Here is a 288,358-nt window from a genome sequence, read left to right as displayed (position 1 = left end):
TACTCTTACTGTACCATACACATGATACTTCAGGTCAAGAAGGGGCTGAGAGTATAAGAGAAGAAAGAGAAAACGGCAGATCTTTTGAAGTAGGTCAGACGTTCTTTAAATGATTTTGAACAACTTGTTGGCTGCAAAGGCCCTTCCCGATGTCTTAAGTTGCAGAAAAGTAGCTTTTTACTTTATTTTTTTAAGCAAAAAAAGCCATTTGCCCATCAAAAACTGTGTAATTGGTTTATTTAAATAAGTCATGCGTAAATAATGGATTTAATGAATGCTCCACCAAATTATCCTACCTTTCCCCAACACTGTCATGCAAAATCGACGTCCTCCAGCTCAGTGCCCCGCATACGGAGACAGCTGAAACAGCGTGACAATGTTCATCGCCTCCTTTCTGCTGAAGGGTGGCCACAATAATTGCATTTATTCTTCTGCAGTGACAGTAGCATTTGTCCTTTGTGCCACTCAAAACAGACTCTGATTATATATAAAGGCCCAGTGAGGTAAAGTGGGGATACACTTGATTTTTCTTTTCTTTTTTTCTTGATTTTTCTGGAACATTTCGGTTGAAAACACTCTCTGCTCTAGGTGGAGTTTGGCATATCTTTAGGGTGCGTGCTTGCCTCCGTGCCTTTGGGACTAGAGAAGTCAATGAAGGATGACAGAGACTGAGAGGTTTTGGATCACTGGAGGCTGATTTGAGTCAAGTGATGAAATGATTCTGATTGGTGTGAAGGACACTGCAGTGTGTCTTTAAATAAGTGAATGTGTCAATATGTAAGATGTGCCTGTCTGTCATTTTAGCATCTTAACCACAGTATGCTGATGTAAATATGGGCCAATTATGATTAAATATGCATTATGTTAAATTAAATAATGTATATTTCCTATGTAAATTCACACAGTATTTGACCACATCAACAATTCATTGGCAAGCAAACTTAGCTTCAAAGTATTTCAATACTTGTTTTGATATTGCTATCTTTTGATGTCGTTTTTTTCTGTGTGTGTTTTAAATGTCACATCCATCAGGCTTTAATCACTTGTCTTCCCCACATCTTAGGCTTGTGTATGAAAATGTCACATTCCATGCGATTAGCACTCCTCCTCTGATATTTGAAGGGTTTATTTAGAAGTTTTGCAGTTTGCTTTTTATCAAGTTCGTGTCTGGTAGCAGGGTTTGCACCTTCATGTTTCACATGTTTTTATATGTTACTGATGTACTTTAACCAAGATGTTATCCTTAATTGCTTTTAGGTTTATCTGTGACCATTCTAAAGTGGTTCAGCTGGAGATTGTGACTTGGTGCCAAGATTGTTATGGTTCTGCGAGTGTGTTAATCTGTTGTGTTGGTGTGTTTTTTCTCTCTACAGATTTGGACTGAAGCCACTCTGGATGCCCAGCAGACACAGGCCTGGGATCAGTTCCGCACTATCTACAGAGGACCATCTAGGGTATGACTCACCTCAAACACATCTTTTCTTTCCAGTCTCGCTCTGTATATACAGTCCAAATGTTTACATACCACTTGCTGAATCTGTCTTTTTTAAATTGCATTTTTAGTACTGTCATAAAAATATAATTGTAGTCTTGATTAAGCTATTTGACACGCATGCATTTTTATTTTGGTCTCACATTATATTAGGTGGCCTTAACTACTATGTACTTGCATCAAAAAATAAGTACAACGTACTTATTGTGTTCATATTGTATTCTAAATCACTTTTGCTGATATTGAGGTGGGATACGGGTATTAGGGACAGGTGTGGGGATATGAGTAAGTTTAAGGGTACGGTTAGGTGTAAGGAAAGGCTCAATATTAGATATTTATGAGCTGCAATATACTGATAGCAAATATCCGAGAACGCTCACACTGCTGAGTATGTTCTGTGCGCTTTCCTCAATAACAAAATTTAAACATAAAATGTAGAAAACCGCAAGCATTTTTTTAATAGAGCATAAGAAAAGCATCTGATCATAGCAAAGTGGATATGTTTGCATGAGCTCTGCAATTCGGCTCTCTAAAGTCACGTCATGTTTATTTGCTGTATATAGCACTTTACACAATATATTGTTTAAAAGCAAGCAGCTTTACCGTATTAAACATATTCAAGCATATTAAAAACACCACATAGACATATAAACAACATTTTTTTTTTAAAATGCATGTACTTACTATAGGGTTAGGATTAGGATGTGATTAAGGTTAGTTGCGTCTAATTATGCACAATTTATAGTAATTACTGTAGTAACTACATATAACGTGTAACAAGAACACTGTAAAATAAAGTGTTGCCATCCCTGGTTTGTCCTGAGCATCGAAGTTGCCCGCTGTTCTTGAAAATAAGCCCCCAGGTACTTTAAGCTCTTGTTAAAGCTACTCCTCACAGTGGCTCAATGATGTTGAGATCCAGCTTCAGGACAATTCAAGGACTTATACACTATAAATGCTGCAAGCAGTCATTGATACACAAGGAGGTAGTACATGATACTCGAACCTTTATTTTCAGTATTTTATTTATATTGAATGCATTTGTCTTGTTGAATTAATGCAGTATAAATAAATACATAAAGAATGATCCAGTTTTTGTGATCTTATTTTATATAAAAAAATGCTGAACAGATTCTCTAAGGGATATGTAAACTCTTGGACTGTAGCTATGTTTGCATAGTTTGTGGGATTTTTAGTGTAGTCTTGCTCTTCATTTGAGAATACATGTGTCAGTGTCTTACACGATTATTGCATAACAGCAGAGTGTTGTGCAATACAATGTGTGTATGTGTTGCCTTTGTGATTTTGTGTAGTAGATCATTGAGTCTTACTGTTGATGGGTCAGCACTTATCAGACAAAGAAAATCATAGTGTTATAGTGCAAGTGTTTTACAGACACACTCACACACACACACACACACGATGCTCATCTCTATGTTATCCACATTTGAGCTGCTTAGTTTTAAAGGCATTATGTATGTGTGTGTAAGGGTGGATGAAAGGCCATTCTCCTCCCCCTAAGCTTTGTATTTATATATACTTTTTCCAGATTAGAGAGTTGTAGTATTGGACCATATTCATGCCTTTATTTCCACATACACACAGATGCACTCAAATATACTCTCACCCACATGAATACACCCACATACACTCAACAGAATCAAATAAAGGTTTATGTCAACTAAGTGCTGCTGGCTAAATCTAAGTTGCCTTGGTGTCATAGCATTTTAGTTATATGTGGCCTTGATTAAGACAGGTCACATTGCCCCCATTTACACAGGGAATTAATATTTGTTTACGGTGACCAGATAACACTTGACCACTTTAAAAGCCAAGCATAAATGTACTCAAGACACATTATGATCGGATCGGATCTGATCTGATGACCGAAAACACATTTAGAGGTGGTCTGACAAGGATTTCGACACATTATATAAGTGCATTTTTATTATCTACTTTCAGTTACATCAGTGATATATAATACGGTTACTCTGTAAGGAATTATTTATTTCACTTTTCGTTAAAGTCATTAAAGCACTTTCTTTTCATTGTGCTCAAATGTGCTCAAAGTCATTGCACTTGTGTAATTTGCTCACTGGATTTAATCATTGTATAGTTATTGGTACAGTTACCAAATAATTTTCTGGATTATTATTTATAAAAAAAATTCTTTTTTTTTTTTCTTTTTTTTTTCTGGATTACACTTCTGATTTTCACTTCACCACACTATTTCAAAATGATTAACAATAATTATTATTTCTTTCTTTTAAATGTAACAATGCTATCAGTCAGATTCACCTTTAGTTCACCCAAAAATTTAAATTAGAACATGATTTACTCATCCTCAAGCCATCCTAGATGTATATGACATTCTTCTTTCAGATTAATAAAATCTAGTTATATTAAAAATGTCCTGGCTCTTCCAGGCTTTATAATGGCAGTGACTGTTCAGTAATTTTTGGCTCCGGGGAGTTAATAAAGGCATTCTGAAGCAAAGTGGCACGTTTGTGTAAGAGAAATATTCATATTTAAAACTTTACAGACTAAAATAGCTAGCTTCCAGTCAGCGGTATGCAAGTGAAAGAGTAAAAAGTTACAGTGAAAGAGTACCCCTTAATGCATGGCTTATTGATGAACACAGAAGCGCAGAGGATAGAGCAAAACAAAACACCGGTCATGAATTAGAAGTCTAAAACAATCATTTTTAAAGAGAAATGGCATAGGATTTCCAATATAAGAGAAGAGGGGCTTGAGTTTGTTGCTCAGCCCTATCCACGAAAAGCATCAAATCTTGCGATGCTTCTATACATCACGTCAGGGGTTATTCTTTCACTGTAAAGATGACTTACAAACTGCTGTACACCCTCAGCTAGTTATTTTGTTTCTCAGTTTTAAATATGGATATTTTTCTTAAACAAACGTGCCACTTCAGGCAGTGGCTCAGTGGTTAATGTAGGTTGTCTACAAACCAGAAGGTTGGGGGTTTGATCCCCGGTTCCACCTGACCAAGTGTCGAGGTGTCCATGAGCAAGACACCTAACCCCAGTTGCTCCCGACCAGCTGGATGATGCCTTACATTGCTGACACCGCCGTTGGTGTATGAATGAGTGAATGGGTGAATGTAAGGCAAGATATAAAGCTCTTTGGATGGCCATGGGTCTTTTCAATAAAATTGTATTGTAAGTGCTCTATAAAGTTCAATTATGAAATGAGTTCAATTAAACTATACACAGCTCTATAGAAGACAATAGTGTCATCATTCAAATTGTGTAAGTTTAATGTTAATTTATTCAGTTCAATAACAGATGATGATGCAAAATTCATCAATTATGAAACAAAGACAAATCAGCTAAAGCAGCTCTGCATAAAACAGTGCTTTATTCAACCAGCTCGGCTCAGTTCAGTTCAAGTTTTGTTCTCTTGTGTCAGTGCAGTCAAGACTATAACATTACTGAATATTAATCGAAATAGCTGCACACTGTCTTTGCCTATTATGCTAGTCAACCAGTGTCCAACCAGGACTGCATTATTTATCATAATGTGTAGTACTCCCATAGATACATTTTGTTTTAAACATTAATTGTCAAAACAAATATTGCAACACCCCTACATAAATGTTTTATAAATTCAGTAAATTATGAATATGTTATTTGTAAGTGATAGTTTGCATTTTGCACATGTAAGTGCATTCAGATATTTATCTCTAGCTGTAAAGAGAACCATTGTGGCCTACTGAAGACTTCAGTTGCTGCTGATGCTCTTGTCCCATTGAATTTTATATTACCAATCAGACCCAAATCTTTTTGAGTTTGATCATGTGATGTTGCAGTTGCACTGTGTGGAATCTTTGACCCTAATCCTCTGAAGTCACTGCGGTAATCCAGTATCACCCTATCACACTCTTAATCTTAGCGTCTGTTCTCAGCCTTAAGAGTCGAAGTAGATAGTAGGGCTGTGCAATATATCGAAATATCGCAAATGTACATATCGCAACTACATGCAACATCTGAATGATTTTAATAGGTTACTTCAACATTGTGAAAATTGTACGTTTTAGCTCGACGCATATGGAAAATGTGACTTACTTGATGTTAAAAATAGTTATTAAAACAACTCCTTGCAGTCTTGCGCTGTCTGCTGTCTAAGACACACAGCGAAACGTGCGCTCAAGCGTGTGATCCCTTCAGTTCTGTTTCGTGTCTTGTTACACACTCAAAACTGTCAACACACACAGTTATGTCAAAATGGCTGTCTTGATGAGTATTCATGTAAACCCAGTCGGTTATGAATGATATCAGTCATGGAAAGAAACCAGATGTGTGTCAAATGGGTCCGTGCATTAGGTCTTAAAGTGACAGTCAACCTGCCACTGTCTGTCAAACAACAAAAGAACAATAGAAAATCACTGTGCTCTTGGCTGATTAACCTTTGTAGCTTTATCATGTATCCATGTATATTTAATTCATATGAAGACTACTGTTTTTATTTTGAATAGCAAGGATAAATTAAAATAACAAAAATAATTATCCACCCCTAGTTCAGGAGTCTTTGTTTACCTAAATGTTCTTGATGTTAAGTTTAAATAATATCATTCTCAGTTTTGAAATACTCTTTATAATCTAATTTAAATAGATTTTAAACATTAATAGTAATATCGAATATCATATCGCATATCGCATTTTTTTTTTCAGTATCGCACAGCCCTAGTAGATATACACCCTGAAATAGAGATGGAGAGACACAGAGACTGTTCGTTGTCAGATCCGTCTGTCTATGCCGTTTCTGTGTGTCAGCTCTGTGTGACATTCTGAAGTCTGGTTGTATATATGCTGTTATTCTTTTCCTGTGTCTGTGCTAGACATCACACTCTCGTTAATGAGGATCAAACTCTAGGATTGTTCATGCCAAAGTGAGCTTCAGAGAGATGAACAAATGAACTCATGTGCACACGGAGTATAAGTATGAATACAAACATAATGTTTATGTGTGGATGGTGTGTTTAGTGCAAATTATTCACACCATAAAAACTCCCTCACATCCCTTCATATGGCGACACATCCATGGACATCCAATAGCTATGTTTCCATCCAAAGATGTGAATTTAACTTGCATAAAATTGGAATATTGCATAAAACATTTGCCAATAAAACAGCGTCTCAAGAAATGGTCACTTCCTGATAAACTGGCGCTAAATATCACCAAGAAAAGTTGGAGAAGTATGTAATAATTTTTCATATAATTTTTTCATATATCGCAAAATTAATAAACACAATATCTTGCTTTCGGTGGCAGATTTGGAAATGCAGTCATGTATGCCAGTTCTGGGAGGTAATTATACTGAACCCCTTTGACGATGACAGACTTTGCTCAAGCATTTCAAAACAGCTAAAACCGCATTTCAGATGCTGTGCAAAAATTCCGCTGGTTAATCCAGTTATGTAGACTGGGTAAACCCAACCTGATCTGGCGGCAATTTGATTTCACCGTGTCTCAGTTAACTCAGTCTGGAAACCTGTACATTCATTTCTACTGCTTCTGTTACACATTTGGGGGAACCAATCACAGACTGGCTTATCCACCTGTCATGCTTTTGGTGGGATTATCACGATAATGGATAGAGAAGCGGTGGGTCGTTGCCTGTTGATCACGCCTCTTGTGGTCTGATTGGTTGAAGGACTATCCAGTTGCGTACAGAGTAGGGGTGGCACAGTTCACAAAACCCACAGTTCAGTTCGGATCACGGTTTTAGGGTCACGTTTTTCGGTTCTGAATGGTTCTTGTTGTTTTTTATTTTAATTGTTAGAGGGTTAGTTCACCCAAAAATGAAAATTCTGTCATTAATTACTTAGCCTCATGTCGTTCGAAACCCGTAAGACCTTCGTTCAGCTTCGGAACACAAATTAAGATATTTTTGTTGAAATCCGACGGCTCAGAAAGGCCTTCATTGACACCAATGTCATTTCCTCTCTCAAAACCCATAATAGTCACTATAGACGTTGTTACAAAGTCCATCTCACTACAGTGGTTCTACAATCATTTTATGAAGTGACAAGAATATTATTTTTTTGCGCAAAAATAAATAAATAACGACTTTCCGATTTCATAACAAGGCTTCGAATGGTGTCAAATTGCGTGTCATACCACCAAACTGCTGAAATCATGTGACTTTGGCGATCCGAATCATGAATCGATACACTGAAGTTTGAAGCTTTGTTTTTGAAGTCGTTATTTAGTTTAGTTTTTTTTTTGTGCACAACAACTATTTACTACTTCATAAAATGATTGTAGAATCACTGTAGTGAGATGAGCTTTGTAACGACGTCTTTAGCGCCTTTTATGGGTCTTGAGAGAGGAAATGTCATTGTGGCCAACGGAGGCCTTTCTGAGCCATCGGATTTCAACAAAAAAGTGGTCTTACGGGTGTCGAACAACATTAGGGTAAGTTATTAATGACAGAATTTTCATTTTTGGGTGAACTGACTCTTTAACACTCCAGAAATGTACTTCAGCATATGAGATATTATCCACAATTTAGGATACAGTATTTAAAAAAAGTGATGATATGTAGAAGTTGTTTCCTAACTGGCTGTCTCCTGCTTACACTGTCTAACACATTGACATAACATTTTTCATGTAATCATGTCCATTTTGATCAAAACAATCCACTGTGGCTTTAATTCAGTGTGAGTAGCTTTTTGTCCAAGCTTCAAAGGTCTTAAAAGGTTTAAATTGTTAAAAATAGAAGCTTATCTTAACTTTAATGTTACATTTATCATGTGAACTATACTTATAGTACTTATACATGTGTGTTTGGGACTGAGAGGGGAATACGGTCGCATTTGCAGCAGATATATGCTGCCTATCATAAATCAAAGCACAAGAATGACAGGTGTCAGAGGAGAACATCGGAAAAGGTGACAGAATGGGTGATATTCATCTGTATTTGCAGTAAACAGGCCACGGTTCAGCAGCGCAAGACAAGAGCTGGCAGTGTGGATGCTCTGCCATGACGCTTAATGCTCTGCCATGACGCTTTAAGCTTGACGTCGACTAATTTCTGGCCTATAGAAGGCGCAACAGGATAAACAAGGATTCCTGACACACAGGCTCTGTTTTGAACAGTTAAAAATGACTAATAAATGCATACTCCGAGAGCCCTATACAAGACGTGTTTGATTGATCCATCTGGATGCTCAAAAATCTCCTCTGATCGGGAGAATGCACGCTTATTGTACACGTAAGTTAATCATTGCGCTAAACTAATGCGTGCTGCATTGCAACGCACACACATAGCTGATCGCACATCACGTGGAGATTGCGTGCCTCTCATAAAACCGCAGAAATGTATCAACACTGTTCTGTGATTTATCAATAAAATAGCTTAGAAACTGAAAAGTTCTAGCATATATTTCTTGATAACTAAAACTCACAGCTTCACTATTAGTAGAGAGACACTGGCAGGTAGTGTTAATTCACACGCAATCACTCATTAATGCATTCATATACATGTAATCTTTATTGTGCTACTTGTATCTTATTCAGAATAAGCAGAAATCTGTGAGAAATATAACAACCATAAGACAAAAGAACTGATACAAAAGCTGTCATGTAGGAGCAATAACCTTATGGGCAGCTCTTTGTCATATGCCATAGCTGTCCTGTGCACAAGACAATCCGTGTTCGCGTCTCAGCTCGAGGCTCAGGCTTATTTGTTCATTAATGACGTCATCAGCGACTATCATCAACTCGACTTATTCATCACATAAATGTCGACTTAAAAAAAAAAAAAGGAAGTCGTTCAACCCCTAATACATACACACTTTTGCCCTGCCAAGTCACTGTTATACGACACTGATGCATCCTCCAACTCCGGCCAGCCTTCCTTATTTCTCCCACCTGCATACAGAGTCTTTTGAATTATACTTGCTTATCACGCCTCTTGTACATTATAACAAACGGAGCAGACTCCCCAGACCAATGTTCAATTTTAAATTGAGCATGGTCTGCTGATAGCCAGACAACCATTTATGCTGTCCCTTTGCGGAGTCACAATATATGTTGTTGTTTTTGTTTTATATGGATAGAGGAATTTATTCTTCCATTTTGGTTTATGCACGTTTTCTTATCAAATTAAAAATGCATCCGACCTAAACGAGCACAAAGTTTATGCACATGTGATATGTGATTTCCCAAAATGTGCATAAAAAATAGGTGGATGGAAACATGGCTAATGATAGATCTAGGTTGGACAGAAGGGTGACACAACTTGGCTGTAGTTTTCCCACAGGGATGAGAGACTCAACAATCTAGAAAAAGGTGTGATGAGACCAAAACACTTTAGTCCCCCTTAATGCTCAAGGCAAAATGGGGTTACAAGTTTTTATAGCTCCTACTAGTGTCCCCAAAGCATAGTGCTAAATAAAAGTATTACTCAGTGCTTGAAAGGACTCTGTTAAAGGGGACATTTGTCTTTTGAAGTGCACATAGTCAAGGGGTTTTGTTTTGTTTTTGTTTTTTGTCTTACTTGACAATCGATGAATGTCCCATTTTCAAAGTCCCTTACTTTAATACAATTCCAAAAAAACACACAGTTGTTGTACAGTAAAATAGCTGAAGTTATAACTTTAAAAAATGTAAAAATATATATGGTGTTGGAAAGAACTTAAAAAATCTGTTTGAAAAAATTGAAGAAATTTGTCATCAGATTCTGACTGCAGTGTAAATCTATGGGAAGGCTTTTTTTTTTAGATTTCAAGTCTTTGCATAGTGATAGTGAATATTAGCTTTTGTTAAAATAGCAAGGCTGTAATGTGCCTTATACCATTTAAGGGTGGCCTTGGTTAAAAAAGGCTATTCTAACATTAAACTGGCCCATTGGTGCTTCCACACAGCCAGGAAACACATATTTGATGAATGTCCCACTTTTCTTATTGTTAGTAATATTCCATCTTGAATAGTACATTATATATGCTATTGTCTCTATCCTGCTTCTGCTGTATTACCTTTTATTTTTGTTTAAATACACGTCATAGATTTTTTGTTTACAGTTTTATTGATTCAGTTCATTTCATCAATTATAAAACATACTCGAATCAGCTATAAAGCATCTCTGCAGAAAACAGTTCTGTCATTAACCAGCTCAATTCATTTCAGGTTTTGTTCTCATTTAATAGTGTCAGTGCAGTCAAATAATACATAATAAATAATATTACTGATATCAAGGGTAGTAGCTACACACTGCTTCTGCCTGTTATGTTAGTGTCAACCTTTTTAAATATTATTGTAAGACAAGCAGTTTACAGCTTTGCCAATAAATGAGGAGAGTTATGAAAGTGATATGTATAAATAATCTAAAATGATTCTTCATAGGGTTGAATATGTGTGTTTACCTACTTAACAACAATTCTTCTTTTGGGGTCCTCATTTGAGAAACCATAAATAAATATACTGTATACTGCATATAAACATGCTTTATTTTATTATTATTTAATATTCACTTCCTTCCATTCCAAACAAAGATTGGAATGTCTAAACAAACACCAACCATCCAAGATTCTGAGCTGAATCAAAGCTGGAAGGAAAAGTGAAATAAAGTGAGATAAAAAAAGAGAGGATAAAGAGAAATATATTTAGAATAATGCAAATAACTGACCACTTTAGATCCTTAGGCCTCCCTTCTCAAAGACTGAGGAACATCTTTCATAGCGCAACCCTTTTATCTTTGAGATTAGATGCATTATTTTTCTGTTTGAATGCTTCACGATGTACTGTAGCTTCCACTCCTGAGCTGAAAAATAGAAAGTGCTCTCACGCTCTTTGCCACTCAGTTTTGGTAATTCAAATCCAGACGTTTGCCTTTAAATATGTGACTTTTAGAAGTGTAGTTTGACCTGCTTGACTTTCTCTTCACTGTCCCCGTGTTTAATCACCCTCTGCCCCATCTCACTCCATCCTAAAATATCTGAAAAATAGGCCGTCTTCTCATCCATTTTAGTGTTATTTATTTTTAGTACTTGATTCTAATTGGTAGAATTCGACAATTAGTGGCCGATGTACGTTATCACTTATTAGTACTCTTTCTACAAATAACTTTTTATAAGAGGAACAATATAAATATCTGAAGTATTTTCCAGCAGTCAACTAAATATTTGTTTTTACAGAAAAAAAAACCCTGTATATTCAATATGATTCTAAGGTTGCATTTTATGCTTTTATATGCTAACACAGATAGACCGCACAGAGACTATTATTGTTTCCATTATGTGTTACTGTTTACAAAAGTAAAAGCTGAGGTCCATTTCTAGGAAATCATTTGATTGATAGGATTCATTACATTTCTGTTGTTCAGCAGTTGAAGAAAGACAACACTGCCTTATACACTCTAAACAAAGATGGTTCTAAATAGCAAACTGTTTCATTGGCTTGTAATCATAGGGGAACCACTTTAAGTGCTATCATTAAAGGTGCTATACAGCACCTTTGTCAAATGCTGCTATGTAGACCCATAGAACCAGCCCATTGTACACCCTAAACACACTTTGTACATCTTGAGATTTTAGATTTGTTACTCCACTCTCATGTTTGTTATGAATGATAATTTACCACAATAGCTGTTGTGGTACACAAAGCTGTTTTGAATCACTTTTATGCTTTTATGTCTTGTGAGGGCTCTCGTTTTCTTTTCTTTGACTAACAAGAAAGTTTTCAGCTCTGAAACTTACAGGATATTCTTATGTCCTGATTAACTTTTAGATATTAAAGGCTCAAGGGAAAGTTGATTTCTCAATTCATGACCCCTTTAAGCAGCCCAACTGTTTTCAACATTGATAATAATAATATAAATAATTAATGTCTTGAGCATCACATTTTAAAATACAGTAATTTTACTTAAGTAATTATATATATATATATATATATATATATATATATATATATATATATATATATATATTTCACAATATTAATTTGATATTTCACAATATCAATATTAATTTAACATTTCACAATATTAATTTTTTCTGTGTTTTTTATCATATTAATGCAGTCTTGATGAGCTTAAGAAAGTTTCAAAAACCCAAAAGTACTACCAACCACTTTTGAACGATGCATGTTTTCCCTGCAGAGCTTTAGGGTGGGAATTGACATGGCCATCTCTCATGAGGAAGAGAGTCTGGTAAACACACATCAGTCTTTTGTGCCAATCCCTCGGTTACTAACACAAGTGTCCTCAAGAGTTTTATTAGAACTGTTTGGTCAGCACACACACATACACATTCCCAATAGACTTCCCATAATTAACACAGCAGAACTGCACAGCCCAGTTCTGAGCTCTTTAATTAAACCGTAAATGGTTTCAGAGGATGAGTGGATAGGAAAAAAGACCAGAGCGTCAGACAAGGTGTGTGTTTGTGTTTGTGCATGTGTGGTTGGTGTCTCACCGTTGTTTCTTTGTCTGTGTGGAGATTATGACATTCTGATTTGCGTTAAGAAACGGAGCTGAACAGATTGTGTGTGAGTGAGTGAGATTAATTAAACTGAGAAGTGAAAAACAGATATGTGTTGATGTTTTTAAAGAGCCACTCCCAACACCTGAGAATACCAGCTTGGCAAATGTGTGTGTGTGTGCGCGCGCGTGTGTGTGTGTGTGTGTGTGTGTGTGTGTGTTCCTTTATAGCATTAATGAGGAGGCTGCCAGGCAGGTGCTGGCAATAAGCTCCATTTATGATTATGTCAGCAGTAGCGTATGTGTGGTTTTTGAAGTGCTGTCTGATCGTTTCTGGACTTGCTGATTAAGCTTACTGGAACATTTGATTTTGACCAAGAGTAAATGAAAGATGTGTAATGTTCATGTGTTTGTGTGTGCCTCGTTTAAGAGTCTCTCTGAAGTGTGTGTGTGTGTGTGTGTGTGTGTGTGTGTGTGTGTGTGTGTGTGTGTGTGTGTGTGTGTGTGTGTGTGTGTGTGTGTGTGTGTGTGTGTGTGTGTGTGTGTGTGTGGTTGTCAGGGTTCCTATGATGCTTTGTCAGGGCTGAGCTTTGATTGCTCTCTTTGAGGTCCCAGTCGGTCCATTTCCCTTCGATGCAGCAGTTCCAGGAAAGAAGGCTAGGAAGACAAATGAAGGCTGGAAAAAGAGATGCCTGGAAAGAGATGAGACAAGCGTGAGATAGAGAGAAATACAGCTAAAGGAAAGGGATTGTGTTGAGAGGGAAGGATGCAAGGGTAATAAAATATCAGAAGCAGTGAAATGGTGGAGGGTGTTTGGAGTAAATTAATGAGGAGGATGAGATTGAAGAGAGGTTAAAGGGCGGTTTGAGGATGGAGAAAGAAAGGAATTTAAAAGATGAGTGATTTTAAGGGGCACTTTAGACTACTTAAACATGTTTTAGGATGTTTAATCTGCCTTAATAAGCCTCCAAGTAGATTTCATTTTGTGTTTGAAGCCGAAATTAAATCTGTTCATCATATAAAGAAAATCGTATAGGTAATTTTGACGATGTGTTTAAAAACTTTTTGAAGCTTTTTTTTACAGTTTGGTTGATGCAGTTTTTCAGGTTTCATTAAAAAAAATCTTCATTTGTGTTTGATGTAAGTAATGTCACCAGTTTAAATTTTTCACAAGTTTAAATTATCCGGATTATTCACATTTTTTAATTAAAATTGTATTATGGTTCCCCTAAGCATCACCTATATGCAGTATATCTGTAGAAGTGAGGGCACATTAGGGCACATTCTCTCTCTCTCTCTATCTCTCTCTCTCTCTCTCTCTCTCTCTCTCTCTCTCTCTCTCTCTCTCTCTCTCTCTCTCTCTCTCTCTCTCTCTCTCTCTCTCTCTCTCTCTCTCTCTCTCTCTCTCTCTCTCTCTCTCTCTCTCTCTCCAAATGCAATGGTTTATCAAAGCAGACACTGGAAGAGAGAGAGAGAGAGTCTGTCTACCTGCAGCATAATAACATCTATGAACACACATAGAAACATTCATATACTGTATAGACCTTATTCAGAGCAGCACCAATGACTGTTATGAAATCAAGGCTGACAATCAAGGATAGACTTCTGTGTTTTCAACGGTATCCACTGTAAAAAAATACATATAGTAATATCTATATAATAAAATCTCTTATTTCACTTATATTTTTTGACATCTCATATTGTCTACAGTGTTTTGTCTACTGGAATTTCTTGGAATATATTTTTGTAAATATACAATCCAAAACAAATTAAATAACAGTACGGCTCACTGAAGAGATGTATGTCTATCCATCAGCCTCGCTTTAATTACTGTTAAAGAGGATTAGTTCACCCAAAAATGTACATTCTGTCATCATTTACTCTCCCTCAAGTTGCTCCAAAGCTGTATGAATGTCTTTCTTCTGCTGAACACAAAAGAAGATCTTTTGAAGAATGATTAATCAAACAGTTGATGGACCGATCTCTTTAAAAATCAAATATGGTGCTGCTGTGAATAAGGTCTATTGCAAACGATCGCTCGTACACTAGAATACAAAATTCTAGAATTCTTGATTGGCGTTATTGATTATTATAAATTTGAATGTCTCTCTGTTTAGAAATTGTTGTATAACATAAGTATTTTCAAAGAAATGTGAATTATTTTAGACCCCTAACAAGTTTTTTTATTTATTTCCCTTTTAATCTGACACAAATATCAACAGCTCTATCTGTGTGAAATGGCCGTTCTGGAAAATTGCTTGCTTTGTCACACTTTTCACCCTTATATGGAATTTACACTAGGCACACAAGCAGTGTTTGCCCTTTTTCATATTCAACACTTTGAGAGCTCTCCACCAATGTAATGAAATCATGCGAAGGCAAACTTTCATACAGCGCCTCCATATATGACTCACCCTGAAATTCCATTACAAGCTTATAGTGCGTTCAGAAGTACATCACATGAATAGATGAATATGTTGTAGTTTCTCGTTCTTATAGAAGCAACTAAATCTTCCTTAAACTAGCAGACAAACAAACATGTCTATACGGTTATCCTAAAGCTGCAGTAAAAACTGAAAATGAAACATGTTACCATGGTATCAAATGCTAGGCTCTTCAACAGCAATGTATGAGCCTTTTTTAGTAGTGGAAAATTGCTCATAGTATAATCGAGAGACTGTTACTGGCATTAGATGTGCCCAGACTTCATACACTGTGTTTAGCCTGTTTGCTAACAGTATGGGGGTAATAATAAGCCACTGTGTTGACAGGCGATGATTAGCCACTGACATGCTTTCTGTTTCTGTATTTGCTTTTATCCATGTCACTCTCCACAGCCTTTGCTTAGCAGGTGTCCGGTTTAGATAGGGAAACGAAAGACAAAAAAGAAAAGAGTGAATGTGGAATGGAACTATGGCTTATAAATGGTCTGTTTTGAAGACTGCTAATAAAAAGCATGAAAGAAGACAGAAAAGGGGTGAAATGAAATTAGTTGATGCTGAAAAGCTAGTTTGTCCACAGAAAAATAGGGAATGATTTGAGGGGGAGTGGATGGGAATGAGGAAAGGGAAATATAAGTGAGATCAGAGAGGGAAGGAGATGCTAAAGATGCAAAGGAGGTCTTCAAAGTGAATCTGGAGAGAGAAAGATAGATTATGCCGTTTGATTCATGCTGTTTCGTTAAATGCACATTGATTGCTCCGGCTGTAACAAGGTCCCTGCTGAAAATATACACATTAATGAATGACTCTGGACAGGCCAATACTGCTAATGAGAGGGGGGTTGGGTGGGGAGAGGCTGCGTTTATGGTTTTATTTAAACGCTGCTCTGGATTTCTCAATGTGTGGTGTGTGTGACTCATGTTACGACACAACTTCAACTAATCATGCCACCATCACCAACAGATTGCTTCAGTTGTCAATAAAACGTTAATTAGCATTAAGTGGTGCATGAAATGCATGTTAAAGGGGTACATTTACTCATCCTCATGCGTGTGGATGACTACTGTCTTGCTCAATATTAAGGATTTTTTTTTAATAATTAGTATTATTATTAATATAATATGAATTATATTATATTAATATAATTATTATATTATATACATGATTATATTATATACATTATTATTATTATTAATTATTTTATTAATTATTGCCCTTGCACACTTTTCACTTCAGTTTTCTTTGTTTTTCAGCTTGCCGTTCTGACAGAACTCACCCATTCTCATGGCAATGAGAGGGCCGGACTGTCAAATCCTGCCCCTCCAGGAACAGGAAGTATTTATCACAGCGAGAACTTCCAGTTAAAGCTTTCTCCTCCACCACTAGTAGAGGAGTAGTCGACTCCGCCCACTGTTACAAATCTTAATAAAGCACTACCATGTCTGTACAGAACTTTGGTTTTTGAGATGTTGTGTTTTAATAAACTGACAATGATTTGTTAGTCACCACATTACTCCATCACCATAGTTCCTGCAGTGTCAAATCAGATCATATAAATTAACACATCTCATCTGTAATTACTTAATTAATATATGTTACTTCCACAAGTTTCAGAAATGGGTTACAATTTATTTTAAAGTGTCCTTGTTATAGTGCAGTTAAGTACTGAGTATTAATTAATATTAAATATCATGAAACTTACTATGTAATTGGGGTTAGGTTTAGGGTTTGGTAATTTTGCATTATTTAACTGTTATTACAGGGACGCTGTAAAATACCCAGAAATGTATTAAATTAATGTGTGGCCCGTGCTGACAAAATAAGTTGCAATGAGCAAAGTTGGTTAGTTATTTTCAGTTATTAAAACCCTTTAAAACTATGTATGGTTTGTTTGAATCTGTTAAAAACAATTAATCAATAGAGTCAAAAGTCAATTTTAAGAAAAATCAAGTTAACATTTTCTAAAAGTTACAAACAAAATTCACCTAACCATACCTTAAATCCCGGATAATAGCACACCAAATTTTCCACACACCAAATCAAAAACAAATATCTATAGGAAAAATTAATAATATGAATTAATAAAATAACTTTTTTTCCATGACACCACAATTGTTTGATTAAAATTTATGAAACTACCCCACATCAATGTTATAATGTTACAAATCATATGTTTTTCCACAAAACATTTAACCAAACTTTCATATAGGACATAACAGATAATGTTTGTGTTAGGAGACTGTTTTCATAGAAAAAGGAAAGGTACTCCTCCCAGAAAACGCACCAATAAAGAAACGTTTGGTTGCTATTTGGATCACTAGATGAGGGTTAATTAACTAATTTTTGTGAAAACCTCAAAATCGAGGAACATTTTTCACTTATTTTGTCTGTGTCTTGAAATTATCCCATGCGTATTCCGACTCCTTTTACTAGCACAGGTCATATTTATATTGTTAAACAGATCCAAATGGTCCCTTGGCCCATGGCACTGTAATTAGTAGTTTAATTATCCAAGGCAAATAAAGACAAAGAATGTGCAAAAAGATGAAATGATATCCACTAAGGTGGTGTTAACTGTTAGTGAGAGAGATTCATAGCCTCCATTGGCCTGTGTGAAGAAGTTCCATTGGCCTGCGAGTTGGACTTTTAACCTGAAGGTCGCCGGTTTCGGACTCAGTACCAGCAGGAAATGTAGGTGGTGGGAGTGAATGAACAGTGCTCTGTTCCACTCTCATTACCCACAACTGAGGTGCCCTTGAGCAAGGCACCTTACCCTCAATCGCTCCCCGGCGCCACAGCAAAGAATGGCTGCCCACTGCTCACTGCAGGATGGCGCCTGTAGAACTCAAAGATTGTGGTCTGATTGTGTGTAATTTTGTTTTTCTTTTACCTCTCTTTAGAGTTGTAAAAAAAATGAGCTATGGTTAAGAAGGATCCAACAATCTGCTCAGCAGATTCCGAAGGTCCATTGTGGCCTTTTTTTTTTTTTTTTTTTTTTTTTTTTGTAAAAAATGTAACAAAACCAGATTGCGCATTAAAGCTACACTATGTAACTTTTCCGTCTGCTAGAGGTCACTTATTCAAATGTTCTCTCAATTTAAAAATAGTATATTGTAAGCACTCAACTGAACAGAATATATGGCCTGGTGGTTTTGGGATATTTTACTGCAAAAATACTACATAATGCAGCTTTAAGTCAGCAGGATGAACATTCTCAACTGGCGAAGAAAGTGCATCCACCGCCCATCTACATTAGTATCACTGATCCCAATATACACAGTTACTTAAACAGGAAACAGTTAGATGTGTGTGCTAGAGAGCAGATACACAGTGAGTCCTTTAAGCAATAAAGGGCAGGCGTTGTTCCCGTTCAGCCTCTGAGCAAGGATTGTTCTTTCTTCAAACGCTCATTTCCGTGTCCTAAACAGTGTAAGGCACAGAAATGCACCACAAACACTGCCCTGTTGATGCAGCTGCGAGTGCATTTTGTGTAGATACATAGATAGTGTCTTCCTGTTGGTTCCCATCAATTAGCACAGGTGATATAAACCAACATAGCCACAGCTAGAACGCCTCTTGAAGTAAGATGTCAACACTGCATCACACAAGTTATTTGTCCACCTACACTTCTATACATAGAGCATTAATGTTCCCTAAACTGTTCAGCAGCAGCCTGACTGCTTCCACCTCACATTCCACATTTAATACACACGTACGCACTTGAATACCCTGGATAAAAGGCCATTTCTAAGTGTGCCGGCGAGTGTTTATATGTGTGGGCAGCGGAAAAGAGTGAATCAAAAGGATGAAGTGTTTTTCGACGATGGCTCTAAATCCCTCTGATTGCGCTGAGCCTCGGCCCGTGTCTCTAAAGTGCTGTAGAAACCTGACAAATGGGCATTCGGGGGAAAGAAATTATTACAGGTCATTCGTGAAAAGTTGTCCAAAGTGACCTTTCATACTCTCAGTTGCACGTTATGAGGTTAACCATTTTTAAAGCATTTCCGTGGTGTAATGTGTTGAATTATTTCATTTAAATCCTGATGGATGCTTTGCCTGCCACATTAAGATGTTTGATGCATATAAGGAAGGATAATAGTGTAGTCTCACTGAATGCATAAATATGGAAGGCTTTTAAAAGAGCACAATCCTCATTAGCACTACAAAAAGAAAGCTATGCTGTTTAAAAACTCTGGTTTATTCCAGCTAGACATGTTTAATGAGCCTTTTTCATTCAAATGATCTCCCTCTGTAAAACACAGAGAGAAGAACCATCATCATATTGCACTGTATTGATCTTGTTTCGAGGAGAGTACTTCATACAAATGGCAAAAAAATAAACTGACGGACACGGAATCCAGTGCAGAGAGCTGTGAAGTGCAGTGTTTGTGTTTCTTATTTTAAAAAGCATTAAGCAAACTTCTGCTTCAAGTGCAGCCTTTCAGCAGCATATTCTTTAAAAGCAATTTGCTGACTTTCTATTCCATTTTTTTTTCATATTTTCAGGACGAAAATTATTAGTTTGACAGGAGCTTTGGAATACATCCTTTTCTGTGGATGTTGCCATGGCATGGAATTTGATGTAAAATAAGGGCAATGTGTAATATTAATTTCCCTTTAATTGAGCCCGAATGAGTGCTGAATATTAAAAGCTGTTTAACCCCTCCTAAAATGCAAAGGTTGTTCTCAAGACTCCCAGCTGATCAAGCGACGCCTGAGTGTGGCTGACATCTCCGGAGTGCTTCTGAATGATTATTGCTACACGTGAGACTATACAGTTCATTTGCACAGACTTGGCAATGTTTGATGCCAACAACTCACAAAATATTAGATACTTTTTAATAAATGCCTTAATAGGGCCTATTCTACATGATGTGAACTAGGTTTATTTACATTTATGCATTTGCCAGATGCTTTTATCCAAAGCGACTTACATTGTATTCAAAGTAACATGCACATTTTACATTTTTGTCCGTTCTTGCTTTCCCTGGGAATCAAACCCATGACCTTGGCACACTACTGTTTGAGTTACAGGAAAAGGTTTAATAATTACAAATGTAATTCAAATTATTGTAGCCCAAACGGTGTGGTCCAAAAGGCTTAGACAGCATTAAAACTATATGTTTTGGTTGTGCCTTGTTTTAAGGTGTCCTTGTTGCAGTTTAATAAGCTAATACAATCAAGTATTAACTGAGTAATATTAGGGTGCTTTCACATCTCTAGTTCGGTTAATTAGGTCCGAACCAAGGGCAAACAATAATACATTGTTGCATTTTTCAGCTTTTTTGGTTCCTTTTCACACCACACTGATTGCTTTGGTCCAAACCAGTTGAAACAAACCAAAACGCAGGCAGGTGACAACATACACATCACTCATTGGCCATGGCGTATTTCCTAAACTGCTTTTCGATTGGTCAGAATTTACATGTGGGAAAATTCCAACAGAAGAGGCAAAGCCAGCAAACTATAATAACACTAGTATGGAGAGACGACTGCGGGCTGGTTTTGCCCCTGGCCATAATCTACTAAACTGTGTGTATTTACCACAGGATGCAAACAATACATTTCTATAATGAAGCGCGGATGCGACATGAAAACAACGTTCTAATGCACTGCAAATGGCGAGCGCGCATCGCTCGTCACTTCAAGCGGAGGCGTGCATTAATTATTCTTGACATTTTCAACGATCTGTCAGGTAATAATGTCATGCACACAATGTCAGCGCAGCTAACTACGGCAGCTGGTTTAGTCCAAAAATGATCAGTACTTTTGCAGTTGGTTCTGTTCGAGGTCAGATCATGTTCTCATCACAAAAAACAAAACGTTCCAGAGTTCGATTGAAAGCGTACCGAGACCACCTCTTCAAGGAGCTTTAAGGTCCGCTTTTGGTGCGCACCCCAGTGCGATTGGTACTTTCAGACCTGACCAAACGAACCGCACCAAAGAGGGAAACGAACTCTAGTACGATTCAACTGAACTAAATGAGGCAGGTGTGAAAGCACCCTTAATTAAAGGGTACATAACACACAGTATCTCATGTCAATCTTGAGTACCTATATAGTAGTATTGCATCCTTCATATCTCTGAAGAGTCTAGTTTTATTATATTTATAAAAGAGAGATATGCTGGACTGATTCTTTCCAAAAACAGCTGAGCTTGTGCAGGCGTGCAGTGGGCAGACCTAAAGAGACAAGAGCACGCACACACGCAACACACACACACACAAAATACAACATGGCATTTTCCCTGGATAACTTGATTCACCATTCATGTTTACATTTTATGTACTTATGCACCGATTGCCAACAAAACACAGACATTTGATGCATTTTCATTCACTGTCTGTGGTTTCGACCCGTGACAGGGAACAAACTCCAGAAAAACAAACTGCATCCACTGTTTCCTTAATGCTGGATTATTTGGGAAGCTGAACAAGGTTATCTTTCCCTTGCAACCAAAAACACACATCTTTAGTGACATTGTTGATCTAAACAAAATGGCAGTGCTGCCGACAGCTACCGAAGCTTGATTATGGACGTGCTTTTGCTCTCTGATTGATGTGCGCACATGCTCATCCGGGAAAAGTGCCTGTAAAAGGAATTCCTCCCTCAGATACTGCTCCATAAGGCTGTGATTATGGGGCGTGTTTCAACTGAACCAGGAAAGAAAATACCTCTGCACTTAATTGGATAGACCTACAACCAGTTAGAGCAATAGAATATCTGACGGGTGACGGATAGTTGTCTACAGAACTCAACTGCAAGCACGCTGGATGTAGAATAGTAATGAGGAATGCATATGCGAACAAGCTCTACATTTAGGATTAGAAAGAATTAAACTCAATCACTCGTTGGTAACGTAACATGTATGATTACTTTGCATTATCTGTCCATCATCATATAAAGCCCGCCCTCAAAATTTGATTGGTCCAAACTGCTCTTGTTTAGCATAGTTGCTCCACAACAGATCAAGTCCAGACCGAACTTCCCGACCTCAAATGCTGTGGGCAGGGCTAAGTTTGGCTGACATCCAGGCTAGTCATTTTTAGCATGAGAATCCAACTCTTTGGTGGTGTAAATAAGTCAGAATGCATGAAATAGTAAACTTTAGCTAAAATTAACAAAAAAGTACTTACTATAGTGTTAGTGTTACAAGTGTCGGCTGCAGCAGAGAAGTGGAGATCCAAGACTTCCAAACAAAATGGGCTTTAGTCAAATCAGACTCAGAACAGAACATCAAACACCATAAACTTAACTTCATGAAACTTAACGTAAGACCTGACAAGGAAGGAATGAACATAAGGGAACTAAATACACACACTGAAGACTAGACTAATGAGCAACAGGTAACACAGATGACTATACACAGCTGACACGAACTAAACTCATGACGGTAACCAAGGGAACAGACAAATGGTGGGAAACTGAGAACAAAGGAACATGTGATAACTCAAACTAGGAAATACATGGAAAACATCACAACAAAATCACAGATATGTAACATTACCCAACCCCCTCCCAGAAGGCACGTTCTCGTGCCGTAGAAGTCCAACTGGCGGGTCGGCACTGGGGCCTGAATGACTCGGAGGCCTCCAGGGTGGAGCTGTGGGTGGCCATGGCAGGTCAGGGGCCGTGGGCGGCCATGGCAGGTCAGGAGTCTTTATGGGCGGAGCTGGAGCCCTGAGCGGAGCTGGAGCCCTGGGTGGAGCTTGAGCCCTGGGCAGAGCTGGAGCCCTGAGCGGAGCTGGAGCCTTGGGCAGAACAGGAGCCCTGGGTGGATCTGGAGCCCCGGGCGGAGCTGGAGCCTTGGGCAGAACAGGAGCCCTGGGTGGATCTGGAGCCCCGGGCGGAGCTGGAGCCTTGGGCAGAACAGGAGCCCTGGGTGGATCTGGAGCACTGGGCGGAGCTGGAGCCTTGGGCAGAACAGGAGCCCTGGGTGGATCTGGAGCCCTGGGCGGAGCTGGAGCCTTGGGCAGAACAGGAGCCTTGGGTGGATCACCACCCACATGTTCCCCACACACGGGCGTATGCCCCCCCAACCCCCAACCCCCCAATAAAAAAAAAATTGTTTTGCGGAACTTAAGGGTTGTATGGAGGGCTCGTGGGCGGCTAACTGAAGTAACCCATTTATTAAAGATTACTGCATCAGCAACTAATGAAAATTCTACATGCTTAATAGATTAAGGAATCATTAAATTGTTATTAGCTAAATGTGTCATAATGTATTAATTCCTTAATAACATATTATATTAACTAATAATGTAAATGAATGTGTTAATTACCACAAGGGGTCAAAGCCATGCATTTCAACTTCCAGTTGTCTGCTTTAATTAATCATTAGCTAATGATTTATAAAGGCATCATTATGTTATGACTTTTTGGGGCACATGACTATTAACTAATTCAAAATTAATTCAAAACCCATAACCGCAATTACATATTACTTAATCAATTAGTTAATAGTCCTTTCCCCTAACAAGTAAAGTAATGAAAACAAGTAATGATTACTTAATCTATTAATCATGCATCTTCATTAGTTGTTGATGCAGTAGCCTAATCATTAATAAACGGGTTAGTTCACCATTAGTAATACATTAATTCATGATTATCTGTGCATTAATGAAGCATGAATTAATGCATATTAGTGCACCCGTATTGTAAAGTGTTACCAACATTTTTTTTTTAAATTAAAAATACACATTCTTGTTGTCCATAGTTAATATGATGATTGTCACCTGTGTGAACTTGAGTGAAACTGACTTGATATAAATTCTAAAATCACCTTAACACCAGTTGGATAGTCCCATAATAGTCTTTTTAAAGGAAGGATTGATTGTGACAACATGCCCCACGGAAGGGGGTAAATGTTTAACTGCTTTTTGGTTTTTATTGCTATTCAAGTACTTTATTCTGAACGTAGCCTACCTTATTTTGTCTTGCACCCAAAACAGTCAAGAACGCTCGAGTACAGTATTACTTCTGAATCCTTGTATTTTTACTATATTTGCACACAAGTGTCAGATTTGAATGTGAGACAAATATGAAATTCAGATGTGACAATCTTTGGCATGAGTGGTATAATATTGAACAGTTGCTAGGTTACACTGATGCTAACGAATCAAGATCAAGGCAGGGCAGCTGCTATTGGCCTAAAGGATGAAGGGCTTCAAGCAGAAGATCTCCTCATGCTGGCTATAGTACATCCTCAGAAATCCATCATTCATCACTCCACCGTGAAAAACAAATCAAGTATTTCATGGAACAAATGCACTGCACTCTTCAATACATTGTATTGTGAGTTTTGCTAAACGATACTTTAAGAAGATAGCATGCTATTGTTTCTGTGAGAAGTATATTTTTGTACTTTTATTTGGTTAGCCTAAATGTTCAGTTTTGGTTTTATGGTCTTTTTTTGCAAAGACTTTATAAAACGTGCTGTGTATAAAACTGTGTTTTATACACAGCAAAAAAATAGACTGCATTTGACCAAAATTACAGCATCTGGAGAAATGAATAGCATCGTAAAGGTGTATGGTTGTCAGTTAATGTGACTTTATCAAATAGGCCTAATGTAATATTGGATATTATTGTCTGGGTTATCTGTTGGGAAAAAATGCACATGAACACCTTCTGATGTCATGTTTACCATTGGGAAGTTCAGAAATAATTTTGATACCCAAATTCCTGAGATGTGCATGCCATAAACTTTAAACATAGATCTACTGTTGTATCAGGTGTGATTTATTTGTTTTTGTTTCCATAGTTACTTATTATTTACATGTGTTTAGTGTAGATCCTCTTTATTTCTGCATGCACATGATAACCATAAATAAAGCTCAGGACACTGTAAAATAAAGTGTTACCGGCTTTTTACAGTTCAGAATCATTACAGAAATTACAACATTGCATTAACGCACCATTTATACTGCCCTGAGTTTCTGTTGTCCTATGATCAGTTCTCGTCAATGTATATTGTTTTTGATGGCTTATGTTTCTTAATCGACTGTAGCCTACTCCAGAGACTATTCTTGTGTTTATACTTTAGCATCTTTGGTGGATCTTTGTTTTGTTTATTAAAGATTATTTAAATTATTATCTTTGTCTGTGTGATCTAAAACACACCAGTGGCAAACATTTGTACTATAATATCATTTTATAATATCGGAAATATAAAGACAAAATCCTTGCAGTGGTGCACATTTTTTTACTCAATTTGTTGTCCTAATTAAATAACTGAACATAAAACACTTAAACTGTGAGTCGTACAATGAATATCTGTTTGAACTCTCTTCTGTTTTTAATTTGCTAGAGTAGAAACTAAACTGATATGTGTAATATGTGTGATCATTTAGTTTAACATTATTTGTACAGGCATGTTTCATGAGCAGTTATGTTTAATAGATGTTTATCTCCAAATCGTTAAGTACTACTACTGTATAATATGACAGAGTTCCATATTTTGTCTTACACCCAAAAAAACCTAGAATGTTTCAGAAAGCAAAGTCACCTCTATTTATATACAGCTTTATCCAACATGTTTTTTTTTTTTTTAAAGTAGCTTTACAGTGATAACAAAAATAATATAAAGATACAGAGTTTATTTCGTAAATTTTGTAAATTGGCTCTAAACAAATAGTGTCATTATTCAGCTGAGGTTAGTTCAGTGTTGATTCATATCCATTGTACGCATTGATTATTTAATATGTTTATTTAATCTATAAAGCAGTTCTGCAGAATTTCCTGGCTCAGAAACCCAGCTTAGTCGAGGGGTCAGTTCTCCTCTGGCCAACGAATGAACATGGTGTGATTGTGATTCAGGCTGCATCACAAGTCAGAAATCAGATTTTGAATCATATCATTCAAATTTCATCAGGTTCCTTTTGCTTGAAGATCAGTTTCATCACGCCAGTATGAAGACGAAGCTGTGCAGAAAAGAGACTGCCTCTTAAAGGACAACTCTGTTGAAAAATAAACCTGGGGTAAATAACACATGGTTACAGAGTAGATCGTTCTCTGTGATGCACTTTCATGGAAATCAAATATAAAGAGTTTTATCTCTAAAAACAGATCAGCTTTTAATGCTTGTTAATACCTCTAACAATGCTCAAAATAGCCTCAAACTAACATGGAAGCATAATGAGGGTCCCTACATGCAAACCGAAGCATTGAGAACTTTGTAAGTGGACTCACAGTTGAATAAGAAGATATTTTAAAGACAGTGCATTATGCGTATACGGACAGCAGGCATCTTGGAAAACTGAAGAACTGTGACTTGGAATCTCATATGGTCTGTTGTCTCCAGAAGAAAGCACTGAACGCAGCAGCATAAATAACTAAAAACACAAATATCCATGTAATTAGATTTCACAAAATTAATTCCTATCAACCAGCTCACTTAGCACAGCGTTCGCGGCTCGACTCGCTGAGACTTTTTTCCAAGATGGCTGCTGTTTGTAAACGCATAATGTCTTTATAAAGTATCTTCTTATTAAACTGTTATACACTTACAAATTTCTCAATGCTTTGGTTTGCATATATAGGGACCCTCATTATGCTACCATGTTAATTTGAGGCTATTTTGAGCCTTGTTAGTGCTTGGTATTAACTAGCGATTTAATTTTACTTACTCTGTACCCCTTAGACAAGCGTTAAAATCTAATCTGTTTTTAAAGATAAAACTCTTTACATTCGATTTTCATGAAAACACATCCCACAGAAACGATCTACTCTGTGTGAATTACACCTAGGTTACTTTTTCACCGGAGTTGTCCTTTAAATACATTTAAGCAACTTCTTGAATATGGCTATATCTACAAACATACACTTTTGGCATTTTGGTTTAATTTTAAATGTGGTCAACAGTCAGCCACAAATAGAGGAGACCTGGTATGGTTGTAACACTTTTTTCTTCAGAACCTAAAATCATCTCACAAAGTCTGTGATATAGTTGCACAAATGTTAATTGTTGCCATTTGGAGTTGACAATTGTGGGTACTTTGCCTGAAACTTTCAGCCGTGTAGCTAAAAAAAAAAAAAAAAAAAAAAAAATTAGTTTTAGGTGCTGAAGAAAAGTTTTACAACCATACCCGGTCTCCCCTTTATCACAGACTTTGTGAGATGATGATAAATACAAATAAGTCCTTTTTTACAACCTACCCCACTACTGTTGTTTGTTGTTTTTTTACTTTCTTACCTCAGAATTAGATGTTCTCCTGTAGCTTCAGGAGAGATAGCAACACAGACTGGAAAACCTCCATGTGGGATCGTAAAGGAAGCCAAAGGAAACTATTTAAAACCCAAACTGGATATGTTGTGTACGTGTATAAAAAAGCTAGGGCCCTTTTCTAACATTCTGAGCATATGGTCTGAAGCGCAGGTGCACTTAGGGTGTGGTGTGTCCAAATCCACTTTTGCTAGGTTAACCACAGAAAAAATGTTTGCAACAGCAGGTGCATCATTGAAAAGGGTTGAATGTTAGGGCTGTGCTAGAGCCACTCGGCTGAGGTGCCCCTCTTTCCCCTCGGCCTCCCTTACCCCCAGAGGATTCCCATAAAAGCGCTCTCTTCCACTAAACATCCACTAATTCTGCTAATCCTCTCTGTGGAGATGACATTTCCTGAATGTCGTCCCATTAACAGGTAGATTACAAACTACAATCCAACTACAATATACAGACAGTGGTTGATCCACAGAAAAGTAAATTGTTAGTTTGTTTTTGTATTTTTGTCTGTAATATTTTGCTGCTGGTCTTCTATTAGAGCTAACAATTTGTGCAAAATATTAATATTGTTGGAAGATAATTAACTGGCTAATCAAATTATTGTACCTGATCTGATGTAACATAAATAACAAAAAAATTTCATTGTTGGCACACTTTGTAAACAAAAAACAATGACTCCACAAAAAAGAAGACAGAGTGAGAGAGAGAGCAAAGGGAGGCGAATGTCATTCAACACTGCAAATTTGGATTAAAGCTCTATCATATTAGCAGGTGAATCATCATATAATATTTAGCTGACGGTTTGTCACACTTGTATTCCTGTAAAGTATATTTCCCATTATAAAAAATTGATACTTATTTAAAAAAAAATCTTTAGCAAAGCTTGTATTTTCTGTTTACTTTGATAAATAAAAGAATGTATTATTGTTCAAAACATATATTATGTTAATAAAGATAAATACTATAGACCCTTTTACAGCCCACGTGATCAAAGAGTTGCGCGCGCATTTTGGCAATGGAAGTGGTGTTGTTCCCTAGTGGTTCTAACGTGTGAGCAACTCCGAAAGTTTATCAAAACGGTTTCCCAGCATCAAAATGTCTGGCTGTTGCGTTTTCGGTTGCACTAATCGCCACCAATGGGCTTAAGTTTTATAGGATTCCGACAGGATCACGGCCGTTTCAGAAGAATCGGCGGTACCGGTGGCTGCAGGCGATTAAATGCATTGATTGGAACGAGGACATAAAAATGCTGGCATAAGAAAAAATTCATTTGTAAAACATTTACTGCATTTGAAACTTAATTATTTATAATAATCCTCCCAACATTGGCTGCCACTGGTGTGTATAATGTACCCCCCACCCCCAGATTATCATATCAATAATCACAGTACTTTATCAATTTCATTTGTAATGATTTTATTAATAGTTTAATTGCAAAATAACCATCTGAGAAATGTATGCAAGCAACATAGTTGCTATTAAAGTACTATAGCATTACAAAATTAAACTTTAAACAGAAGTGTGTCGAAACGAATCAATAACAACATAAAATGTAAGGAAAAGGATAAATGTATGTCTGTGTGAAGAATAAGAATAAATGTAGAAAATTGTATTGGACATTTTGTACATTCCCACAGACACGTATTCATAAGCATCCAGTGATTTATATGCTTGTTTCGGGTGTACACGCTCGGTTTCTCAACTAAATACGTATATATCCGACCACTAAGTTATATCTGGCCATCTGCTAACATCTTCTATCCACTCCACTATAGTACGCGGATCTGGTAGCCGAATACCATTTGATAAAGTCAACTTTTTAAAATAACTTTCTCGGTTTGTTGCTTAATCCGCTCACGTAGCTTGACATGCCGCTGATTCTCGCCACAGTTTGTTGCCAAAATGCGCGCGCATACGTTGCTACGTCATCATTGTATACAAACAGTAAAAGGGTCTATTCTTCTCTCTATTCTATTCTTTAACTGAACTGATTTTATGATTTCATCAATGACCAAGTTTAAATACAAAGCTTAATGCTAAATCACTCAAGTAACCCTTTAAGGGAAAATAAGTTGATTTTAAATTTCATGACATCAACACATCTCAAAAAAGTTGGGACTAGGCCATTGTGGCGAGGTGAATGAGCGATAGACATGGGAGGAGCGAGTGAGACGTGATTGCGAAAGAGCGTCACCTGCGAGGCACACCGGTCTCGAGTCCTCTCATGAGGGAGCTCGGAGGCATTTAAGGAGAACGACCCCAGTCAAGGACGAGAGGGGACCAGGCCTGGATTTTATGTTATGTTATGTTTTGTTTACGTTTTGTTGTGTGTAAGCGGGCAGTCGTCCGTGAGGGGCTACCCGCGGTTTACTTTCATTTTGTTTATTTATTTTGAAATTAAAGTTGTTGAATGTTCGCCGGTTCCTGCCTCCTTCCTTCCCATCTACGAACTTTATTACAGCCATGTTTACCCCTGTGTGGCATCCCCTCTTGTTTTTATAACAGTCTGCAATCTGGAGACTGAGGAGACAAGTTACACAAGTTTAAGAATAGGAATGTTCTCACATTCTTGTCTAATACAGCTTCTTGTTGCTCACCTTAGGTCTTCTATGTCACATGTTTCTTTTTATGATGTGCCAAATGTTTTCTATGGGTGAAAAATCTGGACTGCAGGCTGGCCATTTCAGTACCCAGTATCCTTCTTCTAAACAGCCATGATGTTGTAATTGATGCAGTATGGTCATTTTGGAAAATGCAAGGTCTTCCCTGAAAGAGATGACGTCTGGATGGGAGCATATGTTGTTCTAGAACTTGGATATACCTTTCAGCATTGATGGTGCCTTTCCAGATGTGTAAGCTGCCCATGCCACGCACACTCATGCAACCCACACTCATGCAACCCCATACCATCAGAGATGCAGGCTTCTGAACTGAGTGCTGCTAACAAACTTAGGTTGTCCTTGTCCTCTTTAGTCCAGATGACATGGTGTCCCAGTTTTCTAAAAAGAACTTCAAATTTCGATTCGTCTGACCACAGAACAGTTTTCCACTTTGCCACAATCAATTTTAAACAAGTCTTGGCCCAAAGAAAACGCCTGCGCTTCTGGATCATGTTTAAATATGGCTAAATATGGCTTTTGACCTATAGAGTTTTAGCCGGCAACGGCGAATGGCACAGTGGATTGTGTTCGCTGACAATGTTTTCTGGAAGTATTACTGAGCCCATGTTGTGATTTCCATTACAGTATCATTCCTGTATGTGATGCAGTGTCGTCTAAGGGCCTAAAGATCACAGGCATCCAATAAGGTTTTCTGGCCCTGACCCTTACGCATAGATATTGTTACAAGTTATCAGAATCTTTGGATGTGTTATGCACTGTAGAAGATTCTAGCTTCAAACTCCATGCAATTTTTCTCTGAGAAACTCCTTTCTGATATTGTTCCACTATTTTCTGCCGCAGCATTAGGGAATTGGTGATCCTCTGCCCATCTGGACTTCTGAGAGACACTGCCACTCTGAGAGGCTCTTTTTATACCCAATCATGTTGCCAATTGACCTAATAAGTTGCAAACTGGTCCTCTAACTGTTCCTTATATGTACATTTAACTTTTCCGGCCTCTTATTGTTACCTGTCCCAACTTTTTTGGAATGTGTAGCTCTCATGAAATCCAAAATGAGCCAATATTTGGCAAGATATTTCAAAATTCTCACATTCAACATTTGATATGTTATCTATATTCTATTTTGAATAAAATATAAGTTTATGAGATTTGTAAATTGCATTCTTTTTTATTCACAATTTGTACAGTGTCCCAACTTTTTTTGGAATCGTGTTTGTAGTCTTTTAAAGCTACACTGTGATATTTTCCCCCATCTAGCGGTGAAAAGGTATATGACCATCCAGTGAATAATAGTTTCTGTTCCTCTCAATTCTGATTTCGTTTTAACTCCTACGGTGGCCGATTTAGTCCAAGATTAACATGGCAATCCCCCTCTTAACATTCGACACGGTGTCATCGAGTGTTAAAACGCGAAAGGCGAAGCTTGAATTTACGGGTATGTCCCTCTTTGGCTAATGTACTTTCAAGATGGAGGAGCAACATGGCGACCAGCATTCGAACCCATCACCCGTATCTATTTTCAATGGCATATTATAAGCTTACAAGAATACTTTATTACTTGAAAGAAGTAAATATACACTAATGAGCATATATTTTTTTTTTGAAAGTGTTTTTAGCTAAGAATAAACTAAAAAAGTTACACAGTGTAGCTTTAATGAGTTATGGTTTTGTTTTGAGCATAACATGCTACAAACTAATCAGAGTCTCATATTCTATTCCTTTTAAAAGCTAGTTTAAATGCCATGCTTGCACCATGGCAGATTGCTATTTACATGGCTGAATTTGCTAGCGGAAAGACTTAGGCTCTGAGGAATCCTTTCATTTTTAATATTTAAAAATGTTTATGTGCTGCTGCGTGTCCCTGTGTGTGTAATAAGCAGAGTGCACCCGCCTACTGTATAGGCGCATATTACTAACCCAGTCTTTAAATACCAAAAAAATACTTTAGACTAGGCTTTTTTGGTCAATATTCAGATGCCTCAAAATAGCAACACGCCAACAATGCGCCTGAACACAACTCATTTTCAGACAGGTATAAATGTGTTTTACTGAGCTCTTCATATACTGCAGAGCTCAGTAAAATCTAAATCATGGTTGAACAGACGGACACGAGCACGTGACATTGGCGACAGTTAGTAGGCTGATAGGGGAGGGGTCTCTGTCAGGGATTTAAATAATAGAAATGTTGAATACTAAAGGTATCATGTCACCATATTCAAATAAAAGGTTTTAAATGCAGGCCAGTTGTCACTATTAAAACTATTGTATGTTCAGCTAATTGTCAGCTTCTTGCGTGTTTGCATCTCGAGAGATTGCAGAATTAAGCAACATTATCGTTACATTACCTATAGTTACCTCGACAGTCTTCTACATCGCTCCACCACCCCAACTCCTCACTCTCAGCTGGGATACAGGGGAGAACTCTGTGTTTGGGCTAAATTCTGAACTCAGAGCCCTCGATTTCCTTAGGCAGCACACCAAATACACGTAATTGTTTTTTTTTACTATATTCTATCAATTATCAACTGACACAGGTAAACAGATATTATTCATTAATTTTTTTAAAGATTTATTTTTTCCGTTTTATCGTAGATCAAAATCTATAAATCAAAATATGTATTGTATCTATAAAGAAGACTCCATCGATATTTCCTCAATGGTGTACAGTGTTTTTGGGGCGGATTGCGGCAACACCCATTAGCAAGTTGTTTGTGATTTGGTCTTAGTGACTCAGGAGTCTTCTTCACTACTCCTTACTTTTCACAGATTTAGGAGCTAGTTTGAATACTCTTAGAACAAAAATAAAGTCCTTAAATTAGGAAATTATTTTTAAGAGTTTCTCCTAAATCGGTAAGTTCGGAGCTACTTTTAGCCTTAAGATATTTTGTGAATATCTTAAGGCTATTAGTGACACATTCTAAGACAATTCTGGATGTTTCCGCTTAAAATTAAAGAAAAAATCCTAGTAAAGAAAAAAATAATTCAGAAAGCATCTTAACCCTAAAAGAGTTCTTAAGGTCCAAAAGCAACCTGGTCTCACAGATTTCTGTGAAATTAACACGGACCCTTAACTCCAAAAATCTGTGGTAGTTTCAGGGAATTGCCAAAAAAATCTGTGATGGTTTCACGGAAATGATGCCTATGTAAGTCAATGACAGGCAGCATCCATGGTCCACACACGGATTCCCTTTTCCAACACATTATATTCGTCAGTTTGATTCAGTCAGCATAATTTGATTTAATTTAATTTTCTTTTTATTCAGACACGTTTTTTAACACTTAACTCAATCCCTTTCCTAAACCTACCCATTTGAGTATTATAAAAAACAGGATATAACAGGCAGATACACAGATACTAGGCACAATTTAGTCAGAAACTACAAATATTCCAAGAGTTCCGAAGCCAAACGATTGATTTGTGTGAAGAAAATCCCCCAAAGCGATCAGCAACGTCGAGTCCATCCGGTGAATATTAATAATACATTTCAAATATTGCCGTCGGAAGAAACGTCACATCAGCTTTGACAGCATTGGCTGTTGTATGTCACGTGACCAATTGCGTCATTACGTCAGCTTTGATTGTAAAATGCCATTGGCTCTCGTGTGTCTCGTGACCGATCGCGTCATGCTTTGTCATGCGCGTCATGATACAGAGAGTCGTCTGCAGTGTTCCCAACTTAGCAATTTTGTTGCTAGATTTAGCAACTTTTCCGACTACACTAGCAACTTTTTTTTCCAAAACGCACCTAGCAACAAATTTAGCAATTTTTAACATTTATTTGGCAACTTTTGTAAAGTGACTCTAATCAAAACAGCACACGTACAAGCTAGTTAAATAGACTGAGCGGTTGATTCATAATTCCTTAAGATCGCTGTGGAAATAGCTGTAAAAACTGGAAGAGAAAAGACAATGAGTGGGGGCGGGGCTATAAAGGTCTATATAGTTAGGCACTTTCCCTGCACTGCAGGCAGCAGCAGTAGCAAAAATTATTTGTTGAGTGCACCAGCAGTAGCACGCAGAGATTTCACATTTTTAGCAAAATAATTTAAATGCATAAAGTTCAGAGTACAATTGTTTGGTTAGCAAGTCACAATTTTTTTACAAAAAGGGCAAATTTATAATTTTCTGCACAAGTTTTACAAACAAATCTAAATTAGCATTTCAAATAATATCTATGTAGTTTTGCATTGCGATTACGTAATGACGTCATGGCGCAATTACGTCACAATGTCATTTAGCAACTTTTAGCAACAAAACGATCTTCCTTTAGCAACTTCCTCTGAAAATTAGTTGGCAACACTGGTCGTCTGTATCATTTAAATGAGAAATATGAACAAGTGCGTGTGTGGAGCGCGATCTTTATTTCGCGCGATATGATTAAAACATTAAGATCAACTACATGAAGTTATCGTATGACTTCAGAAAACTTGGAATGCAACATGAGTTAATACTTCTATACTGTTTCTGGTCCGTTTTTGCAATAAACAACTGTGACTGTACATTTTTTTGCCTGTTATGTGTTTTCTAATGTTGATAAGTGGGTAGGTTTAGGGTAGGAGTGGAGGTAGTTGCTCCGAAAAATAAAAGTAGCCTATAAATATTCATAAAATCATGTCTACTTTTACAAATGCAAATAATTAAATGTGTGTTGCGAATCCGTGTGTGGACCATGGATGCTGCCTGTCATTGACATACATAGGCATCACTTCCGTGAACCCATCACGGAATTTTCGGCAATTCCGTGAAACTACCACGGATTTTTGAGCTAAGGGTCTGTGTTGATTTCACAGAAATCTGTGAGACCAGATTGTCCAAAAGTGTTAGGAGTATGGACGAGGACTTTTAAGAGGCTTTAAGGTATTTAGATATTTAGAGCTTTAGAGACTTTTAAGTTTCTTTAGCAGTAGAGAAAATGGACAAAACGCGAAGAGGGAGAAGAAATGTGTTGCAACAAATGCATGAGTGAAATAATAAGACACCTCAGATAAGATCAACTATATTACCGATCTGCCCACATTGACACTATATGATAATTAAAATTAGCTGGATAACATCCCCGTTTTCTCCAGAGCGGCTGTACAGCCGAATCAAATTCTGTTGGATTATTTTCCTGTAAACACTGTAAAGCAGCTTTGAAACAATTGGACTTGTAAAAAGCGCTATATAAATAAAGGCGACTTGATTTTACTTTACTTGACGAGTGCATTTGCTACTTAAACAATGTGTAGCTGGATGTAAAAATGATCAAGGCTGAATTAGCAAAAAAACACTCGCATTGTGTCGGTGTAGGGCTCCTAGTGTCCCTTTTCAATGAAACTGAGACTATCACATATTTTTCTATGGTAACCCTAATCACCATATAAATATGCAGAACGGATGAACTTCCTTAATAGTTTGCCCAATTTGCCTGTAAAAACTAAAGTCAAACCTAAAAGAATAATTTTCAAAGGAGGGTAAATAAGACTCATATCATAACTAGTCAAAATATTCAAGGCTTCATATAGTTTATTTTCTATTCTCCTGTGGTTTAATGACTTATGTATGCCTTTCATTGTTGTTTGAAAGGTCATCCACTTTAAAAATGTTTGTTGAAAATGCATTTTCTAATTTCTTCAACAATGACTTTTATCCAACAGCAATTAACATGACCAAAGGGATTATGATTCATCTGTAATAACACTGACAAACTTGAATTGTAAATGAAGTAGCGCTAGAGGTTTTGTTGCCCTATATGATTGGGTTGATTGAGCTTTGTGGAGGAGTGTTTGGTCTCCATTCCCTTTTTTCTTCCTTTTTTAATGATCTGACTCAACCACAGCTGGCCTCTCTTGAGTATTTAAACCCCGCCATGCCTGGCACTGCAGAGCTCTGCTCACACTGTGAATATTCAGTCTATGGAAAGAAAAAGCACTATAGGCTTAACGAGATAGAGAGGGCAATTATAGAGTCTTCACAAGTTGTGAAATTGACTGAATGTGTTGTTAAATAATTGCACTGCCTAGGATGTTATTGGCTTGGCTGCATTTATTAGTGTCATGCTAATTTCAAAGTCAATGTTCTAATCTGGGCTATTTACCTGAAACCATCCATCCTCACAATACCACATTTACAGTATAATGAGATGTCTGAGTCTATCGCTGCTGGACATTAAACGAGAAATGTGAGTTCACTTCTTAACTTGGTGGGCTCTAAATCTAAATCAGCGCATCATGTTTTATGCATTCAGAATGCTATCACACTCTTGAGAGAAACTCCAATATGAGAAACATTGCTCATGACTGATCTTCAAGAACCTTTCCTCTGTATTCACAATAGTAATTCATCATCACCATCATTGACTTATTTGTGTTCAGGGTAAACAAACAACAATATAAAACACTATCTCCCTTCTTCTGTTGAACTCTGGTGATGCTTGACAACTTCCAAACCATATTGTGATCCATAGTCTGTGTTATCTGTCCTATTTTATAGAATAAAGCCCTGTGCTTGGAAATAAGATGATTTACATTTTTTTAGATTACTCTGTGCTCTGTAGCATGTCTTTCATTTTTGTTTGAATAAGATTTAAATGTGATGCATGTAATTTCTTTCACTAAATGGAGAAATTATGGCTTTTTGAACAGGTTTGAAAAGTTGTCTCTGCATATCAGGATTGAATAGGAAGCATTATTTTAACAGAAAATACAAATTGCTTTTAAAGTGACCTGCATGGAATTCAACCTCTAAATAACATGTTTCAGAGGTTTCCCTGTAAAATCAAAAAGATACTTAAGACTTGTATATATTTTTTCATATATGTTAGTTACCAGCAGCCATATCACCCTGTAGCCCAAGACTGGTTTTCCACTGAAGCTAAGCAGGGCCGAGCCTGGTCAGTACCTGGATAGGAGACCAACTGGAAAAACCAGGTAGCTTTTGGTAGAGGTGTTAGTGAGGGCAGCAGGGGGCGCTCACCCTTCGGTCTGTGTGGGTCCTAACACCCCAGTATAGTGATGGGGACAATGTACTGTCAAAGAGCACCGTCTTTCGGATGAGAAGTTAAACTGAGGTCCCGAATTTCTGTGGTCATTAAAAATCCCAGGATGTCCTTCGATAAAGAGTAGGGGTGTAACCCCTGCATCCTGGCCAAATTTGCCCATTGGCCCCTGTCCATCATGGCCCCTAATAATCCCCTTATGATGATTGGCTTAATCACTCTGTCTCCTCTCCACCAATCGGCTGGTGTGTGGTGAGCGTTCTGGCGCAATATGGCTGCCGTTGCATCATCCAAGTGGATGCTGCACATTGGTGGTGGTTGAGGAGATTCCCCCTTCTATGTAAAGTGATTTGAGTGCCTAGAAAAGCGCTATATTATTTTTAACAAATTATAGTTCTCCAAAGAACTTGATGGAAAAATTGAGCCAGTATGTTCTCCAAAGAAAGTTCAAGCATGTCCTATGGGTTCCTACAGTATAGTTAACATGAACTAGCAATGAACTTTTGTCAGGGTTATGCTGTTTTGTTTAGATTCAGTGTTTCGGTTCAGTCCTTCAGTGCTTTGTTCAGTTTCGGTTTGCCCATGTTCTCTGTCATTTGTTCTCTGGTTAGTCTCCTAGGTAGTTAATTAGTTCATCACACCTGTCCTGTGTCTACATCAATTATATCTGCACTTATATAAGCCCTCAGTTCACTCTGTTCTTTGTTCTGCAATGTCTTTTGTTGGTAGTATTTTCTCCTGAGCTTGCATGAGATTATTATATTAAATACTGCTTTCTTCAGAGTAATTCTTTGTTGTGTGATTATTACCACAGCCATGCTGAAACAAATCGCAGAACCGACACAAGAGAAAATGGACTTACCAACAATCCCTCTGTTTTGCCTCGAGCCTCAAGGACCACACTAAAGCCCCTTTCACACTGCATGTCGGACCCGCAATATTCCCGGAACATTGCCGGGTCGCCTTCTGTGTGAAAGCAACCACGTCCCGGGATTGATTACCGAATTCCACCCGGGTCGGGGACCTAGTAATATTGCGGTATTCGACCCGGGACGAGCGCTGTGTGAACAAAAGCCGAAACTAATGCCGCAACGTGTACGTTGTTATCGTGCGACTCCTAGAGCTTGTTTTTTCAGTAATACAACCCTGCAGTGCCAGAAGAGCTAGTCGGTGTTTTAAAAGCAGAGAGCGTTCGTATACAAAAGAAACTAAAATTAAACAAGCAGAAATGTGCGCAAACTGGACACAAGTCGAGACCACGGAGCACCTTAATATCCGCGCTGAAGCTGAGATCGCTCGCCATTATACGTCACATCCGGATGTCACGTGTCAACTCGACCCAGGACCGTTACGGGTTGTGTGTGAAAGCGCACATATTACGGTATTTCGCTGGCAGTGTGAATGGACCAAATCTAGGGTCTAGCTCATTATCTGTGTATTTGCCGGAATCGCAGTGTGAAAGGGGCTTAACAGATTCCTCCGAGAAAGGGGCTTAACGGATCTGGCGAGCCTTACGGACTATCCTGATCACTCACTGTGTGCATTCTACTACATCCAGCCTCAATGAGTGCACAAAAGCTTGCTTGACTGTTTTTAGTCCTCTGAGATCTTTCGCAGAGTAGGAGCACTGGTGTACTACAATTTGCATTTTACCATAGGCCTTGCTGAGGAGGAAGTGACCAGTCCCACTCCTTATCCGGAGAACAGCCAGTCACCACCACGTTGCACAGATACGACGTCAGACCCCACCGTAGACAGAGGAATTAAGCCTGCTGCGATGAATGAGCCGGAGCCTACTGAATTGACTGAGGCAAACATCGCCCCAGAGCCTGAGCCTTGAGGGCTGAACCACTGAGGGTTGTGCTTGTTTGAAGAGGATATTACCCTGTGTCGTTTGTCCCTGCTATTCCCATCCAATTCCAGTTCCCTTTCGGGGAACTCGAGCTGCGTCGAAACGCTGTGAGAACGCCTCTGCGTTAATGCGTCGTGAAGCGCCTGTAGAACCATTCCATCGGAAAAAAGATCGATCGTCGGCGTGATGACGTCATCGACCGGAAGCTATAAAGCGTCCGTGAAACAAACAGGAACTAGCTTCTGAGCCTTCAGCAAGCGATCTGTGTGAACCTGTCTGTCTATTTGGTGTTTTTGTCTGTCTATATCCAGAGATTTTCCACCCTTTTTGTTAAATATCAGTAGTTTAACAAAAATAAAGAGAAAATAAAATAGATAGAGATGGCGAGTGAGAGCTGTAATTTCAGGAAGTGTGTTCCTCCCTGCCCACGCTACATCACGGGCGGGGACACACACCTTCTCTGTGTTGCATGCTTGGGAGCGCAGCATGCCCAGGCAGCCCTCGAGGGGGCTGCTTGCGAGCATTGTGAGCGATTACCACTAAGAACGCTGTGCTCCTGCCGGGCACTCTTCGAGGTGGGTGCCTCGGCTCGTGTTCCCCGCGGCTCTGGTCCCGCTGCCGCCGAGGCGGAGCGAAGGCTGCAGTCGTGGGGATCACAATTGGATGTTGCAGAGGGGTTAGAGACGGGCGCTGCCTTATCTCTGCCCTCACCTGCTCCATCCAGCGGCTCTTCTCGGGGCATGGAAGCACGCATGGCGGTTTCTTCCCCCCCGAGAGAGTCGCCGGTGCTTCATCTGTCCAGCTCTGAGGAGGTGGACGTTGAAAGCATCGAGACTGAAGACTCGCCACTTCAGTCCCCTGCTAGTGAGGAGCTAGTTAAGGTTCTGACGCGAGCAGTGGCCAGATTAAACATCGACTGGCCCACTGAGAGAACTGAGGCAGGAAGAAAGCGTCACAGCAAATTAGACGAACGATTCCTGCCGTCTCGCGCTTCAGAGCCTCAGCGGCGGGGCCTGCCGTTCTTCCATGACTTGCACACCGAGGTGGCAAGATCATGGAGGAGACCGGCATCATATAGAGTGTTCAGCCCGCAGACCTCGGTCTACAGTAACATCGCCGGGCTGAAACAATATGGTTATGGGGCGATGCCAAAGGTTGAAGAGACGCTTGAGAGCCATCTCTCGCCTTCCTCGGCATCGTCCCTTAAGGCCCCGACTTTACCCACCAGACCTCTAAAGACAACGTCGGCGCTGGTGGGTAAAGCGTACTCGGCAGCGGGTCAGGCGGCTGCATGCCTGCACACGATGGCTATCGTGCAGGCATATCAGGCTGACCTGCTGAGGGATCTGGACGGTAGTAAGATCGTCAGCTGATTTAGCTCTCCGGGCCACCAAGGAGACCGCCAGATGTGTTGGCCGCTCCATGGCATCATTGGTGGCCACGGAGAGGCATCTATGGTTGAACCCCACAGACATCAAGGAGAGGGAGAAAGCTTTCCTGCTTGATGCGCCGCTTTCTCCTGGAGGCCTCTTCGGTGACGCAGTCCACACTGTCACCGAGAGGTTCCAGGAGTCGAAAAAGCAAGCTGCAGCGCTCAAGCAGTTCCTCCCTCTCCGGGTCCAGGTCCCTGGGGCTGCTGCTGATACCATCAAGCAGCCCAAACCGAGTACGAGCTCCTCACACAGGGCTCAACAAAAACAGAGCGTCGCTGCCCGAGCTCCCCCTCAGCGCGGGGACGAGGGGCGGCGCTCTCAGACGAGGCCTTCGAGGGGCAGGGCTGATCTGCGGACAGTCCTGATCGCCAAGAAGGCCTCGTCGAAGCGTTCCTGACGCCAGAAGCGTCAGGACGCTGAGGGTGGTTCCCCCCGTAGGGAAACGGTGTTTACCCCTGCCAACGGTACCCGTTTCCCTACGGCACCCTCGGGGGGCCGCGCTGCCAACCCCGCCGCGATGCCGGGGCGCAGTCGGTCTCCGCGGGCCACCCGAGGGTGGTCCGCACCCCCTTCGGGGGGCCCCCGAGCAGTCAAGTCAGTCGTTCCCTGCCGGTCCGCCGCTTCAGGGCACTGTGCTTGTTGCTCAAAATACACCAGAGGCCAGCCTCGAGAGGCTGGTTCCCTTAGTAGATTTTCTAGACGAGTGGAAACGTCTATCAAATATATCTCATTGGGTCCTGCAGATAATAGAAAAGGGGTACGCCATTCAATTCAGAAGTCAGCCACCTCCTTTCAGCGGTCTCCTACCTACAGAGGTGGGCCCGGAGCAGGCTCTGGTAATGGCACAGGAAGTAGAGACACTCCTGCAAAAAGGGGCTATAGAGAGGGTTCCCCCTCCCAGCAGGGAGTCTGGCTTTTACAGCCGTTACTTCATCGTGCCGAAGAAGGATGGGGGCTTACACCTGATATTAGATCTGCGGCTATTGAATCGCTCGGTGGCCAAGCTCAAATTCAAGATGCTTACACTCAGACAGATTGTATCGCAGATCAAGTCGGAGGATTGGTTTGTCACCATAGACCTCAAAGATGCGTATTTTCATGTCTCCATCCTTCCACATCACAGGAAGTTCCTGAGGTTTGCCTTCGGGGAAGAGGCATACCAATATCGAGTACTTCCCTTCGGTCTAGCACTGTCACCCCGCACGTTCACCAAGTGTGTGGATGCAGCTCTGGCGCCGCTGCGTCTGCAGGGCATCCGCATTCTGAACTATATCGACGACTGGCTGATTCCAGCGAATACAGAGCAGATGGCGGTTCAGCATCGAGATGCTGTTCTCACCCATATGTCGAAGCTGGGGTTGAGGCTGAACGCCAAGAAGAGTGTGCTTTCTCCGGCTCAGAGAACCACTTTTCTAGGTGTGAACTGGGATTCGGTAATTATGCGGGCGCAATTATCGCCAACACGCATAGCATCGATCCTGACAGCCGTCAAAGAACAGAAGCTAGGCCGGGCCGTCACTGTGAAACAGTTCCAGAAACTGTTAGGTCTAATGGTAGCAGCGTCCAACGTGATACCTTTTGGCCTACTGTACATGAGGCCACTGCAGTGGTGGCTCAAAACAAAAGGGTTCTCCCCGAGGGGAAATCCGCTCCGCACGATCAAAGTCACGCGGCGATGCCTACGTGCTCTGGTCATGTGGAAAAACCCAGGGTTTTTATCTCAGGGTCCCGTGTTGGGGGCTCATGTTCGTCGCGTAACGCTAACGACAGATGCCTCTCTCACGGGCTGGGGGGCGACCATGAGTGGTCGCTCATCCCAGGGTCTATGGCAGGAACATCAGCGGCACTGGCACATAAATCGGCTAGAGATGCTCGCAGTGTTTCTTGCATTGAAACAGTTCCTGCCCGACCTCAGGGGCCACCACGTGCTAGTCAGGACAGACAACACGTCGGTGGTCGCCTATATAAATCACCAGGGGGGTCTGAGGTCTCGTCCGTTGGACAAATTGGCCCAAGGGAAATTGCTGTCAATCAGGGCAGTATATATCCCGGGGGCCCTGAATCAGGAAGCAGACAGCCTGTCGAGACAGGGGCCGAGGCCCGGGGAATGGAGATTCCTGCACCCACGCCCGGAGATGTGGAAACTGTGGGCCTGGCCTCTGAGGGGGCTAGGCTCATAGAGGAAGGTCTCTCGGCCGAGGTCGTAGAGACCATCCTGCACTCCAGAGCTCCGTCCACAAGGAAGCTGTACGCTTTGAAATGGAGACTTTTCTCAGCATGGTGCAGAGAACGCCAGTGGGACCCAGTTAACTGCCTGGTTGGTACAGTGCTGGAGTTCCTGCAGGCAAGGTTCTCGGCAGGGTTGACCCCCTCCACAATAAAGGTGTACGTGGCGGCCTTGGGTGCCTTCCACGTCCCTTTCGGTGGAGTGTCTTTGGGAAGACACCCTCTAATTACACGCTTCCTCCGTGGCACTTTAAGGTTGAGGCCGGCTATGCACTCGAGGGTCCCAGCATGGGACTTGGCCATTGTTCTGAGGGGCTTGTCCGGACCACCGTTCGAACCTCTGGAGGAGGTTTCGGACAAGTTCCTCACCCTAAAAACCATCTTTCTTTTGGCCATATCGTCTCTCAAAAGAATAGGAGATATCCAGTCCCTGTCGGTAGGGCCCTCATGTTTAGAGTTTGCGCCGGGGATGGTGAAAGCATTTCTGCATCCCAGGCCGGGTTATGTCCCCAAGGTTCCTACAAGCCCACGGGGCCCCATCACTCTCCAAGCCTTCTGTCCTCCTCCATTTAAGACGTCAGACCAGGAAAGGTTAAATCTGCTGTGTCCTGTGAGGGCACTGGATACATACGTCCACAGAGCTGCCCTGTGGAGAAAATCTGACCAATTATTTGTCTGTTTCGGACCCCCTAAGAAGGGGGCTCCAGTATCCAAGCAGAGGATGAGCAAGTGGGTGGTCGAGGCCATCTCACTTGCTTATGAAGCGGCCGGGCAGCCATCTCCACTGGCTGTCCGGGCGCATTCAACCAGGGGTATGGCTGCTTCAAAAGCACTCTTGTCGGGGGCTTCCCTCCACGATATTTGTAACGCGGCCGGATGGTCGTCTCCTTTAACCTTCGTCAGGTTCTATGAACTAGACCTGGCATCTACTGTTGGGGCGCAGGTTCTCTCGTAACCGTGTGCGCTTCGGCTTCACACATACGAGACACTTGGTCCTATGGCGATGTGGGTATAAGCGTTCTCACAGCGTTTCGACGCAGCTCGAGTTCCCCGAAAGGGAACGTCTCAGGTTACGTATGTAACCCTAGTTCCCTGAGGGAACGAGACGCTGCGTCGCTTTGCCATACTCCCGGCGTGTCCGTGATCACTTACTTCAGGCTTTATCAGAAGTTAGTTCCTGTTTGTTTCATGGACGCTTTATAGCTTCCGGTCGATGACGTCATCACGCCAACGATCGATCTTTTTTCAGATGGAATGGTTCTACAGGCGCTTCACGACGCATTAACGCAGAGGCGTTCTCACAGTGTTTCGACGCAGCGTCTCGTTCCCTCAGGGAACTAGGGTTACATACGTAACCTGAGACGTTTTCCAGAAATCTACACTGACCCTGCCCAGATCCAAGTCTCCTGTGCTCTCCTATGATCCCTCACAGTCTCCCTCTCCCACCTCCTTTTCAAACTTCAGCCAGTTCCTCTGCCCAGTCTCCGCTGTCTCCCGTCAGTTCCTCAGGCTTCACCTTCAACCCTTAGATTCACCTCAGGCCTAGCAGCATACAGCTCCTTCTGGAAGAAGGTATGCTCTGGCTCTACCTCCAGGTGCTGATCCCATCACTCCACCTCAGCCCGTCGTCTAGACTCCTGCGTCTTGGTTCTTCCTAGGGGCGGGCGATATCTCGATATTTAAAATATATCGAGATATTTTTTCAACTCGATATGGATTTGGACATATCGTATATATCGATATGTTTATATTTAATTCTGATTCCGCCACTTTGCTTGTTTGTCTTCCCTGTGCTGTGCTCGCTCCCGCTCGTGTGCCTCCCGCCTCTTGCTTTTGTTCCCCCTCCCCTCGCGTGTTGTCTCATTGAACACGCCGGCTTCCGCAACCAGGTGAGGATTAGTTATCATGTTTACAAGCGCGCGCGTTGTTCAGGACTCAGTTTAGAGACCATGTTTTCCTTCTAACACAACTGCTTGCTAAAATTCATAAAGAAATAATGTTCATCATAGTTCAAATCGCAAGTTTCACCCACAGTCAGGTGATTGCAACTACTGGTGCGAGACACGGTCGCAATCATGTCAGTTTATGATTTGTGTCTAACTGATCGCATGGTTTTCGGTTAAAATGTCAAAATGATCGCATATCATTTGAAAACATTTTAAAAGTATTGCAATATCATTACTATTATTATTTTGTCAGCTTTATCACGGGATTATGATGAATAGGTCTATTCATGTTTTAACCAAGAGGGAAAAACGCGACATCCCTTGTGTCCTGAGACACGCGGTGCTCTTCCGTAAGTTGTACTGTATCATATTATCATATAGCCTACCTTCTGACATTCATATTTCGTTCTGTAACTGGAAAAGAAGTGAAGTTCAGCCCATGTGTAGCCTACATGATCCGCATGATGAGTTTGAATTTTGTCAAACTTATGATAAACATCACTGTTTGAATTTTGATACAAATTTAACAGGAAATGGTGTTATGACAAAATCAGTTTATTTATATCTCAGTCATGCCCCCATCTTTCTGCAAAATGCTTACTGTTTACTTTAAGTGTAAAAAAGGGAGTCTTTGATTCATCTTTTGAAAGCATGAAATAAATGAAAAGAAGGCAATATTATTTATTTTCTTTTACAGTTAAATTATTATTATTTATGTAATCAGGGAGTTTTTTTTTAAATGTCGCAAAAGCACATTGTTCCTACATGAACTGACTACCTCTTTGCACATCAATAATTTAAAAAAAAAGAATTTGTGGTATTTAGCATATTTGTTTTTGCTGTAGTTTTTAGGAGGTTATTTTTCCTGTAAAGATATCGAGATATATATCGTATATTGAGATATAGCAAAATATAACGAGATATATTTTTTGCTCCATATCGCCCAGCCCTAGTTCTTCCCTTCCTTGGTTCCACCTAGGAGTCTCCCTTTGATCCTCTGGTTCTCTGTTCATTTGGACATTGCCTTGTACAGACTTTTAATCCATCCACTGCACTCAATCCATCCAATCCATCCCCTATGTCTGCATCTGCCTCTGCCCTCCCTCCAGCGCCACCTTGGCCCTTAGTCCCTCTGGTTTCACTTCAACTCTCCAGTACCCTTGATGCACCTCAGGGGGTCATTGCTATGGTTCTGCAGCGGTCTCCGAAGCCTGAGGTGTCTTTCTGGTCAGTGTTTTGGTCCAGTCCTTTTTCAGTGCTTTGTTTAATTTTGGTTTGCCCATGTTCACTGTCATTTGTTCTCTCAGTCTCTAGGTAGTTAATTAGTTAATCACACCTGTCCTTTTCTACAATTAATTATCTCTGCATGTATTTAAGCCCTCAGTTCATTCTGTTCTTTTTTTCTGCAACGTCGGCAAGTTGGATTATTATATTAAATAATTTCTTACTATCTTATTATATTAAATACTCGTAATTCTTTGTCTTGCACCTATTGCCATAGCCAAGCCGTGATAACAATACTCCTACAGCACTTATTAACCTTCTTGTAAATCTCAATATTTAGTAATATATTTTTATATATCATAAGTTTTGTCTGTTATCATTAGTTAATACACTGTGTACTAAAATGAACAAACAATTAATAATTGTATATTAGCATTAACAGACATTTATATATTCTGTAAAAAAAAAAAAAAAAAAAAAAAAAAAAAAAAAAACATATGGTCATTGTTAATTCATGTTAGTCAACTAATGCTAATGAACAAAACGTTTTTGTAAAGTGTTACCAGAAAGATTATGCTGAACATTTCATTAACATGAATGTTTAATTGGAAGAATATTGTGCATGCACATGGGTGATCACTACAATTAATGTGACCAGTAACAAGAAACATTATTTTTTTTAATTACTGCAATTATTTATGATGAGTCATGTATAATAGACATCCTCTAAGACAACATGTTCAAGAATGTAAAACTTGTATGTAAGTTAAAACTAAGAATGTAAATGTTTGCTTTATGTGTCAGAATGTAGAAGCACATGGAAAAAGTCCCTTACATGTCTTATTGTAGCAAATGCATTATACATTCCTGTGTATCTCATCCGCAGTGACATATAGCACTTTAGGTTTTTATTTTAGTTTCTTTGTCAAGGAAAGATCAAAAATAAAAAAGGGGGATGGCAGGGGTCCATGCAAGTGTTTTGCAATGGAGCCAATGATAGGTATGTCACTGGGTCGCTTCCTCTTTAAAAATTGTAATTTGGATCGAATTGGCCAAATGAATTAAAAGTGCTTCTTTATATTAAAATGTGAATTTATATTCAGGCATTCTCAAAATGTAATTGTGAATGACAAAATATCCTGCCACACACACAGGCTACAGTTCTGCAGAAATTTCATGACGAGTAAGCAACTCACTAAGAAGAGTACTGAGTACAAATGAATATGTCATAGGAGAAATAAATTATGGTAAAGTATATATTTGAATAACACCACGAAGGATACAAATGGCACCTCAGTGTAATATTATTTTAATATGTTAAGTCAATTTCATAAGATGGACCAAACACAATCATGGAGTCACCTTAATTTAGAGGGGTCTCTGTTGATGTAAATGTGTACAGTGGCAGTCCAAATATTTTAATTGAAGAAAAAAAGCACAAGTCTGCTTTTCCCAGTTATGCATTTGTAAGCTAGTTGATGTTTTTGCCTTGGGTTAGCTTGAATTAATTAGCTGGATTCTATGGATGCTTCTCAGTCTAGCTCTCTGCCTGCTGTGCTGCTCTGTTGGTATGAAGTTTAACAACAACAGACACCCTCAAACTGACTGAACCCCACCACCACATTCTGACAATGAAAGCAATGACTGTTTACTTTCTGCAAATGATTCCAGCCCAGGGCTAATGGTTTCAAATAGAGGGCATATCTAATAAACTCTGTGTTATTAGATGGTCTGGTCTGCATTTAAGAACTTAAGGCTGGATGTGCACTTTAGTTTACTATTTTCTAAGTTCAGAGATGAGCTCTCTGAATTTTCACTGTTTAAAAAGCACCCGATCTCTCTCTCTCTCTCTCTCTCTCTCTCTCTCTCTCTCTCTCTCTCTCTCTCTCTCTCTCTCTCTCTCTCTCTCTCTCTCTCTCTCTCTCTCTCTCTCTCTCTCTCTCTCTCTCTCTCTCTCTCTCTCTCTCTCTCTCTCTCTCTCTCTCTCTCTCTCTCTCTCTCTCTCTCTCTCTCTCTCTCTCTCTAGGATACCTTGTAGCACACAGAATTTCTGTTTGCTCATTAGTAGGTTTCCTTTGGCTTTATTATTGAGAGAATTCTTCAGATCTGTCCACAATGACGTGAGCATTACAGTCAATGGGTTCTCCCATCACTTTGAGTGTTGTCATGTTGTGCACTTCTGTAGTCAATCTATTCACTAGACTGGAGCTTGGTACCCCAGCAGTAGTTGAGTGGGATTGACTCCAAGTCTTGATACTCCCTACCATGGCTGCATTGCATCATTCATTTTATAATATGTGAATGCAATGTCTTTGCAGTAGGCAAGTGTGTTAGTTCATGTAGTATTACACTGTCTACAAAAAAAAGAGAGATGTCCTATGACAAAACCATTTGACAAAAATTTAGGTCGGAAATATACATATATTTTAATGAATCAATACTTTACCCTTTATAGGACATCAGTATTTATATGATGCTAAGAAAATTGCATTTATTTTTTTGCTATTGCAAAATAAAAACATAATGTTCAACCAAAAAACAAAACAAACAAACTAAGAAAAAATAGTAATATCATATGATATCATATCCCCTTCAGCTAATAAGATTTAAATCTATTTGCCATGTGCTTGAAATTTTTGGCAACAAGGAAACAAGTGAAGGAGACATTAGTACATGTTAGGTCACATGCTGCCGGCTCAATAGCTTCATTGTAAGTTGATTTTAGACTAGAATAAAAGTATAATTGTACATCCAAATATGCTTTCTAAAGTTTTTGGTCATTTGAGTTCCAAATGAAATATAGTAGATGTTAATAAGCTTTTCAGTAACTTTTCAGATAGTGAAAATGCTCGTAAAGTTTCAGACAGTGTGCCCAAATTAATTTACCCTAAAAATTTAATTATAAATGGCATCCTAAAAAAAGATCAGATGTAGACTAACTGTGGGAAATTATTTTAGATTTAAATATATATTTATATAAAATTATTTTAGATTTAAATATATATATATATATATATATATATATATATATATATATATATATATATATATATATATATATATAAAATAATAGTCTTTTTTTTCTAGCTTTTATTGAATAATTAGTCCCATAGTGGGTTAAATCAGTAACTCAGTAATCAAAAACTAAATGTCAATAAAGGCTTTAAATTGACAAAACATTTTGTTAAAACATTTTAATTAATGCTGTTCTTTTCCTGTTCTCTTACTGTTAATAAATGAATCCTGAACAAACCACTGTTTCCACAAAAAAAGCAGCATTTCAACATTTATAATAAGAAATATAGCCAACTTGAACACTGAATCAAATGACAGATTAGACATCCTTATAATAAGTAAAAAAAAAGTTCGATTTTATTTCCATCATTTACACTTTCAAAATAACAGAAAACAAAAAAATGCTGTCTGCAAAAGTTTGGGCACCCTGCAGAGGTACTTCTTTGCACTTCCCCCATTGGCAAGTATCACAGCTTGTAAACGCTTTTTGTAGCTAGCCAAGAGTCTTTTAATTCTTGTTTGAGGTATCTTTGCCCATTCTTCCTTACAAAAGTCTTCCAGTTCTTTGAGATTTCTGGGCTGTCTGTAACGCACTGCTCTTTTAAGGTCTATGCATAGATTTTCAAACATGTTGAGGTCAGGAGATTGTGAAGGCCATGGCAAAACCTTCAGTTTATGCTCTTGATTTTGAGGTGTGTCTAGGATTATTATCCATTTGTAGAAGCCTTCCTCTCTTTAACTTCAGCTTTTTCACAGATGGCATCAAGTATTTTTTATTTGCTGAAATTTTATTGAATCCATTTTTCCTTCTACTCGTGAAATGTTCCCTGTGCCACTGGCTGCAATACAACCCCAAAGCATGATAGATCCACCCCAATGCTTAACAGTTGTACAGAGGTTCTTTTTATTAAATTCTATGCCCTTTCTTCTCCAAACATAACTTTGCTCATTCCAGCAAAAAGTGTTATTTTAACCTCATCGATCCACAGAAATTGTTTCTAAAATGCATCAGGCTTGTGTATATGTTCATTTGCAAACTTCAAACGCTGATTTTTTTCACAATCCTGCAAGCTGTTCTGTCTGATATTTTTCTTGGTCTTCCAGATTTTAACTTCCACTCTTCCTGATGACTGCCATTACTGGAATTACATTCGGAACAGAGGATATTGGCATCTGAATACGCTTTGCTATCTTTTTATAGCCTTCTTCTGCTTTGTGAGCGTCAACTATTTTCAGTTTTCTAGACAACTGCTTAAAAGAACCCATGGTGCTGATTGTTGGGGAAATAAAATCAAATTTTTTTATATATATATTATAAGAATGTCTAATCTGTCATTTGACGCCTTTGAGATTTTTCCATCTTTTCTTGGCTTCTATATGCACATTAATACAAATTTTTACTTGGGGTGCCCAAACTTTGGATCCCCACTGTATGTATGTATATATATATATATATATATATATATATATATATATATATAATATAGTAAAATAATAAAAAAAGTTATTTTAAATTACAATAATATTTCACAATATTATTGTTACAGTACAGAACTGCGGAGACAAAAGGTGTTATATGAAATGATTTATTGCACAGACCAGTAGAGTGAGAAGAGTGGAGTGCAGTGCAGTGCAGTGCAGTGCAGATTGGGGTCTTGAGATGATGACAGCCAGGTGAGAGGTGCATAGAGACTCAGAATGACGATGGAGACAGACAATGGAATACGAGGAACACTTAGCCACAGGACGCTGGAGATTGAAGGACGAAGTGCTTGTGTTGATGAGGGTGCTGATGAGGTGCAGGTGATCAATACTCAGGAGAGGGTGTGCATTGGGATACCGTGACGTGGGAGCCTGGCATTTCTGTGTCAACCCTGGTTGACAGCCAAACCTTCTGCCCGGGCTGGAAGGAGGGCGTGCGGAGCAACGAAGGTCGGCTGTCAGCTTACGTCTGCACAGGGCTCACTGGAGTTGGTGATGAGCCTCGTCCCAGACCCTCTCACTCTCCCGGAATCAGTATCAGTAGCTGGTACGTCCGAAGGTTCCCCCGACCATGGGAACAGCAGGGGTTGGTAGCCGAATATGCACTGGAAGGGGTTAAACCTGTAGAGGCCTGACGGAGCGAGTTTTGTGCGTACTCGGCCCACCCAAGGAACTGGTTCCAGGAGTTCTGGCGACCGTGACAGAAGGTATGGAGGAACCTGCCGATCTCCTGGATCTTCCTTTTCCATCTGCCCGTTAGTCTGAGGGTGATAGCCGGATGACAGACTCACGGTCACACCTAGGCCTTCCACACTCGGGAGATGAACTGGGGTCCTCGATCTGACATGATATCCTCAGGAATTCCAAATATCTGAAAACGACATTAAACATTATCTCTGCAGTTTGGCCAGTGCCCAACGATGTGTGAGCGGAGTGAACCAAGGTCGTGTGCGGGTGATGTACTGGAGTCCTGGCGGACAACCCGGTGGAGCTGGGGTGGAGGCACTGGCGGGAGGAATCGTTTCCTCAGACCAGGTGATAGGATGGAGAAAGAGCTTCTCGTGCAGGATGTGCTCTGAACTTTCCGGGGCTTCCTCCGGGGCTTCCTCCTCCAAGGCAAGCTTGATGGCTAATAACTCACGGTTGCCGATGTCGTAGTTGACCTCCGCCGGGTTGAACTTCCGGGAGAAGAAGGAGCATGGATGGAGCCGACTTGGTGTCCCCTGCTGTTGTGCGAACACCGCTCCTGCTCTGGTGGTGGAGGCATCAACCTCGACGACAAAGGCCTTAGTCCGATCTGGATGGACTAGGAGGGGAGTGGTGGTGAAGGCGTTCTTGAGCTCGTTGAAGGCCTCCGTGGCCTCAGGGGTCCATGCCAGAGACTTGGGCTTGCATCGCGGTGGGTGAGTGGACTGGAGATGAGACGTAGTTCTTGATGAAACGGCGATAGAAATTGGCAAACCCCAGGAAACTTTTGATCTGTTGGCCTCTACCTTCCTCTCGTCCATCCGGATGCCACTGTGGTCGATGTTATAGCCAAGGAACTGCACTGATGGCTGATGGAAGGAGCATTTTTTTGGCCTTGAGGTAGAGCTGGAAGTCCATCAGGCGTTGCAGGACCTCCGCAACGTGGTGGCAATGTTCGGCCAGGCTCCGGGAGTAGATCAGGATATCATCGATATACACCAAAACTGACTTGTGGAGGAACTCCCGGAGCACCTCATGTATGAAGTCCTGGGCATAGGGCATGACGAGGTACTCGTAGTCTTCGTAGTCTAGGTGGTCTTCCACTCGTCCCCCTCACGTATCCGGATGAGGTTGTAGGTGCTGCGGAGGTCCAACTTGGTGAACACAGTGACACCTCGGAGATGTTCCAGCGCCGCCAGGACGAGAGGAAGTGGATATCGGAACTTCACTGTGATTTTGTTGAGGGCACGATAATCAAGGCAAGGCCGCAAGCCTCCGTCCTTCTTGGCCATGAAGAAAAAACTTGAAGCAGCAGGGGATGTCAAAGGCCTGATGGAGGTCTTCCTGGATGTAGGCCTTCTCCTCCAGCAGGGAGAGGGGGTAGATCTTCCCCCTGGGCACTGGCTCACCCGGAAGCAGATCGATCGCGCAGTCCCATTGCTGATGTGGAGGAAGCTTGGAAGCCCGGTGAGGGCAGAAGACATCACTGAAGGGGGCGTAACAGGAGGGGATATCTACAGAATGTTGTTCGACGGAGCTTTAAATGGAAGTGGCACACACTGGAAGCTTGCTAGAGAGAGGCTTGGACGGAGCTGGCAGATCAGAGAGACAACGATTGTTCATTCCATCCGCTGGTAGCGGCCAAGGTCCGAAACTGTAGAGCATACTCATGAATCGACATGTTATTTTGTTTTAAATGGTACAATCTCTCAACAATTGACGCATCCCAGGCAGGTTTCCCGAACACATCCTTGAAATGGGCCACAAAGCTTGACTTGGACTGCAAAACTGGGTTATTCTGTGCATACAGCGTTTCCGCCCAGCGTAATGCTTTACCATTTAATTGGGATACAATGAACGCTACCTGGGATCGATCGTCAGGATATAACTGCAGTTTCATCTATAGGACCAGTGAGCATCGAAGAAGGAAGCCGTTGCAATCCTCCGCCGAACCAGAGAAGGGCGCTGACTTGGCCATGGGACTGGCGTACGGAGATGCAGAAGAAGAGGTGCTGATGGATGTGGAAGTGCCTGCTAGTGCCGGTGAATCGGTGGTGAGTTCACGGTGCACGTCATCCACCAGTTCTTGGAAAGAATCGGAAGTGCTCATACTGGTGCTCGTGGTTGTGGTCCGGTCTTGTGGTACAGAACTGCGGAGACAAAGGTGTTGGTTTGAGACAAATGGTTTACTGAGCAGACCGGTAGAGTGAGCAGAGTGGAGTACAGTGCAGATTGGGGTTTTAAGATGAGGACAGCCAGGTGAAGGGTAAGTAGAGAATCAGAATGACGATGGAGACGGACAATGGAATACGAGGAACACTACGAGGAGCTGGAGATCGAAGGACGAGGAGACACGATGCTGGAGACGAAGGAGGCACAGGGTAGTCTCTGGAGACTTGGTCAGAGTAGCAAGGTGAGTCCGTTGGTTTGTAGCTTGGTTGAGTACCTTGCATAAATGAGACCAGACAAAGAGTGACTGTTACTGTGGTGCTTAAGTGCTCGTGTTGATGAGGGTGCTGATGAGGTGCAGGTGGAGGTGATCAATACTCAGGAGAGGGTGTGCGTTGGGATACCGTGATGTGGGAGCCTGGCGTTTCTGTGACAATTATTGTTTTGATCAAATGCAGCTTTGACGAGCATAATAAACTTCTTTAAAAAAGATCTTTTTTTTTTTTGATGTACTGGCTCCAAACTTTTGAATAGTAGTGCAAATTTGCAAATGCATTTATGTGTTATAATAGGAGTGATCTAGTTTTTTCTACAGATGGATTGTGTCCAACGATGTCCCAGGGAACCAGATGCTTAGAGACTCCACAATGATGGAAAAATGTTGGAAGGAATGGCCATACAATACAAACGCTTGTTTTAATTGGACATGAAGTATAAGAACATATGGCATAACATAAGCCTGACAGTAGCTTCCCGCCCCAGAAGGCGCATCCTCACACCGTAAAGAGTTCACCTGAAGGAGAGTGGGGGCTCTCGTGGATCTGGAGAGGAAGGTAACCCAGCAGAGAGTTATAAATGTACAAAGCTTGGAATTTCCACTTTATTTATTATAATAATCTCAAAATAAAATCTATAGTGTGATATATTGCCTTTTAAACCACTGTTCACAATAGCAGTGGCAGGCACTCCACTGCTCTAGCTTAAAGAATTGTGGCGGCTCTCTATACTTGAAAAGGAATTGTCCAGGCAGGTAACTTTGTCTGAGCAGCTCTGAGATATCATTCCTCACTGCCCCTTCTGTCCATCACACTTGGTAACGCTTAATATTCAGCAATTTTTTTATTTGACTGTACTGACATTATTTGATGAGAACTGAACTGAGCCTGATAATGACGGAGCTTCTTTTTAGCTAAACTGAACTCAATTCATAACTGATGATCTTTCCAGTTATTACAATGAATGTAATTCCAACTTTTATAAACCATGACTTTTCAAGTTCTAGAAATCACACTTTTAAAATAAATCTACCTCATAGAACACTGGAGCCCAATAAATTTTTTTAGTTGTTTTAGCTAATGTTATTGCTTTTTTGTTATATTACATCAGTTTAAAGGGTATCTAAACCCCTGTTCACGGCCTAACTCCCCTGGCAATATTTGAAGCGGAGACAGAGGGGACGAGACGAGGGCAGGGCTGAGCGGGGTGGGGGGTGGGGGTCGGGGGCGGTGCACCTAAGACCCGAAGTGACAACTTGTTTGACAGCAGTCAGACTCGTAAAGATGGATAGTGACTGGAGTGAGGACAGTAGTTTTGCAACAGAGCGGTCATCTAAAGTAGAGAACTTTTCTTTACCACCTTCACCTGAAGTGGAGGAGGGTGAAATGTCTGTAGACACAGAGCCTTATCAATCGAGCCGCTGGCTCAAACTGCGTTAACTCCCGATGCCGACGATGCTTTCATTCATTCATTCATGCTAGCAAAGCAGTAGCGCAAGAGAGAATGAGGCCACTAACTAATCTATGAACACTGAACTATCCTTATACTGAATACCACTACAAAAGCACAGGGCCAATAAGTTCAAACCTAATAGCCTATTACAACAGATTTTCATAAATAAAAGTTAGACTATAACGTTATACGCCAGCATGTTACGGTGTTGTTGTTCATTACCACGGCAACCATTTGCGTGTCAGGGTTTGTCTGAAAGCCTCTGAAGTATAAAAATGATCTGTAGACATGACGGGAGGCAAAATATCACAAGAAAAGCTTAACATGTACTTACAACTGCATTATTTATCTGTATTTTCTTCATTAGGATGTTGAAAGCAAGTGACGAGAAAGTTTCATTCATAATGTTTCTACTTCATGTAACATGAGCACTCATACTGGACTGAAGCCGTTCTCATCATGTGATCACAGGAAAACATTTCTTAGGGCGTGGTGAGCTCGTGCCAGGGGCGTGGATAGTTGGAAGTACCATCCTACGTCACGAAGCACCACAACGTCCAATAGGAAAATTCGACTGCAGTAGCCACCGTTCAACCTTAAGAGGGCAGCACTAAGACGTTTTTACACCATATATTATAGAGTTAAAACACGTTATACCCAAATGTCAAAACATTTACTCGAATCAATAAACAGCATTAATAAAGCCCCAGCCTTGCAGATCATTAACTAAAAAAAGTTGCTTTAGGGTTTAGTTACCCTTTAAGTCATCTTGGGGCGGCTCTTTGAAAGCTTCCTGAAGCCTCCTTTAGTGGACCTTTATTTTACCACCCCCCAATTATTTAATTGATCAATTGTATTATATTATTACCACTTTTTCAAGAGCTGTCTATTCCATCTATGTATCAGTTTGTATTTGCAGGCACTGTACACTCTGGGCTCTAGGCCCCAGGCATAACCCCTCCTTGGTTTTGTTACATTTGCAGTGTTTTGCATAGCTTGTTGTCACTTATTAGTGGTCACAAAGACCATTTGTGGTTTTGTTCATGATAGTTACGCTACCTATTTCTCCAGATGTTATCTTATAGAGATGAAAGTGTGCACAGCAACAGGGAAAGCTTTGTGGTTTGTTATTTCATTGGTGCAGGATTGTATTCCATGGAGTCGTTTCCTTTTAGTAGGCCCATCTGTTTTCCAAGTAGGCATAAGGTCTTACTGCTTATATGGCTTCAGGCAGATTTCTCAGCTAAGTGTTCCTCTAAGATTCCCACATGTTCCCTTTTTTGATAATGTAGGTGGCAAATTGAAGTGGAAGTTCTCTAGGATTATCCAGGATTAAAAGGCCAATGCAGTTAACCTTTAACAGCTCAAGGATCACATAAAAAAAAAAAAAAATCTGTGAAAATACATTAACACTTATGCTAGAAGTTTGGAAGCATGCATACAGATCTTGTACTTTCTGAGATCCACAAACATCAGCATATTTTCAGAAAGAAAGACAGACACATTTCGTATTTTTCAATATTTCTTTATAAGAAAAATAAGAGGTGAGTAACAATAATTGATATAAGAAAAAAGAGAAAAGGGGTATATTATAATATTTGCTGAACATTTGTGTATCTACAGTATATATTTGTAGCTACGGTATCAGTCCCTGATATGAAATTGCAGAGACAGGGATAGTCATATTCATTCATTCTGTAACAAGGAGAGAATCACACTGAGAATCGTAGTCCTTCAGTGGTGAAGGATATTGGTCCTTCTATGATGATCAGTTTCCATCAGATCTTCAGCATATCTCCAAAAATTGATTATTTTGCTCAGGCAGTGAAGTTACATATGTGCTTATATATTAAATAGGTTCGGCAAACAGTAAGCTAGTGTTATATCTTTGAGCCATAACTTGAAATAAATCAGGTTGGATCATCAAAAAGGTTCAGTTGGTTTTCATCCAGTAAGTACAGCCTTGGCAGTCTCAGCTCGTAGCCCCATAATTAGCCAATACACCGTCATAACATTTTTAGTTAACAAAGTTGTAATCCCTTTAAAAATATGGAGCAAGACACTGATGTGTGAATTCTCTGTGCAGTTTTGATAATTTGTGTAGGACTGTATTCAACCTCAGCAGTGACAGCAGTGGGATCAGACACTTGGGACCGGCAGAACATGTTTTGCTGTTAAAAACATGAAGTCAATGTAATGGAAAAAAGGCGCAAGTTCAAGTGACACGTTTTTTCTGAAGGCCATGTATGCGCAAAGGCGCTGCAAAAGACGCTGGACCTGAGCACAACTGTTAAACACGTCCGTCTAGCACGTGGACGTGTTTACTTTGATTTTTTTGTGGAAAAGTAGAGTAGTGGAATGAAAAAAAAGTGTTCTGTTTGAATGGCTCCTTAGGCTGCATCCAAAATTGCTTGATATATATTATGGGAAAATGCAATCTCAGATGCAGCAACAGGGGTGCCCAATCTTGTTCCTGGAGAACGTTTTCAAATGTTTGCATTTTCAGTCCCCCCAAAACACAGCTGTCATGTAAATGAACGGCTAGAATGCATTTAGTTGAAACCAGTGTTGCGTAACTGGCCCCTTAATCAGGGTTGAGGCTGAACTTTGCATGTACGTACATCTCCATGAAGGGAATGGGTAGCCCTGGTCTACAATATGGCTGACTCCTAACTAAAGTCCTCACAGAAACAAACGCATTAGAATGGTTTTATGTGTTTAATAAACCAGCACTTCTTGACACACAGGTCCTGACATACTTTTTTCTTCATTTTAGGGGCAGTCTATAACTGTGCTTGGGGTTTAGAGGTAACTTATTTGTGGTCTCATTACAAGAAGATTAACGCAAGAATTGCAAGAATTAAATAAGATCTGGAGATGCTATGTCATGTCTGAATGGAGTAAATGTTCTTCAGAAAAACTGAAGGTGTTGCAGCCAATGAGGGTCACAAAGATGTGATTTCAGTGACACTAAGGGGCCCTTTACACAGGGTGTGTTCTTGCAATAAATACAGCTAGACAGGGTCAGAACTGACCTGAAGGCTGGTTCATAGCATTCCTGATCAGGCCTGGCACTAGAAACCCCAAGGCCATGGGTTTTATTTGCTTTGGAATGCACACACTCAAAAAAGTATACCTTGAAAGCAATGCAAGCTTTGGAAACAGTATCTCCAAAATGCATGAATGTAACTGTTACTGGAACATTCATTTCTGTACATTGTTTCTGCACATTTAAAATAGACCAACAATAATAAAATAAAAAAATAATGCAGATGAACGCAAGACCCTGACCCTGTGAACAGTCACAGTCACAGTCACTAAGCAGTCTGTTGGCATTGTCAATGTAAGACCACATATTTCAAAGTGGTACAGGTGCTTGACAAATGGAACAAAGATCACAACTTGGGGGACACAAGACACAATTTTATTCTTTTATCTTTCTCAGTTTTTCTTAAACCTACCTTTTCTATAACTGATTGTCAAAAAGTTGTATTCCACTCCTAAAGAAGCCACCAACCTTGAGGGCTATGAGGATGAGTCCTTCCCACATAGTCTGGTGCCAGACAAGAGACCCTCATGTACCTTTGGCTGAGCCCCTAGGGAATCTCTGTGAGAGAGTTTGAGCGAAAGGACATTCCCTCAAGCATGGAGCTTCAGTCGCCTTTCATCTCAACGTTTCATTACCGTCCTCTGAGCTCATGCATGATTTAGCCACTGCTTTAACTGATCCTGCTAACAGGACATTGAAAGCCTCTCTCTCTGCCTCACTCTTTCTCCTTCTATCTTTGTAGCACTCTCCATCCTCCAAACACACACAGACCACCTCAGTCTAAATCTCTCCATATTGCATCAGCCATCCCCTCCTCCACTTCTATGTATTGGACAGAGTGTGGCTGAGCTCTCTAGAGAGAGACATACCCTTGGTAGCCTCATACTTTTGCGTTTGGCTTGATACATCTGTTCATCCATGAAATATTCTATCATGTATTGAATCCCATTTGGTCATAGTTCTCTCGATATGTGTATGTCAGCGCACTTGCTTGAGTATAACCTACATTAGCCCCTCCATGCATAACAGACTATAGGGAAAATGAGAGTTGTAGTAAGTACAGGAGAGAAGTCTCCCTGACTCATCTCTCGAGGGGTTTTCTGGGACAACCTTGAATGGCATTGCCATAACAGGGAGTGTGTGCTTGCAACGGCTCATTGAACTCATGCACCTGCAGATAGGATAGTGTAGGGAAGTGTTTCCGTGACTAAAGAATTCCAGCTGTGGCATTAACTGACAGGCACGTCAAACGGTAGTCTCAATCTTCTCAATGATCTCGACCATTGATTTGGATGGTGACAGTAAAGTGCACTCATCCTGATCCCAGAGGCTACTGGGACTAGATTCCCCATCGGTACTCAGATCGTCATCCTCTTCTTCCTCCTCATCATCCTCATCATCCATGCAAGAATCCTCATCGCATGATTCCATGTAGTGCAGACCCAATGCATTAATTCCAGAGTCTTCTGAGCTGGAAGGAGAGGAGCAGTGATCCATTTTAGGGCCTGAGATCTTCTCATTTGGTTGGCCGTGTTTAACAGTTGGGCCCACTTGCCTTCTGTGCTTGTTGGTACGTTGAGGTGCAGGTTGAGATACCGGCGTTTGGGGTTGGTGCGTGGGATTTGGTGTAGGTGGAGGCGGCCTTTGCACATAACACATCTTACCATTGATACGTTTGACCATGTAGTCATCCACAAAGAGGTCAGAAATGACACAGAACTTGGGAGACTCTGGGCAGGGTGGAGCCCGGAACTTGGGAGCCGTCCTAAGAAAGCGCTCAGCCAGGGAGATAGACAGGTTCATGGTGTGGGTGTGACCTGAGGAGGCAACTGGAACCGGTGTGCTGGGAAGTTGGCATACACTGGTCATGGGTTGGTAGACGTATTTACCTGCAACGTGAAAAATAAGATATTGAACATTTTGCCTTTCAAAAGCAAAGAATAACATTCATAATGTACATTCATATGTATTGAATACAATAGTTGCCTAAAAACAAAGAATATGTGAGCAGCAGCTGATATCCTCTACTGAATTTGAGAGAACCCACCAGAAAATAGATGACGAAAGGTGGGTTCGAGAAAAGTAAGGTTGCACAAGAATATGATCATGCTGAAAACTTAAATTCAAATCCCATCGGAGAGTTGTTATATTTTTGAGATCACATCGATCTGCCTGCTGTGCTGCTGATAGCTGTGATAGATTGTGTTATAACTTGATAGATACTTGTACTGTACAAAACACTGTACTAATCTGGAAGTGTTAAAAGTCTTTTTTTTTCACAGAGAACATTGATTCTTTCAAAACCAGCACTTTGTTGTGCAGCATTTTTGTGTTTTGTGTGGATCATTCTTAGCTGAATTAATAAATTAATAAAATAACTCAAACTACTTAATAGTATTTTATAGAATTAGTGAGATATTTGTTAAAATCATATTTAAATAATATTATATTAAATAATTCTCATATTTGTTTTACAGAACTTTTTAAAAAGATTAATTAAATTGTAATTAATTTATGATTGGCATGTTTATTTATTTATTTATTTATTTATTTATTTATTTATTTATTTATTTATTTATTTATTTTTATTATTATTATTATTATTATTATTATTATTATTATTATTATTATTTATTTATTTATTTTTTGGGGGGGTCATATAAAATACGTGTTAGGACATTTGTATGTATGTCATTAAAAAAAAGATTAAAAAAAGATTAAAAATATATATTTTAATTTAGAAATAATAAACATGCCAATAAATTAATAAATTACAATTTAATTAATATTTTCCAGAAGTTCTGTAAAACATTTGAGCATTATTTAATTGACCCACAAACCTGAAAAAGGAGCACTAGAGCATTTAATCATGAGTGCCAAGAGCAAGTTTTGGAGAATTTTTGTGCAGTCAGTCTTAACAGTCTCTTTGTAAAATAAAAATAAAAAGGTACACAGGTGTATCTCATCTAAAAGCAATTCCACGGCATTTCCCCCATACAGTGAATGGAATTTGAGTGTGATGGCTTGTATTTCAAAGGCAGTATTCCCTACAGAGATGGAATGGATTCTTCACTCTGGAACATTCTGAGGCCCAGCTGGCTATAAGGCTGGAGTAAGAATCATTTCCATCTAATCCAAATCTCTACTCTTATTTAGAGATGAAACAAAGCTGTGTGGTAGCTCAGATATTGGGTCAGAAAAAGCATTTCTGTGACATAATATGTTTTATCTGCTCTGTCACGAAATTTTTGCACCTATTTGCAATTCATCTCAACCCCTAAAAAAGGGAAAACACCTCAAATTTCCAACAGCACTGACTGACATAGACATATTACAGACGTCACATTATTCTGCTTCACCTAACAAACTACTTTTTGACAAACACATCTCTTTCTGTCTCTCGTTCTTCATAGCCAACTAATTTGATTGGAAGGCAATTTGAATCTGAAAATTAGATAAACCAGATTTTTTTTCATTTTGTTTGTCCTTACTTGCCACTACTTTAAGTCTCTACTTGAAGTGCTGGGTCTGCTTTAGATGAAGTCAGCCTAAGTGCAGGTCTTATTTAGCAAACTACAAGAATAAGGACTGGGGTTGTACTGTAGATAGTATACAATAAGAGCGTGTTGTTGGAGCCAATAGGCTTGTGGGAAGTGTACTGACACATTGGTGTGGTTGTGCTTCGGGTCCTGGCTCAAGGTACTTTCCGTTTCTGCCTCTCTCTCTTTCCCACATTGCTTACTGTCAAGTCTCTACTGTCCTATACGAGTAAGCCAAAAATACCCCAAATATATTGTTTTTAAAAAAGAGTGTCTGAAGTTAAATAGGGCATTCAAATAAAAATGTGATTCTGAATCGAACAGACCACAACATAAATTTCATTCAAAGCAAGTGACGTAGGGGATCCACAGTACAGTATATATGCTCAGATTTGTCATGTTAGCTGTGGTAGGATGAATGCTAATCTGCTTCGGAGGGAAAAAGAAGACAGTAAAAAGAATAAGACAGTAAAACCAGACACCAACCAGTTAACAATAAGAAAGAGCCAATGCCTCTAATCCCACCATTCGGTACAGTCAATGACAATGTTTGTGGCTATAAATCTTTCACCTTTTCAACTGCCAAGCTACAGAATTTGAAAAAAGGATGAATGTACTTAACAATTGCATCCACATCACTATGGATCTGAAATAACAGTGTTTGCAGTCAAGTGTGAAATGTGAAATGATAGATGCCTTAAGGCCTGCACAAAAGCTCTTAGCCATGAAGAAAAAACCTTCCCTCATAATAATCACATCAACATCCTGTTGAGAACAAGTATTCTTCAGCCACTGTAATTGTAACCGTCATGTCTGTCTTTTCAGATTAAGCTTCCAAAAAAAAAGAGACTTTCTTAGGTACAGGGGAGTAAAATATTCCTAACTATCCTTGAAAGGAAATGCCTGCACTGTAAAAAAATATTTAGAAAAAAAGTAACCTGGTTGCCTTCAAATTTTGAGTTCGTTGAAATTACAATTTTGAGTTAATACAATGAACATTTTTTGAGATTCGACAACCTTTATTAAAATATTATTAAAAGATTTTGTAAGCATATTGGGTAATTGTGTGTGTTTTATTTGTGATGACGCAGTGAAACATGCCAAATTGTGCTATTTTCATGATTTATCACATTTTTTATGTGGTTCAGATACAATAATATTTTGAGTTTCTATTTATTGAACAAATTTCCTTCATTGTATCAACTCAAATTTTTAATTTCAATAAACTCTCAATTTTAAGGCAACCAGGTTACTCACTTTTTTAAGTTAAACCAACAAAAATGTTTCACAGTGTGTGTATTATAAAAAGTGTGTGTCTGTCCATCACCATCTCCCAGACAGAGTAAACTGTTGTCTGATCTGTATGTTGAAACTGCATTTTGTCTGATAATTAATTTCCCTGCAGGAAATTATAATGAGATGTCAAATGTAGATCTACATAGGTTGTGTGTAATGCTAATTAACAGAAAAGACTCAAAATAAAAACAATAACACAATTCATGTATTAAGTAACTGGACTTTTCGCAAGTTCGTTATTTCTTATCCATACGCTTGGGTTCTCGTAATTGAGTACTTGCAATTTCATTAAGGAGCAGCTATCTAAAGGTGTCATGAACTGGCTTTTCTACAGGGCGGCAGTGGCTCAGTGGTTCATGTAGGTTGTCTACAAAACCGGAAGGTTGGGGGTTCAATCCCTGGTTCCACTTGACCAAGTGTCTATGTGTTTTCATTGAGCAAGACACCAAACCCCAGCTGTTCCCAAAGAGCTGGATGGTGCCCTACATGGCTGACATCGCCATGGGTGAATGTGAGGCGATATGTAAAGCATTTTGGATGGCCATAGGTCTGTTAAAAGCACTATATAAATGCAGTCCATTTACCTTTTAATTTTTATACTGTTGCCTGAGATCAACTAATGACATTCACTTGGGTTTTACATTCAAAACACCATAATTAATAAGTACTAGGCTATTTTCTACACTGGTTTTAGGGCTCTCTCAATAAACACTCGGCTTTGATGGGCGTGCTGCACTGAAGACTTGGAAGTAAACGGCCATGGCTAGGATTGGATAAGATTTGCATATTTAATGAGCTTCCGCTCCCTCGTCAGTACCGGGTCAGTACAGGGTCAGTACATAAGGGAATTGTTTTGTAAGTGTGTGGGGAAACGGCAACCAAAATGAATTGCCCACAGGGCTCACAAAATGTCTTTAACAAATACAATAATTTATCTCTCATCGACCAGCGATTGATTGGAATGTTATTTTTTATTCTCTCTCTCTCTCTCTCTCTCTCTCTCTCTCTCTCTCTCTCTCTCTCTCTCTCTCTCTCTCTCTCTCTCTCTCTCTCTCTCTCTCTCACACACACACACTCACACACACACATGTTTGTTTTTGTGACATATGGGGACATTACATAGGCGTAATGGTTTTTATACTGTACAAACCGTATTTTCTGTCCCCCTACACTGCCCCTGCCCCTAAACCTATCACATGAATCATTCTGCATTTTTATTTTCTAAAAAAACTCATCCTGTATGATTTATAAGCATGTCCTCATAATTCACCCTCTCCTTGTAATACCTATGTCATACCCATGTCATTATACACATTTGTGTCCTCATATGTCACAAAAACATGCCCACACACACACACACACACACACACACACACGCACACACACACACACACACTCACACACACACACACACACACACACACACACACACACACACACACACACACACACACACACACACACACCAAGTAGCTGCAGATAGCAAGAGCAAAACTTCTGCAACTATATTTTTCCTTCAAATATCAAGTCAAGAGAGTGAACAACGCACATCAGAAATGGAATTTTATTTCACTATTTATTTTGTTTGCCCGTCTGGAAAACACATAGCCCCGGAACGCTGGTCTTTAAAAACCCTGGCCTATGCATGTACGAGTCTGATCCTGAATCGCAATGAACCAACGACACCACAAATAAAGGATTCTTCAGCCTGAGACTGCGTGCTAAGGTATAGAACGTTAGACACATACACATAATCAATATAAATCTCAAACAATCTGTATAAATGTAATACTATCACCTTCAAAAAAACATGATTTATTCACATGAGTTTGTTTCTTAATTCATTCATGTAATCTCATCCTGTCTCCAAATCAGTCTCTTGTGTAGGCCTACAAACTAATCAGTGGTGAAATTAAGGAACAAACGCAAACGTCTTCCTCAGGCGAGCTGGATATTCATTCAAAATAAAGTTCTTCCATGCATTCATAATATAGGAATCCGAATGATGAATGTTAATGCTTAGAGTTACAGCTTAGCTCTATGTAGGCCTATGAAATTTCAGGTGTTTCTAATCTTATGTTGAGGAAGTGTTTCAAGTCCACACAATGACGTCAAGGTGTGGAATTTTCTGAGATCTCTTGTTTACTGGGCCTGACTAACAAGGACGTTTTCAGAAACTTATAGTATATACTTATATTACCATGATGATGGCCTTTTATATATCAAAAGCTCAAGGGAAAGTTGATTTCTCAAAAAAAGGCTCTTTAAAGTTTGCTAATGAATACAGAAATATGTAAACATTTCTTGTGATTTAGTATTTTGAGATTGATTTAGTTTTAAACCATTTTTTTCCTCCATCCAATCTGTTGGTGAATTGTTTTTTTTTAAAGAAATCTATGTATTGTTTGATAAGTGAACCATTTGATGCTACTCATAACTATCCTGCTAAATAAGATCAGAATTTAGGTCATTCTTCAAATGACAGATAATAATATACCACTAAATCATGTTGCTGTCACAGTTGGTGACCCAGGAATAGGCTGAAGACTCAGATGATCACAATAAACTTTAATCTTAACTTCCCAGGAACATGCAGACAGGCAACAGAAGCACACCCTTACATAACAGTGAATACACAAAGACTGAGTGAACAAGAAGAACTTAAATAGCAGACAGAAACAAGATAATTAACTAAACACAGCTGAACAGAACAGAACTAAACTAATGAGGGCAGCCAAGGAAACAGAAAAGTGGCGGGAAACTGAGACAAAGGAACATGTGACAATCAAAACACAACAGGAAGTCCACTATTACAGTATACCATAAGGCCATTACAAATCTTTAAGTCCATAGATGGGTTAACAGTCTGTGCTAAGTGCTAGGAGGGGAGCACTATACCTAATTGAAAATACGTCTGTGCCATTTATACATCTATAGAAAGATTCAGAGCTACTGTTCTAGCCATCCTCATGTTTCATGTACACTTGATGAAATGATGAAATCTAATGAAACTCGATACATCACTTTTGGAGATATTATACTTGGTACGTAATAAGTGGGATTTGATAAGTTTTAATAGGTTGCATTTTATCAGTAAAAAATCACTAAATGTCCTTTCAGAGGGAAACGACTTTAAAAACCCTCAGCTGACTCTTGACAGACAAGAACTAATCCCATGATTGTTGGTCTTATTCTCAGGCTTTGATTTATTGTGTTCATACAAATATTGTGTAAACAAAATGTGCCGATGTGACCAGGACTTTCCATTTCTTATTTAACACACATGCAGTCTGAGCTGTCAGAAATGAAAACTTTAGCCTATAAACTTGTATCCAAATTAGTTGACTTAATCACTGTTACTTTTGTAATAGAATTATATGATAAAATCAGTGACTTCTAAACATTATGTATTAAGAAGTTGAACTAACTCTTAAATGCAAATCAAAGACTAACTCAAAGACAAAGACTTGAGCTTTTTGTCTGTCTACAAAATTTCAATTTTGAGAATGTTTTGATTGTATTCTTATATATGCTTTTGGTGCTGGTCTTTCTAGTTTTGTGTTGATATTGTTGGTTAATCAGCAGATAAATCTAGTTCAACAAGATTTTGATGTTTCAAGCTACAGAACATAGGTTGGTGACCTATGATATGACCTGACCTTCCTATGACCTGGTGATAGTTTTCTTTCGCAACAGTTTACACGGCTTCAGTGTATAGCGCTAAATGATTACTTTTCCCAAAACAATTCACTTTCTGTCCTTATATTCCCCCTCATGTTGTTCCAAACTTTTTTCTTCTCTGGAATAAAAGTACAGGCATTTTTTATACACCAAGGTGAACTCAATGACTCAATTATACGTGATTAACTTAAAGATAAAATCTATATATTTTGAAAAAGGTTTTTTTTTTTCATTATTATTATTATTTTATTTTGCTAAGAAAACTTTAAAGAAAAAATGCATACAGATTTGGAATGAGGGTGAGTAAATTCTCCAGTAAACAAACATAATTCCTACTTATAAAGTAGGAACTTATAAAAAGTTTACTTTTAAATATACTTTATGTAGTAAGTAGGCTATATTAATATCAATGTACTAGTAGCAAACTTAAGTAAACTAAGTGTACTATTTCAGTACCGCTTGGGACTAAATTGGCCCATTTTTAAGTATACGTTTAAGTGTAACAGTAAACTTTAAATGCACAAAGTTCACAACATTTCTCATTTGTACTGCATCTGTACTACAAGTGAACATGTAAGAGGAAATTTACATTTATGCATTTGGCAGACGCTTTTATCCAAAGCGACTTACATTGTATTCAAGGTACACATTTTACATTTTTGTCAAGTCTTGCTTTCCCTGGGAATCTATCCATGACCTTGGCTTTGCTAGCGCCATGCTCTACTCATTGAGCTACAGGAAAGACATAAGGAAATAACATTGCTGCCAGTGGAGGCCTTTCTGAGCCATCGGATTTCAACCAAAGTATCTTAATTTGTGTTCTGAAGATGCAAAAATGTCTCACCGGTGTTGAACAGCATGGGGGTAAGTAATTAATTACAGAATTTTAATTTTTGGGTGAGCTAACCCTTTAAGTGAACTTTTAAGTATATTTATGAAAAGTACATGAGATGTAAACTGAAACTTTTTTTAGTAATCTTATTTTTAGTAATGCTAATAGCACACTTGAATAAACTTCTCTGAAGGGTATGAACTGAGGACATAACGGTGATAAAATAATGTCTGATTTTCATCTTGGACTATAATTTTAGATATTATGTCAGGATATACACATGTAAAACCCTCTTTTCACTGTAATCTCTCTAATTAACAGTGAGTGGCTGCTATTAAAAAAATTGATTTGCCTGACACAACTTGAGATTTGCCTCTGTTTTGTTGCACTCTCATAGACTGTCAAGAACCACCTGGTGAGGGTAACTGCCTTTCAGACTGTGTGAAATACACATTTTGATAAAAGGTTAAGAGAGAACCCCTAATTAGAAAGGTGAAGTCAACAATGAGAGGAGTTGACTCCTATACTCCTACACTATCTCTCTATCCTGGTCGTCTATAATTACACATTGGACTGGTCTCAGAGAAATGCGAAGGTGGGTTTGAATGAAAACTGATGATGAAGTCCTCGAAATCTCTTAGTGTGAATCATTCATCAGGATTAGACTGCCATGGCCATGTTCACGCTTAGGTGTCAACTCCTCTCAGGTAGAACTCTCACTTTCGGTCTGTGTGTGTCTGATAGGTTTACTAGCCAGGCAGGCTCCAAGATCTCACGTTGTGCTTATATGATGCTACACTATCAAAGGCATCGTATTCATTGTTTTGCAGTAATTTGAGGCTTAATCAGATTGAGACTTCTGAATTATTCTTGTTTCTCTAAACAACGTGTTGGACCTATCGAAAAATAATTTAATTTTTTTTTTTTTAAAGGGCCCAATAATGGTTAACTTACAGCTTATAATGCATTTGCTGAGGGGCCTGGGGCTCCATGATCTTACACTATATAGGCAGATGACCCTAGGGACTCAGTAATAACTTTTACTGTAAGTACTGAGGCCCCTGGGGACCTGGTCAGCTTATACATACATGCGCTGAGGGTTTTGGAGCCCCTAGTAATTAGCTAACACTTACTGGTCCTTACTGGTCAAGCTTACACTGTAGGCTGATGGACCTGGGGCCCCTAGTGATCACCTTATGTTGTAAGTACTGAGGGCACTTGAGTTCCAATAGGGATTCATGAGGGCATCAGTGGTGGGGGCAATGCATTACAAGTAAATCAAATTACGTAATCAGATTACTTTTTTCAAGTAACTAGTTAAGTAACGCATTACTTTTAAATTGACAACAGGGTATTTTTACAAAATAGTTACTTTTTTAAATAAGTAACGTACATTACTTTGTTTTTTTCCCATGTACTGACCAACAGCTCTCCTGTCCTCCTGTTAAGAGAAACAAAGGCATTGCGTGCGCTGTGTGTGAACATGATGGTTATTGTAATTCTACACTAAAGGTGAATGTGCATTTTCTTGTTTTACTTGCACAAAAACAGATTCAATATTCCTCAAAATTAATACAAACAGTGAAATGCAAACTCAGAATGCTAACCTGCAATAATGAAATAATCTTAAATAGCACAAATATATTGTATTAAAAATACTTTGTATTTAATCTCACTTTATTAAGTAATGTCTTTGCTGCGGACCTTTGATGATTCTGTTAAGCCATATGCAAAAAATGACCAGTGTTATTTTACTTTCTATTTTAGTTGTATTCATATTTTGAATTAGCTTTCATTTTATATTTTTAGTTTGTCAAATTTTGTTCGTTATGAGCTTTTTTCATTTTAATTGTTTAAAAAAAATCAATGTTATACTTATTTCAGTTTATTGCCAATTACAAATTTGTGAATAAAACAGAAATGTTTTCAATAGCTTTCAGTTTAGTTGATAATAATAATCCTTGCAAACTCTTCTCAGGCCTTTGGAGCTATTTACATGGGACATGACAAAGCAGCCATTGCAAACACATTTGTCCAACTCCTTTCTATGAGAAGTGCTTGGAGTACTTCATAAATACGAGGCATCAGTTTATGCTAGGAGGCATAATGCATTGAGTGCAGACAATGGGTTCTACTGTCTTTTGTCGCATCGTGCCACTCGTGTCCGGTGTAGAAACGGTGTGAGGAGACATATTAATACTGACACTATACATGGCTAACTCATAGTACCAATGTGCTATGGACTGCCCTATGGCCCGCTGGGAGAAACTTAGCACTCTCACTTCGTTTTTCATCAGAGCTTGACAAGTACAGAATAGCATTACTACACCCAGAACACCAACACACTAGGGCCTCTGGACTGAAGCATATCATTATGTTTTTTGCAATTTGGAGGGATGTCATTCATATTAAATGTCAGAGACATCTGGTGGCTGCAAAACAACAATTTTAACAAACAGAAATAAAATTAAATTTTCGAAGTACCTAAAAATCTAACCACAAACAGCAGATTTAGTGAGCTCTTAAAGGCATATCCTATAAGTTTTGAAATCCCCGAACGGCATATATCTTTCTGCTAACCTTTAGAGAGGTAAACAAGAACAACGCCTGTTGTGTTTACATGCACCCAAACAGCAGAGACAAATAAAAGACAGAAAAAGAGGAATCCGAGAGCAGAACACATCTGAATTCACCAGGGAATGCAGAGAACTCCTCACAAACTTAGACTTATCTCAAAGGACAAAGCCAATCTGTATTCAGTTATTCACTCCTGCTAGTGTGTAAAAATACATTCTAACTGCCCCTGGGTTTTATACTGTACAGCAACTTCTTGTCACCATGTGAAACTAACAGGAAATGGTATTGTAGTATTGTATAGTATCTTGGGATCGTTTTTTGCGCAGCTGATGCTTTTTTAAGGTGTCTACAGCATTAAATATGTTTCTCCTGAAATTATTTTTTTGTATAATGAAATGTAAAATATGTTCCTGGTAACCAATATCCTATACTATGGTACTGTTTTTCTTTTTCTTATTTGTGCTTATCACTCCTGATAATATGTGGGCTTTTTCTTCTCTCATAACACAACAATTTAAACTCAAATCAATACGCCATGTTCATGAATTTACTTATTTATTTATTCATTATTCATTTCATAAGTAGCAATGTAATAAGTGGAATAGCCAGCCAGCAATTTTCGCAAAGTACACCCTCTTAAGACCTGATCGCCATTGGGATAATGGCCAGCTGATTGTACAGTATCCCTCATACAGTGCCCAAAACAAGCTGACATCATGCAAAAAAATGTCATATTTAGCAGAAGCAACAATATCTTTCTCCTGGTTTCTTCTAATTATTACTAGTTACTAATTATATCTTCAATAGTGTAATTAGATTACTGTACAAATTCCTCTCTAAAAAAATGTAATACTTATTACTAAATCCTATCAACATCGACTTATTCAAGGATAGACATAAAACGGCTCTGTTAATTCATTCAAATAAATAACATAAAACTACATGAATTATTTTTATTAACTAACCAAAATATTACAAACGGGAAATGTGAGAAGGATACATAAACGCATGCATTTTAAAGTTTAAAGTTTTAAAGTAAATTTTGATGTTAATTCCACTGGCTATATATAATTGTTCTATACACAGTATTTAGTTAAAGTACTTGTGAATTATAACTATAATTAATTTACAGAAGAAATAAGAGTAATCCCTTACTTTATATTTTTCAAGGGAAAGGAAATTCAATTACAGTAACTAATTATTTAGTAACTAGTTACACCCAACATTGTTTGTAACTGAGCATCTGACAGAGTTTCTGTGTAATACTGGTATTAACTGTGCTGGGTCATGAAAGAAGACACAACTCATGCAATTCAGCTCACAAGTAGGGCAAATGTCAGTCAAGCTCCCAGGAGGATCCTTGTCGTTCCATTTCAAACAGCACTGGTTCCGCCCGAGAGCCTGTGCTGCACTGCATGAAGTATCAAATTAATATTTAGCATGTTTACATAAAGCTCATAGTGTTGCAAACATAAACATCCTCCCCCTAACGAGAACAGATAATGGTTTAATTACTGTGACAACTGAACTTTGCAGTTGTGTGGTGTGGGTGTGTCTGGGTAGACACAGCTTTGTCATATTAGCGTACTCCTTTACATTTTTAATCGTTCATAATTCTATTTCCTTACTTTCAAATCGCAGTTCTGCATCCTGTTGGTACATTCAAAATTCAGGAATTGGAATGTAATTGAACTGGCCTTGTTAATATAATTTAGAATGGTGCATGGCTGAGTTTGATGTTTGAGGCTAAAAGCTCAAAGACTTGACCGCTATCATTTTTTTTTTCTAAAAGAGAAGGTTGAACTTTAAAAAAGCAAAGCCAAAGCTGAGACCTTAAAGCTTGGAATGAATTGTGCTGACCTTTTAAAGCTGAGATAAAAAAGCCCAACTTAGCAACAAAGCCAGTCTAGCACTTGACCTCTGACAGAGCTATGTGAACTTCCTGTCATATCCTAATTCATTTCCTTCTCAAAACTTCTGTCAGTCAGAAAAGAAGCAAAACTGTCAGATGTATTCATTTCAGAGCTCTAAGCCACGGATATCCCAAAGGGTTATACGCAGCTAATTGAAAAAACAGGTAACACTTAAGAATACTGTTCCGTCGTTAATGAATAACTACACAAGAACAAATGAGTAATGCATTATTAACATTCTGTTATATACTAACATTATTAATGCATTGCTTCTAAAGGATTTGGTAATACTTGAGTCATTAACAGTGGTTAACTATGACCTTCACTTTAGAATTAATTATACATCATGCATTATTCATGTTAATTATGAATCGGTATATAGAAGTTTTAGTAGTCCTCCGGGAGGTGTGGAAAAATAGTTATAGATTAGCTAATAGTAAACTAACATGTTAAACTGAGTTTACTAATTACTTACTAATTCATTAATCAGAGCGTTAACTCTGCATTACTCATTGGTTCCTGGTTAGTTATTCATTAATGAAAGAACAGTATTCTAAAGTGTTACCAAAAAAACATAATATTTTTGACAGTTCTCCTCCCTCTGTTTTAAAACTAGGACGGAGTTAGTGAAGTCAAAATGTGGGGGTTGACTCAAACACACAGTTTAGCCAAGAATGGTTTTGCTTGATTGTGGATATTGGCTTCTTCACAGAACCTCTCTTTCATAATTTGTGGTGATGCAGCGCCAATCTTAAACAGGAAGTGAGACTTAAGAATCAGACAGTCAGTTAGCAGAAACACTGTCCTGACGCAACTGCATATCAGAACCCACAAAAACTTAGCGACCTCATTTTCCTGTCATTTGCACAGAAAAATACGATAGTGAATAATTTTCACTGTTTAAAAAGCCCCCACTCTCTCTCTCTCTCTCTCTCTCTCTCTCTCTCTCTCTCTCTCTCTCTCTCTCTCTCTCTCTCTCTCTCTCTCTCTCTCTCACACACACACACACACACACACACACACACACACACACACACACACACACACACACACATATGTTGGTCTATGTGGTTTACAGGGACTCTCCATAGGCGTAATGGTTTTTATACCGTACAAACCGTATTTTCTATCCCCTTACACTGCCCCTGCCCCTGCCCCTAAACCTACCCATCACAGGAAACATTCTGCATTTTTACTTTCTCAAAAAAAAAACTCCTTCTGTATGATTTATAAGATGTTTTCCTCATGGGGACCAAAAAATGTCCCACAAGGACAAGGATTTTGGATATTGCCATCTTTGTGGGGATATTTTGTCCCCATAACGTAGGGATTACCAGCCCACACAAACACACACACACACATTTGGAGATAATTATTTCACAGAGGGGTCGAAGGAATCTAAAGAATCTGCACCCTCCTTCACAGTCACATGACATTTGTTAGCCTCACAATGACTGCCATTTTTATCAGACACCACTGACACCAGAAATGGCCTGATCCTATCACTGCCTTTTTGATAGTGCTCAGACTTTCCAGTGCTCAGCTTTATCCCTCTATCGCTTTCCTCTATAATGCACATTCATCATGTTAAAGTACAATCGTAGCAAGTTTCACTTCAGTTGTAAAGTCCCTATTCTATTGAGTATTCTTTTGAGTTAGATAGTGTATGGATCATTCTCAAAAATCTTGACCATCTGACAGGCTTTCTTTATTTTATTTCACAAATTAAGTATGGGTTGCTACTCTATAATTTTTATAATTTTAAGCAATTAAAAAAAATAATTAAAATAAATCTATAAATAATACCATGTTGCATAAAATACACCAAATGTCATACACACAATGTAATTGCCAGACCTTGCACTCCTTGAAAAAAGCGCAATACAAGATTGAAATATTGGTAAATGTCATTGAAATGTTGTTCAATTATTCCACAAAGGGTTTTTCAGGCACCTTGGAAATTATATATATATAACATTATAGTCAAAGCATTGCATATTATTTAGAACAATTTTAGATTACATAATATTAGTTGGGTTATATAATGATATTGATTTCTTTAACTTGAATTATTTTTAATGGCTAAAATCTCAATGGACAGGTTTGTCACCATATTTTGAGAAAGACCCGGATGTGTCGTTCAAATAGCTGTCTATAAGTCAAGTTTCGGAAAATGCACAAAGCACTATTTGTAGTAGGCTACACATTTAGCAGTTTAGAGCTGGCTGGGTAACGGGAAAGTATGTGAGGATACTGTATGTGAAAAAAGAAAAAGAAACAGCTCCCTCCAACGGTGGTATAAGCTGCCTGATCATGGTTTTCTCCAGAAATTGATGTCCAATTGCCCATATAACAATTAATAAAGTTGTCGATTACTAACTTTATTGCAGAACCATATTGCAACTGTATCTTTTAATTGTCGCTCTTCTTTTCTTTTTTTATTCTTTTTTTGCCATGAAAGTCATAAAGACAATGGTATCTTACCTACTATTATCTAAAGGTAAAAGTGATTTAATCGGGTTTTTTTTTAATTATTATTTCTTTGAAGAGCAGTCATATATAGCCTAGCCTAAGCTATGCATGATGCATCATTTAACGACTTGTTTAATATTTCATAAGTGACACAAATGCAAGATTCCCCATCTCTCTGAGAATATGTGACAAGCAGATGCTATTACGGTCTTGACTGAAATGAACAAAATAGGCTACATTAGGCTAGTTATCAGATTAGGAGATTTTTTTTTAACAAATTAACAAAATACATATAGATTTTTTGACAATTGTTGATTATTATGATTATATCATAGCAGGTCTACAGTGAATGTTGTACATTTTAAGATTTTAAAAAGAAATGTTCGTGCCGCAACACTTTTTCTTAATGCGAAACATTTTAATGGGCTATTCTACAGAATTCACCTTTTGTGGGAACGTTCAATGGATGTAGTTCTTCGTGGAATCGATGCCAATAAAGAACCTTTATTTTTAAGAGTGAATAGTTCATATTTAGAACATTTGGCAGTATATTACAACTGGAATTGTTAAAAATAAACTAAAGAAACTCTTATCTGACGTCAGCGTTCGTGAACTCTTAAGGGAAATGGGAACAAAAGAATTTCCCTGAGACTGTGCATGAAATCTTTGTTTTATTGTAACCCAGAGATGCCCCGAACGGTGAAAAAAAATATGTTTCGAAAGCTTGTGATTTGTCATTTAGCCTACACTTCAATTTTTTAGCCTACCAGATTAAACCAGTTAAAGACGCTGACCCAGCGAGATAAACTCATCTTTGTAGGTTTTTTTTTTTTTTTAAGTCTTGAGACATTTCGATCAGATCAGCCAGTGGATAGCCTACTGTTATTCCGTGCAACTGATAGTCCCCTATCAATCCACGTCTCAATGATGCTGGGTCTACTTACAGTGGCACCAGCCCAGATGACAGCACCAGTGCAGCTTGAAACACTTCCCGTGGCTGTGTGTGGCGCAGATGGATAGTCCATCGCAGGGCAGAAAGTCCGGTCGCCCTGCGCAACTCCTCGCTAGAGCCTGAGCTTCATCTAACTTCTCACTCTTCTGTCCGCCCGAAGCGGCCATCGCGCGCGGATCACACCGACAAAGCCCTCATCAGCACCGAGCGCTCGGGGAAGATCAGATGCGCTCAGCGTCGGCTGTTTTGCAATTCGAAAAGAAATGAACAAAAGTGGAGATACGCCCAAGACTTTGGCTAGCCAAGTTCCACTTCTAACCCTTAAACAAAAACATTATCGTTTCCGCTCGATTAGCCTCTAAAATACTGTGGCATGTAAAATCGCCGTGCCGTATGTGTCCGTATTAACAGCAGATCGGCACGGAGACTGATGCTTATTGTCGAAGACAGATTTTCCGTTTCTCTCCAACGCCGAAGATCCCCGCCTCTCTCTCTCTCTCTCTCTCTCTCTCTCTCTCTCTCTCTCTCTCTCTCTGTGCATGTGTGTCTAATCGAATTCATACGCGCATTTTTATGAAAGAAAATAGTCGACTGGCTACCTAAAAGAAAATAGAGCCAGGCATTTAAATGTTGAGTTCTTCAGACCCATAGTTTCCTACAAGAAACAGCCGATAGTTTCTCTACTCAATCAAAAGGAAAATCTTTGAGGCACTTGAAATTGGCTTTTGGTGTGGGTAATAGTAAGTTACCTAAAAAGGGGCCTACGGCTTATAGCCTGCCCTACATCATACGCACTGCTTCATGAATACTGTGCATTCAGGAAACCTGCGGTTTGTATACGACTTTGTCAGATAAATTCATGTTTTGTAGAGGCAGATAGTGAAAGCCTGTTTTCATATAAAAAAAGTTAAGCCCACAATTGTCTTTTCTCGTAAAATCTAGAGAGATTTTAGAGAGATCTAAAATCCCTTTTAGAAGGGTTTGGCTGTGGAGATAAAAATGTTCAGCTTTCAAAGAGAAGAACAGTCATAAAAGGCATCCATCCTCAAAGTGATCAGTTTTCAAAGCTACTCTATCGTCAGCAGTTTTCCGGAGCGACCAACATTTTCCTCCTTCAAAGCCACTGTTGGCAGCACAGTGACTGACTTCACGTTAGACCACCTCAGGAGAAAATGTCTGTCTTTTAAAATCTCTCATTGGTCTAGATTGTGTGTAACAATACGGTCTAGGCTACATTATTGGATTGATGGATCCTGCACTGAAGATGCTTGCATGCGGGCTGAAAGAAGAATTGAGTTTCCTTATGACATGAAAGGTACAAACCATTTAGAATATCATCAGAAGAGCAATTGATTTCACACCCTTTTCTTTTTAAAGCCTGTGACTGGCACAATAGTTCTACTCAGTTTATGATAACTTGATTTATGTGTTCTTTTGTTGTTGTTGTTGTTGTTGTTATTGTTGTTGTTGTTGTTGTTGTTGTTGTTGAATAACTGTCCCCACAAGTAAAACCTAAAATAACCATTGTGGATAAATTGATTAAATTTTACAATCATTTTGGCACTAATATTTTGTAATTTTTCAAAACTCTAGACCCAAAAGACACAACCTCTTTTTTTCAAGTGCTTGTATACAATACACATAAACCTAAGATTATTTGTTCATGCTGAACTTAAATCACCTGTTCAAACTGACACAACTTTACATCAAAGTATTACAATTTCAAAATGGAACTCACACTTTACATCTGGGTTGACTGTCTATTCATTTCATTACAATAACTGCTCAAAACATTTTGGCCTATAGTTTATAGGCCAGTTCAGGCCGAGCCGGGCAGTTCTGGTAACTGCTGAACAATATTTCATGTTTAGATCATGAGATTCTGGATAAAGAGGTCAATTGACACCAATTACCACAGAGCATGACCCAGTTGGACTACATTATGAATGAAATGTTTCATTCTTTATGAGACACAGTTTATGCTCCCATGTAGGCTACCACTTTTACAGACCACTGTGGTGTGGCAAGCAGCGGGGCGAGGGACCGCGAGAGCGGGCCGGTGATTAATGTCAACGAGTGCCAGCTGCGTGGCACACCGGTCTCGTCTCGCGGCCATGTGACGGGAGCATATAAGGAGGAGCAAGAGCTGCGGAAGACGAGAGAGGACCAGGCCTGGAGTTTATGTTTAGTTTTGTTTATGTGTTTGTGGGCAGTCGTCCGTGAGGGGCTGCCCGCGTTTTATTTTGGTGTGTGTTTGCGGGCAGTCGTCCGTGAGGGGCTGTCCGCGGTTTTACTTTCATTTTGTTTATTTATTTTGAATAAATGTGTTTGTAACGTTCGCCGGTTCCCGCCTCCTTCCTTCCCATCTACGAACTGTATTACATTGGTGCCGAAACCCGGGAGTTCGCGGGCTCCGCCCAGGGGGGCGGGGCCGCTGGGGGCGGGTGGCGACAATGGCTCCGGTTTCACACCCTCCCCGCGCTCATTTTCCAACCCACTCCCCGCCGCAGGGGTGGCGGGTAAGCCTGGGCTGGCCTGCTGGCGGTGATCCGGATCATTTTGTGGACCGATGTCCGAGGATGGACATCGGGACAATGATCCGGATCCCGGACGTCCAGCGGACCACCCCCGATCAAGCAGGAGAGTACCAAATTCCTGTAAGTATCAAGGGGGGTACATATCAGGCCTTGGTGGATTCAGGATGTAACCAAACCTCGATCCATCAAAGCCTGATGCAGCCTGGGGCATTGGATACAAGCCGCCTGGTTAAGGTGCGGTGTGTGCACGGGGATGTGGTGGAATATCCGGTTGTCCCAGTCACGATACAGTTTAGGGGGAAAAAGCATAGTGTTGAGGTGGCGGTTAGTCCCCACCTCCGGCATCCGCTAATTCTGGGGACGAATTGGCCCGCCTTTTCGGCATTATTGGGGTCGTTATGCGCGGATGCCGCTTGGGAAAACAAGGCTGAACCACGCCCCCCTTGCCACATACCCCCACCGCCCGACTCAGGCCGGGGAGCCGTCCGGCCTGCAGGCCCCCCCCCCCCCTTTTCTGGAGAGGAAGTCAGCCACAGCCATCTGAGCACCCGGCCTGTGGACCACCTGGAACTTAAAAGGCTGAAGAGCTAGATACCAACGGGTGATCCGCGCGTTGGTATCCTTCATGCGGTGGAGCCATTGGAGAGGAGCGTGGTCCGAACAGAGGGTGAACTCCCGTCCCAGAAGGTAGTAGCGGAGGGTGAGAACGGCCCCGCTGCTTGCCACACCACAACCACGTTTTCAGATTTGATATAAAGATAGCCCTTGTAATTTTTTTTGCTGGTTTTAACAAGTCAATCAATCAACTTTATTTATATAGCGCTTTTACAATGATGATGGTTTCAAAGCAGCTTCAGTGTTAAACAGGACAATATTGCAGCAAAATTTGATTTTGCTGTACAGTCGTTCTGGAGAAAACAGTGATGTTATCAGCTTATTTCAATTTATCATATAGCGACAATGTTAGCAGATCAGTATTTTGTTTTGTTTTCTTCCAGCTGCGCTCATTTTTTCTGGCTGCTGTTTTAAGGTGTATGCTCGTTGTACCACGGCGTTGGATTATTTTCTTTAATCTTCTTAAAGCGCCTGGGACCAACTATGTCTAAATTGCTGGTAAAGAGAGAGTCAATAGTTTCTGTTGCAACATCAAGTTCCTCTAGGCTATCTGTAATACTAAGGAGATGGAACTGATAAGGATAATTATGTGCAAAGTAATCTTTAGTCGCAGCGGTTATAGTCCTGCCATATTTGAAGTGAGGGGATGGCTTTGCAGCCTTAGCTAAATTAAGTATACATGATATTAGGTAATGATCTGAGATGTCATCGCTCTGCTGCAGAATTTCAATGGTATCAACATGTATTCCAAGTGACAGTCTTCTTCTTTCTTCTTTTTCTTTTGGCTGTTCCCTTCAGGGGTCGCTACAGCGAATCATCTGCCTCCATCTAGTCCTATCCTCTGTATCCCCTTCTCTCAGTCTGACTACCTTCATTTCCTCCTTCACTACATCTATAAACCTCCTCTTTGGTCTTCCTCTTGACCTCCTGCCTGGCAGATCTATAACCTCAGCATCCTTTTACCAATATATTCACTCTCCCTCCTCTGAACATGTCCAAACCATCTCAACCTGGCCTCTCTAACTTTGTCTCCAAAACATCTCACATGTGCTGTCCCTCTGATGTACTCATTCCTGATCCTATTCATCCTCGTCACTCCCAAAGAGAAACTACACATCTTCAGCTTTTCTACCTCCGTCTCTTCCTCCTGCCTTTTCCTCAGTGCAACTGTATCCAAACCATACAACATTGCTGGTCTCACTACTGTCCTGTATACCTTTCCTTTCATTCTTGCTGGTACTCTTTTATCACACAACATTCCATGTGACAGTATTAGATCTAAAGTATGATTACGGCGATGAGTGGGTCCTGATACATATTGTCTAACTCTAATAGAGTTTAGAATGTCTCTAAATGCCAATCCCAATGCATCTTTTTCATTGTCCACATGGATATTAAAATCACCAACAATTAGTTCTTTATCTACAGCTAATACTAACTCTGATAGAAAACCAGCAAATTCTCTGATAAAGTCTGTATTGTGCCCTGATGGCCTGTATACAGTAGCCAACACAAATGTAAAAAATGATTTATCATTTACATTACACAACAAAAGCACCAAAACTTCAAAGGAATTATATTTGAAACTAGACTTCTGAGTAATACTGAAGATATTATTATAAATTAAAGCAACACCTCCCCCTTTACCTTTCAGACGTGGCTCATGTTTATAACAATAATCTTGGAGCGTGGGCTTTAAAGAAATGTAGTCATCAGGTTTTAGCCAGGTTTCTGTCAAACAAAGCACATCTAGGTTATGATCTACACTCTAAAAAATGCTGGGTTGTTTTAACCCAATGTTGGGTCAAATATGGACTAACCCAGCAATTGGGTTGTTTTAACCCAGCGGTTGGTTTGTTTTAACCCTGCGGTTGGGTTAAATATTTGCTTAAGACAACCCAATTGCTGGGTTAAAGCAACCCAATTGCTTGGTTAGTCCATATTTGACCCAACATTGGGTTGTTTTTTACCCAGAATTTTTTAGAGTGTATAATAATATCATTAACAATAAGCGCTTTTGGAGAAAGGGATCGAATATTCAGCAACCCGAGCTTTATCATTTTTTCATCTGTAATATATCTGTTGTTTATTTGTAGGACATCAATTACATTTTTACTGTTAAATGGTTTTGATGGGGGGGGGGGGTTTGTATTTACTAATTCGGGGAACAGACACAGTCTCTATGTGATAATATCTAGGTAAAAGAGTCTCTATGTGCTGGGATTTAACTGACTCTAGTGACGTGAGACAGCTAGCAGACGGTTGGTTTAGCCAACTCATTTTTAACTAATTTCAGGTTTAGCCAAGTCACTGCCAACTCTTTACTGGTGATTGATTTCACATTGTGGCATTTATATAGTAAGATGAGTGGCACCCCACTTAACATAGCAATAACATGGAGCCAGCAGTGGGAGGTGGAAGACAAGGAATATGCTGTGGTCAAAGCTGGCCAAGGCAAGGAGGAGAAGCTGGAATTGACCATCCAAATACCTGGACAACGTGGAGCCAATATGTGTGGATATATCGAAGATGGTGTGTGAGGATTCAGACTTCGTATTGGGTCACATAATGCAGCTCTCCTTGTAGCCTTCTTTGCTGAACTAAATCAGGTCTACTGCCCTGCGTCCCAATTCGCATACTATCCATCCTAAATAGTATTCGAAAATAGAATTAGTATGTCCCAAATCGTAGTATGTTGAAAAGAGTATTCCAAAGATTCCCGGATGGTTTACTATTTCCGGTCCGAATTCACAGTATGGATCGATGTGCACTCTAACGGCTGATATTGCCCACAACCCATTGCGAGTTGGCCGAGGATTCGATTAGAACTACAAACGCGGATAAAAAGCGTTAAAAAACTACAAACATGACGGATGTGCGAGTTCGACGGTTAAGTAGAGAAGTTTAGATAAAGGGGTTTGAGTGACCAACTATCAATATTTAACCTGACAAAAATATATTTATTCAGTGTTGTCGCATTATATTTCACCTGCAGCAGCATTGAGAACTTTTGAAATGACACGTTTGGCCATTAACTTTTAAATGCATCATTATATTCAAACTGTCAATACATGAGGAGAGTCTCTGCATTAAAGACCCACAAATGGCAGATCAACGAGCGGCTACATTTCTCTCCGATACGGTAGGAGATTAAACTGAATGTGAAGGATTTGAACTGTGACGAATCTGACGATGATTGACAGGGCAGATAAACGGTGACGGGATGCACGTAACTAAGTGACAGAGTCCGTTAAAGATGGCGAAGTAGTATGTCCCGAAGCTTGCATACTTTTCTGCTACACACTCAAAAGTATATACTTTTTCTTCACAAAAAGAGTACATACTTTTAGGACGTAGTATAAGTAGGCGAATTGGGACGCAGCACTGGTGTGACCAATGTAACAGTCTGAGAAATTAAAATGTAATATATCTGTGACTTATTTCTTAGCTTTCTTAGCTGTACAATGCTGTATACACAGTGATATAGTGTGGTCAACTGTGACTAAACCTTTTTTCTAACGTGCTGTGTACAACAAGCATGCATCTTATTAAAATACAAGGGTAGGATAACATAATGTTTGGTGAAGTACTGCAAGCAAATGGCAGGATGTATGTATCTATCAATCTGGATAACTACTTCACATATGCTTGGCCTTCAGGAGCGGGATAAATGCATAGATTTACGCTTGCTCATATACGTTCTCTTGACCTCTTCTTCCGCTTTAATTACATTTAATTCCATTTCGTCTTCAATTGAAATGTCAATATGCACAGTCTCCAGGGCAACAAGGAAGTTATTCATCATTCAAAGGCTCCATTGGCGTTAACAGTATTTATTTGGTTTTATTGTCAGCAAGCAAAACCTCCACAATGTTTGTTAAGATTGCTAATGTCACACCACTACAACCTAGTTTAAATTTTATTGCCTCCCCAGACCCATATTGCTGTCGCTGACTCTGTATAGTAGAAGATGAAGTGCACAGACACACATACACACACAAGCTACCATTAAATTGCCAACATCCATAACCACTTTGTCAGAGGCTGCAGGCAAGCCGGGCAGAATGGTAGGCTCATAAATGAGCCATGTTTCACTGGAGCGTGGAGTCATGAAGCCAAACGACTGCTGCCAACACATGTGTCACAATAACTATCCAATCAATGAAGCCAGTGTCTGCTGATCCTAGGAAAAGGATTGATTAGACGTTCACGTTCCCCAGAGATGGGGCCTGTCGTTAGTGGTCGAGGTGCAGGTTGTGCATTCCCCCCCCCCCCCCCCCCCCCTCCTGAAGAGTCCTGAGGGGTCTGGCAAGATGGCGATAAATGACAATAACAGTGTTTGTGAAACACTAACAGATATTACAAGAATTGGATTTTTTGGAGACAAAGCTGTAGGCTTCTGTAGACTGTAGGCTGTATTTAACACAAATCTCTAAAGTATGATATAGCTACACCACCACCCATGTGCCCTTGAAGCTGTGACTGTACTTAAAAATTTACATAGAGGGTCTCTCTCTCTCTCTCTCTCTCTCTCTCTCTCTCTCTCTCTCTCTCTCTCTCTCTCTCTCTCTCTCTCTCTCACGCTGCACTGTTATATGAATGATTATGGAAAATACTGATAGCACAATATATCATCCTCATAGATATGGGTTAAGCCAGAAAGTCCCTCAAACATTTGCCCAAAGGACATTCATCTTTTCATCACTCTCTGAAAAAAGTCCTATTGCTTTGGTGCTCATTGTCAAATACATATTCAGCTAGTGGCAGAGAGATAGGATACTTTCCTTAATTCATTTCATTTCCTTACAGACACAGTGCCCCGCGAGACTGCACCGTTTGGAGTTTCCACAGAGTAGGAGTCAAGTGAAGCTGGCCAAGGTCTAATGAACATTTAAATATTTTGGCTTTGCTTAACCCTGGGTTATAATGTTTTAAACACTGCTGTTAACTCCAGGAAAAGCAAACATTCACGAATGTAATTTTACCACAGACCACCTGCATTGTGATGCTAAAGTTGCAGTGTGAAGCAGTTGTTTAGCAACAACCAATCATAAACCGAACAGCTTGTCTAATTAAATATTCATGTACTTATACTTTCACAGTGACTTTCACATGTTGGATTCTGTTTCATCATTAGAGAGAAAAATGTCAAACAAAATGTCAGACAGTTATGGGAAACTTGAAATGGAGAGAACAATAGACGGTGATATACTTACATTCATAGTCCAAAAATTATATTCAGGTTGTTATCTTAAAGGGATAGTTCACCCAAAAATGAAAATTGTATGTTTATCTGCTTACCCCCAGGTCAACCAAGATGTAGGTGTGTTTGTTTCTTCAGTATATATGCGTATATACGTATAATGCGTATAATGTTTTTCTAAGAGAGCCATTTATGTTATTTTTTACCTCATATCAGACGAATCTCATCCAGTATTCCCGACGCCATTACTTCCGCCGGAGAAGGTCAAAAAACCTGTCGCGATCATATATATGTATATATAAAATCATCATTAGTGCCTGCACCAATCGGTCAAATAAAGCATCTTCGCGCCATTGTTTTGACATTCTTAGTTGGAGGTAATGGTGTTGGGAATACTGGATGAGATTCGTCTGATATGAGGTAAAACATAACAAATCTCGTTTCATGTTTTAAGACATGTCACCACGAACCACAGTGTTTATAATGGATTTGTACGTCTATGTGTTTTTTACTCTCATAGTGGCACACATAGAAATACACCTCACTGACATGCATTATACGTGCAGTTAAAAATCTTAATTTGTGTTCTACTGAAGAAACAAACACACCAACATTTTGGATGCCTAGGGGTAAGCAGATAAATATCAAATGTTCATATTTGTCATATATTTCATTTTTTATATATAGGATAAAACGTGGCTAAAGGCTCCACGTGGTAAAAGGCTCCTTTGATTTTTTCCTCTAAACCTAGATGGCACAAAAACTTGCCTCAACACTTTCCTAAACATCTGATTTTTTTAATTTATTTGCTCTATTCTTACATAACGCACAGCGCAGCTTTGCCTAAACATTGTAAAAAGTGTAGCTAATTTCCACCTGATTTAAAAGTTGAAATAAAAATAGATTTTCATGGTATGTATTCATGGTGTGTAATTTTTTTGTGGAGGGTTAACCGGGGTAACAGCTGTATATCTGCTTTTCTATGAGTGCCACCTGTCAGAGATTGAATTCCCATTTTTATTCATCCTTTTTCTTCACACCAATTATATATGAAATACGTGATAATTTATGGCTTTTCATAAAAATGGTTTAAAGGCTAAAAATATCAGATCAAAAGCTGTATTATTTAAACCAAAATATAGTTTAAATCATTGTTTTTAAGGTTATTTTATATACTGGTGTTGTTTCAAAACAACATTGCTACCTAAACTATGGGTGTTTAATATGTTTGTTGTAAACCATGTTTATGATTAATGATTCCATAAATTCTGTTTCTTTGAATTTTCTGTCAGCATTGTAATTTTTCCCCATAATCATCAGCTGCATTTACAGATGTCAGTATGTAATAGAATAAGCATTATATGTGTCACCATTTTGTTGATGGTATTTGAATTAAAGTCAAGGTTTTAATGCGGTTCTCAGCTGAGGAGGACACATCTTGTGAGTGTGGGTGTGTGGCTTCTGTTACAGCTTCGGCTGCTCTTCTGTGTTGAGGTAGTGAGAAGGGCAGCGTGCCATCTCTGCTCAGCGCTGCTGCATATGCTTCTGCCACAGACAATCTGCATGCATACGAAACAAAATAGATCCTGTCACAAACCTCTCCCTCTCTCTCTTTCACTCTATTGCTCTCGCTTACTCAGACAGAAAAGACCTGCTTTTGTGGTGTTGTGGCATTGTGCTGACTTTAGAAAAGTGATACGATCTGACAGACAACAGAGGCATGCATATACACATCAAGTGGCATTCTAGCTTTTGTCTGTAAACACTTTACTTTCTAGTACAGAATTGTAGTCTGTATACTCACCGACTAGATACTCACAACAATTCCAATACAATACAATGATCAAGGGTTGCTATGAATGAACTAAAATCATCATTAAAGATTACTATAATATTCTTAAGCAATAAGACATATCTTTCCCAGAGTATTTTTCTTTTCTTTTTTAGTTTCATTCATGTATTATGGCTTTCATGGTCTGTGCATATATGCATCATTGCTTATTATACTGTTATAATCACTCATGACTGTAGCATATAATGCAATATGTCTTTATAAGTTTATAAGTTTAGCCTTTGATGTACAGTATAATTAGTTTGAACTAATTACTATTAGTAATTATTATAATTAATACATTTAGAAAATATTTATCTTGCTTGAGAATGAACTCTATTGTGTGTGCGTGCGTGTGTGCGTGTGTGTGTGTGCGTGTGTGTGTGTGTGTGTGTGTGTGTGTGTGTGTGTGTGCCCTTGTTTATATTACATTGTGGATAGTAAAACCTGAGATCACCTACATTGTGGGGACCAGCCAGCGGTCCCCACTTTTCACAATGCTTATAAATCATACTTTTCACAAGGCATAAATCATACAGGATGATGTTTTTGAAAATGTAGACATGCAGAATGTTTCCTGTGATGGGTGGGTTACGGGCAGTGTAGGGGGATAGAATGTACAGTTTGTACGGTATAAAAACCAATACGTCTATGGAGAGTCCACACAAAGATAGTGAACCAGACGTGTGTGTGTGTGTGTGTGTGTGTGTGTGTGTGTGTGTGTGTCCGTGTGTCCGTGTGTCCGTGTGTCCGTGTGTCCGTGTGCATGTGTGTATGTTTGTGTACATCCTGACAAGAAAAGCAAAAAAAATCAAATATGAGATCTTTTTAATATTTCTATTGGTTCTATTTTTAAAAAGATAATGTTTTATGTGTTCTGACATCACATGACCAGTTATATCATACAATAATTTCAGCCCTGTCTTAATAAATCAGTCAGTCTTGTAATAACACAAACTATATTGGAAGTAACATGGAAAACATGGAAAAATGTATCATGAATATATGCCAATAGGTGTCAGAAAGTCCAAGGCTCTTCATGAACAAATGAATTCACCTTTATGTCAGCTGTCTCTTTTATGTTTTTATTTCTGTTTTTACATCACCTCATGCAGCTGATGCTTCTGTGTCACAGCAAGGACACCGCTTTAAAAGTTTTTCATTTTATGATGACAACAACAAAGCTTCATCTGTATTTTTACATATCATGTCCTATGATTTCAGGCACCCTGCATGTGAACAATAAAATGTGTCATACAGAGGCCCCCTGGATGTGTGGAGCTCTGCCTCAGGGTTCATGGTGACAATACATCATGAGATAAACTTGCCCTCTGCTGTGTAGAAGATGAAAGCATAGAAACGGAGAGTAAAATTAGATCAGGATTTGTGACGAATATGTTGTTTCTGACTGAACATTCCCTCCTTGGATGCTCTTTGAATCTGGCATGTGAACTAGGGGGAACCTTTTAATATAAACCTAAGCCTGTAGCAATAACTATATCTAGGTTGAAAGCACCCCTCTTCTACACACACACACAAACACACACACACAAACACACACACACACACAAACACACGCACGCACGCACGTGTCGTGTTTCCATGTTTTATGGAGACTTTCCATAGGCGTAATGGATTTCATACTGTACAAACTGTACATCCTACTTTTTTAGGATTGCATTTTTACTTTCTCAAGAAAACTCCTTTCGTGTGATTTATAAGATGTTTTCCTCATGGGGACCTAAAAATGTCCCCACAAGGACAAGGATTTTGGATATTGCCATATTGCCATAACGTAGGGATTATCAGGCTGCACAAACACAAACACACACACACACACACGCACACGCACACGCACGCGCGCGCACGCACACACACACACACACACACACCTTTGTTTTTGTGAAATGTGGGGACATTCCATGGTTTTGATATTGTAAAATATCATTGAGATATTGCGCAATGGTTTTTATACAAACCGTATTTTCTATCCCCCTACACTGCCCCTGCCCCTAAACCTACCCATCACAGGAAACATTCTGCATTTTTACTTTCTCAAAAACAAAAAACAAAAAACTCATCCTGTATGATTTATAAGCATTTTGAAATATGGGGACATGACCCATATTTGTATGTCATACCCATGTCATTATACACATTTGTGTCCTCATATTACACACACACACACACACACACACACACACACACACACACACACACACACACACACACACACACACACACACACACACACACACACACACACACACACACAGCGCTCTATCTTTCTGGGGACTATCCATAGACATAATAGTTTTTATAATGTACCAACCGTATATTCTATCCCCTTACACTAACCTTACCCCTAAACCTGCCCATCACACAAAACTTTATGCAAATGTATATTTTCAAAATAATTCATTCTGAATTATTTATAAACTTTTGTACCCATGAGGACCACAATTTAGGTCCCCACAGTGACACAAGTCCCCATGAGTCAGTGTGCATAAGGTTGCCACCGGGATAGAAAAACATGAACACACACACACACACACACACACACACACACCTAATTCTCACACTCAGACATTGAGATTTATTGAACAACTTAAATATCACATTTGCTATCATCCACCAAACAGACACTGCCTGAGGCATTGAGATTGTTATTGGCAGGATGGTGCATCTCTGCAGTTTTCGTGTGTGTAAGGTTGTCTTGCTTTCTCTGTGTAATGAGATCTGGGCAAGGAATTGGACCCTCAGCTTGATGCACTTGAGTTACATCCATCACCAAAACTGGGTTACACACTTCCATTTCAACAGTGCAGCATCCCAGCTGGGGGAAAACCCCATCCAACATGATCCTGCAAATGATTTTACATGCTTGCAATGCATGGCTGCTCTCTTTCTCTACTGATCCTTTTACCATGAGTACAGCATGTTTTTGATCTTATTTTTTAAACATTAGTTAATATTTTACTCAAATTGATTTATTATTAATAGATTTATATTATACTTTTGGAAGGTCATTTCAGTTTCAGGTTTTTATTTTACAGTCAATAGTAAAGTAGGTAGACCTAGTATATCTCCTGGGTATAGATTTACCATCTCATTTGCTAGGGGATCCAATGCATGATCCAGATGTTGCAGTCACTACAATAAGGAACATAAATCATTCAGACAGCACATGAGTCTGTGTATATTCATGTGTGAACATTCTCGCAGTACTTCTACTTAAAGGGATATTCACCCAAAAATGAACATTTTGTCATCATTACTCTCCCTCAAGTTGAAATGATGAAACCCCCTGTCGCCGATCCTACAACATAGGCAGGCATTATGTATTTTCTAGTGACACAGAACCGTAACGCAGAAGGATTTGAATTACAGACTCTTGTTTAGACAGTTTAGAGTCGATTATTTTGGGAGACAACAACTTTATGGAAATGCACTTTTGACTTTACAAATTTGCAGAACATTTACAATCACAAACAGCTATCACACACTGCATGTAAAGGAATTTTCCAAAAACATTAAAAGGGGCACTATAAATTTGGGTCTGTTGCACACACAAAGTCAAGTCAAGTTATCTTTATTTATATAGCGTTTTTACAAGTCCAATTGTTTCAAAGCAGCTTCAGTGTTAACAGGAAAATAATGCAGCATAATTTGATTCGGCTGTTCAGCCACTCTGGAGAAAACGGTGATGTTATCCAGCCAATTTCAGTTATCATATAGTGTCAATACGGGCAGATCAGTAATATTGTTGAAATTTAGGTGTCCTCAACTGAGCATGCCAAAAGCCAAAGGTGACAGTGCAAGGAACCAAAACTTGTTCAGGGGCAGAATGGAGAAAAAAAGCCTTGGGAGAAACCAGGCTCAGTCGGGGTGCCAGTTCTCCTCTGGCCGACGAACAAACAGTGTATGATTATTATTCTGGCAGCTTTACAGGTCAGATGTCATATTAGATAAATAGATATTCGTAAGATTATTCTAAAGATTGGAGTCGTCCTGCCAGAGACAGGTTTATTGAGGATGTTGTGTTGATGCGGCATTTACAGGGGAGTTTAAAAGTATTACAAAGGTATCACAAAATTGATGCTATTTATCACTAAAAGTGGTTCTTGGCTTGTAATCACATGGGAACCCCTTTTGGTGCCAAATAGCACCATATCTTCAAAGGTGCTCTACAGCAACTCTGTCGAATGGTGCTATGTAGAACCCATAAGAGGTGCCATATTGCATTTTATATCTTCCTCAATAATGGTGCTAAACGGCATTCTTTGGCATTTAAAGAGCCTTTAAAGAGCCTTGAAAGGTTCTTTGTACAGCAGTGGTGCTATATAGCACCTTTACCACCCCAAATAACCACTGAAATACCGCTGAAGAACCATACAGGGGCTTAACAACAACTTAACAACCCGATGGAGTTTTGGTTTCTTGCCACTGTCGCCTTTGGCTTGGCTTGCTCAGTTGGGGACACTAAAAATATGATTAAAGTTATTCAACTTATTATACAAATAAAATGTATGAATTAGGTCTTATTTAATTCTATAAACTATAATACTGATCTGCCAACATTGTCGCTATATGATAAATTAAAATAAGCTGATAACATCACTGTTTTCTCCAGTACGACTGTACAGCCAAATCTAATTTTGTCGCAATATTATCCTGTTTGACACTGTGAAGCTGCTTTGACACAATCGTGATTGTAAAAGCGCTATATAAATAAAGTTGATTGATTGATTGATTGATTAACAGGTTCTGTATATGGTAACGGTGCTATATAGCACCTCAGTCATCCCAAAGAACTGGCGAAGAACCGCTGAAGAACCATACAGGGGCTTAACAGGTTCTGTATATGGTAACGTAATCTCAGTCATCCCAAAATAACTGCTGAAGAACTGCTGAAGAACCACTGAATCACCAAGATGTGGTGCTATAAAGCACTTAAAGTGGTTCCCCTATGATTACAAGCCAAAGAACCACTTTTAGTACTATATAGCACCGTTTTTTTTTTTTTTTAGAGTGTTTCACTTCACAAGACATGAAATATAATGTGAAATGTTCAAAAAAAAATTAGGAAATGTGTGCTTTTGCATCCATTTTTACCTCCCCTTGAAGTTAATTGTGCCCAGTAAAAGGGACAGTTGAAATGAGCTAAGAGTCCAATTACTTCCAAATCCCTTCATCTTCCTCTCTTTTGTGAAAGCACCTACAAATTGCCCCAGGGCCATGCTTTCAGAAACCTTACATCACACTCACTTAACACTGTCACATAACACTGATGATGAACAAGCTATAACTTCATTACTCTTCTGGAAGATTTGTGTTATAATTCCTTCTTATGGGTAAGTATAAAAGTTTGGCTTTTTAATATCAAGCTTGATATTATCAGCTTTTTAATATCAACATGATGTATAGTTGTAAAATCACTGATTAATATCAATGACAAACTTGATAATGACTCCACAAAGAAAAATCTATAGATCCACTGTGCATCCACAGCACAGCCTGCAGTGTGAGTGTGTCCCCCACGTGCCTTCAAACTACCCATCAACTAATGAGTTCAATTGATTAGAGATGTTCCACAGAATACAAATCAGTTGATCCTCGACCAGTTCTGAAAATGTGGAAACAAATGTGCCTGTTATCAATCTATATTTCTCAGTCAGGCATGTAGGGGAATTTACACACAGCAGATTTGTATCAATGAATCGGCCTCTGCAGTGCTGGGATGGCTATTTTAATCTTTGATGATGACACAACTTCCTCAAGGGGAATATTCATGAAAATTGTAGAAGTCTCTCCCTCTCTTTTTCTTTATATCTCTGTGAGGCGAAACAAATGTGCATTGACTTACTGTGAAAGTGATTATGATAAGGACTTGATCTTAAATCAACATAATCCTGTCAAACAAACACATTTCTAACATTTCTTACCCACAAAAGGAAACCTAAACATTGATAAGAGAGAATCAAGAGAATCATTTCTTTATCAGAGCAGTGTTATTCATTCAGCTTATCTAAAAATCTGGCTGACAGGAATATTAGTCCAAAATAATGTTGATGGGTGTTCTACATGATGAAATCACAGCATCATAGTGTAATATAGTTGAAGCTACACTCTTTCATTTACAAATGCCTGCAGAAACAACACTTCATACAACTGATTTCATTTTATTTTAGAACAACCGTTTGAGATTATGATTGTGAAGTCAATTCTGCCATCAAGTGGTAGCAAAATAGAAAAAATAACATTTGTTCAAACTATCCATCTTTTTAGACAAAATAAAGTGATCAATATAGAAAAATTAGTAAACACAACTATGTTTCTTATTTACAGTGTTTATTTGCAGTCTTATACTTGTATTAATAGTCTTCTTTTTAATTGTAAATAATGTGTAATTTTCCCACAAACTTTCTGAAGCTCAGTTGTTCCGCTGTGCTGCTTCAGATCTAGAGTCAGACACACACAAGCGTGTATGCTTCCTTCACATCTCCTTCTTCAACATTTATTGGTCAGATAGACTTCTTTTGTGCATATTGATGTTTTATTGAGCAAATACTTTATTGGATAAAGAAATAAACAGATTATCATAAGGCTTTCAGTTGATAGTAAAATTCCATCAAATTGAATTGAACATGTTTTACATAAGGATTATTCAATTTGATGTAATTTTGCTATTAACTGAAAAGCATAAATCTTGATTATATATATATATATATATATATATATATATATATATATATATATATATATATATATATATATATATATATATATATATATATATATATATATATATATATATATATATTCACTTTCCATGATCAGATTATAGCATTTCACTTGTAACAAGTACCAATGTTGTTTTTTTGTTTTTGTTTTTTATTTGCACATCTGACTTTGATTCATTCTACATCCTTTAGAGCACAAATAAGTGGAGGCTACTTGACTGTGGTATGTAGATGTTGTTATATGTTCTGTAATCTATTGCGATATATTGCAATAATTTAACAATCAGTTTTTCAGCTGCTCGTTTCGTTCAGCCAAGAACTATTGCACATACTCCAGCGAATAGAATACTCACATTCACACATACGTAACATTAGACTTCAAACAAAAAATATATTTAAGAATGTGTACTTAGTCTTTTATGACCTAATGGCATACTCATTCCATGAAGAATTAACTTTTGACAATTATTATTTCACATTTTTGGAGCTAATCATCTGAGCTGTAGCCTATGCCATCTGAAAAATCACTCTGAAACCGCAGGGAAATTATATAGCCTGATATAGCCTCTGATAATAGCCTATTATATTTTGTTACATAATGTAGTGAAAAATGGGTTCTAATCATACGTAGTTCATCTTATTAGGTTATCAATGCTTGTCTTAGACCTTTTCATAATCAAATTACAATATAGTTAAAACTATGTTTTTTTTTAAACGCCTGCAGAAACAACACCTCATACAGTTTATTTCATACCTTTATTTTAGACTGTCAGTTTAGGTAAGTTACAGTACTTGTCTATGAAACAATAATACATAAAAAAGTTAATACTTTCAAATCTATCCAAAACCTTGTGTTGACTGTTTGAGCTTTTGTTTGTCAACTCTACCATCATAAAACAGAAAAAAAAAATCTTTGCAGTCTTATCAATTAAAAAACATGAGGATTTTGACTCATAATAATGTAAAATAAAAATAAAAAAATAAAATAAAAAAGACATACACATAGGCTATTTTTTAAGTCAGTAATGGTCACAGGATCCCTTTTCTCAATTATTATATCTTTCACTTTATTTGAGTAAAACATGTTTTACGCTTGTTCAAACCACTCAAACAACACACTTTGAATATCAGTTCTTTTTTATATTGTCCAACAGTTTTATTGTTAGAAAATATTATTTTTGTTCTAATGCACCTGTCTTATGCACCTAATTATGTTTCCTTTTTACACACAGACTCAGGCCACTTTACCCTTAACCTACTAATGTTCTTTTAAATTGTTAGGCTTTATTTAAGTTATATTTTGCATACACATATATGTAGGCCTATAAATAACAATAAATAATATATTTGTTTTGAAGCAAAAAAAGAAGTCTATGTCATTTGTCATTTATGTCAAGAAGTCTCTGCAACCGCGGGAAAATAAAATGACGCATTGACAGCCTCTAATAATCCTATCATATTTGTTAGTGTAGCCTGATGCAGTTTTTAAAATGGGTTTAATTCACATTTCACATTCGTTTTTCCAAAGTTACGGCTACTGTTCCCAGAGTCCCCACACATGACCCAGGGTTGCCAACTCTCACGCATCTGGCGTGATTCTCACGCTTTAAGGCTCTGTCTCACGCTCTCACTCCGCCCAACTCAATCTCACGCCAAATTGCCAAACCTGCTTTTGATATTAAACAAAGCTATAAGCTTTAATTTTTTTAATGTGTTTTAATGAAATTCAAACAATAAATAGCGTTTTGGCGCTAATGTGGCATAATGTTAAAGCCAGAGGCGTTGCGGAGTTGAATGCTCTCGTCTCCCTGCGGTGCGCGCTGGTCACGTGGCCCATGAGCGCTCAATACTTCTAGCGCCGTGCCAATGAATGTAAATGGCTTAAGCGGATACACAACAGTTTCACCATATAGATGTTTGCTGCAAGTTTTGGTAAACAGTACAGCATAGTGTTAGTCTGTATTGATTATTAAGTCAGCCATATTTACAGGATCGTTTTATTATGGAGAGTGATAGAGATTCAACATTGTTAACATTAATGTTATTCTTGTATTTAGCCCTCAGGTATTCCTTACTAATAGGTCACACTCATACTCATTAAATTATATTTATTGAATATTTTGAGGAGATCTTTTGGTACTAAATACTATTTGTGCAACAATTATTTTCAATAAATGACCACTTAAAATATTTTTCTTCTAATATTTGTATTTCTTCTAAAATTTATATTACAATTAGTGTAGTAATTAATATTAAAATAGAGAATTCCAATTCAAAGAGGCAAATTAGAGTCATTTTGTGGCTAAAAAATATTAATGTTTATTTGTAATGCCATTAGGTGCCTTATGGCTCTTTAATAAATATACATGTATCTAATCTAGTTGCTCAAAAATATATTGCAGTCTTTGCATTCTAATAAATATTTAGATATGATGATCAAACACTAGATTTCTTTAAATGTGAATTTTCAAAACTTAAATAACTTGCATCCTAATCTTTTTAATGAATAATGATACTTATATAAGCACTCACAAGTGAATATTAAGGAATGGCACATATAATTTGACCCAAGAAATCTTTAAACTAGTGCCAAAAAAATCTCACTCCAACCTGAACTTAAAAGTTGGCAACCCTGCATGACCTCGTATTTTTGGGGGTCTCATGTGACAAATAGATCCACCCTCATGAGGGGCTTCACTCACTCACATTGTTGCAATACAGTATGTCCACGTAGCCTTCTTCCATGGGCTGGAGACGTAACATGTATAAACTGCCCACTGACCGGACCTGCTATTTAACAGGTGTAGCAGCAAGTGCAAAGTCGTTTTTAGACAGACTTAGCCCGGGACTATGCGCTCAATATGGGGTTTAATTGCCTTGGTGGCCACTGCAACTTTTTACTTGTATCTGCTGTCTGCGTTCCTGCCGCCGGGTCCTCGTGCCGTCCGCGTTCACGACGACGAACCTGAAAACGATGAGCCGGAGGAGGAAGAACTCAGGTAGACAATCTCACTGCGCCTTATTTCCGTATTTTTTTTTTTTTTTTTTTTGTGTGTGTGTGTGTGTGTGTGTGTGTGTGTGTGTGTGTGTGTGTGTGTGTGTGTGTGTGTGTGTGTGTGTGTGTGTGTGTGTGTGTGTGTGTGTGTGTGTGTGTGTGTGGTCAGTTTCTGTTGTTTGTAGATGAATCAATTATATAAATGTTCTATTAACGGGTAGGCTAGTTGTTGATTTATCTTACATCTGCTGATAATAAAATAGTTAAAGTCTACTAAATAATTTTTGTAGTCTAAAATAACAAGAGTAGAGGCTAGCCTACTTAAAATTTACACCGAAAGGTGGAGATGCTTTCGGCCTAGATGATGAATAGCCAAGCCTACATATTTTTTAGTCGGATTCTTTCGATGAATCGGCTGAACCGGTTCACAAGTCGTGAAATTAACTGTTCATTTATAAATCGTTTGTGAATCACCGGTCTAAACGTCTAAACAATTCTTTCATGAATCGGACTTGATCGCTTACATTTTACGAATTACGACGTTTTTTTTTTTGTTTTTTTTTTGTGGAAAATATTGTTTTTGTTTTGAAGTGAGAAGTAGCCTAACCCCACACATTTGGTAGGCTTCTAAATATAAAACTTAAAATATGTTATTTCTTACTAACATATTGATATTATTATTATAGGCCTAATGATTCATAATATTATTAACATTTCAAAAATCATATTAATCATAGTTTAAATGAGTGAAATCATTCAATCTGACTTGCACATATCCCTTCATTAAAAATGTAGGCCTATAATTTATAGGAATAAGTTAACCTTGCAAAATCATACATTATATGTTACATCAATGACGTTTACATGTATTTTATATATTCTACTAAAAACAAATAAAATCTGCAACAATTTTTTCCTGGGGGGGTCGAGGGGCATTTTACCCCAGTAATGGAGCAATTTAGGCTTGCTCGTGATTTTGTGCTTACTAAATTGTAAAATGTTTCCACTTATTTCCACCAATAATACATTTCCTCTAATAACATACTGGACAATGTGGTGTAATGTAGCAGTATGCTTACACTTCCCTTAAGGGAAGCATCTTCAACATGTCTTTTATATCATTTTTAAAACTTTTATTCATTTCACACACTTCCTTATTTTCCCGCATGTCTGTTTGAATAAGTATTGGTTTATTCATTCTAATATATACCATCATCTCAGTTCACAAAGAGTCTAAAGAAAAGTAAGATATAAAATTAGAGTTAATGAGAGATGAATTTTTACTGTAAAATGAGAAAAGCTTTGGCAGTTATGCTCAGGCACTGGCAAATACTCCAGAACATTTGGTTCTGTTTTGCCCTGTGCTCTCTCTTCATCAGCGTTACTTTATACTGTGTGAGCACCCCTGGCCCAGTGTGGGAGGTTGTGTACTGTACTGTACTTCACATGCAACCCAAAATTCTGTTTCTTCTCTAGATTCTCATCTGGCCTCTCATGTCCCTTAGGCAGTGACCTAAAGATCCTGGTCAATGGTCAGGTCTTATTATGCAAATGATTCATAGATATTGTCTGCTTTGCTTCTATGTGCCATCCAATCCATTGATTGCATTCTGCAATATAAAAATAGCAAAATTGTATTTAATGCAGTACTTATTTGCACGACAAGCTGCAGCTGGACATCTTGGCAGCTCATTAAAGGTGCAATAGGTTAATCTCTACATATTTTTTTGTTGTTATGCTGGTTAAAAGTCTCCTCATACCCTAAGTCAAGTCGGGTCAACTTTATTTATATAGCACTTTTACAATGATAATTGTTAAAAAGCAGCTTCACAGTAAGCAGGACAATATTGCCACAAAATTTGATTCGGCTGTTCAGTCGCTCCGGAGAAAACAGTGATGTTATCAGCTCATTTTAATTGATCATATAGCGACAATGTTGGCAGATCAGTTTATTATAATTATAAGATCAGTCATTGTTATTTGATACTAATTAAGTAATTAATTTTATTTGGATATTTAGTTGAAAACTTAGATCGAAATTTTAGTGTCCCCAACTGAGCAAGCCAAGATGTAAAGTCTTAAAGGGTTACTTCAGCGATTAGCATATGGCTTTGTATCAGTAGAAACCCTGAAGTATATTCAAATGATTGTGCTTCCCCCCTCATATCCCCCTGAGACAAGAGATTTATGCATTTTATTTCTGGAAAAATTCCTCCCGTGACGCAAATTGACGATATTTGCATCATCTTTGGAATGTTTGGCCAAAGGCTAAAGACTACAGCCAGCAGAGGGAGCCATTTCCGCATGTTTTGAACCCGCGCATGGGGGATGGAGATCACACTCACAGCACAGCTGGCAACTTCAGGGATTCATTTAAACGGACCTATGCTGAGAGTAATGTAAGTCTTTTAACTTCTCAAATTAATTTCTATGAAAGTTAAGCTTCCAAAGGCATGAACTGAAAATGCGCCAGACTTAACACGCATTGTGAATGTATGCCGCGGGTTTAGTCGCAATTACCTCAGCTCTCATCACGAGAGCTCATCAGCTTATTTATGACATTAAATGTAATCTGACTCCTGCAGCATTAGTGCTGTGAGACTCACGTGGCGACTCGATCATTATATTGAACAGACGCGTTTAGTTTTTAATTGTAGTGTCTTATCCAACTCAGTCACAGTGATCCAGTAGGTGGCTTTGGGAATGGCCTCACAGGGCAGCGAAGCATTCTGGGAATTGTAGTCTTTCATCCCCATGAGATAAAAATACATTTTCCGTCTTTTCTAAGTCTAGAAGGCACAAAATTCAAAAATAATTTCACATTTCTACTACATTAATGACCCAGTTTAAATACAGATTCATCTTTCTCTCCCTGAAGTACCCCTTTAATTTATTTTTATACCTATCATCTGTGGAAGGTGCAGGACCATAATAACATAATAAACTATGTATTCCCTGTCAGTCAACTGTTTGCATACCACTGCGCAGCCTGTTCACGCAGACATCAACACGTAATGCTGTTCAGAGAGAGTAAATGACAGGCAAACAGTTTAGATTTATTATTGTAGTACTGTTACTCCCTGTACTGTAAAGTTTTCTCACCGGGAAATTACACATTATGTAATCCATTGTCGTTGTCTCTGGTCGTATCGCTTCTGGTCTGTGTGCGTTCATGTGTTTTGGAGGAGGCATGGCTTTGGACGGCAATTTGGAGGGAGACTGGGATTGTATGCTTTCAGTGCTAGCACACACACAGAAACATTCAGGAGCACAGAAATTTCTTGTCAATGCTGCTTGCAACTTTGATTAATAAATGAACTTCACTGCTATTGAATAGCTACATTACAGTACTCAGCAAGGAGGTAAATATTACCTATTATAACATTATAAATGTACATCTGCATTAAATTTGCACCACATCATGCATTAAATTTGTTTATTGCACAGCTAGCTGTGGATTATCCCTTATTTAACATTTTAATGTTAGGTGTGATTAATTGTCTTTCGGATGAGACGTTAAACCGAGGTCCTGGGTCATTAAATATCCCAGGATGTCCTTCGATAAAGAGTAGGGGTGTAACCCCTGCATCCTGGCTAAATTTGCCCATTGGCCCCTGTCCATCATGGCCCCTAATAATCCTCATATGATGATTGGCTTAATCACTCTGTCTCCTCTCCACCAATCGGCTGGTGTGTGGTGAGCGTTCTGGCGCAATATGGCTGCCGTCGCATCATCCAGGTGGATGCTGCACATTGGTGGTGGTTGAGGAGATTCCCCCTTCTATGTAAAAAACACTTTGGGTGCCTAGAAAAGCGCTATATAAATGAAATGAATTATTATTATTATTATTATTATTATTATTATTATTTATATTATTATTATCGTGCTTAATTACAGAAAAATGTCTGATTAATTAATATTTTTTTTAAATGTATTTATTAACAGCACTAATGTGGAGTAAGAATGGGAACAATGTGGATTTACCTTTAAACTGTAACATATTTAGATATAAGTTTAGCATATGTGGGATTATGATGAATCAGCCAATGTGTTTTATTGAAAATAAATAGAAACATTTGCAAATAGTTGTTATAGATATAATCACAAGTTGCTATAAAACATTTCAAATTTTAAAAGAGGGGGTTAGACGGCCCCTACTGGGGTAAATTGGACCCCTACCCCACCCCACAAAAAATAAAATTCTTAATAATATTTATATATAAAGTGTATATAAATTTAAAGTGTCATTAATGTAAAATACTAAATGAAATATTGTATTTAAAATTTTATTTTTTACAATTTAGTTAATGATAATTGAATAACTGATGACAAAAAAAGCAGAATACCAGTAAAGAGATTAATCTGAAAGATTACAAAAATATTCTATATACTGGATTTTTTTTATAAAAGTATGTACAGGAATTTAATTGAAGATATGTCATAATATAAACACTATAATGAAAATGTAATGATTTCATATACTTTTTTTATCATCATATTATTACTGACACCTAATTTATAAACTATATTAGAAATTATCCATCCATCCATTTTCAGGGATGTTAGAAGCCTGTCATATTAGAATTTATTTCAATAATCTATTATTAAATTATATGAATGTATAAACTCTCTGCTTTGAAAGGTACTCAACATTGCAGTCTTTGGGGCCTGGCAGAGGGCATGATGTGACAGTTATAAGATCAGACAACTGCCTTCTGGAGTGTCTTGAAACCCCCTGAATTTGCTGAGATGTGCAATACCGAGGAGGAGGGAAAGAAAGAGATATCTAGAGGGTTCATATGCGACATGTCACATACATGTTTTCCATGGCAGGCTAAAATGAAGTGGGCCCAACTTTATATTAGGTGGCCTTAAGTACTATGTACTTACATCAAAAAATAGGTACAATGTACTTACTGTGTTCAAATTGTATTGCAAAGCACTTTTGCTGATATTGAGGTGGGATACGGGTAGATTTATGGACAGGTGTGGTGATATGGGTACGTTTAAGGGTAGGGTCAGGTGTAAGGGAAGTGCCAACAGTGTAATAACAAATGTAACTACAGAAATTAATTACAGACGTAATTACATGCAGGTATTTTTTATGTAAGTACAACGTAAAAACATGTATGTACACAATAAGTGCATTGTATCAAATGATTAATTACAATGTTAGTACTTAGTAGTTAAGGCCACCTAATATAAAGTGGGTCCATGAAGTGCATTAATAAATAAAAGGAGAAAAGAGAGGTCTCAAAAGTCCCATTCTCTTATGCCATTTTCTGAAGTCATTCAGTTATTTAGTATGACAAAAGCAGTGAAAAGGGCATCGGAGTTTAATATCGAGTAATGGATCTGCTGTATGTCCACCATCATCACATTGCATGCAAAGAGCTGACCTTTTCATAGTGTCTTGTGACCTGCATGTCTTGGTTCATTTCTTGATTAGCTCACTCTTCTGGACCCTGGGAGAATATCTGCTTGATGAAGTTTTTAACATGTTGTTCAGGAGTGATGGCAGAGACAGCTGGACCGTGTGAACTCTCCAGGGGTGTAAATAGCTGTTTGACTCTTTGGGTGGGAATTTCCATGGTTATCAGAGAAGGGAAATTTTGTGCGTCAGTAGAGCAATAAAAATAAGCTTTTAAGACTATTTTAAGATGCTGAACATATCAGGGCTTTTAAAAGTGGAGTTTAAAAAATCGTAGTGTTTTTTTTTTTAGTGATCTTAGTCTTAGTCTTAAAGCTGCTGTCCGTAACTTTTTTTGTGTTCAAGATTTACAAATATCATACAATGACAATGTACAACATGAATCCATTTTCTAAACCATTTTTTTTGTCTTACCCTGAATCCTTATGGTGCACTTCTAATAAGTGTTTATATTGGGACTATTTCTGGCCAGACTGGTGGTAACGCTGCGGAAGAGCACAGTACCTGCGTTACTCGCCATAGACATAAACAGAGAGAAGTAGCTCCGGCTGCAATGTTCTTCACACATGCAGTTCTGTTTATTAACCACTAGAGCGCAAAAAAGTTACGGACTGCAGCTTTAAATCTTAGTGATCCATCCATCCATCCATCCATCCATCCATCCATCCATCCATCCATCCATCCATCCATCCATCCATCCATCCATCTATCTATCTATCTATCTATCTATCTATCTATCTATCTATCTATCTATCTTAAAGTAAATGTATCTTTATTTAAGACTAGATTTGCACTGAAAAACAAGATAAAATGACTAAGAACATTTGTGTTGTGTTATTGAAGTTGTTTTGTTTATCGTCTGGTCTGTCTCCTCCACCGAAGGCTCTCATATTTTTGTTCTGATGAGAACCGCACTGAGTGTACATTTAGCATGGAGCATATCACGTTTATATTTGTCACACTTGGTACGCATGTGAAACTAAAACCTCTGCTTTGGCACATGGGTGGGGAATACTGCCTCATTGCGTGTCCAAATTACCCCCTGGACGGCAGTAAGGAGCTTAGATTACTCACAACTGCACAATATGTGATTCATCCGCTGGTAACAGCCCAGTGACCACCTCACAAGAACTTCAGTCTGTGGGACATCCACATATTTATTGACGATCGTGTTCGATGTGTTTGAAGACTTTTAAAACAAGTTGGTCCTCTAGTACACACACACACACAAGCAATTTCCACAGCTGAGAGGCTATTTCCGTCCAGCTGGTGTATCAGATTTCAGTCTTTCTGTCTAATCTTGCTGACAGGCTAGTGTCTAGATAGGAGTCTTCTACCTTTTTCTGGCCAATAACCCCTTGGTGAATTCAAGCCTGTTGTCTAATTTAATCATTATTTTATGAAACTCCATAATGTATCCAGTACTTCATTATGATGCTTACCAGGTGTTAAAATAATCATTATTGATATAGCCTAATCATATACAGCTCTCAAAACAATTAAGAGAAATCCATGTAAAGTGGTCTCTTAATTTTTTTTTCTAGAGCTGTACTTTAAAGTTTTACATAATAGTTTTCTAAGCTGCAATATGACATTTTTCGCTGCTAGAGGTTGCTTATTCAAAAAACAAAGGCGTAGCTTGATGACGATTTGATTTCACTTATTATTTTTTTGTCACGTTTTTATTATGCCGCTGAAGACCTCTTCCACTCATGCATATGTGGGTTAATCAGCGCTGTTTTATCATATTAAATACATTTTTGAGTGTGTTGAAAGTTATGTTATAATGCTACTCTGATGAGTACTACTCTACTATGATGTCATTGATAAGTGACACATGGGCCATGTCCTCCTTAAAATAGCTTATTTCTCTGGATTTAAAAATTCTTAGAAACATTTGGAATAAAAGTAGGCCTACAAAAAAAAAATATATACATATATTGTTCTAGTGGTTGCTGTATATTCTAATCCAAAAATCTTACATGTTGTGCCTTTAATGCCTGAGCAACTATGAAACATTTAGTTAATCTTTAGCTTCTTAAAATTATAGGAATTGATCATTTATTCATACTCATGTTGTCCCAAGTATGTCTTTCTTGAATGGAAACCTAAAAGAAGACCCACACCAATTATTTTTCCCCAATGTACCCAAATAAAAATTAGACACTTGTAAAAAGGTTTTTTACATCATTATGCTCAGGTATAGACCTTATTCACAGCAGCGCCATCTTTTTAACGTCAGGAATGAAAGGAAGGTTGTGAGGGATAGACATCTTTTCAGTGTGTTGTACTATTATTTCATGAGTTTTTGGATTGGTCTGCTGATGGAACACTGTAAAAATATAATCTATTTTTTTAAGTAGACAAAAAAACATGAACTTTATAGAATTTAAAGGTGCCCAAGAATGAAAAATTACCTTGCCATGGTGAAATAATAAGTGTTCAGTACATCGACATCACATACTGTGAGTCTCAAACATCATTGCCTCCTACTTCTTATAATCTCATGAACCCATAACACAAGGGGAAAAAAGTGCTCCTCAACATAAACCCAACCGTGACGCAAGCGTTGGGGATCATTTATATGCACGCCCCCAACATTTGCATCTGTCCAAACGTGCATTGTCAGGCGGAAATGGGAGCGAATCATCAGAACAAGCTGCTCGCATGGACACACTTCATGTTCCAGGAGACTTTTCTACCCTTCCCACAGATAAAAAATGTCAACAGTCATGGTTGATGTTTATAATCTGATATCACAACAATTTAATTCAAGATTGTTCGTTTGTTCGGCCCATTTCAAGTAAGCTTCGCTCAGCGTCTTAAACTGAAGAAAGTGGCAATTACAACTATATTAATGCAAGCAGTAAGTAGCGATTTATCCACTTATTGACTGTTTAAACAATTTCTGATTAAATTGAAAGTTTCTTAGAGAGACCGCATTGTCTAGATAACGCAAGATGCTAGTACAGTAACAATAGAAAAGACCAAGTACTATACAAAACTAAATAGTGTGACTAAATTTAGCTATGTGGATATCAGAGAACAATTACACATATTGTTTCAAATCATTCTAGGGCACCTTTAAAAATGATACGTGACCTAATATCTTTATACTGATTTTTACAGTGGGTGCCATTAGAACCACGATAACTCTATCCCTCAGTCTTGTTGATGTCTTTCATACCTGACATCTCTTTTTTTTATTGCAATGTCCTTTTAGTTGCTCTGTATTATAACTAAAGCCTACAGTATCACTCCAATCCATTGATTATATTCCTTTTCATCCTACTGTATATACAGTGCCTTGCGAAAGTATTCGCCCCCCTTGAACTTTGCGACCTTTTGCCACATTTAAGGCTTCAAACATAAAGATATAAAACGTCTCAGGTTACGTATGTAACCATGGTTCCCTGAGAGGGAACGAGACGCTGCGTCGAAACGCTAGGGGACGCCTCTGCGTGCCATGTCATGAAGCACTTGTGTAATCAGTCCAATAGCGGGACGATACGTCACGGGCGGGTGACGTCATCGACCAGGAAGCTATAAAGCATGCCCGGACCAAACAGTCACTAGCTTCTGAAAAAGTCGAACAAATCGATCACAGGCATGCCGGGAGTATGGCATCTCGACGCAGCGTCTCGTTCCCTCTCAGGGAACCATGGTTACATACGTAACCTGAGACGTTCCCTATCTCGAGGGAACTTCGAGCTGCGTCGAAACGCTAGGGGACCTCAATACCCACGCCGCCAGAGTCCCAAATGTCTGTTTGTGTGATTTAACCCAGAAACACCCGGGACCCCGGAGTAGAGGCTACGTCCAGATTGTAAAACCTCACAAATGTATGCGGAGAGGACCACCCAGCCGCATCACAAACCTCTGACAGTGAAACTCCCGAAATAAGAGCCATAGAGGCAGCCATACTCCTAGTAGAGTGGGCGCGGACCCTCATAGGTGAAGGATGTCCGACCGACTCATAAGCGAGCGAGATAGCCTCGACTATCCACTTGCTAAGCGTCTGCTTTGAAGCCGATTTTCCCTTACTCGAGGACCCAAAACATACGAACAACTGTTCTGATTTTCGCCACAGGGCAGCTCTGTGGACATATGCATCTAGGGCCCTGACCGGACATAGCAGATTTAGCTTCTCTTGGTCTTGACTAGTGAACGGAGGCGGACAGAAAGCCTGCAGCATTACTGGTCCCGGCACGTTGGTCGGGACTTTAGGAACATATCCTTCCCTCGGGAAGAGAAATGCTTTCACCATTCCTGGTGCAAATTCAAGGCAGGAAGGTGCTACTGATAGAGCCTGTAGGTCTCCTACTCTTTTCAGTGATGAAATCGCTAGGAGAAACACTGTTTTAAGTGTGAGGAACTTTTCTGACACTTCCTCTAACGGCTCGAAGGGAGCCAACATAAGGCCTTCCAGCACTATGGCCAGGTCCCAAGTCGGCACCCTGGAGCGTGCCGCAGGTCTGAGCCTCAAGGTACCACGGAGGAAACGCGTGACCCACGGGTGTCTCCCTAATGATGCGTTATCTAATGGATTATGATATGCAGATATCGCCGACACATACACTTTCAGAGTCGACGGGGATAACCCTGCGGAGAATTTTTCTTGCAAGAACTCGAGAACTGAACCGACCGGGCAGTTAACAGGGTCCAACGTCTGGTGCGTACACCAGGCGACAAAAACTCTCCATTTGAGTGCGTAAAGTCTCCTTGTGGATGGTGCTCTGGAGTGCAACATGGTCTCTATCACCTCAGTCGATAGACCCGTGTTTATGAACTGGGCCCCCTCAGGGGCCAAGCCCACAGTTTCCACAGTTCCGGGCGCGGGTGCAGTACTGACCCCCCGGCCTGTGAAAGAAGATCCCTCCTGACTGGGATTTCCCAGGGAGGACCCTCTAGGAGAGACATGATGTCTGAGAGCCATACTCGGCCCGGCCAGAACGGGGCTACCAATAAGAGCTGAACCCCGTCCCGGCGGACTCTCTCCAGCACTCCTGGGAGCAACGCCAGAGGGGGAAAGGCGTACAGACGCAGCCTCGGCCACGTCTGTACCATTGCGTCCAGCCCCAGTGGGGCTGGATGTGTGAGGGAAAAGAATGCTGGACAGTGTGTCGTCTCTCGAGACGCAAACAGATCCACCTGGGCTCGCCCAAAGCGGATCCACAGCTCCTCCACCACCTCGGGGTGGAGCCTCCATTCCCCCGGCACCACTCCCTGCCTCGACAGGGAGTCTGCCGCTACATTCAGGACCCCCGGGATGTACATCGCCCTTAGCGAGAGCATCTTGCCTTGGGCCCATATTAGAATGTGATGCGTGAGCTTCCACAGCCGACGCGATCTCAATCCCCCCTGGTGATTTATATACGAGACCACCGAAGTGTTGTCTGACCGAACTAACACATGGCGGCCCCGTAGGTCTGGGAGGAAGTGTTTGAGTGCTTGAAACACAGCCATCAGCTCCAGCTGGTTTATGTGCCAGGAGAGCTGATGGCCCCTCCACAGACCTTGGGCCGAGCGGCCACTCATGACCGCTCCCCAGCCAGTTAGGGAGGCATCCGTCGTTAGCATTACGCGACGACAAGGAGCCCCCAGAACTGGACCTTGGGAAAGGAACCAAGGATCTTTCCACTTCACCAAGGCACGTAGGCAGCGCCGCGTGACCTTGATTAGGCGAAAAGGGTTTCCCCTCGGGGAGAACCCCTTGGTCCTGAGCCACCACTGCAAGGGTCTCATGTACAGCAGGCCAAAAGGTATCACGTTGGACGCTGCTGCCATCAAACCCAACACTCTTTGAAAGTGTTTGACAGTGAGTGACTGGCCTAGCTTTATCTGGCTGACGGTATTCAGGATCGTTTTTACCCTGGGCGGAGATAGCCGAGCCGACATCGTTCTCGTGTCCCAAACTACCCCCAGAAAAGTAATGCTCTGCTGTGGCGCCAACATACTTTTCTTTTCGTTCAACCTTAGCCCCAACACCTTCATGTGGGCGAGAACAGCATCTCGATGCTGAACCGCCAGTTGTTTTGACTGTGCTAACACTAGCCAATCGTCGATGTAATTTAGCACGCGGATGCCCTGGAGTCGCAGCGGAGCCAGAGCTGCATCCACGCACTTCGTGAAAGTGCGGGGCGATAAAGCTAGACCGAATGGCAGCACTCGATATTGGTACGCTTTTCCCCCAAAAGCGAACCTGAGGAACTGTCTGTGCTGCGGAAGGATGGAGATGTGGAAGTACGCATCTTTTAAATCTATCGTGACGCACCAGTCCTCGGACCTGATGTGACACACGATCTGTTTTATCGTGAGCATTTTGAATTTTAATCTTTTTACTGCTCTGTTTAGATGACGCAGATCTAAGATAGGCCTTAACCCCCCATCCTTCTTTGGAACTATGAAGTACCGGCTGTAAAACCCCGACTCTCTGCAGTGGGGAGGGACCCGTTCTATAGCCTCTTTTCGCAGAAGAGTCTGTACCTCTTGTTCCATTACCAGAGCCTGCTCGGGGCTTACTACCGTGGTAGTAACCCCGTTGAACACGGGCGGGTGTAACCCGAATTGAATTCTGTACCCTTTTTCTATTGTACGCAGGACCCATTCTGAGACATTCGGCAGAAGTTTCCACGCTGCCAGAAAATCTACTAAGGGAACCAGCCTCTCGAGGCTGGTCTCTGGATTTTCCTGTGTGGTCAGCCCGGTGTCCTGTAACGGATAACCGGCAGGTAGCAACCGAACTGACCGCCCAGGGGCCCTCCCGAGAGGGCGCGAACATCCCCAAGCCGCTACGTTTCCGGGCGGACATGGAGATATGCGTTCGCCGGGGACCGCCGCGCCCTGAAGCACCAATGGTGGCAGGGTTGGCAGACCGGCCCCCCGATGGCACCGGGAAAGAGCGGGCGCCTCGGCGAGCCGCACTTTCCCGGAGGGGACTGCCATCGGAAGCCCTGCGCTCTTGGCGTCAGGACTTCTTAGCCGAGGCCTTCCTAGCGATAAGGACGGTCCTCAGATCCGTCCTACCGCGGGAAGGTCCCGGCTGAGCGCGTCGCCCGGTCCCCCGTTCTCTCTGCGGGGGGGCCCGAGCGGCCACGCTCTGTTTTTGTTGCGCTCGATGCGCTGCGGAGGAGGACGTACTCGGCTGGGGCTGCCCCCGCCCGGCAGCCCCTGGGGGATATGATTTGCGGGGGAGAAATTTTTGAAATGCCGCCGCCTGCTTCCTGGCCTCCTGGTAACGGTCGACGACTGTTGTTACAGCGTCACCAAAGAGGCCAGTAGGCGAGACGGGCGAATCCATAAGGAACTTTTTGTCACGTTCTTTAATATCTGATAAATTTAACCATAAATGTCTCTCCGTGGCCACCAAGGCTGCCATAGAGCGGCCGATGGATCTGGCCGTCTCCCTGGTGGCACGAAGAGACAAATCTGCCGCCCGCCTAATTTCGGCGATCGTTTCTCTCCCCACTTCCTCTGTTTCTTCATTAATATCCCCCAACAGATCAGCTTGATATGCTTGCAGGACGGCCACCGTATGTAAACAGGCGGCCGCCTGCCCTGCTGCCGAGTACGCCCTGCCCACCAGCGCTGATGTTGTTCTCACGGGCTTGGTGGGCAGCTGCGGGGCTTGCAGCGACGATGCCGACTCGGGGGAGAGATAGCTCGCGAGCGTCTCTTCCACCCGCGGCATCGCCGCATAACCATGAGCCTTCAACCCGTTTATATTGGAATATTCAGATGTGGACGGGTTAAAGACTCTGGCTGATGCTGGTCTAGCCCAGGACCTCGACACCTCGGTGTGGAGGTCCGGGAAAAATGGCAAGCCCCGCCTAGGAGGTTGTGTATATGACGGTAAAAATCTCTCGTCTAGCCTGCTTGTATGTTTGTGTGACTCAGAGCGCTCGGCCGGCCAGTCTAAACTTAATCTGGCAACGGCGCGAGTGACAACCTCCATAAGCTCCTCCTGTGCGTGTGTGTGTAATGGTGGAAGTAACTCGTCAGTTTCATTTATGCTTACAACATCCAGTTCCTCGGAACTGGAGTGCTGCAGCTGATCGTGTGCCTCAGCGCGAGCGGAAGAAACCGCAGAGCGTGCTTCCAACTCGCGAGCTGAGGCTTGAGATCCAGCGGGTAAGGGCAGAGATAGGGGATCACCCGTCTCTAACCCCGCCACTAGATCTAACTGCGATCCCCAAGACGCGAGCCTTCGCTGTGCCTCGGCAGCAGCGGGACCCGAGCCCTGAGGACCGCGAGCCAAAGCACTCTCCTCGAAGAGTGCCCGGCGTGATCTTAATGTACGCATTGGGAGACTCTCGCAATGCTCACAGCCAACCCCCTCGAGAGCTGACTGGGCATGCTCGAGCCCCAAACACATTACACACAGGTCGTGTGGATCCCCACCCGTGATGTAACGAGGGCAGGGAGTGACACATCGCCTGAACTGACTCGACATTCTTTTTCGTTTTCTTTGACACACACACAATAAATGGACATACAATATCACACAGAGCGCTTTGTGAAGACACAGAAGCTAGTGACTGTTTGGTCCGGGCATGCTTTATAGCTTCCTGGTCGATGACGTCACCCGCCCGTGACGTATCGTCCCGCTATTGGACTGATTACACAAGTGCTTCATGACATGGCACGCAGAGGCGTCCCCTAGCGTTTCGACGCAGCTCGAAGTTCCCTCGAGATAGGGAACTGTAATTTTTTGCGAAGAATCAACAAGTGGGACACAATCTTGAAGTGGAACGAAATTTATTGGATATTTCAAACTTTTTTTAACAAATCAAAAACTGAAAATTGGGCGTGCAAAATTATTCGGCCCCCTTAAGTTCATACTTTGTAGCGCGCTGCCACCTTTTTCTGCAATTACAGCTGTAAGTCGCTTGGGGTATGTCTCTTTCAGTTTTGCACATCGAGAGACTGAAATCTTTGCCCATTCCTCCTTGCAGAACAGCTCAAACTCAGTGAGGTTGGATGGAGAGCGTTTGTGAAGAGCAGTTTTCAGTTTTTTCCACAGATTCTCAATTGGATTCAGGTCTGGACTTTGACTTGGCCTTTCTAACACCTGGATATGTTTATTTTTGAACCATTCCAATGTAGATTTTGCTTTATGTTTTGGATCATTGTTTTGTTGGAAGACAAATCTCCGTCCCAGTCTCAGGTCTTTTGCAGACTCCATCAGGTTTTCTTCCAGAATGGTCCTGTATTTGGCTCCATCCATCTTCCCATCAATTTTAACCATCTTCCCTGTCCCTGCTGAAGAAAAGCAGGCCCAAACCATGATGGTGCCACCAGCATGTTTGACAGTGGGGATGGTGTGTTCAGGGTGATGAGCTGTGTTACTTTTACACCAAACATAACTTTTTGCATTGTTGCCAAAAAGTTCAATTTTGGTTTCATCTGACCAGAGCACCTTCTTCCACATGTTTGGTGTGTCTCCCAGGTGGCTTGTGGCAAACTTTAAACGACACTTTTTATGGATATCTTTAAGAAATGGCTTTCTTCTTGCCACTCTTCCATAAAGGCCAGATTTGTGCAGTATACGACTGATTGCTGTCCTATGGACAGAGTCTCCCACCTCAGCTGTAGATCTCTGCAGTTCATCCAGAGTGATCATGGGCCCCTTGGCTGCATCTCTGGTCTTCTCTTTGTATGAGCTGAAAGTTTAGAGGGACGGCAAGGTCTTGGTAGATTTGCAGTGGTCTGATACTCCTTCCATTTCAATATTATTGTTTGCACAGTGCTCCTTGGGATGTTTAAAGCTTGGGGGATCTTTTTGTATCCAAATCCAGCTTTAAAATTCTCCACAACAGTATCTCTGACCTGCCTGGTGTGCTCCTTGTTCTTCATGATGCTCTCTGTGCTTTAAACGGACCTCTGAGACTATCACAGTGCAGGTGCATTTATACGGAGACTTGATTATACACAGGTGGATTCTATTTATCATCATTAGTCATTTAGGTCAACATTGGATCATTCAGAGATCCTCACTGAACTTCTGGAGAGAGTTTGCTGCACTGAAAGTAAAGGGGCCGAATAATTTTGCACGCCCAATTTTTCAGTTTTTGATTTGTCAAAAAAGTTTGAAATATCCAATACATTCCATTCCACTTCATGATTGTGTCCCACTTGTAGTTGATTCTTCACAAAAAAATACAGTTTTAAGCCTGAAATGTGGCAAAAGGTTGCAAAGTTTAAGGGGGCCGAATACTTTCACAAGGCACTGTATCAGTCCCCTTAGTGCTGGTTTCTATAAGGGTAAACAATTGGATTAATCGGAAAACAACATCCCCTATCTAATCTGTTAAAAATTATAAGAGAAAAAAGGTGCTTAGTGCTCATTGCCATTGCTTTACTGATGTGTCAGTTTCTTATTTTTCCTCTAGGTTGAAGTTCCCATCTGATCTGGACGAGTTGAGGGAACTAGCCGAGCTTCTGCAGTTCTATAAAACAGAACACACTGGCTATGTGTTCATTCTCTTCTGCAGTGCTTACCTCTACAAGCAGTCCTTTGCCATTCCAGGATCATCCTTTTTGGTTGGTAACAGATCTAGTGACACTATTTAGAACTACTTGAACCACCTCATTTGACTAAACTATAAGATGTATTACCTATTATTTTATCTAAATCATGTGGACATAATGCCATATATGCTAAACAACATAATACAGTTATGCATATAAAGTAGACTTATACTTTAAAGAAACAACGTTTTTACTGTCAGTTTTTCTTGTCATGCCTAGAACATGCTGGCAGGAGCATTGTTCGGGCCATGGCATGGACTCCTCATTGCCTGCACTTTGACTACTGTGGGTTCCACCAACTGCTACCTGCTGTCCCGTACATTTGGCAAACGGCACATCATCAGGATCTTTCCCGAGAAAGTGGCAATGCTGCAGAGAATGGTGAATGAGAATGATCACCTCTGGCTGTTTAGCAAATGACAGAGGGATTTTCCATTAATTAATGTTCTAAACATAGTCAGTGAGTGATTGTGCATTTTGTTTGTCTATGCTTTGCATGTACTATAACTCAAATGGTACAGAAAACAGTGGTAGCCAATAGCAGTGCTAAGGTTATGGGTTTGATTCCCACTTTCTAGGAAATGCATGAACTGAAAAATTGTATTCATTAAAAAAAAAAAAACTCTAAACTAGATATGAGAGGAAGTACTTTTATGTTTTTATCAGATATTATAGGCCTATTTAATATTATAGTAAACTTGGCTTATACAGAAAAGTATATTTGGTTGTAATCTTTTATATAAGGTGTATTAATAAAATAAAATAAATACTATTCTAAATAAACTTGGCATAGTTTACTCTTTTTATAGAGTAGCCTATTCAAAACATTAAATAGAACTGAACCTGATCTGTTTTTGTGCTAATAACCCACAGAAAAAATACTAATTATTATTGATAATTAGTCAAATTTTATTGATGTTATACTGTATTATATGTTAAGTTCACTTGACAAGTATACTTGCCGTTTAAAAACTATTAACCTGATAGTTTATTGAGAGCGCATACTTCAAAGTGCTTAATTAACCTTTTTAAACTACAAAGTGGGCAATAAGTAAGTATATTGTAACACAGTTCATTGTTATGGGAAGAAGGAGTCGGTAACTGGCGAAGATTCAACAAACTTTAATCAAACAAACTGAAAATAAAGGCGGCAGCCCCTCACAGACGACTGTTGCGCACACACCTAATAAAACGTAAACAAAACACAACATAATGTCCAGGCCTGCTCCTCTCTCGTCCTTCACTGGTGTCATTCGTCATTATACGCCTCCGAGCTCCCTCATGAGAGGACCTCGCACGTAACGCTCATCTACAATCACGCACCGGTCTCACTCACTCCTCCCATGTCTTTCGCTTGACTACTTTGCCACACTAGTAAACTAACAGTATCACAGCGTAGCATAGTTCACAGGATAGTTGCAATGCAAAATAAACATTTTGTAAAGTAGAAGTATAGTTCAATTTTACCTATGCTATACTTAAGGTACTCTTGAAGGGATACTCCACCGCTTTTTTATATTAAACTATTTTATTACCTTATCTAAGATGAGTTGATACATACCTCTCTCATCTCAGTGCGTGCACTTAATCGCTCTGACGTGTGGTGACATTCTGATAGCATTTAGCTAAGCCCAGTTCATTCATTATGTACCAAACAGAGATCAAGCTAGAAGCGACCAAACACCGCCGAGTCGAAGTACTCTCAAAAGTGCTATTCCGCCATACATTATAGTTACACTTTTTAACCCGCTTAGAAAAGTGGCACGTTTTATTTTGTGTCACCATACTTGGAGGTCCAACTATTGGTGTAACTGTGTTTAAATAGGGAAACCGTGGAGGTGTTTGGTCGCTTCTAACTTGATCTCTGTTTGGTACCATAGTGAATGAACAGGGCTTAGTGGGCTAAGCTATATCAGAATTTCACCGTGCGTCAGAGCGATTAAGTGAACGAGATTTATGTATCAAATTCTCTTAGTTAAGGGAATAACATAGTTTAATATGAAAAAGCGGTGGAGTATCCCTTTAAACGTATACTTTTATAAATAGAAAATTGGGCCAAATGACTCAAGTATTGAAATAGTACTTGCAAATATAATACTAGTACATTGATTTTAAAATACTCTATACATAGAGCATACTTGGAAATATACCTAAACTTAATCAAGCATTCTGCGTTAGTTCAGGCAGGCCACGTAGTCAAGCTGATTGGGAAATTCCAACCCCGCCTATATCAGCTAATCCGATTCCCATGCACTCAATTGGCAACTCTCTAACAGGGCGTCTTACTTAAGTGTAGCTTTAGATCAGTCTGTTTGCTTCCTTCTTCCACTGCATGCTGCTTTGCAACCTAGCTCCTCCTTAACTGTGTTTTAACTTAATCAATGTCATATGTGTCATTGATGCATGCTGTGTTCTAAATGAGGGATTTACGATGCCCTCAGTTTGAAATTTGGGAGGTTGTCCCCAGAAGCTGCTGTTCTCTGTCTTGGCTTTTCATGGAGCTTATGGAAAGGATGGGGAATTTAGAACAGAGCCATACTGCCAAATGTAAATTTATGCAAAATATGCCAATAAAAAGTTGACTAAGTTTGTCTATGGTGTTTTTTAAAATTAACTGGACCTGTCTGAGGTATGTTTACTCCATAAAATAAATGTAACAGTATATACGTTTTTGGTAAGGGATGCTTTTAGTGCAATGTATGTCACTCTGGATTAAAAAAAAACATGGTTAAATAAAGGTTAACGCTGTTAAATGACTAAACATGGTTATAGTTCTTGTTTAAGAAGTTTTATGCGGATTTTGGATTGGTTGGCAATAAACTGTTGTTGTGTGTGTGTGTGTGTGTGTGTGTGTGTATCTTTTCAGTTGTCTTGAAACTTAACACATGATGAATCTCTAATTCTCTCCATTAGGTAGAAGAGAACAGGAGCAGTTTGTTCTTCTTCTTGCTCTTTCTGCGGTTCTTTCCCATGACACCTAACTGGTTCTTGAACGTCACCTCTCCAATCCTCAATATCCCCATGCCCATATTCTTCTTTTCCATCCTCATTGGTGAGCTTACATTATATGTACAATCACAAATGAATGTATAATTGTTCAGACTCTGATTATGAAGTAAATGTACAGCTTTTGATCTTGAGCTCATCTTTAAATACTTAATTTCTTTTCAGGTCTAATCCCTTATAACTTTATTTGTGTCCGTACGGGAGCCATCTTGTCTGAGATCAACTCTTTGGATGACATCTTTTCGTGGGGCACCTTGCTGCAGCTCCTGCTGATCGCATGTGTGGCTCTATTTCCTGGAGCTCTAATACGCCGCTACAGTCAGGCCCATCTCAAACTTGATGGCCTGGAACCCAACGGACACCAAAAGGTCCTGAATGATCGCAAGACTAGATGACCTAAAGAAAGACAATAGGAGACAAAATTTGGGACTGATGGTTGGTATGGAGTCACAGCTGTAGAGTGGGTTATGAAGGTCCCAATGGAAAGAAGAACCGAAATGGACAGAAATATAAAACATGTGTTATCAGATGTTTGATGAAGCTAAAAGCGCCAAAGAAGAGACTAATAATGTCTTAAAAGAGTACACACTCAGATTGTTACACAAATACCACTGGACATTGCCTCATTTTGTAGGAATTTGAAAGTCTTTTTTATTGTTATTGAAGCAAAAGATTAAGTTATACTGTCAGGTGTTGTTTAGCAACTGTTTGTTGGTGGCTTTATTTATTGCTGGAGTCTAAATACGTCATGTTTTTAAGTATGTTTACATATTCAACAAAATAGAAAGACCCCCCCCCCCCTCCCCATGTATTTATATGTGCATTTAATGCTTAAGAGTTACACACGCACACACACATTTCTTAAGTTTTAAAAGAAATGTTCCAGTTTTGCCAATACTGTATATAACTGGAGTCATTTATAGGCTTTTAAAGCTAAAAGTTGCGTCTTTTAGTGCTTTTAAAAAGCCTGTTTCAGTTTTTATTTGTATTTTTTTTTACAATCTTTACTTTGCATTAACCGTTAGGCATCCTTTAAACAGGTTGTTCTTTTATTTGCAACTTAATGTGTTAAGACTTGTGCACTGAGCATTTACCTGATGTGCTGCATCTTCTGAAGTTGCCCAGTACATTCAGGGATTTTACACACTGCTTACTGTTTTATCTATGCATACATCTCTAACTACAAAAACACACACTGCCAATGGCCTGGTTTGAACATTGGCGGTATTAATGACATGCAATTAAGAGTTTATAGCAGACCATGACAAGAATATATGAATTATCAGCACGTTACATTCAATTATTTCTTCTGTAGAGGATATTATATTATATAATAATTATATAAATGAGGAAAAAAGCATTTCCAGTGCAATATGCAATTTCACAAACTGAATCTAAAATCTGAAATCTCTGCTACTTATTTTATCACTGCCTTTCGCAGTGCTCAGTCATGTTTTGAGTCAACTTCAGCTGGAAAAATAAATAATGTCTTAATGTGTTTTGAAGTTGTGAAGGTTTTGTTTTTATGATAAAAGCTGTTGATAACTTAGAACAGGGGTCGGCAAGTATATTTGGCCACAGCCCCCCCAAAAAAATCACCACTAGATGGCAGGGCAGAATATAGTTAAGGGATAATTTAAAGGTGCCCTAGAATGAAAAATTGTATTAACCTTGCCATGGTGAAATAATAAGAGTTCAGTACATGGACATCATATACTGTGAGTCTCAAACACCATTGCCTCCTCCTTCATATGTAAATCTCATGCATGAAAAACCATGGAAATACAGGCGAATCTCAACATAACCTCAACCGCTGCATCATTTAATATGTACGCCCCCAACATTTGCATATATCAGCACATGTTCAATGTCAGGCGGAACTGCTTTGCCAAATTATCGGTATTTCTGGATAAACAAGCGTCACGCGAGGATAGCGGAAATGGCAGATCATGGTCACAAATGGCATGTTCCAGGCTGTGGAGTAGACGTGAGGACTTTTCATACCCTTCTCACAGATAAAAAATGTCAACAGTCATGGCTGATGTTTATTATAATCAGACACAGCAACAATTTAATAAAATCCAAGATGGCGGCTGTCACAATGATGAGCTGTGAAATGCTGCTGCAGTTTAACATAAAATATCTGGCATTACAGATGTCTGCAGGTCTGTTTTTTACCAGATTTGCTGCAGTTATAATACTATCTGTGTTTCACTTGCTCCAGTACCGTAAAGTGCGGGTAAACCGCTTTGTTTGGACAACTTATAAACGCCAACACGGGCACTTTTTAGCATCGAAGGAGAAACAACCCAAACCCGGCGTGGAGCCTTTATTTCATCAGTTGAACTGGGTCCTTTGCTGCGTCGCTGCTGTGTCGTGCCTGTTTGGCATAACAAACACCTTTAATGCTGTTCAAGTCCCCAGCTATCTTACTCGCCCTGAGAGAATGACTGAGCCTGAGCCTGAGTGGGGATGTCCGGCTTTGAGACGAGGATGCGGCGGAGAGGCGGACGCGACCTTCTCACCCGCCTGGAGAGGCGGGTTGTGGTATGCGCCCAATGTCCAGCATGGAGGAGCCGTATGTGGAGAGCAGGTTTGGTTTCTGTCTGGCCGGCCTCATTTTCCAAGTTTGCATTACTCTACCCTGTATATGCGACCGGAGGATCATACAAGTTGTGCCTCTCATCTTAACATCGTTCCCCAGGTTGAACGGACAATCATTTCGACCCGCGCTATCATCATCGGTGGGTAAATGACTTTAAGTTTAAACCCCTGGGCACGAGAGATGCTACTGTAGATAAGCGCCAAAAGTCCTCATTAAGACTCCTACTCTCTGTTCTTTTATTTATTGGAAATATTGAACTTAACCCAGGTCCGGGCAAAAATGCTTTTATGTTTGCTTTTTTCTATTTTCTGGAATTTTATACTCATGTTTTAAATAACGCTCTGGGCATGGATGGACGTGCAGGTGTCCCTCACATGGATTTATCTCAATCGCTGTGCTTTCAACAACCTGTAGGCACATCGAGTATATCTCAGTTGCCATTAAATTCTCTCCCTGTTACCCCAGGCTTTAATTCTAAACCTGTCAGAGCACAAAAAAGACCATCATGTCTAAAAATAAATCCAGCTACTTTATGCCAACTTGGTAGAATTAGAGGTTTCAAAGTTTGCCATCTAAATATGAGAAGCCTTGTTCCCAAACTGGATGAATTTAAAATCATGCTTACACAAACAAAAGCTCATGTTATGGCAATATCTGAATCATGGCTGACTCCTGTTATATCGGACTCATTTCTTGCGATTGCAAATTATTCATTATATCGCAAAGATAGGGCTGATAGAACCGGTGGTGGTGTTGCTCTTTATGTAAATAAAAAATATGCACATTCTTTAGTAAAATTATCAACAGTGTCAGAGTCACTTCAATTGGTTATTCATTTTACAAATCAATTTTCAGTTACTATTATTGTCACTTACAAGCCTCCAAATGTCAGTCCGACAGCATACTTATCGCAGTTCTCGGACTTAATAAAATCAGTTAAAACTAAAGAGCTTATTATTCTTGGTGACATAAATTTAAATTGGATTGATAATTCTTCTAAACTTTTGAAAACAACTGCCATAAAATATGGCCTGCATCAACTAATTAAAGAACCCACCAGATTTGGTAAAACGCGAAACTCTATTTTGGACCTTATTTTTACTAATCAACCCTCCAAGTATGGCATATCAGGAGTGATAAACACAGCAGTTTCTGATCATTCACTCATTTATGTCATTAGGAAATGTTTTAAACAGCCAAAATGTCACATAAATAATTCTATTAAAAAAGTACCAAATTCAAAATTGACTCTGTTTAACGCTGAATTTGCAGATACTGATTGGAGTAACGAGATGTTTTTGCAAAATCCAGATTGTGTTCTGTCGAATTTCCATAGGAGAGTGGAGACAATACGTCAAAAATACACAACTACATGTAAAATACATATTAGACAAAATACAGTACCTTGGTTGACTCCTGATATTTTACAGCTTCTAAAAAAGAAGGCCTCTTCCTTGAAAGCCTTCAGATTATTAAAAACACCTGAAGCGAAACTTATTTTCACACAGATGAGAAAGAAGTGTAATTTTGAATTACATAAAGTAAAACAGTCTTATTATGAAAATCAAATTAGTCGAACAGTTTCCAACCCAAGAACATTATGGCGCACATTGAAATCTATAACTGGTGAAAATAAAATCAATAATAATAATAGTTTACAAATATCCATAAATGGTACTCTTCTTACTGATCACGATAAAATTGCTAATTCTTTTAATGAGTATTTTATTGCATCTGTACAAGAATTATCTTCTAAATTTACTATTCCTCTGTCTCTCGCATCAGTACCAGCATTATCTCAGCAATTTTCCTTTTCTGAAATTGTACAAAATGATATACCTAATAGGCCTATTTTGTTTTCTCTGAAAGCTTCTCATGCTTGTGATACAAATAATTTAAACATAACATTTCTTAAAACTCATGCCAGTACTCTTATACCACTAATTCATCATTTAGTTAATTTGTGTATTCGACAATCAGTTTTTCCTGCCATGTGGAAAACGGCCCAGATCACCCCGATGTTTAAATCTGATGATCCAACTAATATCTCCAATTATCGTCCTATTGCAATTCTGCCAACCCTTTCCAAGTTGCTTGAAAAAATATTATATAATCAACTAATTAACCACCTTGAAAATAATAACCTGCTCAGTGATTGCCAGCATGGTTTTCGACCCGTGCGCTCAACTATGTCGGCGTTGCTGCTTCTCACTGAGCAAATACGTGCGTCTTTAAACAAGGGGCAGATTACTGGAGTTATATACATAGATTTTCAGAAAGCTTTCGATACAGTCAATCATCAAATTCTGTTAAACAAACTTCATTCTTTTCATTTGTCATCTTCTGTAATAGATATGTTTACGTCATATTTAAGTGATAGATCTCAGACTGTAAAAATCGGCACAGTAACATCACAGCCTCGAGTGTGTTCTATGGGAGTTCCACAGGGCAGTATTTTAGGTCCTTTACTTTTCCTTATGTATATTAATGATCTTCCCTGTGTTTTGAATTTCTCGAGTTCTTTTCTATATGCTGATGACACTGTTATTTTTCTTTCTGGTTCAAATATTGATTCAATCAATTACAAACTTAACACGGATCTGCAGCATTTACAGAACTGGCTGCATGAAAATCATTTAACACTTAATGTCAAGAAAACACAATGCATGTATTTTTATTCATCCAGGAGACAATTATCCATATCCAATCCTATCACTTTTTCTAATCAAACGCTTTTAATTGTATCAGTATATAAGTATTTGGGAGTTTATCTTGACTCTCATCTTACTTATCGAGAACATGTTCAAACCCTAACCAGAAAGTTAAATCAAAAATTATATGTTTATAGCAAAATTAGACCATATTTGTTGCTTTCTGTTTCAAAAACTTATCTTCATGCCATCGTTCTGTCCACTTTGTCGTATTGTTTACCTGTTTGGTCACTAACAACAAATGAGATTATTGAACCAGTAATAAGCCTTTATAATAGAGCTCATAAGATCCATGTCAGGCTACCAGGCTGGACTCACCACTGTACTGCACTATCTTTGTGTAATGCACTGACATTTCAGAATTATAAAATAAGCCACGGGATAAACCTGTTTCATCAAATCACTAATGGACACACTGTAACTGCTTTAACCGAATGGGCTCCGAAACTTAGCTCAAGGTCTGAACGCACTACGAGATCTTTTACAAATGGATTATTGCCTTTACCGGCTTTTAGAAATTGTTATGGGCAGAGATCTTTTTTTCTTGTGCTAACTAAAAACTGGAATGAGATCCCACAGCACATCAGGACTATCACATCAAGAAGACTATTTAAAAAAACATTTGCTCAATATTTAATGGACAGGTATATCTGTGATCATTGAGATGGTTCTATAGCCCCCCTGTCGCCCATATCTTGGTAATGTGTGTCTGTTGTTGTCTTAAGATGTCAAGTGTGTGAGCTTTGTTGTGAATGTGGTTATGTTCTGCAGAGCAGGAACCTGCTGAAAATCAGTTGTATACTGAGCCAGGCCCGATTGTCCTTAATCTTTTCCTGTTTTAAAAATAAAAATAAAATAAAAATAAAATAAATAAAAATCGTTCGTTCGCTCAGCCCATTTCACCGCGGACAGTTTTTCTAACCTGGTGCAAAATCAAGCAAGCTTCACTCAGCGTCTAAAACTGAAGAAAGGGGCAATTCCAAGTATATTCCTGCAAGCAGTAAGTAGCGATTTATCCACTTATTGACTGTTAAAACAATTTCTGATTAAATTGAAAGTTTCTTAGAGAGACAGCATTGTCTAGATAACGCAAGATGCTAGTACAGTAACAATAGGAAACTCCAAGTACCACATAAAACTAAATAGTGTGTCTAATGACAAAGGTTAATATTATTTTGTATTATAAAATACAACTGTAGCGTATGTCATATATGTTATTTTATTTGCTCACTCGGTCCTTCTAGCTAACGTCAACTTTTCCACCATATAAGTTAAAACGATAGTCATTTGACGAGGCTTCTATTCATTTTGTAAAAAATATATTTATATTTTTCAGATCTGAAGTATGTTTTTGCATGCTTGTATTTCAGAGTACATCACATTATATAAACGTGCAATATTGTTGACGAAGAAAGACGTTTAAAAAATAAAAACTTAAAAACAATAAGCACTGGTTTTGGTTTTGTCGGGAAAAAAGAAGAGGGCTCGAGTGTTTGTGCATGCGGTTGCCAGATTTCAGTAATTTAAATCCCCCAATCAGAGCTTTTCTGTGAAAAGAACACATATACGATCCAGTGTTTTACCTAAACATATGCAATCTGGCAACCAAAAGCTCTCTCTCTCTCTCTCTCTCTCTCTTTCTCTCTCTCTCTCTCTCTCTCTCTCGGCGCGTATGGTCGGAAAACAACAATAAACAAGGAAGCAGCATTTTAGCAATCTCCATTTGAGATGTACTGCATAAAGTGTCATTCAGTCGGCCTGTGTTTTGTCAGGAGTTACGAGCCGCTTCGCTGAACAACTGATCTTGTGTAAGATGCTGAAATAAGGCAATATGAGCAGAGCTCGACATTAATATTCATGAATATTCATCCCTTCCAAATAAGGCAATTTATAGGGTTGTAAATGGATCTGTTAAACTGTATCTAGACAATTTTTGCCCTTAAATAAGCCACATACCCTCTATGTAGATATCAGAGAACAATTTAACATATTGTTTCAACTCATTCAAGGGCAACTTTAAGAAAGCATTCAGATCATTGAGCTATTAATGAAACATTCAGATCATTGAGCTATTAATGAAACAAATAATCTTGATGAAGAAAATCATTGTTTTAAAGACGCTTTATTGCTCATATCCATGAGGAGGGTAGTGTGACCCTTCCGGGAAACATAAAAGTGTTTGATGAGTGTTCACTCACATAGTCTTATTGTCCCCAACTCACCCAAGCTTGGTTAGAGCCCAAAGTATACCACTGGAATTTGCCCCCCTTTTCTCAGATCTGAAATTAGCTTTATTATTTACATCTTTTACATTACATGATGTCATTATAAGAGTTGATCTCAGATCAGCATTAAAGGGATAGCATTTTTCACCCCCCAAAAGAATATACGGCAAGTGTTCTATAAAGACATTTTGAACATGAAAAGCAAGACAGCTGCAGAAGTAATACGGCAAAGATTATGTTTCATATAAATGATATGAGAAGAGATGGCCTGGAGACAGCTGGACATCCCTCCAGTTTGACACAGCAAAATTTTACTACAGAAATCTAAATTGAGAGGATCAAACTGAATCGTGTCTAATATTATTACACTAACATTCAGCAGTAAACTGTAGATTATCCCTATACTAAACCTCACACAAATATGGTGTTAGAATAAAATTCAAAACTGACGTGTTAGATAGGACATCGACTGTCCGAAAACACAGACAAAAATTACAGAGCCATTTGTAACAGAGTAACATAAACGTAACGTCTTGCTTCTAAATGTACCTATACAGGTTAAAGAACACTACATAAGGTTGGATTAAGCTGTATTCTTAGACACTATATCTGTCAAGACGATTATTTCAGTACAAACATAAAATGCAAGAAAAAGTACTGTCAACCCAAATGTTCAGTTGCCCAAGAGTTGCATTAACCTCGAGAGTTCATTTGAGACAAACGGTCCATAAAGCAACGATCAGTTTCTGATGCAGGGGTCTGAAACCTCTTTCACAAGAACAAGCAGGTAATGTTGGTGCCTTGCGCTAAATCCTTTTTTTCTCTTCAGGTTCCTTTATTTAGAAAAATAAAAAAATGCTCCAAGTTTCAGAGCTTTATAAGGTATACAAAATATGCAAAAGGAAGAAAAGATCGGACTGAGGTACCCTGTTCTTGAGGTAGTACGTTATATTGTACTGGTTCACACAAAGATGTGTGGACTTTCGATATATCATTTTCATGTCTCAATCATGTTTAATTTCAACGTTACGGTCTATGCTCGTGTTTAGACAGTACAGTACTGAAATGCTGGTTGTTTGCATTTGATCAGTCAAGAAATACTAAAACCAATATTATTGAACAGTTTTTGTGCATGTCACCTATATACATTAATATTCCATTATTCCTTTTCTAAGATGCAACATTAAAAGGCTTGATGTAATTTTTATCCTTCACCAGTCAAATCACCTTTATATAATAACAAACAATGGGGAAATGTCTTTACAAATAATAAAAAACAACAACACATCACTTTTGCCTCGGCTTTGCGCTCATCTTTTGTCAAAAACGCACAAAAAAGACATTTTTGTCTACTCTGTTGTAATGCAAACATGCACTTGCAGTAAATTCTGTGCACTCATCTGAGAACACAAGATCAGAGGGGGAATAGAGAATCATGTTTGCTACACAGAAAGTACATGTTTGCAGAAGGCATTCGCATCATATACATTCACGAGTGTTTGGAAGACCTAAAAGGGCTCCCACGGGCTCCTGTTACAGGACATACAGAAATTCTGCTTGTTAGGGTCAAAGGTTCAGGTTCAGTAAGTTTTTTTTAAAAAAATTTTTGAAAGAAGTTGATTATGCTCACCAAGGCTGCATTTATTTGATCAAAAAGACAGTAATATTATGAAATGTTATATGTTTTCAATTTTTATTTACATTTAAAATCCCATGAGGGAAAAGTCAGAATTTCACATGACCCTTCAGCAATTATGATATGTCAATTAGCTGCTTTAATATTTATTGTTATTATAAATTTGTAAAACAGTTGTGCTGCTTTTTTTTGTTGTTGGTGGAAACCATGATTTTTTTTCTGAGTTTTTGGATGCATAGATAAGTTGATAAGAACATTTATTTAAATTATACATTTCAAATTAACATTATAAATGTATTCACAGTCACTTTTAAAGCATCCTTGCTGAATAACATCATTAATTTCCTTTTAAAAAAAGAAAAGAAAATCTTACAGACCCCAAACTTTTGAACGTTAGTATATGTTAATAGTAAAGGTGTGTGTAATATCTTACGTGGGGAGTACAGGATGTCAACATTAGATACCCAAAGTTAGATCATCTAGGATTGGGAGTATAGTTTTTTAGGTTTTATGCACATACAGCTCTCATTTTGTGTGAGGAATAAGATGGGAACAGGGAAAAAGAAAAAGAAATATAATAAAAAAAGAGAACAGAGAACAGGGTAGCAAGCAGAGGAGAATGCTCAGACTCAGCAGTAGAATAAAGAGGAACTGGAAGTGAAATGCTGGCGCACAGTTAGCTCTCTACTTATCATGTACGTTCCTTTGTAACATCACTTAATACTTTTAGATACCGTGCTGTACAAATTAGTTACTAGAAAAAGTCGACAAACAAATCTGATTACTCACATTAAATAGCCTGAAATTTATTTCCAAAGAAAATTCTGTTGAATAAACCTATAGACTTTTTTGTTTAGATTCTTATTAACATTTAATAAATTAGTAGACCTAATGAACAACTAGATCTGCAAGTCTCTAAAAAATCTAGCTGCTGTGTGCCTTCACCTCATCCAACACTCTCAATCACAGTGCTCAAATCCTCTATATAGTCTCACATCAGCTTAATCAGTAATAAAAAGAGCTCAATGAAATATCAGGTCCATCTCATAATAAGATCTCTCTGACCTGATAACACTCTCGGTCGCCTTTCAGGTTCATTCTTTTCCACACGACTAATTGTTTTTGTGCTTTAAGTTCTTTGGTTGTTTTTTTTACTGCTGGTCCTCTTCTTCAGCTTCTGTTTTCCACTCTGTCTCACTCTCTCTTTAATTGGTTCTTTCTTTTGTTGATTTCGATTTGTCCTCGCATGAGCTACATTCATTAGCTGCTGCTTGCTGGCATCTGCTGATCATTTTGACGGTTGTGAGGATGTTGGCACCATTTGCTGTTGTTTCCGCTCTTGCTGTTTGACCTGTTGTACGATCTCTCTGATCTTGCGCTGGACCGTCTGCAAACAAACACACAAAGAGTGCAAATGCATCATTTACATGAGCTAATATTGTAAGAACCTGAATCAAAAAGTTATGCAAAATATAAATAAAGTAGCACACCTGTCTCCGCCTAACCATCTATAAAATAAATTGTCTAAAAGAGGAAACTCAAAAGTACCAGTACTTCGGTAACAAGTTGATACCAAGATGGGAAAAAAGGTGGCAATGAATTTACGAATCTTACTTGTGACAAAAGCTTATCTCAAGAATAGTAACTATGTCATGTTTATGATGCTTTGTAATTAGGACCAAACAATAATTGTACTAGGATGCTTGATGAAGAACTACAATTAATACTTGTTTTAAGTAAGATAATTTCCACCACACTTTATAGACTTAATTTTACACTGATATCCCGATAGCCTTTGGCTTGTTCAGTCAACTATATTACTGCCCGCATTGACAATATATGATAATTGAACTGAGCTGGATGAAATCACCATTTTCTCCAGAGCAGCTGTATTGCCGATTTAAATTCTGTTGCATTATTCTGTTGCTTTACACTGTGAAGCTGCTTTGAAACAATCGGCATTGTAAAAAGCGCTATATAAATAAAGGTGACTTGACTTGATCACTGACCTTATTAGTTTTTGTGGAAGCTTAAACATGCGTGTGTGACATGCGAGTACAAACCATATTGTTTCTTGTGCATCAAGCAAAAATATTTAAACTGTTTATTATTTGATGAGCTCTATGTATGTGCATTGATCAATGTTTATGTGAATAAAAGGCTTAACTAAATCAACTGTCTCTTTTAGAAGACTTGGAGTAAACTAATTGACTCATATACTGTAGATTACTTGTGATGTCTTTATGAATTTTTGATTCTTAAAATTCCAGGTTGTGTGGACTTTCAATGGATGGACAAAATTATGAGAGAATCTGAAGAATGACAATAAACTTGACTTGGTTTGAAAAATCAAATAAACTGTAACCAGTTTAAGGCCTGTATTAATGCCAAAAATGTACCTGACTGGCTAAGAAATGTCCAATAATCTTAACAAACACTTCATCGTTGTCATCTGGTGTTTGCTCCCGTGGTACAATGACCTCGGCACTGGTGAGATTCTGTAGCTCATTGACCTGTGGGTGGCAAGAGGTCAGAGGTTAGAAACACAGACCCCATTTAGACCTGATATTAACATTGAGATCAAGTAAACAGTGTTTCCTCTGTTTAAACTAAGGAAGGGCAATGATGTTGTCCAACAACCGACTACTGAGGTTGACTAATTACTTAATGAAAGAACCTGACTAAAATGAAAATGAACATATGTGACAATTCATGTTTGTTCCCAGATTAACATTTGGAAATACATTTTAAAAGCAAGATGAGCTGTTTATCTCTACTTTTCAGCATGCAGAAACATATTCAGTGATGCAGTCCTTCAAAATCCGATCACAAGTGAAGACATTCACAAAACATTCTTAAGAATAAAATTATTCTTAACTGCCAATTTCTTCTTATTTTCTAGCTTAAGAAAAAATATAAGATTATTTTGTATTCCCCAAAACTTTTCTTGAAAATGTTCTTATCTTTTTTCTTCAGATTGTTCTTAAGATAACATTTAAGAAGTATTCATATTCCTGAAAAGAATGTTATTAAAAATCATTGTAAATAACTTCTTAAAGTTAGGATAACCTCCAACCTATCTTAGACTCAGATGTAAGAAGTTTAACAAATGTATTATTATTATTGTTTCAAATTTTTGCATTTGCATTATTGCATTACAACATAACAGTAGCTAGCTAAATATAACTAATAGTACCATATGGACGAGTATAAAACGAGCAAGCAGCTCACACCAACCAGCAAGACAATAAGTGGACGAGAAACTCCACGTAATTTAAAAATACTACTAGACTTTTTCAGGCGAGAATGTGCTTTTTTAAAGTCTTTAAATCTGTGGTTTATTTATAAAGAGAGTGCCTATTTGACAATTGTATCTGGCGTTTTCAGAGTTGTGATCAGCGGATGTTCAGCGCTCGTTAACCCACCGAGAGCAGCCTTTTCGGGCAGTTCTTCTGACATCTGCCGTGGGTTTGAATGTCTCTGAGATATGATTCGTCTTGTGTAGATCTAACGGTCAATCTTTGGTACCCAAGCAGCGTTCTTCATAAACGGCTTGACTCATATAAAATACAGATTTTACCGACATGGCAGATTAAAAACACAACATTTAGTGATTTACTCCCGTCAAGCCAGTCACAACAGAAATAGGCTGCACACTTACTGTATCTACCATAATCTGCGGGAAGCGCAAAAAGACGGGCTTGAGGTGTTTTTCATTCAGTGAGTCTTCAGTAATGCATTTCAATAAAATAACACCAAATAACACCATTTATTTTCTTCTTAAGTAAAAAATTAAGATGTTCTTAAGAAAATATTGGAGAACTTCCAATAGAATCGCACTTCAACATTGGAACATTCTTATGAACTTCTTAGAATTTATCTTCTTTCTTAAGAAAATTTTCGTGAATCCGGCCCCTGGTGTAAATAGCAATCTGTCTTCCTTGGCTTGTGATTGGATCACTCGAGACAGATGTCAAAAACGTTTAAAAACCACATACCGTTTTTCCACCCTTCCCGATGACTCGTCCGGCAGCGGATGAAGGTACTTTTATATGTGCCTCCAACTTCACCTCTTCCTTAGATGTGAAAAAATTCTCCTCTTTCAACTTCCCATATATCCTCCCCTGTGCCTACAGCCACATATACACAGATGAGAAAAATGAGAAATAAGGGTTGACTATAGAAATCGGTGTAAGACATCCTTAGAGCTGGGTCCTGCCTGATGGAATCTGTATCCTGAAGAACAGGAGCATAAACGACAGAATTATGGCTTTTACCTTGAACTGAGCCTCTGGTGGTCCAGTGATGATGACCATCCTCTCAGGCTCATCAGGACTGTCTGGTGCAGCAATCTGAAATGACACAAAACAGCACTTTCTTTATACTCAAATACTTAAATCAAGACCCTCGTCATTCCAAACCTGCCAAACCATTCATTCATTTTCGTAACACAAATTATGATATTTTTATTGAAATCAGAAAGCTTTCTGACCCATCCTCCAAGGCCAAGTGGCTCACACCATGCAGCACTTCCGGGATCTATGGCAGAACGCCGGCTCAATATTGGCTGAGCAACACAAGCATGCGTTGTTGTGCTTATGTGTATTGTATAAAAAAGTGACACGAAAGAGAAGAGATTGCTGAATAAAGATGTTATTTTTGAGCACAAATAGTGTTCTCGTCGCTTCATAACCCAAAAATGAAAATTCTGTTATTAATAACTCACCCTCATGCCATTTGGCCAACTGAAATCGGCCATCAGTGTATAAGTCGTTATTTAGTTGTTGTTTTTTTGCGCACAAAAACTATTCTCATCACTTCATAAAATGACTGTAGAGCCACTAGTGAGATGGGCTTTGTAATGACGTCTTTAGTGACTTTTATGGGTTTTGGGAGAAGAAATGTCATTGTTGCCAATGGAGGCCTGTCTGAGCCATCAGATTTCAACAAAAATATCTTCATTTGTGTTCCGAAGATGAACGAAGGTCTTACGGGTGTCAAACGACATGAGGTATTATTATTTATATTAATGATATAATTTTTATTTTTGTGTGAACTGACCCTTTAAGGTTAAACCACTGTAGTCACATGGACTATTAACAATATTTTTACTAACTTTCTGGACCTTGAAATAGTCATTTTGTTGCTGTCTATGTGGGATCAGAAAGCTCTCGGATTTCATCAAAAATATCTTAACTCATGTTCCAAAGATGTAGGTCTTATGGTTTGACCATGAGGGTAAGTAATTAATGGCAAAACTTTCATTTTTGGGTGAACTAACCCTTTAAACCGCTACAAGTGTGTAATACAATAAAAAGAAATTATAGATTACTAGAAGCCCATTAAGAAAACGTATATAGCTAGTTTCTGAAGCAATGCAGAGTCAGCCATAAAGAATGTGTTGTATAATTGCTTTGCGTTCTTGTGTTCAATTGATTATCTGGTGCAAATTTACAGAATGATACAAGTATTGATTATCTTCCTGCCATGTTTCATTATTCTTTTTCTATTCCTATTTGGTTACCTTGCTACAGTAGCTGAAGCGGAACCAAATACTTGAAAAAATATGTTTAACCTTGATTTCAAAACAAAGTTTATGGTCTAAAGCAGAAGTTCTTAAAGTCCTACTTAGTTGCCACTGATATTAAATACATTTTTCTAGCACATTTAGTTTTAATCCAATTTCAAAACACTAACACTTAACATGATTTGGATTTTGGTCCAATTTTGAAGGTTTTCTTAGTCCTGAATAACAAGCCTTAGGACACAATCTGGTCCACTCCAGTCTCTCATTCAAGTCTCATGCAAAACTAGTTAATTTTCGCAATGAGAGAGAATGAACTACAGTTGGACCAGCATGCAATTCAAAGTGTCTCACTTTTATTGAGGCTCCAGCGAAGTGTGCCAGCTCTTTAATGTGCTGTCCTTTCTTCCCAATGAGAGCTCCTACTGCTGGAGTGGGGATGAAAAGATAGACCACTTCCTGTTCAACAGACTGAAACACAGACACACAACAGCCTTTACTTCTAGTAGTCAAGTTTATTTATATAACAACGTTTACAATATAGATTGCTTCAAAGCAGCTTTACAGTATTAAACAGTATTGGTGTCACAAATTTGTTCGAACAGAATGCAATAATTTCAGCTATACAACTTCTATTCGATCTATATAACAGCAGATTTACATAGATAATGTACTAGAAATTGCATTTTTAGAGGTAGCAAAATTCTGTTCAATCCTATACTAGCTAAGATTTATTGACAGTATCACAGCATCTTTGAGCAGAGAAAAAAACAGAGATAACCAGATTACTAAATAGTATAATTATTCAGGTGGATGAATTACAGAACACACACGTCTGTTCTAAGACATTAGATTGCATCTTTTAAAATGCATAGTAATAAATATATAGAATACACATATTTAAAAAAATCTGTGGAAAGTGAAAATTAATCTTTGCATAGTTTTCAGTACATTTTTTTTTGTATTTCAGTAAGGTTGGGTTTAATACCATTTAATATTAACAAGATATGACCTTTAAAGTGTTGGAACGTAAATTGAATAGAGGAATAAGATGAATATCAATTCAAAGAAATTCAACAGCATTTCAATAAATCAGCTCAACAAACAAATAGGCAAGAACAGAGTTTAGTTTACTAAAAAAGTATAGTGGAAAGTAGACAAAAAGCAAAGTGTGTGTGTGGAGGGAGGGAGGGGACTTTTAAAATTATTATTAGAAATTGATATTAACCAAAATTAATACTTGCTGTAAAAGTATTGTCCATTGTTAATTCAAGATACCTAATGCTTTAACTAATCTTAACACATTGAACCTTGTTTTAAAGTGTTACTCGTGAATGTTAATTATAAACATTTTCATTTTTAAGTTACATACTTAAATATAATGAAACATTTTTAATTAATAGAAGGTGTTAAAAATAGTTTTAGCTCAATGTGACAAACTAGTAATCTGGTGATAAATCAATCAATCAATCAATCAATCAACTGTATTTATATAGCGCTTTTACAATGACAATCGTTTCACAGCAGCTTCACAGTGTTAAACAGGACAATATTGCGACATTTTATGCAGCATATATCTAATTGAAAGGCTTCTTATGAGCTTCAGATTGTCACAATATACAGCAGTGTGCAGAGAAATAATAGAAATGAGAGCTCTTTTGAGATACACAAATAATAAACCACTACTCACTTGCTGAAGAGATAATGCTCCAGAGGAGGGAACCCCATACATGCCCCCCATTACTGAAGAGGGTCCCTATAGTGGCAAACATAACCACATAGCATGTGGTGAAATTAATGTAACTCAAAACTACAAAGCAAACTGATGGCTATTAAAGAGAGAATGCACACTAAGATGAAAATACAATTCACTGTCACACACCCTTTACACGTCACATTCTTTTTTAAAGTCACAGTCAGGTGGTATGTAGCACATCCTGATACTCACCAGCAGGGGGCTGTAGTTGGCTGGGGTGGACAGAGATCCACGAAGACCAGAGGCTGGGGGGAGGACAGACAAGCCAGAGGAGAAGATCCCCATCGCACTCAGGTTTAGACCTGGCATCATGTTAGACTGCTGCTCAAACCAATATGTAGAGAGATGGGAATGTGAGCCATACAGTCATGATATTAAGTGAGTGATAACTCAATCTTGCTCATTTTTACAGGTTTATGTGAGGTAACAGTTCAGCAAATTAAAGGAGTTAATGCCTATTTACATTTAAACTCTGCCTGATAATCACTGCCTGTCCAGGCAAAACGAGTTTTGCTTTACTGAGATTAAAGAAAAAGGATTAAAGCCTGACACCGGCACTGTTAAACCCAAACACTGTGTAAGAACAATTAATCAACATGCTTGCCGTTTATCCGTTCGTTTAAATCAAGAAAACATACCTCAGAAAGAAATGAAAACAGAAAAAATGATACATCATACCTAAATATGGTGGCAAACTAGTACATGTAAAATAAGAGATTAAAATTCGTAAAGCAGTATATAAACTAATTATTGTAAACTATAAATCAACTATTTTTGTCTTGTTTACTATTGTATTGGTACCTCTAAGAAAAATCAACTCTACAAAATGCAATAATCAGTCATTCAATAACTTATAGCAATAATAAATAATTAAACTCATATCAATATTTCATGTCCATGAATTAATTTAGTTGGTAAAGTGTTTTCTCCAAAATGATGTCACGTTATATATTTGTGCATGTTGGAAGATCTGTGTCCTTAAAACTGGATCCTGGTTCAGCAATGTTAGTGTATGTTTTTTTATATTTGATGACACACAGAAAAGAAAGGACACTCTTTGGGTAGTTGTTTGACTGCATTCCCAGGACAAGGCTGGTATTTTTCTACAATGTAGTTTTAGAATTACACATTTTTAAATGAAATACAGCTTTACAGTTCAACAACCAACCCAAAGCGACTTAAATATCTCTAAAAACAACTGACAGACATAACCCGAGTTAGCCTCCATCCACCAATAAACTGTGACCTCTAATGATTTACTCACATTAAGCGAAGCTACATCATTCTCATGGGCTTCTGTAAGTTTCTTCATGATCTCCACTTCTGCATTACAGCACTCCTCCACCCCACCTCTCACCGTGATAGTACGTTCCTGGTTATATATTGTCAGGTCTTGTAATCTGCATAAAATGAAGGAAATAAGCACTGTCACTTGAGATGAACATTCAACATGTGGTGTGAATTGGCCTTATAATGAGTCATAGAATCTTTGACTCAAATGATTTGTTCAAACGGCTGATTCATTTAAGAATGAAACACGTGTTGCTGTGAGATGTGCTATGGTTTTGCTGTGATCTTTCTTTGGAAATATTTTTGCTGCTGAAATAGTCAATATTGTGTCTAAAATCTAAGTGACTACTTGTTTATAGAACTGATGCATGAAATACACTAATCAGGCATGACATTATGACCTAATATTGTGTTGGTCCCCCTTTTGTTGCCAAAACAGCCCTGAGCCCTGACCCATATAAGTCCTGTAAGTAAAAAGGTAGGGCCTCCATGGATCGGACTTGTTTGTTCAGCACATCCCACAGATGCTCGATGGGATTGAGATGTGCTCCTCAAACCATTTCTGAACCATTTTTACTTTGTGGCGAGGCGTATTATCCTGCAGAAAAAGGCCACAGCCACCAGGGAATATCATTTCCATGAAAGGGTTTACATGGTCTGCAGCAGTGCTTAAGTAGATGCTGCCCCAGGACCCAAGGTTTCCCAGCAGAACAATGCCCAAAGCGTCACACTGCCTCTGCCGGCTTGCCTTCTTCCCATAGTGCATCCTGGTGCCATGTGTTCCCCAGGTAAGCGACGCACAAGCACCCAGCGATCAACGTGATGTAAAAGAAAATGTGATTCAGACCAGCTCACCTTCTTTCATTGCTCCGTGGTCCAATTCTGATGCTCACATACCCACTGTTGGCGCTTTCGGCGGTGCACGGGGGCCGGAATGGGCACCCTTACTGGTCTGTGGCTATGCAGCCCCATACACAACAAACTGCAATATTTTGTGTATTCTGACACCTTTCTATCAGAACCAGCATTAACTTATTGAGCAACTTGAGCTACAGTAGCTCATCTGTTTGATCGGACCAAACGGGCCAGCCTTCACTCCCCACGTGCATCAATGAGCCTTGGCCGCCCACGACCCTGTCACTGGTTCACCACTGTTCCTTGGACCCTTTTGACAGATACTGATGACTGCAGATCAGGAATACCCCACAAGAGCTGCAGTTTTGGAGATGCTCTGACCGAGTCATCTAGCCATAACAATTTGGCCTTGCTCAACTCTCTCAAATCCTTATGCTTGCTCATTTTTCCTGCTTCTAACACATTCTAACACTTTGAGGACAAAATGTTCACTTGCTACCTAATATATACGACCCACGAACAGGTGCCGTGAAGAAGAGATAATCAGTGTTATTCACTTCACCAGTGGTCATAATGTTCCAAATGTGATTTTGCAATTTATTCAGGAATACAACACTCTTGTTTGTGTGATGTTGCCAACTGTATCATGTTATAAATTTAAAAAATGTCACATTTTGAATTACCATAGTATGCTAATTGAGTTTCTTTGAAAATATTCTTGAAAATAACGCTTTTAAAATTCCCTAATATTTCTAGGTTTTCCATGACAGTTTATTAGTAGGATTAGTTTGTGTCTCTAAGCTAATCTGAAAGGAGTGGATTCTGAAATCCACTGCCACTTATATTTTTCCTAATTTAAATTATAATCAAAGCATTAATCAATAATCATCTTCCTATATTATTATGATTTTTAATTATTCATTCCAGTTATGATATTTAATCAAGATAACCACTGATTGTTTATTGTTTCTTCATATTCTTTAAAGCTTGTATTTGGTCTCTGAGAGTCTAGTCTAGAGATATATGATGTGTCACTAAACTCTACTTGATAGCAGAACATGTAGTTGTGTGTTTGGATTTTGGAGGCATCACACACCCCTAACATGCCAGGAGTGCAGTAACAGTGCTTACTCACATAGCCCACTTCATTTTATATTTTAGTCATTTTATATTATTTACTTTAACTGAAACACTAAAGAATTATTGTGAATACTGTCTGTACCTCTTACTGAGAGAAAGCACATGTTATCAGTATGTTTTGGGAAACTTTCTGGTCAAAACTGAATCTCAATCAACTCCATCCTTGGAGAGACTATGTATCTGTGTATGTGCGCTAGTATTCTGTTACAGATCAGTACAACCAGGTGTACAACAAGCATCCTAGGGAGAGTGACAATATGTTGTTCTGGACAAGCTGGCTCCTGCTGGAAGGTCACTTACTGCCTAATTCCGGGGTGAAAGTGTCAACAAGTGATTTAAGGACACGTGCATCTGATTAACTGACTGTGTGGAAATTTACTATGACTATCTATTTTCTCTTAGCCAATCAGAATCATTCAACTTGCAGTAATGACGTGGCTAGACCTTGAAAAGAGTATAACTGTTGAGAAACTTTTGTATTTACGAAAGGCTGGTAGAGAGGGAGCGCAAACTCCCTTCTTTACAACTCTTCTAGGGTCATAAACTGTTATTACCCTAACAAATCCAAATATTACAATATTATCTGATACATTTAGTTTCCTCAAAGTCTCATGTGCATTTTAAGACCCCTTACATTATATATATATATATATATATAGTCTTGTTCAAAATAATAGCAGTACAATGTGACTAACCAGAATAATCAAGGTTTTTAGTATATTTTTTATTGCTACGTGGCAAACAAGTTACCAGTAGGTTCAGTAGATTCTCAGAAAACAAATGAGACCCAGCATTCATGATATGCACGCTCTTAAGGCAGTGCAATTGGGCAATTAGTTGAATTAGTTGAAAGGGGTGTGTTCAAAAAAATAGCAGTGTGGCATTCAATCACTGAGGTCATCAATTTTGTGAAGAAACAGGTGTGAATCAGGTGGCCCCTATTTAAGGATGAAGCCAACACTTGTTGAACATGCATTTGAAAGCTGAGGAAAATGGGTCGTTCAAGACATTGTTCAGAAGAACAGCGTACTTTGATTAAAAAGTTGATTAGAGAGGGGAAAACCTATAAAGAGGTGCAAAAAATGATAGGCTGTTCAGCTAAAATGATCTCCAATGCCTTAAAATGGAGAGCAAAACCAGAGAGACGTGGAAGAAAACGGAAGACAACCATCAAAATGGATAGAAGAATAACCAGAATGGCAAAGGCTCAGCCAATGATCACCTCCAGGATGATCAAAGACAGTCTGGAGTTACCTGTAAATACTGTGACAGTTAGAAGACGTCTGTGTGAAGCTAATCTATTTTCAAGAATCCCCCGCAAAGTCCCTCTGTTAAAAAAAAGGCATGTGCAAAAGAGGTTACAATTTACCAAAGAACACATCAACTGGCCTAAAGAGAAATGGAGGAACATTTTGTGGACTGATGAGAGTAAAATTGTTCTTTTTGGGTCCAAGGGCCACAGGCAGTTTGTGAGACTACCCCCAAACTCTGAATTCATGCCACAGTACACAGTGAAGACAGTGAAGCATGGAGGTGCAAGCATCATGATATGGGCATGTTTCTCCTATGGTGTTGGGCCTATTTATCGCATACCAGGGATCATGGATCAGTTTGCATATGTTAAAATACTTGAAGAGGTCATGTTGCCCTATGCTGAAGAGGACATGCCCTTGAAACGGTTGTTTCAACAAGACAATGACCCAAAACACACTAGTAAACGGGCAAAGTCTTGGTTCCAAACCAACAAAATTAATGTTATGGAGTGGCCAGCCCAATCTCCAGACCTTAATCAAATTGAGAACTTGTGGGGTGATATCAAAAATGCTGTTTCTGAAGCAAAACCAAGAAATGTGAATGAATTGTGGAATGTTGTTAAAGAATCATGGAGTGGAATAACAGCTGAGAGGTGCCACAAGTTGGTTGACTCCATGCCACACAGATGTCAAGCAGTTTTAAAAAACTGTGGTCATACAACTAAATATTAGTTTAGTGATTCACAGGATTGCTAAATCCCAGAAAAAAAAATGTTTGTACAAAATAGTTTTGAGTTTGTACAGTCAAAGGTAGACACTGCTATTTTTTTGAACACACCCCTTTCAACTAATTGCCCAATTGCACAGCCTTAAGAGCGTGCATATCATGAATGCTGGGTCTTGTTTGTTTTCTGACAATCTACTGAACCTACTGGTAACTTGTTTGCCACGTAGCAATAAAAAATATACTAAAAACCTTGATTATTCTGGTTAGTCACATTGTACTGCTATTATTTTGAACAAGACTGTATATATATATATATATATATATATATATATATATATATATATATATATATATATATATATATATATATATATATATATATGACCCCTTACTGCTTTTCCAAATAAACAATGATAACCAGTAAAATGGCAGTATGTTATCTTTATGAAGTTATTTATCTCAAAGTTTCCACCTATGAGCAGTTTGACTGGAGACTGTAGCTCTATTGTGAGAGTGCTTCAATAAGCTGCACATGTAAAAAATGATATGTTTTTATATTGAATCGCTTTCAAATCGTAGTTCATTCCATTCTTAACATTTTAAATCGATTCCTATATTAATATATTCATGATTCAAAAATCCATGTTTCAAGATCAATGCATATGCTTCGGCAGAATTTGTAATTGATGCATGGAGAAAATGAATGAATCACTACACCCCTAATGAAAAGTCATTGTTAGAAGTTTTAACTGATATAGAGCACACTTACGCAGAGATGGTGATCTTGGTCCCTGTATCTTGCTCTATCTTCTTCAGGTTCCTGCCCTCCTTCCCTATGAGTCTCCCAACAAGGCTATTGTGGGCCAAGATCTTCAGAGGAACCTCCTCAACACTGACACAGAGAGAAAGTACACAACATGGTTTGTTTATTTGTTTATTTATTTTGAACTGGTGCCACATTTGTACTTGAATTAAAAAGTCCATGAGGCGATTTTGCTTATGTACATATAAACATGGTTTTAAATGATTTATCTGAAAAGAAACAATCTTAAAGCGATTGAAGCGTGTAAAACTTAAATATGCCCTACAGTTAGATGAAATACTGACATCTTGGTGTCATTAGCCTCTTTTTCCATGATTTCCAGGATCATCCTGCAGGCTTGTGAACAGCCCTCTTTAGATGAGTGAATAGTGATGGCCTTCTCAGTCGCCCCGGCATTCTCTTTACGATGGATATCTACCCTGAGACAGAGAAAGAAGGATTATAATGGTTTGAGCTAAATAGATACAGAGAACAGTTTATAATCTCAGAAATAAGAATGACTGTGAACTATTCCTGAATAGAGGTGCACAACTTATTGGGTGGCAAATGTATTATTTGCCAATAGAGAAATTAACTTTACTTTATGGGTATATGTAAGAATTGTTCATGTATTAATCACTTTTTTGTTGCCAATGTGTGAACAATGTGTGAACAAAACTTTAACAAAACTTAAAAACCAGGACTTCCAATGAAGTCGATGAAAGGCTGTAGACTGATTTTTTATGTGAAGGACAAGGTCAAATCAAAAGGATGTGATGTTTAGATGAAATCTAGAGAGCCTCTCTTCTCTTCTGTGACAAATAAAACTAAAATTTCAAATGTTCAGGATGTTCGGAATAGTGCCAAAAGAGCAATTTAGCTATTGCCAATGTGTCATGCAAAGAATAGTGGTTTATTCAAACTAAAAGGTTTATTCAAACTAAAAATTACTAAAGTAATTTACTAATATATTATTAAAATCTTGTTAACATTAGTAAATGCACTGGGTACTAACATGAACAAACCATGAATGGAGTTTTGGTTCCTTGCCACTGTCGCCTTTGGCTTGGCTTGCTCAGTTAGGGACACTAAAATTATGATCCAAATGATTCAACTAAATATACAAATAAAATTAATTAATTAGGTCTTATTTAATTCTATAAACTATAATACTGATCTGCATTGTCGCTCTATGATAAATTGAAATAAGCTGATAACATCACTGTTTTCTCCAGAATGACTGTACAGCCAAATCAAATTTTGCTGCAATATTGTCCTGCTTAACACTGTGAAGCTGCTTTGAAACAATCACCATTGTAAAAGCGCTATATAAATAAAGTTGATTGATTGATTGAACAGCTGTATTTTTATTAAATAAATTTAACAAAGATTAACTAATGCTGAACGGAGGTGTTCATGGTTAGTTCATGTTAACTAATGCATTAACTAATGTTAACTAATACAACCTTAATGTAAAGTGTTACCACTTAATCTGTCGAAATGATGCAGGTGAATCAAAGAACGAAAAAATTAACTGTGGGTTGGGGGCATTGCATCAAGTGCAAGCACGAGCAATAAGTTGCTGACTTCAGTTCACTTAACAGCCAAAAGCGATTACAAGGGTTTCTTAATTCTACACGTCAAGTTTAAAGTAGTCAAAAAACAAAACAAAAAAAACCCTCAAGACACCTACAGGTTTATTCCATTCCTTTGTGCTCTGTATAGTTTCCTTTCAACTAACTAAATAGCTCTGAATTTGTGTCAGAGGGTTTTTTCCATACATATATTTGCTGTAGTCTGTGAAACAAATATGCCTACTGTACTAGTTATACGACTTAACTATCCAATCTGTATGGTGCTCTGAGCTGATGTTTAATGCTGTTTTACTATTATGATTGTTATTCCCTTAATGTATTATAAAGTTAGAGCAAAAAACAGGATGACCAATATATATATATATATATATATATATATATACACACACACACACACACACACACACACACACACACACACACACGTATATATATATGACTAATATATATATATATATATATATATGCATGCATGTGTGTGTATATATATACAGGCATATATATAGCTTTATAGGGATGAAACGATTACCGGTTTCAGATAAACCCTGTTAAAATGTACTGATGGTTAGTAATATCGTTTAATTTAATTATCATTAAAACTGTCACTGATTATCACGATTTTGAAAAGGTAAATCCTATCCAGTCTGGTGCAGGTGCGCAGCACGTGACAAAACGCTGTTTTCTGAATGAGAACAAATGACAGAAGGCAGTAACAGCACTGGGAGATTTTCCAGCCTTCTAAAATCTGAGGTGTAGCCATATTTTGGCTTTTACTAAAGTCCTGAGTGAAAATTAATCAAAGATGCTCTGATCACCCTGTCTGCAGCAGAACATGCCAGAAGAAAGTCACTGTAATAGGGGAAACACTTCAAATCTGTGAAGATTTGCGAACGCAAGGCAAGTGGACTTTGACCTCAATTCCCAACCTACGTCTGGGAAATAATAATGTGAAGCTTGAGCCAAAGATGAATGAACACGCTCAGACACGACTAGGGTGACATTTAAGAAATAATAATCAGGACTTGACATTAACACCCGCCGTTTGTTTGGTGTATTTCGGCCGTGGCGTGTTACACAGTCACTCACTTCGCTGTTGCTATAGTCATCGCATTATAACCCATCATCACACGTGTTTCTATTGAGTTTGTGAATGCAATGTCTAATATTCAGATGCGTTCAGATAAACCCGAGTTTTTTTCAGAGTGCACGCTCTCACTCACTGAAATCTACACTCAAAGCAGAGATGAGCGTCAGATGATGTATGCAGGAGATTCATTCAGCATACGGTTGAATATTTTTGTTCTAGCCTATTTCAGCAGCGAAAATAATTTAAAACAAACACTGCAGAACCATACCGCTTTTAGGGACCATCTCTAAATTTACATACAACATTGGTATGCGTAGTTGTAAAACTGACTGTAAAGTGTTCATCTAGTTGTCGGGTATAATGCACACCTTTTGGATTTTTGACAATTTATAAAAAAAACTGTCATATGAAAATTCATATGATTTTCATCATATGAAAAAATGGATATGATTTATTTTACTGGGATACTGTTTAGGCTCATACACAAACTATGCTAGATTTAAATGTGTCAGCTGATATAGGACACTGATGGGAATATTGCTTTAGCATATTTATAAAGATAATATTAGAGATTATATTTACACCAAATTATTATTTATGCATTATGTGGTGCTACGACAGCCAATAAAAGGAAGGAAATCCCACAGAATAGAATCTTGCTTTAAAAAAGGGCATAGAGCTGCTTGATTTATTTGTTGTTTGTTCATTTTCAAATATAAAACGTGTTTAAATGTTTTCAGTGTGTGCATTGGTTCTTTTTGAACACTTTAGCTCATTTGAACAAAACTGTGATAATATTGAACGTGATAATTTGGGTCACTATAACAGTGATGTTAAATTTCCATACCGTTTCATCCCTCACACTATACAAAGATATATATATAACACATGCAAAACAATAATGCAGTTACTGCAATTAAATGCAGAAGGCTTGATGATATTTGATGATATCTAGGCTTTTAAATGTATCACGTAAGTGATTTTTAAATGGATTAAAATGCAAAAACTAAAACCAATTATTGTTTCAGCCATAAGATGTTATCGCCCAGAAATGGCATCAGTGTATATAAACTATAATAGCTATTATATCTTTAAATGATAACATCAAATAAATTTAAGACATTAATAATTAGACAAGTACTGATTGAAAAAGTATCAAGACTTCTTACTTGGACTGTGTCTGCTTTGTGATGTTCTTTATGGTGAGTCCCTCTTTTCCAATGATGGCTCCCACAAACTGAGTGGGTACTAGGATTCTTAGAGGCAGTTCTTGATGACGCTGCCTGTGCCCATGGGGGCCTCCCATGGCCCCTGGCTGACCAAACTCCTGCTCCTGACTTCCTGTGCCCATTTTAGATGCCCCTCGCGGGACCTGGGGTCTTCCACCCCCGTCCCTTCCTGCCTCCTCGTCCAGTATGTACGACACACTGAAGGAGTGATTCTCAAAACTGTGGCCTCTCAACTTCTCAACAGCCCTGGAGATAAATGAGAGAGCAAGAGAGAAAGAAATGGATCAATCAGTAGAACATGACATACATAAAGCACATGGATACACTGGCTAGAGGTATGAGATATCACAATTTTATATTGCGCATGATTAAAATGTCTCCACAATCTGCCTTTGAAGAAAGGTTGTAGTCAGGCTACAGTGCATTTTCTATCAGTTGTGGTTCTGGCACCACCATCTCAACATACTATACAACGCAACATACATTCACATAACGTTTAGCAAAACAGTAGGTGCGTTGACATGGAGCACTGTAATCGGTTTAAAAGTCAAATCCGAATGAAAATGCGCCATATAAACACCTCAATCGGAATAAATCTGCCCAAACTGAATGAAATTGAAATCAGTTTGAGAGGGGTGGGATCAACCTTTTAATGAACCGATCAAACGAAAAATTTCACCATGTAAACAACCTGAATGGATTACTTTTGAGTGTGCGTGACATACAGCACGCGCCTCCACTACTGAAGAGCGCACGCCACGCTCATGCACACCAGCCTATAATGCTGACAAGAGAGGAAAGTTCATTTTTCTGAGGGGTAACGTTAAACTTTTTATTAAGTTATATATAAGTTATGAAGATGCATAATGATACAGACATAGCCTGGCTACACCCTCATCTTGACAACATTTGTCCCAGGCACTTTTTACTTTAAGGCTGCAAAGCCATCCCCTCGCTTCAAATATGGCAGGACGATAACCGCTGCGACTAAAGATTGCTTTGTACATAATCTTCCTCATCAGTTCCATCTCCTCAGCATTACAGATAGCCAAGATGAACTTGATGCTGCAACCGAAACTATTGACTCTCTCCTTACTAGCACTTTAGACATAGTTGCTCCCCGGCGCTTAAAGAAGATTAAAGCAAATAATCCAACGCCGTGGTACAACGAGCACACTCGGGCCCTTAAAACAGCAGCCAGAAAAATGGAGCGCAGCTGGAAGAAAACAAAACTAGAGGTTTTTCGCAATTTGTGGAAAGAGAGCATGATTGCATACAGAAAGGCCATAAAAACTGCTAGATCTGCTTATTTCTCAACTCTTTTAGAAGAAAACAAACACAACCCTAAGTATTTATTCGATACAGTGGCTAAATTATCAAAAAATAAAGCTTCAGCTTCTGATGTTTGTAAACAACACAGCAGTAATGACTTTATGAACTTCTTTACTAGTAAGATTGATAATATTAGGAATAAAATTATAAACATGCAGCCGTCTATTACAGTATCACTTCAGACAGAGCACTGCAGGGTCACTGAGGAAAAATTACACTCATTCACTGCTATAGGAATGAGTGTAGCCTTTGGCTTGGCTTGCTCAGTTGGGGACACTAAAAATATGATTAAAGTTATTTAACTTATTATACAAATAAAATATATGAATTAGGTCTTATTTAATTCTATAAACTATAATACTGATCTGCCAACATTGTCGCTATATGATAAATTAAAATAAGCTGATAACATCACTGTTTTCTCCAGTACGGCTGTACAGCCAAATCTAATTTTGTCGCAATATTACCCTGTTTGACACTGTGAAGCTGCTTTGACACAATCGTGATTGTAAAAGCGCTATATAAATAAAGTTGATTGATTGATTGATACTTCAACTGTGCCTGACAGAAGAATTTATTTTTCTGAGATGATTATTACACTTTACAACAAATAAATAGCTTTTATAAAACAGTATAAGTTCTGGTGGCCATTGAGAGTTGCTATGGCATCCGTGAACACAATCCAGCTGCTGGAGAGGACAGAGTCGACATTTCTGATGGAAGCGGTCGCACACTGGACACAAAGCTCAGCATCGCGTCTCAGGATCTCACGCCGCACGCGCATATTATATAGGCTCAAGCTCAATTTTGAATTACTTCTGACACGAGATCTGCACGGTGGGTGTATCTTGTAGCAAAGGGTCAAATCAGTAATTGGATCAGATTTGATCAGATCAAATCAGTTTCGAGGGAAATATAATATAAATTTAATATAAAATCTTGAAGTGGCGCGGCAGGATTTTGAACAACTTCCTGAGTCACTGCGGACAGGCACCGAATGCTGCTGCCGGCATTACACTCATTGAAAACAATGTGTTTGAATTTTAGAGACATGGAGCGGCGTTGCATGTGCTTCGCGTCCGGTGTACGACCCCCTTGATGCGGCTTGGGGTTAAGCAGATAAACATCAAATTTTCATTTTTTGGTGAACTATCACTTTAAGCGAATGTAAACAGTATGGCTGGTACAACAGTGTCCATTTATTAGATCAGTGCATTCTGTCTTAAAGTGACAGTAGCCTAATAAACCTGCTACTGTCAGTGCAATTAAAGTGCCCCCATTATGTTTTTTGGAATGTTTCCTTGCATGGAGTGTGTTATATAGCTGTTTGTGAATGTAAATGATCTGGAAAGTTGTAAAATCCACAATAAAGTTATTGTCTCCCAAAAGAAAAAGTCAACTCTGAACTGCCTTAGCAAGTCATTTTTGTTTTTTGTTCGAATCTTACGGTGTGACAGTTTTGCATAACGTCTATGTTACGTCTATGTTGTACGTTACCATTTTACTGACGACTGCTGCTCAAATCTTGAAGGTATTTGCAAAATGCTTGAGCTTTAAATATATGGGTCAGTAACAAGTTTATTTGAACAAGCTTGCACCTCATAAAGATAACCTGTAAGTATGAATAATTATTAATCTATATATTTTCTACCAGGTGCTCAAAATATGTAGTTTTGTGTTTTATATTGTGTACATTTCCAGCTAACCGGCTAACTCGCGTTATTATTACTGAAATAAAAACCCGATTTCAAAAAAGTTGGGACACTGCACAAATTGTCAATAAAACAGAATGCAATAATGTGGAAGTTTCAAAATTCAATATTTTATTCAAAATATATCATAGATGACATATCAAATGTTTAAACTGAGAAAATGTATAATTTTAAGGTAAAAAATTATTTTTCATGGCATCAACACATCTCAAAGTTGGGACTAGGCCATGTTTACCACTGTGTGACATCCCCTCTTCTTTTTATAACAGTTTGCAACAGTCTGGGGACTGAGGAGACAAGTTGCTCAAGTTTAGGAATAGGAATGTTGTCCAATTCTTGTCTAACACAGGCTTCTAGTTCCTCAACTGTCTTAGGTCTTATTTGTCGCTTCTTTCTCTTTATGATGTGAAAAATGTTTTCTATTGGTAAAAGATCTGAATTCATGTCGACTCTGTCCTCTCCAGGATCAAAATAAAAATATATTTTTACATTGTCATTCATGTTAGTGCTTGCCTAACATGCACAGTTATTGATACAGTTCATACAGTTCATGCATGTGCACTGCAATAAATAAAAAATATACATATGGGTTTGTTGATGGACATACACTTGTTAATGCTGATGGTGAGGAATTACAGTTGCAACATCTCATAATGTACCTCAAAATGAGTAGTGCATTGCTGAGAAATGTCCTGCTTAAGTTGTCCTTGCCATTGAGGTTCAAGTTGAATAACTAGTTCTTCCAATGTTTCATCATTGGACTCGCGCTCAAATTGATTTGGTAAATTGACGCTATTGTTACTCTGTCTTTACAGTGTGTAAAATTGCTGAGCTTTAGAAAGCCTCCGCACAGAGCTTAAGTTTGTGGTAATGGGTGTTTGTTTCCGAGGCTCGCTGTAAGCAGAAGACCAATAACAACAGACTGGGCCATCTGACCAATCACAGCAGAGTAGAACACGGAAAGGAGGGATTTAGAGAAACTGATTTATTTATTGAGTGAGAATCATTGAGCAATGTGGTTATGTGCAATGTATATTATGAGAAATAAAAAAGCCTTTGATGAAAAATTAACCTTTAATGCACGTAAACCTGTTGAAAAATTAACATTTAATGCACGTAAAACTGTTGTGAGACCTCCGAAACAAAATGAAGAGCCTTTAAAATAGCATAATAATATTGGCACTTTATTTTGAATCAAACAAAATACAAAGAGAAAATCACTCCCTGATCCTGACTGAAAAACTTCAGTAGCTTTAAGAATCAGTGAATATTTAATTCATACAGTGAAGTGTATGTAGTATTTTATTTATTCAATTTCTTACTTGAATGCTACTGCTACATAATAAACACTGTTTATTTTATTTGTATCTGTAAGAAATGTATTTCAATTAATCATAAAATGGCCCTGATATGTCACTAGACATTAAGAAATCATGTTCATTTCAAATAATTATATCACTGACAACAGTAGACTGGCCAGGATATTGTCATCTTAAGTTGTTGTTACAGCCCTCAACTGATGTTGATGTAATCATGTTGTGTTTTGGCCTGAAGCTCCACCCTCTATCTATCTACCAATCACAAAGTCAGTAGTGTTTGACAGCTCGGCTCTAGTTACCACACCTGCAGCTACAAACGTTCCTGCTGGATCCTGCAGCCTATCTGGCAACCGAGTCAGGGGAGAGGGGATACACCGCTCTACAGTCATTTGAAAGTGATTGCAGTACCAGTTTTGGCCACAATCTTACATAAACTTCCTTTAATAACAAAATAAAATAAATAAGATTTTTTCTTAGTTTTTCTTTTGTTATGATACCTTACGTGGCGTGATGACTCCAATCCTTCAAATATTAATATTTTTGTGTAATCGTTGCTTCATCCTCAATAAACCCGCCTCTTGCGTGATTACCAGAAATTTTGAATATTCTGATCTAATATGATTTCTGACCTATAAGGTTGCCAGAATAATAATCAAACACTGTTTGTTAATAGGCCAGAGGAGAACTGGCACCCCGACTGATTGCAGAGCTTTAGAAAGCCTCCGCACAGAGCTTAAGTTTGTGGTAATGGGTGTTTGTTTCCGAGGCTCACTGTAAGCAGAAAACCAATCACAACAGACTGGGCCATCGGACCAATCACAGAAGAGTAGATCACGGAAAGGAGGGATTTAGAGAAACTGATTTATTTATTGAGTGAGAATCATTGAGCAATGTGGTTATGTGCAATGTATATTGTGAGAAAATTAAAGCCTGGTTTCTCCCAAGGTTTATTTTTCTCCATTCTGGCACTGGTGGAGTTTTTTTTTTTTTGACACCAACTCAACTTTCTCAACTTTGGCTTGGCTTGCTCAGTTAGGGACACTAAATGTTTTTTTTTTTTTTAAGTTATTCATCTAAATATCCAAATATAATAAATGTATTAGGTCTTAATGAATTGTATAAACTATAATACTGATCTGCCAACATTGTCGCTATATAATAAATGAATATAAGCTGCCTGATAACATCTCCGTTTTCTCCATGACGACTGTACAGCCAAATCAGATTTTGTTGCAATATTATCCTGTTTAACACTGTGAAGCACGGCTAAATGTTTTAAATAGGGGAATTAGCTTGGCTGTACGGCCCAGTGACTTGCAAAATATACTTAAAAAACCAACATGAATCATTATAAGATCATGCAATGTGATCCTGTCTGAAAAAGATATTGTTATATGATATTTTAGTCATATCAGCCACTCTCTAAAAAAAAAAAAAGTCTCTATGAAGGAATGGATTAAGAAAATTAAAATGTGGCTATAAAAGATGAATTCCAATGTTTACCATCGTTCTTAAAAAAAAGAAAGAAGTAGATTTCTCACATTTTGTATAACCTGTTGCTGTGATAGCAATCTCACTGCTAGGGTTGGGCAGAATCCTGAATTGAAGAACTGACGTTCATTCACAAGGAATTTGAATTGAATTGGCAACACCCTGCAGGCTGCCGTGGAATTTGAACTTAAATGACAGGAAGCGGTATTGCAATTCAAAAGACGTCAATACAGTCACGCAGCAAGAATTTCATTAGTCCATCACAGGTTTTGCAAAATACAGTTATAACAAAATATTTATTCCCTGATATGCAGAATTAATACATTGTTTGATAATGTATTTATATATTAAGTTTAATATTAATGTTTGATAATATACTAATATATTAAGTAAATTAGAACATTCTAAATGTGTCTAAATGTGTTCTTCAATTGTGAGGCATACAATTTATTTTAATTTATGTGATCAATTAAATTAATTGTTGGAATATGAATTAAATTAACTACTGTTCAAAAGTTTAGGGTCAGTACTCAGTAATATTTATGTTTTTTAAATAACTTTTAAATTGTATTTTCTCAAATTCAAGTAGATTACACACACACACACACACACACACACACACACACACACACACACACACCTCCATGAGATGAAAAACTTGTGAAGTGACTCTCTGTGTTCATATCCTCATAAATTGAGACAGCAGATGCTGAAAACACTTTGAGCATCACATGTGTAAAGAGACATGCACTTTTGTATAATGCTGTTGGATTAACCCATATTGAATAAAATGTCCTTATCATCGTTATAAGCGTAAATTTTATTGCAATCTCTCCAAATTACTCCAAAATAAGATCCCTGAAGACTAGAAGTCACCCAAACACATATACTTTTATCAGCTACTACTAGAACACAGTTACTATTGTTTGAGGCCAAGTGTTCAGTCAGACAGATATTTCGGAGCAAACATTCTCAGCATCTCTCAGCTGATGTCCATTAATTCACAATCGTAATGCTACAAATTCAAAATCAGGTATGTGAAGTGTTGTACACAATTCTGGAAGGAGTGTGACTGCTTCTTTATGACTTTAGGACTTTTTTTTATACACATTTTTACATTTTTATACACAAACGGCGACTTCATATACAGTACATGACCAAAACCACTAGCAGCCTAGCACACAACCAACTAAGCACACAGACACACACACAGACAACACACACACACACACACACACACACACACACACACACACACACACACACACACACACACACACACACACACACACACACACACACACACACACACACACACACACACACACACACACACACACACACACACACACTACATCAATTCAATTAGTATTGCACATATTGATTTTAAACTGGGACAGGGTGTGGTCCGGAGGGTACTACCTTAGGGTAACCAAATGTCCTGTTTTCTCAGGACATGTCCTGTTTTCAAGTCCTGTCCTGGCCCTAATATAACAATTTTCTATCCATTCAGATGGGGCATACTTTAAAGGTCCGGCATGACATTTTCATTTTATGAGGTTTTTCAACATTAATATGAGTTCCCCTATCCCCAATATTCACCTGAAAATTTTCCCTAAGTGGCTAGAAATTTTGATCAGTGTAAACTGAGTTCTGGCTGTCTTTCTTTGTCTTTGAGAAAATGAGAGCTCAGACCAAGCGGCAACCATAGACAGTAAAAGAAATGGACAGAGCTATCCCACTGACGTCAACGGCGGAATGTGATGTCAGTAAAGGAGCACTCACTTCCTGATGGCTGAGCGAACTGCGCAGGCTCAGACTGAGCTTGACGACGTAGATGTGACGTGAGCAACCTGTCTGACAGCTGTAGGTCTTCTAGTAGTTGTGGAAAATGAAAGCTGAATCACATTGTTTAAATATTTTCACCCGTTGCTTTTGGCTCACTATAGGCTTCTCCCCAGTCTTCTCCCTTGACTTTGTCAGACTTTATGTCTCCACGTCCCCCCGACTGTCTCATAGACAGTAAAAGATTGCCTGCGAGCGTCTCCTCAGGTCTATACGGTAATTTCTCAACTGTGTGACAGAGTCGCGTTGGTTATTCACTGTCAAAATGACTCAAAAATGAATGGGAGTCAATGGGATGCTAACAGCAGGTGATGGCTTGGTTAGCAATGGCCGCCCCTATGGGTGGAACGCTTTCCGAGTGCTAGATTACAACCTTGGCGGCAACCTCCCACGATCTCTCTTGAAACCAATACAGAAGGAACGTAAACTGTAATTCCTTAACTGGCCACTAGAGGCAGGCTCCAGAAAGGAGCAAAATCTTATTGAGCCCCATGTTAAAATTCTCAACTTTACAGCAGAAAAAAAAAAAACGTTTTCAGCCTGGTACAAATTGTGGTTTTGGCTTATATGCTAAGCCATACACAAAGACTTATATGTAAAGCCATATGCTAATCACTGAAGTAACCCTTTAATGCATCAGTTAAAACGATCAACTTCATGTTGTTTCTGTTAGTAGCATGAAACTAATCTGTTATTTAAATGATTAAACTACAGACAGCAATCAAATAACACTTTTTATAATGTCCAGATCTGTCAACGAGCGCATTTACATGCACACCAGTAAGCATCTAACTCACAAATATCAACATATTGAAATAACCAGTTTTCCCTGTGTACATGCAAAAAGGGTTACCGCGTTTACATGACCATGTTCATTCATTGTCGGCTTATTAGGCAGTAATCAGCTTAAGAACGAGCATGTAAACGCACCCAATCACATGTATATATGCAGTCCACAGGCGCCGATTTACGTTTTCCTCCATGGGTGCTCATGGGCGCATGCGCCTTTTAAAAAAAGACGTAAAAAAGTAGTCAAACATTTTCAGCGGCCAACACGAACACACACACCTATTTAATTGATAATAAATCCGTAAAGTAGCATATCTTTCAAATCAGGACAGCGCCACTTCTCACAAATACAGACAGGTTTGGAGATGAAAAGTTTAACTGATACTTAACCGCGATCAGCGTAGCGGGAAATTAAGAATCAATGCCACACAGTAAAATTGGTGGATAGGATATTGGAGCGACACATAGCACCAACTTCAATGTTTAATTTTAAATTAATGTAGCCTACTGGCAGTCTGGCACACGTGGGTGCTCGGTATTTTCCGTGGGTGCTTGAGCCCCGGAACTTTTACTCGGGACATGCTAGCTGGCAACATAGGATTCCATTCATTATGCTAAGCTAAGCTAGAGGCGACCCTGCCAAACTAAAACAATGCATGCACTGAGACAAAAATGCATTTGCCCACATATCTAAATGTAGGAAAGAAGTTGAATAAGCCCTATTTCTACAAACGGTGGAATGTTCCTTTAAAACAGCCCAGCAATGATAATACATTGTGTGCACAAAAAACTAACAAAAAATAACTTTAGTTTTAAAATTAGTCTCTAATGCTTTTCACATAGTTAACACAGTGCAACACGCCTGGGATGTACGGCAAAACTATGGCTCATTGGCCGACGCTGTTCACGTGAGCACCACGCCACATGCAATGCAGTCACAGGAGCTGGCCAATAATGAGCAGGGCGTTCTGATGTAGAACACAGAAGTACTGTCTTTGTGTAACCAAAAATTATTTGGATATTTTAATACCTTAACCAAGTTTAATGTATTCTACCTAATATACCATACTCTTGTTTTGATTGTTTAATTAAACCTAAATGGTCATTTAAAGCAAATGCTGTGTAAATATCCCCTCCGGACATCACTTTTGGTCACTACTGTATATCGATATTACATTGGCAAACGGCCACCGTTCTCTCTCATATCAGCATCTGCCAAAAAAAAAAAATCAACAATGGAACTGACTCTGTATATTAATCTTCTAGTATTCAAAAGTGAAGCATGCATCTTTTTAACTGTACTTGTGTTCATATATGATGTTTATTGGCTGGTTGCTGCAAACAAACTAGTTAATAGACACTCCCCCCCCCCCCCCCCCCCTCATTCAGATCCCCAATTGAGTTCTCTCACTGCAGTTGACACGCACACTTACAGAAAAGCACAGAATCTTCAATTATAGTTGACACAGGGTGCACGCAACAGGATAGAAAAGATAGCAGGTGTCTCAAGATACGTTTTAAAGCTGGAGTACTTTAAATTTGACAAGCCATCTTAATTCTTCCTACAGATGAACTTAATGCCTACAAGCAATATGTGAGCAGGGGTATTTTATAAAATACAAGCTATAACCAGCTGCATATTTTCTGCAGTCTGAACTACTGCAGCAAGAGCAATAACTGACAGCTATGTTAAAAGCCTGGACATTAAGTGAGATTCACTTTAATCAAGAGGGATGAGTCAAGCCACACATTTACACACACTTGTTCTAGGGGTGTGTGCCAGTTGAAGCAGGGTCACAGGAATAAACAACAAGACTCACTATCAATCACCAGTGACTGCAACAGGGTGACATAACAGCACTTGCAGGCCAAATGACATCAGCTATAAGAAGATCACTAGGGCTACATCACCTCAACTAACAGGGTCAAATGAGTGTCAGTTACTGTTCTGACATCACTTGTTTGGGTCACATCACACATCAAACTGAAAGGGTGGTAATATGTACAGTAGCTTTAAGAACTTTAATAATCTATTTTTTTTCATAATGTTCTTATGAAATGTATATTCATCAAATAACTGGAAAAAAAATGCATTGTGTTCCACTGAAAATATTAAGCTATTTTAAACATTGACAATAAAAATAAGGATTTCTTGCATCAAATCTGCATTTTAGAAAGATTTCTAAAGGATCATATGGCCGAAGACTGGAGTAATGGCTTCTGAGAATAATTCAGCCTTGCATCCCAATAATACATTACATTTTATATTATTTTAAAACAGTTATTTTACATTGTAATAATATTTCACAGTATTGGTTTTTACTATATTTCTGGTTAAACAGATGCAGCTGTGGTGACCTCCTTACGTCATAATTAATTATTTTTCCAAACATACACAATACAAAAATGCATGACTGACACAATCATTCAATTTTGACTGACTACAAATTGTCATGTGAATAAGTGTCAATAACTTAACTGTTTGTTTGTGTCAGAATAAGTTATAGTAGGTCATTTTTTGACATTGACAGTGAATTGTATGATTTCTTTAAGCTTATGTAAAAATTGCACAGGTTTAGAATTGCATTACTAATAATAATATAAAACATTAAGAAATGTTTAAAATCCACTTCCCATTCACAATGTTATTTCAAAATGTTTGCTGTTGTAGTAGTATAATTAATATTTTTTAAATTAGTAATTAATTTCTGTCCAACATTGTTCCCTTCACTGATCACTTAATTGACAAGGTTTACCATTTTAATATTTACTTCTAAACTTTTAATTTTTTTATTTGAGTTTGACTGTCTGAGATATAAAAAGATGAAGTCATTTACCTTACTTTGTTCACACCTTTGCTGAGACGGATACAAACATTACCTGTGCTAACTTTAAGTTAGGCATCTAGTGCTGCCAGAGATTACCTTCACACAAACCCTGCTCTTCCAGTTCTGCAGACATGCTGAGACTCCTGTCAAATTCCCTCATTTTAAATACGCACAAGCGACACACCTATTTACAGATAAAATAATAGGTGCCACACACAGAATGTAACAATGTGACAATCCAAGCACCACCTCTGACAAGAGTCAAGAGACAGCAATGTGGCATGAGTTCTTCCACCAGTCATGTAGTTTTGGTGACACCGATCAACGTTAGTCACACAATGGAGGTTTCAGGACCAGACAGGTGCCAGGACGGCTTTCCACCCATGTGTTTGTGAGAAGCCAGGACAACTTGATCTATTGTATTGAGTCACAGGGTAAGCCTAACCAGTTGTACAAGCATTGTCAAAGTACATCAAGGCCCTGACCAAAGAAAAGGCAAAACCGCAACTGTATTAAAACATTAATGACCCAAACCATCCACGTAGAGTGTTTGGAAGGATGTCCATGACACGTCACTTAAGATGTGAGATTGACGCTATATGATAAATTAAAATAAGCTGATAACATCACTGTTTTCTCCAGAACGACTGTACAGCCAAATCAAATTTTATTGCAATATTGTCCTGCTTAACACTGTGAAGCTGCTTTGAAACAATCGCCATTGTAAAAGCGCTATATAAATAAAGTCGCTTGATTGATTGATTGATTGAGATCTTCAATGCTAATCCAAAGACATCAAGACAAAGGCTACAAAACACAGAGCCGGTATTTGACTGTTATGGCAAATGTTGTCACATGTTAACCGACAGTAAGAATTTTGTCTGATAAATGATTTAAAAAGTAATCTTTCAAGAGTTTTTGAAAACGCTTTGGTGCATGGTGTAATTTTCGGTATGTCTTTCGGTTCAGTTCGGTACACATTTATGAATACAGAGTTGTAGCCCATTAACCACTTTTAACCACCAATATTCTCAATAAGCTCTGTGTGTTGTTACTTTCTATAAGAAACAAAGTCTCATCTATTAACATTTTATCACAAAATTCAAACAATAAATTCTGTTGTTTTGATGCTCTTTGATGTGGCATGACAGATCACTGTATAGACGCTTCAATTCAAGAGGTAGCGCATATCTCTTCCTCTTTAATGCTAGGCACAGAGTAAACTAGAAGTCGACCAATTCATCGGATTTGCAGATTAATCGGCACCAATAGCTGATTGGTGGAACAATTGGTTATCGTCAAAAATCAATAACGTTAGTTTTTACGGTTTGTGTCCATTGCGGGAGCGGCTGAGAAGGGCGCTGTCATTACACAGTAGCCACGAGAGCTCTGAGAAGGGTCTGCTAGCATTATATAGCGCTAGAGCGGCCTCTAGAGGCCAAATAAAAAACTATCACTGTTTACATTAACACGTGAGGACACGTGAGGCGCATCTGACGAGTGTTTAAAACACCGAAAGTGAAACTGTATGAATCCAGAACACTTCAATACATGTTGCTAAATCATTATAAAGTAATTTTTTTGGTGACTAGATGCTTTAGCAGCAAGATGCTCAACTTTTATTACACAGTGTAAAATGTATATTGCATATCATTCATGTAACCCAGCTAACACAAATACGTGGCTGTTACGTAATTGCAACGTAATCTGCTGACTAAACTTTCGTCGTGGTGACGTAACTAGTTACGTTGTGGCAACTGGAAAAGTGAAATTCCCAGATACGTTGTCACAACGTAACATTGTAACGTTGCCAGTTAGTAACTGCAACGTTGTGGCAACGTCATGGATCTATTAGTTGTGTGTTGGTAATCAGTTGGTAATTTTTATAATTATTCATTTTTCAATAGGCGGACATGCTGTAGTTTATGTCCTCATTTGCCCAAACTAATTTAAAGGCTATTTCAATGAATGTGAATGAGGAATGCAGACTCAATATGACTTTAGTTTATTCAGTTCATTTATTTGAAAAACACACAAAAACGAAGAATAAAACACCCAAATTATTTAACAAAAACATTGAGATACAGCAGAACATGAATAAAAGCATTCAAGATGCTCGGCATTATAATGTTAAACATAACATATGCTGTGCTAGCTTAAGTTACCATTTGCTAGTTGACATTTCAAATGATTCAGGAAAAATACCACATAAATATGTAACAATAGGTATAAATATTAACATAAATACTTAAAGTAGACTGTAGGTAATATTACTTAACCAATCTGACACCGTTGTTGAACCTTTTTTTTTAGATAACTGGCGATAAAACGAGAGCGAAATGTCGACGCTGTCCTCTGGTCGCTGTCACTACTCGATCCGTACCGGAAACACGATTTGTTCTGCGCGAAAATGTTTCTACTTCCTGTTTGACATGCAAAGCTATTTACGGCAGTTTTTTGAATTACTACCACTCGATCCGTACCGCGATAGTTTTTTATTTATTGCATAACTATAAATCAATACAAAATAAACAATAAAGAACAATGAATATGTGATTTTTGAAGAGTTGATAATAAATGTTAATTGTTGTGTTTGTGTATTTGTCAGGAGATGGCGCTATAGTTCACATGTTGTTACCTATAAAAAGGTATCGTAAGAATGGAAGAGTTGTTGCACTTGCTGTCAACGTAACCATCCGGCACTGTTGGTTTGTTTGTCCTGCTTGTGGACTGAATAAAACTTTGAGAATTGGGAAATTTCTTGTCCTCATGCTTACCTGGATTTAAACATTAATCATAAGCAAATACTTTGCAGCTAGGTTTTAAATTAAGGTAGGTAGGCCTATCTTGCTTTGTCAATATAATATTTACCCATCATACAAATAAAATGTAAGACATCATCCAGCTCTTTACTTTCCTTAGTGACAGAAATATTACACAGTTGGTGAAATACAAGTGCTAATAATTTCCCATAAACCTTAATTGAATAATCACTAACAGTGATGAAGTTCCTTAAAAACTGATTTGTAGGCTACATTTAACATCTAGGATATCAAACCCTTGTAAAACTAGTAGAGGGATATTCAAATGCAAACTACAATTTGCTTTATAAGATGTAACCAAAAAACAACAAATAAGCAGCAAGTCTGTAAGCTTAAAGTAGTTGTTTTGATGCGTTTATACCATATAGCCTAGTTAAATAAAATCTTTATAAGAATCTAAGTCTCCATATTTACGAGACCTCACCTGGAAAATACAAATGTAGACTATATATTCCAAGTTTATTATTATAACTAATTACACTAATGGCACTAATGGCACTAATTACATTGATTAAGTTTAGACTTGCTTGACCCCATTTGGGAAATTCAGATGTTTTTGTTTGCATTCAATATTTCATTTTTTAAAATGAAAAAGTTAATTTTTTCTACTTCAACATACTTGTCTACAATATAAAGAATACATATGTCTGCATTTAAGAAACACACGGGACAATTTATTTGTATCAAAAAAATGTTCGCTGGGATGGATCCCCTTTGCTCCTTTTGTGGAGTGGAAGATGAGTCTGTCCCTCACCTTTTTGGGATTGTTTTCATGTAGTTACCTTTTTTTTTTTTTTTTGGAAGACATTTAGTTTGTTTGTATGTTTTTCTCTCTTAGACAATTTTTATTTGGAGTTTAAGGATGTCTCATTTGTATGTTTTGTATAACTCTGACAAAAGTCTTAAAGACAAGTTTTTTTTTCTTATAAATCTATTTATTTTTTTTAGCTACGTTTTTTTTATACACAAGTGCATTTTTTTTGTCTGTTAAACCTTTCTTTATTATTTTTTGTAAAGATCTGAAATGTAATTTAGATACTGTCTTTTCTTCCAGCAATGCCAAAGCTTTAAAGTCCTCTATGTGGTGAAAGAAGTATATATACCTTTTTATAATGTAAAAAGGGAAAAAAAGGCATTGGCATATTTTTCACTGTCTCACTCTCTTGAACCTAATTTAGGCTACTATAAATTGCATGTCACCCCTTGCTCAATTTTGTTGTTGTTTTTTTTTTGTGTGCTTTTTTTTTTATAGTTTCCTTTTATATATATATATATATATATATATATATATATATATATATATATATATATATATAGTGTTCTTTTTTATTATTTAATTATGTATTTGTTTGTTTGTTTAATTCATTTTGCTGTCGGTCTTTTGTTTATATTTGTTTTGTTGTTGTTGTTGTTGTTGAATCCTTTTTGAACGGTGGCTGTTTGCTTTTGTATTTGTTCAATAAAAAAATTATAATAATATATATTTTAAAAAAGTGACACCATTGTCGCAAAAAACTTTGGCGATGACAGGAAGTGACGTCAAAAGTACGTTTTCGCGCATGCGCAGAACAAATCGTGTTGCCGGTACGGATCGAGTAGTGACAGCCCTCTCTAGCTGTTTGTGTGTTTACGGTTGCCATGGCAACTCCCAACTGCCACCAGGCGAGCGCGTTCTCGTTCAGTCTCTACTACTGTTAAATTAGATGTAGAGAGGCCATATCTGTCATTATTCCAACGTTTTGTATGAAATATTATGCAATAAAAAGTTTAACACTCCAGAAAAATTAACTGCTGTTGATAATATTGCCTACGGCGCGCACACACTCTTCAGTTGTTGAGGCGCGCGCATCGTGTCACGTGACACGTCACTTTTATATTTTATATATAAAAAGATCTTCCGTGTTCTTAATTGTTTAAAATAAACAATAATCTTAAGGGGAATTTTAATCTTGTCTGACATTTAATTACACATTTTAAATAGCAAATTCTGCCAATCATGACAGAACATATAACCTGCAATGATGGTAATGAAATTACGAGCAGGTGACGTTGCATTCACGTTGCCAGTAAGTCATGGAATTACCAAAATATTACGTGTAGAGTACGTATCTGGAACATTGTTGGTAATATTGTAACGTTCAGAGATCGTACTGACAACGTTGTGAGAAGGTAATTTTATGGTAAGAAAATTACAGGCATGCAACGTTGTAGTTACGTTGTCACTCAGTCATAAAATTACCAAAATATTACGTGTAGAGTACGTATCTGGAACGTTGTTGGTAATATTCTGACGTTCAGAGATCGTACTGACAACGTTGTGAGAAGGTAATTTTATGGTAAGGAAATTACAGGCATGCGACGTTGACACTACGTTGTCAGTTGGTAAGTCATGAAATTACCAAAAAGTACGAATAAATTACGTAACTGTTACGTCGTGTGTTAGCTGGGAAGCTAGTAGCCTGACAAGCCAGACCCACATCAAGATGTTTGGTCTGGAAACTCACCATAGACAGGGCTCAATCCGAGGGGCGGGATTGTCTTTCAAACTCCCTCTGCACGCGATAGGATAGCGCTACACCAACCAGAGCAACGAAGGTGAAGCGGAGCTCGCTGACTGATTATACATTTGCCGTATCCGGTCGGCTAAACTCCGAACACATCTTCCCTTTTTAAGAATGACTTCAGTAACAATTTCTTTGTTCTTTTCTCAGAGAAAAGCTCAACTCCAAGTCTTCCAGAGTCGCGTTCAGAGCTGATTCGAAAGACCGCCACCGTTTGCCAGTTTCTGTGTTTACTAGAAGCACGCAAACGCAACTCGGCCGTCGTCATTATGGCCCCGCCCGCCGACTCTATACACGATGTGATTGGGCCATCCACATTACATGTTTCTAGGTTATAGCTAAAGAAACATTTATTTGTAATATTTTAATGCTTTAGTTATTTCTGCAGATTTTTTTCTGTTACAACTTGTCATTTAAATATATTTAACATTTTCATGATTCAGAACTTTTTTTTTAGATTTCTTGTAATAAAGTTCAGCACTGTTTTGTGTGTTATTTTATTTGTTATTATTATTACTATTATTATTGTTATTTTAATCTAGTATCTTTTTTAAAAACTATATCGGTTGATTAATCGGTTATCGGCAAGCGTGGTCCAACCTATCTATCGGTATTCGTCAAATTCACTATCGGTCGACCTCTAGAGTAAACGTGGATAAACATTTTAAGGTATGATGAAAGATACAGTACTTTGTGTAATTGCTCAATCAGTGTTTCAACCACGGAAATCATAAATTAAACAGCTTGTAAACTGTTATATGTGTGGTGCCTTACCAGGTGAGGGCGCTAATGGTGGAGGATATACCGAGTGAACGGTGACGAATAAAGCAGTTGTTATTGACCTACATAGTGTTCAGTCTAACTTATTACATGGTGTCAGAAGTTGCAAATTCAAGCCCATTATGGAAGGACTAAAGCCACCACAACCCCTGCAGTTTGAAGGCAACACAGCGGAGAACTGGAAAAAATGGAAACTGTAAATTTGAACTGTACATGACTGCATCGGGCATATACAAAAGCTAAGAAAATACAACGCTGCACACTACTGCATGTTATTGGCGATGAAGCCCTGGAAATCTACAACACGTTCCAGTTTGATGAAACTGAAGACAAAAATGACGTTGAAGTCATAATAAAAAAAATTGACGACTTCTTCAAACCCCAAAAGAACGTGACATTTTAGCGGCACATTTTCAATTTGAGAGTCCAAGCACCGGGTAAAAGCAAGCCAAGTCATGTGAGTACGGACAATTATGTGACAGTCTAATAAAGGACAGAATAGTAATAGGTATTCGTGAGGGCCAGGCTGCAGAGAGAAACTGATTTAGACTTGCATAAAGCAATTCAAATGTGCCGCGCTCCCGAGGCGAGCCGCACACAGCTGTCTCAAATTCAAGCTGCATCAGAAGCAGACGTTCACACTGTGAGAAAAAACGCGAACACGACACGAAGCACATGCCAACGATCCAGGCACGCCACGTTACATCATACGGAACTGTAAGTACTGCGGAAAGGATCACAACAAAGGTAAATGTCCCGCATATGGAGAAAGCTGCAAAAGATGCAGAAAAAAATATCACTTTGCAAGTAAATGCATGTCCACCAGACCTCAGAAATATATAAATACTGTGTCTGAAGAGACTGATTCAGAAGATAAATTTTATGTGGACACTGAATGCAAAAAATGGAGAGGATTGGATGGTGACCATCAAACTGAATGGCTATAGAACAAAATTTAAGATTGACACAGGAGCTCAATGCAATATCATTCATTCCAAAAGTCAATACACGCCCAAAGCTGTTCCAAGATGGAGAAATCGAAAGCAAGGCTGGTGACATATGGAGCGCAATGTTTGAAACCCAAAGACAAAAGCTTGTTGTTAGGTGAATACAAAGGCTAATATCATGACATTGAATGCCACATTTTGGAGGATGATGCACAGCCCCTGCTTGGACTAAAAACGTGCATACAGATGGGATTCATTAAACGTGTAGCAGCAGTTACATCACAACACAGCGACATTAAAGGCAGACATGCAAATGTTTTTACAGTTTTCATACTATGCTGTATCGAACGGGAACAACACATCAAACTCAAACCTAATGCTAAGCCTTCCATACATCCACCTAGATGAGTTCCGGTGGCCCTCAGGAACAAAGTTATGGAAGAGTTGGAACGGGTGCAAAAATTGGAAGTCATTGAAAGGGTGGTGGAGCCCAGAGCTTGGGTCAACACTATGGTCACTATATGGAAACCAGAAAAGAAAAAAATTCAGAATATGCATCTACCCAAAGGATTTGAAGGCAGCAATTGAAAGAGAGAATTACCCAATGGCAACAATTGAGGAGGTGGTAACAAGAATGACCGGAGCTAAAGTATTCACCACACGATGCACAGTCTGGCTACTGGCAAATAAAACTGGACAGAGAGTTCCAAATTATACACTTTCAACAGCCCCTTTGGAAGATTTGCCTACAAAAGACTGCCGTTTGGAATCAGCTGTGTTTCAACGAATTATGCCACAAACATTTGAAGACTTGGATAGTGTTGAAGTGACTGTGGATGACATATTGATCTGGGAGGAGAATGAGCAGCAACATGACAAGAGACTGGAAAAAGTCTTGCAGCGCATCAGAGAAAGGAACATTAAACTAAATCCAGAAAAATGTACATTCAAAGCTAAAGAAGTGAGCTACATGGGTCAGAACAGAGCTACAACAGTACCTCGTCACATATTTAGGCAAAATCCTCCCACAACTCTCTGATGTACCGAGTGAACGGTGACGAATAAAGCAGTTGTTATTGACCTACACGTTGTTCAGTCTAACTTATTACATAAACAATAACTTGCATTGTACTTACCTCAGGCAAGTCATTCAGTGTCCACAGCTTGTTACTTCGCTCTTGCGCTAAATATATGCACTATATTATCATATGTAAGTAGTCATTATATTTTACATAACCTGTCTTGATAATTTATGTTTAGTGTATGTTTAAATAAATATGTCACAAAATATATTTGTGAGTGTTGATTATTATATCTAAAAAAACATAGCAACTAAACAAGAATTAAAAAAATAATTAGGTCTCTATATAAACAGCAAGCCAAAACAAATTTAAAATGAAACTGCTGTTGGGCTCATGTAGCCATCCTCACTAAATCGCCATAAATCCAATTGTTTCCATAGTCACAATGGATCTCAATACTAACTATTATTTATTATGTTAAAGACCCGCTGAAGTACCTTGAATCACACCGCATTATTCAATGTATTGACGTGATTTCCCCTGAAAGGGCTCCAGCTGTAAACAGCTCCTCCCCTTTTTTGAAACAGCCAATAGCGTTTTGTTTATGATATCACAGTTTGACTAGAGCCTTTCTGTTTGGTAAAGCCAGTTAGCTCTAAACGTTTATCATCACAATCTCCTCCATATCGCTTTGAAATACAGCATTCTGTGCAAAATTCAAATGGGTCAGATATGTTTGCTGTCTGCGCTGACTCGCGCATATGATCCGCGCTAACCTCCTCGTGTCTCTAATCAACGGTTCTGGTCAAGACTATGTGTGCGCGCTGCTGCGGTGCATTAAACTAACGTGAAACCACACTTTATTTGCCTCAACTGAAAGCATATTTACACTGAATCGTTTCCTATCACATATATAGTGTGCTATTGTGCTGTTCACCATGTAGAAATTAGTAAATGTGTTAAAAACTGACCGATTTCAGCCACAACGTCTTCAGAAGCGTAGGGGGCTCTCTTTAGATTATAGAGAGCAATTGATTGGACAGAAGATTTGACGAGAAGGTGAAGTCTTCGATGATGTCATTAAAAATCTGTAATTTGTTGTAACGGAAGTGAGACTGTACGTTTTGAATGCTTATATCTCATAAATGTGAATTTTGTCATTGTTTTGGAAACACACCAGCTTATCCATAACTTTAAGGCTGACACTGTCATACTAAAAACTAAAAGAATTTCATTTTGATTTCAGTGGGCCTTTAACTAGGCTTTGTACTTTACTCGCGTTCTAATATCCGCATGAAACATCATCCTTTATGTTTAATAATGGGTGCATCCATAAAACATGCACCCATGCAAAAATGTGCTTGGCATAACGGCACAGTTGGGCGGTGCTTGAGACTGTACAGCTGAGACTGTACTACGTACTATTTAAATTGAGCAGAGTAACTTGTTATATATATATTGGTTGACTGTATTTTATTTTATTGTGATAATGAACAGGCTGCAATGTAAGTTAGGAATGCTAAAACTTATGTGTGCGCGTGAGGCAATCTGCGCGATCACTAAGCGAAAACAACTTAAAGCTATACTTTGTAATTTTTTTAGTTTATTCTTAGCTAAAAACACCTAGTTCTTTCAAAAATATATGTGCTCATTAGTGTATATTTTCTTTTTTCAAGTAATAAAGTATTTTCATAAATTTATAATATGCCATTGAAAATACATACGGGTGAGGGTTCGAATGCTGGTCGCCATGTTGCCCCTCCATCTTGAAAGTACATTAGCCAAAGAGGGACATACCCGTAAATTCAAGCTTTGCCTTTCGCGTTGGCAGTCATGAATGAGGTCGAACTGGAAGCCATGTTAATCTTGGACTAAATCGCCAACCGTAGGAGTTCAAACGAAATCGGAATTGAGAGGAACAGAGACTAATATTCACTGGATTGTCTTATACCTTTACAACACTAGATAGAGGAAAATATCACAGTGTAGCTTTAACAACATTTTGGTATTAACAGATTTTGGTATTTTAATGGGTCACAAACACTTATTAATTCCTATTTAATTTAATTCTAGTTTAAAACATTTGTCATTTAGCAGTTATTTATTATTAACAAGCTTCGGGTGTCGGTTAAGGAAAATCCCTAATCAGCAGGCTGATGTTTTAACAGCCTCAAACTTTTGTATCTCAAATAAATCTGGAATAACCATTTCAAAATACACAAAACAATGAGTCTAAAACCTGTTAAACTCCTGCAGGTAGATGTAGGACATGTCTGAGGCCATGGGGACCCTGAAGTGGCAGTGGCTCCCACACGTTTAAAGACACTTCTAAGCTGAATTAACCCGATTTCCCACTTCGTCTCTTAATCACTTAAGCACATAAGTGTCCTGAAAGTGTGCAAAGTATCAGAGCCAAGAAAGAGAACAAGTAGATTTTCCACTGGGACAAAATATATAGCATTATGTGCTTTAGCAAATGAAAATGAGTGAAAGATTTAAGTCTCAATTTTGGTCTACTACTGTATTCCAAGTTAATTAAAGACTCTCTATTGAAAGGTGTCTAGTCAAGCAGTAGGCATAATCTCCTTCAGTGCTTTAGTGCATAGAACAAATATTTTGCCTCCTCAGCAAATAATGCCTCATCTTACTCTATAATATCTATAATATCTAGCCATTGAGACTAGCAGAATCACATCTGAATGTCTCGATCAGGTCACGATTGGCTCTAGCAAATGTGCAACCCCCTGAAGAGGACAGGTTCAATTCTGTCCCACTGCCAATCTCAGTCAGAGCTCCTGCTATTGGGATAAAAGCTAATGATTACTGACCCCTTAATACATTAAGTGATCCATGTGACCCTTCACCTAGACTCATTAGATGGATCTATACTAGTCAAGCCTGAACTTAAATGTCACTTTGAACCAACCACTTTGAAGGTATTGGGAATTTGCTTGAGACAGCAGAAATACTGTGCAACGCCTTCTCATGTAACACGATTAATACTGTACATGTTAGATTATAAAAACCTACTGAGCTGCCCATAGAAAAACATTTTAAATCCAACGTGAAATGAAAAGTAACCCTATTTTCTAAATGCATGTTTTATTTAGGGCTTGGAATGAACAACTGCCAACACTGCAAATGTGGGTGAAATTTTACCAAGGCAGATAATTCATACCCCACTCACTAGCCGAATTAGTGGATTATGACTCATAAACAATATCCTCCTAAAAAAAGGATCCAACATTAGAAAAACAAAGCACACTGGATGAGAAGCATCATCGATACATTATTTTTTAATGTTAGCACACCGGCAGCTTTACTCCTACAACTCCAGAGGCTGTTTAAAATCCTGCCATGCCACTCGCATAGTTGAATTACATTACCAATGGTTTCAAACAAATGTTGAAATGTACTGACTTCACCCAAGGCTATATTGTGCAGGTTGCAGTTTTTTTAGTTATTACATTCACTGTTTTTGACTTCAGCCTTGAAAACACAACTACATCATACAGTGTGCGATACCTGTGAGATGCCAGGCCACTTATTTCAACCATGTTGCTAGGGTTGGCTTTTTTAATTGATGTCAATGAAAGAGAGGCTCTCAGTATGCCGAGTTATAAATAAATAACAATAATAAACAATAAATGCGCTTTCATTAAGAGTTGTCACAAAGAAACTTAGCTTTTATTTTATTATTTTATTTTTATATCCACAATCTTTGACTGTCATAAAATTGAAACCCATTCAATGATTCAAAATCCGATTTAATAATAAAAATAATTTGAAAAATTGCCTGGTGTGTGAAAAAGTACGCTATATTTCAAACCCTGATGTTACTGATCTTATTGTAAATTATCCATTGATGTATGTTTTATTTTATTTTTTTATTTTGAACTCAAAATTGTATAGCATAATACCCAAATCTCAAAAATGCAATCAACAACCAATAGACAGAACCAAGTCCTTACTTTATATTTTCCTTTTTATTAATCCATTGCTTTTTTGTTGTGTGTCACAACACAGAAGAAGGTCTGCCACTGAAAATTATCGGCTGTAAAACGGCGTTTTAATGGATTTTGGTCAATGTTTGGTCAAAAAACAGCCATAAATGTGAGCCAAAACTATAACCCGGAAATATATGGTGCCCCACCTCTCAGTGTTCAGTGCTCAGGTTTCACTCTCGCTCTTGCTGTTATCAATGCACGGTGTGACACTTCACTCAACATTACTCTCTATGCCCGTGCGCATTCTGTCACTCACAGCCCATGCAAATGCGCCAGTCATGTACCGCTCATGCTCAACAGAAAAGCAAAAAAAAGTCTGTTGAAGTAATGTGCCAACAAAAAATGTAGTAGGCTTGCTGCAATAGTATTACCGGTGTTACGTGGTGTTCAGCCACACACAAATTATACATCACTTGCTCAACACGGCACCGCCTGTAACCATTGTTTAGATTTTTTATAGTAATAAAAATAATTTAGTTCAGTTACAGAACAGACACTATAAGCTGAACGCATCTCCTCAATTCAGCATGAGCACCAACTGACTGACTGGCAAGACGATGGCAGAAGACTTGGTTTCAAAGCGATCAAGTCATTGATCTGTTTTTATGTTTTTCATTATGAACAGTGAACCAATCATTCAAGCAATTGCCATTCCTGAATCGCCACTACTTTAAAAACCGAAGGTAAAATACACACATCATTCATAAATGATATAAAAGCGAGGTGGAAAAGAGGGAAGAACTCCAACATGCTCTCATGATAATAACTTTGTAGGACTATACATTATTTGCATATTATTCTAAAACATTAAAATCTGTTAAATCTTATGTTGCATAGAACTGAAAAAAGTACAATTAACTAAATAAATAACATTACAATTTTATTTGTCAAATATTAATTAAAATATTACTTTCAATAAAAGTTTTTTGTATTATTTAAAAATTCAGTATCATTAAAATGATTGAGTCTAATATTATTACAATTATATCATATTTTTATAAGGCATCATTGCATGTATCCTTTGCAGAAAATGTGATCGCAGACTGCACTGCACCGATGTGGGTAAAAAAAAAATCTTCAAAACATTTCTTTATTACATACCCTTAGATTTAATTCCGTACTGAAAAGTATAGTTCACATAGTGTAATTAAAAATAAACCCAATATTTATGTGTTCTGTATTTTTATAATAATTATAGAAAATAGCCCCATTAGTTTAGCAACATGCTAACTTCAAATTAAATTTCAAGTTTCCTGTTTGGAGCTCCTGCTTAAAGAGTTCCAGAAAACTCACTTATGAAGTTCCATGATGGTTAGGACTCTTTCCTAGAAGTCAGTGGGCACATGCTGCTCACTACGTTTTTCTAACAGAGCTACAGTCTTATGACTTAATTATGCAAAAACGCAGCCTGGAATCTGGATCCACTTAAGATTTTACCAGTGTCTGCATGTGTCAAGCAGATTGGTGTGTTGGCATTGTTGCCTTTAAACCATAATTTACTGTCGAGATGGTTTTAATTCTAAATCCCCTGGTGCTGTTTCTTTATTGAATACGAAAGAGCCAGAATTAAAATGACTCTTCCTCTCTTCACATTCCAGGGGTACACCTGGACATCGCTTGCCACATTAACATTCAACATGCACTATTTTAACACAGCAGCATCCCGCTGCCCCTGGTGGCTAATCCATTAGCATTCTGCATAGCTCAGTCAATTATTTATGAGTTGCGCTGTGTGTATTAGCATTCTGATGCCCTCTACAGCAGAAATTAGTGTTTAGGAGTAAACAGCATTAATTAGCATTCTTGACAAAGTGAGTACATGCAATGCATTATCCATTTCTAAAACACAACACAGCAGGATTTTTGGTCAGCTGAGACAGGTGTTACTAATAGCAAATAGCAAATTGCAATTCAGTTCTAGTAGGAAAAAGCCTCTCAAACAGCTCGCAAGTAACCAACTTAGTCATTTTTCCTGGGTTATGGTGCAAAAATGACTCAAATACATACAAAGTTCTGTCAAAATACTGTCTTGGCCAGTGTTCACGTAAACACAGTCAGTTAAATCTAAAGTGAATGTAAACAGTTGGGCAAGAAAACACTAACAGTATATTGGAAAAGCTCTTAAAGTGACACAACCTAATAAACCTGCTACTGTTTGTTTAATTAAAGGGTTAGTTTACCCAAAAATTTGAATTTTGTCATTAATTACTCTCCTTCATGTCGTTCCAAATCCAAAAAAAAAAAGATATTTTTGATGAAATCTGACCCTACATAGACAGCAATTTAATGACCAGTTTCAAGGTCCAGAAAGGTAGTAGAGTAATCGTTAAAAAAGTCCACGTGACTCCAGTGGTTCAACCTTAAAGTTATGAAGCGACGAGAACACTTTTTGTGTGCAAAATACAAACAAAAATAACTTTATTCAACAATTTATTTTTGTCCGTGTCATTCTCCGGCGCAGTTTACGTTGTAAATACAGTGCAGTGCTTCCGAGTTCTAAGTCGGAACAATTATAATCGAACAAACCATTGGCCAATGCTGTTCACGTGAGCACCACGACGCATACGTGTGATGTGACGCAAGAGCTGGTACAAAAAGTATTCTTGTCGCTTCATAAAATTAAGGTTGAACCACTGTAGTCACATGGAATCTTTTAACAATGTATTTACTACCTTTTTGGACCTTACGTGTTCATTAATAGTATATTAAATATAATAAGTATATTAAATATTCACATTTTTGGGTGAATAACCCTTTAGTGTAGATAATAATGCTCTTGACAGAATAACTTTTGTAACTTTCATTTTAAGGTTTATTCTGTATTTAATTTATACAATGAAGACTATCCAGTGTTATTTTACATTTGATTATTGATTACAATTTTTAATTCTTTCTGTACCAGGACGCTAACGTGAAAAATGTTAATTTAAAGCATTGTTTATTTCATTTGTATCTTTATTCTTTTGTATTTATTTGTGCTATTATTTCCAAAGCTTGAAATCAAGCTTAATTGTGCTGTGTGTAAGCTACTGCACAAAATTACCCCATTGTAAAAGCTCAAATACAATAAGTGAGCAAATATCTAGGTGATATAATGGTAATTAATTTTATGTGACTATAAGCCTAAATTAAAATCTGTTCATCATGTCTCTTCAGAAAACTTAAACTATTCGATTCATATGGATTACTGTTACAATGTGTCATTTTTTCCCAGTGGTATCAAAAATGGAATTAAATATCTTTTTCAAGGTATCGTATAGAATATCCAGTTTCGTGTGAACTAGAAAAGATAAAATATAATACTTTGAATGCAAAGTTGCATAAATGCAAATGTTTTCTTGTGAACTAATCTTATGCATTTCTGTGTATATATGGGTAGTGGATATGCTAGTCAGATTCACAGTCTTAACTTGTGCAAACAATGTTAATAATGCATGAAGGGTTCTGTGTAGCATTCTGCAGTTTTTAGGAGAAATTTGACAGCTCAATAAGAGCTGGTAACAGAGAGGAATACTAAAACACCAATGCATCAACAAATTCTGTGAGACTTAGGTACACAGAAAACAACAGTGAGAGAGAGAAGTAATAGCGGAGGCTCTAGTCATTGCCCTCTGCCTACTGCCAGAAAAAAGACATTTAAATCTGAACTCTGCCAATAAAAAGACCCAGACTAATAAAAGTATCATTCTGCAGAAAAATATAATAACAAAATCACAAAGATAATACTTTGCTGCCACACTTTGGGGCACTAGAATTTCAGCTATACCTTTTAATGTCCCTCCTGCTTAGGATGCCATTTCAATTATATCCGGTTTGCAACACATTCAAGATGTATGTGATGCAAACACGTCCATATTTCAACATATGAGAGGCATACTTTCATGCAGAAATATACTCATTATGCCTGATTTGCATATGTATGAGTCTCCCATTCCACATGCTTATTTAAAACAAGACAGTGAAGACAGAATCTCTAAAATACACTCTCAGTGTGAAAAAAGACAACACTTATTGTTACCCTTCTCAACAGGTCAAAAGTTTAGAATAGGCTTTTTTTTGTTGCGTTTTCCAAAGAAGTCTCTTGATCTCTAATAGTGTGGATTTCATTACAATTTAAAAGAACTGTTTTCTATTTTATTACATTTTGGAAAAAAATCTGTATCATTAACATCGTTCAGTGTTACATGAAACATTTCTTATGATCATCAATGTTGAGAACTGCTTAATATTTTGATGAAAAACATGATACATTTGTTTAGGATTGTTTGATGAATAGATAGTATTTATTTGAAATAGATTTCTTAGAACATTATGAATGCCTTTACTGTCACTTTATCAATTTAATTGTTGCTGAACACATTTTAAACCTTACTTACCACACACCTTTGAATACTAGTGTATCAAAAATATTAAGCATAAAATGATTTTTAACATTGATAATAATAAATGTTTCTTGAGCACCAAAACAACATCTGAGATTTCTAAAAGATCATGTGTCACTGAAGACTGTAGCAATTACACTGAAAATACAGCTTTGCCATCACAATAAATAAAACATATTAAAATACAAAGTTAAAATTGTAATAATATTTCACAGTGTTATTCCTGCATTTTTGATCAAGATAACTTCTCTCAAAAGCATAAAAAAACCTTAATGATTCCAAACTGTGACCAGTAGTGTATATAATACCTTTATCCAACTTGGCGCTGATGGTCCAGTGATCATGAAGACTGACAGGATGAAAACATTTAAGAAAATGCCATATGAGAAAAGTGTCTACCCAACAACTCCAGTTATCGTTTCCAAGTCAGTTAGTACTGCCTCTAAACCACAGAAGAGGCGGCTATGATTTCTAGATCTTCATCGCTACATCAATACATCAAGACACCAATATTCCTCCTTAAATCAGAAAAAAGACGGAGTTCCACAATTTGTGAGGTCAGCACTCTTTGTTCCAGGTTCTTGCCTTATCAAACCCAACGTATGCAAGCAATTCATGCAAGGCGGATTCCTTCAGCAGGACACAACGTGGCCAGAGTCTGAGCCATGTAGCGCTCTACCAGACACGTCATCCTTTAATCTGAGGCCACTGGGATTATAAGACACAGACGAGGCCTCTATTAAGTGTGGTTACACCCCCCCAACCCACCCCCATGCCCCCAAACGTATGCACATATACCTCAGCTCACTCCAATCTAGACAATCCAACGCATACACCATTCGGTGACTACAAGTAACCACATTATACTGTACGTGTGTGTGCGTTACTATGCGTTTATGCAGGAAAGAACTGTGATGTCCCTCTTTGTGTGTGAGTATGTGCCGCAATGGATGAGATTAGAGACCAATTAACAATCCACTCATGTGTTTTAATAATATCCGTCTCAGATATAAATCTAACCTGGCCATCAGATCACTGACTATCACGTGATTCACAAGAGGCTGAAGAAGCATTATCTCCATCATAACCTGATCCTCATCCTCTGACCCAGCGTGTGAATGCATATCCTGTAGTTCAGCATCTAAAGAGCTGACCTAGTGTGTGTGTGTAATCATATTATTTTTATAATATATATTTTAATGTTTGGCATTTCTGATTTATTATTTTGTGTTAAGAACATAAACTGTCTTTTGTGGAAATGGAAGTTTCATGAACCTTAAAGAACGCGAAACACAACTTGCCTAAATTTTAAAATCTGAAAGCGGTTCACTGGAAGTCAGATGAGTCAGTGAGTTTGTTTTGTAAAGACTTTAGAACTTTTTAAATGATAACTCTTTGAAAAAAATTGTTCTTTGAACTATTCTTTAAAAGAGTGGATAAACGGTAAGGCCCCATCATTTCAAAAATGCAGAAAATGCTGACTTAATAGTGGAATCGAGTCATAAAAATGGAATTTATTGTATAACATGGAATGTCATGGAATTGAGCAAAATTTGATGAATAAATCAAAAAGACTGCTATTGAAATCTGAAGTCCTATGTTCTGCTTCTCTGCATGAAAGGGTGACACAGTTTTGTCTACTATACACACTCAAACATGCTTGATGCCACTGGTGTTTTTTTGCCATATCATATCATTATAATAACAAAACAAAACAAAAATAGTTGTTTTTAATCCAAATTGGCCCTATTATGGCTTTTGAAATATTCCCTTTCATAATATAGCTGTTTGTGAATGTAATTGTTCTGCCAAGTTGTAAAGTTGAAAGTGCACGTCACAATAAATAAAACCATTGTCTCCCAAAAGAAAGAATCGGCTATGAACCACTTATACAAGTCGTTTGTCATTTGAATCCTACTATGTGACTGTTCTAAGTCACTAGAAAATACATTTGCATAATGCCCACCGATGTTTTACGTCATCCCCCGGTGAAATTGACCAGCCCTCCAACATCAGTACCCAGTTTATTTGGACCAGCTTGCTCCTCAGAATCACATTCTATAAGTATGAATAATCACTGATGTATTTTCTACCGGGTGTTCAAAATACATTGTTTTATTCCTTATACTGTGTAAATTTATTTTAAAAAAGTTTAAGTTAATAACTTGCGTTATTACTGCCTTACTGGAATACTTCTATTACCTTAAACCATGTCTATGAATGCAGATTGTCTGTCGTTCTTACTACTTTGAGCAAAGATAGAGCAAGATTTGTTTTACAAATGTTAATGTTACATCAGTCATTCACATTAGTGCTTGGCTAACATGAACAACTCATGCATGTGCACCGCAATAAAAAAAAATATACATATGGGTTTGTTGATGGACATACACTTGTTAATGCTGATGGTGAGGAATTACAGTTGCAACATCTCATAATGTACCTCAAAATGAGTAGTGCATTGCTGAGAAACGTCCTGCTTAAGTTGTCCTTGCCATTGAGGTTCAAGTTGAATAACTAGTTCTTCCAATGTTTCATCATTGGACTCGCGCTCAAATTGATTTGGTAAATTGACGCTATTGTTACTCTGTCTTTACAGTGTGTAAAATTGCTGAGCTTTAGACAGCCTCCACACAGAGCTTAAGTTTGTGGTAATGGGTGTTTGTTTCCGAGGCTCGCTGTAAGCAGAAGACCAATAACAACAGACTGGGCCATCTGACCAATCACAGCAGAGTAGCTCACGGAAAGGAGGGATTTAGAGAGACTGATTCATTTATCGAGTGAGAATCATTGAGCAATGTGGTTATGTGCAATGTATATTATGAGAAAATGAAAGTATATTTTGACCGTTGATGCATGTAAACCTGTTGTAGGAGACCCCCAACAGTTTTTTTTTTTATTCAATTAATTAGATGCCTTGTTCATTATTAAGATTTAATTCAACAATTTAAACTAAATTTAAACCAGTAAAATAATAACACAGGGTTTTTGTAAAAAACAAACAAACAAACAAACAAACAAAAAATGCAGAATTTGGAACAAATTGTATGGATTTCATAGAGAGACCCCAATAGGAGTCATTTGTTATTCAGACTATCACTCTTTAAAGTCAGATCTGTGAACAATGACTCCTGTAGGACAATCACAGGAATTAAATTTAATGTAATACAGTTATGAAGCTTACACTTTATGCATACAATACGACATTAATGGTAGTAAATGTTAGTGTATATTCCTATTTAAATCCGTAATTAAACTTTTACAAGTTTTTAATAAATGTTTCATGCATGCAGTAGTTTTATTAATTATTTTGTATAAAGCCTATTAAGTCTATGTGTATTAAGTCTTCTATGTGTGCCTTAAACATGCTACCTAACCTGTTGACCAGCCAACACCCATAAGCAAACAGGGAGTGTTCCTCTCTTCACTTTCACAGCACGTCTTTATTTCTGCTTCCCAACCTTTCTCACAGTACTTATAGATCACAATTTTCCCAGTAAATTCCCTCTCCTGTGAGCTGGTCTCAGTGGGCTATTGTGTTGCTTTAGACTCCACTCACACACATCCATAACAAAAGCCCAAACGACCTGCCTATACCTCCACACTCTCCAGCTATGGGGTTACCATAGCAACCTCTGCACCATCCCTAACTCACTCAGCCTAGGTATGGGGCAAAGGCATTGAGCATGATCAAGTCAATGCATGCGTGTGTGTGTGTGTGTGTGTGTGTGTGTGTGTGTGTGTGTGTGTGTGTGTGTGTGTGTGTGTGTGTGTGTGTGTGTGTGTGTGTGTGTGTGTGTGTGTGTGTGTGTGTGTGTGTGTGTGTGTGTGTGTGTGTGTGTGTGTGTGTGTGTGTTTTTAAAGTGAGAGAGACAAGGATACAAAAACAAAGACTATAAACACCTGTTAATGGATGCATGTGAAGGACAGAGACAGTGAAAGGATGAATGGAGATGGGTTATTCATGCAATCTCTGAATCTCTAAATACACCCATACTACCTCTACTGGTGTAACAAAGCTTGGATACTGTCCTCCTAATCCACGCATTTCACAAAGCAAGAACACAACTCAGCTTCAACTGTAATTTAACTTTCATGTTATGACATATTTATTATTAAAACAGGATATTCAACAAGATAAAAAATGTTACACTTTGCCGAAAAACCTGAATTCTGGGATTTGGGGATTTTTTAAAGAGTGTTTTTGGTTACAATTTATGCGTCATTGTTACAGTGTAATTATATATTTAAGTACCGAGTATTAACAATTAATTACATGTACTTTCTATAGGGTTAGGGTTTGGTTTAGTTGCATGTATTTACGCATAATTTACTGTTATTACTACATGTAACAAGAACATTTTTAAAATAATTGTTACCCTGTTTTTGTTTCTCCACTCTTTTGTTTCACTTTATTACATCTATACGTGACACCCTTAAGTTGTGTACACATCTTTTTTTGCTGTGAAATATTTTATAAAGTAAATGTAAGAATACATTTTTATGGTTAGTAATAGGCTTAACTGATTATCTATAATACCATGTTTTAGAAAAACGCACGTTAAAATGTGAATATATAATAAGATATCTCTCAATCATCATTGTATTGCGCTCAGTTATATTTTTTGCCCCCCACAATAAAAACAACAGAGCTTTGATCCTGACACTAAGGATTTAAATATCATCTTCCCAAATATTACTGGGAGATAGCAGATTAACAACTGATATTTATATGCATTTTATGCATGTAGTCTGCTTCACTGTTATAAAGATCTCATTGATATACATTACAAACTAGCAGAATTTCATCTTACTTTTTGGCCATACAAATAATGTCAAAAAATGTTCCCACTCCTCAAGTATAAGCTCAGTATTGTTACATCTTATATGAGCCATAAAACCCTGATGCATCAAATGATACTTTTATAAAACTATTATTTTTTTCTTCTTCTTTTGTTTGAAGGTTCAATAAACCTAAAATAGATTTGTAGGAATGTTATTTAATGCCAGGCTTTACAGGGTTAAGACAGCATCTCTTTAATTGAAAGAATCATGAAAACTGGGCATAACACAGCAGAACGGAGCCAGATTGAACCCTATAAAAAAGTTCTGGGTTGCTTTAACCCAATTGTGGATCAAAATAGGGACAGTCCCAACTGTTGGGTTAAAAATTAAATCAACCCAATGGCTGTGTTTGTCCATATTTGACCCAAACCTGGGTTAAACAATCCAGCATTTTTATATTGAATGCAGCTTTGCTAAAACAGTGCCTAAACTGCTATAAGTTAAAATTATCCATTAGCCCACACAGTCCAACATCAGCAGCAGGGCTGTATATTAATACAGATTTCTAGATTTTATTCATATTTATTTGCTATATTTCAGTTATACTGTCCCTTTTGCCTTTACATATTAAATAAATTCCCTCTCTGCCAAGGCTGTATAGCATTTCACACTGATGTGAAATGGTAAATCATCTCAAGGGTCTTTCATAAGGCTACGGTTGCGCTGTGTCATTCACAAAAAAGAACTGGCTCATATGACAAAATTCTAGTTTTGTCAGAGATTATATCATTATACATGTATTAATGAACATGTTTCACACACAGCCACTCATAGCAGTCAGAGTAAAAGATGGATTTAGGGATTTTAACAATCAATATCTGGAGTGTTGAAATGAATACCACAATTACTCTGAAAATGTAGTTGTTGCATAGGAATAAAATATTAAATGTTGTTAACAAAATTAGCACGAAAAAGATTAGAATTAAATAAAAGATTACACTTTTTAAGTGGCTTTTTTACAGTGTAATACAACATTATGCAATATTAATGGACAAAATGTACTTCCTTTAAGATTAGGTTTTGGTTTAGGATTAGTTGCATGTAAATAATTAAGCATAACTTACTTTTATTACTACAGCTATTACTGTAAAATAATGGGTAACATGTTATATGTATTTAATAACAGAAAATGATGCATAATTACATGCAACTAACCCTAAACCAAACCCTATAGTAAATACATGTATTTAATTTATATTACTCAGCACTTAAATATAATTACACTGTAACACACCTTAATAATGTGTAACCAAATAATGTGTAACCGAAAACATGAATCGGTCACAATAAGACAAGGAACATAGAAAACAGAAAGTGTCCATTTTGATTTCATGTTGATTTAAACCATAATTAAATTCATATATAAAAATGTGTACTTTTAAAAAAAGTATCATCAAATAAACTGTTGCAACTAAAACAATTACTGACCATCCCACATATTTGAATATCATGTTAAAAATATAAAATAACATTTTCTTACTCTGTGCATTTCTTACACACTCATCTGCTGTTCTAATCATGATGCCTACATTCAACATGTGTTCTATGACAGGATTCATGTGCATCAGATGACACAGGGTGACAGAACTGAAGTCCTGTTCACAGTGTGGCATCTGATCTGCTCAGCTCAGGTTACACACACACACACACACACCACGTCGGATGGCTTGGCCCACTTCCACTGACTGTAGTAGCGCTGTCTCCGTACCGTATCTCTCAATGCAGTTTCAATGGAGAAAGGTATTGCCAAAAATGCACTTGAGCAAAAACATGTAATGGAAAACTCCCTTTCTACTCAAAAACACTTCATTTGAAGAGCAAGAGCTTTATTTATGAAAACAATGACAGTATTTTATCTTTTAATTACATGTGTTATGACTAATTCTTCAAAAAGTAAAGAAAAAGTTAGTCAGATTTTTTTTTAAACTTCCAAATACAAACTAAATGTTTCAAAATGTCAAATTAATATTGAAAAATAACAACAAATTGATGCACACATAAACACATCCTTTGAATTAGATCTTTTAAATCTTATTAAAAAAGAAACAGAACATTTTTATTTTCATAAAAAATATTTTCATAATCATTAACTCTTCAAAACACTACAAAGACTACCCACATATTTCTTTGTTAATAACCTTTAATAATCATTGCATTTGTATGTAATTAAATGTATAATTAACAACTTAAACATTTTAACGTTTTGTTCCCTTAAATTTGATGTTATTTATCAGTTAGTTTTATTTATTAAATTAAATTCAACATTGACTGATTCTGTCTAATGTTGCTGACAGTCACTCTTAAAGCTGTTGTTAAAATCATTGGTTTACTATTTCTAAACATGATACAATATATCTCCAAATCAGTCTTGAATCTTTATGAATCTGGTTAAGTTTGTCTTAAGACTCTACAATTAAACACACAAACAGTTTAGTACAGCAAATGTGACTTTTTAAATGTATTTGTGCATTTGAACATAAAGACATAACAATTTGGTAACACTTTACAATAAGGTTTCATTTGGAAACTTTTGTTAACATAAACAATAAACAATACTACATCATTTAACATTAATGCACAATGAACTAACATGAACAACTGTATTTTGATTAATAACTAACATGAACAAAGGTTATTAGATGCTGTAAAAATATACTGCTCAGGGTTAGTTAGTTCATATAAAATATAATGCATTAACTAATGTTAACAAATGATACATTTATTGTAAAGTGTTATCAACAATTTAAACAACAAATATATAACTTATAAATCAACAGATTTTTTTTTTCAATCAGCACTGTTTTTTTGTCAGGTTAATTTATAATCACTAAAAAATGTATAATATATAATTTACTGTGGGAAACCATGATAATAATACTATTGATCACATTTGTTACCAGATACCTGATGCATTTTAAGCACAATAAGAATATTTAAATCAACATTTCAGATCACTTATTTCCTTCATGAACTTACATTGTAAAATAACAGAGAAACCAAAATTGTTTGTAATCAAACAAATTTAAAAAGCAGAATATTGATATAGTTTTTTTATATAGTTTAAAATTGTATGTATGTTTTGTAATAGAAAAAGTATCATAAATTAATACTTATTTCAATATTATCATTTGAGTGGCCCGTCTGCGATTAAATGAATATTGACTAATATTAATGTTTGAGGTTTAATCTAAGCTTGAATATTGGTTTATTTGATGTTTAAAATTGTATTCTCAAAACATTGAGTTACGTACTACAAAAAAAATATATTAAACAAAAAAAATCACAATCCCTTGCCACAAACCACAGTGAAAGATGCCAATAGGTGCCATATATATATATATATATATATATATATATATATATATATATATATATATATATATATATATATATATATATATATATATATATATATATAGAGCGTATTTGCTTAAAAATGAATAGAGGGCCACACCATGTACAATAAAGCAACCTATACAAATTAGTCAACAAGTCCTTTACTACATTACAGTGGACTCTAATTATGTTCTTTACCCCACATCCCACCTCAGAGTGTGGTTTTCTCTCTTTGTGTGAAGACAACAGGGAATCTCTATTAATACAATATAATACTACCATCATGTTGGTCATGGTGGCCCAGCATTAGCACAAAAAAATATATACAAATTCTTATAGTGTCTAATTAAATCTAATAATTCCCCCTCATACTGATGGAATGCTTTAAACTAGGATGAAAACTCACTGTACACATAAGTACTTACAAAAATATTTTGATTAGCCTGTTTATTTGGCCTTCACATCTAAAAACATAAAATAAAAAATAAAGATGAATTTACCTCCAAAAAATTCAGCTGATCATAGTGATTCATTTTTTATGGATTTTGTTTGGCATTTGGTCCCCGCCAATCATGAATATGTAGTTAATATGTTTTTCCATACTTCTTTTTCTTAGAAAAAGCATCAGCAAACATATGCTAAAAACTACTGCAGGGTGGCAGCCTAAGGAGGAATGTAAAGCTGGTCACGTGGTTGTGCTCTTTGTAGCTAAGTGACCTTTGCTATTCAAGCATGTCTGCATGTATTTGAAAAATATATATATTTACATTAACCGTAAACCAAATCTCTTTTACACAACAATTTAAAAATTCACTGTGATAATATTTGTTAAAAGACTGACTATGTAGTGAATGAAGTTAACAAAGCAGGCCTTCACCAAGCAGCTCAAGTCTATTGATTTTTTCCACACCTTTTGAGATAACATCAGTTAAACAAGGCAGTGCCGTTATAAACAAACATAAATAATGCACCCAATACAGATTATATAATATGAATGATTAATAAAACTACCACTAACAGTTACTAACCTTTAAAAACCTATTATTGTTTGTGATGCAACATTTGAAGCCAGCAGACATTCTCCTCTATCTGCTGTGAAGGCTAAGTTACAATAACAAATACGTAAATTTAAACAGAGAAATAGGCAACTAATTATTTGGAGTTCCTATAGCATACGTAATCCACACAACTTCAGGCCTCATTCCCTCAGAGCCAATGGTGTGTGTGTGTGTGTGTGTGTGTGTGTGTGTGTGTGTGTGTGTGTGTGTGTGTGTGTGTGTGTGTGTGTGTGTGTGTGTGTGTGTGTGTGTGTGTGTGTATAGGCCTGTGTGTTTGAGTGCTGACACAATGGACAAAAGCACTCGACCTAAACAGGAAGTTTGACTTTGTGGCATTTTAACAACCTTTGTCAAGCCACGAGTTATTAAACACATAGCTTTTGTCTGAAAATGTCATTTATTTTTAAACTAATTCGTAAATGCTGATATGTATTTTTTTCCAAAATTGAAAAACAAAAACAAAAAAAAACGTGTTTTCACATAGCGGAGAGCAAAGCAGAGACCGAAAACAACATTTCCAGTTACATAATAACAACTTTGGATATAAACAAGTGCGACTAGGCCATAGGACCATTCAAACAACTCTAAAAGCACAGTGGGACAGACAATCAGGCAATTACCCCGTCAAATATGAAAGAAGAAAAATGTACCTTAGGATTTGGGAAATCTTGAACGCTTCCCTGTGCTATTCCCTGTGAAAACATGGGAACAGACAACTTAGCCGTGAAAAGGCATTTCCCAACGTCGAAATGTCAGCGTGGTTTATAATATTCCATACACGTCACACAATAACAAAAATATAAGAACATGTTATGTTCAGCAAATTTTGAAAATAAAGGTTACAAAAATTACCATCCAGCCTACAATAATAGGCTACTCTGTATTATTTTGGGAAACCAGGCGCAAAATAATGGTGCCAACCTAAACAAAAACTGTTCCCTCCCACTTAAAACTAGCTCATCTGGACGTCTTTACATTAACTAGACCTTAAACGTTGGTTATTTAACACTTTAGTGACTAACTATATAGGCAGCCTGTTGATATGCGAAATTAAACAGAATTCTCATAAGCGAGCTTGACTAAAAGGATCCATGCAATCACACACCCCTCACCCTGAACTATATTATCATCTCTTTTCTTCAACCCCATTGACCCTAATCACAATCCACCTCGTAGAAACATACTCGGATGTTGCACCAACTTAGCAAATGCATAAACATACCGTTTCGTCCCGTGAAGTCTTTCAAATAAATTCGCCAAGATATTACAGAAAATTATTTCTGCGGGAAATCCGTGAAATGCACCACCCGGTGGAAATATCAAAATAGCATCATAAAAAAAAAATAAACCCGTTCCGCGTGGATGCGGGTAACTAAGAAGCACGGAAAGAACTTGTTCTCTTAAATATTCACGTGGTTAATAAGATTTTCGCGTCGTTTCGCGGTAGTGAGAGGAGTGGCTGTCTTCCCGATGGTACATGGAATCTGTCCAATCAGAACTATTGTCCTTCTTGATCATGGTTTACTTCATAGCCCCTCCCCTATTTTACTACAGATGAAACTAAAACTCTTAGCTAGTCCAATTAGAATAAACCAGACCTGCCTGCATTGTAAAGAATTGGTCAATATTTAATAGCCTAATCATTTCATAGAAGACTCGGATTTTTATTTGAAATTGATTAGGTCTTTTTTTTCCATTATGCTACTGCAATAATGCAAAAGATTGAATTTATTAATAATATAAACAGGCTATTTGTTTCGTTTTAGTCACTGTGATTTATTTATTCCAGCTGATAATGATTTAAGCTCCTATCTTTTCATTAAACTTCCAGTCTACAGTGTTCAATAGGCTATTGATTACAACAAAACAAAATATACAAATTATGCAGAAAATGGGAGCATTAGCCTAATTAATAATTTACCTGTAAATATAGGTCTACACAATTAATGCATAAATTAACCACTGTAATGAATCACTATAACACAGTTTTTTTTTTTTTTTTTGTAATTTTAGTTAACCACTTGAATATTACAGTCATTTTCTGATCCTGTGTGAACTAAACAGTATACTAATGTAATTGTTATTTTAATAGCTAATTTAAAACTCACTGTAAATGTATAGAAACTAGAAGCCAGTAATACTGCAAAATGCATATTCAATTGTTTCAATGGTTGCTAAACCCCTTTGTGGCCAGGTAAAGGAACAAAGACATAGCCAAACTTCAACACAAGTGACAGTTTTCTCTCACCAACATGCACATCAGGTTTTCCAATATGCCACTGGGACACGTAGGGCCTACATTTTGTTAAGTCTCTGTAACAAAATTTAAGAGAACTATAAAAATAAATAAAGAAAGAAAGAAAGAAAGAAAGAAAGAAAGAAAGAAAGAAAGAAAGAAAGAAAGAAAGAAAGAAAGAAAGAAAGAAAGAAAGAAAGAAAGAATTGTCATGTGATCAACAATGACCTTAATATATACACTATCATTGAAAAGTTTGGAAACACTAAATAAATTAATGCTTCCATTTACCAATGTATAATTTATTCATCCAAAATACAATCAAATAAAGTAACATAGTGAATTATGTATTATTGCACACTATTATGTAATATTTCACGGGTATAAATAAACCCTTGTACAGCAGAGCCCTAATCCTGATATTATAAAATATTGATGTATATTATTAGCCTATTAAAATCTCAGTTTACTTTTCGTACCTGCATTTTTCATCATCATATCTGTAATGCCTGACAAAGTTTTTTGTACTGTTTGTTTAACCACAACGCTGCAGCAGCAAAACGTTTTTAAAATCATCCCAGAAACAAGTTTGAAGTAATATTGCATAAATTGTACCGTCGACACCTATTGCCCCCTGGTGGTGTTTTTTCTTCTTCTCGTATTTAATTTAAAATCAAAACAATAATTACAAAAAAATATCCGTATAACAAGTTGTTATGTAAAAAGTTAAATTAATAAATTAAAATAATAATAATATCTTATTTAGGCCTATATTTCAGAAATACTTATAATATTTCTCGCGTTTGCTTTAATGCCAGAATATTCTCTGATAAGAACTCCTCAATAGGCTAACTCCTCAAGTCTGTGTAGAAATTAAACTAAAAGGAGACAAAAAACAAAAACAAAAAACAAGTAAGAAACCTGCACCTGTACATAGACTCCAGTAGTATCTAGGAGACTTAAGCCTGTTAATAAAATATATAATCATACATACATTATGTCACAGTAGTAAAAAACACACTCCAAAGAGGAATAATCAAAAATTCAAAAAAAAAAAAAAAAGAAAAAAAAAAAGAAAAAAAAAAAGAGATTTGCGTTATCAAACAATATAAACTTTCATTCAGTAATTTTTTTATTGTTTGCAATATTAGCTGTAATAGTAGGGCTTTCAAATAGCTAATCACAATTAATCGCATCCAAAATAAAAGTTTGTGTTTACATAATATATTTGTGTGTACAGTGTATAATTAGTATGTATATTTGAATACACACACATACATGCATATGTATATATTTAAGAAATATCTATGTGCATGTATATAATGTATATATTTATATTCTATATAAATACAAATATTTTATATATAAATATTTTTTTTCTCAAATATATATAAATGCATGTGTGTTTATTCAAATATACATAATAATTATACACAGTAGCCTACACACGCATATGTAAACACAATTTTGGATGCGATTAAATCATTTGACAGCCCTAAAAGCAATCAGCAAGTAGAACAAGGAACTTAAAATACAAATTAATGCTCATTTTCTAACAAATTCATTTTCTATTAAAAAAAAAAAAAAAAACATACATTTTTGATTAAATTAGGATGAGATTATATAAATATGATCTTGAAATTTATATACAAGAGAAACTAAACTCAAGTTCCCCTTTGAGTGGAATTCAATGGTGCATCATGACACTATGGGGATACTTTGTGTGAACCGGTGTCTGGAACACGCGTTTACACACGCCAAACAATGATAAGCAGAGCGTCCTGACGTAGTGATGTAGCTAGCCTGCTAGCCTGGATGCCAGCCGAACTTAGCCCTGCCCACAAATTTTTTAGGTCGGGCAATTCGGTCTGGCCTTGCTCCATAGAGGAGTAATTATCCCAGAACAGAAACTGTTCGGACCAATGAAATCATCAGGGCGGGCTTTAGACGATGACGGACAGATGATCAACAGTAACGTAATCATCCACGTCATCAAAGGGGCTTGGATTATATTTGTTTGAATCCTAAACGGAGAGCTTTTTTGTATATGCATTCACCTTCACAGTTTCTCTCAGAAATGATGATCATGTTGGGTAAGTACTCTGTGTATCATTAAATTATTTTACAACACTGGCAAAGATCGTGTATTCCAGCCTGATTTCAGCGCGCGTGCAGACAGGGTTGCCAAAATTTTATAACAAAACGCGGCAACTACTAGGGGGGTCTCCGGTGAAAAAATGGCGTTTGGGGGGTAAAATGTGTGTTATTTTGGCAAGGTTGCCTGCTAAAATTCGCACTCCAGGGTCTATATATCACATAATAGTCGCTTCAGCCCGCAGACATAGAAAAGAACCCGCGGAAAAAACGCGGACTTGGCATCACAGTGCAGTTGAGCTCTGTTGACATTTGACAAGTAACGTTATGCGTCGCTTTGTTGCTCTTATTGGTTGTAGGTCTGTCCAATTGATGTCTTTCCTTGTTCGGTTGAAACACGCCTCATAATCACAGCCCAATGGAGCAGTTTCAGACTCATATTCTGACTAGAATTGAGTATGACCACGTCAGGCTAGCATAAAGCATCACTAACTAAAAAAACCCACAAAAGCATGTCCCCAGCTTCTTTATATTCAGAAGCTCTGTGCTTGCTGTTCTTGTGTGTGTGTGGGTTGAACAAAGATACAACAGTTAGTAGCTGACATGCTAGGAAAAAAGTTTATCAAATGTGTGAAGCCTTGCCCACAACATATTATGGGTGATGACAATCATGATGTGTGCTATTTGCATGGGTGAGGAGCATGCAAGTATGTTTAAGGAAACTTCTGGTCAGAAATGGATCTCAATCATCTCCAAACTTGGAGAGACTGTGTATCTGTGTGTGCACTAGTATTTTGTGTTACAGATCGGTATTGCAGGTGTACAACGGCCATCCTAGGGAGAGTGACAATATGTTGTTCTGGACAAGCTGGCTCCTGCTCCAGACCTGGAAGGTCACTTACTGCCTAATTTCAGGGTGAAAACGTCAAGAAATGATCTATGGACATTAATCTGATTAACTGACTGTGTGGAAATTTACTATGACTATCTATTTTCTCTTAGCCAATCAGAATCATTCAACTTGCAGTAATGACGTGGCTAGACCTTGAAAAGAGTATAACTGTTGAGAAACTGTATGTACGAAATCTGGTAGAGAGGGAGCGCGGCCTACGAACTCCTTGTGAGACTTGAAGCACGCTTTTGCTGATGAAACTGCAAACTATTCTTCAGTACATTTTTCTTTAAAGGGGGGGTGAAACACTCAGTTTCAGTCAGTGTCATGTCAATCTTGAGTACCTATAGAGTAGCATTGCATCCTGCATATCTCCGAAAAGTCTTTATTTTTTAAATAATTATATAAGAAAGATGCGCTGTTCCGAGTCTTTCCGAAAAAAGCCGAGCGGGTGGGGGCGTGTCGTGTGAGTGGAGCTAAATAATGACGTGTGCAGCAGCGCGCTGCAGTGAGGAAAGTGAGTCGCTCTGTGAGGAAAGTGATTCGCTCTGTGAGGAAAGTGATTCGCTCAGTGAGGAAAGTGATTCGCCCGCCGCGTGAGGAAAGTGATTCGCCCGCCGCGTGAGGAAAGTGATTCGCTCTGTGAGGAAAGGGATTCGCTCTGTGAGGAAAGTGATTCGCTCAGTGAGGAAAGTGATTCGCCCGCCGCGTGAGGAAAGTGAGTCGCTCGGTGAGGAAAGTGATTCGCTCTGTGAGGAAAGGGATTCGCTCAGTGAGGAAAGTGATTCGCCCGCCGCGTGAGGAAAGTGAGTCGCTCTGTGAGGAAAGGGATTCGCTCTGTGAGGAAAGTGATTCGCTCAGTGAGGAAAGTGATTCGCCCGCCGCGTGAGGAAAGTGAGTCGCTCTGTGAGGAAAGTGATTCGCTCTGTGAGGAAAGGGATTCGCTCAGTGAGGAAAGTGATTCGCCCGCCGCGTGAGGAAAGGGAGTCGCTCTGTGAGGAAAGGGATTCGCTCTGTGAGGAAAGTGATTCGCTCAGTGAGGAAAGTGATTCGCCCGCCGCGTGAGGAAAGTGAGTCGCTCGGTGAGGAAAGTGATTCGCTCAGTAAGGAAAGTGATTCACCTGACGCGTGAGGAAAGTGATTCGCCCGTCGCGTGAGGAAAGTGCTAATACAGATCGACCGCCGGCCTATCAGTGGGTAAGTCAGTAGCTACTGGTTATATCACCTGTTTAGCATCCTACAAGCCAGCGCTTTGATGGGCGTAGCCTGTTGCTTTCGCGCTCTCTCTCTCTCTCTCTCTCTCTCTCTCTCTCTCTCTCTCTCTCCCTCGCTCTCTCTCACGCGCTTCCGGTAGAATTGTCCGTAAGGCCCATACAAGGAAATTCCGCCCCCACTAACGTCAATGGGGACGCATGATCTCAAAAAACTTGCCGAAACTTATGACTAACCGGAAGTAGTATTTTTGACAAAGAAATACTCCCATCAAACGTCCACCTTAACTTTTGAAACTTTGTCTATGTTTAGTATGGGATTCCAAGTCTTTAACAGTGTAAAAAGATCAGTATGCATGAAACAGCATTTCACCCCCCCTTTAATAAATTGCACTCCTGACTCTTGGTCTTCACTCTTCAAAACTGCATGGTCTTGCGTCATAAACTGTTATCCCCTAACAGCATGTTTGCTGCAGCTCGAGCGCAATTGTCAGTGCCCTCCCCCCAGCGCTGGTCTGGTATCACACTCAACTTCATTCTATCGAACCCTGGTGCACTTGTGTTCATCTTACGCCATCACAAAGTGCACGCCGTATGATAGAAAACAGAACGCAGTCCGTATATTGTTTTTTATTAATTTGGTGCTATCATGCACAGCAGAGCAAACAACTCTTTTTTGGGTTTACTCTGTGCATTGCAGGAAGGCGGCTTTCTGCTGCTTACAAATGGAATCTTTAGAGGAGACAGAGGATTGCCATTCACTTACCTCTCTGACCCTGACAGCACAGTTACATTTTACCCTCTTATAGGTAAATCATCAACACTATCATCCCTTACATGTGTTTTATTAAACTTAATACATTGTCTTTGCCTAAAACGCATGTGCAGGTTACTTTTCTTCTTAAACAAGTGTGCACCCGAGTCCGTGTCACTTTCACACTCATTTGAGGTCTCGGGTTTGGTACCCCGATGAGCACCCGGGTTTTCGTATAAGACAGGTTTGAAATTGGCAATTTTTCATGAGAACCACGCCCTATTGTGAAAAAAAAAAACTGCCAGTGTGAAAGCACCTTCAATCTCAACAAGATCCAATCCTGTCTGGAGGTGGGAGCATGCACCGGCACAGCCATCCCAGGAGAGGCAGGATCTCAGTTATGGAATTGTCTTTGATACAGACAGTGCTGCATACCTGCTAAAAGCATACAGAGAAGTCCCTTTTTCCTCGTTCCATCCATATTACCTGCATGGCACACATTATGAATTTGATTGGAGGTGCCTTCCGCAAGCCCTTCGCAGATTTGAGCACCTTTATGATGTACTTCAGTCAGATGTTTTATATGGCAGAGGGTCGCAAAAGAAGATTCCTGAGCTACTTGTCTGGCAAACTGCATGGCAGTAACCTAAAGGTCCTGTGGTCTGATTTAGTTAATATAAAAGAAAAGGACAAAGACACTACATTTTTTGGTATCTGCAGACCTGTTACTAGCTAAATTATTGGCCAAACGTTGAGATGCTCATCCATATTATCAGATGATCAAACTGGCTTTATACTGGGTCGTCAGTTATCATTCAATATACATAAACTCCTGAATGTAATACTCCATTCCAGGTCATCAAGGCCAGAAATTTTGCTAGACGCGGAGAAGGCTTTTTACTGGGTGGAGTGGGATTATTTATTCATGGTTTTACAAAAATTTGGGTTTGGATCTAAACTAATATCATGGATTCCTTTACTGTATTCCACTCACTCAGCTTGTGTGAAAACTGAAACGTCCCCTTTTTCTGTCTTTCCAACCTCTCAGTTTTGCTTTGGCTATAGAGCTTCTCTCTATACCGTTAAAAAAAACGTTTTCAGTATTTTCAGGTATTCATAGAAGAAGAGAATCTCGTGTCTAATATGCAGACAATCTCGTTATACAGTGGTGGTCAAAATTGTTGGCACCACATGTAAATTATGATCAAATATGGCTGTAAAAAAAGAAATCTGCATTGCTTTTATATTTAAAAAAAATTCACAAAAATCATTTGAATTCATTGAAGCAAAATAATAGAAAGTGTGGAGTAAATCACAACCAGCCACTCATTTTCTATAGGGTTCAGGTCAGGGATGGGACGGCCATATCAGAAGCTTCATGTTGTGTTCAGTGAAACATTTGTTTGTTGATTTTGACGTTTTTTTTTTTTTTTTTTGGTTCATTGTAGAAGCCATCAGGTTTTTATTTTTTATCAGTTGGTATTTGCTAGAATCATGATACCATGTATCTAAACAATGTCCAGGTACTCCAGCAAAAAAAAAAATAGGCCTTCAACATTAAAGATCCAGCTGTATTTTTAATTTTTTGCCATGCATTAGAATGATACAGACACACATCCTCTTTCAAGCAGATTCATAACATCTTTACTTGATTGGAGCTTCTTAATGATTGCCCTGGTGGTGGAAATGGGGATTTTCAATGCTTTAGCTATTTTCCTACAGTCACATTCAATTTTGTGAAGTTCAACAATGTTTTACTGCACACCAGAACTTTATTCTGTGGTTTTACTCATTGTGATGAATGATTAAGGCAATTTGGCTTTTGTGTTTCCTTATATTTACACGCACCTAAAGGATTATTAGGAACACCTGTTCAATTTCTCATTAATGCAATTATCTAATCAACCAATCACATGGCAGTTGCTTCAATTCATTTAGGGGTGTGGTCCTGGTCAAGACAATCTCCGGAACTCCAAACTGAATGTCAGAATGAGAAAGAAAGGTGGTTTAAGCAATTTTGAGCGTGGCATGGTTGTTGGTGCAAGACGGGCCGGTCAGAGTATTTCACAATCTGCTCAGTTACTGGGATATTCACGCACAACCTTCTAAATTACTACAGTTTACAAAGAATGGTGTGAAAAGGAAAAAAAAAATCCAGTTTGCGGCAGTCCTGTGGGCGAAAATGCCTTGTTGATGCTAGAGGTCAAAGGAGAATGGGATGACTGATTCAAGCTGATAGAAGAGCAACTTTGACTGAAATAACACTCGTTACAACTGAGGTATGCAGCAAAGCATTTGTGATAAGCCACAACACGCACAACCTTGAGGTGGATGGGCTACAACAGCAGAAGACCCCACTGGTTTCCACTCATCTCCACTACAAATAGGAAAAAAAGAGACAAGCTCACCAAAATTGGACAGTTGAAGACTGGAAAAATGTTGCCTGATCTGATGAGTCTCGATTTTTGTTGAGACATTCAGATGGTAGAGTCAGAATTTGGTGTAAACAGAATGAGAACATGGATCCATCATGCTTTGTTACCACTGTGCAGGCTGGTGGTGGTGTAATGGTGTGGGGGATGTTTTCTTGACACACTTTAGGCCCCTTGTAGTGCCAATTGGGCATCGTTAAAATGCCACAGCCTACCTGAGCATTGTTTCTGACCATGTCCATGTCTTTATGACCACCATATACCCATCCTCTGATGGCTACTTCCAGCAGGATAATGCACCATGCACACAAAGCTCGAAATCATTTCAAATTCATTTCTTGAACATGACAATGAGTTCACTGTACTAAAATGGCCCCCACAGTCACCAAATCTCAACCCAATAGAGCATCTTTGGGATGTGGTGGAACGGGAGCTTCATGCCCTGGATGTGCATCCCACAAATCTCATCAACTGCAAGATGCTATCCTATCAATATGGGCCAACATTTCTAAAGAATGCTTTCAGCACATTTTTGAATCAATGCAACATAGAATTAAGGCCGTTCTGAAGGTGAAAGGGGGTCAAACACTGTATTAGTATGGTGTTCCTAATAATCCTTTAGGTGAGTGTATACGCCTGTGAATCAAGACATCATAGCTGGTCAATTTCATGTCACCCTGATGTGCTAAAACATATAAACATTAATGGGAATATACTTCAGAGATATTTTACTCATTAAAAAATCTAGGGGTGCCAATGATTGTGGCCAATGTGTTTTGGAGAAAAGCATTCATTTTATAATGTGATTCACCCCCCGTTTTCAAATCTTTTACTTCAATGAAAGGTTACATTTTTGTGAAATTTTTAAATAAAAGATCAAAAGGATAAACAATGTAGATTTGTTTTTTACAGCGATATTTGATCATATTTACCAGGAGTGCCAACAATTTTTACCACCACTGTATGTTTAAGACCCTCTTCCATGACTGCATTTATAAAACAGTCCTTGATTCTGAAAGTCCAATTTATTCAGCTATTTTTAAACTGTGACTTTGCTAAAGCACACTTTGCTACCTTCCCTCATCAGCCAAAGAAAACTTGAATTGAAGATATAATGTCTCTTCCAAAATCGCATAGCCTCAATTTATGGCCTGTACTCTTTGCAGTTCCCTCCTCTTTTTGCACTCAAGGGAACCTGGGAGAGAGAGCTAGGACTGGAACTTGATGAGGAGCTGTGGAATAATACTCTAGCTAAAATTAACTTTGTCTGTATATGTACTCGTTTGAATCTTCAGAGTTGTTCACAGAATTCATTTCACCAAAGCAAAATTGAGGAAACTCATCAACAGATGACGATAGGTGCAATAGGCGTTCGCAATCCCCAGCAGATCATACTCTTAATGTTTCTGTGAATCCCTGCCCAATAATTGCACTTTTTGGAGTACCCCTTGTTGATGGCTTGTATAATAAGTGCCATGCTGATATTATTGCTTGCTGGATACCCCGCCCCCCACCTCCAGTCCCATAATTTTTCTTGGTTAAAGGACTTAAATATCCTTTCTACTGCTTTTCTAGAGTTTATCTTCAACAATTCCTGGCTACTACATGGTATCATTTCACAAATCTCTTGACATTTTCTGAACCATGATATTGACTAAACCACATTTCAGCCAAAACATCAACCTTTGAATTCTGACCGCTGAATCCAAGAATGTCCTTAAAAGGTCAAAAGCTACAGGTCCATAATCAAAAGCTTTACTGTCTGTTATGAAGACTGCACCATGCTACAATTTAAATCTGCATAATAATTTGCCCAATACAAAGTACAATACTAAACTTTAGTAGATAATACAGATTTAATTGAAAAGAAAAAGAAAACGTTCAATTCAAATTGTTCCCTTTCGAGAGAGGTTCCTCGTATTACGTATGGGAAAAACTCCTTTTCTCGAGAATGTGAAGCAAAATTTTATTAATAAAGGTATCTATGTAAAGCGCAGTGAGCTGCACGGCCATAGCCCAGCGCGAGGAGCGCTCTGATTGGCCGGGCCGCGGCAACTGCAGGAACCTATGGTGAGGCGGCTGAGAGGAACGAACCAATGGGGGGCGTTCCAGAAGCCCGCCGAAAAAGGTGCTTATATTTGCATACAGGAGGCTATATAAGACCCTAATTCGCCATAGGTGTCAGATTTTATCTCCTTCAGCGATACCTTCGCTGATCTCCGGAAGAAGCACCGCCGTTGAAAAGGCACCAGCGGAACCTGCAGCTGAGGACGACGGACTCCCTCTCCGCCTTCTCTGCCGTTCCAGCTACGCCATCCGGCGTTATATATCCTTTAAACTGTGTCTATGTTGAGTGTTGTAATGTGTTTGTGTGTGTGTTGCCGCTGCAACGCCACTTCTAGAGCTTACAGGCTTGTTCTATTCGAGGACTCTCTCGTTCCGCCGCGTCGTTAAGCGCCGCGGAAAGACGGAGCTCTTTCTCACTCTCCCTCTGCTCTCGTCCCGTCGGGCTGAATAGCGCCGCGGAAAGAGAGAATGTTAGAGGACATGAGCACACTCAAGCCGAAGCTCTCTTCACTCTGCCGCCGCCGCGGCTCTTCTTCCGCCGCTGCCGCAGAGTTGTCCTCACTCTTCTCTCATTCCGTCGCGCTACAGCCGCGGACAGAGAATACTAGAGTGAATAGGCGAACTCGAGCCGAGGCTCTCGTCACTATACCGTCGCGGTGAGGAGGCGCCGCGGACAGACGGAGTTTTTCCTCACTCTTCCTCTTCTCTAGTTCAGTCGCGATATCGCCGCGGACAGAGAATACTAGAGTGAATAAACTAACTCGAGCCGAAGCTCTCGCCGTGCTGAAGAAGCGCCGCGGACAGAGTTTTTCCTCACGCTTCCAATTCTCGTTCAGTCGCGCTGTCGCGGCGGACAGAGAATACTAGAGTGAAAAAACAAACTCAAGCCGAAGCTCTCGCCGTGCTATAAGCGCCGCGGACAGAGTTTTTCCTCACGGTTCCAATTCTCTCGTTCTGTCGCTCTATCGCCGCGGAAAGAGAATACTAGAGTGAATAAACAAACTCGAGCCGAAGCTCTCGCTGTGCTATAAGCGCCGCGGACAGAGTTTTTCCTCACGCTTCCAATTCTCGTTCTGTCGCTCTATCGCCGCGGACAGAGAATACTAGAGTGAATAAACTTACTCGAGCCGAAGCTCTCGCCGTGCTAGAAGCGCCGCGGACAGAGTTTTTCCTCACGCTTCAAATTCTCTCGTTCTGTCGCTCTATCGCCGCGGACAGAGAATACTAGAGTGAATAAACAAACTCGAGCCAAAGCTCTCGCCGTGCTAGAAGCGCCACGGACAGAGTTTTTCCTCACGCTTCCAATTCTCGTTCTGTCGCTCTATCGCCGCGGACAGAGAATACTAGAGTGAATAAACTTACTCGAGCCGAAGCTCTCGCCGTGCTAGAAGCGCCGCGGACAGAGTTTTTCCTCACGCTTCCAATTCTCGTTCTGTCGCTCTATCGCCGCGGACAGAGAATACTAGAGTGAATAAACTTACTCGAGCCGAAGCTCTCGCCGTGCTAGAAGCGCCACGGACAGAGTTTTTCCTCACGCTTCCAATTCTCTCGTTCTGTCGCTTTATCGCCGTGGACAGAGAATACTAGGGTGAATAAACAAACTCGAGCCGAAGCTCTCGCCGTGCTAGAAGCGCCACGGACAGAGTTTTTCCTCACGCTTCCAATTCTCTCGTTCTGTCGCTCTATCGCCGCGGACAGAGAATACTAGAGTGAATAAACAAGCTCGAGCTGAAGCTCTCGCCGTGCTAGAAGCGCAGCGGACAGAGTTTTTCCTCACGCTTCCAATTCTCTCGTTCTGTCGCTCTATCGCCGCGGACAGAGAATACTAGAGTGAATAAACTAACTCGAGCCGAAGCTCTCGCCGTGCTCATTCTACTGCCGTCGTGCTGAAGCGCTGCGGACAGAGAATACTAGAGTAAGTTAGACGAGCGAGCTCGGGCTGTTGGGTATGTCAAGAACAATGTCGCTGCAGCGCTCGCTTACTGCCAAGGAAGTTGTAATGGCTGCCTTGTCATGATAGCGCGCGCGCCCCTTCCACAGCGCGTTGCTGACTAGAGCGCGACTTACGTCATAGCACGCGCTCACTGTCAGAGCATAAGGGCGTCGGAAAATGGCTGCCAAGCTAAGCCCTTTTTTCACTCTATCACTTCCAGTCCCCTTTATTCAGGCGGCTGGAAAGGTTTTTACACTGTAGACAAAGTGTCCACTACACAGTGTGCACCCCCACATAAGCACTGTTAATTCAGCCTCACAAAATCACAAATAAATCCCGCCGCGGCCGGATTACACCATATAAAGTCAACTAGCCTTATTGCAGTCAACTAGCCTGTGGTCAAACACGCTTGTCTGCATGCGCGCTTTCAGTCTAGACTAGAACATAACGGCATTGTGGAATGGCTCACATACCACCCGCACTTCCTTACATTCTCCCAGTTCCCTTAAGTTAAGTGACTGGAGATTAAATATTGCAGTCAACTAGCCTGTGTTAAACACGCCCGCCTGCACACTAATGCTGTGTGCGTTTACCCCTGTGGATTTGCTCACTGGTTTGCACCGTGGGTATTCTACGTAGGTTGTGCGCCACTACACATTGTTTACACTACACACGAAAGAGCTTTCTATGTAGGAAATGTGCCCACTTTACAGTCTGCACTCCTGCACCCAAGCACTTTTCACAAAGTTCACTCTCGCACACACAATATAAATGTGAGGCGCGCGCCCACTGCAAAGCCTGCACCGCCAAAACTAACACTATCCCCACAGTGTTACAAGCAGTGTTACAGCACAAGCAACCCGGCTAACAGGCCCCTATTACTAAGCGGCCAGCCCCCGATCTAATTCAACCCCTGGCTTCACGAGCCCAGGCCTGGCAGGCCATTCCTGGTATATAATATTGGGTGTTGAACATATAAAACGAGGTTCTCGCTACAGTTTTGCTCGCAGACCCCGCAGGCACAAAAATCGCTAGGGCAGCCGAGATCAGACTCTCTTCACTGCATGGCTAAGCATCTCCTTTTATGGGCAGAGCACAATCTGAGCTCCCTAAGGGCGGCTAACGTGCCAGGTATTCTGAATCAGGGTCCGGACATGTTATCCAGAGGACCCATGTCCCCAGGGGGATGGTCCCTTTACCCGCAAACGATTCAGCTCACACAGCACACGGTGCCCAATATTTTTTCTGCAAACGCAGGGATGCCCTGGCCCATGTTGGCCCAGACTCCCTCTATATGCTCCCTCCGATCGCGATCCAGCTGCAAGCCTGTGCTTTTTAATAGCCCCACTTTGGAAGAACCGCACATGGTTCTCCAAACTGTTTCAGCTGTCAGACACAGCCCCATGGCCTATTCCGCCAACGAAAGGGAAGATCTGGCATCCCAATCCCGAGCTGTGGGCCCTCCACGTATGGCCCATCAACGGTATCTGGGAACCTCTCTGACAGGTTATGAACACTATTTCGGAAGCTAGAGCCCCTGCTATCTGGCAGCTCTGCTTTGAAGTGGTCAGTGGTTTTCTAACCAGTGCGCTACGCGAAACATCGACGCACACTCATGCGAACTGGCGGAACTGCTCGCTTTCTCCAAGAGCTAATGGACGCGGGTCGTCCCCCCTCCATACTCGGGGTGTGTGTCTCCGCCATAGCAGCTAGCCACGCTCCGATCGCGGCACATTCACTAGGGAAAAGTGATCTTATTGTGTGTTTTCTTAAAGGGGCCAGGAGATTCAGCCCGCCTTGCCCCTACCTCGGTCCCTATTTGGGACCTCGCCATGGTTTTGGAGGCTGTGAAGGGTTCCCCCTCCTAACCACTTCAGACCACGAGCTTGAAGCACATATCACTCAAAACCGTTTTTCTGCTGGCTGTGGCCTCGGTTAAGCGAGTGGGTGGCTTACCTGCACTCTCCGTGAGCCCTTCCTGTCTTGAGTTTGGGTCCAGCAACTTCAAGGTTGTGCTCAAACCGAGGCATGGTTTTATGCTGAAAGTGCTATCGTCTCAGAGAGAATAAGACGCAAACCTATTCTGCCCAGTCAGAGCATTGAGATTGTATCTAGAGCGCTCCGCCCCCTTCAGGCAGTCGGATCAGCTCTTCATTGCTTCGGTGGCCGCACTAAAGTTGTGCTGTCATGAAACAGACTCTCACACTGGATAGTGGATGCAGTCCCACTAGCATATAGGTCTAGGACCTAACCTGTCCTACAGGCATTCAAGCCCACTCCTCTAGAGGCATGGCCTCATCTTGGGCTTGGTCGTGTGGCATTTCTTTGGAAGATATCTGTGCGGCGGCAGGCTGGGCCTCTCCGTCCACTTTTATCAGATTCTACAAGTTGGAGGTTCCAGCTCTACAAGCAGGGCTTCTCTCCATCTAGGCTCTTTCTAGACCCTGACAAACAGATTGCCTTATGTTTTGGCCTGTACACATTAGCCCTCAAGCACTTATTCATTCATCATAAGATCCGACTATGTCCGATCAGCTGTTCAAACGAACCGACTCTTCCGGTTCTTCATTCCCCTTATAAGCCGCCTCTGTCGGTCTATCGGGGGTTTATTAACATGTGCTTTGGGTATACTGGGTCAGTCAGCACACACGGCGCTTTACATTGTGTTCCCATACGTAATACGAGGAACCTCTCTCGAAAGGGAACGTACTCGGTTACTTTCGTAACCTCGGTTCCCTGAGAGAGAGGAACGAGTATTACGTTCCGTGCCGTGTTTATGCTTCTCAGGTATCGCTTCAGTCGATCTTAAAACCTGACACCTATGGCGAATTAGGGTCTTATATAGCCTCCTGTATGCAAATATAAGCACCTTTTTCGGCGGGCTTCTGGAACGCCCCCCATTGGTTCGTTCCTCTCAGCCGCCTCACCATAGGTTCCTGCAGTTGCCGCGGCCCGGCCAATCAGAGCGCTCCTCGCGCTGGGCTATGGCCGTGCAGCTCACTGCGCTTTACATAGATACCTTTATTAATAAAATTTTGCTTCACATTCTCGAGAAAAGGAGTTTTTCCCATACGTAATACTCGTTCCTCTCTCTCAGGGAACCGAGGTTACGAAAGTAACCGAGTACGTTTTCCACAGTCTTAAGATATGTCAGATTGTTGCATTGGGATTAGGTTATTGTAAGGCACATATCTTTGTAAAACTAACTTAGCGATAAAATTGAATACAGTTAAAACAGCATCTACTTTTGTATAAATATTCATACCCTGTCTGTTACAGTGCTATTCATCCACCTGAACACTTCTGATCTAACCTCATTATATTCTTTTCTAAATATCTTCAGTTTCTTATTTCTGATTTCTTTAGCTCAAATTATACTAAATAACTACATTTCCCAACCTAATGTACTTAATGTGCACGTCTGTACTTGAATTAAAAAAAAGAAAAAGTGGTATGTCTTTATATTTGGCTCTTTTGATTAAACAGTGGGAAGTCCAATTATTTTCTACTACTAGTCTGTCTCTTTCTGCCTCTGGCTTAGTACATTATATACTTAGTGAAACACTGCCATCTATGGTTTGAAAAGTGTGTACACTGTCAGAAAAAAAGGTACATTTCTGTCACTGGTACCCTAAGGCAGTGGTTCCCAACCACATTCCTGGAGCCCCCCTAACACTACACATTTTGCATATCTCCTTTGACTGACACACCCATTTCAGGTCTTTGAGTCACTACAAATGAGCTGATGACCTGAATCAGGTGTGTTTGATTGAGGAGACATGCAAAATGTGCAGTGTTAGGGGGGCTCCAGAAATGTGGTTGGGAACCACTGCCCTAAGGCACAAAACCGAAAAGGTACTAATATGTACCTTTAAGGTTCTACTATGTACCTTTAAGGTACTAATTTGCACTCTTAAAGTACTGATATGTACCTTTTAAGGTACTAATATGTAACATTTGGGGGTGAGTAAGGTACAAAGATGTACCTTTTCACTTTTGTACCTTAGGGTACCGCCCCAGTGACAGAAATGTACCTTTTTTTCTGAGAGTGTATGTTCAGAGTGGACAATTTTACTTGCCGTTGCAGACACTACATTTTCAAATAAATATCCAATTAAATTTTAATACTAAACTAAATTAAACATATCAACTAAATGACTGATCTGCCAACATTGTCGCTATATGATAACTGAAATGAGCTGATCACCGTTTTCTCTAGAGCGACTGTACAGCTGAATCAAACTGTTGCATTATTCTGTTGCTTAACACTGTGAAGCTGCTTTGAAACAATCAGCATTGTAAAAACGTTATATAAATAAAGTTGACTTGACTTGACAAATAAAAAGTATGTAGTGCATCACAGCATGATGATTGTTTATTTGCTTTAACTGTTGGGCATATGTATCCATTATGTGAGAGTAGCTACAACATCATACTGTTTAAAGTTAAGAAAATGTGTGACATGGATGTAAGTGATTAGTGTTTAACACAGCAGATTTAAAAGAGGTAGCTATTATACAGATTTAAGGGTTCCCACTCTTTTTCAGAGATCATTTTACAGAACATTTAAAATTTCTTTACTACAGTAAAAAAAGAGAAGTATTACAGAGTCACGGCTTATATATTCCTTTCTCCAGAAGTCTTAAAGGCATCATAATTGCATAAATAATGCTTTGAGTTTTAAAATAAATAAAAACTGTCATAGTAAAATACACTTTTAGATTTAAACTAAAACTGCCAGTAGGTGCAAATAATACAAATAGCTTTAAGCCATTGGAGCGCATCGCATCACATCATGGTCTCATTTTGACGGTTTGTTCTTCAATGAACAAAGATAATTTGTTAATAATATTTTTTTTAAAGATAATTTTCCAGGACGTTTTCTAATTTTCCATGCGTTTTCAATGATGAGCGGATCATTATTTTTCCAGGATTTCCAGGTATACGTTGGATTAGTGAGCATTAGTATTCTATATTCTCCACACACTCAATACTACTGGACTGATTGACTGTTTAAAGTCTAGTCTGGTGGTTTACAGAATCTTTTCAAGTTCGTTTACAGACTTAACCTCAATATTTAAAACTGGTGAAATGTAATTTCCCCCAATAAGTAGTAAGAGAAACAAGGAATCAACATCATCACTCTTCTTATTTAAAGACCATCTTAAAGTGTTAATTTATCAACCCGTTTCACTGCCAAGGCTTAAGCCTAGTCCCAGACTAGAATGCATGTTTGAGTTGTTTTATATGAAAGCAACTTGAACTGGCATATCTTAAAATATGTCAGTGTCCTTGTTTTGTCTCAAGATCCACAGCAGTAATGTTTATAAAGGCTACTCAAATGCCTCAGTTGAATAAAGGCCTAATCCTTGGTTAGTCTAAGCCTTGTCTGTTAAACCCAAAACTAATAAATCTTATTCATCTAAAATTTGACCACAATGAGTGTCCAACAGAACAATAAGAGTGACAGGAGTGAATTGCTTTGGGGTGGACCAGTGTTTCTCTGGCAGAGTAAAAACATGAATATATTTTAAAGTAGTGAATTTTTCTTTTCTTTTTAAAAAAAAAGTTTAAACACCACTTGCTTAGACGCAATCAAACACTGTTTAACATAATAAAAAAAGAGAACATTCACATGAAGTCTTATTAGCATAAAACATCATAATCTCAAAAAATTATATTGTTTAAAAGTCTGTTTTTATGCTGGTTATGGGTATCAACACTTTTAATATTATGGATTCTTCAGACACCATGACACTATGACAATGGCACAATTTGTGTTTGTTTATATATATATAAACTATTCTGAAGCATTGAGAGAACATTAGATCTCATGCTTTCACACATATGTTCACATTTTCACACATTTAGCCAATTCTGGATTCAATTTCAAATAGATTATAACCTGCAAGTAGCAGAGGTCTCTCCAAGAAGTCCATGAGTACTTTAAATACACTGCCATACAACTAGCCCTTTATGACTCAACCTAAAAAAGGAACAGTTCACCCAAAAATTATAATTCTGTCATCATTTACTCACCCTCATGCCATACCAGCTTTGAAACATCAGGGCGAGTACATTTTTGGGTGAGCTATACCATTAAGACTTCAGTTTATTTATAGCAAAACAGCATGTGGTTTGAAAATTGATCAATATATTATAGGATTCTTATTTATTAGAAGATATAGGTTCAAGGACAACAGCAAATGACACAAGCCCTGAGACACAATGTATTATGGTCCACCATGTTGGCTCTGTCCTGTGGATAAGGCTGCAATTTCAAGTCAAGTCTACAATATACAGCAGCAGGTGCCCAGTCAATAAGCAGCCAGAAAGGAAGTGGCTTCATCAGCTCCCGTGAGTTGTGCAAGTCGACTGCGCTTAACTTCTTCCAGCAGGTGTAGTTATGAAACCAGTGTTGTGTTCTTAAGTACCTTTCAACTCGTTTTCCTTGCCTTCTTAGTTTGTCCTCTTCAATGTATTTTGCTTTAGTGCTGGAGCAAAAAGTTTGTTGCGATGTTAATGTCATTATTAGATGCTCTGAGAGCTTCTTGGGCATCCATCCTTGAGAAACCCATCTCCATTAATCTTGCAACCTAGTGATAACGGCACAATATAAATAAAAATGTAGTATCTGACAAAAATGGTAAAATCTGTAAACCCATGAGCCTATCTTCCTGATAGATGGTGTAATTAAAAGAGCTATTGCGATAAAAATACTTGAGATCTCACCTGTTCTTCGACCACAGCTGTGTTATCCGGTGGGTGCGTATAGGGGGGCTGTTGTGGCTGAGGACCCTCTTGGTGCTGATTATGTCCTCTGTTCCGTAAAGTGGGGAAGAATCTGTTCCAATTCAGGAGACCTGTCTGCTGTGGACAGCCATTGATTACAGGCATTATACATCACATTGTAAAGTCACAATTAAATAAAAATGAATGTCTTTTTTATGGAATATTGCAGTGTTTATTACAAAATATTGACCCATGGACATAATTTTTTGGATTTAATTTTATAAGAATCTCTTCTCTGATGACGTGTGCAAAAAAACCTTCCCTTCCAGCAACTTGTCAACCTGAGATGATGATCCAATTAATTTCCGATGTACAAAATCTGAACCTACATTACACGTTTCACTCAGATATTAGAAATGAGGACATTTTCCTACTGGTTAATAAACTTGCGACAACGTTGCTGATTACACCCTGGGTATGGGATGGGGATATTAAAATAGCTTTTGAATACGTGCTTGCTTTTTGCTTTAACATTCACATACACAATCTTGATTTGGATTTAGCAATAGTGCTGATAGTTAGTACCCTACGCAGAGTGCATACTCAGACCATCTGTGGTGGTGTGGGGTGGTGGTACGCCATACATTTAACGAGAAGGTATTTGTCAATGATTTGCAGGAACTATTGCGCTTTTACTTTAACACAACCTTTCACAACCTAACGCTTTTTGACTCAACTTGGGGTTTAGAGTATTTATTTTTTCCCACATTAATTTCCCACATCTAGTACAATTATGTGGTTGTTTCATTTACACAGTGTATACATTTTTCTTGACTCCAAAAGAATGGAAGTGAAATGTGACAACATGACCCATAGGGGTACACTGTAAAATGTGAGGGGCACAATGTAACGTCACCATGTGACAGCTTAAAATGTTATCTGATATAATAAAAAAATGCATCCAAAACAAACTAAAATATTTTGTAATAACAATTCTGATTATATTTTATTATAATCAAAAAACAACTATTACCTTTTTTAAATAAAATAATGGCATTTTTTAATCATTAAAAATATATTTAAAAAATTGAGTTGGACAACAAGCACATCACTAAATACAGCTATACAGCGTTAAAAACATTATATTAATGAATAATTTCTGAATATTGTCTCTTAATCATTATTTACCCTTTTAACATGGTTTCACAAAAGAATTCAAAAAAGTATAGAATATAATAGCATAGTTCTAATAGGGGCTCATTGTAAAGCGGTGTTACAACGCACCCCATCTGCACAACTGGGATTTAAACTGTGGCTCGTTTCTTCTGCTGTTAGATCAGCATTATAGAACTCTCTCAACTGTTAAATAACAGATATAACATTAAAATAATATCAGATTTGTCTTATAAATAAACACAAAAACAGAGATGAGAAATAAACTCAAGTAAGAAATTTACTTTTGCTATGGTTAAATAAATATTCAGTAATATCTTCCAAAGATTTTCTAAATTTGGCCCAATTTTTTCTCTATATAGTGTTGATATGGCAACTTCACAAAGTCATCCTGGCACATGTGGAAAGTTTGAAACCATGTGTGTTACAACTAACCCTGCATTAGGTTGTGCCCTATGCTCCCCTACTCTCTTCATGTGATATGTGAACTCTGACTCCTGCTGCACTGTGCTGTGACTCTGGGGCCCGTGCTCTACGGAGCTGATGCTTTCAGCTTATAAAATGCAGCATCCATTGTCGAACTAAACGTTTAGAATGGTTCTACAAACCATTTAGAAAAAAACAACAGTATTGGGTGAGGTGCCACGGTGAGCAAGTAATGTTACCTGTGTATGACTAAACACAGGTTTAGCACAGATAACAGACACAATGCAGCACCCCTATATCAGATACACATTGGGTATCGTTTGAATTTAAGTAGTTACAATTCTGCTTATATATTCCGATCAGTTACAAAAAAATAAACAATTAGGTATCAAACATATTTATTCTGTGATTTTTCGGAAGGAATTATGTTGCAGCTGATTACCATGAACAAAAATCATCAGCATTAAAGAACACTTTTTTCCTTGAAAAGGAAACTATTTTATTTTGTTATTTGATTAAAGGTGCACTATGTAGGATTTTTGCAGCAAAATACCCCAAAACCACCAGCTCAGTGTTATATATTTTGTTCAGTTGAGTACAATATAGGGATGGCTCGATACCACAATTTTGGCTTCGGTACGGTACCACAATCTAATACCGAAGTACCGATATTAAATCGATACCACACAGTCTAATATTAGCGCGGGTAACGTTATATTGCACAAGAATGAGTACAATTATGCAAGTTTTGAGTTTATAACGTGGAAAATCACCACAAATGTTTATTAGTAAATTAATTAGCAAAGCTTATCACATCAAATCAGTCATTTGAATATTTTCTTGTGAGAAATAATTGCAGCAAAAATCTCTCCAAATTAGCAAATTGCTTCTGGGTTCAAAAGACATCGCACTACACTAAAGCAATCTGCATAATCCGATTCAACATTTCACGTTCGTCTCGGAATGGATAACGGAAATCAATTGAACATGCAAGCGATTTTATAGCATTACGTAATAACAGTTACAGGAGACATGAGCTCATAACAACGACACACACACTCCTGTAACGTAGAGCTCGCACATTACAAATTAAATTTCCTTAAACAGTCAAATACACAGAATTATGTAAAAATATCCATCTTTAGTGAGTATTCACATAAACACAGTCGGCTGTGTCTAACGCGAATGTAAACAGTGCAATAGTAACGTTACGCATGCAAATATTATGAGATCTAAATGTCATTGGTTGAAACGAAAGCTGGAGATTTTGTGATATTCGATCTTATGTTAGGCTATGTATGTGCGTTGATCAGTGTAAAAAGAAAATAAATGTCTAAATGAGATGGTTTGAATGATCCAGTGACCTGTCGTTCTCTTCAGAAGTCTTAAAGTCAGGATAGTGACAGATGCTTCTTGGCTAGGTTTGATGGTTCTTCATCAGTTTTATAAGCAAAGTAATTACAAATTCCACTTCTACTCCTCTCTTTATTAATTCGTTTTGGGCATCTTGAGAGAGATTCAACTGCTTTATCCATTTTGTTTGTCTATGTTGTTGTCATATTTGCAGGTTGTTTTGGATCAGTTTGGGTAGCGCGCTGCCATCTAGCGGTGAACTTCGGAAAAGCAGCATATACCGGAATGTGCAAAATCATGATATCGTACCGTTTGAAATAAAATTTATACCGGTATTTTTCCAGTACTGGTATACCGCGCATCCCTAGTACAATATCTCAAATGTTTCCAACTATTTGTACATTTTGAGAAAATTGCTAATTTAACCAGGGAACCGGGATGTCTAAGGGAGTCGCCTGTCAATTGTGTCATACCCTTGGTTTCCGATTTGTTTTTAATTGGCAGAAGCGCTTTACTCTTAGCAGTGTGCAACATGTCACAGCAGCCGCCGAGTGAATGCATAGAGTAACGTCATAACTTTATATTAAACATGCTTAAATGTATCAATATGACAGACAGCGCTGCGTTACCTCATACTCATGACCGGAAAAGCAGAAATGGCATCGGCGACTGTGTCCTGTCATAATAAAAGTCCCGCTGCTCGTGAGGCATGTGTTGTTCACCTCATTATCAATCGCTCCAGTGGCCTTGCTCAGCTCCACAATACTCTGCCCTGCTCTGCTTGATACTACAATAACGTTAATAACCGCATCCATGAACATGATTTCTGCCTGAGTCCTATCCTGATTCTTTTCCACCAGCTGTGAGGTGAAGACCACATGTCCCAAGATTCTAAGCTCAAACTTGGCGTCATAAAGCTATGCCTTCGTTTTGAATAGGTGCCCTCTAGTGGACAGAAAAGTTACATAGTGCAGCTTTAACATTACTAAGCCAGACAGCAGAAAGTTTATTAGCCTGTTTTCACTTTAAGACCAAATGCACAGATCCAGTATATTGTTATACATGTTCACTTAATGTACTGTTTATGTTCTCTTAAGACAAAACCTACAGTGTTTACAAGAATGTGTTCGTTCAAGGCAAGAAGCAGAGGTGGTAAAAGTACTCAAAAGTTATACTCGAGTAAAAGTATATATATACCTAAATAAAAAAATACTCCAGTAAAAGTAGAAAGTCCTCCATTCAAACATCACTTGAGTGAAAGTACAAAAGTATCAGATTTAAAACGTACTCAAGTACCGAAAGTAGTAAGTAAATATTCAAATTAACTGTAAATATCAATAATTAAGCAGATAAAATCTTTTGGGACTGATATGCAATGCTTTAATTGAACAAATTATAAGATTAGATACTGCAATTAAGAATTTGTTAGATTTGCAATTAATAGGAGACAATGAAGCACCTTAATGCAGTATAGGGGTTAAACTTAAAATAGACATGTTCCATAACATTAGCTCCATAAAACAGATGAGGAGCAAGATACTATTAACTATTTCAAAATTAATTCAAAAGCCATAACCACAATGACATATTACGTAACAATTAGTTAATAGTCATGTGCCTCAACAAGTAAAGTCATACTATAATTTTGCCAATTGTAATGATTAATGATTAATTAAACACAACTGAGAGTCGGAATGCATGGCTTTGAATACATGAATTTACATTATTAGTTAATGTAATATGTTATTAGGGAATTAATGATGTCATATTTAATTAATAGCAATTCATATATTACTTAATCTATTAATCATAGAGAATGTTCATTAGTTGCTGATGCAGTAATCATTAATAAATGGTTTAGTTCTTCATTAGTAATACATTAACTCATGATTATCTGTGCATTAGTTAGGCATGAATTATAATAGTGCACCTGTATTGTAAAATGTTACCGATGTTTTCATAGTAAATTGTGTGCCACAAAATAAAAAAGTTGGGGAAACACTGAGCTAACGTTAGTGTGGCAAACCTGACTTGTCAGCCTTGTCAAGTCTATACCTGACTGGATCATCCATGACCGACCAGACCGGTTTGGAAATCAAGTGTAATAAATACTTAATACTTGGAGCGGGCATGGGGAAATGTATTGGAGTAAAAAGTAAACTTTGCCTTTAATATTGTAGTGGAGTAAGAGTAAAAGTAGATGCAAATAAAATATACTCAAGTAAAGTACAGATCCCCGAAAAAAATACTTAAGTAAAGTATCAAAGTATTTTTACTTGATTACTTACAAACCCCTGGCAAGAAGACATGAAAGAGCACATATTATTTGAGAGGTGGTTTTCTGTGTGTGTTTCTTTTGTGCACTCAAGTTCGTTATTTTACTCATAGACACCCCCCCCCCCCATGTTCTTGGAAATGTGGAACCAGTTCTAAAATGGACCCAACCCTAGCCATCATTGCAATTTCTGTTTCATGCTGACTTTAAAGACAGTATAGTTCTAGAGTTTAGTATGTCTTTTTTTGTAGCAGTATTTTCTTTGTCTCTCAACATTCAACTCCCATAAAAGAATGACTGAATAACCTGTCAGCATGATCCCAAAAACATTTTTTTATTTTCCTGTACAGAGCAAACAAACTCTAGGCCTAAATTCATAGCTACATATAGAGTAGGACTCAAAGTGACATTGAGAAAACAAAAATGTTCATGAGAAAATAAGAATTTAGTGCTGACTGCTGATAGACTTTTTAGAAGAAAAAAAAAAGCTTTTCTACTAAATAATCTGCTTGTATCAGACATCTGTGATGAAAACATGTGGGTATCTCTGTTTGTTCACAGGAAACCATTAACTTCCTTTTGTTCAAAAACATTTTGAGAAAATAAATGGACAAAAAGTGAGTGAGTGACAGATATATGGAAATAGAGGTAGTTAAACTTTTTTGTTTCCTCTGGAAACAAACCCCATTATGGAAATTAGTTTCCTTAATAATAACATGGTTTCTGGTCTAATATGTGAAAACAACAACCTAGCAAATACTTTTGAAATAGAAACTTCTTCCACAACATTAATAAAATAAAATTCAGTTTATGATGACTTCACATCGATTTCACATTCTGCTGTTTTGAAAAAGATCTCGATTAAATTAACTGTAAAAAACATGTAAAATTATACCAAATATATAGCCTGACAAGCCAGACCCACATCAAGATGTTTGGTCTGGAAACTCACCATAGACAGGGCTCAATCCGAGGGGCGGGATAAACGGTTGTCTTTCAAACTCCCTTGGCACGCGATAGGATAGCGCTACCACCAACCAGAGCAACGAAGGTGAAGCAGAGCTCGCTGACTGATTAAACATTCGCCGTATCCGGTTGGCTAAACTACGAACACATCTTCCCTTTTTAAGAATGACTTCAGTGCCGTTCTTTGTTCTTTTCTCAGAGAAAAGCTTAACTCCAAGTCTTCCAGAGTCGCGGTCAGAGCTGATTCGAAAGACCGCCGCCGTTCGCCAGTTTCTGTGTTTACTAGAAGCACGCAAACGCAACTCGGCCGTCGTCATTATGGCCCCGCCCGCAGTCTCTATACATGATGTGATTGGGCCGTCCAGATTTTGAGGAACACAGCTCAGAATGGTGTTGAGAGTTCCTAGACGACACTTGCGGGCAAATTAAATTTGCTGCCGCTAGGGTGCGTCTAGATTTCTAGGCTACCAAATATAGCAAAAACACCTAAAACACGAATTTAGACACAAATTAACCTAATTTATATAACCAATCCAAAAACATAGGACATAGTACAGGAACTTGAATCAGTGAATCATTTTTGTGATTCAAGTCAAATTAATAAAATATATTTAAAAAAATGTTTTTATCAACCTCATGTTATTCTGTTTAGTTATCTATTCAGAAGTGTGATCTTAATTATGATTGTGATGAACTTGATTGAAAAATTGTGATTCTCAACTTATCTAGAATCATGCAGCATCACTCTATCTTAATTCAAATGCTACAAAAGTGCTTAAAATTAATTCCCCTCAATAATTGTTTTTGATTAAATACATAAAAAAAGATTAAAAACAAACTACTGTTCTAAACAAGGTGAGATATAAGATGCCTTTATCTCTTGTAAAAGTGGAAAAAGGAAAAACTTTCATTTTTTATGTTCAGCTGACCTTTAACTAACTTCTAGTTCTTGCGGCTAGTTCTTCTTTGTCATGTGAGGGGGTGGTGGAATAACCTTGGGGTTAAAGCTTTGTACTGATAACTGAAATGTTATAGGAAAGTCAGTTAACCCCAGGAATTTCCAGAGGGACTGTCCCTGTAATAAAAGTTCTATAGAAGTACCTGAGCCTGCTGTTGCTGTGCATTTCTCCTGAGGTGTCCCAGCTGAGACAGGAGCAGTTGTTGGTCCAGCATATCCATCCTCTGCTGTCTCTGAATGTCCAAAGTAGCGCCCATCCCCAGCGGAGCCTCTGCAGTGGGCTCAGAATCTGAGAAGATCGGTTCTAGGAGCACAGAACCACATCGGGCTACCCATTCTGGAATACGCAAGAACTTCTGGACTGCCAACTTATTACTGCAATACAACATGCCTGCAATCTGGAACAGAGTAATTGTGATTGGTTACTAATCAAAAAATGGTTGGAACGCCCTGCACATGGTCTAAAAGGGATGTCCCTATTCTTTTAATGAGTAATGGGTGTTTTTTTGGTGTAACTTGCTATAACCAAAAATCGGTTTCATCTCCAATTCCCTTTAAAGGTGCCCTAGAATGAAAAATTGTATTAACCTTGCCATAGTGGAAATAATAAGAGTTTAGTACATGGACATCACATACTGTGAGTCTCAAACACCATTGCCTCCTCCTTCATATGTAAATCTCTTGAATCAAAAACACCACAGAAAAATAAGTACTTCTCAACATAAGGCCTACCGTGACGCAAGCGTTGGGGATCATTTATATGCACACCCCCAACATTTGCATCTGTCCGGACATGTGCATTGTCAGGCGGAACTGACTGCAGATAAACAAGACACTTGAGGAAAGCAAAAAGTCATGTTCAGGCTGTGTAGGAGACGTGAGGACTTTTCATATGTCAAGAGTCATGGCCGAGGTATTAATAATTGGATACCACAACAATTTATTTCAAAATCATTCGTTTGTTCGGCCCATTTCAAGCAAGCTTCGCTCAGCCTCTTAAAGGTCCCATTCTTCACGTGTTTTCAAAGCTTTGATTATTTTTACAGTGTGCAATATAACATGAGTTCATGTTTCACGTGTAAAAAAACACAGTATTTTTCACACAATTTACTTATCTGTATACCGCTGTTTCCTCTGTCCTAAAAACGGCCTGATGATTTCGTTGTTCTATGAAGTCCCTCCTTCAAAAATACGTAATGAGTTCTGATTAGGCCAGCGCTTCCCGCGCTGTGATTGGACAGCAGCTTAGCACACTTTGCCCGGAAAGGTCCCGCCTCTTACCATAACACGCTCAATGTTATTGCAAAAATGTCTATATTGCCTTATCAATTTGAGCCGGAATCAGACCCGGAGAATATCGAAGAGGATCGATTACAACCTGCTCAGGAAAGACTTTTGCTGGATGTTTCAGAATGGTAAGCTGTCTATTCAGTAGTTTAAACTGATCATTACAAACACCAACAATCGATGGTGTCTGAATGAATTACTACACTTGTATATCCTAAGTTTTTCGGATTACTTGAGCCGTTATACTTACCAGTCCACTACAAGCAACAATCCACATGTAGGCACTCGAGGTCAGGAGCTGATGACAAGATAACAGAATAACAGAAGAAATTCAGAATTAAGAAAAGCACTAACCAGCATCTCAAATTCACAACTAGCCCTAATTGCATTCATAAATAAGTGTATGATATAAAGAAATGGAAGAGTTGACCAAAAACGTAATGAAACCTAATTACAGTGAGGAAAATAAGTATTTCAACACCCTGCTATTTTGCAAGTTCTCCCACTTAGAAATCATGGAGTGTTCTGAAATTGTCATCGTAGGTGCATATCCACTGTGAGAGACATAATCTAAAAAATAAATAAATAAATCCAGAAATCACATTGTATTTATAACTATTTATTTGTATGATACAGCTGCAAATAATTATTTGAACACCTGAGAAAATCAATGTTAATATTTGGTACAGTAGCCTTTGTTTGCAATTACAGAGGTCAAACGTTTCCTGTAGTTTTTCACCAGGTTTGTACACACTGCAGGAGGGACTTTGGCCTGTTGCTGAGAAACCCGGAGTTTGGGCTCCCTCCAAATATTCTCTATTGGGTTTAGGTCTAGAGACTGGCTAGGTCATGCCAGAACCTTGATATGCTTCTTACAGAGCCACTCCTTGGTTATCATGGCTGTGTGCTTCGGGTCATTGTTATGTTGGAAGACCCAGCCTCGACTCATCTTCAATGCTCTAACTGTGGGAAGGAGGTTGTTCCCCAAAATCTCACAATACATGGCCCCGGTCATCCTCTCCTTAATACAGTTCAGTCACCCTGTCCCATGTGTGGAAAAACACCCCCAAATCATGATGCTACCACCCCCATGCTTCAAAGTAGGGATGGTGTTCTTGGCATGGTACTCATCATTCTTCTTCCACCAAACACATTTAGTGGAAATATGACCAAAAAGTTCTATTTTGGTCTCATCTGACCACATGACTTTCTACCATGACTCCTCTGGATCATCCAAATGGTCATTGGCAAACTTAAGATGGGCCTGGACATGTGCTGGTTTAAGCAGGGTAACCTTCCGTGCCATGCATGATTTCAAATCATGACGTCTTAGAGTATTACCAACAGTAACCTTGGAAATGGTGGTCCCAGCTCTTTTCAGGTCATTGACCAGCTCCTCCCGTGTAGTTCTAGGCTGATCTCTCACCTTTCTTAGGTTCATTGAGACCCCACGAGGTCAGATCTTGCATGGAGCCCCAGTCCAAGAGATTATGTCTCTCACAGTGGACATGCACCTATGATGACAATTTCAGACCCCTCCATGATTTCCAAGTGGGAGAACTTGCAAAATAGCAGGGTGTTCAAATACTTATTTTCCTCACTGTATCTATTATTGCAAGATTAAAATATGCTGATTTGTTTTAAGTGGGTATATGTTAAAGCCATGTTTGTGTTATGCAAAACTGAAAATTGTGACGCATCTTTAAAAGTTCAAAAGCCTACTCTTGTCTGTTTTTCAACTGAGTAAATATGCAACCTCTTCCGTTATCGTTAATATCACAAAACAGCTCAGAAATGCCAACAGAGCACAAACCACAATCAATAGGTTCTCAGGTACTAGATTTCTCATGCAGCTGTGTCTGTTATCTTACGAACAATTTATTTGAGGTTTCTGCTCTTGCAAAAAGGTGCTTCAGACTTTTAAACTGCATTTAAATTTTACATGCTTGTGAAAAAAAGGGTTCCCGTAATTGTCATTAAATGTTTATTATCTTGAAATCTCATGCATCACTGACTTTAACTTATGTGTAGCTTTTGAGATAAAATGGAAATTCTTATTAAAAAAAATGACAGACAACTGCTACATAGAGGATATGCTAATTGCAGTCTGAGCTCACTTGTGCTCCCACGATGTAAGTCAGAGACTTGTTTGTGATTGAGATGTGGCCGAGCAGCTGCGTGACCTGAACACGTGGGATGGAATTGTAGAAAGGCACAAAGAGAGCAAAGACTGGGCCCAGCCTGAGAAAGAGAGAAGGGAGAGAGAGAAAAAAAGAAATGTTTAAATTTACAACCCCCAATCAGAATTTGGGACAGTTTGGAAAACGCAAAAAAAAAAAAAAAAGCAAGTAGTGATTTCTAAATTTACTTTGACTTGTATTTCATTGCAGACAATATGAACACAAAATATTTAATGTTTTGTCTGGTCAACTTCATGTCATTTGTAAATATGCATCCTTTCCTGTCATTCAGACCTGCAACACAGTTCAAAAAAAGTTGGGACAGGAGAAATTTAGGGCTACTAATGAGGTAAAATGGTTAAATAATTATGTGATTTGAAACAGGTGATGTCAACAGGTGGTTGTAATTATGATTTGGTACAAAAGCAGCATCTAAGAAAGGTCTAATCCTTTAGGAGCAAAGATGGGCAGAGGATCGCCAGTTTGCCAACAAATAGGTGAGAAAATTATTGAAATGTTTAAAAACAATGTTCCTCAAAGAAAGATAGGAAGAGATTTGTATATTTCACATTAAACAGTGCATAACATAATTACAAGATTCAAGGAATCTGGAGGAATTTCAGTGCGTAAAGGACAAGGCCGCAAGCCTAAGCTGAACAACCGTGATCTCCAATCCCTCAGGTAGCACTGCATCAAGAATCGTCATTCATCTATAAGCAATATCTCCATATGGGCTCAGGACTACTTTGGCAAACCTTTGTCAAGTACCACAATATGTAGTTACATCCACAAATGTCAGTTAAAACTGTACTGTGCTAAAAGGAAGCCCTATGTTAACAGTGTCCAGAAGCGCTGTCAACTTCTCTGGGCTCGGAGGCATCTGGGATGGACCATCACACAGTGGAAATGTGTTCTGTGGTCAGATGAATCAGTATTCCAGGTATTTTTTGGGAGAAATGTACGCCGTGTGACCAAAGAAGAAAAGGATCCTCCAGACTGTTACCAGCAACAAGTCCAAAAGCCAGGGTCTGTCATGGGTTGTGTCAGTGCCCTTGGCAAAGGTAACTTGCACTTCTGTGAAGGCACCATTAATGCTGAAAAGTACATAGAGATTTTGGAGCATAATACGCTGCCTTCAAGAAGACATCTTTTCCAGGGACGTCCATGCATATTTCAACAAGACGATGCAAAACCACATTCTGCACACATTACAAAGTCCTGGCTGTGTAAGAAAAGGGTAAGGGTACTTGACTGGCCTACCTGCAGTCCCGACCTGTCTCCAATAGAGAATGTGTGGCGCACCTTAAGACTTGTTTGCAGGAAGAATAGGACAAAATTACACATGAAACACTTCATCACTTGGGTGTCTTTAGTCCCTAAACGTCTTTTAAGTGTTGTGAAAAGGAATGGCAACATTACAGTGGTAAATGCTTTACTGTCCCAACTTTTTTGAACTGTGTTGCAGGTCTGAATGACAAGAAAGGATGCATGTTTACAAATGACATGAAGTTGACCAGACAAAACATTAAATATTTTGTGTTCATATTGTCTGCAATGAAATACAAGTCAAAGTAAATTTCGAAATCTAAAAAAAATTTATTTGCATTTTCCATACTGTCCCAACTTTTTCTGATTTGGGGTTGTAGATGCTTTAATGTTGTTTTAATCTTTTAACCTTTTTTCATGGATGCCTTGGGTGGGAATTATTTTTTGACGTGTACATTCTTAGAACAACCCTCAAGAATATAATCGAGGTGTTTTCGGGAGGTATAGAAACAGTGTTTACGAATAATTTAGGGTGACTTTGCGCTTTTTAACTTTGTATATCTTTTCATGCACAAACAGCAACATTACAAACTAAAGTTGTGTAAAACAGTATATGTCCTCTTTGAGTAGAAAGTAATAACATAGTTTCCTTCAACCTTAATCATTATTTTCAATGTAATGACCAAAAACTGTTATATTGTTATAATGTTATAATTTTACCTTGATAATACTTCCCATACACAAATTAAAGAGGAAATAGGTATTTACCATAGGTACATTTCACATGCATCACTGAATTTGTTTTTGATAGTTTTCCTGTATCATATAAAAAGTCTATAAAATATATTTTCTGCCTCATTCTATAATAAGAAACTACATCAACGACGTTCTAAAGTGCTAACGTTAGGCCCTATGCACATTTGTTTAAGCTGAAATTAGAATGTTACTGAACTTTTAAATGTAAAGCCTCTCATATGAGTCGTGTCAAATTCGTTGTTTTGTACTCTACAAACAATCTGTACTATATATATATATATATATATATATATATATATATATATATATATATATATATATATATATATATATATGTAACGTACAGCTGATCGCAATCTTCTGGATTGAAACAGGTTGGATATATTTTGCAGGGGCAGTGAGAGGAGAAATATTCCAGGGGCATTCCAGGAGAAATAAACTAAATGTATATTTGTCATTTATTCAAATTAAATACAAACATGGTGCTCCATTACAAAGCCATAGAATATCCTTGAACTTCCAGGTAATTTTATGGTTTTCAGTGACATTCAAGCAACATTTATTCTGGGGCTAAAATATGTGGAGTGCAGCCATCTTATGTCATGTTCTACTATACAAACGTTTTATTAACGTTAAATAGATTTGACTCTCTTTAATGTAATCTAAACTATATTTAATTGTCGTTTTTAACAAGTTTTGTGTTCATTCTGCCCTGATAACGTCACTTCAAATGATTCAAGAAAATCAATTTTAATTTGTTTCTCAAGAGATCAGATTTTGTTTTTGTTTTGTTGTATGCAGGAGGACAGCCAGAGTAATAACACTCGCAACCTCAAAGTCCTGGTCGCCAATGATAATGATGAAGGAGAAGATTTAGATGTATCCATCCTTCTTGAAGGCTTCATCCTTGTAAACCCCTGAGCACTGTTACACTTTTAGTGGAACATGGCGACTTTTTGAGACTTTAACCTATCCCCCAGAGTTAGAGAAGTCTATTCATACCATTCTCATCTCCTTGTGCCATAGGTAGCCTAGCTTGGCACAAAGACTGGAGGTAAATGCTCCATCTAGCCGACTGCTCAATACGTGACAAAATAGCTTAGACATTTTCCTATTTACATGTTGTGATGTGTATAGTTACATAGTGTACTAAGACCGACGGAAAATGAAAAGTTGTGATTTTCTAGACTGATATGGCTAGGAACTATACACTCATTCCTGCGTAATAATCAGGGAACTTTGCTGCTGTACCATGATATTACACAGTGCCAGAAATAGGCTTTTGTTTTAACATAACCAACGTGACAACCTGCTTGCACAGAGAGTATGCTGGGAACTATTTTCAGGTGCTGCGTAATATCAATGCGCCACTGCACCCATGGTAGTTATGGCAACAAAGTTCCTTGATTATTACACAAAAGTGAGAGTAGTTCAAAAGTAAGTATATTGTACTTGATAATGACAAGTACTTGTGCAAATTGTTACAAGTATATTTTATCAAGTAAATTGTATAAGTTTTTTTCCCCTCCAAATATTTATAAGAATGTGTCGCCATAAGTGATAGATAAACTCTGTGGCAAGTAGTTTCTAAGTAGTTTCAAGTTAGTGGAGAGCAGATGAGCCAACATCAAATTTTCTGTATAATCTACAATGAAGCAACAATGATTACAAAATGCAGAATATGGTTTTCATTAGCTATCTAATTAATACTAATGATGCAAACTAGTACATCAATTAAGTAAACTTTTTTTTCACATTGTAATTTTTACTTCCTTTGTATTGTTTACTTGATAAAAAACAATGATAGGACTAAATAACTGGCAATAACTAGCTCACTTGGTTTTTACTAAATGTGTTTTTAATACAGATCAACAGTAATGGTTATGTCTGACGTTGGAAAATTGTCTCTGAGTGAAAAACCACATGATTTTTCACTTCCGCCATTGACTTAAGCAGCCTCCCCCCACACTACTAGAAAGCTGTGAAAGGAAAGAGGAACAGAGTAAAAGACAGCTAGAAAAAGGTAGAAAGAGATGTAGAACTCTCACTTTTTTATTCGGCTAGATTTTAAAAGTGAGATTAGATGTAGAGACAGAGTAGCACCAATGTCTGACTGAAAATCCTCTCTATGCCAACTGGTGAGTACATCATTCCATTAAATTATAGATAGAAAGGACAGAAGGAGATACAATTAAATATGTTATGGGAAATTAATGTGTGAAATCAAGCCCAAACTTAAAACAAAAAAGAATATAGATTTTTTTATATAGTATAGATTTTTAAAGAGCATAGAATATTTTTTATAGAATTTTATATTGACCATGTTTGCAACAGCTGGTTTAAACAAAATATTAAGCAGATATTAACACTAGGCAACTAGTTTTTCAACTTTGACAATTATGAGAAATGTTACTTGAGCACCAAATCAGTAAATTAGAATGATTTATAAAGGATTATGTAACACTGAATACATTTTAAATTATATTAAAATAGAGTCAGAACAGTTAATGTTAACTATAACAGTTATTCACAATACTACTGTTTAAAAAAATGTGTATCAAATATATGCAGCCTTGGGGATTAGAAAAGATTTTAAAACATTTTTTACAAATCTCACTGACCTCAAACTTTTGAATGGTTATACCAGTTGTTATACCAGTTGCCTCTCTCTTTTCAGTGAACTCTCCTGTGTATAACTATGATGAATCCAGATTATATCCAAAACTGCACCACCTTGTACAACCATCGTCCAGTGGCACGAGTTCTATTACCTCTGGCATATTCCATCATATGTCCAGTGGGACTTTTTGGAAATGCCCTGGCTCTTCATGTGGTGATCTCCAAAATCACCAAACTTAATTCAATCACTCTTTATTCTGCCAACCTGGCGGTGTCTGATATCCTGTTCTGCCTGTCGCTCCCCTTGCGAGCCGTTTACTATGGCCTTGGCTTCCATTGGCCCCTGGGGGAAGGACTATGTAAAGCCACAGCACTGCTCTTCTATTTGAACTGCTATGCCGGAGTTAACTTCATGACCTGTCTGGCAGTCGATCGTTTTGTGGCACTGGTGTTTCCTCTGAGGCTGGTGAAACTGAGAAAAGCAAAAAACGCACGGTTTGTGTGTCTGGCCATATGGCTGCTGGTGTTTGCACAGACATTGCCTCTCCTGACCATTAACTTGACCAAAACGGAGCCTGACCACAGCATCACCTGTATGGAATATCCAAATTTTGAGGGTGTTTTCAAAGGGCTGCCTTACTTGCTGATTACAGGGGTAGTTCTTGGCTTTGGCGTCCCGGTGATGACAATCATCGCTTGCTATTCCATTTTGACCCATAAACTACAACTAGCAGCAAAGTCGAACCATCTGACGGAGCGCTCTGGAAGGGCAAAAAAAGCAAGAGGAGTAATCGCAGGGGTGGTATTTGTGTTTGTGGTGTGTTTCAGCCCATACCATCTGGACCTACTGCAATACATGATCCGGAAACTTCTCTCTGAACAAGACTGCACGGCGCTACATAACTTCCAGATATCCCTGCATATTACAGTGTGTCTTATGAACCTGAACTCATGCCTGGATCCCTTTGTTTACTTCTTTGCGTGTAAAGGCTATAAGCAGAAATTGATGAGGATGATGAAGTGGCAGTTTGGCACCTACTTCTCCAGTGTTGGAAGAAATTCACCTGAAAGCTCAGGCGCAGGTGATATGCATGGCACACGTCGCAAACACAACAAAATATCAATGAACACTATTAGAGAAGAGCAGTAAAACTGTTACCGACAAAAGCAGACATAAGCGTTAAAAGCCACTAACAAGGCAAACTGATACCACAAATGGCCTAAATGGTCACAGACACCAAATGTGTCCCTCCACATTTTAAACAGCACGCACTTCATGAAGCAGGTGGATGCTAAGCAAGCACTGGCATCCAAGATGAGAGAGAAGAAGAAGAAGAAAAAAAAAAAAAATACTTTTCCATTCAAAATTTAAAGGGATAGTGGTGAAACTTCACAAACCAGTTTCAAAAGTGCGGGACTTCCTTCTATGGACCATAAAAGAAGATAATTATTTTGAGAAATGTCTTGCTAGTGTGTGTATTTTCATACAATGGAAGTCAATGGTCACAAAATCAGTTTGGTTACTAGCATTCTTCAAACTATCTTCATACAGGTTTGGAACAAGTTGAGAATCCTTTTTCAGGACAACTATCCCTTAAATGTAGAACGGATAATAGTTTAAATATATAAAACTATTATAAATATGTTTGATAAATATGTTTGAAAATTGTTGTTAAACTTTATCAAAAAGCTGTCTTTATTGTGAAAAATTGAGTAGGGATGAATCAACCAAGATGTCCAAACTCAACTTGAGAAATGACGACACCTGAAACGTACTTTATGGATTTCCTAAGACTTTTAACAAATGTCTTTTTCGATTGAATGGTGCATGACACCATCTTAGCTTAGTGCTGTTATTACATATTATCAAAACCCCTCTAAGCATGTCTCTTATAAAGAATTTTCTAAGAGCTAATAGTACAAAGGAATAACTTTAAAAAGGAGTGTACTTCACTTTCATAAGATGTTACTGTGGTACTCGTAAGACCTTGTCATTTCAACATGTATTTCATATATTGGTGAACTGAAGAATACTTTCACAACAATACAATGACAAGACAGTTAATCCAAATGCCATTTCAAAAAGGGAAGTTGATGTTTGTTCCACAGGAGACACAAGAGTGCCACTTTCACATACCGATAGTGTTGCTGGAATTAATAGTAATACATCCTGTGCTTGCAGCATAAAGGTACATAGCAATATTGTTAAAAACACCTAAGAGTTTGTAAAGACTCAAGAGCTAAACATGGTATACAAAGTCATGTTACTCACAGTCCAGCTGGAAGAACATCCACCTGAAGTTCAAACATGAAGTGAAGAGCCTCTGTCAGCAGCAAGTCCACAAAAGCAGAGAGAATCCAGGCTCCAAAAAGGAAGGACTAAACATCATGGACAAAAATATTACAATGTTTTAGGTGTACAGTTTCAGCTGGTTTCATTAAAAAATTACAAAAAATTATAACGTTTTGTTTATAGTATTTGAATAATGTACAGTTCTTAATGCCTCCAAAAATGATTCAACTGTTTGCCAGATAAGATGCAAGTGCTCCAAGTTTCTGTTTAACCTTTATGCACTTTATCTTGAACTGGTAGGTTTATTTAGTACTTTACTGTTCAGTACTATATGTTTGAGTGTTTATCAAATTTATCCTGAAATTATATTATAAGTGGAGCTGTTGATTAAATGCTTTAATTTGGTGATTATGAAAAAAATAATCATTAAAAAATAATAACACAATGTACAAGCCCAGAAGTGTCATCTCACATTCCATGCAGTAGAGACAAGAACATGATGCAGAGCAATGAATGACTGTGTTGATGAAGCCTATTAGGGATGCACCGATACCATTTTTACAGCCGATACCGATCCAATACCAGTGCAGTTTTGTTTAAAAATGCAATGTAGAATTTCTATACCTGTATGTTGAGCTCCAAAAGATGACTTTTGACACCTTGCACAAGGAGGGCAAGACACAAAAGAGGCTGTTTTTTCACAGAGCTCTGTATCCAAGCACATTAATGGAGAGGCAAAGGGAAGGAAAAGATGTGGTAGAAAAAAAGTTTACAAGCAATAGGGATAACCGCACCCTTGAGAGGATTCTGAAACAAAACACATTAAAAAAAAGTGGGGAGATTCACAAAGAGTGGACTGCAGCTGGAGTTAGTGCTTCAAGAACCTCTTTGCACAGACGTATGCAAGACATGGGTTTCAGCTAGGGGTGTAGCGATTCGTTTTAACAACGATTCGATTCGTATCACGATTTGTGGTTGTCGATACAATTCAAGGGCGATATTGGTTCATTTAGAACGATACGTTCCGAAACGATTCAATGACTTGAAATCGATTCAGTAACATTTTAGCCAAAAAATGTAATCAGTGTGACTGAAATCAATACTTTCAGGTAAAGATTACTAGATTCCTGTTGTTTCTTTTAAGGGAGCCAGGTATCAATTAATTATGGATATAAACAAACAAGTAAACAATTAATGGCAAATGTGTTCACATTTTATTTGAATAAAGTGCAACCAACAGTTTAGGTTGAATTAACAGTAGGTTTACCTGCTACTTTTGCTGTTGTTTTTCAACATAAAAACAATACAAAAATATAACATTAATATCCAAAATAAAGTGCAACAAACATTTCTTCAGGTTGAACGAGCAGTGGCTAAACCTGCTAGTACTACAAACAGCGAGCAACTTATTAAGAACATCTCCGTCTTTACTAAAGCCAAAGTGTTTCCATACACTGGACAGCAATGGTGGCTTGATAATTTTTCGCTTGTTGGCTTCTGCTCTGTCATCCGCTGTCATGAAAAATCCTTTCTGTGCTATGTTTTTTTTTTTTTTTGCACTGCTGCTGGCTCGTGCAGCTGATGTCACATATAGGCATATAGACTGAGTAACGTTTAATGCCTTTATCATTAAAAGTGTTAAGAAAAACATCCATATAAAGTCTGACGTGCTTAAATCAAATGCGTTTTTTTCCCATTATCGATACAATCGATTGATTACCTTTTAAAACAATATTAGATCGATATATGTCATCCGGAAGCCCAACTTGCTGAGCACAGATCGATGTAGTTGGATCATAGCAATATAAATCGATACATCGATGTAGTAGATTAATCGTTACACCCCTAGTTTCAGCACTTTGGGATTGTTTTTAACTATGAAAAGGGCTTTACAAATAAAATATATTATTATTATTATTATTATTAGTTTCAGCTGTAGCATTCCTTGTGTCAAGCTACTCTTGAACAACAAACAGCGTCAGAAGCGCCTCGCCTGGGCTAATGACAAAAAGGACTGAACTGCTTGAGGTCCAGTGTAGTTTCCACAGTCAGTGATGGTTTGGAGTGCCATGTCATCTGCTGGTGTTGGTCCACTGTGTTTTCTGAGGTCCAATGACCTCAGACCTTCTGAGCACTTCATGCTTTCTGCTGCTGACCAACTTTATGGACATGCAAATTTCATTTTCCAACAGGACTTGGCACCTGCACACAGTGCCAAAGCAACCAGTACTTGGTTTAAGGACCATGGTATCCCTGTTCTTAATTTGCCAGCAAACTCGCCTAATCTTAAAAGAAGATCTATGGGATATTGTGAAGAGGAAAATGCGATATGCCAGACCCAACCATGCAGAAGAGCTGAAGGCCACTATCAGAGTAACCTGGGCTCTCATAACACCTGAGCAATGCCACAGACTGATCGACTCCATGCCACGCAGCATTGCTGCAGTAATTCAGGAAAAAGAGCCCCAACTAAGTATTGAGTGCTGTACATGCTCATACTTTTCATGTTCATACTTTTCAGTTGGCCAAGATTTTAAAAATCCTTTCTTTGTATTGGTCTTAAGTAATGTTCGGGATATATTTGGGATTTCCCTTGAAATTTAAAAGAAATAAACATATGAAATATATCAAATGTTGTGTGTAATGAATGTATATAATATACAAGTTTCACTTTTTGAATGGAATTAGTGAAATAAATAAACTTTTTGATGATATTCTAATTTAATGACCAGCACCTGTATAAGTCGTTATTTAGGTGCGTTTTTTTTTTTTTTTTGTGTGCACAAAAACTATTCTCATCGCTTTATAAAATTATTGTAGAACCACTGTAGTGAGATGGGCTTTGTAACAACGTCTTTAGTGTCTTTTATGGGTTTTGAAAGAGGAAACGTCATTGTTGCCAATGTAGGGCTTTCTAAACAACCAGATTTCAACAAAAATATCCGAAGATGAACAAAGGTCTTACGGGTCTGGAACGTGACAAATTTATGACAAAATGTTCATTTTGGGGTGAATTAACCCTTTAAATCTGGTAAAATGTTACAGTGTTGTAAAAAACAAGTACATATATTTATAGAAACAGGGCCTATATACTAAGAAATTAAAAGACATTTATTTTAAATGTATATCGCAGCTTTTTAATGACGCAGCAACATATTATAGATAGGGCAGAACAAGGAAGGCTATTAATTTATAATATATAGATCAGTGGTCGTGATCTAACAGACACCTGGTAGAAAGTAACACGATTTAGAAACGGCAATAAACTCCAGCCAGATAAAGTAATTTTATTCGAAACCATAGAGCATCATCTACAGCATAATAACAGGAACATTGAATCATCTTGGAGAGTTGCATCGTATTGACTGGCATAACCTAATGCGAAAAGCAGTTTGAAAACTGAATGGAGAATGACTGACAGCCGCAGCGGAGAGAATTTATTGACTTAAATATTCATCTGTACCTCACATTAAACTATGGAATGGCTTTAGAACACATATAAAATAGTGCACGAAGCGCTGATAAGGCTTTATAATGTTGTTGTGCCTTTTGTGGGGCACTGGGGCTTAACAATAAGAATATTATACACACAGTATTGGATTAGGAACGGTCCATACCAATCGGCACATCCCTAACTAGAATGCAGTTAAAATGAATGAAATGGGGTAAAAAATGACCATGTAAATGGGTTTTGACTTATATCTATATCATTATATAGTTTAGCAATATCATGACTTTCAGAATTAATCAGTACATCATGTAGTAGTTAAAGAAAGGGTCAACAAGAGTATTCCTCTAAAAGTTCAAGTTTGAAAAAAAAGCATTTTGAGACTTTCTGAAAACAACTTTGCACTTTCCAAATCCTTCTTCTTTTGCAATGTAATATAAGCAGGAAAAAAAGACAAAGGTGCTATCTGTTAAAGTGAGACTCAAAGGTTTACTTCAGCGATTAGCATATGGCTTTGTATCAGTAGAAACCCTGGAGTATATTCGAATGATCGTGCTTCCCCCCCTCATATCCCCCTGAGACAATTGATTTATGCATTTTATTTCTGGAAAAATTCCTCCGATGACGCAAATATCGTCAATTTGCGTCATCTGAGGAATTTTGGGCCAGAGGCTAAAGACTACAGCCAGCAGAGGGAGCCATTTCCCACTCACAGCAGAACTCAGCTCGGGCAGCCGCGGGCATTCATGTAAGCAGATCGGTGCGAAACAAAGTGAGTTTCAACTTCTCAAATTAATTCCTATGAAAGTTAAGCTTCCAAAGGCATGAACTGAAAACGTGCCAGACTGAACCGGCGCTGTGAACGACTGCCGCGGGCGCGGACGCGTTTACCTCAGCTTTCATCACCAGAGCTCATTCAGCTCATTTATCACGATGAATGTAATCTGACTCCTGCTGTGTTTGTGCCATGACACTCCCTCAGCGGCTAAATTACATTATATATTGAACAGACACGTTTAGTTTTTATTTGTAGTGTCTGTTCTCTAACTGAACTGATTTTAATTAAGATGAACGCACGCGGTGGGAAAGTGATCCAGTAAACCAGTTACGGTGACCTTGGGAGTGGCCTCGTAGGGCAGCGAAGAATTCTGGGAATTTCTTTCATCCCCATGACACAAAAATGCATTTTCTGTCTTTTCTCAGTCTAGAAAGCACCAAATTCAAAAATAATTTCTACTACATTAATGACCCAGTATAAATACAGATTCATCTTCCCAGCGCTGAAGTACTCCTTTAAGGAATACATTTTTTTTAGGTCCAAGCCTCAACTCGTTTCACTAATACTATCCCAACAACTGTTCTTGAGCACTATTAATTTATATTACACATTTAAACGCACAGTGTACACTACAATCTCTGTGATCACGGTGTCCCATCAGTATTGGAATAATTTATAAAATATTTTTAGTACACTATACATTACAATGTGACTGTTTATTATCACCATTCGCTGTTTCCTTTGGGCATCTGATAGAGCGTTTGGACCAGGAAGCAGAGAAACGTGACATCAGACTTGACAAGCAGATTTTCAACACCTGAGACTTACAGCAAATTTGCGGCTGCCAAACCTCCTCTCAAATATGCGGAAATTGTAGATAAGCAAACTGCTGCAGAAAGTATCTTTCAGGTCCAGGCAGATGAGCCGTCCACTCAACAGCCTCCAGAACTACATGAGAGACATGGACAACACACACAATATTAGAAATCTCTGAAAATATGTGATTGGTTAAAAATATTTATAGATAATCACAATCCAATAAAATGTATCGAGCCGATGTGAACATTGATAGCAACATAAAATGAAAGGAACTAGGGCAAGAGAATTATTAATAATGCTCTTTTATGACCAATATTAAACTATTTTACCAGTATGAAAGATATTTTTACATATCTTATAACCAATGTGCAGAACTATTTTTTTTCTTTCATTATACTACAACAAGAAAGCATTATACGCATTACCAATATTTAATTATTAATAGTAAATACATTAATAATTAAAGCTGCAAGCAGCATTTAGCGGGGTTCAAGCCTTTAAGGCCTTTAAAGTACATAGGCATTAAAGACATTAAGTTTTATTTAGCAAGATTTTAAACACTGAAATAATAGAAGGAAAAGTCCATTCACAAGCAATATAGGCAATTTACCATAGGAAATGCATGGTTTTTAAAGCTTTTTAACAGTTATAGCGCCACCTATAGTCCGATCTCTTTAAAACTTTGCATGCTTCATCAGCATGTCATGCCACATATACCCAACAATTTTCGTGAATTTTTGAGCTTCCCTTTTTGGTTAGCGCCAACTAGTGGCCGATTTCTTTCAAAATTCTTACAGAGCTCTAGGACCATGAGTCAAACATGCCCACCGAGTTTCGTTCCGATCGACCTCCGTTAACCCCATCTAATAGGTGCTCAAAATTCATTGGCTGATGGCGGCCATGTTTTTTGAGATACACCAATGTCCTCATAGACTTATATAGTAACTTGGGCCAAGACACTGCATACCAATTTTCAGGTCAATCGGACTAGCGGTCGTTGTTTTTTTCACATTATAGCGCCACCAACTGGTCAAACGTCGCGATTTTTTTATCGAGACCAAAAAATGAGCCCATACACATGTGTACCAAGTTTGGTGAAGATATCTCATTTCCTTCTTAAGTTATAGCCTTTTTAGTAAAATAGGCTCCTCCCACAACATTCTTTTTCCACCCCTTAGCAACCGTAAATCGAAATTTCTACTTTTCTCAATGAATATTGATATTCAGACTACAGAGAACATTTTGGCACTGGTTTGCTTCCGATTGGGCAAAAAACCAGGGACTAGTTCGCAAAAGTAGGTATTTAAAGCATTTGACGCCTTTTGCATGAAAGGTTTATAAGCACTGAATGAATTTGAGAGATATCAGGTGAAATGAAGTGATAAACTGACAAAATGTGATTTTTAAATGTTATAATGGTGACTTTACAAAGTCTAAATATGAATTATAGAACAAAATGACTAATTTAACCAGTAGGGTGGCAGCAGAGAAACATTCATTGGCTCAGTTTCATTTACCATGATTCTATTATGATTTACCATAGTTTACCACAATTTACCACATTCTAGTATGATTAACCATGATTATTTTGTGATTTACTATAGTTTACCACAATCTCGTATGATTTACCATGATTTTATTGTGATTTACCATAGTTTACCATGTTGTATTATGATTTACCATGATTCTAGCATATTTTACCATGATTTACCATGTTCTAGCATGGTTTACCATGATTTACCACGTTCTAGAATGATGTACTATGATTCTATTGTGATTTACCATAGTTTACCATGATTTACCACGTTCTAGAATGATGTACCATGATTCTATTGTGATTTACTATAGTTTACCATGATTTACCACATTGTATTATGATTTACCATGATTCTAGCATATATTACCATGATTTACCACGTTCTAGCATGGTTTACCATGATTTACCACGTTCTAGAATGATGTACCATGATTCTATTGTGATTTACCATAGTTTACCATGATTTACCATGATTTTATTGTGATTTACCATAGTTTACCATGGTGTATTATGATTTACCATGATTCTAGCATATTTTACCATGATTTACCATGTTCTAGCATGGTTTAACGTGATTTACCATAGTTTACCATGATTTACCACGTTGTATTATGATTTACCATGATTCTAGCATATATTACCATGATTTACCATGTTTTATTATGATTTACCATGATTCTAGCATATATTACCATGATTTACCACATTCTAGAATGATTTACCATGATTCTATTGTGATTTACCATAGTTTACCATGATTTACCACGTTGTATTATGATTTACCATGATTCTAGAATATATTACCATGATTTACCACATTCTAGAATGATTTACCATGATTCTATTGTGATTTACCATAGTTTACCATGATTTACCACGTTCTAGAATGATTTACCATGATTCTAGCATATATTACTATGATTTACCACGTTCTAGTATGATTTACCATGATTCTAGCATATATTACCATGATTTACCACGTTCTAGTATGATTTACCATGATTCTAGCATGGTTTACCATAGTTTAACATGATTTACCATGTTCTGGCATGGTTTACCATGATTTACCACGTTCTAGTATGATTTACTATGATTCTATAGTGATTTACCATAGTTTACCATGATTTACCACAATTTACCACATTGTAGTATGATTTACCATGATTCTATTGTGATTTACCACGTTCTAGTATGAACAAATTAATTGGTCAACATTGTCAAAATGTCATTTGCAATGTAGTTATAATGATTTTCTAAACTGGCTTACTGACCAGAATGAACCAATGAGTGGTCTTCTGCTGCCCTCTGGTGGCCATTTATTATAGCAATTTTTGGGAACACACCATTTAAAGCAATGGTACCTCATCACATTTCTCACTTTTATAGAGGCATATATTGCCCGATCTCCATGAAATTTTTCATGCTTCTTTAGAGTAATATTCTGCACGTGCCCACCTATTTTTGTGAAGTTTGTAGTTTTCATTCAGGATTAATAGGTTTTTGAGCATGCTTTGCCAGGCCCCCTCTTTTTAAATGACCCTGTTATAGTCATCCAAATTCAAAAGTTCAACTTTTTTTCAATGAATATTTATCTAGAGTGTCTAGAGAATTGTACTAGATTGGTTTGGTTCCGATCGGGGAAAAAACCAGGGACTAGTTTGCAAAAGTATGTTTTTAACATAGTTGCAAATATTTAATTAATGATATGATTGACAGCAATAGTTCTAGAGGCAAAGTTGTTCAACATGAGGAGATCTATCAGGTGATATGCATATTTTGTGGATGGGTGCCACACCACGTGATTACAGAGCCATAAAACTCGTTAGCGCCAACTAGTGGCCGATTTCTTTCAAAATTCTTACAGACCTCTAAGGCCATGAGTCAAACATGCCAATCAAGTTTTGTTCCGATCAGCCTTCGTTACCCTTGTCTTATAGGTGCTCAAATTTCATTGGCCGATAGCGGCCATATTTTTTGAGATACGCCAATGTCCTCATAGACATACATGGTACCTTGGGCCAAGACACTGCATACCAATTTTCAGGTCAATCGGACTAGCGGTCGTGTGGTTATAGCTATTTTCATGTTTTTTTCACATTATAGCGCCACCAACTGGTCAATCGTCGCGATTTTTTTATCGAGACCAAAAAATGATCCCATACATATGTGATCCAAGTTTGGTGAAGATATCTCATTTCATTTTTGAGTTATAGTTTTTTTAGTAAAATAGGCTCCGCCCTGAGCGTCCATTTTGAATTCACTTATCTTTTGTGAATCGAAATTTCAACTTTTTCTCAATGAATATTAATATTGAGACTACAGACAACATTTTGGCACTAGTTTGGTTCCGATCGGTCAAAAAACCAGGGACTAGTTCGCAAAAGTAGGTTTTCAACAAAATTCAAAATGGCGGAAAATTTTTAATGACGGAAATGAAATCGGAGATATACGTTTTGTTCGTCATGGTCTCAGCTTTCCAATGATATAAGACACTTGACCCTTAGGAGCAACGGTTTAGGAGTTATGAGCCATTTCGCGCAATTGATTGCTATAGCGCCACCTATTGGCCAATCTGGCTCATAATTTGATAACCTTTCCTCGATTTTTGTACTACCTATTGACAAAGTTTCAAGTCTCTAGCCCTTACAGTTTGGTCTGCACAATGCGTTTTTCGGCTGAATAATAATAATAATAATAATAATAATTAAAGCTGCGAGCAGCATTTAGCGGGGTTCAAGCCATTTAAGGTCTTTAAGCATTTGACACCTTTTGCATGAAAGGCTTTTAAGCACTGAATGAATTTGAGAGATATCAGGTGAAATGAAGTGATAAAATGACAAAATGTGATTTGAAATATTATAATAGTGACTTTATAAAGTCTAAATATGAATTGATCAGGCGAGTGCAGAGAATCATACTGCTGTGGTTTGGTTCCGATCAGGCAAAAAACCTAGGACTAGTTTGCAAAACGAGGTTTTTAACATAATTGTGAATATTTAAATAAAGATTTGATTGACAGTATTGGTTATAGAGGCAAAGTTGTTCAGTATGAGAAGATCTATCATAATATATGCATATTATGTGGCTGTTTTAACCCCACCTGATTACAGAGATGGAAAATACCATTTACAGGCAATTCACCTCAGGGAATACATGGTTTTCAAAGCTTTTTAACACTTATAGCGCCCCCTATACTCTGATCTCCATAAAACTTTGCGTGTGTCTTCAACATGTTATGCCACATATACCCAACAAGTTTCGTGAAGTTTTGAGTTTCCTCTTAGGATTTATAGGCTTTTGAGTGTATTTTGCCACGCCTCTTTTCTAAATGGCCTTGTTATAGCCACCCAAATGCAAAAAATCAACTTTTTTTTGATAATTATTGATCTAGAGAGTCCAGAGAATTGTCCTAGACTGGTTTGATTCTGATTGCGCAAAAAACCAGGGACTAGTTCGCAAAAGTAGGTTTTTAACATTATTGCAAATATTTATTTAAAGATTTGATTGACAGAAATGGTTCCAGAGGCAAAGTTGTTCAACATGAGGAGATCTATCATATGATATGCATATTTTGCCGATGTGTGCAACACCACGTGATTGCAGAGCCATAAAACTCGTTAGCGCCAACTAGTGGCGGATTTTTTTCAAAATTCTTACAGACCTCTAGGACCATGAGTCAAACATGCCTACTGAGTTTCGTTCCGATCGACCTCCGTTAACCCTGTCTAATAGGTGCTCAAATTTCACTGGCCCATGGCGGCCATGTTTTTTGAGATATGCCAATGTTCTCATAGACAGACATGGTACCTTGGGCCAAGACACTGCATACCAATTTTCAGGTCAATCGGACTAGCGGTCGCGTGGTTATAGCCCTTTTTGTGTTTTTTCCACATTATAGCGCCACCAAGTGGTCAATCTTCAAATTTTTTTTATCCTGACCTCAAAATAAGCCCATACACATGTGTACCAAGTTTGGTGAAGATATCTCATTTCCTTCTTGAGTTATAGCCTCTTTAGTAAAAAAGGCTCCGCCTTAAATGTACATTTCCACGCCCCTTTTCGTCCATGAGTCAAAATTTCAACTTTTTTTTGATAATTATTGATATTCAGACTAGACAGAACATTTTGGCACTGGTTTGGTTCCGATATGTCAAAAAACCAGGGACTAGTTCGCAAAAGTAGGTTTTTGACAAAATTCAAAATGGCGAAAAAAATTTCATGACGGAAATGAAATCGGAGATATACGTTTTGTTCGCCAAGGTCTCAGCTTTCCAATGATATAAGACACTTGAGTGTGGACCAAACAGTTTAGGAGTTATGAGCCCTTTCGCGCAATTGATTGCTATAGCGCCACCTATGGGCCAATCTGGCTCATAATTTGATAACCTCTCCTCGATTTTTGGACTACCTATTGACAAAGTTTGAAGTCTCTAGCCCTTACGGTTTGGTCTGCACGATGAGTTTTACGGCAGAATAATAATAATAATAATAATAATTAAAGCTGCAAGCAGCATTTAAGCGGGGTTCAAGCCTTTAAGGCCTTTTAAGCACATAGGCATTAAAGACACTAAGTTTTATTTAGCAAGGTTTTAAACACTAAAATAATAGATGGAAAAGTCCATTTACAGCCAATATAGGCAATTTACCATAGGAAATGCATGGTTTTTATAGCTTTTTCACAGTTATAGCGCCACCTATAGTCCGATCTCTTTAAAACATTGCATGCTTCATCAGCATGTCATGCCACATATACCCAACGATTTTTGTGAAGTTTTGAGTTTCCCCTTAGGATTTATAGGCATTTGAGTGTATTTTGCCACTCCTCTTTTTTAAATGGCCCTGTTATAGCCATCCAAATGCAAAAGTTCAACTTTTTTTTGATAGTTATTGATCTAAAGAGTCCAGACAACTGTCCTAGACTTGTTTGGTTCTGATCGGGCAAAAAACCAGGGTCAAGTTCACAAAAGTAGGTTTTTAACATAATTACGAATATTTAATTAACCATTTGATTGACAGCAATGGCCCATGAGGCAAAGTTGTTCAACATGAGGAGATCTATCATATGATATGCATATTTTGCAGATGTATGCAACACCACGTGATTACAGAGCCATAAACATAATAGGTGCTCAAATTTCATTGGCCTATGGCGGCCATGTTTTTTGAGATACACCAATGTCCTCATAGACATACATGGTACCTTGGGCCACGACACCGCATACCAATTTTCAAGTCAATCGGACTAGCGGTCGTGTGGTTATAGCCGTTTTTGTGTTTTTTTCATGTTATAGCGCCACCAAGTGGCCAACTGTCGCGATATTTTTATCGTGACCAAATATTGAGCCCACACACATGTGTACCAAGTTTGGTGAAGATATCTAATTTCCTTCTTGAGTTATAGCCTTTTTAGTAAAATAGGCTCCGCCCTGAACGTCCATTTTGAAGCCCCTTAGCAAAAATGAATCAAAATTTCAACTTTTTTTTGATAATTATTGATATTCAGACTAGACAGAACATTTTGACACTGGTTTGGTTCCGATATGTCAAAAAACCAGGGACTAGTTTGCAAAAGTAGGTTTTTGACAAAATTCAAAATGGCGGAAAAATTTTCATGACGGAAATGAAATCGGAGATATACGTTTTGTTCGCTAAGGACTCAGCTTTCCAATGATATAAGACACTTGAGTGTGGACCAAACGGTTTAGGAGTTATGAGCCCTTTCTCGCAATTGATTGCTATAGCGCCACCTATAGGCCAATCTGGCTCATAATTTGATAACCTCTCCTCGATTTTTGGACTACCTTCGGGTAAAGTTTGAAGTCTCTAGCCCTTACGGTTTGGTCTGCACGATGCGTTTTATCGGAGAATAATAATAATAATAATAATTAAAGCTGCAAGCAGCATTTAGCGGGGTTCAAGCCTTTAAGGCCTTTTAAGCACATAGGCATTAAAGACACTAAGTTTTATTTAGCAAGGTTTTAAACACTAAAATAATAGATGGAAAATTCCATTTAAAGCCAATATAGGCAATTTACCACAGGAAATGCATGGTTTTTATAGCTTTTTCACAGTTATAGCGCCACCTATAATCCGATCTCTTTAAAACATTGCATGCTTCATCAGCATGTTATGCCACATGTGCCCAACGATTTTCGTGAAGTTTTGAGTTTCCCCTTAGGATTTATAGGCATTTGAGTGTATTTTGCCACGCCTCTTTTTTAAATGGCCCTGTTATAGCCATCCAAATGCAAAAGTTCAACTTTTTTTTGATAGTTATTGATCTAGATAGTCCAGACAACTGTCCTAGACTTGTTTGGTTCTGATCGGGCAAAAAACCAGGGTCAAGTTCACAAAAGTAGGTTTTTAACATAATTACGAATATTTAATTAACGATTTGATTGACAGCAATGGCCCTAGAGGCAAAGTTGTTCAACATGAAGAGATCTATCATATGATATGAATATTTTGCGGATGTATGCAACACCACGTGATTACAGAGCCATAAACATAATAGGTGCTCAAATTTCATTGGCCTATGGCGGCCATGTTTTTTGAGATACGCCAATGTCCTCATAGACATAGATGGTACCTTGGGCCACGACACCGCATACCAATTTTCAAGTCAATCGGACTAGCGGTCGTGTGGTTATAGCCGTTTTTGTGTTTTTTTCATGTTATAGCGCCACCAAGTGGCCAATTGTCGCGATATTTTTATCGTGACCAAAGACTGAGGCCATACACATGTGTACCAAGTTTGGTGAAGATATCTCATTTCCTTCTTGAGTTATAGCCTTTTTAGTAAAATAGGCTCCGCCCTGAACGTCCATTTTGAAGCCCTTTAGCAAAAATGAATCGAAATTTCAATTTTTTTTGATAACTATTGATAATTAGACAACAGAGAACATTTTGGCACTGGTTTGGTTCCGATCGGTCAAAAAACCAGGGACTAGTTCTCAAAAGTAGATTTTCAACAAAATTCAAAATGGCGGAAAATTTTTCATGACGGAAATAAAATCGGAGATATACGTTTTGTTCGCCAAGGACTCAGCTTTCCAATGATATAAGACACTTGAGTGTGGACCAAACGGTTTAGGAGTTATGAGCCCTTTCTCGCAATTGATTGCTATAGCGCCACCTATAGGCCAATCTGGCTCATAATTTGATAACCTCTCCTCGATTTTTGGACTACCTTCGGGTAAAGTTTCAAGTCTCTAGCCCTTACGGTTTGGTCTGCACGATGCGTTTTATCGGAGAATAATAATAATAATAATAATAATTAAAGCTGCAAGCAGCATTTAGCGGGGTTCAAGCGTTTAAGGCCTTTTAAGCACATAGGCATTAAAGACATTAAGTTTTATTTGGCAAGATTTTAAACACTGAAATAATAGATCGAAAAGTCCATTTACAGCCAATATAGGCAATTTACCATAGGAAATGCATGGTTTTTAAAGCTTTTTAACAGTTATAGCGCCACCTATAGTCCGATCTCTTTAAAACTTTTCATGCTTCATCAGCATGTCATGCCACATATACCCAACAATTTTCGTGAATTTTTGAGCTTCCCTTTTGAGTTAGCGCCAACTAGTGGCCGATTTCTTTCAAAAATCTTACAGACCTCTAGGACCATGAGTCAAACATGCCCACCAAGTTTCGTTCCGATCGGCCTCTGTTAACCTTGTCTAATAGGTGCTCAAATTTCATTGGCCGATGGCGGCCATGTTTTTTGAGATACGCCAATGTCTGCATACCAATTTTCAGGTTAATTGGACTAGCGATCGCGTGGTTATAGCCCTTTTCATGTTTTTTTTCACATTACAGCGCCACCAAGTGGCCAATCGTCGCAATATTTCTATTGTGACCTCAAATTGAGCCCATACACATGTGTACCAAGTTTGGTGAAGATATCTCATTTCCTTCTTGAGTTATAGTCTTTTTAGTAAAATAGGCTCCGCCCTGAACGTCCATTTTGAAGCCAATTAGCAAAAATGAATTGAAATTTCAACTTTTTTTTGATAACTATTGATAAACAGAGACCAGAGAACATTTTGACACTGGTTTGGTTCCGATCGGTCAAAAAACCAGGGACAAGTTTGCAAAAGTAGGTTTTTAACATAATTGTGAATATTTAATTAATGATTTGATTGACAGCAATGGTTCCAGAGGCAAATTTGTTCAGCATGAGGAGATCTATCATATGATATGCATATTTTGTGGATGCGTGAAAAAACACGTGATTTCAGAGCCATAAAACTCGTTAGCGCCAACTAGTGGCCGATTTCTTTCAAAATTCTTACAGACCTCTAGGACCATGAGTCAAACATGCCCATCAAGTTTCGTTCCGATCGGCCTCTGTTAACCCCATCTAATAGGTGCTCAAATTTCATTGGCCGATGGCGGCCATGTTTTTTGAGATACGCCAATGTCCTCATAGACGTACATGGGGCCTTGGACCAAGACGCTGCATACCCATTTTCAGGTCAATCGGACTAGCGGTTGCGTGGTTATAGCCCTTTTCATGTTTTTTTCGCATTATAGCGCCACCAAGTGGCCAATCATCGCGATTTTTTTATCGTGACCTCAAATTGAGCCGATATACATGTGTACCAAGTTTGGTGACGATATCTCATTTCCTTCTCGAGTTATAGCCTTTTTAGTAAAATAGGCTCCGCCCTGAACGTCCATTTTGAAGCCAATTAGCATAAATGAATCGAAATTTCAACTTTTTTTTGATAACTATTGATAAACAGAGACCAGAGAACATTTTGACACTGGTTTGGTTCCGATCGGTCAAAAAACCAGGGACTAGTTTGCAAAAGTAGGTTTTCAATAAAATTCAAAATGGCGGAAAAATTTGCATACTGGAAATAAAATCCGAGATATACGTTTTGTTCGCCAAGGACTCAGCTTTCCAATGATATATGACACTTGAGTGTGGACCAAACGGTTTAGGAGTTATGAGCCTTTTCTCGCAATTGATTGCTATAGCGCCACCTATGGGCCAATTGGGGTCATAGCTTCTCAGGGTCTCCCCAACATGAGTACTACCATCTGACAAAGTTTCAAATTTCCAGCTCTTACGGTTTGGTCTGCACGATGCGTTTTAGCGGAGAATAATAATAATAATAATAATAATAATAATAATAATAATAATTAAAGCTGCAAGCAGCATTTAGCGGGGTTCAAGCATTTAAGGCCTTTAAACAGTTAAGGTCTTTTGTATTTAAGGCCTTTAAGCATTAAATTAATTAAAACTGAGATGAAATGAAGATCTGAGCATTCATTGAGGATTTATTAAGGGCTTTCGGGGACACTTGGTCAAGGCCACATATTGAAATGACCCAATTATAGCCATCCAAATGCAAATGCCAGTCATTTTGGATAATTATTGACCTGTCAGAATGAGCAGATCTAACAAATCATTTGAACATTATACGATAATAGATACAAAAGACCATTTACAACAATTACAGGAAATTTACCATAGCAAACGCATCAAAGCTTTTATAGTTATAGCGCCACCTATAGACCAATCTCCATAAAAGTTTGAATGCTTGTTTAGAGTCACAAGTCACATTTACTTAACTATTTTTGAGAAGATCTAAACATTTATTGAGGAGTTAAAGGTTTAGGTACACTTGGTCAAAGTCACATTTTGATATGACCCTATTATAGCCATCCAAATGCAAAAGTAATTTTTTTGGATAATTATTGAGAATGAGGACATATGTCATGGTAGCTTGCTGTCACGTGACGAATTGGGCGGTGTCTGAGCCCGTCCACCATTTTGGGATCCTACGCTATCGGTTGCCAGGGGCAACATTGTAAGAGCGATACAGAGATCGGAGCAGGAAAGACGGCTTGAGGAATTATCATCACCGCGTTTAAACGGAGAAATGGAGGCCTCTTACAGGGAGAAACTTACTACCAGCGCCAGGCAGAGGTATTTAAGCTGGCTGAGATCAAAAACGTCGACCCATACGAGCTGCCTGTAGCACAATGGAACCGAGACCTAACGTTAGATGCTTTACTACCTTCCTGAAATGTTTCTATACATATATTTTCTGTGCATTCTGAATAATAAATAAATAAATCTCCCCACTATCCTGCAGCAGTCCAGTGCTCGTCCTCTCAGTAAGAGTTTTTTCTCGTACTGATCATATTTAATACCTGTTGAGTTTTGATTTCTAAATGAATTTGACTAATAAAAAGGATCGCTTGTGTGTGCTGGTGCTTTTAGTCCAGCCTTCTTAAGTAGAATAAATGCTCGGTACGTGCCTTAAATTAATGTAACGTTAGAGGAAAATTTGTCAACTATAGGCCTACTTTGAATATTAATTAAGCGTTTTGGGCATAAACATGTAAATTACATACAGTAAAATGATTGATAGTGTAAATGACAGAATAGTGATCAAAATGTTTAATACAAATAAATAAAGGATCGTATTCATCAGGTGTTACACACTTCAGCTTCGCGGTCACGAGTTTAGACGATGACTGACACCCTGTGGTGAATTATAGCATATGTTTATCAGCAGCTGCTTTCTCAGCTCGGCTTGGGTGGATTAAAACTTCATGTTACATTGAGTTTAGAAAATGATGTACTTAGTAATCATCAGAATATCTCTTCTCCAGTCTCTGTCCGAATCCACTAAGGCGAGTACTATCCTCCCAAAATGGCAGAAGGGGGAGGATTCCGTGATCTCTATGGGCGGGGCACTGTGTCGTGACGACATCTCATTCTCAATTGATCTAGAGAGTCAGAATGAGCAGATCTAACAAATGATTTGAACATTATATGATAACAGATGGAAAAGGCCATTTACAGCCAATAAAGGGAATTTACCATAGGAAATGCATGGTTTTAAAGCTTTTTAACAGTATAGCGCCACCTATGGTATGATCTCCATAAAACTTTGCATGCTTCTTCAGCATGTTATGCCACATATACCCAACAATTGTCGTGAAGTTTTGAGTTTTCCCTTAGTATTTATAGGCTTTTGAATGTATTTTGCCAAACCTCTTTTCTAAATGTCCCTGTTATGACCATCCAAATGCAAAAGTTCAACTTTTTTTTCAAAGATGATTGCTCTAGAGAGTCCAGAGAATTGTCCTAGACTGGTTTGGTTCCAATCGGGTAAAAAACCAGGGACTAGTTTGCAAAAGTAGGTTTTTAACATAATTGCAAATATTTAATGAACGATTTGATTGACAGCAATGGCTCTAGAGGAAAAGTTATTTAACATGAGGAGATCTATCAATTGATATGCATATGGTGTGGATATGTCAAACACCACGTGATTACAGAGCCATAAAACTCGTTAGCGCCAACTAGTGGTTGATTTCTTTAAAAATTCTTACAGACCTCTAGGGCCATGAGTCAAACATGCCCATCAAGTTTCGTTCTGATTGGCCTCCATTAACCTTGTCTTATAGGTATCAACTTCATTGGCCGATGGCGGCCATGTTGATTGAGATACGCTGATGTCCTCATATACATACATGGGGCCTTGGACCAAGATACTGCATACCAATTTTCAAGTCAATCAGACTAACAGTCAGGTGGTTATAGCCGTTTTTATGTTTTTTTAACATTATAGCGCCATCTAGAGCCCAATCATCGCGATTTTTTTATCGTGACCAAAGATTGAGCCCATACATAAGTGCACCAAGTTTGGTGATGATATCTCATTTCTTTCTTGAGTTATAGCCTTATTAATAAAATAGGCTCAGCCTTGAACGTCCATTTTGATGCCCCTTAGCAAAATTGAATCAAAGTTTCAACTTTTTTTCAATGATTATTGATAATCTGACTCCAGAGAATATTTCTGCACTGGTTTGGTTCCAATCGGTCAAAAAACCAGGGACCAGTTTGCAAAAGTAGGTTTTTCAAAAAACTCAAAATATCTCAAAATTGGCGCCTGAAGAGCGAGCCAATCCGAGGCATGCGTCTGGTCCGTCTCGAGCCAAGGATTCCAACGATATAAGGCACTTGAGGCTACGGCCAACGGTCTAGGAGTTATGAGCAGTTTTGCGCAATTGATCGCTATAGCGCCACCTATGGGCCAATCTGGCTCATAATTTGATAACCTCTCCTCGATGTTTGTACTACCTATTGGCCAAGTTTCAAGTCTCTAGCCCTTACGGTTTGGTCTGCACGATGCGTTTTACGGCAGAATAATAAACCGGCACAAATACAATAGGTTTTCAAGCACTTCGTGCTTGAACCCCTAATAACAGAGGCGTAAAAGGGCCTAAAAAGGCTTATAAAAAAAAAACTATAGGGTCTCAGCGCCTGATTTTTGAGCTGCTGGTTACAAAAACTTTATCAAGCGTTTTGACATGGCCGGCAGAGAGGAACACGGTAGATTTTTGCGTTTTCAGCTCATTTATCATGGAAATGATTTTTATTTTTTATTTAAATTTTTTCCCTTTTAAACTGTAATACCTCTACCGACGGCCCGATCTCCATAAAAGTTTGCACGCTGCTTTACAATAATAGGGTGCACATGCTCAGCTAATTTGGTGAAGTTCTGCGCAGAACAGACATTTTTTAGTCATTTAAATGTCATTTTGCATAGGATAATGTAGTTGACCTTTCTAACAGTTAAAGCGCCACCAAGAGGCCAGTTGCCACGTCCTTTTTCGGGTGACCACATAATGAGCTCTTACATAGTTGTGCTGAGTTTGGTGAAAATATCTCGTTCCGTTGACGAGCTATAGCCAATTAAGTCGAAAGGGGCTCCTCCCACCTCAAACTTGGCGGCCCTTAGGAACCCTGAACCCAAATTTCCCCTTTTTTTCAATGATTATTGACATTCAGACTCCAGAGAATCTGCCTGCACTGGTTTGGTCCCGGTTTGGCCAAAAACCAGGGACTAGTTCGCAAAAGTAGGTTTTTGGAAAAAGCCAAAATAGCCGGACATTTTCCCAGGTCACGAGCCAATCCGAGGCATGCGTCTGGTCCGTCTCGAGCCAAGGATTCCAACGATATAAGGCACTTGAGGCTACGGCCAACGGTCTAGGAGTTATGAGCAGTTTTGCGCAATTGATCGCTATAGCGCCACCTATGGGCCAATCTGGCTCATAATTTGATAACCTCTCCTCGATGTTTGTACTACCTATTGGCCAAGTTTCAAGTCTCTAGCCCTTACGGTTTGGTCTGCACGATGCGTTTTACGGCAGAATAATAAACCGGCACAAATACAATAGGTTTTCAAGCACTTCGTGCTTGAACCCCTAATAACAGAGGCGTAAAAGGGCCTAAAAAGGCTTATAAAAAAAAAACTATAGGGTCTCAGCGCCTGATTTTTGAGCTGCTGGTTACAAAAACTTTATCAAGCGTTTTGACATGGCCGGCAGAGAGGAACACGGTAGATTTTTGCGTTTTCAGCTCATTTATCATGGAAATGATTTTTATTTTTTATTTAAATTTTTTCCCTTTTAAACTGTAATACCTCTACCGACGGCCCGATCTCCATAAAAGTTTGCACGCTGCTTTACAATAATAGGGTGCACATGCTCAGCTAATTTGGTGAAGTTCTGCGCAGAACAGACATTTTTTAGTCATTTAAATGTCATTTTGCATAGGATAATGTAGTTGACCTTTCTAACAGTTAAAGCGCCACCAAGAGGCCAGTTGCCACGTCCTTTTTCGGGTGACCACATAATGAGCTCTTACATAGTTGTGCTGAGTTTGGTGAAAATATCTCGTTCCGTTGACGAGCTATAGCCAATTAAGTCGAAAGGGGCTCCTCCCACCTCAAACTTGGCGGCCCTTAGGAACCCTGAACCCAAATTTCCCCTTTTTTTCAATGATTATTGACATTCAGACTCCAGAGAATCTGCCTGCACTGGTTTGGTCCCGGTTTGGCCAAAAACCAGGGACTAGTTCGCAAAAGTAGGTTTTTGGAAAAAGCCAAAATAGCCGGACATTTTCCCAGGTCACGAGCCAATCCGAGGCATGCGTCTGGTCCGTCTCGAGCCAAGGATTCCAACGATATAAGGCACTTGAGGCTACGGCCAACGGTCTAGGAGTTATGAGCAGTTTTGCGCAATTGATCGCTATAGCGCCACCTATGGGCCAATCTGGCTCATAATTTGATAACCTCTCCTCGATGTTTGTACTACCTATTGGCCAAGTTTCAAGTCTCTAGCCCTTACGGTTTGGTCTGCACGATGCGTTTTACGGCAGAATAATAAACCGGCACAAATACAATAGGTTTTCAAGCACTTCGTGCTTGAACCCCTAATAACAGAGGCGTAAAAGGGCCTAAAAAGGCTTATAAAAAAAAAACTATAGGGTCTCAGCGCCTGATTTTTGAGCTGCTGGTTACAAAAACTTTATCAAGCGTTTTGACATGGCCGGCAGAGAGGAACACGGTAGATTTTTGCGTTTTCAGCTCATTTATCATGGAAATGATTTTTATTTTTTATTTAAATTTTTTCCCTTTTAAACTGTAATACCTCTACCGACGGCCCGATCTCCATAAAAGTTTGCACGCTGCTTTACAATAATAGGGTGCACATGCTCAGCTAATTTGGTGAAGTTCTGCGCAGAACAGACATTTTTTAGTCATTTAAATGTCATTTTGCATAGGATAATGTAGTTGACCTTTCTAACAGTTAAAGCGCCACCAAGAGGCCAGTTGCCACGTCCTTTTTCGGGTGACCACATAATGAGCTCTTACATAGTTGTGCTGAGTTTGGTGAAAATATCTCGTTCCGTTGACGAGCTATAGCCAATTAAGTCGAAAGGGGCTCCTCCCACCTCAAACTTGGCGGCCCTTAGGAACCCTGAACCCAAATTTCCCCTTTTTTTCAATGATTATTGACATTCAGACTCCAGAGAATCTGCCTGCACTGGTTTGGTCCCGGTTTGGCCAAAAACCAGGGACTAGTTCGCAAAAGTAGGTTTTTGGAAAAAGCCAAAATAGCCGGACATTTTCCCAGGTCACGAGCCAATCCGAGGCATGCGTCTGGTCCGTCTCGAGCCAAGGATTCCAACGATATAAGGCACTTGAGGCTACGGCCAACGGTCTAGGAGTTATGAGCAGTTTTGCGCAATTGATCGCTATAGCGCCACCTATGGGCCAATCTGGCTCATAATTTGATAACCTCTCCTCGATGTTTGTACTACCTATTGGCCAAGTTTCAAGTCTCTAGCCCTTACGGTTTGGTCTGCACGATGCGTTTTACGGCAGAATAATAAACCGGCACAAATACAATAGGTTTTCAAGCACTTCGTGCTTGAACCCCTAATAACAGAGGCGTAAAAGGGCCTAAAAAGGCTTATAAAAAAAAAACTATAGGGTCTCAGCGCCTGATTTTTGAGCTGCTGGTTACAAAAACTTTATCAAGCGTTTTGACATGGCCGGCAGAGAGGAACACGGTAGATTTTTGCGTTTTCAGCTCATTTATCATGGAAATGATTTTTATTTTTTATTTAAATTTTTTCCCTTTTAAACTGTAATACCTCTACCGACGGCCCGATCTCCATAAAAGTTTGCACGCTGCTTTACAATAATAGGGTGCACATGCTCAGCTAATTTGGTGAAGTTCTGCGCAGAACAGACATTTTTTAGTCATTTAAATGTCATTTTGCATAGGATAATGTAGTTGACCTTTCTAACAGTTAAAGCGCCACCAAGAGGCCAGTTGCCACGTCCTTTTTCGGGTGACCACATAATGAGCTCTTACATAGTTGTGCTGAGTTTGGTGAAAATATCTCGTTCCGTTGACGAGCTATAGCCAATTAAGTCGAAAGGGGCTCCTCCCACCTCAAACTTGGCGGCCCTTAGGAACCCTGAACCCAAATTTCCCCTTTTTTTCAATGATTATTGACATTCAGACTCCAGAGAATCTGCCTGCACTGGTTTGGTCCCGGTTTGGCCAAAAACCAGGGACTAGTTCGCAAAAGTAGGTTTTTGGAAAAAGCCAAAATAGCCGGACATTTTCCCAGGTCACGAGCCAATCCGAGGCATGCGTCTGGTCCGTCTCGAGCCAAGGATTCCAACGATATAAGGCACTTGAGGCTACGGCCAACGGTCTAGGAGTTATGAGCAGTTTTGCGCAATTGATCGCTATAGCGCCACCTATGGGCCAATCTGGCTCATAATTTGATAACCTCTCCTCGATGTTTGTACTACCTATTGGCCAAGTTTCAAGTCTCTAGCCCTTACGGTTTGGTCTGCACGATGCGTTTTACGGCAGAATAATAAACCGGCACAAATACAATAGGTTTTCAAGCACTTCGTGCTTGAACCCCTAATAACAGAGGCGTAAAAGGGCCTAAAAAGGCTTATAAAAAAAAAACTATAGGGTCTCAGCGCCTGATTTTTGAGCTGCTGGTTACAAAAACTTTATCAAGCGTTTTGACATGGCCGGCAGAGAGGAACACGGTAGATTTTTGCGTTTTCAGCTCATTTATCATGGAAATGATTTTTATTTTTTATTTAAATTTTTTCCCTTTTAAACTGTAATACCTCTACCGACGGCCCGATCTCCATAAAAGTTTGCACGCTGCTTTACAATAATAGGGTGCACATGCTCAGCTAATTTGGTGAAGTTCTGCGCAGAACAGACATTTTTTAGTCATTTAAATGTCATTTTGCATAGGATAATGTAGTTGACCTTTCTAACAGTTAAAGCGCCACCAAGAGGCCAGTTGCCACGTCCTTTTTCGGGTGACCACATAATGAGCTCTTACATAGTTGTGCTGAGTTTGGTGAAAATATCTCGTTCCGTTGACGAGCTATAGCCAATTAAGTCGAAAGGGGCTCCTCCCACCTCAAACTTGGCGGCCCTTAGGAACCCTGAACCCAAATTTCCCCTTTTTTTCAATGATTATTGACATTCAGACTCCAGAGAATCTGCCTGCACTGGTTTGGTCCCGGTTTGGCCAAAAACCAGGGACTAGTTCGCAAAAGTAGGTTTTTGGAAAAAGCCAAAATAGCCGGACATTTTCCCAGGTCACGAGCCAATCCGAGGCATGCGTCTGGTCCGTCTCGAGCCAAGGATTCCAACGATATAAGGCACTTGAGGCTACGGCCAACGGTCTAGGAGTTATGAGCAGTTTTGCGCAATTGATCGCTATAGCGCCACCTATGGGCCAATCTGGCTCATAATTTGATAACCTCTCCTCGATGTTTGTACTACCTATTGGCCAAGTTTCAAGTCTCTAGCCCTTACGGTTTGGTCTGCACGATGCGTTTTACGGCAGAATAATAAACCGGCACAAATACAATAGGTTTTCAAGCACTTCGTGCTTGAACCCCTAATAACAGAGGCGTAAAAGGGCCTAAAAAGGCTTATAAAAAAAAAACTATAGGGTCTCAGCGCCTGATTTTTGAGCTGCTGGTTACAAAAACTTTATCAAGCGTTTTGACATGGCCGGCAGAGAGGAACACGGTAGATTTTTGCGTTTTCAGCTCATTTATCATGGAAATGATTTTTATTTTTTATTTAAATTTTTTCCCTTTTAAACTGTAATACCTCTACCGACGGCCCGATCTCCATAAAAGTTTGCACGCTGCTTTACAATAATAGGGTGCACATGCTCAGCTAATTTGGTGAAGTTCTGCGCAGAACAGACATTTTTTAGTCATTTAAATGTCATTTTGCATAGGATAATGTAGTTGACCTTTCTAACAGTTAAAGCGCCACCAAGAGGCCAGTTGCCACGTCCTTTTTCGGGTGACCACATAATGAGCTCTTACATAGTTGTGCTGAGTTTGGTGAAAATATCTCGTTCCGTTGACGAGCTATAGCCAATTAAGTCGAAAGGGGCTCCTCCCACCTCAAACTTGGCGGCCCTTAGGAACCCTGAACCCAAATTTCCCCTTTTTTTCAATGATTATTGACATTCAGACTCCAGAGAATCTGCCTGCACTGGTTTGGTCCCGGTTTGGCCAAAAACCAGGGACTAGTTCGCAAAAGTAGGTTTTTGGAAAAAGCCAAAATAGCCGGACATTTTCCCAGGTCACGAGCCAATCCGAGGCATGCGTCTGGTCCGTCTCGAGCCAAGGATTCCAACGATATAAGGCACTTGAGGCTACGGCCAACGGTCTAGGAGTTATGAGCAGTTTTGCGCAATTGATCGCTATAGCGCCACCTATGGGCCAATCTGGCTCATAATTTGATAACCTCTCCTCGATGTTTGTACTACCTATTGGCCAAGTTTCAAGTCTCTAGCCCTTACGGTTTGGTCTGCACGATGCGTTTTACGGCAGAATAATAAACCGGCACAAATACAATAGGTTTTCAAGCACTTCGTGCTTGAACCCCTAAAAATCAGTACAATTACAATAGGGTTTCAGCATTTCATGCTTGAACCCCTAATAATAATAAAAATCAGCACAAATACAATAGGTGTTCAGCACTTCGTGCTTGAACCCCTAATAACAGAGGCGTAAAAGGGCCTAAAAAGGCTTATAAAAAAAAAACTATAGGGTTTCAGCGCCTGATTTTTGAGCTGCTGGTTACAAAAACTTTATCAAGCGTTCTGACATGGCCGGCAGAGAGGAACACGGTAGATTTTTGCATTTTCAGCTCATTTATCTTGGAAATGATTTTTATTTTTTATTTAAATTTTTTCCCTTTTAAACTGTAATACCTCTACCGACGGCCCGATCTCCATAAAAGTTTGCACGCTGCTTTACAATAATAGGGTGCACATGCTCAGCTAATTTGGTGAAGTTCTGCGCAGAACAGACATTTTTTAGTCATTTAAATGTCATTTTGCATAGGATAATGTAGTTGACCTTTCTAACAGTTAAAGCGCCACCAAGAGGCCAGTTGCCACGTCCTTTTTCGGGTGACCACAGAATGAGCTCTTACATAGTTGTGCTGAGTTTGGTGAAAATATCTCGTTCCGTTGACGAGCTATAGCCAATTAAGTCGAAAGGGGCTCCTCCCACCTCAAACTTGGCGGCCCTTAGGAACCCTGAACCCAAATTTCCACTTTTTTTCAATGATTATTGACATTCAGACTCCAGAGAATCTGCCTGCACTGGTTTGGTCCCGGTTTGGCCAAAAACCAGGGACTAGTTCGCAAAAGTAGGTTTTTGGAAAAAGCCAAAATAGCCGGACATTTTCCCAGGTCACGAGCCGATCCGAGGCATGCGTCTGGTCCGTCTCGAGCCAAGGATTCCAACGATATAAGGCACTTGAGGCTACGGCCAACGGTCTAGGAGTTATGAGCAGTTTTGCGCAATTGATCGCTATAGCGCCACCTATGGGCCAATCTGGCTCATAATTTGATAACCTCTCCTCGATTTTTGTACTACCTATTGGGCAAGTTTCAAGTCTCTAGCCCTTATGGTTTGGTCTGCACGATGCGTTTTACGGCAGAATAATAAACCGGCACAAATACAATAGGTTTTCAAGCACTTCGTGCTTGAACCCCTAATAATAATAAAAATCAGCACAAATACAATAGGTGTTCAGCACTTCGTGCTTGAACCCCTAATTAAAGCTGCAAGCAGCATTTAGCGGGGTTCAAGCATTTAAGGCCTTTTAAGCACATAGGCATTAAAGACATTAAGTTTTATTTAGCAAGATTTTAAACACTGAAATAATAGATGGAAAAGTCCATTTACAGCCAATATAGGCAATTTACCATAAAAAATGCATGGTTTTTATAGCTTTTTAACAGTTATAGCGCCACCTATAGTCCGATCTCTTTAAAACTTTTCATGCTTCATCAGCATGTCATGCTACATATACCCAACAATTTTCGTGATTTTTTGAGCTTCCCTTTTGAGTTAGCGCCAACTAGTGGCCGATTTCTTTCAAAAATCTTACAGACCTCTAGGACCATGAGTCAAACATGCCCACCAAGTTTCGTTCCGATCGGCCTCTGTTAACCTTGTCTAACAGGTGCTCAAATTTCATTGGCCGATGGCGGCCATGTTTTTTGAGATACGCCAATGTCTGCTTACCAATTTTCAGGTTAATTAAACTAGCGATCGCGTGGTTATAGCCCTTTTCATGTTTTTTTCACATTATAGCGCCACCAAGTGGCCAATCGTCGCAATATTTTTATCGTGACCTCAAATTGAGCCGATATACATGTGTACCAAGTTTGGTGACGATATCTCATTTCTTTCTTGAGTTATAGCCTTTTTAGTAAAATAGGCTCCGCCCTGAACGTCCATTTTGAAGCCAATTAGCAAAACTGAATTGAAATTTCAACTTTTTTTCGATAACTATTGATAAACAGAGACCAGAGAACATTTTGACACTGGTTTGGTTCCGATCGGTCAAAAAACCAGGGACTAGTTTGCAAAAGTAGGTTTTTAACATAATTGTGAATATTTAATTAATGATTTGATTGACAGCAATGATTCCAGAGGCAAATTTGTTCAGCATGAGGAGATCTATCATATGATATGCATATTTTGTGGATGCGTGAAAAAACACGTGATTTCAGAGCCATAAAACTCGTTAGCGCCAACTAGTGGCCGATTTCTTTCAAAATTCTTACAGACCTCTAGGACCATGAGTCAAACATGCCCATCAAGTTTCGTTCCGATAGGCCTCTGTTAACCCCATCTAATAGGTGCTCAAATTTCATTGGCCGATGGCGGCCATGTTTTTTGAGATACGCCAATGTCCTCATAGACGTACATGGGGCCTTGGACCAAGACACTGCATACCAATTTTCAGGTCAATCGGACTAGCGGTCGCGTGGTTAGAGCCCTTTTCATGTTTTTTTCACATTATAGCGCCACCAAGTGGCCAATCATCGCGATTTTTTTATCGTGACCTCAAATTGAGCCGATATACATGTGTACCAAGTTTGGTGACGATATCTCATTTCCTTCTTGAGTTATAGCCTTTTTAGTAAAATAGGCTCCGCCCTGAACGTCCATTTTGAAGCCAATTAGCATAAATGAATCGAAATTTCAACTTTTTTTTGATAACTATTGATAAACAGAGACCAGAGAACATTTTGACACTGGTTTGGTTCCGATCGGTCAAAAAACCAGGGACTAGTTTGCAAAAGTAGGTTTTCAATAAAATTCAAAATGGCGGAAAAATTTGCATACTGGAAATAAAATCTGAGATATACATTTTGTTCGCCAAGGACTCAGCTTTCCAATGATATATGACACTTGAGTGTGGACCAAACGGTTTAGGAGTTATGAGCCTTTTCTCGCAATTGATTGCTATAGCGCCACCTATGGGCCAATTGGGGTCATAGCTTCTCAGGGTCTCCCCAACATGAGTACTACCATCTGACAAAGTTTCAAATTTCCAGCTCTTACGGTTTGGTCTGCACGATGCGTTTTAGCGGAGAATAATAATAATAATAATAATAATTAAAGCTGCAAGCAGCATTTAGCGGGGTTCAAGCCTTTAAGGCCTTTAAAGCACATAGGCATTAAAGACATTAAGTTTTATTTAGCAAGATTTTAAACACTGAAATAATAGATGGAAAAGTCCATTCACAGCCAATATAGGCAATTTACCATAGGAAATGCATGGTTTTTAAAGCTTTTTCACAGTTATAGCGCCACCTATAGTCCGATCTCTTTAAAACATTGCATGCTTCATCAGCATGTTATGCCACATGTACCCAACGATTTTCGTGAAGTTTTGAGTTTCCCCTTAGGATTTATAGGCATTTGAGTGTATTTTGCCACGCCTCTTTTTTAAATGGCCCTGTTATAGCCATGCAAATGCAAAAGTTCAACTTTTTTTTGATAGTTATTGTTTTAGAGAGTCCAGACAACTGTCCTAGACTTGTTTGGTTCTGATCGGGCAAAAAACCAGGGTCAAGTTCACAAAAGTAGGTTTTTAACATAATTACGAATATTTAATTAACGAATTGATTGACAGCAATGGCCCTAGAGGCAATGTTGTTCAACATGAGGAGATCTATCATATGATATGCATATTTGGCGGATGTATGCAACACCACGTGATTACAGAGCCATAAACATAATAGGTGCTCAAATTTCATTGGCCTATGGCGGCCATGTTTTTTGAGATACGCCAATGTCCTCATAGACATACATGGTACCTTGGGCCACGACACCGCATACCAATTTTCAAGTCAATCGGACTAGCGGTCGTGTGGTTATAGCCGTTTTTGTGTTTTTTTCATGTTATAGCGCCACCAAGTGGCCAATTGTCGCCATATTTTTATCGTGACCAAAGACTGAGCCCATACACATGTGTACCAAGTTTGGTGAAGATATCTCATTTCCTTCTTGAGTTATAGCCTTTTTAGTAAAATAGGCTCCGCCCTGAACGTCCATTTTGAAGCCCCTTAGAAAAAATGAATCAAAATTTCAACTTTTTTTTGATAATTATTGATATTCAGACTAGACAGAACATTTTGGCACTGGTTTGGTTCCGATATGTCAAAAAACCAAAGACTAGTTTGCAAAAGTAGGTTTTTGACAAAATTCAAAATGGCGGAAAATTTTCATGACGGAAATGAAATCGGAGATATACGTTTTGTTCGCCAAGGTCTCAGCTTTCCAATGATATAAGACACTTGAGTGTGGACCAAACGGTTTAGGAGTTATGAGCCCTTTCTCGCAATTGATTGCTATAGCGCCACCTATAGGCCAATCTGGCTCATAATTTGATAACCTCTCCTCGATTTTTGGACTACCTTCGGGTAAAGTTTGAAGTCTCTAGCCCTTACGGTTTGGTCTGCACGATGCGTTTTATCGGAGAATAATAATAATAATAATAATTAAAGCTGCAAGCAGCATTTAGCGGGGTTCAAGCGTTTAAGGCCTTTTAAGCACATAGGCATTAAAGACATTAAGTTTTATTTAGCAAGATTTTAAACACTGAAATAATAGATGGAAAAGTCCATTTACAGCCAATATAGGCAATTTACCATAAAAATGCATGGTTTTTATAGCTTTTTAACAGTTATAGCGCCACCTATAGTCCGATCTCTTTAAAACTTTTCATGCTTCATCAGCATGTCATGCTACATATACCCAACAATTTTCGTGAATTTTTGAGCTTCCCTTTTGAGTTAGCGCCAACTAGTGGCCGATTTCTTTCAAAAATCTTACAGACCTCTAGGACCATGAGTCAAACATGCCCACCAAGTTTCGTTCCGATCGGCCTCTGTTAACCTTGTCTAATAGGTGCTCAAATTTCATTGGCCGATGGCGGCCATGTTTTTTGAGATACGCCAATGTCTGCATACCAATTTTCAGGTTAACTGGACTAGCGATCGCGTGGTTATAGCCCGTTTCATGTTTTTTTCACATTATAGCGCCACCAAGTGGCCAATCGTCGCAATATTTTTATCGTGACCTCAAATTGAGCCGATATACATGTGTACCAAGTTTGGTGACGATATCTCATTTCCTTCTTGAGTTATAGCCTTTTTAGTAAAATAGGCTCCGCCCTGAACGTCCATTTTGAAGCCAATTAGCAAAAATGAATGGAAATTTCAACTTTTTTTCGATAACTATTGATAAACAGAGACCAGAGAACATTTTGACACTGGTTTGGTTCCGATCGGTCAAAAAACCAGGGACTAGTTTGCAAAAGTAAGTTTTTAACATAATTGTGAATATTTAATTAATGATTTGATTGACAGCAATGGTTCCAGAGGCAAATTTGTTCAGCATGAGGAGATCTATCATATGATATGCATATTTTGTGGATGCGTGAAAAAACACGTGATTTCAGAGCCATAAAACTCGTTAGCGCCAACTAGTGGCCGATTTCTTTCAAAATTCTTACAGACCTCTAGGACCATGAGTCAAACATGCCCATCAAGTTTCGTTCCGATCGGCCTCTGTTAACCCCATCTAATAGGTGCTCAAATTTCATTGGCCGATGGCGGCCATGTTTTTTGAGATACGCCAATGTCCTCATAGACGTACATGGGGCCTTGGACCAAGACACTGCATACCAATTTTCAGGTCAATCGGACTAGCGGTCGCGTGGTTATAGCCCTTTTCATGTTTTTTTCACATTATAGCGCCACCAAGTGGCCAATCATCGCGATTTTTTTATCGTGACCTCAAATTGAGCCGATATACATGTGTACCAAGTTTGGTGACGATATCTCATTTCCTTCTTGAGTTATAGCCTTTTTAGTAAAATAGGCTCCGCCCTGAACGTCCATTTTGAAGCCAATTAGCATAAATGAATCGAAATTTCAACTTTTTTTTGATAACTATTGATAAACAGAGACCAGAGAACATTTTGACTTTGGTTTGGTTCCGATCGGTCAAAAAACCAGGGACTAGTTTGCAAAAGTAGGTTTTCAATAAAATTCAAAATGGCGGAAAAATTTGCATACTGTAAATAAAATCTGAGATATACATTTTGTTCGCCAAGGACTCAGCTTTCCAATGATATATGACACTTGAGTGTGGACCAAACGGTTTAGGAGTTATGAGCCTTTTCTCGCAATTGATTGCTATAGCGCCACCTATGGGCCAATTGGGGTCATAGCTTCTCAGGGTCTCCCCAACATGAGTACTACCATCTGACAAAGTTTCAAATTTCCAGCTCTTACGGTTTGGTCTGCACGATGCGTTTTAGCGGAGAATAATAATAATAATAATAATAATAATAAAAATCAGTACAATTACAATAGGGTTTCAGCACTTCGTGCTTGAACCCCTAATAAAAATCAGTACAATTACAATAGGGTTTCAGCACTTCGTGCTTGAACCCCTAATAATAATAATAAAAATCAGTACAATTACAATAGGGTTTCAGCACTTCGTGCTTGAACCCCTAATAATAATAATAATAAAAATCAGTACAATTACAATAGGGTTTCAGCACTTCGTGCTTGAACCCCTAATAAAAATCAGTACAAATACAATAGGTGTTCAGCACTTCGTGCTTGAACCCCTAATTAAAGCTGCAAGCAGCATTTAGCGGGGTTCAAGCATTTAAGGCCTTTAAACAGTTAAGGTCTTTTGTATTTAAGGCCTTTAAGCATTAAATTAATTAAAACTGAGATAAAATGAAGATCTGAGCATTCATTGAGGATTTATTAAAGGGTTTTGGGGTCAAGGCCACATATTGAAATGACCCAATTATAGCCATCCAAATGCAAATGCCAGTCATTTTGGATAATTATTGACCTGTCAGAATGAGCAAATCTAACAAATCATTTGAACATTATACGATAATAGATACAAAAGACCATTTACAACAATTACAGGAAATTTACCATAGCAAACGCATCAAAGCTTTTATAGTTATAGCGCCACCTATAGACCAATCTCCATAAAAGTTTGAATGCTTGTTTAGAGTCACATGTCACATTTACTTTCTCAAACTATTTTTGAGAAGATCTAAACATTTATTGAGGAGTTGAAGGTTTAGGTACACTTGGTCAAAGTCACATTTTGATATGACCCTATTATAGCCATCCAAATGCAAAAGTAATTTTTTTGGATAATTATTGAGAATGAGGACATATGTCATAGAAGCTTGCTGTCACGTGACGAATTGGGCGCTGTCTGAGCCCGTCCACCATTTTGGGATCCTACGCTATCGGTTGCCAGGGGCAACATTGTAAGAGCGATACAGAGATCGGAGCAGGAAAGACGGCTTGAGGAATTATCATCACCATGTTTAAACGGAGAAATGGAGGCCTCTTACAGGGAGAAACTTACTACCAGCGCCAGGCAGAGTTATTTAAGCTGGCTGAGATCAAAAACGTCGACCCATACGAGCTGCCTGCAGCACAATGGAACAGAGACCTAACGTTAGACGCTTTACTACCTTCCTGAAATGTTTCTATACATATATTTTCTGTGCATTCTGAATAATAAATAAATAAATCTCCCCACTATCCTGCAGCAGTCCAGTGCTCGTCCTCTCAGTAAGAGTTTTTCTCGTACTGATCATATTTAATACCTGTTGAGTTTTGATTTCTAAATGAATTTGACTAATAAAAAGGATCGCTTGTGTGTGCTGGTGCTTTTAGTCCAGCCTTCTTAAGTAGAATAAATGCTCTGTACGTGCCTTAAATTAATGTAACGTTAGAGGAAAATTTGTCAACTATAGGCCTACTTTGAATATTAATTAAGCGTTTTGGGCATAAACATGTAAATTACATACAGTAAAATGATTGATAGTGAAAATGACAGAATAGTGATCAAAATGTTTAATACAAATAAATAAAGGATCGTATTCATCAGGTGTTACACACTTCAGCTTCGCGGTCACGAGTTTAGACGATGACTGACACCCTGTGGTGAATTATAGCGTATGTTTATCAGCAGCTGCATTCTCAGCTCGGCTTGGGTGGATTAAAACTTCATGTTACATTGAGTTTAGAAAATGATGTACTTAGTAATCATCAGAATATCTCTTCTCCAGTCTCTGTCCAAATCCACTAAGGCGAGTACTATCCTCCCAAAATGGCAGAAGGGGGAGGATTCCGTGATCTCTATGGGCGGGGCACTGTGTCGTGACGACATCTCATTCTCAATTGATCTAGAGAGTCAGAATGAGCAGATCTAACACATGATTTGGACATTATATGATAACAGATGGAAAAGGCCATTTACAGCCAATAAAGGGAATTTACCATAGGAAATGCATGGTTTTAAAGCTTTTTAACAGTATAGCGCCACCTATGGTATGATCTCCATAAAACTTTGCATGCTTCTTCAGCATGTTATGCCACATATACCCAACAATTGTCGTGAAGTTTTGAGTTTTCCCTTAGTATTTATAGGCTTTTGAATGTATTTTGCCACACCTCTTTTCTAAATGTCCCTGTTATGGCCATCCAAATGCAAAAGTTCAACTTTTTTTTCAAAGATGATTGCTTGAGAGAGTCCAGAGAATTGTCCTAGACTGGTTTGGTTCCAATCGGGTAAAAAACCAGGGACTAGTTTGCAAAAGTAGGTTTTTAACATAATTGCAAATATTTAATGAACGATTTGATTGACAGCAATGGCTCTAGAGGCAAAGTTATTTAACATGAGGAGATCTATCAATTGATATGCATATGGTGTGGATATGTCAAACACAACGTGATTACAGAGCCATAAAACTCGTTAGTGCCAACTAGTGGTTGATTTCTTTCAAAATTCTTACAGACCTCTAGGGCCATGAGTCAAACATGCCCATCAAGTTTCGTTCTGATTGGCCTCCGTTAACCTTGTCTTATAGGTATCAACTTCATTGGCCGATGGCGGCCATGTTGATTGAGATACGCTGATGTCCTCATATACATACATGGGGCCTTGGACCAAGATTCTGCATACCAATTTTCAAGTCAATCAGACTAACAGTCAGGTGGTTATAGCCGTTTTTATGTTTTTTTAACATTATAGAGCCACCTAGAGCCCAATCGTCGCGATTTTTTTATTGTGACCAAAAATTGAGCCCATACATAAGTGCACCAAGTTTGGTGATGATATCTCATTTCTTTCTTGAGTTATAGCCTTATTAATAAAATAGGCTCCACCTTGAACGTCCATTTTGACGCCCCTTAGCAAAATTGAATCAAAGTTTTAACTTTTTTTCAATGATTATTGATAATCTGACTCCAGAGAATATTTCTGCACTGGTTTGGTTCCGATAGGTCAAAAAACCAGGCACCAGTTTGCAAAAGTAGGTTTTTCAAAAAAACCAAAATATCTCAAAATTGGCGCCTGAAGAGCGAGCCAATCCGAGGCATGCGTCTGGTCCGTCTCGAGCCAAGGATTCCAACGATATAAGGCACTTGAGGCTACGGCCAACGGTCTAGGAGTTATGAGCAGTTTTGCGCAATTGATCGCTATAGCGCCACCTATGGGCCAATCTGGCTCATAATTTGATAACCTCTCCTCGATTTTTGTACTACCTATTGGGCAAGTTTCAAGTCTCTAGCCCTTATGGTTTGGTCTGCACGATGCGTTTTACGGCAGAATAATAAACCGGCACAAATACAATAGGTTTTCAAGCACTTCGTGCTTGAACCCCTAATAACAGAGGCGTAAAAGGGACTAAAAAGGCTTATAAAAAAAAAACTATAGGGTCTCAGCGCCTGATTTTTGAGCTGCTGGTTACAAAAACTTTATCAAGCGTTCTGACATGGCCGGCAGAGAGGAACACGGTAGATTTTTGCATTTTCAGCTCATTTATCTTGGAAATGATTTTTATTTTTTATTTAAATTTTTTCCCTTTTAAACTTTAATACCTCTACCGACGGCCCGATCTCCATAAAAGTTTGCACGCTGCTTTACAATAATAGGGTGCACATGCTCAGCTAATTTGGTGAAGTTGTGCGCTGAACAGACATTTTTTAGTCATTTAAATGTCATTTTGCATAGGATAATGTAGTTGACCTTTCTAACAGTTAAAGCGCCACCAAGAGGCCAGTTCCCACGTCCTTTTTCGGGTGACCACAGAATGAGCTCTTACATAGCTGTGCTGAGTCTGGTGAAAATATCTCGTTCCGTTGACGAGCTACAGCCAATTAAGTCGAAAGGGGCTCCTCCCACCTCAAACTTGGCGGCCCTTAGGAACCCTGAACCCAAATTTCCACTTTTTTTCAATGATTATTGACATTCAGACTCCAGAGAATCTGCCTGCACTGGTTTGGTCCCGGTTTGGCCAAAAACCAGGGACTAGTTCGCAAAAGTAGGTTTTTGGAAAAAGCCAAAATAGCCGGACATTTTCCCAGGTCACGAGCCAATCCGAGGCATGCGTCTGGTCCGTCTCGAGCCAAGGATTCCAACGATATAAGGCACTTGAGGCTACGGCCAACGGTCTAGGAGTTATGAGCAGTTTTGCGCAATTGATCGCTATAGCGCCACCTATGGGCCAATCTGGCTCATAATTTGATAACCTCTCCTCGATTTTTGTACTACCTATTGGGCAAGTTTCAAGTCTCTAGCCCTTATGGTTTGGTCTGCACGATGCGTTTTACGGCAGAATAATAAACCGGCACAAATACAATAGGTTTTCAAGCACTTCGTGCTTGAACCCCTAATAACAGAGGCGTAAAAGGGACTAAAAAGGCTTATAAAAAAAAAACTATAGGGTCTCAGCGCCTGATTTTTGAGCTGCTGGTTACAAAAACTTTATCAAGCGTTCTGACATGGCCGGCAGAGAGGAACACGGTAGATTTTTGCATTTTCAGCTCATTTATCTTGGAAATGATTTTTATTTTTTATTTAAATTTTTTCCCTTTTAAACTTTAATACCTCTACCGACGGCCCGATCTCCATAAAAGTTTGCACGCTGCTTTACAATAATAGGGTGCACATGCTCAGCTAATTTGGTGAAGTTGTGCGCTGAACAGACATTTTTTAGTCATTTAAATGTCATTTTGCATAGGATAATGTAGTTGACCTTTCTAACAGTTAAAGCGCCACCAAGAGGCCAGTTCCCACGTCCTTTTTCGGGTGACCACAGAATGAGCTCTTACATAGCTGTGCTGAGTCTGGTGAAAATATCTCGTTCCGTTGACGAGCTACAGCCAATTAAGTCGAAAGGGGCTCCTCCCACCTCAAACTTGGCGGCCCTTAGGAACCCTGAACCCAAATTTCCACTTTTTTTCAATGATTATTGACATTCAGACTCCAGAGAATCTGCCTGCACTGGTTTGGTCCCGGTTTGGCCAAAAACCAGGGACTAGTTCGCAAAAGTAGGTTTTTGGAAAAAGCCAAAATAGCCGGACATTTTCCCAGGTCACGAGCCAATCCGAGGCATGCGTCTGGTCCGTCTCGAGCCAAGGATTCCAACGATATAAGGCACTTGAGGCTACGGCCAACGGTCTAGGAGTTATGAGCAGTTTTGCGCAATTGATCGCTATAGCGCCACCTATGGGCCAATCTGGCTCATAATTTGATAACCTCTCCTCGATTTTTGTACTACCTATTGGGCAAGTTTCAAGTCTCTAGCCCTTATGGTTTGGTCTGCACGATGCGTTTTACGGCAGAATAATAAACCGGCACAAATACAATAGGTTTTCAAGCACTTCGTGCTTGAACCCCTAATAATTCATTAAAAATAGGGAACATTTTTTAGAGTAAGTTACATTCAAGTCACAATGAAATCAAAATGGAAAATTTACATTTTTAAAATGAAATGTTACAGTATATATACGTGCACAATTTTTACATCCCTTTATTTCTATCCATTCATGAGCAATCATAATCTGTAATCAAAATAATTTCCTCTTGCAACAACATCTCTTCTCTTCTCTGGTGATGTGCTTTCAACACAAGGGCGGGACAAAATGCCACTCACATGAGATCACAGCTATAGCAAACACAACAGTCCAATCAATTCCTGATGAACAAAATCAAGTCCCACACAAAATTTGTCACAACAGATATAAAAAGACGATCATACCCTCCATGTCTGCTGACTTTAAATGTACATACATAATGGACAGCATTGTTCAAGTAAATTCAGGTAGATTGATATAATATCTCACCTGCTTACCCTGCCTGACAGCCTGGAGGTTGTACATGAACAGATTCTGGTACTGAGGCAGCACAGTCAGCAACACAGTGAGGACTGTAGGAAGCAGCAGTAAGCTCTTGGACAGGGGGGCTTTATCTGTAGGACAGCAGAGAAGTTGTAATAGTTAAATCCTTTGTCATGTCAAAGGATGAAATATTCCAAATGGGGAACCTATAGGTCTGTTTGAAGAATATCATTGAAATACTATTCTTTTTTTAATCAGTTTTCATTTTTATATCCTCATCTCTTATTTCCTTAATTTTAGAATTAATTTCCAGTACATTCAAATAATAAATATTATTTTATATTTTGGTATCTTAACCCCCCCTATCTGCGGCATTAAAAAAAGTAAACCAAATTGGGCATAAAAAAAGTAATCCAAATTGGGCATAAAAAAGTAAACCAAATTAAAAGTCGAAAGAAATATTTATAATTTTGTATTTCACAGTAGGGAATACAATAATATAGATTAGAACAGATTTTTTTTTTTTTAAGGGTAAATTAATTTTCATTGCATCAGTAATAATGTGAACTGAAGCTCTTTGCTGGTGGTGATGATGGTGATTTCGAGAAGAGTTCTCGTGATTTCGAGAAGAGTGAGAAGACTTGACATCAAGTCTCTATTATATGTCTAAGTTAGCTCTCATAGTAAAGACATAACGTTAACACATAAACACATGATCATTGTGTCATGTCGCATTTCCGAGAGCAGCGCCTGGTTACACACCCCCAACTTTTTAAACGACAGTAACACTTTCGCCTTAAATCATAAGCCAACGCAAATATTTTTTAGGCAAGGATGATGTGTGAAGTGCGACAATAATCGGTTGAAGGTCACGACGACAGAGCTTTAATCTGAATGAATGACAGCAGAATATGATCTTCATGACGTGATCATTTTGAGCTATACTTACACAATCCCCAAGAACCGGTGGACGTGAACATTATGCCACTTACACAAGCAATATACCTAAGAAGACTAACAAGACTGCGTTTTAAAGGCACTGGATTTACAAAGTAAAAACATTACAAGTTAAATGGAAATATCGCTATGAGAGAGGGAAGGGGGAAAGGGTGTCCAGGATGGTGCCTCGCAGGAGACAAACTTCATCCGCGTCACTCCTACGAAATAAGCGTTTTCTGTTAGAGTATTAGTACGCCACTAGATGCCGTGAGTTTACCACAGGTAAGTGTACGTTTTAGACTTTTGTCAATAATTGTCAGTAATTTGTTTGTCTCACAGAAACTGATCTAATCATGGAAAGTGATTATCCACCAAGGAGTGATTATCCATGTTTTTTTATTTAATAATTCGTGGTTTTGTCCTCCATACTAAACAACGGTTATAGCACTGCTTATGCAATAAATGTTTTAAAGAGGGATCGCGATTGACTTTATAAGCCTAGCGTTTTAATAATAATTTCTAAGGTATATATAGGCCTAAGGCAATTTAAATCAAGAACACACTTTCGGATTTTATAGACTAGTTGTAGTAGGCCTATGTTTTATATTTGTTTACTTTTGAAATGTGTTTGTTATTGAAGTAAATTTACCAATATAAAGTAATGCATAAAAATTAAAATATCAAAAATATACCAAACATAGGTTGTACTTGACATTAATTACACAGTTTATGGATATGAGCTTGCTTTAATTTGAAGCAGATATGTAATGTACCAACATAGATCATTGCAAAAACATTGCGCAAACGCAAACCAACAAAAACGCAAAAAAAAAAAAAAAAAAAAAAAAAAAAAAAAAAAATTCAGTCCAGTAATTTTATTTAGGTGCATCATATTGAGACTATAAAAAAAGACTATTATTTATTCATTCATTCATTCATTCATTCATTCATTCATTCATTCATTCATTCATTCATAGTAGTAGGCTCAGTCTTGTAGTAGTAGTAGGCTTATCATATCATCTTTATTTATTTTCACTATTTTATGCATATTAGCATATTTAATGAGATGTGAAATAGGTGTAAAAACACTGGCTGACTATCCCATCTCTCGTAGAAAACAGTATAAAGTCCAACATTTAGGAACATTTGGAATCTTGTGTTGAGCCTATCTATTCTACTGCACCGTGGCTTTATGACCACAAGGTGGCAGTGCAAACTGCTAGTTTGATTGACTAGTCATAGTGACAATTACCAAAAACAAGAATGATGATTAAACCAAGGTTAAACCAAAGTTGTTATAAAGTTGTTATCTATACTTGCAAAGCATGCATTTTGCATCTATTTGTAAACTTGGCTATGCATGCATATCACAATTATTATTTTTTTTTTTTACTTATGACGATAATATAATTTAAATAATTGGTTTAAATTAAATGTTTTTAAATTTGCTACTTTGTCAGAGAGTATAAAATTAGTTACTTGCTATGTAATTTAAAAGACTGTAATGCTTTCATTTTATAAATCATGTTTACTATGTTTTTAAAGGTGTCATGAACTGGCTTTTTTATTTTTTATACTGTTGTCTGAGGTCAAATGATGTTCGTGTGTTTTTTTACATTCAAAAACATCATAACTAATAAGTAATAGGCTATTTTCTACACTGGTTTTGAGGCTCTCTTCAAAACCCTGGGTTTTGGTGGGCATGCCGCATTGGAGACTTAAGTAAATGTCCACGGATTGGATACGATTTGCATATTTAAAGGGTTAGTTCACCCAAAAATGAAAATTATTTAATTAATTACTCACCCTCATGTCGTTGGACACCCGTAACACCTTCATTCATCTTTGGAACACAAATGAAGATATTTTTGTTGAAAGCTGATGGCTGAGAAAGGCTTCAAAAAGGCCTCCATTGGCATTCAGTACATTTACTGACCCTCACAAGCAGAGGTGGACAGTAACTAAGTACATTTACTTGAGTACTGTACTTAAGTACATTTTTTGAGTATCTGCACTTTACTTGAGTATTATTTTTTCTGGAAAATTATGACTTTAACTTCACTACATTTGAAATACAAATCTTATACTTTTTACTCCACTACATCTATATCAAGGTTGAAAGTCGTTTCTGTAGCAGCTCTGAAAGTCGGTGGATGATTTTTTCCTTCATTTAAACGTTTTTTTGTTTTTGTTGTTGTTGCAGACAGTCTATCAGGAATCACTCTTATAGGGTCATATACATTTTCCCGACTTTTTTGAACACTGATCAGTTCATAGCAAAATGGAATAAGACGGTTCCTCTGCACAATGTGTGCACCCATAGCCATACTTAAAAAAGTATGTTTCAGTTAAAAAAAATTCAAGATTAGTTTAGTTGCCATACACTTGATGCATGTCTTATAAAATATTAAAAATATTAACGTCTGGGAGAACGAGAAGAGTAAAGTTGGGAGAATATCAGATGTATATCAGTATATTGGATCTGTGCATTCAGCCTTAAAGTGAAAGCAGCTTTGTAAAGAGCTTTGTAACTTTTATACAAGTATTTAAATGAGTTTAAGTTAGTCATATACTAATATGTCAGATGGAGCATCACTGACTGTCTTAAACCATGATGGCATAATGTGCATTTATACAACAATAATAAAATAATGCGTTGACATAAAAAAGGAAATTTTCTTTTGATACTTAAGTACATTTGAAAACAAATACTTCTGTAGGCTACTTACTTAAGTAAAAATCTGTTTTTACAACTTTCACTTGTAACGGAGTAATATTTGACCAGTAGTACTTTTACTTTTAGTCAAGTAATAGAGTTGTGTAGGCTACTTTGTCCACCTCTGCTCACAAGACCCATAAAAGGCACTAAAGATGACATTACAAAGTCCATCTCACTACATTGGCTGTACAATAATTTTAAAATGCAACGAAAATAGTTATTGTGTGAAAATAGTTAAAATAATATTCGATTCACAAAATTCGAAATAACGGTTTTATCCACTAAGTTATTGAAGTGAACTCGACGCATGTGCGAGAATATGACTCAGCTCCACTGTAAATGCAGCCGTTTTTGAGTTTATTTTTAAAAGTGTACGCTTTTATTTTGACATGACGAAAACCGGAAGTAGCGTCTAGCGGCGGTTAGTGGCGGTATGTTCAGTAAACGAAACTCAGAGGCCAAAGCTCACATGTAGCAGTGATGTTATCTGCTATTTTTTGTTTCTTTACTATTAGTCCATGCTTTATAGTGTTTGCCTCAACTGTGTGTAAGCTGAAAAATCTTATGTTGTTGACTGTGAAGATTGCTTCTGGGAAATGACTCTGCCATTGGTTGAGAAGCAGGCTTAAGTGGTCAGTATTACTCTGTATTCTTTATTAGCATTAAAGGGATACTTCACCGTTTTTTCATATTAAACTATGTTATTCCCTTAACTAAGATGAGTTGATACATACCTCTGTCGTCTGAGTGCGTGCACTTAATCTCTCTGACACGGGGTGACATTCTGATAGCATTTAGCTTAGCACACTAATCACAGTTCATTCCTATGGTACCAAACAGAGATCGTACGCCAAATAGCACTATATCTTTAATGCTCGGAGCAAACACGCCATTTCTTCAGAATCTCCAGCGATGTTGTTGCATCAATGTTCAAAGCAACTAACCAAGCTTTCCGCCGTTTGTGGTGAATTAGAAATCGGTGAAACATGACGGCACTAAATATCTTCGCCTTGTTCTCACAAACCTTTACGACGGACATTATAACCATGATTGTTCAAACTATCTTCCTACAAACTGGTACTTTGTCAACTCTGCTCAAACTACTACTGATGCAGGCGTGCAGGTCACGTTGGTTCTATTTACGGAAATGAGAGAGGGAGGGGGAGATGTGAGGGAGGATGTTTCGGCCGGGACTTTTTACTGCGCCGAGTTGAAGTACTCTCAGAAGTGCTATTCCGTCATACATTATAGTTCTCCTTTTTAACTCGGTTAAAAAAGCGCCACGTATTATTTTGTGTCACCATACTTGATCGTCCAACTATTCGTGTAACTGTATTTAAATAGGGGAAACGTGGAGTTGATTGGTTGCTTCTAACTTGATCTCTGTTTGGTACCATAGGAATGAACTGTGATTAGTGTGCTAAGCTAAATGCTATCAGAATGTCACCCCGTGTCAGAGAGATTAAGTGCACGCACTCAGACGACAGAGGTATGTATCAACTCATCTTAGCTAAGGGAATAACATAGTTTAATATGAAAAAACGGTGAAGTATCCCTTTAACAACAGTGCTAAGCCATGCTATTTATGTAACGTTTGCAGTATTTGATGCTGTCTTTTACTTTGTCTACCTGAACTTTTAGTTCTACGGTGTTAATAAACAGCTGTAAATGGAACCGGAGTCTCGCATTCAATCAATGGGCGGCACAGTAGAACACTTCTGTATCGGTGAAGACTCCAAGCGGACGAAGATGGGTTAGCTGCAGGCCACGTGCGGTAAAGGAGAGGCCACCTTTTGAATTGTTCGTGTGAATCCAAATCCAACAGGCAAGTGGACAAGGCTACACAAGCAAACACGTCGAAGAGAGTGTATTGGAAGTAGTGCAAGTACTGCTATTATAGCACACGGACATTTCATTTGTGTTTTATTTCCCCTTAAAGCAGTAGTGGACATTATTTTTCCTGCAGTTGATTATCTAGTAAGAATCAAAGAGACTAAGTAGAGAAGTAAATTAACCATTCTCCCAGTTTAATCTAAGATGTTTTAAGTTAGTAACAAAGTATTGTTCTTACAAGTGAGTTTTCATATTAAGACTGTGACGAGTTATTATTTTATTTTTCTCGCTTTGTTAATTGTCTTTCATTGCTCACTTATTTAAAGGGTTACTTCAGCGATTAACATATGGCTTTGTATCAGTAGAAACCCTGGAGTATATTCAAATGATCGTGCTCCCCCCCTCTTATATCCCCCTGAGACGAGAGATTTATGCATTTTATTTCTGGAAAAATTCCTCTCGTGACGTAAATTGACGATATTTGCGTCACGAGAGGAATGTTTGCCCAGAGGCTAAAGACTACAGCCAGCAGAGGGAGCCATTTCCGCATCTTTTCAACTCGTGCATGGGGAATGGAGATCACACTTACAGCACAGTTCAGCTACAGGCATTAATTTAAACGGATGCTAAGCAATGTAAGTGTTTTAACTTCTCAAATTAATTTCTATGAAAGTTAAGCTTCCAAAGGCATGAACTGAAAACGCGTTGTGAATGTATGCTGCGAATGTGGTCGCGATTACCTCAGCTCTCATCACGAGAGCTCATCAACTCATTTATGACGTGAAATTTAATCTGACTCCTAATCTGAGTCTGCTGTGAGACTCACGCGGCAACTTGATCGTTATATTGAACACACACGTTCAGTATTTAATTGTACTTTTTGAACTCAGTCACTGTAATCCAGTAGCGGTGGCTTTGGGAATGGCCTCACAGGGCAGCGAAGCATTGTGGGAATTGTAGTCTTTCATCCCCATGAGACAAAAATACATTTTCTGTCTTTTCTCAGTCTAGAAAGAATATGTTTTATTCAAATATCAACACATCTAATCTATGATTCAGAATTCATATCTTGGCCTGATGCTAAATCAGTCTTTGACAACACAGTATCTAGTGTTTCCTCATCTCAAACCGCTAAGTCAAAGGCTTCTTCCAAAGTATCCAGACACTCTTCCATTCTGTCCCTTAATGCAAAACAAGCGGCAGCTGAACTTGTGGCTACACAAGAGGTGATGAAGATGATAAATGCACAACATCATCAGAAGGAAGAAATTCAAAGACTTGAGGTGGAAGATCAAATCTTGAAGGCTGAAAGAGAAACTAAAGAAAAGGAAATTGAAGCAGTGTGCTAAAAAAAGAGCTCAGTTCATAGCAGAAAGTGCTGATAGAAAATTAAAGCTAAAAGAGAAAAAGAGAGAAGTAGAACGGCTAGAAGAACTTAAAGGACATGTTGCAGCTCAAGCAAGATTCCAGGTTTATTCAGAATCTTTTGATCCACCACTTGCATGTAACCCTTTAATAATCCATATTTTCCCTTCTATCAAGCACAAGCCTCTCAAGCTCCTCCTGCGCAACACGCCAAGCCCAGTCAAGTCCATCACCCACATGAGGTCGCAGCCACCAACCCTCTCCTATATCCCTCCATGTACACCTCATGTTCTGTTCCTCAGCCAGCCACATTTTCTCAAGTCATCACCCCAACTGCACTTCCACTCATGCAACAAGCCCCAATCACTCAAGCTCCTACTACTCAAACCCTTTTAACCTCTCAGGAAGCTTCCAGCGACCTTGTAAGAACTCTTGCTGAAGCAATCATAGCTAATAGAGTTCCAATTCCAGAACCTGAAATTTTCAAAGAGATCCTCTCAAGTACAATGATTGGAAGCTTTCCTTCTTTACTCTGATTGATCGCAAGAACCTTCTAGCTCAAGAAAAGTTATTTTTTTTACGCAAGTACGTTGGTGGTTTAGCCAAAAGAGTTATTGAAGGCCATTTCCTTGTAGGAACAGAAGCAGCTTATCGTGCTGCCTGGGACATACTTTAAGACAGATTTGGTAATCCATTCATAGTTGCCAAGTCATACTGTGACCAGATACATACATGGCATAAAATTAGCCGCAAAAATCTTTGTGAGTTTGTTGATTTCTTGACCAGTGTCGAATCAGCTATACCATATGTTCAAGGTCTACAAATTCTCAATGACTTTGTGGAAAACCAAAGGATTGTGCTCAAGCTCCCAGATTGGTTGAGCTCACGATGGAATAGAGAAGCCACAATTTATCAAGATGGACACAAAATGTTCCCTGACTTTAGATACTTCGTGAGATTTCTCAACATGGAGGCTCGAATTGCATGCAACCCCATCACATCATTTTATGCAGTGAAGTCACCTGACCAAGAAAGATCAAAGCCAACAGAACGAGGACAGTCTAAGTATCAACGAAATCAAAATTTTAGTGCTAAGACTACTATTACAACTAATACAAGTGAGAAGACAAGCATCACATGCATGTTTTGTAAGAAGAAAGGCCATACTCTCCATAGGTGTCTCAAGATTAGGGAAAAACCCATTGAAGAAAGAGTTAAGTTTGTTCAACTGGAGAAATTATGTTTTGGCTGCCTTAGGATTGGCCATAACCCCAGAGCTTGTACATCCAGGAGTGTGTGTAACTTATGTGGAAAACCCCACCCTACTTTCTTACATCAAGATCATGGGAAGAAAGAACAAGAACAAGGAGTAAGAATAAAACAAGAAAGGCCAAATGAAAACAAAGGAGACAACCAACAGTCTGAATCATTTGAAATACAGCGCATTAACTCTAACCGAGTTGTTCTATGTCTCCACGACAATGGAACCAGACAAGGAAGTTTTAGTGTATGCTTTACTTGATAGTCAGAGCGACACAACCTTCATCCTGCCAAAAGGTGCAAGGACTACAGGTAAGATACATCAGCTCTGACACTAAAAATCAAACTCCCAACAACCTATACCAGAGATTACATACCAGCAAACAGATCCCTTATACCCACAAGCACAACCGCAAAGTCCTGGCCCCATTTAGAACATTTGGCAGATGAAATGTCTCCTAAACTCAACTGTGAAGTGGGATTGTTAATCGGCTATAACTGTCCACAAGCCCTACTTCCCAGAAATGTCATCTCAGGCAATGAAAACCAGCCATATGCAAAAGTGCTGTGTTAGGTTGGAGCATTATCGGCTACAGCAGCACTAAAGTTGATTATGATCATGAGGATGAAATCGGTGTGAGCCACTGTATCATCATAAAGAAAGTTCAGCCAGCTACCAAGCCCTTTACTGAGCTCAAGTCTGAGGTCCATTTTGTTTATAGAACTCAAGTCAAGGAAATGATCACTCCAGCAGATATACTCAAGGTCTTTGAGACAGATTTTACTGAGAAGTCCAGTGAAGAAGGTCTAATATCTCAAGATGATATTAAGTTCTTGGTGAAAGCTGAAAGAAGGAATCAAGCAGAAGCCAAATGGATATTACGAAATGCCATTGCCTTTCAAGAAAGAGAGACTAAGCCTGCCAAACAACAAAGTATGTGCAGAACATAGACTCAGAAGTCTGGAAAAACGTCTTAAGAAGGATAATCGATATCACAAGGATTATGTGGCTTTTATGGAGGACATCATAGCAAGAGGTGATGCTGAAAGGGTTCCAGAGTCAGAGGTGATCAATCAGACCATGCGGTATATCCCTCACCATGGGGTTTAACATCCCCCAAAACCAGGAACGATTCACATTGTATTTGATTGCTCAGCTAAGTTTCACAATACATCACTGAATGAGCATCTGTTTCCGGCTATGGAATGTGTTCTTACCTTAGGGTTGTTTAAAAGTCTGGAGAAGTCCATTGTGTTCTTGTTATGGAGAAGGCAAGGGTTGCACCGATGAAGCTAACAAGGCTGGCATTCCAAGGCTGGCACTTTCAGCTGCAGTCGTGGCCACAAGTTCGAGTGATCTGTTTAGGAGAGAAATGGAGATTGAAAATCTACAGGAATACTTTTGGACCGATTCCAAGGTCGTCCTTGGTTACATTAACAATGATGAAAAGCAATTTCATGTATACGTAGCCAATCGGCTCCAGCAGATCAAATCAAACACAGAACCACGTCAGTGGCAATATGTTGCCTCAGAAAATAACCCAGCTGACCATGCCTCTCGCGGACTCATGGCAAAGGAGCTTGGAGAGTCTAACTGGTTCAGGGGACCTAGTTTCTTGTGGCAAAGGGACCTCCCTAAGGAAGAAGAGTTTAAGGTGAGAGAACTCAATAAGGATGATCCAGAAATCAAAAGAGCACAAGTTCACACAATGAAAGCAAATGAGGAAAGGTCCCTATCAGACTGATTTCACACGTTTTCAGATTGGAAAAGAGTCGTAAGAGCCATAGCAAGACTTAAGCGTCTTGCAAAAGAGGTGAAAGGTCTTAAAACAAGATCCAATGAAGTTCAACGCTTGAAGAAAGGATGGAGGCTGAACAATTTATAATCCATGAAGTTCAAGAAGATTTCAGTGATGAAATCAGTTCTTCATCAGCTCTTAAACAAAAAAAAGGTACAAAAGAACAAGTCAACCAAACTGCACAAGTTGAACCCTTTCATGGACAGCCAAGATATCCTGAGGGTGGGAGGTAGATTGACACAAGCAACACTCCACCCTCATGTCAAACACCCAGCTATCCCTCCCAAAGGACATCATGTGTCTCGATTGTTGATAAAGCACTATCATGAGAAGGTGAAGCATCAGGGTCGTGGAATGACAATCAATCAACTACGCTCCAGTGGGATTTGGATCCTGGGGTGTAGGTCTGAGGTGTCATCATTCATTTTCTAGTGCATAAAATGCAGAAAGTTCAGAAAATGTAAACAAGAACAAAAAATGTCTGACCTCCCCCCAGAGAGGATGGAAGCTACCCCTCCATTTAGAGAGACATTGGACTACTATTTTTATGTTACACATAGCCTGCAAGATCGGATGATAAAAGCATGAACCACGCACACACACATACACGTGCGTGCACACCGCCCTTCAGATGTCAACTCGAGAGAGAGAGAGAGAGAATAGTAGAACAAGAACGGAATATAATGAGATTCCCGAGCCCTGGCGGCCTGTCCCATACGTTTCTGAGTCCAGCGTGCTAAAGGCATGTTTCTGTTAGACACGTACACATACGCAAAATGATCTAAAACAATGCAATACTATTACATATAAAAACATGTTTACTTACATAAGTGTGTTGCACCATTCCTGTCAGATCCAAATCCAGTATCAACCGGAGATTTGTTTACAAACGATTCCGCAGTGAACTGAAGTGAATATGTCTTCCCCATGTGAGCTGGAACTTCATTAAAAATAAAGTTCAACCACTCATACTTAATATTAGGATCCGAAGGAAGCTTATGCAGCGACTTTGTTCTTCCACAACCAGGAATAGTGCAAAATATTTTCCTCGGCATGTTTATCGTTGTTGACCAGCTAGCAGGAGCCCCCCATGAGTCGGGGGGCGAGGCTACTGGATTAGAGGCGCTGTAGAGGTGGTGTTTCATCGCTCAGTATGAAGCACAGGACCGTTTACTCCTCATAAAATGTAAAATAAATATTTCACTTTTTTTTAATAACATGTCTTAATGTCGTTTGAAGCAATATTGACCAGATCTTTAAAAAAAGTAATTTATTGACTCTGTCTACAGTTTCACTATGTTCATGAAGTCTTTTCTTTTACTTTTAAGGGGAAACCTTTCAACAGAGCTGCATCACTGAATGGTAAAGACGTTTACAATATTTAACATTGATTATTATTGAAAGCAGTCCACTTTGTTTTTGATATCTAATATGATATCTAATAGGGGTGTGCCAAAAAATCGATTCACAGAAGAATCTAGATTCTCATTTGCAACGATTCAGAATCATTCTGAAATGTCCAAGAATCGATTTAATAAATTAATGAAATCAGCTGGCTGTTCGCCTCCATTTTGTAACTAGCCTATACGTGACGTAGAGTCCTGCAACGGGCATAAAAGTGGCTCAAACGGGTGGATTGTGACATTTATAAAATTCACAGGCGGGGATGCGGGCGGATAATTGACTCTCTGTGGGCGGGTAGTAGCGCGGATCAAAAATATGTGCAATATTTCTGTGGCGAGGTGGACGAGCGAGAGAGCGAGCGAGACCAGAGCGAGACCAGGGCGTGACTGTGAATGAGCGTCACCTGCGAGCCACACCCGTCTTGAGTCCTCTGAGGAAGCTCGAGGCATATGGACGAGAGATCACCAGACCTGGATTTGACATTGAGTTGTGTTTACGTTTTATTATGTTTGTGCACGTGGCAGTTGTCCGTGAGGGGCTGCCCACGTTACTTTAATTTTGTTTGGTTAAAGTCTTTTAAATGTTTGCCAATTCCAGCCTCCTTCTTCCCCCCTCGAACATACTGTATTACAATTTCTATGTCCAAATTACCATTACACATACACACAACAACGATATGCCATTTGACACATCACGTCACCACCACTGCGACAGTGCAACTTTTGTTGATGCCTTCTAATAGCCCAGATGGAGCGAGCGTTGCAGGAGTAGCAATGGATGAAGTAAAAGTAAAGTTGGTAAGTGGAGCATATAAAATTGTTGACAACAAGTCTTTAAAGGCAGAGCCTGTTTCATTAGCCCATTCATGATGCTGTTGATGTTGAGAAAAGTGCAACATAAAAAATAAAGCATTTTAATTTGAATGATTTTAGTGTGTGACTACCGCCAAATATTAACGGGTCTGGGCGGGTGCGGATTTTATTTTGATATTTTCAAAATCGAATTGTTTTGAATGGAAAATCTTTTTGAATCAAAAATCGATTATGAATCGAATCGTGGCCTCAATAATTGGAATCAAATTGAATCATGAGATGGTAAAAGATTCCCACCCCTAATATCTAATATGGTATCCTGCATATTTTATATTTTGTTTTTGCTATTTCCTATTCTGATTGCACTGAAGATGTGAACACCATGTTATTTGTATATATACTCACCTAAAGGATTATTAGGAACACCATACTAATACTATGTTTGACCCCCTTTCGCCTTCAGAACTGCCTTAATTCTACGTGGCATTGATTCAACAAGGTGCTGAAAGCATTCTTTAGTAATGTTGGCCCATATTAATAGGATGGCGTCTTGCAATTGATGGAGATTTGTAGGATGCACATCCAGGGCACGAAGCTCCCATTCCACCACCTCCCGAAGATGCTCTATTGGGTTGAGATCTGGTGAATGTGGGGCCATTTTAGTAAAGTAAACTCATTGTCCTTGTTATTAGTAAAGTAAACTCCTTTGTGACATGGTTTATTATCCTGCTGGAAGTACCCATCAGAGGATGGGTACATGGTGGTCATAAAGGGATGGGCATGGTCAGAAACAATGCTCAGCTAGGCCGTGGCATTTAAACAATGCCCAATTGGCACTAAGGGGCCTAAAGTGTGCCAAGAAAACATCCCCCACAACATTACACCACCAGCAGCCTGCACAGTGGTAACAAGGCATGATGGATCCATAAATCCATAAATTCTCTACTCTACCATCTGAATGAACAGAATTTGACTCATCATACCAGGCAACATTTTTCCAGTCTTCAACTGTCTAATTTTGGCAAATTGTAGCCTCTTTTTCCTATTTGTAATGGAGATTTACCCGGTGGGGTCTTCTGCTGTTGTAGCCCATCCGCCGCAAGGATACACATGTTGTGGCTTCACAAATGCTTTGCTTCATACCTCGGTTGTAACGAGTGGTTATTTCAGTCAAATTTGCTCTTCTATCAGCATGAAACAGTTGGCCCATTCTCCTCTGACCTCTAGCATCAACAAGGTATTTTCGCCCACAGGACTGCGGCATACTGAATGTTTTTCCCGTTTAACAACATTCTTTGTAAACCCTAGAAATGGTTGTGCATGAAAATCCCAGTAACTGAGCAGATTGTGAAATACTCTGACCAGCCTGTCTGGCACCAACAACCATGCCACGCTCAAAATTGCTTAAATCACCTTTCTTTCCCATTCTGACATTCAGTTTGGAGTTCAGGAGATTGTCTTGACCAGGACTACACCCCTTAATACATTAAAGCAACTGCCATGTGATTGGTTAATTAGATAACTGCATTAATGAGAAATTGAACAGCTGTTCCTAATAGGTGAGTGTAAATTACAATGGAAATTTTCACAATGATGATTGTTCAGGTAACATCACAATTTACAGTATACACTTGTGTTTCATACGGCATCCGCAATCCACTGTTCTTCTTGCCCTTTCTGTGTGCCTTGAGTTTTTAGAACCTACATGGTGTCTCCTTGAATCATTTTCAGTACCACTATGTGAACATTTCATCAAAACACAAACTTGTTTTCACTCATACCATTGTTCAGTCAATTTATCCATAGTGTGTGGCTTGAAGAAGTTTGATTGGTTCCCTTTTTGAGGGAACTTGCACTGTGTCATCGAGATGAAAGTTTGGGGTACGCCCCCAGCGTGCTGCACCTGAAGCGTGAATGAAAAAAGTGTTGCCTCATGACGTATCAAGTGACGGCATACCCGGAAGGTACAAAGGGACACCAGCACAAAGCACAGTTAGCTTTCTGCTCTTCAGCCAACCTTGCCGGGGTCTCCCTTTCTTCCCTGATCTGCAAAACGAGTTGCGCAGATCATGGGAAAGGCCCTTCTCAGCCCGCTTATCTAATCCCCCAGTGTTAGATTTTGCGAATGTACTGGGAGCGGCTGAGGCAGGCTATGCAGCGCTGGCACGGGTTGAAGAGGTGCTCGCTGTCAACCTCTCACCTCTCACTTTCCTTCAAAGCCATGTCGTAAGACCTCCAGGCTGGTTGGCAGGGCAAATGGTAGTGCTGGTCACACTGGTGGTTGCCTGCACACCCTAGCGGTACTGCAGGCCTACCAAGCTGACCTATTAAAGGAGCTTGATGAGGGCGAGCGACCCTCTCCGGAGGATGTCATTGAATTCAGAAAGGCAACAGATTTGTCTCTTCGCATCACCAAAGAGACGGCACGTGCTATCGGCCGCTCTATGGCTGGCATGGTGTGTGTGGAGATCTCTGGCTGAAAATGCCGGGGATCAGGGAGAGACATTTTCTCCTTGATTCCCAGGTTTCAGGAGGTGAAAAAACAGGCAGCTGCCTTTCATCAGTTCCTCCCTCGCCCTCAGCTGTCACCAAGCTTCTCGCACCGCGAGGTGCAAAAGCAGAGCGCGCCCCTCCCGAGGACCCTGGCAAAGAAGGCGACACTCTCGTGGGAAGTCTTCAAAGCCAAAGGCCGACCTGAGGGAGGTCATTCAGGCTAAGAAGGCTTCCAAGCAGTCCTAGGTGCGGCTTTGCTATTGAGAGCTGTCCCCCATGGGATGGAACGGCCAAGTTCGCTTCCCCCGGAGCTCGGGAATTAATGCTGCGCTCCCGCCATTTCCCCTGATCGCTCTGCTCCCGGGAGTTCTGGAGCGGGTCCGCCGGGAGGGTGTCAGCCTGCTCCGAGTAGCACCCCGGTGACCGACCAGAGTATGGTTCTCCGACATCATCAACCTGTTAAACGGCCTTCCATGGCAGGTTCCACTGAAGAGGGATCTGCTGCCCGCCAGAGCTGTGGAACCTATGGGTCTGGCACCTGAGGGGGCACAGTTCATAGGTGAAGGTCTTTCAGCAGGTGTTGTGGCAACCTTGCTTAGCTTCAGAGCTCCTTCCACCAGGAGACTGTACAGCCTAAAGTGGAATGTGTTTTCCACTTGGTGTAGAGGGCATGAGGTGAACCCAGTTAACTGCCCAGTGGCTTCAGTGCTGGAGTTTCTCTAAGACCGCTTCTCTGCCAGGCTTACCCTGTCCACACCTAAGGTTTACGTGGCTGCCAAGAACCTGACCCTCAAGGTGGCCTTTCTCCTTGCCATGACTTCTGAGGAGAGTGGGGGACCTCCAGGCATTGGCAGTCACGCCAACCTGCTTGGAGTTTGCCCCAGGCGGAGTTAAGGCCATCTTGCACCCTACCCCGGGCTATGTGCCCAAGGTGCCATCTAATGTGGCACGGTCGGTGGTTCTTCAGGCCTTCCATCCCCCACCTCACGTGACGGCGGAAGAGGGCAGACTGGTGTGGCATAGTGGGTACTCATTCCCCAAACTCATCTCAATGACGCAGTGTCTCGTTCCCTCTCAGGGAACATGGGTTATAGTCTTAACCTGAGAAGCTTTTCTTAATCTTCAATATACTGTAACTGTGTTGTTTTGTTTAGTGGTATGGGTGTTTACTTCAAGGAATAGTTCACCCACAAATTAAAAATAAATTAATAATCAAGAATAATCAACTATTAATTAAAACGTGACACACAGATTCTAGAAAATTATACACATAAAATTATTTATTTTCTGAGGTGAATAAGCGAGTTCTTGCATTCACATCTGTCTGTGCCATTATATAATCTGACAAGCAGAGCCCTTGAACTCATTGAAGACAGTACAGGGGTTTTACTTTTGGGTTTTCTGGGAGTTGTGTTTTGTTTAGTGTTTTCATTCATCTTGATTATTCTTGGGTGAGTCAGAGCGAACTGCTGTGCTAATAGTCTCAGAAACATGCAGTCCAAGTCGTGCAAACAGACAAATTCTGGATTTATATATATATAAATCTGGATTTATATATATATATTTTACCATTTTATTATTTCTCCTTTTGTGGTCTAGAAAGGAAAAAATGTGATATGGCATCAGAACAACACAAGGATGAGCAAATAATGACAAATAATTAAATTTGTTATTGATTTGTCACAAAAAAAAAACATTAAAAAAAACATACGTTTAAAAATAATTATTTCATTGCGCCCTCTTGTGGCCTCAGGAAACAAGCCAAAAGCGTTTTTAAGCTAACTGAAATAATGCCTTTTTTCTTTTTATTTGAATGTAACTTTTCTTAAATATAATTTATGAACACAAATCACATAAAAGGATCCCAGTTATTAAGATTTATTACAAAATGTTGTATTTGCTGTAGTTTTTTTATTATTTTATTACTCATTTTAAATTCTTAAGTCATAATATAAATAATGTTTAAGGATAACAAAAACAGGCCGTCTAACAGAGTGTACAGATAGCCAAATTGATTGTGATTATATAAAATATGGAATAGTAAAGTTATATTGCTACCGTATACACAATAAATAAAGCCAATATGGCTTTAAATAGTTTCCAATGATGAAACGGGCCGTTTGGCTTTTGATAAATGATCAGTGATATCGTCTGACTTCAATTTCACAAACAAGAGCTTTCTCTGCTGGAGAATTAATGAAAACAAGACATCTTTCATTTGAGTCGGTTTGAAAGCTCAGCTGCAAGTCAACGTCAAGCTGCTACATTAAGTAAAATACTTTTGTTTGTTCCCCACTGCTGGCTTTGAGATAAATTAGCCTGTTTGTGTAATGACCATCTGTTGGGTGTTTTAGACGTGTTGCGCAGGCTGGCTGTGACGGTGGCGATGCTTATGGGGAGTTACTGGTTTTCATAAGATAATCATGAAATAGGACACAGTAGTCATGGCTAATGGAGATAAAGAAAGACATCAGCTTCTGTGTCCCAACTATCAGCTGATGGAGGTATCTGGGTTGCTTGAGTTGTCTGAAAGGTAAGAGAGCGGGAAATAGCTCATCTGGACAAAGTGCCTTTGTTACATTGTTACAGTGCCTTAATTTTACAAATAAGTATAGGTAATATCAATTAACAACATGTACTTACTATATTATTAGTGTTATATTAGTTGCTTGTAATTATGCATAACTTTTTTACTATTTTATTATAGTAAGTAGCCTACATGGAAGATTAAAAAAAGGGACACTGTAAAATAGTGTTACCCTGATTTGTATTCGTGAGCATGGCCTATACCTTTTTGAGCTAACAATGACATTTTAGATTTAAAAAAAATGTTATTAGCTAATTTCAGAGGATTAAAGAATATTCAATAGTAACACTCCTATAATGTTTGCAAAACTATAAAATTAAATGTCCACATAATGTTTCTCGTAGGTTCATGTAACCAATAAATACAACTTTCCAATTCAAGGGAATGAGATGCTGCATCAGTGTAACGACGCTATGGGAACTCCTCTGTGTGATTACATCATGACGAATATGTGCCTTCAGCAAGCGCTCTATTTGAATGTGTCTCTCTCTATTTATTGTTTGTTTGTCACAAGCATAGATACAGTGCATCCGGAAAGTATTCACAGCGCTTCACTTTTTTCACATTGTGTTATGTTACAGCCTTATTCCAAAATAGATTAAGTTAATTATTTTCCACAAAATTCTACAAACAGTACCTAATAATGACAACTTGGAAAAAAAAAGTTTGTTTAAAATCTCTGCAAATTTATTAAAAATAATCACATGTACATATTGTAATCATTCACAGCCTTTGCTCAACTTTTTTGAAGCACCTTTGGCATCAATTACAGCCTTAAAGGGTTAGTTCACCCAAAAAGGAAATTTATGTCATTAATTACTCACCCTAATGTTGTTCCACACCCGTATGACCTCCGTTCATCTTTAGAACACAGTTTAAGATATTTTATATTTAGTCTGAGAGCATATCCAAGTGAAAGACACTTAGGACAGTGCTGCATCTTCACTAAAGTTGATAATTTGTGCATTTTTAAGCCATGCCCATTTAAATATTCAAACACCCATAGACAAGAAAGTGTCTCTCAGTTTGGTACTTGTGAAGCAAAATCAGCGGAGGTTCCCGCCGTGGAGCCAGGCGAAAGTATAAACCAGGTTTTAAGTTCACCCGCGTCTTACAGTGCACGAATATTCGCACAAAGTTATATCAAATTGCCTGACTTAAATATCATTGTAAACATAGTCGGTTATGTCTTAAGTGAATGTAGTTTGCCATGACGCTAGTGTTTTTTAAAATTTTCCCAATTTTCAATGCCCACAGAATATCTTGTATGCATATCAGAACATGCAATACATAAAAAGAACAGACTCTCTGTTTTATCTTCATGCATTCTTTTTTAATAAACACTTGAATGTTTCGAGCATAAAGCTGAGAAAATGAATAAATCGAGATGGAGTCCATCAACACCCCCAAAACTTCACAGTCCTAGAGCTTTGTCGACATTTCTTTCAGTAACATTAGGCAGTTTTGATTTATATTTGGTGATCGCTTTGTTTTTCAAATGCATCTGCTTATATAATAATGGTCGTTTCTGTTTCTTCTTTGTGTGAGTTTTGATTAGGAGACTCCTTCAGGAGATGTGTAATAGCGCCCACTACCGTATAACATGAAAACCGGAACATATCTGATCACAAAAGACGGGGGAAATTTAAAAAAAAAAAAATTACTGCTCTTGAATGAATAACTTTTAATGAGGGTATTTATATTTATATGCAATGATAATTTTATTCAGACTGTGCCATATTTTACATTTGATTACTATTTTTGTACCGGACAATCAATTTAGACATTAAAAAAAAAGTTTAATTAATTTGTTTGTTATGATGTATTGAATTATACGGTTGTTTATTTATTAGTTTGTTCTTATTTTATTACTGACACTCTTTACCAGTATTTAAAATGTATATGAATTAGGCTAATAGCTTTTAGAGTCGTAACCTTATTTATTACTTACATGGAACAAAAGCAACAAAAAAAATACTAGGCCTATTTAATTTTATTTATTTGTGTGCTGGGGCCAGTGAAAAGTAAAAATTTGAACCACTGGAAAAAAAAACTCTTAGCACTGAGCCCCGATATAGGCTAGCCCATTCCAAAAAAAAATTAAATTAAATTTAAATACACGTAGTGCAAGCTCCATGTAGTAACTTTAGCGGTTCAGCAAGGAACGGAGAAGGTAACAATCCTAAGCAGGCAAAAAACATTCTTTCTTCTTAAAAGCAACACAATCTGGAGAAACAACTCAAGCAAAGCCAGCCTCTGTTGTGTGTAAATAGTTGTGAGACGTGTAAATAAATATATTGTATAAGTAAGTATATTGTTTATATTTCTATACCAAATGTATGTGCTCACTGTCATTTCAGCTTACTCTCGAAATGCACCGATACAAACAACCGCTGACTGCCCGCCACGTCTATGTCTCCGTAACACGTCCGCTCCGCGACATTAGAAGTGTCAGGAGGTCTACCGCCCTCCTGAAAAAAGTCCTAGGGGAAACACTGCATTTAGAAATAATGTTTTCATAACTTATTGGGAAAGTTATAATAAAATAAAAAGCTTCAAAATAAAGTACATGCAAGGACTTTGTAGTAAAAATCGTAACCCCAGAGCAGTCAAATCTCACATGCGAGTGGAAGAGATGGAAAATGGAGTTCATCAGCCTGCACCGTGTTTTACTCGTGTCTCATTTTAGTTTTATTAAAATGTGTGCTAATGGGAAGCTAAACAGACATACAGAATTAATTATTATTCACCACTTGTTTTTCTTCCCTACCTCTAATCTAATTTCTCACTGATGTTTAGCTAATGCTAAATAAAACAATTTGGATATTTAGCAGCTGTAATTAATATAATATTTAAACAGGAAGTACGGCTTTTACAGACGGCGGTGATAAAGCCAACAGATGACTGCAAGAAAATACTGGTGTTAGTCATAAAGATGAGAAACCACAGAGTTTTGTGAGAGTCATGTTTATTCTATAATACTAATTGTACATAATAAAACATCCAATTTCAAATTCAAACGGAACCAAGATAGTCATTATTTTTCTGATGTGTATAAAGGTTGTTTGTTTGTTTGTTTAATTGAATACATTTTTATCCATTTCAAACAGGCTGTTCATATATAACATGCATTTTTCAAATAACCAAATAACATTTAGTCTGAAAGGCAAGCCAGACAGATAATGACCAAATCACACTTGTTTACATTAAAAAAGAACAGAAGAATGGCGAGTAAAAGACCTGAATAGAAGAAAAAGTAGCTATGTTTCTGTCTTTGCCAACCTCAACAAATTAGATAGTGTATTCTTGTAATAAAGAAAATCCAGATTTGTCTGCAGCACTGTCTCCTGCTGTTTGCTTTGTCCATTAAAAGGAAATGAGCAGATGGCAGTTGGCCTCGTCTCGTCCTTTTTTCTCTTCTCCCTCTCTCGGTGTCTCTCCCTTTCTGCCATCTTCATTGTCCATTAATCTCTCTCTTCACAATCTGCTTGAGTATAGAGCTGACAGCGAAGCCCCCAGGGAGAGGGAGGGAAAACAAGCCAATCCAGCTGTCAGAAGTCCAGCAAAGGGACATAAGTCCTCTCAAGCACCCAGTGCCCCTGTCAAGCAGTGTGAGTGAGAGCACTCATACACTCACACACATATCTGACAAGGCAATGGCAAAAACAGACAAAACAAACAAAACAATATATTCTCATTATACAATCCTTACAGCAAAGGGTAGAATGTGAAAAATGTGTTACAGTGAGTTGTTTTCCAGATGCAACTGTAAATTAAATGGATAGTTCGACCAAAATTCACTCACCCTGATGTCGTTCCAAACTTGTATGATTTTCTTTCTTCTGTGTAACGAAAACAGAATATCTTATTTTGTATTCTGCAGAAGAAACAAAGTCATACAGAATTGGAATGACATAATGGGGTAAATGATTAGAAACCAACATTATTTATCATGATTTGAAACTATATACCTCAAAATTATGCCTGGAAAAGTAATAACTATTGTTGCTAAGATATTTAGCCTCTCATAATTACAAATTCAAAATGATATTACTGCAATATTTTCATTGCCTGATGCAATGTCCAAATTAGAATAAATGGTCACAAATATAAGAAATAAAGTAGCGTTTGAAATTAAGTCATGTACACAAACATGTGTTTAACACATTTCATGTACAACATCAAAGCTGTGATAATGATTTCTACTCTTCTATTAATGCTGAGGAGGTTTCTGGACTGGGATAAATATAATTTCTCATTTCCTTATTTATTTCACATTGTGCCAACAGTAACTGGAACACATTCAAGCACTGTTCACTATCAATTTGACTTTGGCAGTGCCTTGTTTTTGTATTGGGTGAAAACGGGCCTCTAATCTCAAGGCCCTGGGCCTCTGACTACTTTAATGTTGCTACTTTTAAATTGCATCAAACTTTTAAGTGACAGGGTAGTCCTTATATTGTTTGATTGTACAACATTCAGACTCTTTTTAACTTTAATTTTCTTATTTTAACTTATTTCAGTTGTTCATGAATTACTAGACAAAGACTAAGATAGTGCTTTTTTTATAACAAAATTATATTTTCATTATAAAAACATTATTCATCTTGGGGCCCCCTTGAAAGTGTGCTGAGCCCCCTAATAGGCCCCGCTCCCCTAGTTGAGTACCACTGTTTTGTATCATTCACTAATAATATTGTTGCCGTATTATATAAGTGTCAGGATACACACACTGGACAAGGTTAATGCTGAACACAAGAAGATTTTATTTTAACCACAGGGCAGTAAACAGTGAATTAGAGAAGAGTGGAGAGTTAAAATAGTCTTACGGCCGAGGAAGGAACACAGGAGGACTGGAATAGCCAGCGGCTGGAGTATATGACTATGGGAAGGTAACCAACATGTTAGTAAGAGTCGTAAGGAGTCTGGCAATCACTCAGGAAGATTTGTGGAGAACAGGTAAGTGGGTCATTACTGGTTTGAGGCCAGACGTTTATTGAAGATGAGTGTTGGCTGCGTCCGAAATCGAATACTTCCATATAGTATGCAAAAAACAGTACGTGAGCAGAGTAGTATGAACGAATTCATAGAATTTGAAAAACAGTATGCGAAAAGTACCCGGATGGCCTACTATTTTCGGCGAGATTCTGAAGTGCGCATACGATGGACACTTTACTATCCCATGGTGCCACGGGAGAGAGGAGTTGAAGTTATATTTGAAAATGGCGGAAAATGGAGATGCGGCTGTTTTGAAGTGTAAGTACTTTAGAAACAACTTTTTGTTTATTTATGGTTAAATTGTATTTGTTTAACATCATATAAGTAAAAGTCATTGTCCAGCCAATTCAGAAAAAATATAGTTTTATCATTATTAGACTGAGCTAATGTAAATCATCTAGCTAACACTGTTGTCATTAAACAACAATGTTTATTGTTTAGCAGTTTAAAGAGATAGTTACACAACTTCAGTAAATTTAAAACTATTTATTTCTCCTTTACCAGTGTTGATATTTTGTTAGTTACATAGCAAACTAACGTTGTACAAGTGTAACGTTACCTCAGTTTGTCTATGTAGCATTAATAGATTGACCATGGTTCATCACATGTTAAAAGTGTCATGAACTGTTTTTTTTTTTTTATTTATAGTATAAAACGTTCATGTGGTTTTTACATTCAAAAACATCATAACTAATAAGTAATAGGCTATTTTCTACACTGGTTTTGAGGCTCTGTCCAAAACGCTGGGTTTTGATGGGCATGACGCACTGGAGACTTGGAAGTAAACGCCCACGGCTATGATTGGATAAGATTTGCATATTTAATGAGCTTCCGCTCTGCTGTCATATCTAGCCTCTGTTAGTTCAGTTCACATGAGGGAAGGTTGTTTTGAAAGCGGCAACTGGAATGATTCAAGTATGTCTTTATCAAAAAAACACAATGATTTATTTCTCATCCACCCGCGATTGATTGCACTATTATTTTTGTATTACATGGGCGCATGATCGGTCGATATAAGCCTGAACCGCGCGCACATACATACTCATGCGCGAGCTTACCCTTCAAATGTTACGTGAGTCATCTGCCTGCCGACGGGCTTCCGTTTTGGTAGCTTTGCGAGCCCTGGCCCATGCATGTCTGAGTCCAGCATGCTAAAGGTTTGTTCTGTTATACACGTACACATAAGCAAAACGATCTATAACAATGCAATATTACATATAAAAACACATTTTACTCACATAAGTGTGTTGCACTAGCCTGACAAGCCAGACTGTTTGGTCTGGAAACTCACCATTGACAGGGCTCAATCCGAGGGGCGGATAAACGGTTGTCTTTCAAACTCCCTCTGCACGCGATATGATAGCGCTACCACCAACCAGAGCAAAGAAGGTGAAACGGAGCTCCTTGATAGATAACATGACTGTATCTGGTCGGCAAAACTCCAAACACATCATGCCTTTTTAAGAATGACTTCAGTACCGTTCTTTGTTTTTTTCCTCAGAGAAAAGCTTAACTCCAAGTCTTCCAGAGTCACGGTCAAAGCTGATTCGAAAGACCGTTGTTCGACAGCCTCTTTGTTTACTAGTAGCACGCAAGCGCCACTCTGCCGTCTCTGTTAAGCCCACAGACTATATACGATGTGATTGGCCTGACCAGAGTTTGGTTTTTACAACTCAGGCGTGTATTGAGAGTTGCTAGACGATACTCGCGGCAGATTATATTTGCTACCGCTCGGGTGCTTCTAGATTTTTAGGCTAGTGTTGCACCATTCCTCCTGTCGGATCCAATATAGAAGAATAGCATTGTGAGATTTGTTTAGAAACGATCCCGCTGTGAAATTAAGTGGACACCATGTCTTCCCCACGTGAGCTGGAACTTCATTTAGAAATAAAGTTCAGCCACACATTCCTAATATTAGGATCCGAAGGAAGCTTTGCAGACGACTGTGTTCTTCCACAAACAGGAATAGCGCAATATCTTGTTATATTCTTCGGCATGTTTATTGCTGCTGTCTTGCGGGAACCGATGAGTCGGTGGGCGGGCCTACTGAATTAAACGTGCTTATTATTCTGTAGAGGCGGTGTTTCGTCAGTCGATGATGTCAACCTCTGAACACGATCGTTTTCTGGGCCTGGTGTCTATAAAAGCTTTTCTCTGACTAACAAGGACGTTTTCAGCTCTGAAGCTTACAGGATAATCTTATATTACCATGACCTTTTATATATCAAAAGCTCAAGGGAAAGTTGATTTCTCAATTCATCACCCCTTTAAAATCTGTGTTGATTTTGCAGGGGCTGATGAACATACCAGTGTTTTAACTGAGAAGTGAGAGAGGAAAGATTCCTTCAGCTACTAGAAATAATTGCTAAAAAATAATGTTAATAAAAAAATCCAATGAGACACTGTCTCTTTTCCTTTATTTATTGGTTTGTAAGTTCACTGTCATGCTGTTTTAGCAAGTTATATTACATATTTATTCCTTATTGTGCATGCCTTTATTCTACATCCCTAATCCTACTCAAAACCTAAACTTAATAACTACCTTACTAACTATTAAATAGCAGTAATTAGGTGTTTATAGATACCAAGCTGAATTTTTTAAGATTCAATATTGGTCTGGGGAGTCTGCTCTGTATATTCTACTGCACAAGAGGCGTGATCAATGGGAATAGTTAAAATGACTCTGTATGTAATTGGATAATCCTTCAACCAGTTAGACCACATGAGGCATGATCACCAGGCATAGTTCAAATGACTCTGTACGCCATTGGATATTCCTTCAACCAATCAGACCAATGATCCATCGCTTCTCTATCTGTCATTGTGTTAAACCCAATAGCGTGCCAGGTGAATCCTGCACATTGAAAGATGGCACTAAGGGCTGCACTAAAAAGTGACACCAGGGGTCCTGACAAAGTGTCAAATTGTGTTGCGAGTCAGAACGTGTTGCACAATAACATTGGTCTAAAAATGTCTAAATACGTACTTTGTGGGACATGAGCCTAAGTACACATATCTGAAATCTTGTTTTCACAAGTCAGCCAGACTCTCTCACCTCCTTCACGCAACGATCACAGTCTCCCGAGTTCTAATCACCGCACCTTTCTCCAATTACGTCATCACCACCCACGATAAAACACCAGGGTTGCATTCGAAATCACATACTATGTGAGTAGGTAATACATTTGAATTAGAACGTACTTCACGACCGTTAAAAAAGTATGTTCTATATAGTATGAATACGGGTAGTATGAATGGATTCCGGACGTACTACATGCACCATGATGGAATTGTCACGTGACAGTCTGCAAAGCATCAAAAACGACACTGTTAAATTACCTATGTCTCAATGTGATTGGTTATCAAGTCAAACTTAAGGCCGTACCTATAGGAAATTCCTGGACCCCTGAAAAAAAACATTGATGTGGGCCCCCAACAATCCCCACTCATATCATACAGGGGGCCAATAAGATATAGGCATGGACGCCCACATCTGGTGTCATGCACAATAAGGATTTCTTACAAAAAAATAGCTAAATGCAAATAAAGGCTATTGCTTTTATTATTTTTTATGCAAAGTTGTTTATAAATATTATATATAATATTTTAAATAAACAATGGCATTAAGCAATTAATAACTTATTGTGTGAGACAAACTAATAAAATAACAACAAAAGACAAGAAATTAGTCAAATGATTAAACTTTTTTAAAGTTGGCCTATACTAGTAATACAAAATGCCTGTTAAATGTTTTTTTTCTGACTGTCTGTCTAACAGGTGAGATACATATTCAGAAATTAAAATGAATGCAGTCAAATGTAAAATAAAACCATGTAAATTTCTTACTGTTTTAATTTTTGATAAAGATAATGTGCTATCTTGTTAAATTGGCTTGCTCAGTTGGGGACACTACATTTTTTATGTAGTTATTCAACTACATGTATAAATAAAATTAATTTATTAGGTCTTAATTAATTCTACAAACTATAATACTATGATAAATTTAAATAAGCTGAAAACATCACTGTTTTCTCCAAAACAACTGTACAGCCAAATCAAATTTTGTTCCAATATTGCCCTGTTTAACACTGTGAAGCTGCTTTGGAACAATTGTCATTGTAAAAGTGCTATATAAATAAAGTTGATTGATTGATTGATTAAATAAAGCTAATAAATGTATCCATCAATAGAAATGAGTTGTATTCTTGTTCCTATTCAAAAGCGAACTCGCACTGCGTCCTAGAACGCTTTGGGGAACACCTCCAGGTGTCTGAAGCTACTATCGAATCACGGCATTCCTATAGAGGGAATGCATTGACGTCACTTTCCCGCCTGAACACGCCCCCTCAGCTGGGGCTGAGTGGCAGAAGAGCTGCTGCGTGACTGCAGTTAATAGAGGAAAACGCGAGGTGAACAAACGATTATCGTTTATTATTAATAACGATTATTATTAGACCTATTAATAAAAAAGAAATAATAATTATATTGCCCAGATAGTGCGCAAAGAGTGCTCCCTTTATAATCACTAAAAGCTGTCACTCAATAAACACAATCTTACAGATTTCCGCAGTGAAGCTGGTAAACAATGAATCTCTTATTTTCACAATGTCTGCACTTATAGAGACGCGCGTGTTAACTGAACTCAGCGCCTGGACAAACACTCAAGCGGTGAGTTGATTCCAAGTTCAAAACCTGTGATTGGCCAATTTAGTTGTAGATATCTACAAACATATCTGTGATTTGCCTCATTACTCACCGAAGCGAAAACACTTTGGAAATGTAATCATTTGATGAGTGCAAATACAGATACACACTGGATATTTTGCTAGCTCCTTTTCGCTAATAATATGCTATTACGAATTCTTACAGAGGATTACATATCCTAGACAAGAAGTTATGGGCAGCGTTTCCCACTTAAAGCAGAAGCAGCAGGTTGGCTGTGGTTTGAGTAAGAAAATTATCAAGTCCATCTCAAGTTCGAAACAGCGATGTCCATTCGTCACCTGCATTCCCTCTATTGACTGGCGACAGCCGGTGACATCATCATTGTGCGACCAGGAAGTATGTAAGGGCGCCTTGAAAACATGACTCCATCTTTTTCATCTTCAGGGACTGTTCTGTCTGAATTGCTTTGAGTTAAGGTAATACAAATTCACTATTTACTGCCTTGGATCAAGAGCATGTACAGTCAGTTTGTGTTTTACACATTTACACAGCTGTTTGAGTAAATTGTGAGCGGATTTCAATCTGAGATCGCTCCGTTCTAGTCTGGCTCTCCTCTAGAGGGAGTGGGGTTTGGCATCTGGGACTAGTTATGCGGGTCTCGCTCAGTTGAGCCTTCCGTTCCTTCCTGATCTTCTTACAGAGATCTTCTTTCTTCTTTCCTCCCGGATCTCCCTGATGATGAGCAGCAGCGTTGTTAATTGTCAGTCAGTGGTCTTACTGTCAGATAGTTGGAAGCTATCCTGCTATTAGGCTATTCTGAGGCTGAGCCCTAGTAGGCTGGGCTCATAGCAGCAGTGTTAACTTGCTATTATGTAGTAGGTCTTGTGAAGGCAAGATACAGAGTGGGGATTTTCTGTAGATGCAACACCAGATAGTAGGCCTTACCAGGCCTCTCTGGATGTGAGTTCCCGTGTCTCAGTCTCTTTGACAGTTAGCAGGTATTGCTAGCAGGTAGTATGCCCCACCAGGCCTTCCTTAAGGCTTGCTATCAGGTAGTAGGCCTCACCAGGCCTCTCTGAAGGCTTTCTTTCAGGTGGTAGGCCTCACCACGCCTCCCTGAAGTCTTGCTATCAGGTGGTAGGCCTCACCAGGCCTCCCTGAAGGTAGCGTGACTAGCTATTAGGTAGTAGGCTTGTCTGGCCTCCTTAGTGCTTTGAAACATAAGTGCTTTGCAGATCATAAGAGCAGTTAGACTCCCCTCGTTAGCAAGAGTTGTAACGCGCTATGCTGAGTATTGCTCTCTGGGATACCCATCTGTATGAAATCCCCTCGCTAGCAAGGGTTAGAATGCACTACGCTGAGTACTGCTCTCTAGGATACCCGTCTCTGAGATCCGGTCTGAGGAGGATACTGCCAGTTCGCATCTCACCAGAAGGCAACTGTGCAAAGGTTCTGTTTCAAACAGACTGGGTTGGTCAGGCCTCCCTGGTGGCATTTGGGAAAGGTTTCCCGAATAGTTACTGGCTGGGGTCCCCTTGGGCCCCCTGGCCACATTCCCTTAAAGGGACCTCTTCTGTTGAAGTAGTTGGTCCCAGGCCTTTGAGCAGTCTGAGTAGGACCTCATGCATGTGCATTAAGGTTTCTCTTGAGGCTTATAGCTTGGGCTATGACCATAGGGAATGTTGTCACCAACAGCCCAGTATGACCAGAGGTTGAGTGGTTCAGGCTTTTCAGTTGAATTTGCTGGTCCTGACAGTTGTCACTGCCAGTGGGCATGCACTCCCTTCAGAATGGCGGCGTGAGTATATCATTCCCAAAAGCATTGTAGGATGCAGTTCGAATTCCCGTTCGAAAGGGAAAGTTCCTTGAGAACAGGGAACGAGACACTGCGTCTCGTTGCCATGCCTCGGGGCCTGCCTGCCAAACAGTCCCTTCAGATGTAAAGATGGTGTCATGTTTGCAAGGCGCCCTTATATACTTCCTGGTCGCACATTGATGATGTCATGGGCTGTCGCCGGTCAATAGGATTGCCGTGATTCGATAGTAGCTTCAGACACCTGTAGTGATTTTTACTTTTGTCCACCCAAGGACACTAAGTAAGAGAGTGATTGGTACTCACGTCACCGCTGACGTTGTGAATTTGGATCACACGTCACTTAAGGTGTGGTTATGAGTACATCAGATGACCACCTTCCCCCCTCTTAGTTTGGGACACTAGTCAAGGCCTTTTACCTTGGCTGTATGAGAACACTCCGCACAGGAGGCTGCCCAGTCATTTATAATGAATGTAAAGGGGGGGAGAGTTGGTCAGCTGATTTATCTGAAAGATTGGTGAGATTTCTAACTTGTAGAGCCTTTTCTGCCTTATCAGCACAAGGAAGACACAATTGTAATAAAATAGATTTTATTAACAAAAGATAAACAGAACAATTAACACAACTACTAAATGAATACAATGAATGATAAAGGAATAAAGTGCGTAAAATGCGTAAAATACATGTGAGTAAGTTAAGTGTGGCTATAGAAGAGATACGTTATCTTACGGAAAGATAAACTGTTGTTTCTCTGAAACTAAGGTGAAGAACCTTATTATGTATCAAACAAATAAACGAAAGATTATTTGTTATTAACTAGCATCAGTTATATTACCTCTAATGTAAATTAGAAAATCATATACTGATAATATACAACAATGCCAAGGTCTCTAGAAAGAGGTTTGGTTAAGTGATATTTACGTTCCACGTGGTTGAGTAAGCAGTCCAATGGTGATGACTTCTTCCAATGGTCTTGCTGGGAGACAATGCAGTGAAGAAAGGAGCTGGAATCTGTTTCAACAGCCTTGAACACGAAGGTCTGTGGGATATTGATCTCCTGGGGCACCAAAGGGTCCTAAAATCTGGAACACGCAGATGAGGCCCTGACGTAGGTGCAGAAGGTCCTTAATCTGGAACACGCAGACGAAGGAACCTTGAAGTGAAGGTTTGCTCTCCTGAGCTTAACCTTGTTGCAAATGTCTCTGTGTGTCTTCTGCCTCTTTGGACCAGACACTCAGAAGTTGGTCAATCTGCTCTGGTCTCTTTAGCATGGAGACTCAGGACGTGCTGTAGTCGTCTCGCTGGACTTAAACTCTGAACGTAGTGTTGGTTAATGTCTCTTTCCTCACAGGCTGGAGGCTCAGAACGTTGTCGTATCTGTCACTGCCTCACAAGCTGTAGATTCAGATCCTCGGATCTTGTGTTGTCTCTCTGGTTAAACCAGAGGCTCAGAACTTGGTTGCTCTGTCACAGTCTAATCCTCGGCGGACAGACTCAGAACTTGGTGAACTGTTTGTCTCTCGCGTGGAGGAGACTCAGAACCTGGTTGCTCTGTCACAGTCTAATCCTCGGCAGACAGACTCAGAACTTGGTGAACTGTTTGTCTCTCACATGGAGAAGACTCAGAACAAGGAGTGTCTATTGAAAGGGTACCTTTATCCTTTTCCGAATAGGAGGAGATTGCAATTTGGCGCTTCTCCATTCCAGTGTTGCAATTGGCTGCTGGCATCAGAGAGGGCACACAGTGTGGCCCACCCTTCTTTCCCCTGTGGAACTCATTTGCATACTGTACACAGTTAGAAGTCTTTAAAGGGTCTTTAAAGTTCATCAATGCATTTCTCACTTTCCAAACCACCATCAGAATACCCTTGGCAATATACTAAACAAATAGACACCACACATGATGGAAAAAGATTGAACTGTCATGTGTTCATTCATTTGTTCATTAACAGCTGATTATGTGTAAGATGTTGCATTACAAATAGCCGTCAGTGAGAATACTTATTTCTCTGAATAAGTATGAGATGGATATGTGTAGTTTACATCAGTCTTAAGGTTTCCAAACATAGTTGTGAATGGATTTGGATGGATCAGTTTTGGTCTTTCTTTGTTTCACCCACTACTGCTGAAGTCCTGAGGAATGTTTATGGCCGTCACAAATCAGGCCAATAGGGATCAATCTCTAGATGGGTGAAGGGCAGAAACTGCATGTGGACCAATGAGAAGTCCTGTCCTTCCTGGGCTTGGTACTAGAGGTCTTCTTCTTGCCCTCAAAGAGGTGTCTGGATGTTGTCCAAGCATCTTTATCTGATGGGTTGGACATCTTGTTTGTGCTAGTCCAACAAGATCCAATCAAAATGGAGCAAACCTTTGTCCACTGTTATGGGCAAAGAGGGGCCCGGCCATAAACTGGGCCCTGGAATTCTGGTGTCCACTACACACCTGTCACGCTGGAGTCGTTCCCTAAAGCGTTCTAGGATGCAGTGTCTCGTTCCCTGTTCTCAGGGAACAGAGGTTACATACATAACCTGAGACATTTTCATGACAGTATTTTTTTAAAAATCCCACCAAGACTGTAATTATTTTGACATGCATATCTATTTTTCTGCATTTATACAAACCAACAAACTACATAATAGTGCCAAAAAGATGGGGACGTTGAATGAGTTATCGTTTTGGTATACAGGGTTGTGACAGTAGTGGAGTGTGCGGGCGGTGGCTCTTATTAGGTGTCCTATCGGGGCACGGCACCCCATCACATTGACTCCCTGGTTACAGTGCACTATTCTAGTCTTGTTATTATTTTTTTATGTTTTCAGGTAGAGAGGATATTTGGAAAAATTCTTTAACTAGCCTAAATTGCATGTTTTTATGGTTTTCATTTAACTTTAATGCTTATAAATGAATATATTATAATAATTCATAAGAGTAGGGGAATATATAGCACTACTGTATTTACTGGGCCCAATGGGCAGTGAAGGTCCTTATAATTGTCACCACCACCTTTAGAGTTGCTAAAGTAGCGCTGGGCCTGGGCACACATGTTCCAAGTTAGCTGTATACACTTTCTACAATGAGAGAGCCATGACAGGCTGGTTGGACATCCCATCATTGCATTCGGATTCAATGCAATGATTGGACAAACATTTTTTTTTTGTCCTGAGATTTTCCATAAAAGATGAACATTATTTCATCTTTTTAATATTGATTGCTATCAGGATGTGAGAAGAGTTTCAACCAGTATAACAAAAAGTGTTTATGACCATTGCCTTCGTTTATGAACAAAAAACATTGCCTACCTTACCTTTAATACATGCTATAAAACTTGTTCATTGTTAATCCATGATGTTAACAATAATTTATTATAAGATGCTACAAATTACCTTTTTACCAGCTGGTACCAAGGTCATTTTACCTGGATGTCTTTCTCCTTCAGGTTCACACGGGTGTCCTAGCAGAGTAACCACTTGTGCAATTCCTCACATTAACACTGACATTTTACAGCCAGAAAGTGTCCTGCTTTGTGTCTTCATTTTGTATTATGTACCTTTTGAAAAAATGCATTTTTTACAAATTTAAGTGATTGTACTGTTTCTTGTTTGATATATTGATAATGAAAGTCATTCATAAATGTTGAACTTAAAGGGATACTTTACCGCTTTTTCATATTAAACTATGTTATTCCCTTAACTAAAACGAGTTGATACATACCTCTCTCGTCTTAGTGTGTGCACTTAATCACTCGGACGAGCGGTGACATTCTGATAGCATTTAGCTTAGCCCACTAAGCCCAGTTAATTCACTATGGTACCAAACAGAGATCAGGTTAGAAGCGACCAAACACCTCCACATTTTCCCTATTTAAATACAGTTACACAAATAGTTGACCGATCAAGTATGGTGACACAAAATAAAATGTGGTGCTTTTCTAAGCGGATTAAAAAGGATAACTATAATGTATGGTGGAATAGCACTTTTGAGAGTACTTCGACTCGGCGCAGTAAAAAGTCCCGGCTGAAGCATCCTCCCTATCTCATTTCTGTCAACAGGGGGGAGGAGAAGATGTGAGGGAGGATGTTTCAGCGGGGAATTTTTACTGCGCTCTCAGAAGTGCTATTCCGCCATACATTATAGTTCAACTTTTAATCTGCTTAGAAAAGCGCCACGTTTTACTTTGTGTAACCATACTTGATCGTTCAACTATTCATGTAAACGAGAGAGGTATATATCGATTAAGTATCCCTTTAAGTGTGACTTAAGTGTCCACACATGCTTTTTGTTGTTGGTGCTTCTCTGTTAACTTAATTCCCTTTTTCTCTGTCATAAAATAAATAAACAGTTCCTCTTTTGTCAGGATCACTAAATTCACCATCGTTTCCTTGGAGGGCAGTTTAAAATCAAAAGTTGATCTCCTCTCCCTTTCCTCTTCTCGAGAATGAGTCAATTTCACGGCACATTATCCCTGCACCATTCTCCCTTTCCCCCGACTCTCTCTCTCTCTCTCATTAGGAGCGAGAAGGAGCAACATGAATTACTAATGACAGTGAAAGGTTTGAAAAGCTGAGCGCTACTCTCTTGCCCTTTCATTACCCATCCATGGCCTGACTCTTATCCTGCTTTAACACTCATTTGGATAACTTGTCCTGCATCTCTCCCACTGTCTGTGCTAATGTACAATAGGCACTCTCTGATTAGATTATACACTTGTGCTTCTCCGTCGTGGCTGGATGTCTTACAGACTGTGACGAACCATTCCACTGTCTTGTTAGAGTCATTTTGGTTCATAACTGACCCATAGATAAATCAGCAGCCATATCACCCTGTAGCCCAAGGCTGGTTTCCCACTGAAGCTAAGCAGGGCTGAGCTATGTCAGTACCTGGATAGCAGACCAACTGGAAAAACCAGGTAGCTGCTGGAAGAGGTGTTAGTGAGGCCAGCAGGGGACACTCACCCTTCGGTCTGTGTGGGTTCGAACACCCCATTATAGTGATGGGGACACTGTACTGTAACAGTCACCGTTCTTTGGATGAGGCGTTAAACCGAGGTCCTGACTCTTTGTGGTCATTAAAAGAGTAGGGGTGTAGCCCCTTCGTCCTGGCCAAATTCTCTCCATTGGCCCTTACCAATATTGGACAACTAATAATCCCCATCCACTGAATTGGACAACTAATAATCCCCATCCACTGAATTGGCTCTATCACCTTCTCTCCTCTCCACCTATAGATGGTGTGTGGTGAGCGCACTGGGCCCGATGTACTGTGGATGCTGCACACTGGTGGTGGTTGAGACCTCTGACATTAGTGTAAAGCGCTTTGGGTGTACAGTAGTATATGAAAGCGCTATATCAAAGTAGATAGAAGTGATCACTGAAGAGGAAAACATCTACCACCCCCCAGTGTTGACTTTATATAGCTGCAATTTAAGTATGCAAATTCCAGTTTGCCACAATCAGGTTTAAAGTCAAGTCAATTTCAATTATGTAGCGCTTTTTACAATGCAGGTTGTTTCAAAGCAGCTTCACAGTGGTAAACATAAAAATAATGCAACAGAATGTGATTTGGATGTACAGCTAGCCTGACGAGCCAGACCCACATCAAGATGTTTGGTCTTGGAACTCACCATTGACAGGGCTCAATACAAGAGGCAGGATAAACGGTTGTCTATCCTATTGTGTCCCTCTGCACGCATTTGGATAGCGCTACAACCAACCAGAGCAACATAAAGCGGAGCTAGTTGATAGATTAAACTTCCACCGTATCCTCTCCCCTTTTTAAGAATGACTCCAGTGCCGTTCTTTGTTCTTTTCTCAGAGAAAGCTTAACTCCAAGTCTTCCAGAGTTGCGGTCAAAGCTGATTCGAAAGACCGCCGTTCGTCAGCTTCTGTGTTTCCTAGTAGCACCCAAGAGCAACTCTGCCATCATTATGCTAAGCCCCGCCCACCGACTCTATACACGATGTGATTGGCCTGACCAGAGTTTGGTTTTTACAGCTCAGAAGTGTATTGTGAGTTGCTAGACACTCGCAGCAGATTATATTTGTTGCCGCTAGAGTGCGTCTAGATTTCTAGGCTACTGTACAACTGCTCCGGAGAAAACAGTGATGTCATCAGCTCATTTCAATTACCATACAGTGACAATTTGGGCAGATCAGTAATTTAGTTTATATAGTTAATTTAGTTTACCCAATAGATTCATTTGGATATTTTAGTTGAAAATTTGAGTCCCAAACTGAACAAGCTAAGCCAAAGGCGACAGTGGCAAGGAACCAAAACTCCATCAGGTGGCATAATGGAGAAAAACAAACCTTGTGAAAAACTAGACTCAGTCAGGGTGCCAGTTATCCTCTTGCCAATTAACAAACAGCGTATGATTAGTATTATTATTACCTTGGCGACTTTACAGGTCGTAATATTAGATCGGAATATTCGAAGGATCGGAGGCAACATGCCAGAGACAGGTTTTTTGAAGATGACGTCAATTAAACAATTATTAAATAGGAATATTTGCAGATTAGGAGTCATCACGCCAGAGACAGGTTTATTAGGATGTCGTGTCGATGAGGCAATTTCAGGGGGGAGTCTAACTGACACAGTCTCTGCAGACACTTCAGGGATGTGTTGGTCACGTCTGGGTGCCGGTCAACCATCTGATCTGACTACGGCCCGGAACCGGCTAACTGCAGTAATCCTCGGTATAAACAAAGAGACTAACTAAAGGGATAATTTACCCAAAACTGTTAATTACCCTATGATTTACTTACCTTCAAACCATCCTAGGTGTCTATGACATTCTTCTTTCAGACAAATACAGTCTTAGTTATATTAAAATGTACTGCTAATCAAAGCTTTATAATGGTAGTGAATGGCTGCCCAAAATTTGAAACCCAAAAAAGTGCATCCATCCATTATGGATAAATCTGGTCAGTTAATAAAGGCCTTCTAAAGCGATGGGTTTAAAAAAAAAAAAAAAAAAAAAACTATATCTATATCCACCTTCCATATTCAACTTGCGCAGAAAGTGTAACACCTCTTTCAGTTCAAAACGCTTACCTTGCATCACGGCAGTTGTGATTTTTTCCGCAATTGTATTTATTCTGACTATATTCGTCTGAAAAAAGAATGTAATAC

General features: G+C 38.6%; 6 protein-coding genes across 9 annotated transcripts in view; 3 read left to right on the top strand and 3 right to left on the bottom strand.

Moving 5' to 3' along the window:
- Positions 1–16,828, top strand: part of vps8 (VPS8 subunit of CORVET complex) — a 181,120-nt gene extending 164,292 nt beyond the window's left edge. The window contains exons 44-45 of the mRNA XM_067441498.1: positions 1,374–1,454; positions 16,630–16,828. Coding sequence (XP_067297599.1) covers positions 1,374–1,454; positions 16,630–16,773 — 225 coding nt within the window. The 3' untranslated portion in view covers positions 16,774–16,828. The remainder of the gene's footprint in view (positions 1–1,373; positions 1,455–16,629) is intronic.
- A 39,653-nt stretch (positions 16,829–56,481) lies between these two features.
- On the bottom strand, positions 56,482–75,773 carry c4h3orf70 (chromosome 4 C3orf70 homolog). The gene is made up of 2 exons (XM_067441497.1): positions 75,260–75,773; positions 56,482–59,894 (listed from the first exon to the last, which is right to left on the bottom strand). The coding sequence occupies exons 1-2, from the start codon at positions 75,432–75,434 to the stop codon at positions 59,251–59,253; spliced, it is 819 nt and encodes a 272-aa protein (XP_067297598.1). The 5' UTR covers positions 75,435–75,773; the 3' UTR covers positions 56,482–59,250.
- Positions 75,774–94,951: 19,178 nt separating this feature from the next.
- On the top strand, positions 94,952–115,584 carry tmem41ab (transmembrane protein 41ab). Its single transcript, XM_067441496.1, has 5 exons — positions 94,952–95,195; positions 111,015–111,165; positions 111,373–111,534; positions 114,067–114,205; positions 114,325–115,584. The coding sequence occupies exons 1-5, from the start codon at positions 95,047–95,049 to the stop codon at positions 114,552–114,554; spliced, it is 831 nt and encodes a 276-aa protein (XP_067297597.1). The 5' UTR covers positions 94,952–95,046; the 3' UTR covers positions 114,555–115,584.
- A 5,997-nt stretch (positions 115,585–121,581) lies between these two features.
- On the bottom strand, positions 121,582–179,152 carry igf2bp2b (insulin-like growth factor 2 mRNA binding protein 2b). Of its 3 annotated transcripts, none has more exons than XM_067441492.1 (13): positions 178,893–179,152; positions 178,321–178,362; positions 140,535–140,840; positions 136,989–137,123; positions 136,651–136,773; positions 131,881–132,016; positions 130,809–130,937; positions 130,551–130,616; positions 129,215–129,331; positions 127,614–127,688; positions 127,335–127,466; positions 125,736–125,849; positions 121,582–124,723 (listed from the first exon to the last, which is right to left on the bottom strand). In XM_067441492.1, exons 3-13 carry the CDS (start codon positions 140,714–140,716, stop codon positions 124,625–124,627), a joined length of 1,308 nt encoding a protein of 435 aa, XP_067297593.1. In that variant the 5' UTR covers positions 140,717–140,840; positions 178,321–178,362; positions 178,893–179,152; the 3' UTR covers positions 121,582–124,624. The 3 variants fall into 3 exon arrangements, with proteins under 3 accessions (XP_067297593.1, XP_067297594.1, XP_067297596.1); XM_067441493.1 differs by lacking the exon at positions 178,893–179,152 and adding an exon at positions 178,523–178,628; XM_067441495.1 differs by lacking the exons at positions 178,321–178,362; positions 178,893–179,152 and adding an exon at positions 151,920–152,023.
- Positions 179,153–197,052: 17,900 nt separating this feature from the next.
- On the bottom strand, positions 197,053–253,700 carry ubac2 (UBA domain containing 2). 2 transcript variants are annotated; one of them, XM_067441503.1, is made up of 9 exons: positions 253,493–253,700; positions 252,550–252,674; positions 220,628–220,747; positions 215,553–215,659; positions 208,577–208,700; positions 206,710–206,757; positions 205,316–205,570; positions 198,022–198,156; positions 197,053–197,885 (listed from the first exon to the last, which is right to left on the bottom strand). In XM_067441503.1, the coding sequence occupies exons 1-9, from the start codon at positions 253,521–253,523 to the stop codon at positions 197,778–197,780; spliced, it is 1,053 nt and encodes a 350-aa protein (XP_067297604.1). In that variant the 5' UTR covers positions 253,524–253,700; the 3' UTR covers positions 197,053–197,777. The 2 variants fall into 2 exon arrangements, with proteins under 2 accessions (XP_067297604.1, XP_067297603.1); XM_067441502.1 differs by having other exon boundaries at positions 198,022–198,159; positions 253,493–253,699.
- Positions 212,460–215,546, top strand: gpr183b (G protein-coupled receptor 183b). The gene is made up of 2 exons (XM_067441501.1): positions 212,460–212,799; positions 213,339–215,546. The coding sequence occupies exon 2, from the start codon at positions 213,360–213,362 to the stop codon at positions 214,428–214,430; it is 1,071 nt and encodes a 356-aa protein (XP_067297602.1). The 5' UTR covers positions 212,460–212,799; positions 213,339–213,359; the 3' UTR covers positions 214,431–215,546.
- Positions 253,701–288,358: the final 34,658 nt, after the last annotated feature.

This window comes from Pseudorasbora parva, chromosome 4 (assembly GCF_024679245.1).
Source record: "Pseudorasbora parva isolate DD20220531a chromosome 4, ASM2467924v1, whole genome shotgun sequence".
Classification (NCBI taxonomy): Eukaryota; Metazoa; Chordata; class Actinopteri; order Cypriniformes; family Gobionidae; genus Pseudorasbora; species Pseudorasbora parva.
This window is presented reverse-complemented; position numbering and strand designations above follow the sequence as displayed.

What these genes read in the sequence shown, in the direction of transcription:
- c4h3orf70 (XM_067441497.1), bottom strand. Translation starts at nt 75,434, where the DNA reads ATGGCCGCTTCGGGCGGACAGAAGAGTGAGAAGTTAGATGAAGCTCAG. An exon ending in TCATCTGGGCTGGTGCCACT is followed by an intron (nt 59,895 to 75,259) that starts GTAAGTAGACCC and finishes TTCACGTTGCAG; the next exon opens with GTAAATACGTCTACCAACCC.
- tmem41ab (XM_067441496.1), top strand. Translation starts at nt 95,047, where the DNA reads ATGCGCTCAATATGGGGTTTAATTGCCTTGGTGGCCACTGCAACTTTT. An exon ending in TGGCAATGCTGCAGAGAATG is followed by an intron (nt 111,535 to 114,066) that starts GTGAATGAGAAT and finishes TCTCTCCATTAG; the next exon opens with GTAGAAGAGAACAGGAGCAG. An exon ending in CTTCTTTTCCATCCTCATTG is followed by an intron (nt 114,206 to 114,324) that starts GTGAGCTTACAT and finishes ATTTCTTTTCAG; the next exon opens with GTCTAATCCCTTATAACTTT.
- igf2bp2b (XM_067441492.1), bottom strand. Translation starts at nt 140,716, where the DNA reads ATGGGCACAGGAAGTCAGGAGCAGGAGTTTGGTCAGCCAGGGGCCATG. An exon ending in ATGATGTAGCTTCGCTTAAT is followed by an intron (nt 130,938 to 131,880) that starts GTGAGTAAATCA and finishes TGGTTTGAGCAG; the next exon opens with CAGTCTAACATGATGCCAGG. An exon ending in CACCAGAGGCTCAGTTCAAG is followed by an intron (nt 127,467 to 127,613) that starts GTAAAAGCCATA and finishes ATGTGGCTGTAG; the next exon opens with GCACAGGGGAGGATATATGG.
- gpr183b (XM_067441501.1), top strand. Translation starts at nt 213,360, where the DNA reads ATGATGAATCCAGATTATATCCAAAACTGCACCACCTTGTACAACCAT.
- ubac2 (XM_067441502.1), bottom strand. Translation starts at nt 253,523, where the DNA reads ATGTTCACGTCCACCGGTTCTTGGGGATTGT. An exon ending in CTTACATCGTGGGAGCACAA is followed by an intron (nt 206,758 to 208,576) that starts GTGAGCTCAGAC and finishes TCTTGTCATCAG; the next exon opens with CTCCTGACCTCGAGTGCCTA. An exon ending in CACAGCAACAGCAGGCTCAG is followed by an intron (nt 198,160 to 205,315) that starts GTACTTCTATAG and finishes GGCTGTCCACAG; the next exon opens with CAGACAGGTCTCCTGAATTG.